General features: G+C 43.9%; 2 protein-coding genes and 1 long non-coding RNA gene across 3 annotated transcripts; 2 read left to right on the forward strand and 1 right to left on the reverse strand.

The window, feature by feature from the left end:
• The first annotated feature begins 26153 nt into the window (after positions 1-26153).
• Positions 26154-105183, forward strand: LOC129817306 (sodium/potassium/calcium exchanger 4-like). Its single transcript, XM_055872401.1, has 17 exons — positions 26154-27060; positions 37214-37324; positions 71170-71246; positions 75094-75168; positions 75507-75591; positions 78237-78340; positions 79922-79996; positions 80246-80271; positions 80460-80513; positions 81226-81323; positions 84180-84349; positions 84629-84773; positions 87333-87499; positions 87897-88011; positions 88213-88325; positions 90567-90632; positions 93498-105183. The coding sequence occupies exons 1-17, from the start codon at positions 26904-26906 to the stop codon at positions 93645-93647; spliced, it is 1788 nt and encodes a 595-aa protein (XP_055728376.1). The 5' UTR covers positions 26154-26903; the 3' UTR covers positions 93648-105183.
• Positions 105184-128832: 23649 nt separating this feature from the next.
• LOC129817307 (transmembrane protein 121) lies at positions 128833-198792 on the reverse strand. Its single transcript, XM_055872402.1, has 2 exons — positions 198147-198792; positions 128833-131692 (listed from the first exon to the last, which is right to left on the reverse strand). The coding sequence occupies exon 2, from the start codon at positions 130936-130938 to the stop codon at positions 129973-129975; it is 966 nt and encodes a 321-aa protein (XP_055728377.1). The 5' UTR covers positions 130939-131692; positions 198147-198792; the 3' UTR covers positions 128833-129972.
• Positions 153728-155738, forward strand: LOC129817308 (uncharacterized). The gene is made up of 2 exons (XR_008753692.1): positions 153728-154516; positions 154932-155738. It is a non-coding gene; the product is annotated as an uncharacterized LOC129817308 (long non-coding RNA).
• Positions 198793-271776: the final 72984 nt, after the last annotated feature.

Genomic DNA, 271776 nt, shown 5'->3' on the forward strand with positions numbered 1-271776 from the left:
CTTCTCATTTGTGCCATGGGATGGGAGGAGGACAAGCAAGGATATTAGGACAAAAGCAAAGTTACAAATTGGGCATCTACTGTATGTGTATTATTTCATAGCTCTGTGGAGGACAAATTAATTCAACCTAATCCCGTTGAATTCCTGGTGGCCTCTCTCTCTCCCTCCCCTCTCTTCTTTTCTCTGTATTAAGCTGACCACTTAATGCTGCCAGTGACATCAATGGAATAATGTGAAATATGAGTGGTTTTCTAAGAAAGAATGTTTGAAACAGCAAATGGCACAGGCACAAATAGCAAATCATTTGTTGTCTGGGCTTCCAAAGGTAGGCTATGTTTGAGCAGTTCCATGTGGGTGTGTAACACTCCTGATTAGCTGCATACGGGTAGGATGAGGAGGGGTCCGCTTTCACTTTCTCTCTACCCCTCTCTCCTTCCCCTGCCCTCTCTCTGTCTCTCTCTCTAATTCCCTCTACTCCATGGGGCTGGGTAATCCCTCTGTGCCAGTGTCTTCAAGCAGTAATGGCCCTTAGCAGGGGGGCCAGTCATGCCCACCCACTCATAAGACACATGGAGGGGGCTGGGCTGTCTCAGGGGGCTGCTGGGATGCGATGGGCTGAGCATCCTCCTTTGAATTACACAATTACTAAGGTGATCCTCTTACGCAACCGGCTCCTCACACCGGCCCACAATACAAGGTAGGCGATCCCTGTGAGCATAAATCCATCCACAAAGGCAGGCAGCTCGATGACAGATTATCCCCCAGGCCAATAATACAGGCAGCTGCCATATTGCCTTTGTGATAAAACAATTGTGCATTTGTGGATGGAGGACAAAATCAAGTCAATTTTTATTTGTCCCATATGCCGAATACAACAGGTGTTACAGTGAAATGCTTACTTACAAGCCCTTAACCAACAAAAGAAAATACAAAAAAAGTAAGAGATAAGAATAACAAATCATTAAAGAGAAGCAGTAAATAACAATAGCGGGGCTATATACAGGGGGTACCAGTACAGTTCCAGTTACAGCTAATGTCAATGTGCGGGGGCACCGGTGTCGAGGTAATATGTACATGTTGGTAGAGTTATTAATGTGACTATGCATAGATAATAACAGAGAGTAGTAGCAGCAGTGTTGTGGGGGGGGGGGGGGGGGGGGGGGGGGGTGCTATACAAATAGTCTGGGTAGCCATTTGATTAGCTGTTCAGGAGTGTTATGGCTTGGGGGTAGAAGCTATTTAGGAGCCTCCGGTATCGTTTGCCGTTCGGTAGCAAAGAGAACAGTCTATGACTAGGGTGGCTGGAGTCTTTGACTATTTTTAAGGCCTTCCTCTGGCACCGCCTGGTATAGAGGTCTGGGATGGCAGGAAGCTTGGCACCGGTGATGTATTGGGCCGTACGTACTATCCTCAAAAGTGCCTTCTGGTCGGAGGCTGAGCAGTTGCCGTACCAAACAGTGATGCAACCGGCCAGGATGCTCTCAATGGTGCAGCTGTAAAACTTTTTGAGGATCTGAGGACCCATGCCACATCTTTTCAGTCTCCCGAGGGGGAATAAGTTTTGTCGTGCCCTCTTCACGACTGTCTTGGTGTTCTTGAACCATGTTAGTTTGTTGGTGATGTGAACACCAAGGAACTTGAAGCTCTCAACCCGCTCCACTACAACCCCGTCGATGAGAATGGGGGGGGGGGGGGTGCTCGTCCTCCTTTTCCTGTAGTCCACAATCATCTCCTTGGTCTTGATCACGTTGAGGGAGAGGTTGTTGTCCTTTCACCACACGGTCAGGTCTCTAAACTCCCTATAGGCGCTCTCATCGTTGTCAGTGATCAGGCCTACCGCTGTTGTCATCAGCAAACTTAATGATGGTGTTGGAGTCGTGACTGGCCGTGGAGTCATGAGTGAACAGGGAGTACAGGAGGGGGCTGAGCATGCACCCCTGAGGGGCCCCCGTGTTGAGGATCAGCGTGGCGGATGTGTTGTTACCTACCCGTACCACCTGGGGGCGGCCTGTCAGGAAGTCCAGGATCCAGTTGCAGAGGGAGGTGTTTAGTCCCAGGGTCCTTAGCTTAGTGATGAGCTTTGAGGGCACTATGGTGTTGAATGCGGAGCTGTAGTCAATGAATAGGTGTTCCTTTTTGTCCAGCTGTGAAAGGGCAGTGTGGAGTGCAATAGAGATTGTGGATGTGGATCTGTTGGTGTGGTATGGAAATTGGAGTGGGTCTAGGGTTTCTGGGATAATGGAGTCCATGTGAGCCATGACCAGCCTTTCAAAGCATTTCATGGCTACAGACGTGAGTGCTATAGGTCGGTAGTCTTTTAGACAGGTTACCTTAGTGTTCTTGGGCACAGGGACTACGGCAGTCCTCTTGAAACATTTTGGTGTTACAGACTCGGACAGGGAGAGGTTGAAAATGTCAGTGAAGACACTTGCCAGTTGGTCAGCGCATGCTCGGAGTATACGTCCTTGTAATCCGTCTGGCCCTGCAGCCTTGTGAATGTTGACCTGTTTGAAGGTCTGCGTGATCATACAGTCATCCGGAACAGCTGATGCGCTCATGCATGTTTCAGTGTTACTTGCCTAGAAGCGAGCATAGAAGGTATTTAGCTCATCTGGTATGCTCGTGACACTGAGTAGCTCTCGGCTGTGCTCCCCTTTGTAATAGTTTGCAAGCCCTGCCACATCTGACTAGGTATGATTCGATCTTAGTCCTGAATTGACACTATGCCTATTTGATGGTTTGTCAGATGGCAGAGCGGGGTTTTTTATAAGCTTACGGGTTTGAGTCCCGCTACTTGAAAGCAGCAGCTCAACCCTTTAGCTCAGTGTGAATGTTGCCTGTAATCCATGGCTTCTGGTTGGGGTATGTACGTACAGTCACGGTGGCGACGATGTCATCAATGCAAAGCAGTCCTGTAGTTTAGCATCTGCTTCATCTGAACACTTTCTTATTGACCGAGTCACTGGTGCTTCCTGCTTTAATTTTTGCTTTTAAGCATGAGTTAGGAGAATAGAATTATGGTCAGACTTCCCAAATGTAGGGAGAGGGAGAGCTTTGTATGTGTCTATGTGTGTGGAGTAAAGGTGGTCTAGAATTTTTTTCCCTCTGGTTGCACATTTAACATGCTGATAGAAATGAGGTAAAACGGATGTAAGTTTCCCTGCATTAAATTCCCCGGCCACTAGGAGCGCCACCTCTGGATGAGTGTTTTCCTGTTTGCTTATGGCCGTATACAACTCATTAAGTGCGGTTTTAGTGCCAGCATCGGTCTGTGGTGGTATGTAGACAGCTATGAAAAATACAGATGAAAACTCTCTAGGTAGATAGTGTGGTCTACAGCTTATCATGAGCTACTCCACCTCAGGCGAGCAAAACCTTGAGACTTCCTTAGATATCGTGCTCCTGCTTTTGTTCACATAAACGCATAGGCCCCCGCCCCGTGTCTTACCAGAGGCTGCTATTCTGTCCTGCCGATGGAGTGTATAATCCGCCAGCTACATGTTCTTAATGTGGTCGTTCAGCCACGACTTAGTTAAACATAAGATATTGCAGTTTTTAATGTCCCGTTGGTAGGATATACGTGCTTTCAGCTCGTCCCATTTAATTTCCAGCAATTGGACAGTAGCTAGAAGGACGGAAGGCAAGGGCAGATTAGTCCTTGCCTTAATTGGACTAACAGTATACACTTTGACTCTGTAAAGAAGCATTATGACCATCATCATAATCATATAAGCCAGATAAGCCTATCCCTTACATGCCATTTGATCAGTCATTAATAGGTTGTTTTCTTGTCCTGCTCCTGAAATCTGCTCCTGCATTCATCCCAGTCATCAACAGGGCATTGGGATGGGTGCATGTTGGACATCAATGTGTGCTCAATTACAATGATCATTTAATAGGGTCAATTAAAACATATATATATATATATATAACATAGCCTACGTGTCAACATTATGTTTATGGTGTAATGGAATGTTTTGCCTTGTGTGGTTGGTTCTGTGGGTTTTTACACTCTTGTGTAGGTGTCATGACCAGCCATAAAATAACGCAATATATATCACAAAAGGTCTAAATATGTGTCATGACAGTGTTATGACCATATTATAACAGGTTATGTCAGCTGTTATGACATTAGGACATGTATATGACCGTGTCATAATGTTATGACGCTGGGTGTCAAGTCAAGCAGAACCTGCTAGTCAAATTATTCTAGATGACGCCGTCACGCGTGTGCAGTGTAGCCTTTTTGTCTTCTACCAAACCAATCAGATGGTTGTTGGACATAACGAAGCTTCGAACGTCATTGATCACGTGCTTCTGATACAGGATACAAGCATCGGCACAATGTTTCGAAGCTCCGGTATCAAAAGTAACATCAGGCCCTATTATGCTGTTTGGAGAATGTACAGTTGAAGTCGGAAGTTTACATACACTTAGGTTGGAGTCATTAAAACTCGTTTTTTCAACCACTCCACAAATTTCTTGTTAACAAACTATAGTTTTGGCAAGTCGGATAGGACATCTACTTTGTGCATGACACAAGTCATTTTTCCAACAATTGTTTACGGACAGATTATTTCACTTATTCACTATATCACAATTCCAGTGGGTCAGAAGTTTAAATACACTAAGTTGACTGTACCTTTAAACAGCTTTTTAAAATTCCAGAAAATTATGTCATGGCTTTATAAGCTTCTGTTAGGCTAATTGACATACTTTGAGTCAATTGGAGGTGTACATGAGTATGTATTTCAAGGCCTACCTTCAAACTCAGTGCCTCTTTGCTTGACATCATGGGAACATCAATAGAAATCAGCCAAGACCTCAGAAAAAATCTTGTAGACCTACAGAAGTCTGGCTCATGCTTGGGAGCAATTTCCAAATGCCTGAAGGTACCACGCTCATCTGTACAAACAATAGTACGCAAGTATAAACACCATGGGACCACGCAGCTGTCATACCACTCAGGAAGGAGACACGTTCTGTCTCCTAGAGATGAAAAGTGCAAATCAATCCCAGAACAACAGCAAAGGACCTTGTAATGATGCTGGAGGAAACAGGTACAAAAGTATCTATATCCACAGTAAAACGGGTCCTATATCGACATAACCTGAAAGGCCGCTCAGCAAGGAAGAAGCCACTGCTCCAAAACCGCCATAAAAAGCCAGACTACGGTTTGCAACTGCACATGGGGACAAAGATCGTACTTTTTGGAGAAATGTCCTCTGGTCTGATGAAACAAAATTTTTACTGTTTGGCCATAATGACCATCTTTATGTTTGGAGGAAAAAGGGGGAGGCTTGCAAGCCGAAGAACACCATCCCAACTGTGAAGCACGGGGGTGGCAGCATCATGTTGTGGGGGTGTAAGGGCTGTCGTTCTCCTCATCCTCGGACGAGGAGAGGAGAGAAGGATCAGTGGACCAATACGCAGCATTCGGGAAATAAGCCATCCTTTATTTGTAACGACGGCAACACGAAAACAAACACTTTCAAATTTACAAAACAAGAAAACGACGTAGACGAAACCTGAACATAAACTTACATAACTAAACGTAAAACTCACGGACAGGAAACAGACTACATCAAAACGAAACGAACAGCCAAACAGTCCCGTATGGTACATACATTCGACGACACAGGAGACAATCACCCACAAACAAACAGTGAGAACACCCTACCTAAATATGACTCTCAATTAGAGGAAAACGCAAAACACCTGCCTCTAATTAAGAGCCATACCAGGCAACCCAAAACCAACATAGAAACAGAAAACATAGACTGCCCACCCAAAACACACGCCCTGACCATAAACACATACAAAAACAACAGAAAACAGGTCAGGACCGTTACAGAACCCCCCCCTCAAGGTGCGAACGCCGGGCGCACCAGCACAAAGTCCAGGGGAGGGTCTGGGTGGGCAGTTGACCACGGTGGTGGCTCAGGCTCTGGACGCTGTCCCCACACCACCATAGTCACTCCCCGCTTCTGTCTTCCCCTCCCAATGACCACCCTCAAACTAACATCCCCTAAATGAACAGCCAACACCGGGATAAGGGGCAGCACCGGGAGAAGGGGCAGCACCGGGACAAGGGGCAGCACCGGGACAAGGGGCAGCACCGGGACAAGGGGCAGCACCGGGACAAGGGGCAGCACCGGGACAAGGGGCAGCACCGGGACAAGGGGCAGCACCGGGACAAGGGACAGCACCGGGACAAGGGACAGCACCGGGACAAGGGACAGCACCGGGACAAGGGACAGCACCGGGACAAGGGACAGCACCGGGACAAGGGACAGCACCGGGACAAGGGACAGCACCGGGACAAGGGACAGCACCGGGACAAGGGACAGCACCGGGACAAGGGACAGCACCGGGACAAGGGGCAGCACCGGGACAAGGGGCAGCACCGGGACAAGGGGCAGCACCGGGACAAGGGGCAGCACCGGGACAAGGGGCAGCACCGGGATAAGGGGCGGCAGGTCCCGGCTGAGAGACTCTGGCAGATCCCGGCTGAGAGACTTTGGCAGGTCCCGGCTGAGGGACTCTGGCAGGTCCCGGCTGAGGGACTCTGGCAGGTCCCGGCTGAGGGACTCTGGCAGGTCCCGGCTGAGGGACTCTGGCAGGTCCCGGCTGAGGGACTCTGGCAGGTCCCGGCTGAGGGACTCTGGCAGGTCCCGGCTGAGGGACTCTGGCAGGTCCCGGCTGGACGGCTCTGGCAGGTCCCGGCTGGACGGCTCTGGCAGGTCCCGGCTGGGCGGCTCTGGCAGGTCCCGGCTGGGCGGCTCTGGCAGGTCCCGGCTGGGCGGCTCTGGCAGGTCCCGGCTGGGCGGCTCTGGCAGGTCCCGGCAGGACGGCTCTGGCAGGTCATGGCAGGACGGCTCTGGCTGGTCATGGCAGGACGGCTCTGGCTGGTCATGGCAGGACGGCTCTGGCTGGTCATGGCAGGACGGCTCTGGCTGGTCATGGCAGGACGGCTCTGGCTGGTCATGGCAGGACGGCTCTGGCTGGTCATGGCAGGACGGCTCTGTAGGGAGGAGAAGGAGAGACAGCCTAGTGCGTGGTCTAGGCACTGGCTGCGCTGGAGAGGAGGAAACAGCTGGAGAGAGAACCCGGAGAGACAGCCTGGTACGGGGGGCTGCCACCGGAAGACTGGTACATGGAGGTGGCACCGGGTATACCGGACCGTGAAGGAGGACACGTGCTCTTGAGCACCGAGCCTGCCCAACCTTACCAGGTTGAATGGTGCCCGTAGCCCTGCCAGTGCGGCGAGGTGGAATAGCCCGCACTGGGCTATACTGGCAAACCGGGGACACCACTCGTAAGGCTGGTGCCATGTATGCCGGCCCGAGGAGACGCACTGGTGGCCAGATGCGTTGGGCCGGCTTCATGACATCCAGCTCGATGCCCAACTTAGCCCTCCCAGTGCGGCAAGGTGGAATAGCCCGCACTGGGCTAAGCACGCGTACTGGGGACACCGTGCGCTTTACCGCATAACACGGTGTCTTACCAGTACGACGCCTTCTACCTCCACGGTAAGCACGGGGAGTTGGCTCGGGTATCCTACCCGGCTTTGCCACACTCCTCGTGTGCTTCCCCCCAAGAAATTTTTGGGTCTGACTCACGGGCTCCCAACCGCGTCGCCGCGCTGCCTCCTCATACCAGCGCCTCTCAGCCTTCGCTGCCTCCAACTCCTCCTTGGGACGGCGATATTCCCCTGGCTGAGCCCAGGGTCCTCTACCGTCCAGGATCTCCTCCCAAGTCCAGGAGTCCTTGTTGCTCTGTTGAGCACTCCTTTGCCGCTTGGTCCTAGTTTGGTGGGTGATTCTGTAAGGGCTGTCGTTCTCCTCATCCTCGGACGAGGAGAGGAGAGAAGGATCAGTGGACCAATACGCAGCATTCGGGAAATAAGCCATCCTTTATTTGTAACGACGGCAACACGAAAACAAACACTTTCAAATTTACAAAACAAGAAAACGATGTAGACGAAACCTGAACATAAACTTATATAACTAAACGTAAAACTCACGGACAGGAAACAGACTACATCAAAATGAAACGAACAGCCAAACAGTCCCGTATGGTACATACATTCGACGACACAGGAGACAATCACCCACAAACAAACAGTGAGAACACCCTACCTAAATATGACTCTCAATTAGAGGAAAACGCAAAACACCTGCCTCTAATTAAGAGCCATACCAGGCAACCCAAAACCAACATAGAAACAGAAAACATAGACTGCCCACCCAAAACACACGCCCTGACCATAAACACATACAAAAACAACAGAAAACAGGTCAGGACCGTTACAGGGGGTGCTTTGCTGCAGGAGGGACTGGTGCACTTCACAAAATAGATGGCATCATGAAGCAGGAAACTTATGTGGATATATTGAAGCAACATCTCAAGATATCAGTAAGGAAGTTAAAGCTTGGTCGCAAATGGGTCTTCCAAATGGACAATGACCCCAAGCATACTTCGAAAGTTGTGGCAAAATGCCTTAAGGACAACAAAGTCAAGGTATTGGAGTGGCCATCACATGGCCCTGACCTCAATCCTATAAAAAAATTGTGGGCAGAACTGAAAAAGCGTGTGTGAGCAAGGAGGCCTACAAACCTGACCCAGTTACACCAGCTCTGTCAGGAGGAATGGGCAAAAATTCACCCAACTTATTGTGGGAAGCTTGTGGAAGGATACCCGAAACGTTTGACCCAAGTTAAACAATGTAAAGGCAATGCTACCAAATACTAATTGAGTGTACAGTCGTGACCAAAAGTTTTGAGAATGACACAAATATTAATTTTCACAAAGTTTGCTGCTTCGGTGTCTTTAGATATTTTTGTCTGGTGTTACTATGGAATACTGAAGTATAATAACAAGCATGTCATAAGTGTCAAAGACTTTTATTGACAATTACATGAAGTTGATGCAAAGAGTCAATCCCTTCTTTTTCAAGACCTCTGCAATAAGCCCTGGCATGCTGTCAATTAACTTCTGGGCCACATCCTGACTGATGGCAGCCCATTCTTGCATAATCAATGCTTGGAGTTTGTCATAATTTGTGGGGTTTTGTTTGTCCACCCGCCTCTTTAGGATTGACCACAAGTTCTCAATGGGATTAAGGTCTGGGGAGTATCCTGGCCATGGACCCAAAATATCGATGTTTTGTTCCCCGAGCCACTTAGTTATCACTTTTGCCTTATGGCAAGGTGCTCCATCATGCTGGAAAAGGCATTGATCATCACCAAACTGTTCCTGGATGGTTGGGAGAAGTTGCTCTCGGAGGATGTGTTGGTACCATTCTTTATTTATGGCTGTGTTCTTAGGAAAAATTGTGAGTGAGCCCACTCCCTTGGCTGAGAAGCAACCCCACACATGAATGGTCTCAGGATACTTTACTGTTGGCATTACACAGGACTGATGGTAGCGTTCACGTTGTGTTCTCCGGACAAGCTTTTTTCCAGATGCCCCAAACAATCGGAAAGGGGATTCATCAGAAAAAATGACTTTACCCCAGTCCTCAGCAGTCCAATCCCTGTACCTTTTGCAGAATATCAGTCTGTCCCTGATGTTTTTTATGGAGAGATGTGGCTTCTTTGCTGCCCTTCTTGACACCAGGCCATTCTCCAAAAGTCTTCGCCTCACTGTGCATGCAGATGCACTCACACCTGCCTGCTGCCATTCCTGAGCAAGCTCTGTTCTGGTGGTGCCCCGATCCCGCAGCTGAATCAATTTTAGGAGACGGTCCTGGCGCTTGCCGGACTTTCTTGGGCACCCTGAAGCCTTCTTCACAACAATTGAACCGCTCTCTTTGAAGTTATTGATGATCTGATAAATGGTTGATCTAGGTGCAATCTTTCTGCCAGCAATATCCTTGCCTGTGAAGCCCTTTTTGTGCAAAGCAATGATGACGGCACGTGTTTCCTTGCAGGTAACCATGATTGACAGAGGAAGAACAATGATTCCAAGCACCATCCTCCTTTTGAAGCTTCCAGTCGATTATTCAAACTCAATCAGCATGACAGAGTGATCTCCAGCCTTGTCCTCGTCAACACTCACACCTGTGTTAACGAGATAATCACTGACATGATGTCAGCTGGTCCTTTTGTGGCAGGGCTGAAATGCAGTGGAAATGTTTTGGGGGGATTCAGTTCATTTGCATGGCAAAGAGGGACTTTGCAATTAATTGCAATTCATCTGATCACTTTTCACAACATTCTGGAGTATATGCAAATTGCCATTATACAAACTGAGGCAGCAGAAAATTAATATTTGTGTCATTCTCAAAACTTTTGGCCATGACTGTATGTAAACTTCTGACCCACTGGGAATGTGATGAAATAAATAATTCTCTCTACTATTATTCTGACATTTCACATTCTTAAAATAAAGTGTTGATCCTAACTGACCTAAGACAGGGAATTGTTCTCCGATTAATAGACAGGAATTGTGAAAAACTGAGTTTAAATATATTTGGCGAAGGTGTATGTAAACTTCCAACTTCAACTGTAAGTCTTAAATAATATATTCTTGCTGCCCTATGTTCTATCCCTTTGTATGTCCATGCCCTTAGTTCCTATTCCTTTAGTCACCTGCCGCTACTCTGTTTTGTCTGCAGCACCTTATGTTGATCTTAATGTGTTTCCCTCATTTCCCTTCCAAGCCACATCCTAAAGCATATCCTTGGTATCCACACCATTCCCATCTCCAATGCCTTACAAGCCACAACTCCTGTTTGTTTGTGTGTGAAATACCGCTTAATCTGTATTGCTGCTTCATCACCGCATTTGCATTCTGACCGATGTGCAATAGTGGTAGGAACAGTCCTGAACATAGTTTTACAGTCCACCCTAGTCCCAGTCCTTTCCTTCAAAGCTCATGAGGCATTTCTAAGCTATGTTCTTCAAGAATCAATGGGTTTATATCATTCATTTATAAGTCCAAAAATGGATGTTGCAACTAAGGATTCCAACTTTTAAAAAGTGTCAATGATTTCACTCCTGGTCCCTCCCCATTCATTGTGCAATAAGATGTATTTTTGCTTTGTACCTGGTCTGACATGGCGGCATTCTTCTCAAGAATTTTCCATTAATCTTTGGACTGTTTCAAAGCAGCAATATAGTTTAAAATAGCTGTAAAACAAAAGATGGCAACACAGTAAAGTAGGGGGCTGAACTGAAGTAAAATTTTTAGTATGGTTTTGTTTTTGTCACATCAGGGCATCAGCCAAGGTCACATCCTTATCAATTTTCCATTCATCTTTGGACCGTTGCACACAATAAACAAAATAAAAGCTGTAAAAAGACAGATGGTAAAGTAGGTGGGTGTGCCTAAACTAAAGTAAACTGATGTTTTCATTCTCAAAGTTATAGAACCATCTATATTGAACAAAAATATAAATGCAACATGTAAAGTGTTGGTCCCATGTTTCATGAGCTGAAATAAAAGATCCCTGCACTGTTCCATAAGCACAAAAACCTTACTTCTCTAAAATGTTGTGCACAAATGTTTACATCCCTGTTCGTGAGCAATTCTCCTTTGTCAAGATAACTCATCCACCTGACAGGTGTGGCATATCAAGAAGCTGATTATACAGCATGATCATAACAAAGGTGCAGCAGACATTTTTGGCCTTTTATTTGTTCAATAAAAGGCCACTCTAAAATGTGCAGTTTTGTCACACAATACAATGCCACAGAAGTCTCAAGTTTTGAGGGCACATCCAATTGACATGTTAACTGCAGGAATGTCCACTAGAGCCATTCCCAGAGAATTTAATGTTTATTTTTCTACCATATTTCTCTTCCTCATTTTAGAGAATTTGGCAGTACGTCCAACCGGCATCACAACCGCAGACCACGTGTAACCACCACAGCCCAGGACATCCACATCTGGCTTCTACACCTGCTGGATAGTCTGAGACCAGCCACCTGGACAGCTGATGAAACTGTGGATTTGCACAACTGAGGAATTTCTGCACAAACTGTCAGAAACAGTTTTAGGGAAGCTCCTCTGCGTGCTCTTCGTCCTTACCAGGGTCTTGACCTGACTGCAGTTCGGCATCATAACTGACTTCAGTGGGAAAATGCTCACCTTCGATGGCCACTGGCATGCTGGAGAAGTGCGCTCTTCACAGATGAATCTCGGTTTCAACTATACCGGGCAGATGGAAGACAGCGTGTTTGGCGTTGTGTGGACGAGCGGTTTTATCGATGGCAATTTCAATACACAAAGATATCGTGATGAGAGGCCCATTGTCGTGCCATTCATCCGCCGCCATCCGGCCATCCTCCAACTTTATGTTTCAGCATGATAATGCACAGCCAAAATGGTCGCAAGTATCTGTACACGATTCCTGGGAGCTGAAAATGTTCCAGTTCTTCCATGGCCTGCATACTCACCAGACATGTCACCCATTGAGCATGTTTGGGATGCTCTGGATCGACGTGTACAACAGCGTCTTCCACTTCCCGCCAATAACCAGCAACTTCGCACAGCCATTGAAGAGGAGTGGGACAACATTCCACAGACCGCAATCAACAGCTTGATCAACTCTATGCGAAGGAGATGTGTCGCGCTGCATGAGGCAAATGGTGGTCATACCAGATACTGACTGGTTTCCCTAACAACATATCTGTGAAATCCATAGATTAGGGCCTAATGTATTTATTATCAGAGATCGGTGTCCAAAGATCGATTTAAGTGAAAATGTCAGTCGGAACTAGTACCAGAACAACGCAGGTCTTTACATCTAAGAGGTTTTAATATTCTCAGATCTTCCATAATAAACTGAACAAAAATAGAAATGCAACATACAACAATTTCTAAGATTTTATTGAGTTACAGTTCATATAAGGAAATCAGTCAACTGAAATAAATTCATTAGGCCCCAATCTATGGATTTCACATGACTGGGAATAGAGATATGCTTCTGTTAGTCACAAATACCTTAAAGGTAGGGGCATGGATCAGCTAACGTCATAGACAACATAGCTACTAGAACTAACGTGTTAGTAAAGCCACTACAATGATGCAGTAAAGTGTATAGTCAGCAAGCTATTTAGCAGTTACACCGGCGGGCCCTGGTGGCAATGAATTAATAAAACCAAAAGCTTACCTTGACTTGGAATAGTTTCAGAGTTAGATAGCCGGGTGTTTGAGTAGGCTAATCTAGCTAGCTGCAGTGAAAAAATTATAATTCTGAAATACTTTGACATATAGCTACTCTATCTCTTGCTTATTCTTCATTAAAAAAAGTTAATTTGTTCAACTATTCTCTTTCTCTCTTTTGAGTCAATATTTTATGCACTGCAGTGCTAGCTAGCAGTGCTGCAGTGCTAGTTAGCTTATGCTTTCAGTACTAGATTCATTCTCTGATCCTTTGATTGGGTGGACAACGTATCAGTTCATGCTGCAAGAGGTCTGATAGGTTGGAGAACATCTTCCGGAAGTCGTCATAATTACTATGTAAGTCTATTGAAGGGGGAGAGAACCCTGAGCCTCCTAGGTTTTGTATTGAAGTCAATGTACCCAAAGGAGGATGGAAAGTCTTCCATTTTATCTAAAAAAGGATAGATTTCCATATTTCACAATTTAAAAAAAAATGAAATTCACTGAGGAGGATGGTCCTCCCCTTCCTCCTCTGAGGAGCATCCACTGATAGTCATTTTCAAGGAGCATGTCAGCATTCCAACTTGTCAACACCCTTTTATCAGCCTGTGAACATTCAATTGTATAGGCTCCCATACAACAAGATATACACTGCTCAAAAAAATAAAGGGAACACTTAAACAACACAATGTAACTCCAAGTCAATCACACTTCTGTGAAATCAAACTGTCCACTTAGGAAGCAACACTGATTGACAATACATTTCACATGCTGTTGTGCAAATGGAATAGACAAAAGGTGGAAATTATAGGCAATTAGCAAGACACCCCCCAAAACAGGAGTGATTCTGCAGGTGGTGACCACAGACCACTTCTCAGTTCCTATGCTTCCTGGCTGATGTTTTGGTCACTTTTGAATGCTGGCGGTGCTCTCACTCTAGTGGTAGCATGAGACGGAGTCTACAACCCACACAAGTGGCTCAGGTAGTGCAGTTCATCCAGGATGGCACATCAATGCGAACTGTGGCAAAAAGGTTTGCTGTGTCTGTCAGCGTAGTGTCCAGTGCATGCAGGCGCTACCAGGAGACAGGCCAGTACATCAGGAGACGTGGAGGACGCCGTAGGAGGGCAACAACCCAGCAGCAGGACCGGTACCTCCGCCTTAGTGCAAGGAGGTGCACTGCCAGAGCCCTGCAAAATGACCTCCAGCAGGCCACAAATGTGCATGTGTCAGCATATGGTCTCACAAGGGGTCTGAGGATCTCATCTCGGTACCTAATGGCAGTCAGGCTACCTCTGGCGAGCACATGGAGGGCTGTGCGGCCCCACAAAGAAATGCCACCCCACACCATGACTGACCCATCGCCAAACCGGTCATGCTGGAGGATGTTGTAGGCAGCAGAACGTTCTCCACGGCGTCTCCAGACTCTGTCACGTCTGTCACATGTGCTCATGTGCTCAGTGTGAACCTGCTTTCATCTGTGAAGAGCACAGGGCGCCAGTGGCGAATTTGCCAATCTTGGTGTTCTCTGGTAAATGCCAAACGTCCTGCACGGTGTTGGGCTGTAAGCACAACCCCCACCTGTGGACATCGGGCCCTCATACCACCCTCATGGAGTCTGTTACTGACCGTTTGAGCAGACACATGCACATTTGTGGCCTGCTGGAGGTCATTTTGCAGGGCTCTGGCAGTGCACCTCCTTGCACAAAGGCGGAGGTAGCGGTCCTGCTGCTGGGTTGTTGCCCTCCTACGGCCTCCTCCACATCTCCTGATGTACTGGCCTGTCTCCTGGTAGCGCCTGCATGCTCTGGACACTACGCTGACAGACACAGCAAACCTTTTTGCCACAGTTCGCATTGATGTGCCATCCTGGATGAACTGCACTACCTGAGCCACTTGTGTGGGTTGTAGACTCCGTCTCATGCTACCACTAGAGTGAGAGCACCGCCAGCATTCAAAAGTGACCAAAACATCAGCCAGGAAGCATAGGAACTGAGAAGTTGTCTGTGGTCATCACCTGCAGAATCACTCCTGTTTTGGGGGGTGTCTTGCTAATTGCCTATAATTTCCACCTTTTGTCTATTCCATTTGCACAAAAGCATGTGAAATTTATTGTCAATCAGTGTTGCTTCCTAAGTGGACAGTTTGATTTCACAGAAGTGTGATTGACTTGGAGTTACATTGTGTTGTTTAAGTGTTCCCTTTATTTTTTTGAGCAGTGTATTAAGGTGTGAAAAACATAGCAAGCTACTTTTTTAAATCATATATCAATTCGATAAGCGCCTTGTTGGGAACAATTTAATACCATCAAACCTTTGGACAAATGGACTCATTTTTAATCTGGCCCATGTACTACAGTAAGCAGCGACTGAAATTGTATTTAAAAAAGCCTGTGGCTCATCTGCTTTATTGCATCACCATATAGAGTAGTCCTTCTTCGTTGAACCTCTCCACTCCCGCATTTGTCCTATACGTTTCCCAGTCGAGCCACATCATATTTTGGATCCTGTTTCTGAAACTCTTATCTTCTCAGAGTAAATGGGTTTGAAGGAATAACTGTTGTGATCTTCCTCAATGGGATTCTTTGCAGTGCTTTGCAGGGGGAAAAGTTAGTCTTTCCTTTCCCTGCCCTTCCTTTCTGCTCGGCAGACAGAAGTATAATGAAGTTATATGTTATAAGTTATAAGCCCACTCTGTGCTTCTGTCTTCCATCCCTTGTCTGAATCCTCTCGGACTTAAGGACGAAACTTGAATGTGGAAATGTTGCCCCCTTTCATTTAAATTGAGTAACACAGAGTCAATCAACAAATCAAACTAATTTATAAAGCCCTCTTGACATCAGCAGTTTAAACAGTTTGCCACTGGAGGGAATGCTCAAGGTCCTTTTATATCTTTGTAATGAGTGATTTTCAACACGGTAACACCAATGACATAACATTGAGGGACAGGCTTTATACTAGTAAAAATATACACTACCGTTCAAAAGTTCGGGGTCACTTAGAAATGTCCTAGTTTTTGAAAGAAAAGCACACCTTTTTTTGTCAATTAAAATAACATCAAATTGATCAGAAATACAGTGTAGACATTGTTAATGTTGTAAATGACTATTGTAGCTGGAAATGGCTGTTTTTTTTATGGAATATCTACATAGGCGTACAGAGGCCCGTTATCAGCAACCATCACTCCTGTGTTTCAATGGCATGTTGTATTAGCTAATCCAAGTTTATCATTTTAAAAGGCTAATTGATCATTAGAAAACCCTTTTGCAATTATGTTAGCACAGCTGAAAACTGTTGTTCTGATTAAAGAAGCAATAAAACTGGCCTTCTTTAGACTAGTTGAGTATCTGGAGCATCAGCATTTGTGGGTTTGATTACAGGCTCAAAATGGCCAGAAACAAATAACTTTCTTCTGAAACTCATCAGTCTATTCTTGTTCTGAGAAATGAAGGCTATTACATGCGAGAAATTGCCAAGAAACTGAAGATCTCGTACAACACTGTGTACTACTCCCTTCACAAAACAGCGCAAACTGGCTCTAACCAGAATCGAAAGAGGAGTGGGAGGCCCAGGTGCACAACTGAGCAAGGGGACAAGTACATTATAGTTTGAGAAACAGACGCCCCACAAGTCCTTAACTGGCAACTTTTGAACGGTTTTGTATATATTTTAAAATACTTTTTTATTGATCTATACAATATATTAAATACTTTTCACTTTCTAACATTCAAATTAATAGATATCTCTAAATGTCACTACAACTCTACACAGCACTGCTGGGAAAAGACAATTTTCTTGTCCTAAGTACTTTAAACAATGCATAAACAAAAATGGTTGTAGTATAAAGGACTTTCATGATTAATTATTGATAAGCAGTTCAATATAAACAAAAACATGTATGATGGATGTATTTGTAATTTTTTATGTGTTTTTCGTGGTCCTGCATCTCAGTGCTTGAGGCGTCACTACAGACCCTGGTTCGATCCCGGGCTGTATCACAACCGGCCGTGACCGGGAGTCGAATAGGGCGGCGCACAATTGGCCCAGCATCGTCCGGGTTAGGGGAGGGTTTGGTAGGGCGTCATTGTAAAATAAGAATTTGTTCTTAACTGACTTGTCTAGTTAAATAAAGGTTAAATAAAAAAATATGGCCTGGCTGTATCAGAGGTGACACTCAATGGGTGATTGAGTACAATTGTTGGCATAGTGCTGAAGATGACTGCTGGCTCCAGAATGCATAGACTAGGCTCTTTGCCGCTTCTCTCTCTGTGCTGTTTACTCTTCACACCCGACCAGGCATACAAACAGACCTGCGGCGCTGCTGCTGCCACAGAACCAACGCTCTACGTCGATGATGAATATTACATTTTTCCTGCAGCGATAAGTAAATTCAGCACTTCCACAGGGACGCCCCGTGTACACGACGAGGCTGTCGGGTGCTGTTTGTTTTTATTTTATTTATTTTTTTCACCTTTATTTAACCAGGTATGCCAGTTGAGAACAAGTTCTCATTTACAACTGCGACCTGGCCAAGATCAAGCAAAGCAGTGTGACAAAAACAACAACACAGAGTTACACATAAACAAGGGTACAGTCAGTAACACAAAAGCAAAGAAAAATAGAAAGATCTATGTACAGTGAGTGTAAATGTAGCAGAGTAGGGAGGTAGGCAATAAATAGGCCATAGAGGCGAAAATAATTACAATTTAGCATTAATACTGGAGGGATAGATGCGCAGATGATGATGTGCACGTAGAGATACTGGGGTGCAAAAGAGCAAGAGGGTAAGTAATAATACGGGGATGAGGAAGTCGGGTGTGCTATTTACAGATTGGCTGTGTACAGGTACAGTGATCGGTAAGCTGCTCTGACAGCTGATGCTTAAAGTTAGAGATAGGTGATATAAGAGATATTAGGAGATATAAGACTCCAGCTTCAGAGATTTTTGCAATTCGTTCCAGTCATTGGCAGGAAAGAACTGTAAGGAAAGGCGGCCAAAGGAAGTGTTGGCTTTGGGGATGACCAGTGAAATATACCTGCTGGAGCACGTGCTACGGGTGGGTGTTGCTATGGTGACCAGTGAGCTGAGATATGGTGGGGCTTTACCTAGCAAAGACTTATAGATGACCTGGAGGCAGTGGGTTTAGCGGTGGATATGTAGTGAGGGCCAACCAACGAGAGCATACAGGTTGCAGTGGTGGGTAGCATATGGGGGTTTGGTGATAAAATGGATGGCACTGTGATAGACTACATACAATTTTCTGAGTAGAGTATTGGGGGCTATTTTGTAAATGACATCGCCGAAGTCAAGGATCGGTAGGATAGTCAGTTTTACGAGGGTATGTTTGGCGGCATGAGTGAAGGTGGCTTTGTTGCGAAATAGGAGGCCGATTCTAGATTTAATTTTGGATTGGAGATGCTTAATGTGAGTCTGAACGGAGAGTTTACAGTCTAACCAGACACCTAGGTATTTGTATTTGTCCACATATTCTAAGTCAGAACCGTCCAGAGTAGTGATGCTAGGCGGGTGCGGGCGGGAATGGTTGAAAAGCATGCACTTAGTTTTACTAGCATTTAAAAGCAGTTGGAGGCCACAGAAGGAGTGTTGTATGGCATTGAAGCTCGTTGGAAGGTTTGTTAGCACAGTGTCCAAAGAAGGGCCAGATATATACAGAATGGTGTCGTCTGCGTAGAGGTGGATCAGAGAATCACCAGCAGCAAGAGCGACATCATTGATTTATACAGAGAAAAAAGTTGGCCCGAGAATTGAACCCGGTGGCACCCCCATAGAGACTGCCAGAGGTCCGGACAACAGGCCCTCCGATTTGACACACTGAACTCTATCTGAGAAGTAGTTGGTGAACCAGGCGAGGCAGTCATTTGAGAAGCCAAGGCTATTGAGTCTGCTGATAAGAGTGTGGAGATTGACAGAGTCGAAAGCCTTGGCCAGGTCGATGAAGACGGCTACACAGTACTGTCTTTTATCGATGGCTGTTATGATATCGTTTAGTACCTTGAGCGTGGCTGAGGTGCACCCATGACTAGCTCGGATACCAGATTGCATAGTGGAGAAGGTACGGTGGGATTCGAAATGGTCGGTGATCTGTTTATTAACTTGACTTGAAGATTTTAGAAAGGCAGGGCAGGATGGATATAGGTCTATAACAGTTTGGGTCTAGAGTGTCTCCCCCTTTGAAGAGGGGGGTGACTGCGGCAGCTTTCCAATCTTTGGGGATCTCAGACGATACAAAAGAGAGGTTGAATAGGCTAGTAATATCGGTTGCAACAATTTCGGCGGATCATTTTAGAAAAAGAGGGTCCAGATTGTCTAGCCCAGCTGATTTGTAGGGATCCAGATTTTGCAGCTCTTTGTGGCATCCGATAGGGTGGGGGAAGTTGTTGGAATGGTATGGGGCGGCGTTAGCACATGGGAAACTGACAATGAAAAAGGCCAGTCCTGACCTCAGTGTTATGCCATTAATACAGAACCGGAGACTACAGAACTGGAGACTAATACAGACCGGAGACTAATACAGACCGGACTCCCTCCCTCTCTCCTCCTCCAGCTCCCGAACAGTTAGCAAAATATTATTTACAATGCCAGTGAGGCATTAATGCAAGGTGTCAAACTTCCTCCTTCAGCTCTGTGTCACCCAGGCCCAGGCAGCCTCTCCTCTGGCATCCTCCCCCTCCCCTCTCCTGTCCCCTCTAGAGAGACGGACACGTATGCTCGCTCGGCTGTCTGTGTGTTGCTGGTGGCCTCAGCAGAATTTGTCACTCATGTACAGTATGGGATATCCCAGCTCACCCTAGCAACTTGACATCTGAACCCATCCAAAAGAACATATCACTGTCATCCTTTTTCTTTCTCCACACTACAGATGCAGTTTACGTAAAGCCTGCTACCAACTTTAGAATTGCTAAATAATGTAGCATGACGATGCAGGCATTGCTCATTTGAATTGTGAATAGCGGGGTATGAATCAACCCACTGCTGAGGTACACAGGGGGAGAAACTGCTGTATTGTTGAACACACCGATTGTTATGTGTGTCACTCAGTCCATTGTTAACGCCCTCAACACTTGTCTTTCCCGGGTAAGGACATGACACAAGCTTCCCACAATGAGGTTAGTGGGTTTTTTTTTGTGCTTTTGCATCAAAGTCCACACACACACAGCTTTCTTTCTCTCTGTCTCTATTTCTCTGCTGCAGGTCAGATACACTGCGATGGGTCCCACAGAAGGAGCAGGAGGAGGGGTCTCCCGAGCGGCACAGTAGTCTAAGGCACTGAATTGCAGCGCTAGCTGTACCTCTATCAGATCCTGGTTTGAGTCCAGGCTCTGTCGCAGCCGGCCGCGACCAGGAAAGCCATGGGGCGGCGCACAATTGGCCCAGCTTCGTCCGGGTTAGGGGAGGGTTTGGCCGGCAGGCATGTTCTTGTCCCATTGTGCACTAGCAACTCCTGTGGCGTGCAGGCACAATGCACACTGACACGGTCGCCAGGTGTACGGTGTTTCCTCGGACACATTGGTGCGGCTGGTTCTCGGGTTAAGCGGGCATTGTGTCAAGAAGCGGTGCGGCTTGGCTGGGTCGTGCTTCAGGAAGACGCATGCCTCTCGACCCTCGTCTCTCCCCAGTCCGTACGGGAGTTGCAGCGATGGGACAAGACTGTAACTACCAATTGGATACCACGAAATTGGGGAGAAAAAAAGTAGAAGGAGGGAGCAAGCAGGTGATGTGTGTAGATTTGCAATGACCAGGGACAGGCCAGGGAGTGTAGCACAGTGGATAAAGTCCTGTAAGCAAGCCCTGACATGGCTCCCCGATTGCCTGCCTGCTGTGTGGGCCGTGGCCTGGGGGGAACTCATCCCTTGACATGTGTGTTGCTGGCTGGCTGGTGACCCATGCTGCAGGATGGAAGGACCTGGGGCCAGATGAACCCTGTGAGACCCACGTTACCTAAATTGCATCCTTTACAGGCAAAATATAAAATGTATTTCATTGTCTTACAGACATGTCAAATGACCAAAAGTAATTACATTTTTTAATGTATGCTAAACGAGGTCAGGACAACCAAATATTACTAAAGTAAGTCAGATGTTCTCCATACGTAGAAAACACCCTAAATAGTTGATCCTTTCAAAAGGATACATTTTTGATAGTGAAATACAAACATTTGAATTGGTCAAGTTGGTACCTTTTGCCATTTCAGATGTGTATATACCATTAGACAATAGTTTTCATCACGTCAATGCTTTTGCTCCATTTTAATGGGATTTGTATATCATTTCAGTTTTTTTAAGCACAATTTTATGGGCTTCAATTTCAATACCATTCAATTTCAATACCATTCAATTTCAATACCATTGAAGCCCATGTGGCCTTTTTGCAACGATTCCATAAAATTGTTCTACAAACTTGAAATTGAAAAAATATATTTTCAGAATCAGAGGCCAAGTAAGTAAGTATTCATGAAGGGTAATCCATTTTCTTTCTCTTTGGATCTATGCTTTGGTCCCACAGGGTTAGAAGGCCCTCCCTAATGATAGAGATGCCTTCCATCCACACATGACCAGCTGGCACAGACACAGGCCCCTCAGAAAACATAAATGGCATTGCAGTACATCCCTTAATGCAAAGTGTGTTTTGGAGGTTGACTCTGGTCTGACATGATGCATGTCCAACAGATATTGTGAGGCGAGTGCCTTGACCCCTTGACCTTTACATCCTCCTTGGTGTTTTCCACTAAGTGGGCGGCTGCAGTAAGTCGTGGCGGAAGATGACAAGCTGAAATCTGACAGGCTGATTTTTGACAGGCTGGTTTATCTGACAGGCTGCTTACTGACATGTCAACCTGCCCCTTGCGGATTGGTCTGTGGCTGCGTGCGGCATCTCTCCTCTCCTGCCTGTTATCTTGGTAGTTGAGATGACCTGCGGGGCCCAGGGGGAGGGGCGCCATCTCCATCCCTCAGCGCCTCAAGATCAAGGCTACGGTCTACGGCGGTCTACCCTTATGAGACAAGTTTGTATGGTTTGTAATTGCGGGATGATCCAATTGCTGATGACTTTCTTTTTACAACGCCCCTCACTTCGACATTACCACAAACGACGGCAGACTCAGACAGAAGTACAGTACGTAGCGAACATGTAGCAGCGGAAGAATTCAGTTTGAGTCATCAGGCAAGCACACAGGTGCACATAAATGCTCGGACACACCCCTTTACATACAGTAACACACACCTCCTAAAAAAAATGGTCATGCACATAAACACCTTCATACAGTATTTACCAGGGGCGCAACTTTGGTTTTAGAAGTGGGGGGGTGAAATGTATATATATATTTTTTTTAATGTAGGGGGTAGATCAGCTTTAATACTGCAGATAGATTGTGGCTTCCATCAATGTAATTGTCTGCATCATTTCCAATCACCCATATTTTTGGGGTTTAAATATATTTTCCTTTATTATTTTCCCCTAACCCTAACGTCCCTCCCATAATTGGGATAAATGAATGGACAACAACTCTTAGGCTTCTACTTCCATCTTATATATACTATAAACATTTTACGGACACAGTATATTTTACAATAGTTTTCTTTTGTTTGTTTGTAGTCCCATCCTTCAGCTCCACCTCAACCCCTCCCATCTATCTCTGAACACCATCCAGTTTTGTGCTGTGATGTTTCACAAAGGTTCTGAACATTTCTATTCTCATAGATTCTACATATTGTAAATTAAAAATAAACATTTTTGCTAAGAGTATTATTATATTATTGATCGATTGACTATGACTTTTTAAATCACCCATCAGTGCTATTTGCAGAGGTGGACATAACTTGGCAGGGGGTCTGGTGTTCCTCACATTTTCTGGGGCATCGAAGATAATTTCTACACAATCTAATATGACCCATGACCCTTCTAGCCGTCTCTATTTAGAACAACAAAAAGTAAGCAAAAATATCCACAGTCATCAAGCTAGGTAAGAGATTATTAAATATGTTTAGGTAATTGATAAGACTGAACTAGATCCATGATAACTACATAATCAAAATCGTGTTGCACCATAGAACGTACTATATGCCAGTGAAACTGAATATCATGCATTCAGAAATTGTATTATTCCTTTGGGGCTGTAAAGCACAAAAGGGGACATATTTGCATATGTTATCGTCTTGTAAAGGCTGGCTGAATTCTGACAAAGAGTATGTTCTTTTATCTCAACATGTCTACAGATTCTCCCTTTTCCCTGTTTTTGTTTGCTTGGAAATGTTGATACTGGAGACTGTTATCAGAAGAAACTGTGTAACCTGACATTTATAGTGGCTAATAAATGCATTGTCAGTGATTGGAAGGATGGTTATCCTCCCACAATGTATGGAAGAGATGTCAAGTTATGTATAGCATCACTAGATTTGTTTTAAGATTAAGGGTATACTGTACAACTTTCATAAGGTCTGGATTCCTTCATATGGAATACTGTACAACAAAAGCAGTCTCTATTTAAAACAAGCCCACGTCAGGGGAGATACCTATTTAGGCAACTCCTAGCTGAGTTGCTCAGTCCTGGCCCTGGGGGTCTGACGTACTGTTGGTTGTCACTCTGGCCTTGGCGCAACACACCTGAAACCAATAATGAATGTTTCACTAAGATCCCAAGGCTGAGTGGGTGTGTTGGGTTGGGGCGCTGCAGGGCCTTGGACCCCTAGGGGCAGGACGGGGTGACCCAGCTATATGGTGTGCAAGTAAAAAGAGCTCTACAGTACTATTAGGCCTATGATATGAATTATATGGAGGGTGAACTGTTTCTGTGTGTTAATATGTAGGTGTATGTGTTTTCATTCAACTTTGGTTTTCCAAACCTTTCCCTTGAGACATAAAAAAGAAAGGAAGTGTTAGAGAGAGAGTTCAGTTACTGACTAGACTGTGCCCATAGGCGAAGTTATTGTCGGTGGTGTCTGGTGAGGACCTGCCTTACAACAGGCCTACAAGCCCTCAGTCCAGCCTCACTCAGCCTATTGCGGACAGTCTGAGCACCGATGGAGGGATTGTGCGTTCCTGGTGTAACTCGGGCAGTTGTTGTTTCCATCCTGTACTTGTCCCGCAGGTGTGATGTTCAGATGTACCGATCCTGTGCAGGTGTTGTTACACGTGGTCTGCCACTGCGAGGACGATCAGCTGTCCATCCTGTCTCCTTGTAGTGCTGTCTTAGGCGTCTCACAGTACGGACATTGCAATTTATTGCCCTGGCCACATCTGCAGTCCTCAGGCCTCCTTACAGCATGCTTAAGGCACATTCACGCAGAATGTTTTTAGAGTCAGTAGAAAGGCCTCTTTAGTGTCCTAAGTTTTCATAACTGTGACCTTAATTGCCTACCGTCTGTAAGCTGTTAGTGTCTTAACGACCGTTTCACTGGTGCATGTTCATTAATTGTTTATCGTTCATTGAACAAGCATGGAAACAGTGTTTAAACCCTTTACAATGAAGATCTGTGAAGTTATTTTTGATTTTTACGAATTATCTTTGAAATACAGGGTCCTGAAAAGGGTCCGTTTCTTTTTTTGCTGAGTTTAGTATATCAAACTGTGAACATCCCAGTGTCCAGAGTCAGTCAGTTAGTAAAGGGTGGATGCTGCTCAGGAAAGATGCAGACAGATATTAGATTGGGTTTTTCAAATTCAGGACTATGTAATCGGGCAGGCACCTTCCCCTTTTGCTCTCCCACTCGCCATGTGCCCTTTTGGGTAGTGATATAATTATAGATTTTTGGTATACATTTCTTTGTTCCGTTGTTCTGAACTCACTGCACCAAAGTCTACCCCTATCCCGTCCGTTGGTCTGCCCTGTATGGAGATCGCCGCCTGGTATCCAAACATGCATTGTGATGCGGGTCACAGGTCGTGTGTGTGTGTTGCAAGCTGTCTAGTTTAAATATGAACAGTACTGCCACAGCAGCATAAGATATGATTAACATTCGATTTACATCATTCGGTCTGGTTGGCTGATAGCCTATGCGCAGCAGCGCTTCATCATTAATTTCCTTATAGAATCATAGCGAGGGAAAGGTGCTGGAGGAGCTGCAGCACCTCTGATAAATTGAAATAAATGTGTCAAAATGATAGAACAACTGCTGTCTGAAAGAAATGCAATAATTCGGAATAGCCTACTACACCATATGTAGGGCTATAATTTAGCCACAGAGGATCAATAGCTTCTTTTAAAAATAGCCTAGCTGTGGATTGCCTGTCTCCCAATAACAAGGCATAGCCTGCAGTCGGGATTGCGCCTCAAATCTGTCAGTGAACAGCATGCAGACAAAACAGGCTTTTCGTAATATTTCAAATACAATGAAGGGAAAATACAGGTTGGAAAGGAAATGACTCCTGCGGAAAATAAAATATGAATCTGTCTGCTGTAGGCTACCAAATTATTTGATCAACATCCAGATAGGCCTAAACATGGTTTAGTCTTCAAGTGAGAGTATTTTGGCACAAGCGCATCGGCAAGGCCAGTGAGCAGCACATCATTGGGTGAGTCAGTGAAACTGGAAAGCTTTTGTAGGATTATAATTTCCTCCTCATATTGTACAATAATTGTCAAACCACACACCTAGGCCTACAGTAGGCTGTTGATGGATTCAAGAGGTTGTTTTGTTTGATCTCAGTTTGTCAAAGTAGCCTGTCATTTCAATCATTTGTGCAGTAGGCTATTAAAATTATTATGCCAAAGTCTCCAGTCATGCAAATTTACATAGAAGTTAATGAAATGTGTTCATAAAAAGGCAATTTTTTTCCTGGGCCTAGGCTACTAAAGATGTGCAACTTCTGTAAACACTGCTACCGCTCAATGCCGCTACGCAAATACAATGATACACATGCAATGCTTTATTATAAAGGTGTTTTTTTGTTGTCAAAGAAACAGAAGTTCTAGTTCGGAGTGGTCGGTGAGCTGCTGTCAGGATTTCAAGGTAGATGGTCCAGTGTTTTCAGTTCAATTGTAACCGAGCTATAGACAAGATTATTGTCCGTTGCCGCAAACTATCACGTGTCTGCACATGACACCCTCGGAAAAGTTGCAGTTGGAGGAATCCGGCGAGGTGTTTTAAATGGACCGAAGACTGTCGCTTAAAGGAAAACTGCACCTGGGGCGACGGAGTTGACGATAGTCTCATCATCCGCACGCTTATTATTATTCTGCTCTACGAATTTAAGGGGAGGTTTTCGAACGATGTGACATGACTGCTACCCGAATGTAACAATTAGGCTAACCTTGATGAAATCCGATTGCGCTCTTCCGCCGCGTATTAATTGAAACCAGTCGGGTGCCTGCAGCCATATGTAGTTGAATCATTTAACTGAAGAGGATGCTTTAAATGTACAATCAGTAGAACATTGAAGGCTACTTTGAAGGCAACCCGGAATCGCCCCCAATTAATTTCAAATGCCATGGTAGCTTATTTGCTTAAACGTAAAGGTCAGAATCTGGGGTTTGCGAGATAAATGCTGAATTGATTGGAGACCTTCGGAATTGACCGCCCTGTCATTCATTGCCTGTTGTGTAGGCACGGAATTTTCACGCGCTGTTCTAGCAATCCAACAGCTGAACAACATTGTCTAGGTAGTACATCCAAACTGACCGCCCCACTACTTCGCATCTGCGCCCCGGCCACTTGAAATGAGGACAGCGTCCCGAGCGTGTTCTGTGTGAAGCCGAGAAAGCGGGCAATTCCTTCCGTCTCTCCCGTCCGCATTGAGGCAAGGACAATAAGTCCCCGTTTGGCCGTGCTGCAGCCATGGACCAGGACGAGAACAAGAGCGTCTCGAAAAAGACCATAATCACAAAGATTTTCAAAGTTCGCAGGAGGAGAGAGATGCTTTTCGTGCAAGTGTGTTTTCTCTGCAGTGTCCTCTGCATGGCATGGAGCATGTCAGTATTGCTGACAAAGACAGGTGAGTGTGAGCCGGGGAAACTGCTGAGAAACGCGGGGCAGGGAGGACAGCTGAGAATTCTGCGGTGTAATAGTGCACCCTCTAACCAGCTAGCCATTAGTTATATACAGAGAATTGCCTTTCACCACGCTTATAAAAATACATTTTCAAGGACATGCAAGCAAAGCATTGTCCGAATCATTAATGATGCCCCCCCCAGCATTTCCAGATATTCATCTGCATCAAACCATGTTGAGATAAGATGGAACCACTGATAAAGTGCATGGTTATTGCTCATAATTATTCCGTGCAGAATGCTTAGTGAAGTGATGGCTTATAACAATGTCGAGAGGTTTTGAGAAACTCTGCATTTAGTCTCAATGTCGACGCAGTGGCTGTTTGCCTCGGCATTATGACCCAACGCTCTCATGACAACTCCCATATTAATTGTGAGGATACCTCTGATATGGGTCACTGTTTCTTCATCGTGTTCGACTATGCGTTCGTCTTTCCGTATGCCGCAGTGTGCGCGGCTGCAACACGATAAGAAGCGTGCAAGGTGGCTTACACCTCGACAACCAAATACATCACCTCGGATGTAGGCTGTCATAGAACCTCAACAATATTTTATCGTGTGTGTTGGTGAACATTTGGTTTGAGCGTTGTCACTCTATGGCAAATGCCTGTGGCCAGGCGCGAGAGCAACCAACCTGGTTCATCAGTCGCTCAGGGTTTGAGAGAGAATGAGCGTAGGCTTGTGGTAATGCTGGCATCATCGTGTCTCGCCCAGGGCTTCACACACCATTGCACATTGGACAGGGCCGGCTCTATCCTTTTGGGCCCCCCCTTCCAGAAATGTTATATTTTACCATGGGGCTGTGAGAACATTTAGCAATTTTATAACATTTCCTGAAATTCTACACATTTTGGCATGACTTATGTCAAGTTAAAATGATCTGAGTGAGTGACTAACAAAATCTATGGGGGTCTGGGCCCCTGGGCACTTACCCTTCATGCCTGGTCTTTAATTTGGACGTGATTACGAGTTTAGATTGTTCAATTAGCCTAGCCAACTATCTAAAAAATGTTAGCTGACATTGGCTATTTGAGTGACTGAAATAAGAGAATCTGTTGATGCACAACCACATTTCAAAACGTGCACCTTGTGTATTCTACTATTCTAACTCAATAGTAAGTTTAGACCCCGACTGTATTGCCCATTCTTGGGCTATATGGTAGGCTATAGACAGTGGCAATTTAGCCTGTGGCTTCGATTATTAAAAACATTTATTCTCGTGTCAAAATAGACTAGTGTAAATAGGATCATTTTGTTCAGAAAGTCAGTCTTGTCCAAAATAGTTTTGTGAGTTAGTCATGACTTACTTGAGGGGTAGGTTGAGTTAGACATTGCTCATTTGCCCACTCACGGCACACAGCTGAAATGATTGGACTCTATCCAATCCTACCGCAGAACAGTGTGAGGCAGACCTGCCCATCAGCACAGCAGATACATTTATTTTATTTTTATTTCACCTTTATTTAACCAGGTAGGCTAGTTGAGAACAAGTTCTCATTTGCAACTGCGACCTGGCCAAGATAAATCATAGCAGTGTAAACACATCATGCATTTAACTTGAGAAAAACTGCACCAAACACCTTATTGTAAAATTGTGCAAATCACATTTCAGCAAAAACAAAAATTTCTGGAGTTATCCTATATTCATGAATGTTTTGGGGAAAATATACTGACTTTTTTCATATGGTGTCTCATGGGAGACAAACCTTTAACTGCCACATCAAGCCACACCCAAGCCTGAAATTCGGTGTGTTCAGTCACTCTTTTTAAGTTTGATGGCTGACCATGTGTGTGACATGCCCAAAAACCAAAGGTCATGGGCCCCCACGCACCTGTCATAAATCACCTCGGGTACGTGTGAACATTCAGAATGAGTTGCCAACACATTAGGAATATGTAATCAGACAAGTAGCCCTGTCCGTTTGCTTTTGAACAGAACATATGACTGGTAAGCACGGTCACTGATATTTTGTTATGACAGGAAGAGATTTCACCCTAGATCAATTACAAATGACCAATGGATGTCAGTCATCCTTTCTTTAAGCAGTAGTGTTTAGGATTGACACTAAGCTCTGAGAGCACAACTTAAACAAAGGACTGGAAGTTTTTTAAAGGACTGTCTGGTTTAGGATTTCTGCTGTCACCTTGGCACATCGGTCAGAATGCAATGAGGAGAGAGAGAGATGAGAAATCCTGTTAAGGTAATTATTATACACCGTTGAACAGACGCACATGGGGGGGGGGGGGGAGTTTAGATGGAGGTTAAGTGTTGGGATTGTAAGGCCTCTAGGTTGGATAGGAATAATGTGTTAGGAATTGTGTCTTGCAAGCCTTGGAGAAAAGATTGGATGTGAGGGTCTGGAATGGAGATATAAAGGGGAAACATTAAGAACACAACATAAGGTGCAGACATGACAAAGTAGTGCCATGTGATTATGGGGAATAGGCTTAACATAACTTAGGAGACTGCCAGGATAAATGTAACAAATGAGCATTAGCATGGATATAAGGGATATGACCATTTTAAACAGCATAATATACATTGTATTCAACACATTTCTCAGAGAGTAAATATATATATATATATATATATATATATATATATATATATATATACACAGTACCAGTCAAAAGTTTGGACACACTGACTCATTCCATGGTTTCTTTATTTTTACTATTTTCTACATTGTAAATAACATTAATGGAATCATATAGTAACCCACCCAAAAGTGTTGAACAAATCAATCTATTTTATATTTGAGATTCTTCAAAGTAGCCACCCTTTGCCTTGACAGCTTTGCACACTCTTGGTATTCTCTCAACCAGCTTCATGAGGAATGCTTTTCCAACATTCTTGAAGAAGTTCCCACATGCTGAGCACTTGTTGACTGCTTTTCCTTCACTCTGCGGTCCAACTCATCCCAAACCATCTCAATTGGGTTGAGGTCGGGTGATTGTGGAGGCCAGGTCATCTGATGCAGCACTCCATCGCTTTCCTTTTTTGTCAAATAGCCCTTACACAGCCTGAATGTGTGTTTTGGGTCATTGTGCTGTTGAAAAACAAATGATAGCCCCACTAAGCGCAAACCAGATGGGATGGCGTATCGCTTCAGAATGCTGTGATAGACATGCTGGTTCAGTGTGCCAAGAATTCTAAATAAATCACTGACAGTGTCACCTGCAAAGCACCATCACACCTCCTCCTCCATGCTTCACTGTGGAAACCACATATGCGGAGTTCATCCGTTCATCTACTCTGCGTCTCACAAAGACATGGCGGTTGGAACCAAAAATCAAAAATGTGGACTCATCAGACCTAAGGACAGATTTCCACTGGTCTAATTTCCATTGCTCGTGTTTCTTGGCCCAAGCAAGTCTCTTCTTGTTGGTGTCCTTTAGTAGTAAATTTGACCATGAAGGCCTGATTCACACAGTCTCCTCTGAAAAGTTGATGTTGATGTCTGTTACTTGAACTCTGTGCTGCAATCTGAGGTGCAGTTAATTGCTGATTTCTGAGACTGGTAACTGTAATGACCTTATCCTCTGCAGCAGCGGTAACTCTGGATCTTCCTTTCATGTGGCGGTCCTCATGAGAGCCAGCTTCATCATAGCGCTTGATGGTTTTTGTGATTGCACTTGAAGAAGCTTTAAAAGTTCTTGAAATGTTCCGTATTGACTGACCTTCATGTCTTAAAGTACTGATGGCCTGTCGTTTCTTTTTGATTATTTGAGCTGTTCTTGCCATAATATGGACTTGGTCTTTTATCAAATAGGGCTATATTGTGTATACCACCCCTACTTTGTCACAACACAACTGATTGGCTCAAACATATTAAGAAGGAAAGAAATTCCACAAATAAGCTTTTAACAAGGCACACTTGTTAATTGAAAGGCATTACAGGTGACTACCTCATGAAGTTGGTTGAGAGAATGCCAAGACTGTGCAAAGCTGTCAAGGCAATGGTTGCGAATTTTGAAGAATCTCAAATATAACATATATTTTGATTTGTTTAACACTTTTCTTTGGTTACTACATGATTCCATATGTGTTATTTCATAGTTGTGATGTCTTCACTATTATTCTACAATGTAGAAAATATTAAAAATAAAGAAAAACCATGGAATGAGTCGGTGTGTCCAAACTTTTCACTGGTACTGTAAATGAAAAGGCACTTTATCAGTCACGGCCAATGGCCGGCGGAAGGATAGGGCATCGCCAAGCAAACTAAAGCATGCTGCTTACAAAGGGAACTGGAGAGTGAAAAATGTAGAGGACAGGTGATTAAGAGAGTGGGAACAGGTATGGTCGGAAGGGGTGTGGCCTAGGCTAATTGGAAGCATTTGGAGTCCTGTAGAGTGACATTACCCTTCACAATAACACCACATGGGCCTTATGGCGCTTTCAAGACAACTCGGAACTACAAAAAACTAGGTTAAATCATGACGTCAGTGATCTTCATGTTGGAAATCTGAGCTCTAAAAAGATTCCCGAGTTTCTGACTTGGAATTCCGAGTTGAAAGACAGAGTTCCTAGTTGTCTTGAACGCACTGATGTCGGATATTTCCTTGTTCAGAGTTCCTACTGTAGTTCCCAGTTATTTTGATACGCGACAACAATCCTAACCATTTTGAAACTTCTATTTGATCGAATAAGCCTCACCTAGCAAATTTGCAATGACATATTTTGCTGACCAAATTCAACACTCATTGAACTCCATACAAAAATTCCTTACTTCGTGGGCTTATTTTTCGTCGACAGATTTTGGGGAGGAGAAACCTCTCCCTTCGCCTCTTCCTCTCTGCCGTGACCCTCCACCTCTCCAACCCAGTAGTGGAACATGTCCATCTGCGTCCACTCAGGCCCCTGAGCGCAGAAACCCACCATAAATCGCCTCATTATGCTATGTACTGTAGGCCTATGTCCGACCGCACTGACATGTTGGAGTTTTTATTAATTACATTAAAAACAACAAGAGGCTTAAAAGATTATTCTGGAATGATATACAGACAAGCTTGCCGCAAATCTCTTATCTCCAAAAGGTGGGCTCTAAGGGGACCAAAGTTAAAGCTTTATGGTCAGTAATGGCTTGCCTTTTTCTGCATTTAATCAAGGTTGAATGACCTGTGCACCGTGTGCTGTGATTGTCACCACAAGAGGGTATTTGATAAGAGAGCATGCTCTGTTAATGCCTACCATGATTGGACATGTCACATGTTTGACTATCACCTTTTGTGAGGCGAGGCAGGTGTTTGATCAGAGAGAAATACAGGTATAACCCCTCACCTCCCCTCCATTATCCCCCTTTAGTTCCCCCCCCCTCCATAATCCCCTCTGAACGCATCTGATAGCTCTCCATATTGCTCTCAATCCCAAATCACCATAAGAATAGGAACCAGACATTCGTAATGTCATAATATGCCCATGTCCCTTTTCTGACTCCTATTTTTATGGATGGGAGTACTCTGGGGTTGTTTGTCTGTGACAAATGTAGGGCCAACAGAATATGACCAGATGGATGGGAATTGAGTGATGGATTACTTAAGGGTTATGTCTTTGTCACCCTCCATTTTGGTTGGAGCAGGGTATGTCTCCATGATGGAGATGGGGAAGGTAGAGTACGCCAGGTGGTTACAGAGCTAGGGCCAGGCCTGGTCTGACAGGTGTGTGTGTGTGTGCTGTAGGGTGATGGTGAGGGAGATGGCACTGGGACGTCTCAGCAGTGTCAGGGCAGGAGGGCAGAGAGGAGCTGTGTTTGTGTGGGAGCCTTTCGTGGCACAGGAAGTTGGCAGAGATTGATGGGTGTCATTGGTTTATCTCACTCGCCAGCTAATTGGACTGAGTTGCAGGATGATTATGCCCTCTGTTTCTCTCTCTCTATAGTCCTAATAGTGCCCTTTGATTTCTTTCCTGATTCTGTGAGTTTTTTTTTATTTATTTTTTCTCAAAATCCATTTTGTTTTTCCAGGTTTCAGTTGTCCCAGTATTGTCCTTTTCTTTTTTTTTGCTGACACCATTTTGAGAAAAACAAAATAATTGGATGTTCTAAGTCCACAACAATTCTTAAACCAGATCAGGAGATCACCTTTGAGGTCTGGGTGAAAAAAAACACATGTCGAATTTTGGGTGTAGTTACCCTTTAATGTACGTGAGCACCAGCCAGAGACCAGTGTTTCTGTAGCGCTCATGTGATTGCAGAGTTTGCAAAACAAATGGCCGCTGGACTGATGCAAATATTCATGATATCTGTCTGCCAGGTAGACATGGGCTACTTTGTAGTTAACATTTAATTGAGAAGGTTTTTGGGAAAGCCTTTCCATCTACCAGCAGACGGTTATCGTTAGCGTTGACGCTAACGGCTACACAAAGTGAAGACTAGACATACGCATGCAAACACCTCGCACAACACACCGATGGGGGCATTCCTGTTCCGTCTCAAAGTTGCATGTAAATGTCAATCACTAATGCATTTAGTTCATGTCTTATGATTAACTTGAGCAAATGAATGCACTTTCGAATAACTTCAATGTATTTAGATTATTTCCTACTAAGTTAACATTAAAAAATGGCAAACATTGGCCTCCACCCTATGGCAAAATGTGTAGAATTGCAGGAAATGACCTGTAAAACTTCAAAATATGTAAAATTGCAGCAAAATGACATTCCCATCAAAGTTGCCCATCCCTGATCTACAGCTAACCTTTGGTCTCCCATTCAAGGTTTTAAACAAGCTCAGGCCTGCTTGGCTATGATATTTGTTACTGACTATTACCAATGTGCTATTGTGAGAGTGCTTGTTGAGAGATCCCCACTTAAAAACGAAATAGATTCACTGCTGCTATCAAAGTCATCCTCAAGGGTAATACGTTTAACAGAGCAAATTAAATGTGACCGTACTTGTAGTAATCATCAATGATGCTATTTAGGCCTATATACTGTAGCATTTGAAAAATCAACAGCAATTGTTTGTATTCAACCCAGAATTCAACTAAAAATGGACAATACAATAGGCCTAGGGTTTCAAGCTCTGGTTGATTTCAAATTTGATGATATTTAATGATATTATTGTGTTTGGTTGTCAACACAACAAATTATCAACCTTTTGCCCTCAGAACAGCCTTAATTCGTCGGGGCATGGACTCTACAAGGTGTTGAAAGTGCTCCACGGGGATGCTGGCCCATGTTGACGTCAATGCTTCCCACAGTTATCAAGTTGGCTGGATGTCCTTTGGATGGTGGACCATTCTTGATACACACAGGAAACTGTTGAGGGTGAAAAACCCAGCAGCGTTGCTGTTCTTGACACAAACCGCAACGTGTGGCACGTTCTACCATACCCCGTAGAAAGGCACTTGCATTTTTTGTCTTGCCCATTCACCCTCTGAATGGTACACATACTCAATCCATGTCTCAAGGTTTAATAAACCTCCTTTAACCTGTCTCCTCCCCTTCATCTACTCTGATTTGAAGTGGATTTAACAAGTGACATCAGGTGAAAGCTTTGATCCCTTATTGATCAGTCTATGTTATGGAGATAGCAGGTTTTGTACACTCAGTGTGTATGTTGGATTCACAACTCCATCTCAACCAAAAATCTAAGTTAAAGAATAGGACTAAATCAAATCAAACTACTGTTTTTAAAAGTGCATTTAAAGTTTGATTTGATTTGGTCCTACTCTATAACTTAGATTTTTGGTTGAGATGGAGATGTGAATCCAACATATCAATAATTAATTTGTAGTCAAACTGGAATTAATGCCAGAATAAATCAGTGGCACAGATGGAACTATTCAAGCATAAAATACATCTCATTCAAATGGTGATATCTGGTTGCGTTGACAACCAAACACAACTCAATATCACTTTTGAAATACAACAAATAGCCTTTTTGACTTGTCGACAAGTTAACAAATTATATGTTGGATTCATGTCTCCAACTCAACCAAAAATAAAAGTTAAAGAATGAGATTAAGCCAGTGGCTCGGATGGAACCATCCAAGTAGTAGATAAATATCCTTTTAAATGTTGATTTTTGGTTGCGTTGTCATCAAAACACAGTTCTATATTACTTTTGTAATGCAGTAAATACAGCTTAAATTGAGGCCATTTTACAAACCAATGTAACGTTCAACCTTAAAATCCATGGCCACATTTCTTCTCATGTAATAATCTAAGGCGTGCATGTTCAATATATAGTAGCATGCATAAGTCATCATCGCAGGTCTGTGGAGTTCTTCACAATTGCGGTAATAATCTGTGCAGAATCACTTGCACCATGTAATTTTAATGTCATCTCAACTGCAATCCAAGTCACTCGGTCTCCCGAGTGGTGCATTGGTCTAAGGCACTGCATCTCAGTGCTAGAGGCATCACTACAGATCCTGGTTAGATTCCAGGCTGTATCACAACCAGCTGGCATTGGGAGTCCCAAAGGGTGGCGCGCAATTGCCCCAGGGTCGTTAGGGTTTGGCTGGGGTACGCCATCATTGTAAGTAAGAATTTGTTCTTAACTGACTTGCCTAGTTAAATAAAGGAATGAAAAATAGACATTTGGTTCTCCTATTAGATGAAGCCCTGTGATATCGCATTAATCTGTATAAATGAAATATCTGATGTTGAATTCTCATTTGTTTTTCCATTGGAATTTGGTTGTGCTTTTAGATGGTTGAAAGCATAGTGGCCAACACATTGGAGACTTAACTACATTGTTGACTGTCTTTTTGAGTTGGTGAATATAGGTTGTCATCTCATTGATCAACGTCTCAACCAAATATTACCCAATTATCCATGTGAAAATGACGTAGGGTAATGTCTTTGGAGGAAGCAAATTAGTTATGGTTTTCAAGCACCTAGCTTGATCTGCCTTGCAATTTTCATGGTTTCATCCTGAGGCTTTTATCTCTTATAGAATTCAGATGTCGTAACGCAATCTTAATGTCTTAACTCAAAGCTCGAGTCTGGTTGGTCTGTTCAGTTGACTTGACCAAAAATCAATACCCTAAGGGAAAGGTTAGTCAGTCATTCGGTTAAGACGCTAATCCTTTTCTGTTGGTGGTTGAAATCAGTGAGCCTATAATCTAACTGGGGTTACAAACACTGACAGTTTGTAAATCTGGGTTCTTTGCACATTCCTAATCTCATTGAAAACCTTCGAGAAATGACTGATGGAAAGCCAGAAGCGTCGCAAGTTGGCTGTGTGTATGCGTGATTTGCATGCAGTAATCGGGAATTAAACAGTTCTCATTTTGTATTCATCCCACTTGAAACCCTTAACATTCAAATCTGAAAGGATGGGGGAAATTAATGGTATTGAAGCCTACTCCATCCTCCAATGCGATTTAGTTATCAATCTAGTTTGTGGTAGAATTGCCATGCATAGCCATTTCGTTTCAAATGATCAACATTACAATCATTGTCATGATTTATGAATGCATCTATTTTTCAGCACCTTTTTCACAGATACATTGGTTATGTCTCGTTCAATGTTACTCAGTGGTTAGAAAAAGTACTCAATTGTCATACTTGAGTAAAAGTAAAGATACCTTAATAGAAAATGACTCAAGTCACCCAGTAAAATGCTACTTGAGTAAAATTCTAAAAGTATTTGATTTGAAATGTACTTAAGTACAGTGGTGGAAAAAGTAAATGCTATACATCAAATTCTTTATTTTAAGAAAACCAGATGGCACGTTATTGTTTTTTACTGACAGCCAAGGGAACACTCAGACATTATTTTCAAAAATGCAGTATTTGTGTTTAGTGATTTGGCCAGATCATAGGCAGTAGGGATGACGACGCGTTATATTGCCAGGTGCGTGAATACAATCCTATTTCTGTCCTGCGTGAGCATTCAAAATGTTAAAAGGACTTTTGGGTGTCAAGGAAAATGTATGGGAGTAAACATTTTCTTTAGGAATGTAGTGGAGTAGAAGTTGTCAAATATATAAATAGTAAAGTACAGATACTACTAAAGCAGTTTTTTTGGGGGGGGGTATCTTAAAGTACTTTTAATTAAGTACTTAATAACACTGATGTTACTCAACTTCTTTATGTAACACGGCTATGATTTTCTATGAGCAAGGATCCCTCTTTTCTTCCAGGTTATGGAGTAACATTAATAAATGGACACGAGCAGCATGAACATTGGGGAAGGAAGCTCATGGGACATGAAGCCGACAACGAGACCGAGTCGAAGAACTGCACAGAGCCAGGTATGCTCCCATCACTGGGGAAAACTACTGTCGACCATGGCAATAGTTTTGTATTTATTATTTGAACCCTGATTACTGTTATATAGAGCTTGCCAGGTTGTAGTCCTGAAAAACGTAAATGAGTTACCTCTGGTTCGTTCAGCCATTCCTATGGGGGAAATTAATGGGGAAAGAATGGTGTTTTGGGATAAATACAGAAAATAAGGTCTGAGGTTAACACAGGCTTAGGATATCTTTTACGTTTTGATCTGAGATAATATCAGTCAGTTAACATGATCTTTATGAATTATGAAGCCTTTATGCCTTATGTTCTTGTTTTGATAACATACCCACATGGAAAAATACTGGTATAAATACTATAGTATTCACTGTAGTATTAATCAGGGTTACCCAACTGGTGGCTCTTTTATTTGGCCCCCCAAGTTTTCTGAACAAAAAGGTGATTTATTTGTATTTTTTTGAATTTTCATTGTCGGACATAAAAGATTGTAAAAACACCAGTTATTTTAATTTTGGAAATCTGTTCACAAGTATTCCCATGCATAATATAGACACATGATCACATACAAATGTAAGCAAAGTTTGAAATGATCATGTTTGTCAATTTTTATCTGTTTGATTCTTGCAGTCTATAAATTGTTTAATTATGTTCCTGACCATACGCTCACGGAAAAAATCGGCCTGCGTCTGAATCTATTTGAGGATCCCTGCTGACATGCTGTAATGTTAAATAATGGTGTTGTATTAATTGGGACAGGTTCACATTTTACTGGTACGGCGTACCCCCACTATTTATTTTACCGGGACGCCACACCGAACCGTACCCCCCGTGCCGTACTTTAACCCCTGAATGTGTTCCAGCGACGAAATCACGCTCCTGCTGCGCTACGCTGTTAGTGGCTGTGATGTAGGGTTCAGCCAGTAGTTAATGAACAGTCGGAAGAGGGAATGAAATGGTAGGAGGGACATCCCAGCTTCAAATGGTGTCTGATTTCACATTCTGCGTCACACAGGCAGGAGAGACATACTCCTGTGTCCATGAGAATCAGGTCTAACGCTCAAGCAAGCCATTTCCATCTATGGTGTCGACAGATTCATTTATAAGTGAAAATGTCAGTCGGAACCGGTACCAGAACGCAGATCCCTAAAACATGGGACTTTGCATCTTTAAACACTCTGAGGGTGACACAAGGTAACAGACACTTTGGAAGGTTGTGTTGCCGGCTATTTATAGTTTCTTTGTGACACATTTGGCCCAATGGAGATTGAGTGTCTTTCTCATTACCAGCCACAGCTAGCAGAATCCTTTGGGGGCCTCACTGAAAGTGTTGAAAGTTGAAGCATCGTCTTATAAGAGGAAGTTTTGTCAGTGTTAAGTGTTGAAGTGTTTTCTTCAATCTAGGCCTCCATGATTGGAATATGAGTTAACACTTATTTTGAGCACTAACACATTTTCAACACTTTAACACTACAAGTGTTTCCCTATCTATAATTTGAGGATAAGTCATTTATTTACATTTAGAGCGTTAACTAATTTAAACGCAATAGGGTCATTTTGAGACGAGTGCCAGTTGACAAGATCATGTGCTGAAAATATTACTACTTCTAATCCAGAGGGGGATTATCTTATTTTTTGTTTGTTTATGTCTTCTTGCAGACTGCCCCACTCATTCCTCCTCTCCTCTTTCCCCCCCCATTCCTTTTGTTCATCCCTTCTCCTGGCAAACAATATGTTTTATAATCTAAAATCATGGCTATTTTACATGCTCTGCTCATATGAGAGCACAGTTTTGTTTCCAGGAATAAGCTCAGTGTGACTGACATCCTAGAGTCTCCCCAAGCGCTCCACCTCAGCCTCGGCCACCTGGGGCAGAGCATGGAGATATGGGCTGGGGATGGCACCAGGGTAGTCTTTATAGATGGATGAGAATTATTATTATCCTGGGCTTTTTTTAATCCTGAGTATGTGCCCCATCTAAAGCTGTGTGTAATTAGGCCAGTGTTTGTGAGATGCATAGATTATCTTCTGCCTGATTTGGTCTTCTCTCTCCTCCTCATCATTATCTCTTCGCTTAGTACTTCTGGGTTCACCAGAGGTGCTGATGTTGATCAGAGCTGGATGACGCTTAATGATGACCGTTGTCGTAAATTAGGTTTATTGGCTATTCAGCAATATTACGTGCTTAGAAATACATTTTTTTCTATTAAAAAAAAGCTACAAAGTATGTTGCTGGTACACTAGACTATGAAGCACAGGGATCAAATAAAAAACAATATATAATGATATTTTACTTCATTCACAGATTCTTTATATGGACTGGAAGGCTTCTGTATTCTTTTTCTTTTTTGACCCATCACTCACTTGAGTCATTAACCCTCACTCTGATCTAATTAAAACGTGTGTTTTAGGGTTTCTCCTTTGACTGTCCTAATGATGAATGCGAACTGTTGTACTGCTGTCCCTATAGTTCTGCTTAATTTGAAAGCAGTACTGTTTTATTGCAAAACTCATGTTTTATTAGCCCTTACAAGGGGACGTGATCCAAATTGGCGAGGGAACAATTTGTTTTTCACTTGTACTTTGTTACAGGCACTTACTCAAATGCTTCGGGTCTTTTAAACGATTTCATTTCTTTCAGGCCCCCAATGCTAATTTAAAGCTGCAGACTTGACACTGCGTTTGTGTGGGGGAGAAGGAATGCAAGGTGAAATCGCAGGAGGAATATATTGGCCAAATACTGTACATCTACTATTCTTTTTCCAGTAGCATAATTAATGTTCTATGGTACATTAGAACTGAATGCTAGTTTCAAATACATGCAACTTAAAAATGGCATATGACATTTCGATTTGAAATCTTTTGAACGTAAGAGAAACCTTGAGGGAACCTTATTTGAGTCAGAAAACGGTATTCGTATGATAGGGAAGATTTGCAGAGAGCATATCCAATGGACAATGTTTTAGATTTTTTTAAACTATTGGAACTAAGACTTGAAAAGAACTGACTTTGGCACAAGATGGAGGGAAAGTTGAAGCATAAATGACAAAATTACAGGTAACAAAAATATACACTTAATCCAGTATAAACTATAGAATTTATTATACAAGAGACAAAATTCTCAAATTCTACAGCACAACGGCAGAGTCATGTCTTAAGTATAAAACCAATAATGACTCGATAATCATTGCTTTCTGGGAATGCAATAAAGTCCAAAAGTTATGGGCGGAGCTAGAAAGTTGGCTGTTAGAAGTATTACAATGTAAACCTTTTATTCCGTCAGTCTGCATATTTCAAGACATGGCATATGGGAGTGTAGTGAGATACCCAATGGGTTGGACGCTTCTCTTCTCATCACTCATCTTGAAAAAACGTACACTAAAAGCATCAATAACACAATCTAATTATTTATTATCGAAATAGCATGGGCTACCGAGAAAAACGAATTGGTACAATTTAAGTCCAAGTGGCAAACAGTAATGCAGGCACTAGGGGTGGGGGTGTGAACATGCGGGTCTAGGCAGAGGAGATGAAGTCATTGTTTGTGCGTCTCTGCAAGTTATCTGGAATTACATATTTTTTTTGTATATTTAAAAAAAGATTTGAATGCTAAAAAGCAAAGTAGAACTGAAAAATAAAGCAAAGGTTTTTATTATGGCTTAGTTTCTAGTATGTAATAATCCCCTGGGGGATTTTTTTGATTACAGTGGTTTTAGATACTGCATCACACTAATCTGGAACAAGGGAGGGAGGGGGTGAGGTGAGTGTATGTTGCGTGTTTTTGGCATGGGGCGAGAGGAGAAGGTGAGTCACACTGAAACGTTATGGCGCTGGCAGCCTTGATATGGCTGTGTTTGTTTGTGTGTGTCTGCATTTGTTTTTGTTTGTGTGTGTATATATACACTACCGGTCAAAAGTTTTAGTACACCTACTCATTGAAGGGGTTTATCTTTTATTTTTTACTATTTTCTACATTGTAGAATAATAGGGAAGACATCAAAACTATGTAGAATCATGTAGTAACCAAAATAGTGTTAAACAAATCAACATTCATTTTTTATTTTAGATTGTTCAAAGTTGCCACCCTCTGCCTTGATGACAGCTTTGCACAATCTTGGCATTCTCTCAACCAACGTCATGAGGTATTCACCTCATGAAGTTCCCACATATACTGAGCACTTGTTGGCAGCTTTTCATTCACTCTGCGGTCCAACTCATCCCAAACCATCTCAACTGGGTTGAGGTTGGTTGATTGTGGAGGCCAGGTCATCTGATGCAGCACTCCATCACTCTCCTTCTTGGTCAACTAGCCTAGAGGTGTGTTTTGGGTCCTTGTCCTGTTGAAAAACAAATGATAGTCCCACTATTGCTGCAGAATGCTGTGGTAGCCATGCTGGTTAAGTATGCTGTGAATTCTAAATAAATCACTGACCGTGTCACCAGGAAAGCGCCATCACACCTCCTCCATGCTTCATTGTGGGAACCACACATGCGGAGATCATCTGTTCCCCTACTCTGTGTATCACAATGACTCGGCGGTTGGAACCAAAAATCTCAAATGACATTTTATTAGCATTTACATTTTATTTGTTAAGAAGATGTTAATGCGGGTGTAGCGAAGTGCTTGTGCTTCTAGCTCCGACAGTGCAGTAATATCTAACGATGTCAAAACAAATACCTAATACACACATCTAAGTAAAGGAATGGAATTAAGAATATTTAAATATATGGACGAGCAATGTCAGCGCGGCATACACTGAGATATAGAATACAGTATATACAGTTGAAGTCGGAAGTTTACATACACCTTAGCCAAATACATTTAAACTCAGTTTTTCACAATTCCTGACATTTAATCCTAGTAAGAATTCCCTGTCTTAGGTCAATTAGGATCACCAGATCATTTTAAGAATGTGAAATGTCAGAATAATAGTAGAGAGAATTCTTTATTTCAACTTATATCTTTCATCACATTCCCAGTGGTTCAGAAGTTTACATACATTAAATTAGTATTTGGTAGCATTGCCTTAAAAAATTTAAACTTGGGTCAAATGTTTCGAGTAGCCTTCCACAAGCTTCCCACATTAAGTTGGTGAGTTGAGTCATGTTTGTAGGCCACTTTGCTCATGTGGCCGATGTGAAATGGCTGGCTAGTTAGCGGTGGTGCGCGCTAATAGTGTTTCAATCGGTGACGTCACTCGTTCTGAGACCAAGAAGTAGTTGTTCCCCTTGCTCTGCAAGAGCCGTGGCTTTTGTGGCGCGATGGGTACGATGCTTCGTGAGTGACTGTGGCTGATGTGTGCAGAGGGTCCCTGGTTCGAGCCCAGGTTGGGGCGAGGAGAGGGCCGGAAGCTATACTGTTACACTCGCACATGTTTTTTCACTTCTGCCCACATTTTCTATAGGATTGAGGTCAGGGCTTTGTGATGGCAAATCCAATACCTTGACTTTGTTGTCCTTAAGCCATTTTGTCACAACTTTGGAACTATGCTTGGCGTCATTGTTCATTTGTGACCAAGCTTTAACTTCCTGACTGAATTCTTGATGTTGCTTCAATATATCCACATACGTTTACTGCCTCATGATGCCATCTATTTGGTGAAGTGCACCAGTCCCTCCTGCAGCAAAGCACCCCCACAACATGATGCTGCCACCCCCGTGCTTCACGGTTGGGATGGTGTTCTTCGGCTTGCAAGCCTCCCCTTTTTTCCTCCAAACATAACTATGGTCATTATTGCCAAACAGTTCTATTTTTCTTTCATCAGACCAGAGGACATTTCTCCAAAACGTACAATCTTTGTCCCCATGTGCAGTCGCAAACCGTAGTCCGGCTTTTTTATGGTGGTTTTGGAGCAGTTGCTTCTTCCTTGCTGAGTGGCCTTTCAGGTTATGTCGAAAAATAACTTGTTTTAATGTGCATATAGATACTTTTGTACCTGTTTCCTCCAGCATCTTCACTAGGTCCTTTGCTGTTGTTCTGGGATTGATTTGCAGTTTTCGCATCAAAGTACGTTCATCTCTAGGAGACAGAACGCGTCTCCTACCTGAGCGGTATGACGGCTGCGTGGTCCCATGGTGTTTATACTAGCATACTATTGTTTGTACAGCTGAACATGGTACCTTCAGGTGTTTGGAAATTGCACCCAAGGATGAACCAGACTTGTGGAGGTCTTTTTTTTCTTTCTGATGTCTTGGCTGATTTTCTTTTGATTTTCCCATGATGTCAAGCAAAGAGGCACTGAGTTTGAAGGTAGGCCTTGAAATACATCCACAGGTATACTTCCAATTTGACTCAGGCTAATTGACATAATTTATCAGAAGCTTCTAAAGCCATGACATTTTCTGGAATTTTCCAAGCTGTTTAACGGCACAGTCAACTTAATGTGTGTAAACTTCTGACCCACTGGACTTGTGATACAGTGAAATAATCTGTCTATTAACAATTGTTGTGAAAATGACTTGTCATCCACAAAATAGATGTCCTAGCCGACTTGCCAAACTATAGTTTGTTGACAAGAAATTTGTGGAGAGGTTGAAAAATGAGTTTTAATGACTCCAACCTAAGTGTATGTAAACTTCCGACTTCAACTGTACATATGAGATGAGTAATGCAAGATATGTAAACATTATTAAAGTGTCTAGTGTACCATTTATTAAACTGGCCAATGATTTCAAGTCTGTATTTAGGCTGCAGCCTCTGTGCTAGTGATGGTTATTTGACAGTGATGGCCTTGAAATAGAAGCTGTTTTTCAGTCTCCTCGGTCCCAGCTTTGATGCACAGAACGAAGGACAGATTTCCACCGGGTTAATGTCCATTGCTCGTGTTTCTTGGCCCAAGCAAGTCTCTTCTTCTTATTGATGACCTTTAGTATTGGTTTCTTTGCAGCAATTTGACCATGAAGGCCTGATTCATGCAGTCACCTATGAACAGTTGATGTTGAGATGTGACTGTTACTTGAACTCTATGAAGCATTTATTTGTGCTGCAATCTGAGGTGCAGTTAACTCTAATGAACTTATCCTCTGCAGCAGAGGTAACTCTGGATCTTCCTTTCATGTGGCGGTCCTCATGAGAGCCAGCTTCATCATAGCGCTTGATGGTTTTTGTGATTGCACTTGAAGAAACTTTAAAAGTTCTTGAAATGTTCCGTATTGACTGACCTTCATGTCTTAAAGTACTGATGGCCTGTTGTTTCTTTTTGATTATTTGAGCTGTTCTTGCCATAATATGGACTTGTTCTTTTATCAAATAGGGCTATCTTCTGTGTACCAACCCTACCTTGTCACAACACAACTGATTGACACAACTGATTCGCATTAAGGAAAACATTGATTTGATTTGAAATTCCACAAATTAACTTTTAACAAGGCACACTTGTTAATTGCAAGTTGAGAGCTTCAAGTTCCTTGTTGTCCACATCACCAACAAACTATCATGGTCCAAACACACCAAGACAGTTGTGAAGAGGTCACGACAAAGCCTATTCCCCCTCAGGAGACTGAAAAGATTTGGCATGGGTCCTCAGATCCTCAAAGTTCTACAGTTGCACCATCGAGAGCATCCTGTCTGGTTGCATCTCTGCCTGGTATGGCAACTGCTCGGCCTCCAACAGCAAGGCACTACAGAGGGTTGTGCGAGCGGTCCAGTACATCACTGACTGGGGCCCAGCTTCCTGCCATCCAGGACCTCTATACCAGGCGGTGTCAGAGGGGGCCCTAAAAATTGTCAGACTCCAGCCACCCTAGTCATAGACTGTTCTCTCTGCTACTGCACAGTGAGCAGTACCAGAGCGCCAAGTCTAGGTCCAAGAGGCTTCTTAACTACTTCTAACCTCAAGCCATAAGACTCCTTAACAGGCCAAAGAGTTCTATATTGGTTTCATCAGACCAGAGCATCTTGTTTCTCATGGTTTGAGAGTCTTTAACTGCCCAAACGGGCTTTCATGTGCCTTTTACTGAGGAGTGGCTTCTGTCTGGCCACTCTACCATAAAGGCCTGATTGGTGGAGTGCTGCAGAGATGTTTGTCCATCTGGTAAGTTCTTCGATCTCCATAGAGAATCTCTAGAGCTCTGTCAGAGTCACCATCAGGTTCTTGGTCACCTCCCAGACCAAGGCCCTTCTCCCATGATTGTTCAGTTTGGCCAGGAGGCCAGCTATAGGAAGAGTCTTGTTGGTTCCAAACCTCTTCCGTTTTAAGAATGATGGAGGCCACTGTGTTCTTGGGGAGCTTCACTGCTGCAAACATTTTTTGGTACCCTTCCCCAGATCTGTTCCTCGACACAATCCTGTCTCTGAGCTCTACGGACAATTCCTTCGACCTCATGGCTTGGTTTTTGCTCTGACATACACTGTCAACTGTTGAACCTTCTCTAGACAGGTGTGTGCCTTTCCAAATCATGTCCAATCAATTGAATTTACCACAGGTGGACTCCATCTCAAGGGTGACCAATGGAAATAAGATGCACTTGAGCTCAATTTCGAGTCTCATAGCAAAGGGTGTGAGTAGTTACGTAAATAAGGTATTTCTGTTTATTGATTAATACATTTGCAAACATTTCTACAAACCTGTTTGCTTTATCATTATGGGGATGGGGATTGTGTGTATATTGCTGACATGTTTTATTTGATTAAATCAATTTCAGAATAAGGCTGTAACGTAACAAAATGCGGAAAAAGTCAAGGTGTCTGAATACTTTGCCAAGGCTCTATATATATGTAGGTATTTGTGTGTGTGTGTATATATACGTGTGTGTTTGTGTCTGCGAGAGAGACGGGGCTGGAGAAAATGAGGTACAGTAGAGCCTGTAGTGTTTGGATAATTGATTTAAGGGGTGAGTGCCAGAGCCAGGGACGTGTGGCGGTGAGAAGCCGTAGCCTGCTCTCCAGCCCACCCTCCCTTGGTGGCGAGTCATGCAGGTTTGTCCATTTTGGGGAAACACCAGAAGGCATTTTAAAAGGGGAATTACACAAGCAGAGGATTATGCTGCTACCGCGTAATGGAACCTGACCTTGCTTCTGCTTCTTGCTCGCAAGCCAACAGCAAAAATAATACAGGGCCAAACAGGAGAAAGTGGACTGAAGCGATTCCGTGAAGGTGGCTACACGGAAACGTTTCCCGGCCCCATCAGGAAAAGTTGCGCACGCAGTTCGTCATCAGAAATCTCGTTGTTTACCTAGCAGTGGACACGATCACATGCAACTTAAAGTGCAGCTCATGCAAGTTAACAAACACGTGATCAGATGGTTATCGTCTACAACATCGCAGATGTCAACTGAGGGTTGATTACCGAGAAGGATAGCGAGGCAAAGGAAAATATTAGGAAGGTGTTGCTAATGTTTGGTACACTCAGAGTACTTGTTGAACATAGCTATAAGTCTCAGTCTCTAGTTTTTTCATGTTCGTCACTTAAGTTTGTCAAGGTCTCGACGTTAGCGTGATAAACAAAACATTGCTCTATTGCAAACGCTCATTACCTTTATCCGTTGCAAAACATTTTAAAATGTTGGGTGCCCTATTGAACAGAACCCAGTAGAGCGAATGAGTGAGTGTACCAGGAGGCTGAAGCGATTTGGCAAGGTCCCTCAAAGTTCTACAGCTGCACCATTGAGAGCATCTTGACTGGCTGCATCACCACTTGGTACGGCAAGGCAACCGACTGCAACGCTCGACAGAGAGTGGTGAGTACGGCCCACTACATCACTGGGCCCGAGCTCCCTGCCATCCTGGACTTCTATACCAGACGGTGTCAAAGCTCAGAGGAAGTCCCAAAACATTTTCAAAGACTCCAGCCACCCAAGACTGTCCTCTGCTACTTCATGGCAAGCCATACAAATGCAACAAGTCTGGAACCAAAATGACCCCGAACAACTTCTACCCCACAAGCCTTAAGATTGCTAAGCAATACTGCTAAATAGCTTATCAAATGGCTACCCAGACTAACTGCATTGGGCCTTTCTTTTGCACTGACTCTATGCGAACACCATGGACTCTACCCACACACTCACACCTATTTACACTGACACCCCAACACACACGCACACACTACATACGCCCACATACACGTAACATGCGCACACATGCATACTGACGCCAAACACACACTCACACACACACACACACACTTTCACACTCACCACATACGCTGCTGCGCCTGTCTATTATCTATCCTTTTGCCTAGCCACATTACCCCTACCTACAGTGCCTCCAGAAATGATTCACACCCTTTACTTTCTCCATGTTGTGTTACAGTCTGAATTTAAAATGGATTACATTTTGATTTTGTTTCACTGATCTACACACAAAAACCAATCATGTCAAAGTGGAATTATATGTATTTTTAAAAATGAAAAGCTGTAATGTCTTGAGTCAATACGTATCAACCCCTTTGTTATGGCAAGCCTCAATAAGTTTAGGACTAACAATTTTCTTAACAAGTCACATAAGTTGCATGGACTCACTCTGTGGGCAATAATGGTGTTTAACAAGATTTTTAAATGACTAACTCATCTCTGTAACCCACACATACAATTATCTGTAAGGTCTCTCAGCGGAGCAGTGCATTTCACACACAGATTCAACCACAAAGACCAGAGAGGTTTTCCAATGCCTCACAAAGAAGGGCACCTATTGGTAGATGGGTAAAAAAAAAAAGAAAAAAGATATTGAATATCCTTTTGAGCATGGTGAAGTTATTAATTACTTTCGATGGTGTATCAATACACCCAGTCACTACAAAAGATAGTTGTCTTTCCTAACTCAGTAGCCGGTGAGGATGGATACCGCTCAGGGTTTTTACCATGAGGCCAATGGTGACTTTAAAACAGTTACAGAGTTTAATGGCTGTGATAGGAGAACATTGAGGATGGATCAACAGCAGTGCAGTTACTCCACAAAACTAACCTCATTGACAGAGTGCAAAAAATGTGGGGTAATTGACAACCCAGCACTGGGTCAATATTGGGCAAACACAGCATTGGGTTAATTCAACCCAGCGGGCTTGGGTTGAGCACTTGACCCTACTGCTGGGTAAATTAGACTATATCACAACCCAAAACACTTTTTTTTTTTAACCCAGCACATTGGGTAGGGGGATTGACCCAGAGGTCATTCTAATTTCAATTTTGTGTGCATATTTTAGCCTTCTCTACCATCCCACCCCCTCCCTGTCCTACACATACACTTAAGATACAATGTTGAATTTCAAATAATGAATTTCTATTGCCTGAATTTCAGAACATATATCATGTCAGAAAATGTACTATAATATACACTGCTCAAAAAAATAAAGGGAACACTTAAACAACACAATGTAACTCCAAGTCAATCACACTTCTGTGAAATCAAACTGTCCACTTAGGAAGCAACACTGATTGACAATAAATTTCACATGCTGTTGTGCAAATGGAATAGACAACAGGTGGACATTATAGGCAATTAACAAGACACCCCCAAAAAAGGAGTGATTCTGCAGGTGGTGACCACAGACCACTTCTCAGTTCCTATGCTTCCTGGCTGATGTTTTGGTCACTTTTGAATGCTGGCGGTGCTCTCACTCTAGTGGTAGCATGAGACGGACTCTACAACCCATACAAGTGGCTCAGGTAGTGCAGTTCATCCAGGATGGCACATCAATGCGAGCTGTGGCAAAAAGGTTTGCTGTGTCTGTCAGCGTAGTGTCCAGAGCATGGAGGCGCTACTTGGAGACAGGCCAGTACATCAGGAGACGTGGAGGAGGCCGTAGGAGGGCAACAACCCAGCAGCAGGACCGCTACCTCCGCCTTTGTGCAAGGAGGTGCACTGCCAGAGCCCTGCAAAATGACCTCCAGCAGGCCACAAATGTGCATGTGTCAGCATATGGTCTCACAAGGGGTCTGAGGATCTCATCTCGGTACCTATTGGCAGTCAGGCTACCTCTGGCGAGCACATGGAGGGCTGTGCGGCCCCACAAAGAAATGCCACCCCACACCATGACTGACCCATCGCCAAACCGGTCATGCTGGAGGATGTTGCAGGCAGCAGAAGGGAACACTTAAATGCACATTTGTGCCCTGCTGGAGGTCATTTTGCAGGGCGCTGGCAGTGCACCTCCTTGCACAAAGGCGGAGGTAGCGGTCCTGCTGCTGGGTTGTTGCCCTCCTACGGCCTCCTCCACGTCTCCTGATGTACTGGTCTGTCTCCAAGTAGCGCCTCCATGCTCTGGACACTACGCTGACAGACACAGCAAACCTTTTTGCCACAGCTCACATTGATGTGCCATCCTGGATGAACTGCACTACCTGAGCCACTTGTATGGGTTGTAGAGTCCGTCTCATGCTACCACTAGAGTGAGAGCACCGCCAGCATTCAAAAGTGACCAAAACATCAGCCAGGAAGCATAGGAACTGAGAAGTGGTCTGTGGTCACCACCTGCAGAATCACTCCTTTTTTGGGGGTGTCTTGCTAATTGCCTATAATTTCCACCTTTTGTCTATTCCATTTGCACAACAGCATGTGAAATTTATTGTCAATCAGTGTTGCTTCCTAAGTGGACAGTTTGATTTCACAGAAGTGTGATTGACTTGGAGTTACATTGTGTTGTTTAAGTGTTCCCTTTATTTTTTTGAGCAGTGTATTTTTAAATAGCACATTGAAACAAAGCCCTATTGTCTTATGTATTCATTCACAAGATACGACTACACAAGATAGGATTGTTATTTAGAATTTATTTTTATTATTTCATGAACCGAAAAGTCCAAACATCAGACTAAAGCCTCAGTTGAAATTGATGTGAACACTCCGATTGCAATCTGAGAAAAACAAAGCATGCATGTGTGTGACACGGTCTGTTTTAAGTGGTATTAACACAGATCTGTCTATCAGACAATGCCAGAGCTAATCAATAGAAATTCACTGACACACTACAACTATCTTAGGTGACAGCACACACACACACCATGCTGTTTTGCCATGGTCTACATTTGGGTCGAGTTAAAACCATTTTTACACAGAACAAGTATAAAATAAACATTTGAAGGTCACTACTAAGGACATGGACTAATGACTCATTACTAACTATTTCATTCATAAAGCACTTTTCACAATCCCCAATGTGACATCTATTTACAATAAATTGTAATAGAATGAAAGTGTACCAGAACGCATTTCAGTAGTTGAACTAAAGTCAAACGAGACAAATACCGTACCGTAAGCAAAAAGCAGGCACAAATGCATTAAAAAACAAACTAAAAGTACATTTAACAGAGCTATAAATAGTGCCTTAGGAGCATATTAGCATTGGAACGAGACACTTATGGCTCATCCAGCCATTGATCTATTCATTTACAGGATCACATCAGCTGGAGGGCTGTGCTTCCTCCTGTCACTTCTCACACCTACATACAAGAGCAGAAAAGTATCCACTATTGTTCATGCGCGCAACCGTCGTATTGTGGGCTATTCTATTCCTGGTAGCCGATACACTGTGGTCTGTAGGAGTTCCCATGCTGGGGCACAGTGGGATAGTTGTTATCAAGCACATAATAGCACACATCCAGTGCCCCAAGCAGTGTACCTTGCTCCAATGCCCATCCACGAATGACCGTAAACACCTGTGAGCAGTCCCCAAGAGTCAACACAAATGGGTAGGGTCTGGACACCTCCGCCTGGTGCTGTTAATCAACCATGTTGGTGAAATCATTTGATTTTAGAATTTGAGGACTTGTGCAAATCATGGAGGCACACTGACAATGCCATCACACATTGCATTTTGTATATTTTATAGCCATTTACATCAATCAACACCCAATCCCTGTTTTATGCCTACATCTTCCATTCATTTTGGGCTGGAGCTCATAGGTTCATTTACACAACATTAACCATGTTTCCATCCAACCATTTCATGCAGATGAATTACCTGAAGCATGAAAAAAGTCAGAGCTGATGGAAACATGAAATGCTGGTGCAATTTTATAAATGCCTACAGACAATTTGTTCGTTCGACAATGGTGGGATCTTTTTGTGTAGTTAAAATTAATTATGTGAGAAATGGCAGTGGAAACTCAGCAGTTTATTAGCTACAGATGAAATGAGTTATGATGAACTTCAGAGGGTGGTGAAAGCGCAAGGTGGTGAGCTTGATGCTCCTTTACAATAAATATTGAGGGTTTAATTCTGGTGACATGATGATCGATGCTTGGCGGCTGTTTGACAATGTAAATATCGCTCTTATCCGTAATAATCTCACAATGTAGATTGCCTACCACAACTGTATGTATGAGCTGTTGACTAGAGCTCATGTGTCAAGACCAGAGTGGGCACATTTGCTACATAACGCAACAGTTTGTGACAAAACCATCAGTAGAGTTGAAAATATGATGGAAACCCATTTAACTTTCTTTTTTTTTTTTCTCGGTACATGGGAATTTAACGGTAAAATCATTTATGTACACTGTCATCAAGCACAGCCTTTTCACCGCAAAAGTCAGTTTGCTGGAAACATCTCCAGTGGGAAAATGCGTAACAGATTTTGGAATGCTGTTCCTTTCATTCAAGGTTTACAAAATGCCATACTCTAATTATCCCATCAATTGCCCTATGCCAATGTCTTCCAGCCTATCTTGTAGACTGGTGTTGGGCGCACCACTGGCAGAAGTCTTTAAGCAATGTCACTGTTGTGGAAATTCTACAGAGGGGCACTTGAAGTGTCCATTTGCACACACTGGATATAGACTTTATTTTTTTTATATTGTGTTATTGACTGTACGCTTGTTTATTCCATGTGTAACTCTGTTGTTTGTGTCGCACTGCTTTGCTTTGTCTTGGCCAGGTCGCAGTTGTAAATGAGAACTTGTTCTCAACTAGCCTACCTGGTTAAATAAAGGTGAAATCAAATGAAGTTAATCTTTAAATTAATCATTGTTTATTATCAGCGCACTGGATTGTTTCCAACCAACTCAATGCACCAAGTACACATGTCGATCAGGAGCTCTATCGGGGCAGTCCTGTTAGATCTCTTATATACAGACAAGTTATATTTGCATGATTTAGCTTATTCATCATTCATAATTAATTAATAATTAACATTTGCGTCATTCATGTGACCGACCAATACAAAATCCAGACAGAGTTCCATTACAGTTTGTAACATGTCAAATGATGTTTACAATCAATCCTTAGTGTCTTTTTATAATAAATCTTCAATAATATTCCAACCGGACAATAGCGTATTCATTAGAGGAAAAAGATGGAACGGCGCGCCCGCGTGACCGCACAGTTAACAACTCATTGGCCTCAGCCTAGTCCACTTGTTGAAACAGCTCTTATTTGACCCCCTTCCACAATGGAAGCCTTATACAACTTTCTAAAGACTGTTGACATCTGCTGGAAGCCTTGAAGTGGGTTTTCGCCCGCCATATGAGTTCTGTTATGCTCACAGACATTATTTTAATAGTTTTAAAAACTTCAGTGTGTTCTATCCAAATCTACTACTTATATGCATATCATAGCTTCTGGGCCTGAGTAACAAGCAGTTTACTCTGGGCATCTTATTCATCCAAGCTACTCAATACTGCCCCCCTTTCCCAGAGAAGTTAAGTGAGGGATGTGATGTGAGAAGCTATAGGAGAGAATTGGTTTTCATAACTTTGCTCCGTGAGTAGTCAACGCTCCAAAGTGAGGTCAGAGAGCATGTCAGCCTGCTGGAACCGCCACTTTCGAGCAAAATATATAAATTATGTGTTAAAAAAACACATTAGACCAGAAAAGCATGAAGCTGCATGTTTAAAATTGTTTGAATTTTGAATCTCAACATGAGGTGGAGAATCTCACTTCCCGGACAATCACTGGTATGGCTGTTTAGCTGTCTTAAACTCTCTGGGATATGTGGGACGCTTGGCCAATAGCAAGGGAAAATGTAGAGCGCCGAAAAAACATGATATAAAATCAAACTTTCATTAAATCACACACATAAGATACTAAATTAAAGCTACACTCGTTCTGAATCCAGCCAACATGTCATATTTCAAAGTTTTTTCGGCGACAGCATAAGATGCTATTACCTGATGATTGCACAACCGTAAACAAAGAGTGTAGCATATTTCAACCCTGCAGGCGCAACACAAAACGCAGAAATAAAATATAAATCATGCCTTTGACGAATTTCTTTTGTTGGCACTCCAATAGGTCCCATGAACATCACAAATGGTCCTTTTGTTCGATTAATTTCGTCCATATATGTCCAAAATGTCCATTTTTATTTGGCGTGTTTGATCCAGAAAAAAACAGCTTCCAATTTACGCAAAGTCACTACAAAATATCTCAAAAGTTACATGTAAACTTTGCCAAAACATTTCAAACTACTTTTGTAATACAACCTAAGGTATTTGGAAACGTTAATAATCGATGAAATTGAAGACGGGTCCATCTGTTTTCAATACAGGAGGACAAAAAACGAGCAATACTTTTCTAGTCTTGCGCAACTCTCAAACAGTACACATAACGTTACACTGATTCCAGATGGCCGTTCTTCTTCATTGCACATTGCACTGATAACCTAAACCTATTTCCAAAGACTGGTGACATCCAGTGGAAGCGGTAGGAACTGCAAACAGGTTGATTAGAAATCTGGTTTCCCAATAAACTCATTGAACAGACGGTGACCTCAAAAAAAAAAAAAAAAAAAAAAAAAAAAGAGATCCCGGCAAACCCAGGCATTTCACGTAAATACATTCAGGATTTCTTACTCAAAGCAGGCGGCGGTTTGTGTGCAATGTAATGGTTACTGTAGGTGAGTAGTTTAAGAATGTACCAATGTTAAGTGTCTCTCCCCTCCCCATCTCTTCTTTCACAAGCAGCCATGTCGTCATTCCGCTAGGGACCTGTTTTCGGCGTATTAAGTCGTCAGTCAATAACCGGTGCAGAGAGTGTGTATGTTTATCCTGTGTTCCTATTTAATTAGCTAGTAAATAAATAATTAAACCAATTTGTTTAGTATTGAATCATAATAAGTATTGGGTTTTTGCAGATGCAAGGAGGTTACGACTGTTCAGTATGACGACATGATACAAGGTTGTGATAAATCATTTTTATTACCAATTTCTGTTGGATATTCACTTTCTGCTTCAATATTTATTAAATGACTAGTATTTTAACATTCATACGTAATACTTTGGAGGGATCTATATGTATTAACTGAGCTGGCACTGTCTATCAGTCCCCTGTAGATGGCATGGTGCTCTGTCCATAATATTTCTCTACCTAGCAAGTTAAATGGTTGAGTAGGTGAATACAGAAAATCATTGGGTCTATTTAACAGGGTATGGGGTTTATTTCAAAATGTATTACCAGGATGGAGGAATTCCCATCAGTGTTTATAGTTTTATTGGTTAGGGGTAAGTCAAGTGCCGTACAATGCTTTAACCTTGTCTTTATCAATAAAGGGACCGCTCTGAACATTTCTCAGAATACTTTTTACACCACTTACATACGTGGGTGTGCAAATTGTATATTATAATTGTGTTTTTCATCAGATCTCTAGTAACCCATTATAATCAATATTATGTTACTTTATCTCTAGTAACCCACTATACATTAGTGTTACATCACAAATTCCTCCTCTACACCAGTGTTGTATTCATACAGGGGTTTAAATATTTAAACACTCTAGTGTTCTATTTAACAGCATATTTGGGAATAGTCCTCTTCATATCTCTATACAGAATCCCTTTATAACGTTATAGATCATAAATGCCTACAGACATCCATACCACTCATGTGCATCAACGACTCTAAAGGCCTACAGTAACACCTTGTGCTATTATCAGTGGTTCTCAGAACACGTAGTCTATCATTACACATGTTCTATTAGTAGTGGCTGCAGACACACATACACCGTTCTTAGGTATTCACCACATGGATCTTCAACGGTTCCAGTGGTTCTCCGACCACGTAGACACTTCTTATGAATACCCACAGACAATTGTCAGTGGGGCCTCCTGCCCTCACTCCTGCCCTCACAGCCTTCTCCTAAGACTAGCTTGCTGCTACTTCCTATACATATATAATAACTCTAGATAACATAAACTCAGGTTACAGAACTGGTTGGGGTATTCTTTCAGACACGCACCTCTTTCACACGCACTCTTTCAACTCTCACATCCACATTCACTTAGTACTATTCCCAAACACACTCGGTAATCTCCCTTATTACCTCATGAGCATCTTCAACGATTCTCCTGTTACTTCCTATGCACCATATATATCTTTATATACACGTCGTGCTATTATCAGTGGCTGCAGACCATGTAAACACTTCTTATGAATGCCTACAGACAGCTGTCAGCAGGGCATTCCATGGCAATCCATTACATGTCTTCTTTTGGTCAGATGGGAATTTCCCTCACGCTTCATAACATTTTCCATCACATCACCTTGTGTATCTGGAGAGAAGAATGTTTAGTGAATAACTTATAAATGAATAACTTCTAGTGAATAAATAAATTAGCATCTGAGGCACCACCAGCAGGGTCATTTCAAACTATACCTGCACTTTGAAGAGAAGATCTTGGGCCTGCTTCTCTCTGGGCTGGCGAAGCAAACTTTTTTTTCTCCTTGTAAACCGCGATCCAGCTATTAGTCAGTTTCCCCGAGCAGTCCGGGTTTAAATTGTAGAAGTCCTGAGCAATCTGTAGTGACAGATTAATTACTTTTTTTGTAATATGTTATTTACCTTTTTTTCAACAAAACATACATTGACAAAAACAATACACAACTTAACATTTACATACAGTACATATCCACAAAAATGTATGACATAACACTTGCTCAGATCCACATGTTCACACCGTAGCCACACCCAATGCTGTTTTCTAATTTTAAAATCCAACCAATGAGAGGTCTCAACCCTAAGAGGAAAAAACAGCACAATATTTGAGCAAATATTGTATTAACAAATGTGGATACGCAGACTGTCTTGGCCCCATTCGGTCTGGTCCACTGAACCCTCTCGATTGCGGTCTCCTTCAGGTTCTCCGCAACCTGGTTTGCCGGCCAGATGTTGCGTCACGTGGGCTGCCGTCTCACATTTGACTGTTGTGAGCACGAAGTATTCAATAATTATACATTTATTTAAAAAAATTGTTTTCAAAATACCCAAATCTTTCAACATGTACCTGGCAAGACCCGGCTACTGCTCAAGCTCAGTATGTCGCTTGGTGTGTACACAGTCCTATGTATTCATGTGTGTGTCCCGTGGACCTCCCCTCATGTAAAGAAAAAGGTGCTGTTTACAGAATACTCACTGCTTGTAAGGCATTTATGTTCTTCTTTAACTTCAGGCCATAGTCAAGTCATCCAAAGCAAGAGGCTTTCCTGCTCCATCTCCTCCGCTGCAGACGAGTGTAAAAGGGAAAGGGGATACCTAATCAGTTACACAACTGAATGCATTAAACCAAAATGTGTCTTCCGCATTCAAACCAACCCCCCAAACAGCTTTAATCGACATCCATGTCTTTGGCACCCAGGGAGCAGTTGTTGTTGGGGGTGAACTGCCTTGCTCAAGGGGCTGAACGGCAGAATTTGCCGCCTTGCTGGTTTGGGGATTTGAACCAGCAACCTATCAGTTACTGACCCAACGCTCTTAACCGATAGGGGGGATATTTTAAGGGATTGTTCACCCACATTTCTAAATGAAATACTTTGAGGGAATGGTTGGTAAGCCAGGTCAAATGATTGAACAGAGGCAAGAGAGTGCGGAAAGAGCAAAATGAATAGTGGTTGCATTAGCTTCGAGGTTAGAAAGGCAGGCCAATATTTGAAACCCCGAGCTTCCTGCGGGGAAATCTGCAGAGCGTGATCCGTCAGCCAGAGGGTTACTAGCTACAATATTTCTGTATACTAAATACTGCCGTTGTGCCCTTGAGCAAGACACTTTACCCCTAAGTGCCCATGAGCTGCTCCTAGCCTGTGATGTGTGTCAGGTTGGTCACTGTGACAGAATAGACATCTGTGCATGTAATGCATCTAGTCCTAAAGTGTCTGGTTCTAAGAGGCTCTGGTGAAGTTAAGTCATTCTAGTATCTATTAAGGTTCAATTATAGGTTATCGATGACAATGTGGAAGAATGCTGTTTTACACAGGGTCAAAAAATCTGTTTTTCTACCCCCAAAGCTCTGTCTTAACTCTCAAAGGAATTACTCAGTTTTACTTACCCTCAAACTTTGGAATCAAAGGGGCCTGGTTCCCTCATTCGGTGTATCTTTACAAAGCTGTCCATTCATTAGCATTGACCTCTGTATTTAAGTAGAGACATCAAGAAATGTTAGAAACATAGTTTAGCTAGCTGGCTCTAACTTGACTACATCAAATTTAAGGGAAACTCTAATGTTAGAATTTGCATCCATCCTCCTTAACTTCACAAGTTTGACTAAAGCTGCCAATGTCAGAAACCATTGAAAACCAGTGCAGTAACGCTAAAGAACTCAATCAATCACCATGCAAGCATGAGATAAGCTTGCCAAATAGCTTTGTTAAATTAATCCAGATGGAGAATAAGTAAAATCTCCAGCTAATTTTGCTAACGCAGTTAACAAGTGAAACCATGCCCGATACAGTCCAGAGGAAGTGTCACACTAAGGTAGGTAATAACTTTAGATGGCTACTGTTATACACTGACATAGCTAGCTAGCCAAACGCCGACAAAAAATGTTAATTTAGTTATTCTGCCACAACACTTCGTCGCGAGCATGGTCACGAGGCTAATGTTAGCTAGCTAGCTAATGTTACCACAGCCAGAGATATTAGCACAGAAAACGCTCAAGATAATGTTAGCTAGCTACCTAATTATGATAGGATAATCTATTGAACCTGAATGACCATCAAATTCATAATTCGTAACGTTTGTTACTTACCATTTTCAGTAAGCCAAAACACCTTCAGTCTGTCTAAATAACGTTAGCCGTTTTCCACCCGTCAGTCACTCAGTCGAACTAGAATACTTCCAAGTATTCTGGTGGACTTCACGTGCTGGTGGTGGGAAAATTCACCCATCAGCTGGGTCAAATATCCATAACCCAAACTTCGTAATAACCCAGCACTAACAATACAACCTTGCTGTATTTACAGAAAACACCCAACTATTGACCTAATGCCTGCAACCCAGCAATTGGGTCATCCAAACAATCCACATTTTTTGGGTGTAACTTACATGTCAAAACCATGCATGCAAGAAGCCTTGACCTGTCTGGTGCACACACATTTCTCTGTCCCCAGTTTGATTGAATGCCTAAATCTGTATTTTTGCCTTGTAACTGATTGCCTCTAGAAAGAGAGAAGGGAAAACAGATGATCAAGATGAGCTAGCAATTAGTTTACATCAATGAAAGATCTAATTGTTAAAAAGAAAGAATATATGGGCTACATTTGAGGAAAAATACATGCATTTACTTATCAATCTTGTGCAGAGCTGATAGACATACCCAAGACGACAAAGCTGTAATAGCCGCTGAAGGTTTTCTACAAAATATTGACTTAGGGGTGAGTCGGACATTCACATACACTTAGGTTGGAGTCATTAAAACTCGTTTTTAAACCACTCCACAAATGTCTTGTTAACAACTATAGTTTTGGCAAGTCAGTTAGGACATCTACTTTGTGCATGACACGTAATTTCTCCAACAATTGTTTACAGACAGATTATTTCACTTGTAATTCACTGTCACAATTCCAGTGGGTCTGAAGTTTACATACACTAACTTGACTGTGCCTTTAAACAGCTTGAAAAATTCTAGAAAATTAGGTTATGGCTTTAGAATCTTCTGATAGGCTAATTTACATAATTTGAGTCAATTGGAGGTGTACCTGTGGATGTATTTCAAGGCCTACCTTCAAACTCAGTGCCTCTGCTTGACATCATGGGAAAATCAATAGAAATCAGCCAAGACCTCAGAAAAAATATTGTATACCTCCACAAGTCTGGTTCATCCTTGTGAGCACTTTCCAAACGCCTGAAGGTACCACGCTCATCTGTACAAACAATAGTACGCAAGTATAAACACCATGGGACCACTCAGCCGGCATACCGCCCAGGAAGGAGACGTTCTGTCTCCTAGAGATGAACGTAGTTTGATGTGAAAAGTGCAAATCAATCACAGAATAACCGCAAAGGACCTTGTGAAGATGCTGGAGGAAACAGGTAAACAATTATCTGTATCATAGTAAAACGAGTCATATATCGACATAACCTGAAAGGCCGCTCAGCAAGGAAGAAGCCACTGCTCCAAACCCGCAATAAAAAAGCCAGACTACGTTTGCAACTGCACATGGGGACAAAGATCGTACTTTTTGGAGAAATGTCCTCTGGTCTGATGAAACAAAAATATAACTGTTTGGCCATAATGACCATCGTTATGTTTGGAGGAAAAAAGGGGAGGCTTGCAAGCCGAAGAACACCATCCCAACCGTGAAGCACGGGGGGTGGCAGCATCATGTTGTGGGGGTGCTTTGCTGCAGGAGGGACTGGTGCACTTCACAAAATAGATGGCATCATGATGGAAAATGTGGATATATTGAAGAAACATCTCAAGACATCAGTCAGGAAGTTAAAGCTTGGTCACAAATGGGTCTTCCAAATGGACAATGACCCCAAGCATACTTCCAAAGTTGTGACAAAATGGCTTAAGGACAACAAAGTCAAGGTATTGGAGTGGCCATCACAAAGCCCGGACCTCAATTCCATAGAAGATTTGTGGGCAGAACTGAAAAGGTGTGTGCGAGCAAGGAGGCCTACAAACCTGACTCAGTTACACCAGCTCTGTCAGGAGGAATGGGCCAACTGACCTAAGACAGGGAATTTTTACTAGGATTAAATGTCAGGAATTGTGAAAAACTGAGTTTAAATGTATTTGGCTAAGGTGTATGTAAACTTCTGACTTCAACTGTAAATGAGATATTTCTGTATTTCATTTTCAATAAATTTGCTAACATTACTAAACATGTTTTCACTTGGGATATTGTGTGTAGATGGGTGAGAAATATATTTAATAAATTTTAATTTCAGGCTGTAACGCAAACATAATGTGGAATACGTTAAGGGGTATGAATACCTTCTGAAGGCACTGTACTTGAGCTGTGTGTGTTTACCCAGCCATGTGGTGGGGAGGTTGAGGGAAGGTTGGAATGGTACGTCAACTGCCACATGCCAACAGTGGGATTTGCGTTGTTGACATAGTTTCTGGGTGTCACGGCAACATACTCAATGTGAGGCCTGACCCTGACCAGCAACTTTGTCACCTTTTATTTGAGGGTATTTTCATTTTTGCCAATAGGAACTGAATGGTGAATCATGTATTATCATTTTAAAGTCACCTTTATTGTAAATAAGAATAGAAAATGTTTCACGATACTTATACATTTAATGTGGATGCGACCATGGTTATCGATAATCATGAGTCAGAAAGTTAGAGGGTCAAAGATCACACCCCTCAGAAAATAACCTCTTACCAATAACCGGAGAGGTTTGCCTTTTTGCGGGGGTATGATTCTGTAACTTTCTCACTAATCATTCATCATTTATGTAGAGCTGAATTTAAAAATGTTAGCTTAGCTGTCCAAATAAATACGGGGGAGTGTGTGATGTCATGCCTGCCAATGATGTCTGTCTGGTGACACAATGAGTAATTATCTATTAAAAAAAATCTACAAATAATGAGTCACTGCTTCGTGATCGGTTACTTGCAGGTTTAATCATTTATATTTTCCAGTTGAATATTATGAAAGGTGCGCCAGTATTAAACATAAAATGCATGCATTACTAGAATTGTTTCCGAATCTCCCGTAAATTGGATTCTGAAACAGAACATGGCATGTGTTTCCTAGGGGGGACATCTTTGGATCCCATAAATTTGGCAGAGAGTGCAGACCATAAGCACATATCTACTATACACGTACATATTGTAGCCTATTCAGGTATGTTGATGTACTAATGCATATGAAGATCTGTATGTCAAGTCCAAGCTTGACAAATCGAGTTATGTTGTGCGTGTGAGAAAGAGAGATGTAGGGGTGAGGAGAGCACTGCCTAGGATCACAGGCCTAATGCCCAGACAGTTGTGGCCTATAGGATCTAGTATGCTGCAGGAGATTGTTGGATAACGACCTTATTGACCTATCAGTTGGTTGGTTAATGACTCAAACTTAGGATGCCCTAGTGGTTAGCATTACCAGGCAGAGACTTTTTCTTGTAAACCCTCCAACACTTCCTCTGCTTGGGCTCTGTGGATTACTCCTGGAGCTGATTTATGTGTGTGCGTGGAGAAAATTGATGAACAAAAGTGTTGCCATTTTATTGCAAAAAGTAGACGCCACTAGTCAGATGTCCAAACAGAGATTCCAGTGGTTTATTTATAGATGTGTAGTTTATCCTCTTTAGATGACTTTGGTTCTGTCTCTCTCTGTCTCTGGCATAACAGTTAGACTTCCCAAAGAAACAATCCCAAGCAAATGCGACAGAGGAGCGACTTTTTTAGTAATTCTACTGTTGTCCTTTTCAGAAGGTCCTTCGCGCGTAGCATGTATTTACTTGGTTTAAGAATGTAGCTTGCTTGTTTATGCCAGACATTTTAGTGCATGTGTACACTGACTGACGTTGTGAAAAAATATATCAATAGAATGCTCATTTTGTGGACTGACTTTAAAAAAAAAAATGTAACATTTATTTAACTAGGCAGGTCATTAAGAACAAATTCTTATTTGCAATGACAGCCTACCGGGAAAGCCAGTTCCACTGCATTTTCTTGTTCAGGGGCAGAACAACAGATTTTTACCAGGGATTCAGCGATTCAATCCAGCAACCTTTGCGCGTACTGGCCCAATGCTCCAACCACTAGGCTACCTACCACCCCATACTAATTGGCTGTTAAAAGGTCATAAAAACATCCTGCGTTATTCTTATATTTTTTTTGCTGACTCAGACGGCTCAGCTCCAGTGATGTAATGCAACTGTGACCGCAGGAACTGCTACTATTGTTGGCATGTAAAGTAATATGATATAAGTTAACATATTATTTAAGGGAACCATACTCTTTTAACCTTGCATGTGTTCTATATGTCACGAAGACAGTGTCTCTTTTAGGCAACTACTTTGTGGTTTGTTATGACAAAACAACACAAAGGTCTTCCAGCTGAAATTGATTTGCATGACTAGACTTTGGTCTAGGACCCTGTACACACTCAAGTTGTGCAACTGATGTGAAACAAATTTGGTGTTGTGACAAAGTTTTTTTTTTTTCTGTACAATAAATGTTACACAGGATTTGTGGAGACACTGCACAATGGTTTAGGAAACGTTTTAGTTCAAATGTTTACTGGGCAGACTTGGGATAACAACTATAGTTTTAGCTATGCTTTGTGGAAAGTACTTTTTTTGGATTGGCTGCCTTCAACTGTGCCTTGCAAATGTATTCATCCCCCTTGGCGTTTTTCCTATTTTGTTGCATTACAACCTGTAATTTAAATTGATTTTTATTTGGATTTCATTTAATGGACATACACAAAATAGTCCAAATTGTTGAATGAATTTCTTTACATTTTTTATTAATTGTTTCAAAAAATGTGTAAAAAATGTAAAATGGAAAAGTGCTGCGTGCATATGTATTCACACCCTTTGCTATGAAGCCCTTAAATAATATCTGGTTCAACCAAATACCTTCAGAAGTCACATAATTAGTTAGATTGCACACAGGTGGGCTTTAGGTGTCACATGACCTCATTATATATACACCTGTTCCGAAAGGCCCCAGAGTCTGCAACACCGCTAAGCAAGGGGCAGCACCAAGCAAGCGGTACCATGAAGACCAAGGAGCTCTCCAAACAGGTCAGGGACAGTTGTGGAGAAGTACAGACTCAGGTTGGGTTATAAAAAAGATCAGAAACTTTGAACATCCCACTGAGCACCATTTAAATCCATTATTAAAATATGGAAAGAATATGGCACCACAACAAACCTGCCAAGAGGGCTGCCCAACAAAACTCAGACCAGGCAAGGAGGGCATTAACTTTTTAGGTATAGGGGGCAGCATTTTCATTTTGGATGAATAGCGTGCCCACATTGAACTGCCTCCTACTCTGTCCCAGATGCTAATATATCCATATTATTATTACTATTGGATAGAAAACACTCTGAAGTTTCTAAAACTGTTTGAATTATGTCTGTGAGTATAACAGAACTCATATGGCAGGCAAACATCCAAACAGGAGGTGGAAATTCTGAGGCTGGTGGATATTCAACTCATCGCCTGTTCAAATCCCAGTAAGATATGGATCTGTTTGCACTTCCTGTGCCTTCCACTAGATGTCAACAGTCTGTAGAACATTGAATGAAGCTTATACTGTGATGTGGGGCCGGATGAGAGGGGAATGAGTCAGTGGTCTGGCAGATTGCCAGTTCCTGATCACGCGCATTCTACATGATATCGCCTTGCGTTCCATTACTTCTACAGACAGGAAGGAATTCTCCGGTTGGAACGTTATTGGATATATATGATAACAACATCCTGAAGATTGATTCTCTACTTAGTTTGACCAGTTTATTCGACCTGTAATAACTTTTTGAAGTTTTTGTCCGAGTTCGCCTGGACCTGCGTGAGCGTTTGGATATGTTTACTAAACGTGCTAGCAAAAGTAGCTATTTGGACATAAATACCGGACATTATCGACCAAAACAACAATTCTTTGTCGAACTAGGATTCCTGGGACTGCATTCTGATGACGATCATCAAAGGTAAGGGAATATTTGATGTAATTTCGTATTTCTGTTTACTCCAACATGGCGGAGAAATTTTGTTATCTGAGCGCCGTCTCAGATTATTGCATGGTGTGCTTTTTCGTATTATTTTTTTTTGAAATCTGACAGCTGTTGCATTAAGAACAAGTGTATCTTTAATTCTATGTAAAACATGTATCTTTCATCGAAGTTTATAATGAGTATTTCCCGTTATTTGATGTGGCTCTCTACAATTTCTCCGGCTTTTGGAGGCATTTCTGAACATGGCGCCAATGTAAACTGAGATTTTTGGATATAAATATGCACATTATCGAACAAAACATACATGTATTGTGTAACATGATGTCCAATGAGTGTCATCTGATGAAGATCATCAAAGGTTAGTGATTAATTTTATCTCTTTCTGCTTTTTGACTCCTCTCTTTGGCTGGGAAAATGGCTGTGTTTTTTGGACTTGGCGGTGATCTAACATAATCATATGTTGTGTTTTCGCTGTAAAGCATTTTTTAAATCGGACACGATGGGTAGATTAACAAGATGTTTATCTTTCATTTGCTGTATTGGACTTGTTAATGTATTGGACTTGTTAATATTTTTGAATTTCCCGCGGTGCCTTTGCAGTGGAATGTTGGGGGGGGGGGGGGGGTTCCGCTAGCGGGTTCCGCTAGCGGGTTCCGTGACACACTTTGCTGGTGACACTGTCTGTGTATTCTGCAGCGATACTTCATCCAGTCTGGTTTGCAGGTAGAACAGAAAACCAGCAGGCTCTTCACCTCATAGGGCAAGAGTTGAATACCCCTGCACTATACCATCTTTAAAAGGATAGGTTACTCAGAATACAAACTAAGATGATTTTTCTACCTTCCTTGGTTGTATTTTATTTAAGACGCCATTTTGGGATATTGTTTCCTTTTGAAATTTAATAGCCATATTTTGTTACTGTTAGTATTCTCAGTAACACAACATTAAACTGTTATTGTGTCTGTGTCATTCGTTTTGGAGCAACATTTTATTAGTTATTTATTACATAATACTTTGGTAATTGCATTTTAAATGCATAGCAATGAGCTGAGGTTTTGTAACTACTGTAGACAAGGAATAGTCACTGTTCGTTATTCCACTTATGTAATAACTTGATTATTATGCAATTATAAAGCAATGTAACAATGTTGCAATGTAACAACAAAGTTAATACACATGTATAAGAACTTGATGTAAAGTGTTTTACCTTATGCCACTCATTTATGAAAATATATTTGTTCGTCATTTTGAAGCTGTACAAGTGGTCTACTCTAATGAGGTGTTTCCATGTCCCTCATGTATTTCATAAGATTCAAATCTGAAAGCCCTCCAAACCATTGTTAGACTAATTCAATGAACTGTTGTAGTTTTTGGTTCTTCATCAGATATTTGGCAGCCGTCAAATAAATATTTTTTGGTTTCAAATAACTAGCATATATTCAAATACCTTCAAATATAAATTGGTTTTCTTAGAGGTATTCAAAATACTTAGATAATATTTTATTCTGAGACCTGTATTTGAAAAAAGAAAATATTTACCTTGGTAGTCGAATATAGTTTTTATAGAGTTTCAACTAACATGACTATTTGAAAAGTTTGTATTTTCAAATATACAAAACTGTTCTGCCCAGGTCTGGTATGGGGCCTAGTTGACTCACTGCATGTGATTTGAAGTTACACTATGGCAATACACAAATGTATGGTGTGCCACTTGACATTCATATCAGTGCCAATTTTGGACATTTAGGTGCTACCCAGATATTCCTATTTTATGTATGGCTAGGTGGTGAGAGACTGCGTTTTTTTGTTTTTTTGTTGACCATGCTCAAGAATGTTGATTCCAATCCAACAAGAACTTTAGGCTATTTCAAGGTTGACTCATGTTGAAACTGAGAGTAGGCTATGTATCATTCAAAGGTATCCCACAAGGTTACCACACTGACACATTGTTTCACACTAAAGAACTGGAGCAACGCGCAGAACGCAGCAGAGACTTTCCAGTTTAAAAATACCGTCAACTGATCCACTGACTTGTCAAATGTGCCACCTTTTTAAACCTCAAGCCTACACTAGTGGAAAACGTCTCAATTAACTTGTCTATATGATTCAGTTCTTTGGCTAGGTTTGGGACGCGACATTTAATCAAGCAGCACGTGAGCACCCTCCTTCTGCCGCCGCTGTGCTCTGCCTGCTGTAGTGGTAACCTAGCGATCTCCCTGCCTATCCCCTTGTGGAAACGACTGTTGACGCATGTTCAAGTCTGGACTGACCTCTGCAGGGAGGTACAAGGGCAAACTGTGTGCAGATGGTGTCTGGTTCACTGTTTACATCGCTTTGAGACCGGGAGAGAGGTGACCAGACCCCTCTGCCCACCCAACTGTGCGCTAGCTCCCAGCTCTCGGAGGCATCCTCTAAAGCCTTTTGGAATACTGACTGTCTAAACAGCAAGTTGCATGTGACCAAATTGGATTTGTGTGTGTTGAGACAGCAGTCATTTGCTGGCATGGCTATGCTAGTTGTCATAGTAACAACAAGTGTGTGCGCAGTGGTGTAGGCTGATTGGTGGTGCTCCTGCTTCTTATCACTCAGAAGTTATGTAAGGTGACCACAATGTCTGCCATGGACCTTTCCCAGTTAATTTGAATGTTCAAAGTCATAGTGTAAGAACACTTTTAAAGCCTTAATGGATAAGATTATCTAACTTTTAAAATGTGTCCTTTTTGGCTAGCCAAGGCAGTCAACAATTATCACCCTAATTAGCTACCACATGTTCTTGTCAAACTGTCAACAGTGTAGCTAGCAAGCAACAATATATGCTAAATAAGTCTATAAACCACTTGAGGGCAAATAAATCAGATTTGACCGTTCAGACACAAGTTGCATGGCCAGGAATCAGATTTGTATCTACCACCTACGAAGGTGGTTTGAAAAGCGGCTTGAAATATCTGATTCCATGTGCTTTTTGGCTGTTCAGACTGCAGGAAAAATAACAGATTTGAATCAGATATGCAAAAATATAGGATTTAACTTCAAACTGCTATTGTGAAGAAGGTTTTTAGTACCTTTGCCATCATACTTCTGGGTGGGTGCTTTCAAGACAACTGGGAACTTGATGAGTTTCCGACTTGGAATTCCGAATTGGATGACGGTTCCAAAAAAATGCTCCCAGTCGTAACTTATTTTTCCCCCAGAGTTCCCAGTAACACACTGAAGTCGGAAGTCGGACATTTCTGAGGTTCATGGTTCCCAGTTGTTTTGACCATGGCATTATACCACGCACACAGCCAGACTTGATTGTGTTGTATCACTAAGGGGCTGTGACGTTAGCTACAGAAAGAGACCGAGAGTGATGGCGGGTAGAGCCATTCAATTATTGATTGATTCACAGATCTCCCGAGTCGGTAATTAAAAGATGCATCAGACAAGGAAAGGAAAATGTGGGTGATTAGGCAACAGAGCGGATTAAAGCGCACTATAAGAAAGGGCAGAATATTATTGTTTACTTGGTTGGCAGCTCTATTTTCGATTCCTCTAAGCTTTGTAGTCATCATTTTCAAGTGATTTGAGAGGCTACCTACTGTATTTGCCGAAGTACCATAGGCCTATTTAAGGCTGTTTACACAGGCAGCCTGATTCTGATGTTCTTTTCTTCACTAATAGGTCTTTTGACCAATCAGATCAGCTCTGAAATAGATCTGATGTGAAAAGAGCTGATGTGATTGGTCAAAATACCAATTAGTGGAAAAATGATCAGAATTGGGCTGTCTATGTAAACAGTGTTTTATTGTTACGTTACATGCCGCTCAAGTAGCCTAAAGACACTTGTGCGCAGCTGTCATGTTCTAATTAATTGCACCTCTGATCTTGTGAGCAGTGGAGCCTACGCAACGCTTTTGCCACATTACATGGTTTCATAAATAAAAGGGTCAAAATTTAATGCATGATGAAATGTTTATCCAAACTCAATTCCACATACTTCTTTGTTTATATCTGTAATGACATGCAGCTTCTGACCTTGAAGACTCTCTCATAGATTGTATAAGTCTCCATGCCTTACAGAGATTTCAGAGGGGGTGTGGTGTCACGTGGAAAAGGACTGATACCTGTGCTAATATAAACAAATCACGCTTCTAGCGGAGAGTCAGTACCACTGATAATGACCAAGTAAATCCTGGACCCATATCTGAAGTTTACGGCCCTTTTTTTAACCTCGTCCCTCTTTTTACCTGTATGCCTACTGGGGGAAGGGATGTCAACGACTACTGTACATCCCATATGATATCCCTTCGAAGAGTTGGGCCAAAGCAGTGTTGCCTGATTTACTAACCCAGAACATGGGTTAGTAAATCAGTCATGAGCGCCATCTAACGTTAATAGGCGGTGGATTGCATTAGGCGTGTGGGACAGGTTCATTGTCTCAGGTGATCATTCTCATTTCATGGGTCCATATGCGACAGAAGATCAAAATGCATTGGTGCTTTCTGTGTTAAACTGTGCGTAGTACTTCTATGGGAATGGTAATGCATGATTGTTTCAGTTTCTTTTCCAATTATCTGTGGTAAGCATTTTTATCAAGCCACATGCAAATGCACCAGTACATCAAAACAAGTCCCTACGGTCTATCTGATCTAAATGTAGACTACTGTGTATTTTGGACAATCTATGATTATATAACTTCATGCTCTAGTATCCGTGCTGCCTGGCACATTATTGTACATTATGTAAGAGATAGGAAGAGAAGGCACATGCAGGTGGGTGTACATCTGACCTGTTGTGGACTTAACACCAGTCCTAATACAGACACTAGCTGCTCCCATGGAGGGCCAGTCTGTTTCATTCTGCTGTGGCCAGAAGCTCATAGGAGTGACCACGGTCTTGGGCGGTACAGGGGTCAGTACTGGGGTCAATAGAGTCAGCGGTCAGGGTTGCCTCCCACAAATGCACATTTGTGGCCTGCTGGATGTCATTTTGCAGGGCTCTGGCAGTGCTCCTCCTTGCACAAAGGCGGAGGTAGCGGTCCTGCTGCTGGGTTGTTGCCCTCCTACGGCCTCCTCCACGTCTCCTGATGTACTGGCCTGTCTCCTGGTAGCGCCTCCATGCTCTGGACACTACGCTGACAGACACAGCAAACCTTTTTGCCACAGCTCGCATTGATGTGCCATCCTGGATGAGCTGCACTACCTGAGCCACTTGTGTGGGTTGTAGACTCCGTCTCATGCTACCACTAGTGAGAGCACTGCCAGCATTCAAAAGTGACCAAAACATCAGCCAGGAAGCATAGGAACTGAGAAGTGGTCTGTGGTCACCACCTGCAGAACCACTCCTTTTTTGGGGGTGTCTTGCTAATTGCCTATAATTTCCACCTGTTGTCTATTCCATTTGCACAACAGCATGTGAAATTTATTGTCAATCAGTGTTGCTTCCTAAGTGGACAGTTTGATTTCACAGAAGTGTGATTGACTTGGAGTTACATTGTGTTGTTTAAGTGTTCCCTTTATTTTTTTGAGCAGTGTATATATATGTATGTCAGTCAGTCCCAGTTGAAAGTTTGGACACCTATTCATTCAAGAGTGTTTATTTTATATTCACTCTTTTCTACATTGTAGAATAATAGTGAAGACCTTTCCCTTACATCAAAACTTAGAACTAACACATGGAATCATGTAGTAACCCAAAAATGTGTTAAACAAATCTATATCTATTTTATATTTGAGATTCTTTATAGTAGCCACCCTTTTCCTTGATGACAGCTTTGCACAGTCTTGGCATTCTCTCAACCAGCTTCATGAGGAATGCTTTTCCAACAGTCTTGAAGGAGTTCCCACATATGCTGAGCACTTGTTGGCTGCTTTACCTTCACACTGCGGTCCAATTCATCCCAAACCATCTCAATTGGGTTGAGGTCGAGTGATTGTGGAGACCAGGTCATCCAATGCAGCACTCCATCACTCTCCTTCTTGGTCAAGTAGCCCTTTCACAGCCTTTAGGTGTGTTGGGTCATTGTCCTGTTGAAAAACAGATGATAGTTCAGCTAAGCGCAAACCAGATGGGATGGCGAATCGCTTCAGAATGCTGTGGTAGCCATGCTGGTTCAGTGTGCCTTGAACTCTGTGAAGTGTTTTTTTGGGCTGCAATCTGAGGTGCAGTTAACTCCTCTGCAGCAGAGGTATTTCTGGGTCTTCCTTTTCTTGTGATGGTCCAGTTTCATCATAGTGCTTGATGGCTTTTGGGACTGCACTTGAATTTTCTGCATTGAAGTACCTTCATGTCTTAAAGTAATGATGAACTGTCATTTGTCTTTGCTGATTTGAGCTGTCCTTGCCATTAATATGGACTTGGTCTTTCACTACACAGGCTATCATCTGTATACCACCCCTACCTTGTTACACCATAACTGATTGGCTCAAAGGCATTAAGAAGGAAAGAAATTCCACAAATGAACTTTTAACAAGGCACACCTGTTAATTGAAATGAATTCCAGATGATTACCTCATGAAGCTGGTTGAGAGAATGCCAAGAGTGTGCAAAGCTGTCAAGGCAAAGGGTGTCTACTTTGAAGGTTCTCAAATATAGAATATATTTGATTTATTTAACACTTCACTATTATTCTACAATGTAGACAATAGTCAAACGAAATAAACTCGAATGAGTAGGTGTCCAAACTTTACTCGTACTGTGTATATATATAACATTTTATTTGTGTCAATTTCGACCAGCCCACCCAACAAAAAAGGGTCCGGCCCATCTGGCATTTGCCAGAATTGCCAGACGGCCAATCCGTCCCTATTGGAAAAGTTCAGGTAGTACATCCCGGCTTTATAGGTTTCCAAACGTTTACTCCTCATTGAACATGCTTTTTAAGTATTACCTCAGTCTTTTTTTTTAGGGGTTGAGGAGGATCGTTTGGTGACATAATGCAAATTAAGTAATGTTGACTTTGAAAGTCTTACCAAGCTCTCTTTCAGTGCCGCCATCACACAAGGTGAACTCATCCTTGGTTGTGGACAAGGGGGCATCTGGGACATCAGTCACATTACTGACACACCGTGATGATGTTGTTTTCTCTTCTCAGCTATCAAGGAGTTCCCTGAAGACATGTTTTCCAACCACGAGCGCAAGAGTGGTGCCGTCCTGCTGCACATCGTGGCGGTAAGAGAGCGCTTTGAATGCTTCTATTACTAGGTATACGCTTTTATCACTAGCCCAGGCCAAAATTAACCTATTGTTCCCACACCTAGTTAGTGGACACTTCTTGATTGCCCCTAATACTGTAGGTATGAAAGGTGTAAGCAATATAAGAATGACTCCACCTAGACCTTACTCTTCGAATGATGTGCTGGAGTTTCCACCAGTGGCGTCATGCACGACAAATGTTTGTGGGGGGCACTGATGCCTTCATTCAATATTTTCACATTAATACTTTTTTATCTTCTCTTTTCATATAATGAAAATGTAAAATATTTAAGGGTCATAGGACCCCTCAGTTTCAATGGACATCTAGAACCCCCCCCCCCCCCCCCACCACATTCTTTCAGATGTACAAGGATGATCAATAGGTGTCTCGGTAGTGGGCTAAGGGTTGAATTTGGGCTGGTAAACCGCGATCTCCTTTAACGACAATACACCTCAGCTTGATCTCACACCGGGGAGAACTACTTCCCCCTCAAGGCCGACCGCGGTACTCCAGGCATTGTTAGCAGAAAACAGTATCCCCCATTGTAGTGAATGAAAAAATGGCAATCTTCGTGGTCAAACTTTGTGTCAATAACAATGTTTGGAAAACATATCATGATACTAATAATTGCATCTAATACATCATTTGCATAGTTAATTGTTTAATTCCAGAATTTTAATAAATTTCTTCATTTCCTGCACTAATGTGTTATCATTTACACGCTGTCACGTTTCTTTCGTCTTAGTATGCCTCTATTTATTTAACAACACTTTTCCTTGACAGAATAATGATTCTCCTATTTGACTGTGCATTTTCAGGCAGTTCTTACTTTGGTCACTAGAGGGCGTTCAGGCTATTTCTAAGGGTCTGTGCTCCCGAAGTTGTTGACTGTTTTTGTGCTTGCCAGCAGGTCTCAGCTATTAGCAGCAAATGGCAAGCAGTTTCTTACTGGCAATAAAAATGTATAATTGCCATCCTGCGCAGAGCATGCGCAGACCAGCTGGCTGGTGTGTTTACGGACATATTCAATCGTTCCCTATCCCAGTCTGCTGTCCCCACATGCTTCAAGATGGCTACCATTGTTTCTGAACCCAAGAAGGCAAAGGTATCTGAACTAAATGACTACCGCCCCATAGCACTCACTTCTGTCATCGTGAAGTGCTTTGAGAGGCTAGTCAAGGATCATATCAAAGGAGAAGATCGTGGACTTCAGGAAACAGCAGAGGGAGCACCCCCTATCCATATCGAAGGGACAGTAGTGGAGAAGGTGAAAAGTTAAGTTCCTCGGCGTACACATCACAGACAAACTGAAATGGTCCACCCACACAGACAGTGTGGTGAAGAAGGCGCAACAGTGCCTCTTCAACAGCTTACAGACGGTAGGCAATTAGTGTGTTATGAAAACTTAGGACACTAAAGAGGCCTTTCTGCTGACTCTGAAAACACCAAAAGAAAGATACCCAGGGTCCCTGTTCATCTGCATGAACGTACCTTAGGCATGCTGCAAGGACGCATGAGGACTGCAGATGTGGCCAGAGCAATAAATTGCTATGTCCGTACTGTGAGACGCCTAAGACAGCGCTACAGGCAGACAGGACGGACAGCTGATCGTCCTCGCATTGGCAGACCACACATAGCTATCTTGAAGCAACACCTGCACAGGATCGGTACATCCGAACATCACACCTGTAGGACAGGTACAGGATGGCAACAACAACTGCCTGAGCTACACCAAGAACACACAATCCCTCCATCAGTGCTCAGACTGTCCGCAATAGGCTGAGAGAGGCTGGACTGAGGGCTTGTAGGCCTGTTGTAAGGCAGGTCCTCACCAGACATCACCGGCAACAACGTCGCCTATGGGCACAAACCAACCGTCACTGGACCAGACCGGACTGGCAAAAAGTGCTCTTCACTAACAAGTCACAGTTTTGTCTCACCAGAGGTGATGGTTGGATTCACATTTATCGTAGAAGGAATGAGCATTACACTGATGCCTGTTTATTGTACCTTTATTTAACTAGGCAAGTCAGTTAAGAAAAAATTCTTATTTGCAATGACCGCCTAGGAACAGTGGGTATACTGCCTTGTTCAGGGGCAGGACGACAGATTTTTACCTTGTCAGCTCAGGGATTCGATCTTGCAACCTTTCGGTTATAAGTCCAACGCTCTAATCACTAGACTACCTGTCGCCCTAGGTAGCTACCTGCCTGTACTCTGGACCAGGATTGATTTGGAGGTGGAGGGTCCGTCATGGTCTGGGGCGGTGTGTCACAGCATCATCGGACTGAGCTTGTTGTCATTGCAGGCAATCTCAACACTGTGCGTTACAGGGAAGACATCCTCCTCCCTCATGTGGTACCCTTCCTGCAGGCTCATCCTGACATGACCCTCCAGCATGACAATGCCACCAGCCATACTGCTCGTTCTGTGCATGATTTCCTTCAAGACAGGAATGTCAGTGTTCTGCCATGGCCAGCGAAGAGCCCGGATCTCAATCCCATTGAGCACGTCTGGGACCTGTTGGATCGGAGAGTGAGGGCTAGGGCCAGGGCCATTCCCCCCAGAAATGTCCGGGAACTTGCAGGTGCCTTGGTGGAAGAGTGGGGTAACATCTCACAGCAAGAACTGACAAATCTGGTGCAGTCCATGAGGAGGAGATGCACTGCAGTACTTAATGCAGCTGGTGGCCACACCAGATACTGACTGTTACTTTTGATTTTGACCCCCCCCTTTGTTCAGGGACACATTATTCCATTTCTGTTAGTCACATGTCTGTGGAACTTGTTCAGTTTTTGTCTCAGTTGTTGAATCTTGTTATGTTCATACAAATATTTACACATGTTAAGTTTGCTGAAAATAAACGCAGTTGACAGTGAGAGGACGTTTCTGGTTTTTGCTGAGTTTATCTATCACGTCAGCTGTACTGAAATAGGATTATATTCTTCTCTCACACAATGGTAAGGAACAATAGCCTGGTCCCAGATCTCTTTGTGCGGTCTTCCCAACTGCCATTTGGGCATGACAATGATCATAAGAGTTGGCTATACAGCACACACCGAGATCTGGCACCAGGCTAGGAGAAAATGTTTAAGCGATAAATCCATTTTTCGAAGTGATGGGATCAATCGCAAATCAACCCGGTCATTCCCATACTGTTATTTGATTTATTTTGTTCCTTTGCACCCCAGTATCTCTACTTGCACACTCATCTTCTGCACATCTATCACTGCATGGTTAATATTTATATTGTAATTATTTCGCCTCTATGGCCTATTTATTGCCTTACCTCCCTTATCCTACCTCATTTACACACACTGTATATAGACTTTTTCTATTATTATTGTATTATTGACTGTATGTTTGTTTATTCCATGTGCAACTCTGTGTCACACTGCTTTGCTTTATCTTGGCCAGGTCACAGTTGTAAATGAGAACTTGTTTTCAACTAGCCTACCTGGTTAAATAAAGGTGAAATATATATATTTTTTAAACTCCTAGCCCCTACCCAACTAGTCAGTTGTTTATTTCTGAGAGGATCGGAAGGGTATTAATTCTACCTAATCCAGTAGTAGCTGTTCCATCTTTCTGCCAGATATGATAGGTAGCATTTTCACCACATTTCTTACTTGATGTATCTAATCATAGCTGTATCTCTTCTTTGATCTAGTGCTCTTCTGTATCTCCTCTTCTTTGATCGAGTGCTCTTCACGTTCATCCTTCACCTCTCCTTCATTACTTCATTGAGATCTTCCAGGTTTCCTATCTGTTCAGCCAAGTTAACGTTTCAGACAAACTGACTCTTCTCTCCCGTCTCGACAGGCCCTCTATATGTTCCTTGCCCTGGCTATAATCTGTGACGACTACTTTGTACCATCGCTGGAGAAGATCTGTGAGGTGAGAGACCGTTGTCAGGACACACAATCTAATCTGGTGAAACTGGTCTGAGACATTAGCATGGGCCACCATGGCTCTAGCATTATGTCCTTACCACGGGTGAGTTTTCAGCTAACTTAGTAGCGAGGACAGCACTTTGCTTCTCTCGAGTAATGCTTTTGATAATCAATATTTTCTGCGTGAACGGAATCAAATCTTCCTAAAAAAGTACTTTGCTATTGTATGAGTGGTCTTGGTTGTCAAGATGATGGGCCACATGAACCTACAAAGCTTTTGGGAAGCTCAGCCCTGACTAACCACTCTTGTCTCCTTTCTCATTCTCTCTTTCGGTCTGTTAGAAACTAGACTTAAGTGAGGATGTTGCCGGAGCCACTTTTATGGCAGCTGGGAGTTCCGCTCCTGAGCTGTTTGCCTCCATCATTGGTAAGATATGACACGCGCAAACGCCATCGCACACACACACACACACACACACACACACACACACACACACACACACACACACACACACACACACACACACACACACCAATACACACAGGCACACTCACACACTCCTTTACACAACACAGAAAACTTGGAAACCCAGAACTAAGATCCTGTCAAATCTGATGGTATTTGTCACATGCTCCGAAATCAACAGGTGTAGACTTTACCATGAAATGTTTGCTTACGAGTCCTTACCAACGATGCAGTTTCAAAAATGAAATAGTAACACAAGGAATACAATAAAATACACAAGAATAGAGTTATATATTACAGGGACGACCAGTACCAATGGGCAGAGGTACGAGGTACCTGATGTAGATTTGTACATGAAGGCAGGGTAAAGTGAATAAGATATCAGGATAGATAAGGTATTTGAGGTAGATATGTACATGAAGGCAGGGTAAATTGACTAGGCATCAGGATAGATAATAATAATAATAATAATAAGGTATTTGAGGTAGATATGTACATGAAGGCAGGGTAAAGTGACCAGGCATCAGGATAGATAATAATAATAAGGTATTTGAGGTAGATATGTACATGAAGGCAGGGTAAATTGACTAGGCATCAGGATAGATAATAATAATAATAATAATAAGGTATTTGAGGTAGATATGTACATGAAGACAGGGTAAAGTGACCAGGCATCAGGATAGATAATAATAATAAGGTATTTGAGGTAGATATGTACATGAAGGCAGGGTAAAGTGACTAGGCATCAGGATAGATAAGGTATTTGAGGTAGATATATACATGAGGCAGGGTAAAGTGACTAGGCATCAGGATAGATAATAATAAGGTATTTGAGGTAGATATGTACATGAAGACAGGGTAACGTGACCAGGCATCAGGATAGATAATAATAAGGTATTTGAGGTAGATATGTACATGAAGGCAGGGTAAAGTGACCAGGCATCAGGATAGATAATAATAATAATAATAAGGTATTTGAGGTAGATATGTACATGAAGGCAGGGTAAAGTGACCAGGCATCAGGATAGATAATAATAATAATAAGGTATTTGAGGTAGATATGTACATGAAGGCAGGGCAAAGTGACTAGGCATCAGGATAAATAATAATAAGGTATTTGAGGTAGATATGTACATGAAGGCAGGGTAAAGTGACCAGGCATCAGGATAGATAATAATAAGGTATTTGAGGTAGATATGTACATGAAGGCAGGGTAAAGTGACTAGGCATCAGGATAGATAATAAGGTATTTGAGGTAGATATGTACATGAAGGCAGGGTAAAGTGACCAGGCATCAGGATAGATAATAATAAGGTATTTGAGGTAGATATGTACATGAAGGCAGGGTAAAGTGACTAGGCATCAGGATAGATAATAATAATACGGTATTTGAGGTAGATATGTACATGAAGGCAGGGTAAAGTGACTAGACATCAGGATAGATAATAATAAGAGTGAAATAAAGAACAGAGTAGCAGCAGGAAATGATGAGTGTAAAATTGTATGCGTGTATGTATTTGTGTTTGTGTTGCTGATGTGCATGCGTGTGTGTGCGCGCGTATGTAGTGTGTGTCGGTTTAGTTTTGTGTGGGAGTGTAATTACATCAGATGCTCGATTAGGTTCTGGGGGAGATGTATGATAAAAGACACTAACGACTTCTCCACCTCCCTAAATGGAAATACGGCCAAAGCATGTCCCATCCACTCCCGACATTTGAAAGACGTGAACCCCTGCGAATGTGATTTGTCCAAATGACCAGTGACAAAAACATTTGTCTTTAGTCTTCACATCCCACAGTCTGTTGACAGACGCTACGATACCATTCAATCCTAGATTTTAGTTTATTTTGATTTAGTCACATGCACGTATGTAGTTGCAGTGTACAGTGAAATTCTTAAGCTCCAACAGTGCAGGGGTAGGATGTCCGGAGGGGGGCAGGAGGGAGACAGTCGGAGCAGGTAGCTGACTATGGTGGTTATTCAGCAGCCTGATGGTCTGGGGGACAAGCTATTGGCTGATAGTACAAGATTGATAGTACAAGCTATTGGCCATTCTGATCGTTTTAGCCATGATGCTCCTGCCTGTACTGCCCACGTCTGAGTGATGGAAGTGGGGAGAACATGCCGTGGCTCTGGGGACTGAGGTCCCTGATGTTCTTCTTGGCCTTCTTGTGACACCTGGTGTTGTAGGTGTCCTGGAGGGCTGGCAGTGTGCACCCAATGGTACCCATAGGCACCCTATTTCTGTCCACGAGAGATTAACCAACACACCAACGTCAAAATTCAACTAAAAGTCAGACACACCTACACACTAGGGCTGGGGTCAGTTAAAATTAAAGACAGTCAATTCAGGAAGATATTTTAATGTAAAATTCCAAAAGGCAAAAACGCATGAAATAAATAGCTACTCTTCAGTTTATTGAGAAGTCATTGAAAATAGCTGCAGTTTTTTAGTAATTTTGTATTGGTATTTAAGTTTACTTCCTGAATTGACTGCTTTCAATTCGAATTGACCCCAGCCCTGCTACACACAAACACACACACACACACACTCCCAGATAGTTGTTGTCAAGGCTGATTGTGGTTGGCTGCCTCCCCCTGTACAGGTGTCTTCATCACCCACGGTGACGTGGGGGTGGGGACAATCGTCGGCTCAGCGGTCTTCAATATCCTGTGCATCATCGGCGTGTGCGGAATATTCGCCGGACAGGTGTGTGTGTTTCTGTGCACATGCACATGCACATACACGTGGCTGTTTCTGTGGGTGTGTGTCTGTGTGTGTGTGTGCGTGCGTGCATGTGGGTCTCGTTTAGTGCAGCATATGCATTTAGATCACTTATGGGCTGAGAAGAAAGATTGAGTTCTCCTATGGGGAACCATGTCTAGCAATTGCTCACAGCTGTCGTTAGTCTCTGGAAAGCATATTTCTGGTTCCGTATTCACAAAGACTAGGATTGCTGATTTTAGGATCATTTTAGCCTTTTAGATCATAATGAATAAGATTCCATGGAAAGGGGGGACCTGATCCTAGATCAGCATTTCTAGTCTGAGATGTTTTATACACTATATATACAAAAGTATGTGGACAAACCTTCAAATTAGTGGATTTGGATATTTCCGCCACACCGTTGCTGACAGGTGTATGTGTATAAAATCGAGCACACAGACATGCAATCTCCATAGACAAACAATGGCAGTAAAATGGCCTTACGGAAGAGCTCAGTGACATTCGACATGGCACCGTCATAGGATGCCACCTTTCCAACAAGTCAGTTCGTCAAATTTCAGCCCTGCTAGAGCTGCCCCGGTTAACTGTAAGTGCTGTTATTGTGAAGTTGAAACGTCTAGAAGCAACAACGGCTCAGCAATGAAGTGGTAGGCCACACAAGCTCACAGAACGGGACCGCCGAGTGCTGAATCGCGTAGTGCGTAAAAATCGTCTGTTCTTGGTTGCAACACTCACTACCGCATTCCAAACTGTCCCTGGAAGCAACGTCAGCACACTGTCTGTCAGGAGTTTCATGAAATGGGTTTCCATGGCCGAGCAGCCGCACACAAGCCTAAAGCCACCATGCGCAATGCCAAGCGTCGGCTGGAGGGGTGTAAAGCTTGCCGCTATTGGACTCTGGAGCAGTGGAAATGCGTTCTCTGGAGTGATGAATCACACTTCACCATCTGGCAGTCTGATGGACAAATCTGAGTTTGGAAGGTGCCAGGAGAACGCTACCTGCCTGAATGCATAGTGCCAACTGTAAAGTTTGGTGGAGGAGGAATAATGGTCTCGGGCTGTTGTTTATGGTTCTGCCTAGGCCCCTTAGTTCCGTTGAAGGGACATCTTAACGCTACAGCATACGATGACTCTCTAGACGATTCTGTGCTTCCAACTTTGTGGCAACAGTTTGGGGAGGCCCTTTCCTGTTTCAGCATGACAATGCCTCCGTGCACAAAGGAAGGTCTACACAGAAAAGGGTTTATCGAGATCGGTGTTGAAGAACTTGACTGAGCTGTACAGAGCCCTGACCTCAACCCCATCAAACACACCTTTGGGATGAATTGGAACGTCGTCTGCGAGCCAGGCCTAATCGCCCAACAGCAGTGCCCGACGAATGCTCTTGTGGCTGAAGTCCCCGCAGCAATGTTCCAACATCTAGTGGTAAGCCTTCCCAGAAGAGTGGAGGCTGTTCTTGCAGCCAAGGGGAGACCAACTTTTGTCCACATACTTTTGGTCATGTAGTGTATCTGCAGGGATGTGATCTCTTTTGTGACTGACTGTTTCTCTCTCTCTTTCTAGGTTGTCGTGTTGGGTTGGTGGTCTGTTTTCCGAGATTCATTCTACTACGTCTTGTCGATCCTCGCTCTTATTGCGGTAAGTCTGACAGTGAAATGCACATCACATGTGATGTATGCGACCATTAACAATATATTTAAGTATTTTATTAGGATCCCCGTTAGTTTTTCCGAAAGCAGCAGCTACTCTTCCTGGAGTCCACACAAAACATGAAACATGACATAATACAGAACATTTGTAGACTAGAACAGCTCAAGGACAGAAGTACATATTGAATAATTCCTAACTGCCATTTTCATTTCTGCCTGTGCTCTTTTTTCCCCCCAGTTCATCTACGATGGGAAGGTAGTGTGGTAAGCGAGCCCCACCTCTTTTCGATTGCTCCTTAAATAATACCTTGAGGTGATGGAATTTGCATTAGTTGCGCATCTGACCTGTGGGGCTCCTTATTGGGTGATGTGATAGGATTTAATTGGGCTTCATTGGGTAACTGAGATACGATGTGATTTCAGTGGTTGTCTCTCTGTTGTGTCCGTCTCAGGTGGGAGAGCCTGGTGTTGGTGGTCATGTACTGTGGATACATCCTCATCATGAAGTAAGTGCTGCACTACTGAGTCAGTGCCTTTACAAAACTCAAGGTGTCACGCCCAATGAAATTGATGTGGTGGGGGAGACAGATTTAAGTCATTAAGGTATCTTCTATATTTTCGAGAAATATATAAAGACTCAATGCAATGATATTGAATTTGAGTGCCCTTTGATTTTCTGCAGGCTGGAAGATTTTCACCTGTCTGTCTCTGTCTGGCTGTGTGTCTGCCTTGGTTCATCCAGGTCACTCCCCTAGTAATAGTCTGTCTCTCACTTGTGCTCCGACTGCCCTTCTATGACCCATTTATGATGCCACTCAGAGAATAACCTACTACTCGCTGCCCATTTCAGATACCATCCTATCTTGCCCATACGGTTCGCTTTATAACCTATGTGTGCATACATACAGTATGATGTCAAATATACAGCATGGTTTCACATTTACCAAAAGTTGCAGGACTGAGTCTGCCACAGTTATTGTACACGTCAACAGTTGCAAACGTTTTGCTGCAGTTCACTGTATACATAGGGACAGTTTCCCGGACCCAGAGATTAAACCTAGTGCTCGAATACAAAGATATTTGAATTGAGATTAAGTATGTTTATTAATCGGTGTTCAGGAAACTGTTCCTTAGAATTTACAGACCACTGCATAGTGTTCGGTTATTGTTTATTGGATGTTGATGAAAAGAGTGTCCCTCTCTCCCCTCTTCTCCCAGGTTTAACCAGAGCTTGCAGAAGTTATTCGCGAGTAAAGACAACAAGGACAAGAATCAGGCCAATGGTAACGCAGCGGCCAGCACCGAGATGCAGGATGGTAATGCTAGTTATGATGACAGTGTGTGGGATGCCGTCCCCATCATTGCCTATACTCAGCACGGCATTAGGTAAGGCTAACCAGGCAGGCTGTAGTACACACCAAAGCTTCTTTCGAGACATGGGCTTATTCTCTGTATCTTTACTTGTTTTCTTTTAACCCTAAAAGTTGAAGAAGACTAAAATGAACTATTGGTCGTTTCTGATCAAATAGGGTTGAGGGAATGGCGGGCATTCTAGTTCAAATGTCATTAACTTCGATGACTCATCTTTGCGTTTGTCCCATTATGGCATCTGAGAGCACGGGCAGCGCCGTTCAATCAATCTCCATTTTGAAGTAGTCAAATTTATTCTGCTACTCCTTCCAACAAACAAACTGAAAGGGTGCATACTGCCACCTGGATGATGTTGTTTGAACAGGTATAAAGCCAAGGTTGCCAATTTACTGCCACCTGTAATTATGGAACGTAGACCGTCTTTGAGCACGCTTTCTCACGTGGAAAAGTATTCTCAAGCTAAAGAGGGAACGCCCACTTACAGACAGGAACCGCGGCCATTTTTTTCAATGGCGGTCTTTATGCAACATCATCATTAACCACCATCTTTGAGTTGACTACTTCAACATGGTATAAGTCCTTCATGCGGTTGCCCATGCTAAAACAGGCTTTTGGACACCATAGCTTTCTGGATGGAAGTCTATAAGTTGGGCAGGACTATGAACTTGTGGGTTCATGGGAGTTGGGTAGGACTTCCTCTGTCAGTGTGGTGAAGGTTTTTCAGTTCTACAATCTCCATTCTACTGTGCTGACTAACAATGGGATAAAGGTAACCTTCAGCTCAACCACAGCACTTGGCTCTATCTCTACCAGAGGAGGCTGGCGGGAGGAGCTACAGGAGGATGAGCTCATTGTAATGGCTGGAATGGAAATGGATCGAACATATGGAAACCACGTTTGACTCGGTTCCATTTATTCCATTCCAGCCATTACAATGAGCCTGTCCTCCTATGGCCCCTCCCGCCAGCCGCCTCTGATCTCTACCTCTCTCTCTCTCTTCCCGGCCGCCTTATCTTTGGTATTAATGTCATAAGAGGGTTGTAACTTGTCTCGATGTGGCCATATCTTCCACTTTCTTTCCACTAATGTCAAAGCGCCTGTCTGTTTAGCCTTACCAAACCCACTGCTGCTTAATGTGTGTAGTGTTTCTGCATGCTAGATTGCAGTGTTTCTCTGCTTGTCTCTTGAGGTATCAACCCACTGACTTGTGGTAATAAATATCAAAATATAGTTTGTCAGCTTTGTTTTCTTAGTATGCATGTCAATTTATATATAATTAATAAACTTCAGAGTTGAATATAGAACCCTTATCAGACCCTGAATTTGGCCATTTTACCAGAAATATGTGTAAAACACGAGAACTTCTCACGGCAAGGTGTTTTTACACCTTAAATGGATTTTTGGTGTTTGATGGTTTTTGCTTGCACGTTTGTGTGAGTCAGGGTTTCTGTTAGCTGGTAATAGCCGGCATTTGGCTGATAAAATAAATTAATTGAAAAGCAGATGAAGATAATTGCTGCTGGCCAATTGTCTGGGAGAAGAAGAAAAATCCCATTGTCAAGTAATGCTTTATAGCCTCTTCATTGATGTAAATACATGACTGGTCATGCTTATCGGTCTATAGGTATATTTGCATAATTTATTGGAAATAAATTGGTGCGTGGACAATATTTTCGTTATGCATCTTATTAATCACACGCGAAACAGCATAGAAATACAGAACCTTTTGAGCGGAAAATCTGTCAGACGACGTGAGAGCTGCTGCTACAGTAGCTCAAACAGCAAATGAATAGCCAACCGAAGGCCTGCTTCAACACCACTTGGCAATGAGCTGGAGGCAGTATATGCATTTTGAAAACATATACTTGTTTGAAACCCGAACGTTTTACTATATATTACGAGGCATGTCTTACCTTCAAAATAGCCTAGACAAATTCAGACCATATCCGTGGAGGCAATTATTTTCTATGAACATTCATTGTCCAGTAGCCAAAGGCACAATCCTAGTCTTATTAACAACCCATCCTAGTTGTTTCATCAAATCTCCCCTCGTTCTACATTTCTAACGGGGTTTTCATCTGTCACATGAAACCGCTGGCTTGTGCGGTGCACTTTGACACCGGTGTTTTCCCGTTAATTGCATGATGGAACAAACATTCACGCGTAGCCTACGGCCGTGTGAGCATTGCTGCGCTTCTAACGTGAAGAAATAATAGTTGGTCAACATATTAAGCTGAACATTCTGATCTGTTGCATCAGACTCATTACTTTTGAACTTCTTTTTTTATGTAGCTTTGGCTCCTGGTTGTATGAATTTGGGATCTATCGTCCCACCACTGTCTCAGTCAGTTTGGAACAGGCTGTTTCTTTCTCGACAAGCTGACAAATAGAATAGGTCAACTTCTACTATGGGGGATCGTCTATTGACATAGGGTAGTGATTTCACTTCTCTTGTTGGCTGAGGAAACCAAATGTGGACAGGTATTCTTCATCTTCAAAGTGCACATCAGGATTCAGTAAGAAGGACATCGTTGCGTCCTCGGTTTGCATGTTCTGTTCATATGAATTACCATAATCTAAATGCGATTCCTGTCATTCTGAGCACCGTGGTGGACGCCCTAATTCGGATATGCACCCAATGCATATGGGTCCGGTACATTTCTCAAATGTCCGGTAATTTAAAATGCTGCTCTCAAATGTCCAGCGCCACACTTTCCTAACAGAAATCCTGGTGTGTGTGTGTGAGAGCGAGTGTCTGTGTTTGTCAGTTATGACAGTCTAACGTGTCTATCCGTCTCCAGTCAAGCCCAGTAAGGCTTACAGTCGTGGGTCTGTGGTCATGGTCGATGAGATGATGCATGCCAACCCTCCGAAGATGCGCTTCCCCGAGGCCGGCCTCCGCATCATGATCACCAGCCATTTTGGACCCAAGACCCGGCTGCGCATGGCCAGTCGCCTCATCATCAATGAGGTATGGATTGAGAGGGATGTAACTGCAGGAAGATGGTTTGTTTCCATGTTAGAGAATGCAATGATCTCATTTGTATAGATTTGATAGTGCTGTCATTGCTGTACTGTTGACTACTGGGTCGTGTTCATTAGGCATCAAACGAGAAAAAAACAGACTGAATCAGGGGGGACTATCTGGACTTGGTCCAATACCAAACACTCCCTTTCATTTTTCTTTGAACAGCATTTTCCGATGTGTGCCCTAATGAACAACTCCCTGTTTTGCCTCTTCCTGTGACAGCGTCAGAAGCTGGTCCAGGGTGCCAACGGAGTGGAGACCCAGGTGCTGGAGGGGAAGGTGGATGTTGAGAACGGCAACGTGCCTGAGGACAAGCCTGCAGAGGAGGAGGCCGAAAATGAGACAATCTCCCCCTTTCATATCCCTGGTGTGTGTGTGTATTTGCGAGTTGTTTATCCAGAGAGAGCTTGACATTATTGTGGATAGTACATGTTTTGATGTTAAGATATGGCTCATCAGATTTAAACATTTGCTTACACTTCAGTAGACGTGGTGTCCTTACCCAAATTATCCATTGACTATTATATCATGACTGATTCTAATGATCTTTGACAGAGTTATGTGCATGACAAACACTGCTTCAATGTGTGTATGAAACCTCCAAGTGCTTTATGATTGAAGTAGCTGACGAGTTAAATTGGTTGTGTTAGTGCTGGGCAAGACCAAATACCTGCACCTTAACCCTGCAACTTCGAGACTGCTGCCCTATGTTCAGTCATTGAACACTGGTCACTTAAATACCGTTTTACCCACTTCATATGTACAGTGCATTCGGAAAGTATTCAAACCCCTTGACTTTTCCCACATTTTGTTATGTTACAGTTTTATTATAAATGTATTAAATTGTTTGTTTCCCTTATCAATCTACACACAATACCCCATAATGACAAGCAAAAACTGTTTTTTGTATTATATATAAAAACACTGAAATATCACATTTACATAAGTATACAGACCCTTTACTCAGTACTTTGTTGAAGCACCTTTGGCAGCGATTACAGCCTTGAGTCTTCTTGGGTATGAAGCTACACGCTTGGCACACCTGTATTTGGGTAGTTTCTCCCATATTTCTCTGCAGATCCTCTCAAGCTCTGTCATGTTGGATGGGGTCTCTCCAGAGATGTTCGATCAGGTTCAAGTCCGGGCTCTGGCTGGGCCACTCAAGGACATTCAGAGACTTGTCTTGAAGCCACTCCTGCAATGTCTTGGCTGTGTGCTTACACTCGTTGTTCCGTTGGAAGGTGAACCTTGTGGGAGCTAAACTCATTACTATGATAACATTTCCATTATTAGCAGCATCTAGGCTGTCCACTGTAAAGTGCTGAGACAGAATGGCTATATAAGGAATGGAACATATAGGACCAGGGCCCCGCTACCATTATAACCTTTACAGCTGTCAGATGTGGGCGTTAACAAGCAAGAACTGAGACTGAAAGACAATGGTGGCGAAAGGTCAAGGAGTTATTTTCCTATAGAGGGAGGAGACTCTATACGTTATGCAAAGACATAATACTATAAAGGCAGTGCTCTGTGATAAGAGATTTGAGCTGTTTCATGAAATTGCTCGGCTCTGTTACTTTGTAATAAAGTCTAACTGAATCTTCAGGTTCCGGTATCTGTGCAAATATTTGTCTCAAGATTTTCGACAACCTTCGTCCTAGTCTGAGATCCTGAGCGCTCTGGAGCAGATTTTCATCAAGGATCTCTCTGTACTTTGCTCCGTTCATCTTTCCCTCGATCCTGACTAGTCTCCCAGTCCCTGTCGCTAAGAAAGATCCCCACAGCATGATGCTGCCACCACCATGCTTCACCGTAGGGATGGTGCCAGGTTTCCTCCAGATGTGAAGCTTGGCATTCAGGCCAAGGAGTTCAATCTTGGTTTCATCAGACCAGATAATCTTGTTTCTCATCGTCTGCGAGTCCTTTAGATGCCTTTTGGTAAACTCCAAGCGGGATGTCAGTTGCCTTTTATTGATGAGTCTCTTCTGTCTGGCCACTCTACCATAAAGGCCTGATTGGTGGAGTGCTGCAGAGATGGTGTCCACAGAGGAACTCTGGAGTTCTGTGAGAGCGACTATCGCGTTCTTGGTCACCTCCCTGACCAAGGCCCTTCTCCCCCGATTGCTCAATTTGGCCGGGCGGCCAGCTCTAGGAAGAGTCATGGTGGTTCCAAACTTTTTCAATTTAGGAATGATGGAAGCCACTGTTTACATTTAAGTCATTTAGCAGACGCTCTTATCCAGAGCGACGTACAAATTGGTGCATTCACCTTATGATATGTTCTTGGGGACCTTCAATGCTGCATAAATGTTTTGGCACCCTTACCCAGATCTGTGCCTTGAAGCAATCCTGTCTCTGAGCTCTACGGACAATTCCTTTGACCTCATTTGCTCGGACACGCACTGCCAACTGTGGGACCTTATAAACAGGTGTGCCTTTCCAAATCATGTCCAATCAATTGAATTTACCACAGGTGGACTCCAATCATGTTGTAGAAACATCTCAAGGATGATCAATGGAAACAGGATGCACCTGAGCTCAATTTCGATTATCATAGGAAAGGGTCTGAATACTTATGTAAATAAGGTATTTCAGTAAAAATAAAATGTTTTCACTTTGTCATTATGTGGTATTGTGGGTGCTGCACTGTTGGAGAACACACACATTTTGCTACACCTGCAATAACATCTGCAAAATATGTGTACGTGACCAGTAAAATTAGATTTGACCTAGTTTTTCCAGGACCAGAACACTGTACTAGAATGAGTTGTACGTCCTCCTAGGGAGTTGTTCTTCGCCACTGTGCTCCTGCTTGCTCTTTGGAATTCTGGGCTTTGTTACTTTAAAGCACTTTGACTTGATATCATATTAAATGGGCCTTTATAAATACATATGGTTGATTTTACCTGCCCCTTCAATCCTACAGTGGGCATCAGCAGCAAGTGCAAGTGGCTGATCGCGTGGCCCCTGCTGCTCCTTCTGTTCTTCACCATCCCCAACTGTGCCAAGCCTCGATGGGAGAAGTTCTTTATGCTCTCCTTTATCCTCTCCACTGTCTGGATTGCCGTCTTCTCTTACTTCATGGTCTGGATGGTGAGTCTCAGGGTACAGTAGTGAACGTGTTTAATTATTCTTGTGGGGACCAGAAGTCCCCACTAGAATATTAAACAAACAGAAATTTGACCAACTGGGAACATTTTGTTAGTCCCCACGAGGTCAATTGCTATTTATAGGGGGTTTACGGTTCAGGTTAGAATTAGTGTTAAGGTTAGAATTACGTTTAGGGTTAGGGCTAAGGCTTTTGGGTTAAGGTCAGGATTAAGGTTAGGGGTAAGAGTGCAGGTTAGGTTTATGGAAAATATATGATTTTGAATGTCCCCACAAGGTCAGCTGTACAAGACTGTGTGTGGTGTGGAGGAGGGGTGTGTGTGGGAGTTGTGTCTGGCTGTTCTGGTCACTTATCAGTTGTAATGTGTGTGTGTGGTCACAGGTCACCATCATCGGCTACACCCTTGGCATCCCAGACGTCATTATGGGCATAACTTTCCTGGCAGCGGGCACTAGTGTACCAGACTGCATCGCCAGTCTCATCGTTGCTCGGCAAGGTACAACTCTACTTTCTGTAATTTCCCTTTAACGGTTGGTGAGGATGGAAATCAAGGGCACCTACTCATTGAAAAACAAAAGGTATCTTTGGACTGTACCATCTTTGGCAATAATCTTGTTTTAAGGCTTTTCAAAGTTAATTCTGAATGTTGCTTTTATGTAAAATACTTGTATTTTGAATGACAACTATTTCTGTTTAGGAATGGGTGACATGGCTGTGTCCAACACCATTGGCAGTAATGTGTTTGATATCCTGGTTGGGCTGGGGTTGCCCTGGGCGCTACAGACCATGGCGGTCAACTACGGCTCTGAGGTAAGAACAGCTATAGGGAACGGAGTAGGGTTCAGTTGCCCCTTGTCGCTGATCTTGGATCAGTATAGCATTTCCCCCACAAATGTTTAAGGTTGGGAAGCTGATCCTAGATCTGTACCTTCACCCTGGAGCATAGGGGACAGCTTTTCTTGTAGGGAGCATTGAGAGATTACTGCTTTGCTTGACGTACAACTTTGTAACTCAATGTGCACTGTAAATACGTGTAGTTTAGTAGTCATCTTTCAGGAAGCGTATGCACTGAAATGAAGTCAAGTGATGTTGACTCTGAGCACTTGAGTTGGAAGTGTTCATCAGTCATGTGTTGGAGAGGGAATAACACATTTGTTACGGACTAAATAACAAGTGTTTCAGTACTGTGTGATTGAGTCCGTGACCCTACTGTTTCTCCAGCTCTCTCCTCCTCTCCCACACTTCAACTAGGGGTGCATCTCAATAGTATAACGCATACTCTTGGCCAGAGAGGAAGCCAGTTAAGACTATTGAGACGCACCCCGTGAGTTGGGCCAACTTTTATAATTTTGAATATTGCTTTAATCTATACAGTTGAAGTCGGAAGTTTACATACACTTAGGTTGGAGTCATTAACTTGTTTTTCACTCCACAAATTTCTTGTTAACAAACTATAGTTTTGGCAAGTCGGTTAGGACATCTACTTTGTACATGACAAGTAATTTTTCCAACAATTGTTTACAGACAGATTATTTCACATATAGCTCATTGTATCACAATTCCAGTGGGTCAGAAGTTTACATACACTGAGTTGACTGTGCATTTAAACAGCTTGGAAAATTCCAGAAAATTATGTCATGGCTTTAGAAGCTTCTGTTAGGCTAATGGACATCATTTGAGTCAATTGGAGGTGTACCTGTGGATGTATTTCAAGGCCTACCTTCAAACTCAGTGCCTCTTTGCTTGACTTCATAGGAAAATCAAAAGAAATCAGCCAAGACCTCAGAACAAATTGTAGACCTCCACAAGTCTGGTTCATCCTTGTGAGCAATTTCCAAACGCCTGAAGGTACCACGTTCATCTGCACAAACAATAGTATGCAAGTATAAACACCATGGGACCACGCAGCCGTCATACCGCTCAGGAAGGAGACGCATTCCGTCTCCTAGAGATTAATGTACTTTGGCGCGAAAAGTGCAAATAAATCCCAGAACAACAGCAAAGGATCTTGTGAGGATGATGGAGGAAACGGGTACAAACGTAGCTATATCCACAGTAAAACGAGTCCTATATCGACATAACCTGAAAGGCCGCTCAGCAAGGAAGAATCCACTGCTCCAAAACAGCCATAAAGCTAGACTACGGTTTGCAACTGCACATGGGGACAAAGATTGTACTTTTTGGAGAAATGTCCTCTGGTCTGACAAAAATAGAACTGTTTGGCCATAATGACCATTGTTATGTTTGGAGGAAAAAGGGGGAGGCTTGCAAGCCGAAGAACACCATCCCACCATGAAGCACGGGAGTGGTAGCATTATGTTGTGGGGGTGCTTTGCTGCAGGAGGAACTGGTGCACTTAACAAAATAGATGGCATCATGAGGATGGAAAATGTGGATATATTGAAGAAACATCTCAAGACATCAGTCAGGAAGTTAAAGCTTGGTCACAAATGGGTCTTCCAAATGGACAATGACCCCAAGCATACTTCCAAAGTTGTGGCAAAATGGTTTAAGGACCACAAAGTCAAGGTATTGGAGTGGCCATCACAAAGCCCTGACCTCAATACTACAGACAATTTGTGGGCAGAACTGAAAAAGCGTGTGCGAGCAAGGAGGCCTACAAACCTGACTCAGTTACACCAGCTCTGTTGGGGGGAATGGGCCAAAATTCACCCAACTTATTGTGGGAAGCTTGTGGAAGGCTACCCGAAATGTTTGACCCAAGTTAAACAATTTAATGGCAATGCTACCAAATAGTAATTGAGTGTATGTAAACTTTTGATCCACTGGGAATGTGATGAAAGAAATAAAAGCTGAAATAAATCCTTCTCTCTACTTTTATTCTGACATTCACATTCTTAAAATGAAGTGGTGATCCTAACTGACCTAAGACAGGGAATTTTTACTAGGATTAAATGTTAGGAATTGTGAAAAACTGAGTTTAAATGTAATTGGCTCAGGTGTATGTAAACTTCCGACTTCAACTGTACATTAAGTTAATAGTATTTTTAAATATTCCCCATGTAATGTTAACTATGAGTTCCCCTCTAGGTCATTATCAACAGTCGAGGACTTCTCTACTCTGTGGTGCTGCTGCTGGGTTCTGTGGCTTTAACGGTGAGACGATTCTGTCCTCTGTAGCTCAGTTGATAGAGCATGATGTTTGTGGCGCCAGGATAGTGGGTTCGATTCCCAGGACTACCCATAAGTAAAACATTTATGCACGCATGGCTAAGTTGCTTTGGATAAAAGCATCTGCTTAATGGCATATATTATACATGCATTACATTATACTACTGACAAGTCTTACTGTGTATAGAGACTACAGTATCTATGTCTCTGCCACTGAACAGTCTGTCAGTGTATTAGGCTATGGAACCAATGTTTTTTCAAAGGGAGTCATCCGTCGGCTGATGATAGACAACGGAGAAGATTGTCCACACAAAAAACACGCCTTGAAAATAGGAATTTGTTCTGATTTGCCTAGTTAAATAAATGTAATTTTTTTTTTTTAATGTACATATGCAACTTTGAGTTGACGGACAAAAACAGACAGTTCATGAATGCATATACAATTTAATCTGTGTTCTTGCACCTCTGTGTGGCCTTAGATTTTTTTATTGGAATGGTTCTGTTTTGTGGATATGGATAATGCTACTGTTTTGTTGCAAACTCTTCTGTGTGTATGTTCAATTTAAAGAGGCACTATACAGAAATCGCTCATTTCCTGGTTGCTCAAGTTCAAATGGTTCACTGCATTTCAGTATAAGGTGCCGTGAAAGTATTTGCCCCTTTCAGATTTTCTCTATTTTGGCATATTTGATACTGAATTATCAGATCTTCAACCAAATCCTAATATTAGATAAAGGGAACCTGAGTTTACAAATAACAAAAAAAATGTATACATATTTTATATATTTAATTAATAAAGTTATGCAGCACCCAATTCCCCTGTGAAAAAGTAATTGCCCCGTAACACTCAATAACTGGTTGTACCACCTTTAGCTGCAATGACTGCAACCAAATGCTTCCTGTAGTTGTTGATCAGTCTCTCACATCACTCTGGAGGAATGTTGTCCCATTCATGCATGTAGAACTGCTTTAACTCAGCAACATTTGTGGGTTTTCAAGCATGAACTGCTCATTTCAAGTCCTGCCACAACATCTCAATTGGGATTAGCTCTGGGCCATTCCAAAACTTCAAATGTGTTGCTTTTTACTCACTTTCATGTAGACTGTGATGGTTTGGGGATGCTTTGCTGCCTCAGGACCTGGACAACTTGCCTTACAGAGCAGAATTCCTGGTTCCTTCTATATCAGAGAATTCTACAGGAGAATGTCAGGCTATACGTCTGTGAGCTGAAGCTGAAGTGCAGCTGGGTCATGCAGCAAGGCAATGATCCAAAACACACAATCAAGTCTACATGAAAATGGCTAAAAAGCAAGTTTTGGAATTGCCTAGTCAAAGTCCAGACCTAATCCCAATTGAGGTCCCTTACGAAAAAAAGAGTGCAGTCAGAGAGCAGTATCACTGCAGTATGCTGCAAATACTGCGTCCAAAGTTTTTTTACTGCAATAATTTTGCATTGTAACTGCAGTTATACTGTAGTTGAACAGCAGTTACACTAAACTATAACTGCAGTTATTCTGCAATTACTGCACTTTTACTGCATTTTCAAAACTGCAATATTTTTTTTGTAAGGGATGCTGTGGCAGGACTTGAAATGAGCAGTTCATGCTTGAAAACCCACAAGTGTCGCTGAGTTACAGCAGTTCTGCATGAAGAGTGGGCCAAAATTCCTCCACAGCGATGTGAGAGACTGATCAACTACTTCAAGAAGCGTTTGGTTGGAGTCATTGGAGGTAAAGGTGGCACAACCAGTTATTGAGTGTAAGGGGGAAATTACTTTTTCACACAGGGGCTTTCGGTGTTGCATAACTTTTGTTTATTAAATAAATTAAATCATTATGTAATTGTTGTGTTGTTCACTCAGGTTCCCTTTATCTAATATTAGGTTTTGGTTGAAGATCTGATAACATTCAGTATTAAAAATATGCAAAGTATAGAAAATCAGAAAGGGGGTAAATACTTTTTCACGGCACTGTACAGTATGTGACAAAAAAGCAAGTATCGTGTAGATGATCATTGTACCGTCTAAAGCGCTGTGAAATATGTTTTCTATAGCCACAAATATTGTGTTTTCAGCTGTTTGAAGCTGGTGTGCAAAAGCAAAAGTCAAAGACACAAAAAACGAAACTGAAGAACAGGACACATAGAACAATAGCACATAGAACATATCTACCGGTTGTTAGACTTGCTTTCAATGATAATGACAGATCTGTAACACATATTTCTATGTGAATTTGGTCGGTCGCCCAAAAAGTTACATATTGCAGCTTGAAGTGATAAATTGGTGTTATTGAAAAAAGTGTCTGATAAGCTCAATTACACGAATGGAAGTCATCATTTGATTAATTACATTAACAGGTGTCTTTAAATTTAATTAGATAATAGTTTCCTATTTAAAAAAAAAAGAGAAGATAATATGCTGAAATAAAGTATAGCAATTTAGAACATTTTATAAATGTAAATATTTCTGTCCCATTCCAAACCGTGTGTGTATGCGTTCGCGTGCCTTCTTGCACATGCGTGTGTGTGTGGCAGAGACGGATGAACAAAAGTGTTGCCAGTAATTTCTTGATGAACCATCAACCACTAGTCAGGTGTACATACAGAGGTCCGATGTACCTTTGACTATGGTCGCGTTCCCCTGCTCGGACGTTGCATGCATCAACCAATGTTTGCGTGCCATGTCATCGACAGTCGGCCATCAGTTTGCTATAACATATGATGGGGTTAGCTGATACGTAATTTCAAGGCATTGAAAGATAAGGCATTGTATGATCTTGCATGCGTCAGCTACGCCTGGGCAGAGAAACACACTAAGTATGGTGTGCTGTGTATGTGTTCCACCTCTGCAGGTGGGGGGGATCCACGTGAACCACTGGAAGCTGGATCTGAAGCTGGGTATCTACACGCTGGTCCTCTACGCTGTCTTCCTGTGTTTCTCCATCATGATCGAGTACAACGTGTTCACCTTCGTCAACCTGCCAATGTGCATGGAGGAGTAGCTAGACCCTGCCCACCCACGCTGACCTCTGAATCAGGAAGCTCCATCCCCTCAATCCCAGAGAGCGACCAATCACAATCAACCTTCTTCGCCGTCATCCACTACATTACTAAACCTTGTAACTGAAACTCCTGTCTGTCTGACTCCATCTTTCATTGTCATAACAGACCTGTTGACCTCTTGATCTGCTCATTGTCTTTAAATCTGTCTCTCCCTGTGCTTGGACTCGCTTTCCCATGAGGCTTTGTTCTGAGGAGTGGATGGACGCCTCTCCATGCCTCAAACGTCCTCCCCTCTCACATCCAACAGACAGGACCCAGTGTCAGACTAATCTGTTTTCCATTTACCCCCTCCAACTATCTCTAGTCTTACTGTGCTTTCATTAGCATTTCATCAAAGGCTTTTGACTTAAGGGGATCCTACACTACTTAGTCTCCCTCTCACAAGAACCCACACATACCTCAGGTTAGGGTTAGTCGTAAACCCCAACATTGACACTCAACCATTTCTCCCACTCTCCCCCATCAAAACCTCTTCTCTTATCCTCCCTACCCCACACCACAGATCTACCCAAAGACCCTAGGAAGAAAACACGACCTCGCCCTCAATCTCTACCTCTCCCCCAAATCCCGCTTGTGCCCCCACCCTTTGGAGGAGGAACTTTTTTTGGGCAGCTCTTCTACTCTTTCTGGCCTGGACCCCTCTGACATGGTCCAAGCTGTGATAGTTTCCTGTTTCCACATCGCTACGTCCCACCCCTCTGCACCAGACATTCACCTTTCAATCCTCAATCTACTACTCTTTTACTCTTCACTTCATCACCTCTTAAGAAGGACATTTTGTCAGGAATCTTTATGTAAAATGAGTACGTGGTCAACTCAAAGCTGAGACTGAAAGAAGAGCGCATATGATGTATAGTTGCAACACTGCACATTGTTAAACTTGTAAACATGTATTTTTTTTTCATTTTCTTTTTGTATCGTGTGGGTTTTTGTTTTTCAAACGGGAGTTTAAAAACGACCATGAAATATGTAGAGGAGAGCTTGTTGCAATCATAAAGGACATTGCCTGTTTCACAGAAAGGAATTGCGCACGGAGAAAATGCTTTTTGCTGTAAGGAGATTTGGCCCCCCTCGAAGGGAGGGCGTCTGGCTGATGGAGGCGACTCTATAACCCGTTGTGCTGAAAGTTCAGCTGTTGTTTTTTTTCCTCCATCAGAGACTGATATCTCTCACACACACCCTCCAACTGCAAAACACTAAAGAGAGAAACGACTCACACCGGATCTTGGGGAGATGCGACAGATACGTCACTGAACGGGGGGATACGGTGTCATCTTTGGAATGGTGTCCATATTAGGACATCTTCGCACAACAGCATGGAGAAATGTGTATTGCATCACAGGTGATCTGAATCGGTCTGTTCTTCTCATCTTCTGTCATTGACCCCCCCTTTGACCACTAGGGGGCAATGCTGCCCCCTCACTCTGATCTGTCTGTGCATGGCAGGGGTCTTAAGCAACCACAGCTGTTTGGTTATCAGGGAATATTTGAAGCCTCTGAAGTTCCAGTAGGTGGCGCCATTGGTGGTGTTAGCTCAATGTTAATTACATGTAGATAATGCACTTTAAAACAAGCAAGGCCGTCCTCTCAGTCTGAGTCAACTAGTGCTTCCTTTGAGTGTATGTATGTACATTATATGTGAGTGTGCGTGCGTGGGGGTGGGGGCACACCCGTGAGCACACAACAGTCTGTCTGCAGTGCATTGTACTTACTGGGAGTATAAACGCAGGCTCCTCGGCAGTACGAAAAGTGATAGGCTGAGGGGTGTGCGTGCGTGGCTGCCACCCCCCACCCACTTTACAAAAAACGGCAGCTACAAGCTACTGCAATCTGAGACATTTGACATCATGCAAAAACATCTGCGGAGACTGAGTCTACAATAAGCTGGAAAGATTTGCTTTAATAGGGGAGTGTTAATGACGAAAACATGACCTTCCCTTTTTGTGTTGGCAGCAGGTACTTGTATATGCAATCTCAATGTTATGCGTTCTGTGTGTTGGAATTAGAAGGGCCCCTATGGAGGTTGCCATAATGTTAGGAGAACATTTGAGCTCGCTTGTGTGAATGACAGCTGAGGAACCGAGCCAGAGGACATGGATGGAACGTTCTGGAATGGGGGATTCTGTGTGTGCGGGGAGTCCGACCCTCCTGGCACAAGGGCATTATTCAACCACCAACTCTACCTGAAGACCAGAGGGGAAGGACACCAGCCGGGATGCTGGGAAACACCCCCCAGGCTACAGATGGTTTAGTCCAGTGTCCTCTGACCTTTCTGGAAATTCTCCTCCAGGAAAGACAACTTTGTGAGATGAGATCTCATCTGTGTGTGTGTGATGAACCTGAGTAGCAGAAATTTTAGGAGTTGGACCCCTAAGCTGCTACTCCCGGGGGAGGTTTTTGACTCTAGCTGCGTTCTCTTGGAAGAAGGTGACCACATAGGTCCTCAAGACTCTCAACCCCCCCATCCTCCTCATCACATCCCAATGCCATCAATGCTACCCGTATCGTGTGTCCTCCACCCCGCTCGACTATCAATTTATAGCAGTTACCCTCACTGCACTGTATGCCCCCCAGTGGGTCTTTTCCCTGTAGAAGAGTGAAAAAGTATTCTCTACTAGTGCCATTTGAATTTGATTCTCATTGTTTCCTTCTTGTTAACGATTGTTGCATTCTCAATCTTTTCGTTCTTCCTTATTAACTGTACATACAGTGGGGCCCGAAATGATTGACAGCCTTGAAAAAAATAACAGTATAAAATAAATAATTAAAATACTGAGCTATATTGTATGCAAAAGAAAAGTAAATGATGTGGTTTTATACTAATATAATTGCTCAGAGAAAGAGATTTTGTTTAGCAAGTAATATATATTTTTTCATCAAAGGGTAGGGGTCAAAATGATTGACACCCCTGTTTTCAATACTTCACCTTGTGAGGATAATGGCACAGACTTTTTCTACACATTGGGAGGAATAATAGACCATTTCTCCACACAGTATCCTTCCATATCCTTGATATCCTTTGCGCTTATGGACTGCCCTCTTCAATTCAAACCACAGGTTTTCAATGGGTTTCAAGTCCGGAGACGAGATGGCAAGAGATGGCAATAGCAAAATGTAGATTTTGGGGCCGATTTAACCATTTTATTTGTGGATTTTGTGTGCTTGGGGTTATTGGCTTGCTGGAACATCCACTTGCGGCAAAGTTTCAGCCTCCTGTTAGAATGAAGCAGGTTTTTTAACGGTAAAATTGGACCCCTACTATTTTCATCAATAAATATGACTTGTTAAACAAAATCTTTCTCTGAGAAATTGGTAGTATATTAGTATAAAATCATAATCTCCCAATTATTTGTTTGAATACAATATAGCTCAGTATTTGAATTATTTATTTTATACAGTATTTTTTTCTCATCTTTATCAAGGGTGTCAATCATTTCAGACCCCGTGGTTCATATGTACATTTGAAGTCGGAAGTTTACATACACCTTAGCCAAATACATTTAAACTCAGTTTTTCACAATTCCTGACATTTAATCCTAGTAAAAATTCCCTGTCTTAGGTCAGTTAGGATCACCACTTCATTTTAAGAATGTGAAATGTCAGAATAATAGTAGAGAATTATTTATTTCAGTTTTTATTTCTTTCATCACATTCCCAGTGGGTCAGAAGTTTACGTACACTCAATTAGTGTTTGGTAGCATTGCCTTTAAATTGTTTAACTTAGGTCAAACGTTTTGGGTAGCCTTCCACAAGCTTCCCACAATACGTTGGTGAGTTTTGGCCCATTCCTCCTGACAGAGCTGGTGTAACTGAGTCAGGTTTGTAGGCCTCTTTGCTCGCACACGCTTTTTCAGTTCTGCCCACAAATTTTCTATACGATTGAGGTCAGGGCTTTGTGATGGCTACTCCAATTAGTTGACTTTGTGGTCATTAAACCATTTTGACACAACTTTGGAAGTATGCTTGGGGTCATTGTCCATTTGGAAGACCCATTTGTGACCAAGCTTTAACTTCCTGACTGATGTCTTGATGTTTCTTCAATATATCCACATTTTCCATCATGATGCCATCTATTTTGTGAAGTGCACCAGTCCCTCCTGCAGCAAAGCACCCCCACAACATGCTGCCACCCCCGTGCTTCACAGTTGGGATAGAGTTCTTTGGCTTGCAAGCCTCCCCCTTTTTCCTCCAAACATAACGATGGTCATTATGGCCAAACAGTTCTATTTTTGTCAGACCAGAGGACATTTTTTTGTCCCCATGTGCAGTAGCCTATAAGAAGCTTCTAAAGCCATGACATAATTTTCTGGAATTTTCCAAGCTGTTTAAAGGCAAAGTCAACTTAGTATATGTCAACTTCTGACCCACTGGAATTGTGATACAGTGAAATAATCTGTAAATAATTGTTGGGAAAATGTATTGTTAACTCATGCAAGTTAACAAGAAATTTGTGAAGTGGTTGAAAAACGAGTTTTAATAACTTAAGTGCATGTAAACTTCCGACTTGAACTGTACATTTTTGAACAGCTTTTTGGGTCAAAAGAACAAGCATATACCTGAGTTGATTCAATGTCAAAAGTTTTTGGGGGTTTGTTTTCCATTGTACATTTCCGTTTGTTTGTCATTGGTTTTAAGTAGTGGGTTTGGGTTAACACCTGTGTGGTCGTGTCCTTGGACCAATCCCAAATGGACCCCTAGATCCTACACATTATGCACTTGTGGAGATCTGAGAGGGTTAGACAGGTGTAAGCAATCAGTAATAGCTCCACATAGCCACCTAACGTCCAGGTTCAGTGTAAGTTTCACTATTTTGTGCTAATACTGTTATAGGCTTTGGGATTTTGCTCGATTTCGAGGGTTGATTCTGTTTGGGTGTGGCTTGCCCTGATTGGAATCATCCTTGTTGGTCAGGATGTGTTGCACCTGTCGCCTTGTTAATCAGCCAATAGTTTCACCTGTGCTGGCACAGTGTTCCAGTGGAAATGGAGATGTTGGAAGAGCTATACGGCTGTTTAGCAGTGGAGGCTAGTGGGAGGAGCTATAGGAGGACGGGGTCATTGTAATGCCTGGATTGGAATAAATGGAACGGTTTCAAACGTGGTTTCTATGTTTGATACCGTTTCATTTATTCCATTCCAGCCAGTACAATGTCCTCCTATAGCTCCTCCCACCAGCCTCCACTGCCGTTTAGCTATTCCTCTTTAAGGTTGTAAACAAAGCTTTTTACTGTATCTTGTGTCTCACCTAAGTTGTGTGTGTTTTCTTCCTTTAATTTGTCTGATATCAGGCAAGTCTAGTGGGTGCTAAGATGCTACTCGGGTGGTTTGCTTGGCCAGCACCCACATTGATGCCTTTCAAAACACACTTTGAAACCAAAACTGTTTCGCTCTGGTTGTCAGCGGCTCAGTTGTTCGTTCCCTATTTCTTTTGAGCAACGATTTGTATTTATTTATTGGGGAATGTAACAATACCAATAAAATCCTTGGATCTCCACAAGCGAATAGAGCATAGGGTCTAGGGGTTGCCTTGGAATTGGGCACTGGTTGCCAGGTCCTGAAAGTAACAGCACAGCAGCTCACACTGCTCCTACTGTTTGACTATTTAAACTCATCCAACACACACATCCACACATATTGCCAGTTTATCTGCCACAAACGTTTATTATCAATCACTTTTTAAAAAAAATAAGTTGAATTCAGATACCATAAATCATGCCATAGCTCTGCATTAAAAATACATAGAAACCATGTTGTACAAAATAAAAGAGCACACATAGCCCCATACACCCAGGGCAACATTTACTTAGTGCGAAATAATTATAAAAAGTGTAACAATTACCGTAAACCTCATTATCAACTGAGTAGTTTGGGTCCTGAATGCTGATTGGCTAAAACAGCATTTAGCTGTGTGTATATCAGGCAATATACCACTGGTGTGAGGCAAAAATACTTGTTTACTGTTCTATTTATGTTGGTAACCAGTTTATAATAGCAATAAGGCACCTCGGGGGTTTGTGGAATATGGCCAATATACCACAGCTAAGGGCTGTATCCAGGCACTCCACTTCACGTCAAGCGTAAGAACAGCCCTTAGCCGTGGTATATTGGCTAATATACCACACCCTCTCAGGCCTTGTTAATTATAATCTGGTAGTGTGATTTAATTTGAAACGTATCATAGTGCAAAGACAACAAAAATACCATAAACCTCATAATCTGAGAGTGACAATTTAAAAAACTTTTCTTCAACAATGTGTGTATAAAGAGACCACTTTATGTATTGCTCGGGTAATTAAACTAGTTAAATATTCCGCCTCTTTATAACACACATGGTTTAACCCTCAAGCTACTGACTGGGTTCATTGTCAAATATTTCATGACTTTGTCGATCAACATGTTCTTAAATCTAAATAATTGTTTTCGTGTTTATGTATGAATATGGACTTTTTAAAAGACCCCAGTCAAAAACACCTAAGTCTGCTTATAGTAATTTGATAAATGGGACCTTTTATTTGAATCTAGTTTTCTCTGGAGACATGGTAACAAGTTATCCACACCACCAGAGGGTGGAGGGGGACCTGTATCATGGATTTTGACCAGATAGACAGATCACCTGCAGACATATAGCTTCCCATGTACTCACCTAAGATTGTACTTTTCTATACCACATATACCACAAAACCCAAATTACCTTATTTTTGTGCATATAAAAATCTGCCAGTGGTATACAAAGTCTGCCAAAGATATAAATACTTAACAATACAGAACTCGGATACACTCTGAATCTACATAGAGAGCTGTATTGGTGTATATTCTCTGAAAAGTTGTTATTCTAGGGAAAACCTGTCTCCAGGTTTCTACATATCATCAGAGGGTGGAGGGGGGCCTTATGTACTCACTCGCCTATGGTTATAACTAGGTATGACCGTGTACAACATCTAAATGAACTTCGATATTTGCTTATTTGCAGTCGAAGCAGCTCACTGTCAGTGTACTTGTTACTTGGTAAAACTGTAGTACAGAAACCAGTTACCCTCTGAATGTACACATAGTGCTGTATAGGTCGTTATCAATAAAACGTCACAAGGTGCATAGCGTTTGATTTGCCTGCTCCGCTAAAACCATTGACAACTACTTTCTGTTTTCAAGGGATTGCTTTATACATTTTATAACTATTTGGTTTTAATATCATCACCTCTTGAAGAGTATAGTTAGAACTACACATGTCCGTTATTCCACATTTAGCTCTATCAGAGTTATACAGCAAGTAACTGCATGCTTGTCATCAATTGATCATGTATTTTCAGATACGTGAGGGTAGCCTATCCATGTAGCATGTAGCTAGATAAGCAAACAACGTGTAATTTAGCTTGCTTCATCAGAGATGAGGCTTTTCTGAAAGAGCTTGACATTGGCAAGTCCTCGTCCTGGTAAAGTTGTCAATTAGACTACTGTCATCTCCACTATAGATGGCAAGCAAATCAATAAGTATGTGACCGACCGGCTTGATTCAGTCTTATGTAGCAAAATTTGAAGTATGAACACAAAAACTACAGGCTGCATGACATCAGCAGCCTGGTGGTCCAAATTAGCATAACTAATGTAGTTTAACACCAATAAACCCACCCGTTTAAAAATGTATGTATATGTCAATCTAGCAAACCAGGCAACTTAAAGCAACTTTCTAAACCATGTTTGGTTCTTTCTGGCTTGCTAGCTGATGTTATGTTAGTTAGCTAGCTAGCTGATGTTAGCTTGCTAGCCAGTTCAAATAATGACCATATCATATTGTTGACAACGTCTTCACTTTATCTCTTTTGTCTATATAATTAAGGAAAATAAACTCACAACAAGATCATTATTTACAAGTTAACGGCGAGCCAATTACAGAAAATATCTTTCTACCAGATCATTTTTGAACTTGGACACTGTCTCGTTGGCCTAACGTTAAATAATAATTTGACTTTGGTACAGGTCATGTTCTTCACATTACTGTTTCTGGTAAACACATAATTTTGCAATTCTACTACGTGATTTATTTTATTTTATTAAGCGTTGGAAAGGATTACCTACACATACTGACCAGCTCATGTTATAGACAGAAGCGAGCTACATGGCAGACCAATCCAAACTCATCTCTCGGCAATTCCAGCCCATCCATTATCTCAGCCAATCATGGCTAGCGGGAAGGTTCTTGTCTTTTTCTGTGGTTAAACCAACTAGGCTCGTAATTTAACAATTGTATTTGTATTTACAGATGGCATACAAGTTTGTTATTAAGGCACATTAAAGTTTGCATGTTCCAGAAGGCATTTCTGCCAAAAAATAAGTTTTGATTTTTACGTTCAAATGCCTTTCCTGGGAAGCAGTGACGCACGACATATGCCTAGTTTCCTGAAACAAGTCACATATTTGGATATACAGCCATCTAGTTTATCCCCTGAAAGTTAGCTTGTTAACTATCCATATTGACGTGATCTATTCTTAGCTAGCTAGCCAATCTGACATGGTCCATTAATATAGCCTATCCTATCTGTCAGCAGCAATCGTGATTAAACACGTAAAAACAATGTTGAAAAGAGGATAATGGTAGCCAACTTCGCTAGGTAGGCCTATGTTGGTTGGAGAAAAAAGTACATTAGGTCTACTTATCACTATGTTTAGCCAACTGTACAACATTTCTACCGGTAGCTTGCAAAGTAAACATTCTCAGCTAACTGACAGTACATTGGCAAATGCGCCCTTCTGCTGATTGACAGGCAGACCCCACAAAGGATGGGAAATGAACCTAAACCACTCATACTTGTCAGGTATAGTTCACTTATATTTTATATCAGTCATATCTAATTAATGGTGGCCAATATTGAGATACATGAGGTTAGACTCACAATATATCTGAAATGACATGATCAATTGATGGTCACTGATCATGAAAAGCAGGCAGCTACTTGCTGTATAACTCTGATAGAGCTAAATGTCATCAATTGTTTTGCATGGAATAATCTGAAATGTGTAGTTCTGACTGCTCTTCAAGAGGTGATGATATTGCAACCAAATAGTTAACATGTATTTAACAATCCCTTTGAAATGGCACACAGTTGTCATGGTTTTAGCAGAGCTGGGGGTCTCCTTGCCCCCCCCCCCCCCCCCCCCAGCAGGCAAATTGAATGCTCTGCATCTTATTGTGAGGTTCTATTAATAATATTGGTGTGTATTCTCCCCCAAAAAATATTCTACTGAAAATATTATAAATACCAGAATTCCTATAATAACCTCCAATATACTTTATGTGCAAGGTGTTATGATATTCTAAATGCTATACCCTTTGGTTTAAAGTAACTTAAAGGATTGGGGGCATGCTTTTTGAAGCATGCTACCATAGCCCATACCACTCCCATTGTTTCACTCACATAAATGCTAACGCTGGCTGTGTGCTAAGTAATTAAAGAAAACGAAGCCATAGTTTTGGTCAATGTCTTTCAGGGTTAAATTATTTCAAATGTTGGTGTACTGCCCCTTTAAATGGCAGTCAATTTTACCACATTTATATTTTCTTAAAAAAACTGAAAACTAAATGATACTTTAGTAAAATGGTAAATGAGCTTTTCAGTACTAAGGTGGAATTGTACTTTGGAAAAAATCTGCACATTATATAAAGGACATATGTTTTCTTTTTACAAAATATGCAAATTTACAGTAATTTTGCTAAAATAATAGTCCAGATAACATTAATGACATGTCTAATGTCGTTTTGATAATAAATAAGTTGATATTTTGCTGTGATTGTTAATTAATAATTTCTTATTAGGGTCAAAATGTCACTTGATGGTGAAGAAGTTTCACATTTTGTCACGCTGTTAGATTGAGGTTTACGGTATTTTTTGCTCTTTGCACAATTTGTTTGCACTATGAAAATGTTGCACACACATACACACACAATAACTATAACTACTGAACACCGGAGTGGAACCATATGTAATTCTCTTGAATGAATGCGACCAGATGCACTGTGAGCTCAATGTGATGTGGGAGTCATTTGTCAACCAATAAAAATGGGAATACATAATAATCATATTAATAATAATAATAATTATTATTATTATTATGATAATACACTATTATAAATATATATATATATATACACAAAAGTCTGTGGACACCTCTTCAAATTTGTGGATTTGGCTGTTTCAGCGACACCCGTTGCTGACAGGTGTGTAAAATCGAGAACACCGCCATGCAATCTCCATAAACAACATTGGCAGTAGAATGGCCATACTGAAGAGCTCAGTGACATTCAACGTGGCACCGTCATAGGATGCCACCTTTCCAACAAGTCAGTTCATCAAATTTCTGCCCTGCTAGAGCTGCCCCGGTACACTAACTTCTGTTATTGTGAAGTAGAAATGTCTAGGAGCAACAATGGCTCAGCCGCGAAGTGGTAGGACACACAAGTTCACTGAACAAGACCGCCGAGTGCTGAAGTGGGTCAAAATCGTCTGTCCTCGGTTGCAACACTCACTACCGAGTTCCAAGCTGCCTCTGGAAGCAACGTCAGCACAATAACTTTTCATCAGGAGCTTCATAAAATGGATTTCCATGACCGAGCAGCTGCACACAATCCTGAGATTACTATGAGCAATGCCAAAGCTTTCCGCCATTGGACCCTGGAGCAGTGGAAACACAATCCCTGGAGTGATGAATCACGCTTCACCATCTGGCAGTCTGACGGACGATTCTGAATTAGGTGGACGACAGTTATTTTTCCTATCTGCCACAATGCATAGTGCCAACTGTAAAGTTTGGTGGAGGAGAAATAATGGTCTTGGGCTGTTTTTCATAGTTCGGCTAGGCCCCTTAGTTCCAGTGCAGGGAAATATTCATGCTACAGCATACAATAACATTCTAGACGATTCTGTGCTTCCAACTTTGTGGCAACAGTTTGGGGAAGGCTTTTTCCTGTTTCAGCATAACAATGCCCCCGTGCACAAAGCAAGGTCCATATACAAATGGTTTGTCGAGATCAGTGTGGAAGAACTTGACTGGCTTGCACAGAGCCCTGACCTCAACCCCATCGAACACCTTTGGGATGAATTGGAATGCCGACTTCGAGCCAGGCCTAATCGCCCAACATCAGTGCCCGACCTCAGTAATGCTCTTGTGTCTGAATGGAAGCAAGTCCCTGCAGCAATGTTCAAACATCTAGTGGCAATCCTTCCCAGAAGAGTGGAGACTGTTATAGCAGCAAAGCGGGCACCAATTCCATATTAATGTCCATGATATTTGACTAGCAGGTGTCCACATACTTTTGGTCATGTAGTGTATATTTAATGTAAAGTTAGTTACTATAAAAAATTATCGAGGACATCTGTATAACTTATATGAATGTATTGTCTTGCTGTACTGGACATATCCAACTGATGCATTTTACTGTAAAGCAATAATGTGAAAAAAATTAAATGGCTAAATAATTCCTGTACATTTGTCTCACAGTCCTTGAATATAGGTTATAAATTAAACATCAGAATATGGTGCAGAGCATTTGATTTGGCTGCTGGGGGGCAAGGAGACCCACAGCTCCACTGAAATGATTGCAAGATGTAATTTTGATGACTCACACGGTGAGCCTACTGCACATGGTAAGCTGGTGTGCACCAGGTTGTACTTCACGTTGAGGATTTTTCTACAATATTCACAACATATTGACACAATTACAATCTTTATAGAATAAAAATCTAATTTCATCAATTATGTGGAAAAACGTATTTGAGTGAACATTGTCAAACCAGCAGTAGATGAAACAAAGTTCATTCTTTCCTCTGTTGGAGTAGTGAGGGGCCACGCATTTGTGAGGGGCCCCCGTGTTGAGGGTCAGCATGGTGGATGTGTTGTTGCCTACCCTCACCCCCTGGGGGCGGCCCGCCAGGAAGTCCAGGATCCAGTTGCAGAGGGAGGTGTTCAGTCCCAGTGTCCTTAGCTTAGTGATGAGTTTGGAGGTCACAATGGTGTTTAACGCTGAGCTGTATTAATGAAAAGCATTCTCACGTAGGTGTTCCTTTTGTCCAGATGGGAAAGGGCAGTGTGGAGTGCACTAGAGATTGCGTCATCTGTGGATCTGTTGGGGCAGTATGTGAATTGGAGTGGTTCCAGAGTTTCTGGGATGATGGTGTTGTGAGCCATGACCAGCCTTTCAAAGCACTTCATGGATACAGATGTGAATGCTACGGGGTGGTAGTCATTTAGACAGGTTACCTTGGTGTTATTAAGCACTGAGACTATGGTTGTTTGTTTGAAACATGCAGGTATTACAGATTGGGTCAGAGAGAGGTTGAAAATATCAGTGAAGACACTGAGTACACGTCATCGTAATCCATCTGGCGCTGTAGCTTTGTGAATGTTAACCTATTTAAAGGTCTTGCTCACATTGGCGACGGAGAGCGTGGTCATATAGTCGTCCGGACCAGCTGGTGCTCTCACTCATGGTTCAGTGTTGCTTGCCTTGAACTGAGCATAGAAAGCATTTAGCTTATCTGGTAGGCTTGCGTCACTGGGAAGCTCTCGGCAGTGTAGTAGGATTCGATCTTAGTCCTGTATTGACGCTTTGCCTGTTTGATGGTTCGTCGGCGGTTGTAGCGGGATTTCTTAAGTGTCCGGATTAGTGTCCTGCTCCTTAAAAGCTGCAGCTCTAGCCTTTAGCTCAGTGAGGATGTTTCCTGTAAGCAGGAATCAGGAAGTTAAAGTTATGGTCCGACTTGCCAAATGGAGGGCAGGGGAGAACTTTGTACATTACGCATCTCTGTGTGTGAAGGAAAGTTGATCTAGAGTTTTTATCCCTCTACCAGTGACAAACTTGGCTGTTATCGACATATGGCAGTACACAAACGAAATCTAGCTCACTTATTTTGCCAGCTAGAAAAAGACAGCCTCAAATTAATTCAGAAACAGAGGAAGAGGGGAATTAGCTATAGCAATTTGATATTACAACCGAATAGTAAAAATGTATTTAACAATCGCTTGAAAACACACCTGCACAGTTATGAAGATGGTACGATAGTGCCTCTTCCCCCTCAGGAGTCTGAAAAGATTTGGCATGGGCCTTCGGATCCACAAAAAGTTCTACAGCTGCACCATCTACAGCATCTGACTGGCTACATCACAGCTTGGTATGGAAAATACACTGCCCTCGACCGCGAAGCGCTACATAGGGAGGTGTGGAGAGCCCAGTACATCACTGGTGCCCAGCTCCCTGCCTTGCAGGACCTCTACTCTATATCAGGCAGTTTCAGAAAAAGGCCTGGAAAATTGCCAAAGACTTTAGCCACCCAAGCCATAGACTGTTCACTCTTTTTTCGTCCAGGAAACGGTACCAACACATCGGCTCTTGGACCAACAGGCTCTGAGACAGCTTCTACCCCCAAGCTATATGACTACTAAATAGTCATAAGACTGCTAAATAGTAAATGAATGGTTAACCGAATTATCTGCACTGACCCTATGCACACACTAGACTATATATACATACTATACTGAACAAATATACTGTATAAACGCAACAATTTAACTGAGTTACAGTTCAAATAAGGAAATCAGTAAATTGAAAGGAATTAATTAAGCCCTAATCTATAGTTTCACATGACTGGACAGGGGCGCAGCCATGGGTAGGCCTGGGAGGGCATAGGCCCAGCCACTGGGAGCCAGGCCCACCCACTGGGGAGCCAGGCCCAGCCAATCAAAATGTGTTTTTACACACAAGGGCTTTATAACAGACAGTGGCCTTTTATTGTCCTCAGCACAAGGTGCACCTGTGTAATGATCATGCTGTTTCATCAGCTTTTTGATATGCCACACCTGTCAGGTGGATGGGTTATCTTGGCCAAGGATAAATGTCCACTAACAGAGACGTAATACAAATTTGTGCACATTTTAGAGAAATAATATTTTTGTGCATATGGAAACATTCTGGGATCTTTTATATCAGCTCTTGAAACCAAAACTCTACATGTTGCTTTTATGTTTTTGTTCAGTGCCTTTGGAAGGTATTCAGACCCCTTTGACTTATAACACATGTTGGTATGTTATGGCCTTATTCTAAAATGTGTAATCAGTTTTTAATAAAGTAGTACAATTGGGGCAAAAAAATCTGTGCAAGTTAATGGTAACTATATTAGCATTTTCCAAATAATGACAATCATCTAGAAGTCATTTTGAGATACTTTAGGATGATTTGGACAGGAAGGGCGAGGATATTAATAGTAATGTGCAATGTCATTTTGTTTCCGATACTTGATATATTTAATTAAAATAAGATACCTAGACTTTAGCTTTTTAAGAGTCAACTAGATGGTAATTGTACATGTAGTACAATTGGTGGGACTTGCTTCAACTCTTTCAAATTATCTTTGTGGTAGTTGTTTTAAAAGCCGTTATACTGTATAGTCAAAGTTAAATTTTCTAAAATAATTGGTCTGATTACTTTATAGACTACTATATCAACCTTATTACTTTGGATTGTGGGGCAGTTGTTGCGTGTGAAAACTGAAAGAAGACAGTCATAGGATAAAGCAATCTTCTGTCAGAAGGATCATGATCAAGTGTACAACACTCTTAGAAAAGCAAATAAACTCTGACGCATGCATGCTGTGGGTTTCAGATAAATACAGTAGGTGCACGTTTTACTTTTGTAAAACCATCAGTATAAATTATGTATGATTTTAGCTTAATGATATAATGATTAGAAAGTTATGCTATTACTTGGGGAGAGAAATATGATAGTGCATTTAGTCATGACAGCTCTTTGAAAATATTTTTCTGGTAGTTGAATAATAGGTTTGAATGTAGACCTACTGATAGATAGACCTACACCTATCTCATAAATAAACTCTTAGACTAACAGTAATCAAAAGTACATTTCCTGAAGAAAATGTGGTGTGCTTGCTAGCTTGTTTTAAAGTATGTATGTATTGAAATAAGTTATAGCAGTGGTAGTGTCTGCAGTAGCAATGGTGGTGACTGGTTATAGTTGAAAACGTAGGTTTGATCAGTCTTTTTGGTTTAATAGTGAGTAGTCAGTAGTTTGGTAAGTAGTTGTGTGGTCAGTAGTTGTGTGGTTGTGGTAAGTAGGTGTGTGGTTCAGTAGTTGTGGTCAGTAGTTGTGGTTGTGGTCAGTAGTTGTGGTCATTTGGGGAGGGAGGTGGCCTAGTGGTTAGAGTGTTGGCCCAGTAACTGAAAGGTTGCTGGATTGAATCCCCGAGCTGAGAAGGTAAACATCTGTCATTCTGTCCCTGAACAAGGCAGTTAACCCACTGTTCCCCGGTAGGCCATCATTGTAAATAAGAATTTGTTGTTAACTGACTTGCCTAGTTAAATAAAGGTAAATAAAAAAGTTAGTAGTTGTGGTTGTGTGGGTCAGTAGTTGTAGTAAGTAGCTGACTTGTTGGGGGAGTGGTCAAAAAGGCAGTTGTTTGGAAAAAGTTTGGGGAAAATGTGTTAATGCAGTTACTAAAACAGCTGTAACGTTAGACCCGTAGAATATACAGTATTTTTGTTCTGCGACCAGATTTCAATAGCAGATAAGTGGACGAAGACCTCATACCCTACATTTTTTTGTCTAACTGTTTGGGGAAATGGTCAAAATGTATGTTTATAGAAAGTTACAGAAAATGTTGTTGATACGGTTACTAAAACCGCGGTAACTTTTTATCGGAATAAGATATTTTTGTTCAAATGTCAGATTTGAATAACAGATTTCATACATTAACCTTTTTAAAAGTTTTTGGCAAAGTGGTCAAAGTAGCTGATTTGCATCAAGTTGCATTTACAGTGAATGGAATGTTGGAAGTGATGATGTCACAATGGGGCTCCTTACAACCTTGAGAAAATGCCATGAAAGTAAATTTAAGATGGACAAAGTTTAAACAGTATAAAACATATCAAAATGTTGTATACAAGCACACTATTCAGTTTAGTCAATATAAACACAACATGTAAAGTGTTAATCCCATGTTTCATGAGTTGATATAAAAGATCCCAGAAATGTTCCAAATGCACAAAAAGCTTATTTCTCTCAAAGTGTGCACACATTTGTTTACATCCTTGTTAGTGAGCATTTCTCCTTTGTCAAGATAATCCATCCAGCTGAGAGGTGTATCAAGAAGCTGATTAAACAGCATGATCATTACACAGGTGCATCTTGTGCTGTGAACAATAAAATGGCACTCTAAAATGTGCAGTTTTGTAACAAAACACAATGCCACAGATGTCAAGTTTTGAGGGAGCATGACATTGGCATGCTGACTGCAGGAATGTCCACCAGAGCTGTTGCAAGATAATTTAATGTACATTTCTCTACCATAAGCTGCCTCCAACGTCATTGTAAGGAATTTGGCAGCACGTCCAACTGGCTTCACAACCACAGACCACATGTAACAACACCAGCCCAGGAACTTCACATCTGGCTTCTTCACCGGAATTGTCAAACCAGCCACCTGGGCAGCAGATTGAACCGTGGGTTTGCACAACCAAAGAATTTCTCCACAAACTGTCAGAAACCATCTCAGGGAAGCTCATCTGCGTGCTCGTTGTCCTCACCAGGGTCTTGACCTGACTGCAGTTCGGCAACGTAACCAACTTCAGTAGGCAAATGCTCACTTTTGATGGCCACTGGCACACTGGAAAAGTGTGCTGTTCAGATGAATCCCGGTTTCAACTGTACCGGGCAGATAGCGTGTACGGCGTTGTGTGGGTGAGCAGTTTGCTGACGTCAATGTTGTGAACAGAGTGCCCCCCGTAGTCGTGGTGGGGTTATGGTATGGGCCGGTATACTGGAATCGCTAAATGTACAGTAGCTCTTACCCAGCTATCCAGTTAGCTAAACACTCATTCCAATAACTCCATGAGAAGCAGGGTGCCGTTTTGGAAGTCTACTTAAATAAGTGTGAAACTGCAAAAAAATGAGAAGGACATAATGCACAGAATATCTTACACAATAACTGTACTAAATGTATGAAATAAAGTTATGAAATGCAAATGTATGCTTGATATTGCTAAGCTAGGTGTCCCCCCCCTATGGAGAAACAGCAGAAGCTGATGCTAAGTAGCTAACTAAATTCATAATACTGACAAATTTCAAAACAATGGTTGATAAACATTCATCTTGTCTTAATAAACAAATGTACATACAGACATTGTGTCTTACAAAGCTTATAAAGAAGGATTGTAACTACTCGGTCGGACTTGCACATCTTTCAAATTCCTTCACTTCTGGAACTGCTTCCTATCACATGACACAAACAGGTAAATTCTGCACTGCTGCGCTTAAACTACCACTAGGGGGTGCTAAAACAGGTACAGAACAGTAGGCATAAGCTACGGACAACAAACACAATTCCATTTTATTGATTACAATTTGAATGCACCGAAATACCGTGACGAGATCCTGAGGCTTATTGTCGTGCCATTCCTCTGTGTTCCAGTTCCCGCTAATATCCAGCAACTTCGCACAGCCATTGAAGAGCGGGACAATATTTCACAGGGCACAATCAACAGCCTGCCCAACTCTATGCGAAGGAGATGTCACGCTGCATGAGGCAAATGATGGTCACATCAGATACTGACCGGTTTTCTGATCCACAGCCCTACATTTTGTTTTACGTATCTGTGACCAACAGAGGCATACCGATACTCACAGTCATGTGAAATCCATTTATTAGGGCCTAATTAATTTACTTCAATTGACTGATTTCCTTATATGAACTGTAACTAAGTAACATATTTCAAATTGTTATATGTTGTGTTTATATTTTGCTCAGTGTAGAATGGAACGTTTGCTTCCGAAGCCCCCCCCCCCCGCCCCCCCAAAAAGCTGAAATAAAACATATAAAATAGATTTTAGCAGACTAATCTTCAGGTTTACCACGAATACAGGGCAAAACGCCCCTTTCTAAAGTTTCTATTTTTATTGAATAAAAATGACCAAACTTTGCTGTTTTTCTGTCATAAAATATAAATTTCCCGTTAATACAGGGCTGATTTCCCCCAAGTCACCTAACTGTTAACAAGCTTCTCTCCCCCTCCCCCTTCTGTTCAGAGGTGGCATCACAGGTGTTAGTGTTGTGGGGTGAATTTTTGGGGGGACAGTGATTAATCAGTTGTAAAAAGGTTTTATATGGACTATGATGGGACTAGAGGTTTCTAATCAGGTTAGGGAGGATGAAAACCCTGTCAAACTGTCTGCAGCAACCTTGTACTTGTTCATATGTATTATATTTTAAAACAAGACTAACAGCTGGGCTTTCTTTGTACACAGACTACAGACACAGAAACAACAATTGCGATTCGACAATATAAACCATGCAGGGCTGAGCATGCTTTATGCAGGTTTGTATCATGTAGGCAGGTATATGCAACTATAATTAAAAAGTTAGTCTACTCACACAGTCTATGTAGGCATGTCATCAATATTGTGTTGATTGATTAATTCCAGTTAATTCCAGTTAATCATTTTGGATTGAAGGTCTAGGTAGCCTAGCAAGACCTGTGATTTCCGTGAATCTGATTGGTCAAACACACACAGACCCTGCAGGACTTCAATGTGAAAGACAGATAGATGGTGCACAAGTTGACAAATTATGAGGCAAACAAAAAACAGTAGCCTACATTGTCCCTCTTTTCAACGCTTCAATATTTTTAAAACTAAATTAACCTGATTGAAAAGTGCTGGGGCAAATGCCAGTTGGGTCATTCCTACAATGTAGTGCCTTTTCTGTCCACAGGAAATACAACTTTTATTATTCAAAATATTTCTTCATTATTTTACAGTTAAATAGTTACATTATCTATTATCATTAACACAACATCATGATTATTGTATTGACCATATTTAAAATGTTCTGTGTGTCACGGATTTCACTTTCAACCCTGTTCATTTAAGAAAACAACCCCTTCCTACAATGACACCACATTCAGCAAGTGTCATAATTTCTTTGGTGGGAAAACAATGGTGCCAAGCTAAATAAATATATACCCTCAGTTTTATCTAAGTTTTCCATGTTGTTAGTCTGTATGTCCCACTCATAAATAAAAAAATATGTACAATGCATTTGGAAAGTACTCCGACCCCTTGACTTTTCCCACATGTTGATACTGTAATGAAGACAGTCGAGAAGCCGGTGATACGTTTAATCAAACAACAAACATGGAACGAGACAACATAGTAGTGGCGCCTTCACATCAACACAGAAGCAATTCTGACTGGGGAAAGAACCTAGGACAGTGCCAGATATAGGGTAGGTAATAACTGACGTAATGGAGTCCAGGTGTGCCTCATGATGAAGTGCACGTGCGCATAATGATAGATGCCAGGACCAGTGGTTAGTATACCAGCAGCGTCGAACTCCGGAGGGGAGGAGCGGGAGTAGACGTGACGGTTACATTACAGAAACAAGGATGCACCTGAGCTCAATTTCGGGTCTCATAGCAAAGGGTCTGAATACTTATGTAAATAAGTGTTGTTGTGTGTAGATTGATGAGGAAATGCATTAATTTAATCGATTTTAGAATTAGACTGTAACATAACAAAATGTGGGAAAAGGGAAGGAGTCTGACTACTTTCCGAATGCACTGTGTATAAGAGTTTTTTTTTAATTATAGAGAAAATGAAAATTAACCAAATATCCTCTCTTCTCTCTCAACCATTATCTTGTGCTCTGAGCCTCTTCTTGTTAATGCCCATAACAAGTGTTCCATTCAAACTGCTTTACCTCATGAATATATCACTCATGAAACAATGGCCTATACAGGTTTTGGCCTACATATCTAGCTAGTAGTCCAACTGCCATTTTAGAGTTCTGGAGGAAAAACTATGTTCTTCCAGCCATCTGTGGTAGTTTTTTGGAGCATTTTGTTTCGTGTTTGTTCCCTGGTATTTTTGACTCATTCCCACTGTTTCTGCAAATTGATCTGCTCACAGTGATGGATGGATGGTGGGTGGTAGGTAGGCATACTGGGCTGATGTTGAGGGAAACTACACTCAAAGTAGCAAATACAAAAAAACAACATTTGAAATAACACATATAAAATAACACATATAAAAGTGTAAAACAAATTGAATCAAAATATATTTGATATTTGAGATTGAATAGTACCCGCAAAACACCAGTCTCAATGTCCACAGTGAAGAGGCGACTCTGGGATGCTGGCCTTCTAGGTAGAGTTGCAAAGAAAAAGCCATATCTCAGACTGGCCAATAAAAAGAAAAGATTAAGATAGGCAAAAGAACAGAGACACTGGACAGAGGAACTCTGCCTAGAAGGCCAGCATCCCGGAGTCGCCTCTTCACTGTTGACGTTGAGACTAGTGTTTTGCGGGTCCTATTTAATGAAGCTGCCAGTTGAGGAATTGTGAGGTGTCTGTTTCTAAAATTAGACACTCTAATGTACTTGTCCTCTTGCTCAGTTGTGCTCCGGGGCCTCCCACTCCTCTTTCTATTTTGGTTAGGGCCAGTTTGCGCTGTTCTGTGAAGGGAGTAGTACACAGCGGTGTACGAGATCTTCAGTTTCTTGGCAATTTCTCGCATGGAATAGCCTTCATTTCTCAGTACAAGAATTGGCTGACGAGGTTTAGAAGAAAGTTCTTTAGAACACAAGCATTTCGCTACAATCGCAATAATATCTGCTAAACATGTGTATGTGACCAATACATTTTGATTCGATTTTGTGAAGCATTTATTTGGGCTGCAATATCTGAGGCTGGTAACTCTAATGAACTTATCCTCTGCAGCAGAGGTAACTCTGGGTCTTCCATTCCTGTGGCGGTCCTCATGAGAGCCAGTTTCATAATAGCGTTTGATGGTTTTTGCGACTGCACTTGAAGCAACTTTCAAAGTTCTTGAAATGTTCCATATTGACTGACCTTCATGTCTTAAAGTAATGATGGACTGTCATATCTCTTTGCTTATTTGAGCTGTCCTTGGCATAATATGGACTTGGTCTTTTACCAAATAGGGCTATCTTCTGTATACCACCCCTACCATGTCACAACACAACTGGTTGGCTCAAATGCATTAAGGAGGAAAGAAATTCCACAAATTAACTTTTAACAAGGCACCTGAAGCTGGTTGAGAGAATGCCAACAGTGTGCAAAGCTGTCATCAAGGCAAAGGGTGGCTACTTTGAATCATCTCAAATCTAAAATATATTTTGATTTGTTTAACACTTTTTTGGTTACTACGTGATTCCATATGTGTTATTTCATAGTTTTGATGTCTTCACTATTATTCTACAATGTAGAAAATAGTCTAAATAAATAAAAACCCTTGAATGAGTATGTATTCTAAAGCTTTTGACCGGTAGTGTATTGAAAACGTTGTCAGAGAGTAGAGAAAAGGAATGGATACCTCCAGGTATCTGTTTCACAACAATACAGTATATCGTTTTTTGCAGAGGATATATTTGAAACTTTCCTCAATCCTGTTTTTTAAAATTAGATATACGTTTTGTTTTATATAAATCTTTACATTAATACAGATTAATCCGTAACAGATTGTAAATTCCATTCTATACTTTACTAAACTGATCAATGCACACCATATAGCCCAGGGGCCTTAGAAATACCTTCCTAAGAACTTTAAATATGTATTTTCTAAAACTCCACCCCAAACCTTGTTATTGTTGTTTTGCGTACATTATATTGCATATTTAACGTTGTTTTGATAGTTTAGGATTTTACTATTTGATAATTGTATGATTGTAAATTGGTTTACAATTCAGTCTATGACTGCGAGAAACCAATGAAACCTACTACAACTACCTGTTCACCAGACGTGCTACCTGTCCCAGACCTGCTGTTTTCAACTCTCTAGAGACAGCAGGAGCGGTAGAGATACTCCAAATGATCGGCTATGAAAAGCCAACTGACATTTACTCCTGAGGTGCTGACCTGTTGCACCTTCGACAACCACTGTGATTATTATTATTTGATCCTGCTGGTCATCTATGAACATTTGAACATCTTGGCCATGTTCTTTTATAATCTCCACCCGGCACAGCCAGAAGAGGACTGGCCACCCCTCATAGCCTGGTTCCTCTCTAGGTTTCTTCCTAGGTTCTGGCCTTTCTAGGAAGTTTTTCCTAGCCACCGTGCTTCTACACCTGCATTGCTTGCTGTTTGGGGTTTTAGGCTGGGTTTCTGTACCGCACTTTGTGACATCAGCTGATGTAATAAGGACAGAAGGGTACATTTTCTCTCAGGGACTTAACCATTATTCCAATATCTCACTCAGTATTCTGAACAGTGCTCTTTCTGGCACCTTCAAGGTCTCTCGACTACCTCCAAAAATTCCTAAGTGTCTCTGGGTCTGAATACTGTTCCATTTAAAATTCCAATTTGACCTGTATGCGCCTTCTAAAACTGTCTGGGAACCTTGCATTTAGATTACATTAAAAATAAATAGAAAAAAAGTTGAGGTCAGTGATTGTGGCACCCATTTTGAAAAGTAGATTTATTAAAGATAGACACATGCCATATTAATTCTTATTTGTGTTTATGACATTGCAATTTAGGCATTTAGAACCCACAAGCAGGGAGAAATTACCATGAGACTGAATTAATAGGCTAATACATGATACTGCAGTGTGACGCTCCGAGCTCGATTATATTAGGGCACGTAACGGAAAACGTTTTTAAACCGTCTTGCAACAGAAAACGTGTTCCATGGTTCCTTGAGATGTGTATAGGCTTTGGGCTTCGCTCAGGTCACTTCTTAATACAGATTAATACCTATAATACAGATTAATAGTACAGATTCATCTGGAAACCAATCTGGAAGCCATCACTACCTGTCCGTTCAGTTTGAAGAACGTTTTGGGGAAAAGTGTCGTTCAGTTCAAACCTTTACACAACTTTGCAAATTTTCACCAATGTTCTTGAACAGACTGAGGTACGTTTGCGTCGTCTGATGTGGTGGGGTGTGGCTTAAAGCAATGATTAACGTATTCAAAGGGCATGCTGAAAGCTTTCTCCAACCCACAACCTGGGTCTTCCTTTCCTGTGGCGGTCCTCACGAGAGCCAGTTTCATCATAGCGCTTGATGGTTTCCAGATTGACTGACCTTCATGTCTTAAAACTTCTTTGTGGTAGGGGGCAGTATTTTCACGTCCGGATGAAAAGCGTGCCCAGAGTAAACTGCCTGCTACTCAGGCCCAGATGCTAGGATATGCATGTTATTAGTATATTTGGATAGAAAACACTCTGAAGTTTCTAAAACTGTTTGAATGATGTCTGTGAGTATAACATAACTGAGAGAGCAGGCAAAAACCTGAGAGAAATCCAACCAGGAAGTGGGAAATCTGAGGTTTGTAGTTTTTCAACTCATTGCTTATCCAATATACAGTGGAAATGGGGTCATATTGCACTTCCTCAGGCTTCCACTAGATGTCAACAGTCTTTAGAACCTTGTTTGAGGCTTCTACTGTGAAGTGGGGGCGAATGAGAGGGGATTGAGTCAGAGGTCTGCCAGAGAGCCACGAGCTGACCATGCGCATTTCACGTGATAGTTAGCTTGCGTTCCATTGCATTTTTGAAGACAAAGGAATTCTTCGGTTGGAACATTATTGAAGATTTATGTTAAAAACATCCTAAAAATTGATTCTATACATCGTTTGTCATGTTTCTACGGACTGTAACGGAACTTTTTGACTTTTCATCTGCACCGAGTGATGAATTTTGATTACTGGGCTAAACGCGCAAACAAAAAGGAGGTATTTGGACATAAATGATGGACATCATCGAACAAAACAAACATTTATTGTGGAACTGGGATTCCTGGGAGTGCATTCTGATGAAGATCAAAGGTAAGTGAATATTTATAATGCTATTTCTGACTTCTGTTGACTACACAACATGGCGGATATCTGTTTGGGTTGTGTTGGTCTCTGAGCGTGTACTCAGATTATTGCATGGTGTGCTTTTTCCGTAAAGTTTTTTTGAAATCTGACACAGCGGTTGCATTAAGGAGAAGTGGATCTAAAATTTCATGCATAACAGTTGTATCTTTTAGCAATGTTTATTATGAGTATTTCTGTAAATTGATGTGGCTCTCTGCAAAATGTTTTGGAACTACTGAAGAGAACCGCGACTGTAAACTCAGATTTTTGGATTTTTGTCATCTGATGAAGATCATCAAAGGTTAGTGATTCATTTTATCTCTATTTCTGATTTTTGTGACTCCTCTCTTTGGCTGGAAAATGGCTGTGTTTTTCTGTGACTTGGCTCTGACCTAACATAATCGTTTGGTATGCTTTCGTCGTAAAGCCTTTTTGAAATCGGACACTGTGGCTGGATTTACAACAAGTGTATCTTTAGAATCGTGTAAAATACTTGTATGTTTGAGGAATTTTAATTGTGGGATTTCAGTTTTTTTTTATTTTGGTACCCTGCAGTTTCACTGGCTGTTGACGAGGTGAGACGCTACCGTTCCACATACCCTAGAGAGGTTAAGGTAATGATGGACGATTGTTTCTCTTTGCTTATTTGAGCCATAATTTGGACTTGGTCTTTTACCAAATAGGGCTATATTCTGTGTACCCCCCTACCTTGTCACAACACAACTGATTGGCTCAAATGCATTAAGGAGGATAGAAATTCCACAAATTAACTTAACAAGCCACACCTGTTAATTGAAATGCATTCCAGGTGACTACCTCATGAAGCTGGTTGAGAGAATGCCAAGAGTGTGCAAAGCTATCAAGGCAAAGGGTGGCTACTTTGAAGAATCTCTAATATTGTAACGTAGACACTTGGAGTTGATACGCTGGTGGTAAGTTAAACACAACAAAGAACATGGAACGCCACTACATAGGAGTAGCGTCTTGAAGTGAAATAATACTGTCTGGGGAATGAACCGAAGGGAGTGCCAGATAAAGGGAAGAGAAAGATAAAGGGCCAGGTGTGCCTCATGATGAAGCGCAAGTGCGCGTAATGATTGGTGCCAGATGTGTGTAATGGTTGCCAGGACCGGTGGTTAGTAAACCGGCGAAGTCGAACGCCGGATGGGAGGAGTAGACGTGGCAGTAGCCCCCCTCCGAAACACAGCTCCAGCTGCAGGACGGACCCGGCCAGAGGGACGGCCCCGAGGACGAGGAGCGGGAAGAAAATAGAAGATAGAAATCATGGCTGATGTAGGGATCCAGAATGTCCTCCACCGGAACTCAACACCGCTCCTCTGGGCCGTACCCCTCCCAGTCCACCAGGTACTGAAGCCAACCCCCACGACGTCGGGAGTCCAGTAGGGATCTGACGACATAGGCGGACTTCCCTCAACGTCCAGGGGGGGCGGTGGGGTGTCGTGGGGGACAGCATCAGCCAGGGAACCAGGAACCACCGGCCTGAGAAGGGAGGCATGAGAAGAAGTTGCAATACGTAGTCACTGGGAAGCTGTCTTCACCTCGTTGACCCCCTGGAGAACGTTGAACGGCCCCCAAAACCAGGGGGCTCAGCTTCTTGCAGGGCAGGCGGAGTGGGAGATTTCTGGTAGAGAGCCAGACACGATCCCAAGGAAGGAACACAGGGGTCGCACTGCGGTGGCGGTCTGCCTGCTTCTTCTGACGGTGGACGGCACGCTGGAGTCTCACGTGAGCGTCGCTCCACACTTCTAATGCCGGAAGACCTGCTGGAATAGTGCCTCAGCGACCTGGAGAGCAGTAGGGAGACCAGAGAAAGGGATGAAACGACAGGATTTGGAAAATCTATCTACAACCACCAAAATGGTGGTGAACCCGTCAGAGGAGGGGAGATCAGTGACAAAGTCAATGGATAGATGAGACCAGGGACGCTGAGGCACGGGAAGAAGTTTCCTTGCTGGAGCGTGCTGGGAGGATTTGGTTTGAGCACATACGGAACAGGAGTTGACGTAGCGAATAACGTCCTGCGCCAAGGTAGGCCACCAATACTACTCGGAGATAGATTGAGGAGTACGAGAAATACCTGGATGTCCAGCGACGACATCCGTGTGCACCCAGGTCAGCAGCTGTTCCCTTATCCTTGTGGGAACGTAGATGCGCTCAGGAGGACAGGTAGTGAGTGTGGGCTCCCTCTCCAGAGCCTGGCGAATGTCCACATCCCAGACCACAGGGGCAACGACTTGAGAGGAAGAAATTATGGGTGCATTCAGGACAGGATCCTCTCCCGAATCGTAGAGAGGGGCCGGTGCATTGACTGTGGTGGTCAGCGTGAAGTCAAATCTCGTAAAGACAAGGGCCCACCATGCTTGGAGCCTCCTCATTGTCCATATGTACTCCAGGTTCTGATGGTCGGTGAGGATAATGAATGGGTCCTTGGCACCCTCCAGCCACTCCTCTAATTCCATCTTCACCGCCAGGAGCTCTCGATCACTGACATCGTAATTCCTCTCTGCAGGAGACAGTTTCTTAGAGTAATACACACGGATGCAATTTTGTGCATTACCTTGTCGTTGAGACAGAACTGCCCCCACGCCCACCTCTGAAGCGTCCACCTCCACCACAAAGGGTATCGTGGGATCTGGGTGTTTGAGCAATGGGGCGGAGGTTAAACATCCCTTCAGTTGGCAAAAGCCTTAGTCAGCTGCTGGACTCCACACCAACCTATAGGGACCACCTTTGAGGAGAGAGGTGAGAGGAGCAGCGATGGAGCTAATGTTCCTTATGAAATAGAGGTAGAAGTTGGCAAACCCCAAAAACCGTTGGAACCCCTTAATAGTGGTTTGGACTGGCCATGACCTTACCGCATCTACCTTCTTGACATCCATCTTCACTCCTTGCAGGCTGATTTGGTAGCCTAGGAAGGCTACAGCCTCCTGATGAAACTGACACTTCTCTGCCTTGACAAACAGTTGGTTAGCCAGGAATCGTTCCAGGACTACTCGGATGTAAGTGAAGCGATCCTCAAAGGTAGCCAAGTAGACCAGGAGTTTGTCGACATACACAACCACCTGGCGTCTGAGCATGTCCCAGAACACCTCATTGACGAATGCCTGGAACACTGGATAAGCCAAATGGTATCACCAAGTGCCTTTAGTGACCAGACATTATGCTAAAAACTGTCTTCCATTCATCCCCCTCCCGGATGCGGATGAGATTGTACACACTATGCAGACCCAATTTGGTAAAGAACCGGGCCCCGCGGAGCTGTTCGATGGCTGCCGTCACCTACGGGAGAGGGTAACGGTACTTGGTGATCTTATTGAGTCCTCTGTAATTAATACATGGGCGGAACCCTCCATCCTTCTTGGCCACGAAGAAGAAGCCTGCAGATACAGGAGAAGTGAACTTGCAGATGAAACCTTGTTGGAGCGCCTCATGGATGTACTCCTCCATGGCTTTGGTTTCAGCCACCGACAGCAGGTCGATGGCACAGTCCCACGGACGGTAAGGAGGGAGATAGGTGGCACAGGTTTTGGAAAATACCTCCCGCAGGGCATGGTATACCTCCGGGATGTTGGGCTGAAGGGCAACCACAGGACTCTCAACCGACGTGGAACCACAGGTGATGGGAAAGCAGGTCCTCCGGCATTCGGGTGCCCAGTCCGTGATTTTCATCCTTGACCATTAGATGGTGGGGTTAGAGTGTTGAAGCTAAGGGAGGCTGAGGATGATCTTGTGAGCTGATGCACTGGTGATGAAGAAGGGAAAGTTCTCCAGATGGATGGACTCCATGGTGAGGGTGAGTGGTTTGGTGATGTGTGTGAGGGTCCCGGATCCTAGTGGATGAATATCAAAGGCTTGAACCGGGAAAGGAGAGGAGAGCAGGTATGAGGGGATGTTAAGAGAGGAGGAAAGTTCCCCGTGGCACCGGAATGTATGAACAGTATGAGGGACACCCTTTTTGGTGATCAACACCAAAAAGGGTTTGTCAGAAAGTGATGACGGGATACTCACACTTGCCCCCGGAGGTGGAAGATATCTTGGCTGTCCCTCTGCTCTCGATTTGGGACGTTTCGGACACTGCTGGAGCTGGTTCCCTTCTTAACCACAATAGAGACCCAGCTGTCTCTGTCTGTGTTGCTGCGCCGTGGGGCGGCGTGTGACCCCTACCTCCATGGGTTCAGGCTCTGATCCAAAGTTTTCACTGAGGGAGGGAAAGAAGCAATTAGAGTACCAATGCTCCCAAAGTAGGTTATCCAGACAGATGGCCATCGCGAGGAGAGGTTGTCATCTCGACAGGTCAGTTCCGTCTGGACCTCCTCGCACAGTCCTCTTCTGAATAGCGTACGAAGCGCCGGCTAATTCAGGATGCTGCTACTGTCTGGAAGGTGAGCGCGTACTCGGCAGCAGTCTGGTCCTCCTGCCATAGTTGGAGTAGGTCCTCACCCCCCTCTCTGCCCTCTGGTGGATGATCGAAGAAACCTTTGAACAGAGCCATGAACCCCTCATACGAATCCAGACAAACGGGCATTGCTGACCTGGGTGGGTTGCTGAATGGGCTGGTGTGCTGGCTTGCTGTCCGACTGGTGGTAGAGTATCCTCCGATAGTTGAAGGGAATGCATCTTGGGTATGTTTGAGACGTTGAACACTGCGAAGAACCTCTTCCACAGCCGTCCCCAGTTGCGACAGCTGGTCGTGGTGTTGATGAAGTACGTATCCCTGCTCGTCAACCATCTGGGAGATGTTCTGATTTCCTGCTGCTTCCATTTGTTGAGGCAGTATTCTGTAACCTAGATGCAGGGAGATGAGAAGCAGGTGGTAATTTTAATACAACAAAGAACCTGGATCAGCACAACATAGGAGTAGCATATTGACATGAAAGACAGAAACAATACTGCCTGGGAAATGAACCTAAGGGAGTGCCAGATAAAGGGAGGTAATGGAGTCTAGGTGGGCCTCATGATGAAGTGCAGGTGTGCGTAATGATTTATTCCAGGTGTGTGTAATGATGGTTGCCAAGGACCGGTGGTTAGTAAACCGGCAATGTCGAACACTGGATGGGAGAAGCGGGAGTAGACTTGACAAATATAAAATATATTTTGACACATTTTTGGTTTCTACATGATTCCATATGTGTTATTTCATAGTTTTGATGTATTCACTATTATTCTACAATGTAAGAAATAGTCCAAATAAAGAACAACCCTTGGATGCGTAGGTGTGTCCACCTACTCATTGTACTTTTGACTGGTACTGTATTTTTACAAATTATCTGATAAAATATTGAATTTGGGCTTTATTACTATAGACCATAAAAATGCATTGGATAGCACATTCCTTAATGTTAAAACAGAGTAAACAAAAAATCATTAGGAGGAAGGTTTTGAAGTGTCTGTTTTATATCTAGGATACTTTTAGGGACATATATTTAACCCCTTTTTTTGTTGGCACTAAACTACCTCCATATTCCACAAATTGTTTTAATGGGTAGTACTTAGTTAACCCCAGACAAGTCCCAAAACGGAGAAAATCGAATATCATATTAGTTAGTCGTTAGTCGGCTAAACCGTATGCACGCTACGGACGTTTTTGTTAGAAGACCGATTTTCAGGATGTCTCCTGGTCGTACAAATATCGCTGTAACTCACCCAGCCACTTTCCACCACAGATACGAAACGCTAACATAGGCGGATGTGGTGGAATGAGACACAGCCCATGCAAAAAACAGATATCTCTAGTTTAAACAGATTTTGATGTGGATATTTTTATTATGTTAAATAGATTGACTGACGGGTGTGTCAATAAACTCTAAATAACCGACATCTGACACGGTTTATTGGATTATGAGTGCACCTTTATTTAATTAAATATTATGTGTAAGACCATGTCTTTTTGATTGTTGATCCCCTGTGAACAAAAAGAGACATGTATTAGAGTTTGAGTTGGGAGCACCTGAAGTGTGTTTGGCACCAAAAGCTTTTGTTGTGCGTCTCCCACTAATATAATTGTTCATGTACAATGCGTTTCACGATCCAGAGGTTTTGTTGCACGGGGCATATGTTTACCAATTACAACTTGAAGGCAAATCTAAAGAAATGCAAATGTTTACCTTGTTTGTCCTTCATGAGATCGGGGCACAAAGTAACACTTATATGTTTTGCTTATTTAGAAAATATTATTTGAGGTAGATTCATAATATTTGTATACAAACAACATACAACATATCTATCATGCTGACCACACTGCTCGCGTCGCGTGCGTGAGCGTTGCAAAATAAATTTAAACATACATGTATTCAATTATTGCACCCACACTGCTTGCGTGCGCCAACGAGCATCTGTGTTGCCAAGTGCTTAAATAGAAGTCAGTTCTATTTGTGACACTGAACGCGGAGCATGTCCTGCTTCTCCCATCTCTTCATTGGTTAACAGAAGCAGATACCCTCGTGCCTTCTCCTCATTGGTTATACCCACGTGGGTGATTGAAAGATGAACTGAGTTTGGTCGGTCGTTGTGGTAGCTATGAGAGTTAGATGCCAATCGCCATATAAAGTCCAAAGAAGAAAAAGCCTGTAAGGAGGAGAGATGACTATAAAGGATTCGGTTGACCATTTTATGTGTGGAATAATTGTCAGAGTAGAGGACCTTGTGCATTGTGCATAATAACAACTTAACTTTTATTTCCCATTTCAAATTAGCAAGCAACAGCAAGCTAGCTAAATAGGACAAATTAGCTAGCAACTGCAATTAAGTTGCCATAAATGTTTAATGCTTTTTGACCTGTCCCCAAATTAATATAATTGGTTCAGAGTTTGTTATGACATTTCAACCTGCGTGTCGTGATCACGTTTGGTGTGGGGGGACAAAGTCTATTTGTGTACGCGCGCGGCCGGTTTGGGTACGGTGTTAGCCACCATTACACACTGTAACAACATTTCTAGGACATACCAGTCATTTACAATTCAACCAAAAGTGGTGGTAAAATGCCCCCCATGTATTTATCACATGGCTCATTGTATAACAGGCTGCAGGGCTAATTATTACATGGTCTTCAATGGCAAAAATTAGAGGTAATTGAAATATTCTCTGATTTGAATCTGATATAACAATATTTTCATTTGATATTTTAGGCATGTCATATTGCCCTAAAACAGAGTAGTCAGAAATATACTTTTAGAATTCAAAAGTATGAATATGACTTGAATACGAATATACTTTTTCTAGGGTATTATCAGAGTTGTATTGGCAAACTTGATGTAAAGAAGTGACAGTATATATCATTATGTGAATGTGTAACAATGTTACAATGTACTCCCAATACAAATCTAATCTAAAGCTTGTGAGAAAATATAACAATAACTATACCAATCAAAAGAACACTTCTAACTGATAAAACAATTATTGCCTTTGTTTGTTAATTAATCATTGTTTATACAAGGGGTGGGTCTCATCCTGAATGCGGATTTGTAAAAAACCGCATTCCAGCTGGTGTCTAATCCACAAGTTACCACTGGCTAAATCTATGACGTTAAAATGACTATTTACTCTGTTCCATCTGACTGCACAATCCACTTTTTTCATCAGCCCAGGCAGGCAAGTTATCAACTTGATCTCCACTATAAAAAGCATGTGGACATTATCTCACATTTCTTTTAGACTAACGTGTAGTTTTCAACAGCGAAGAGATTTGTATAAATCTTACTGTCTGTCTCTCTGACGTTTGCAACATTGTTTGAATATTCAAATTCGATCTCCAGCTGTCCAATAGTAATGAACGTGTCGGGGTCGGTAGTGTAGACAAGACAGACAGACAGGCAGACATCGTATTTCAGCCAGTCGAAATCATGAATCAGCTGATATATACAAAGAAATGGAAATAGAAAAAAAGGTAAAAACGAAACAAAGTGCAGCTAGTTTGCAGTCTTTCCATCTTCAGTTTGAAAGAGATTTGCGTCAGTTCAAATCTGGCATCAGGACAAAATGTGATTCATAGTCACCGAATATATTTTAAGTATTTTAATTAAACTCAAACGATAAATGGTAAATGCAATTTTTGTATATACGGGTTCTCTGGATCTCCGCGCAGGGTAGATCAGAGAACTGTGGAATGTACTCAAAATAGTAGTTTTATACTATGACACTTTCATTCTCAACTTGTCCAGTTGGCCTATCATAGTAGAGGTTTAGCATGGTTCATACTCTTGCTCCTCCTTTGTGGGCCCCCAAACTTGTCCAAGCCCCTTGGCGTTTTCCTTCTCCACATCTGGTTGTTGGGTAGAGCAGCTCCATCCTGTGTCCCCCTCAATTCTACACTGAAACAGTTCCTAATATGGTATTGTCCAGTAATCTAAACTCCTGGTTGGTCTAGAGAGATGCACCCCTCCCCTCTCCAGACTGTCCACAGCTTTTATGGCCTGTGGTGGGCAGTCCTTACACACCTACCCCCCTCTGTATTGTGTGTGTGTGTGCAACAAAACAACATTCACCTTCAACCAATATGCTAACAGCCTATAGTGCATAAACATAAATCCTAACAAGTTTGAAGTTGGCTTGCTCCTTCCTGACGATAGAGTACTTTTTCTATGCCAGGAGAAATCGCTACTTATTAGCTCATTGTTATGGTTGTATCCAAATGTCACTAGACAACAGCTTAAACAAACGCAGCAACTTTGCTGTTATTCTGTCTGCACTGTTTGACGTGACTGTAAATTAGCCGTAGTTGGCTAGTTAGCAAGCAAGGGATAAGAATTTTGCCAGCCAGTGTGGCAATGGAATGTTTAGAACGGACGACTGATACAGAAAGATAAGAATGAAATGGGCATGGTCTAATTATCTTAATAACAACCAAGTTTAGCTTTCCTAATGAACCAGAAAATCTATAGTTATTTCTGTCTGTTTATTGATGTTAGCTGGCTAAGTCATTGAACCTGCTTTGCAGTATACTCCTGTTTATTTTTATTTGTAAATATGGTACAGTCGCTGGCTAGTATCTCCACTTGCAAATAAAAGCCTCACTCTGTGTAAGAAAATATGCTCCACATTGTTGCCTCTTCACTAAAACCTCCACTGCTAGGGCGCCCTCTGTTGCAGTTGAAGAAATATCCCTCCGTTGCAGATGAAGAAATAATACATTTTAGTACATTTTCCATGTTTTGAAAATATATTTTGATACATTTCACCCATAGCCACTTGTTAGAAACATTTGTCACATCATTCATTTAAAAGTGTTGTGTTTCTGTGAAACCCAGAGGCTGAGAAATTGGCGATTGAGCTAATCTGACATACCGACGCGACCTAGAGAAAGGAACTAACGTTGAGTCATGAACTCCAGAGGTTTCTGCAAGGTTCGATGGAATGTCTGTGCAGAATTTTAGTAGTGTGCTTTGCATTTTGAGTGAGAGTTTTTATGAAGACAAAAGCCAAGCGGGTGCATGGAATTATTTCATTTGGATGGATATGACAGAAAGGTATGCAGATATTTGAAAGGTGGGTGAAATGTTTGCTTCAGTATACATTTCTTTAGTGTTAAAGTTATGTGTTGTGTCGCTCACGGGGATTCAAACTTTTTTGGATTGGTTTAGGCTAGAGAGAAAGGCATTGAAAATGAGAAATGGCAGCTGACTAGGCCTACAGGAATAGGTGTGTTGTGTTGGGTGAGGTGGTAAAGTCTTGATGTATTTTGAAAACTTTTTGGTGAGTGTTTTTTATTTCCCTTGTGCGTGTGTTATTGCCCTGGTCAAAATATGTGCACTTTAAAAAGAACAAGGCGTCATTTGGAATAACCCTCCCTTTCTCTCAATTTGTTGATGAGGTCTCTAGTGGCAAAAGTGTGAATGACATGTACCCACCAGAGGCAGAGCTCCAGTACCTGTATTTCCATATAGATGGGGCTTCTTCTCACACAGTGGGAAGTGGTATTGGGCTCAGGGCAGCTAGCGTGGCTGGCTAAGTGATTCAAGGGTTTGGGGCGTAGTAGAGCAGAGGATAGACCAGCCGCATGGAGATTGGAGAAACAGTAGAGTCGGCAAGGTTGGTCAACACCCACAACACCCGCACTACAGTAGCTCGCCTGAGTCCCCTTATCGCCTCCATGCATGCCGTCCTGAATTAATGTTCTCGAAATTGAATATTTCACAAAGTTATGGATGCAAAATAAATCACAGGTAGGTAGAGATAGAAAGTGCTTTCACAAACCGTATTACGTATGGAGGGAACACAATTAATTTCCTGATGCACAGGCTCTGGTTGATTTGTGAATGAGTCTCGCCCTGCAAGAGTTCTCGCTAAGGTGAGCTCCTGCTGAGGCGGCTACAGGTAATTTATTCCTATTTCCAAGTTTGCCATTTACTTTCCCTCCCCTCTGACAAGATTTATTCAAACAATAGTGGCAATCTGTGGTGGTGTTAACATGGTGTTATTGGAACAACTGCCCTGAGCTGGAGACACACTGAGAGCAAGGCTTAGATGTAACAAACCCATATTTCTACCTTCTAGTAAGCTGAATGATCTTCACAACAGTGTTTCTGGCATGTATCCTCTTTAATCTTATTAAAGCAATAGTGTAAATTTGAAAGGGCTCTGCTCATTTTCAAAGAATGGAAAAAGAGAATTGTCATTCTTCCATTTGCTGTCGTCAGGTGCCACCTTTCTTTTCTTTCTGTAGGTTAAAGGGTTCTGTCACTGAGTTCCAGTCAGTTATTGTTGATGGGGTCAAAGGGCCCTGATGATTCTCCATTGTGTCTTGGAGTGCTGTTACCTGTATTTGACCTGTGCATGGATCATTCCGGTTACATAATAGTACATTGTTTACGTGGCTGAACTCTCTCTGTAATGCTAGGGTTGGCCCATGTAACAATGTTTCCATGGCAACATCAGAGTTCACATAGCGTTTGAAGTGAGATTTGACAGGGGCCATGGAAGAGTTCAGACAATAGGAGAAAATAGAGAATACAACATGAGGGGGGTTTGAAAAATATGAAAGTGCTATTTGGAAAAAGTGCAGTCATTGGAATTGTCAATTATTATTTATTTTTTTACATCGGTTTTCTTTAGAAAAATTGAAAAGAGAATGAATTAATTTTCTTGTAGACAAAAGTACATTTTGTATCCTTTTTAACCTGGCTTTTTAAAGGTTACATTCCTCTTCTGTATAATGCTGAGTACTACAACACGTCCTCGGTTATGTAGCCTCCAAGTCAGAAATTGTGGGTTAAGAGAAAGACAAATCTCTCACATTCTTTGGATACTTTTATTAAAACATTACTTGCCTCCAACATAACGTTTTTGTAAAGAATGTACATAATAATAATGTTAATCATATGAATAATACTTTAACACTCACTTCATCAGTTAAGTAGAAATAGTTTGCAGTTTTCAATTTGGATTGTACATTTATATTTTAACGTTTGTCAACGAGGCCATGTCTGCACTTCTCTGCATTCTTTGACTTCAAGGCTGTTCAGTAAGGGAAATCAACATGATCTTTTTCCCTTCTGTTTTTCTGACATGAACACATCTCTTCTCCCCTTTGCTGTTTCTTTCACACCCACTTTTTTTAAGCCACACGCTTACAGTACATCGAAATACAGTTTCACACGAATCCCCCCCATCCGCCCACACACACACAGAGAGTTGGCTGCCTTGAGTGGAGTGTATAGTGCTGAGCTCTGGTGCTTTTATCAGACATTTGATCATAAAACATCACACTGACAGAGGCAGCAGGCTCCTTTCTCAGCAGAACTAAGCAGAGGCTAAATTTCACTCTATTGCCACCCATCCCCCACCACAGCTCAAACAAACCTTATTGACCCTTTCTCCTTCGCTTTCTCTCCATCCTCTCGTTCTCCACTTCAACTGAAGTGATTCTTCAGAGCGAGTGGTGTACCTCCGTTTCTAAGGACAACAAAGAATAAAAGCCACGTACTGGACGGTTGAAAAGGGGCATTTGAAAAAATCCCATATATATTCAGGGAGGAACACGTTTTCCAATTTACTGTTACACAACATACGTACATCACTGAGCTGCAGAATTTGGAGATTGTCCGATATTATTGATAAAGTTTTAAAACGGTTAATTTAAAAACACAATTCGATACACAATTCAATAAAAACCATGTCAGTTCCTTCTTGTCAGAATCAAGAAGGTGAATCTCCTTCTCCAACAGACAGTCTAGGCTATAAATATTCCTCTAGTTGTTATATCCACAGTTGTTCACAGTTGTATGACAGGAAGAACAATACAATCCTGTCTTGAAACCCATTTCTCTCTTAACACCAATCTTTCCACGGCTGGATAGATAGAACAAGTCCAACCAGAACTTAGGGTTTTTGTTAGTCACTGATCACAACGGTGGAGTGACTCATGTGTCTGGCGGTCATGTGTCTATGTCGCGAGCTGGCGAGGGTTCGTGGGGCAGGTTGGTGGAGTTGGGCAGGGTCTGCGAGTGCGATGTGTGGGGCGCATGTCCATGGCATACCGAGTTCTGCTGCAGCTCCAACGCCATGGTGTTCTGCGGTTGAGGGAACTCCTTCACTTGACGCCGGTACTCCAGGAACGTGGACGCCTTCGTAGCGATCGCCACCACGTTCTTGCCCACGAAGATGGTCGAGACTCTACTGTCCTGGAACAGGACCATGTTGACCCCACGGATCAGGATGGTGACCACGTTGATGGTGACTAGGCTGAGGATGGGATAGAGCATCATCTTCTGGGGCGACACGTGCTCCCCTTGCATGGAGATCTCACTGAGCGAGACGCAGGGCAGGATGAGGAGAAGGATGTAGCAGTAGAAAAACATCAGTCCCTCGGCCCAGATGGGCAGGCCGGTCCGCTGAGGCTCCCACAGGTTGGCCTGGATGTCCAGAAGATCCAGAAGATCTAGTGCCACCCAGAAGAGCCTCCCCCGCATGTCCTCCTTCTTCCTGAAGGTCCTCACGTACTCCATGTTGTCAAGAGCCACTAGAACCAAGTAAAGCCCTGGGACGCACACGGACAGTAACAGAGTCAAGGCTTTCCGGGCCACAGTCTCCAGAGACTTCCTATCCGCCTTGCAGTTCTGGAAGACGAAGTAGAGCTTGATCTCCAGCACAAAGATGTAGAGGAACCAGAGGATCATGGCGTAGCCGCGGCGGGCCGTGCGCACCTCGGCGCCCACCCACACGGCCACGTAGCGCAGCACGATGAGGAAGCAGATGTCCCCGACCAGCACGATGATGCACACGCCGATCTTCCTGGGCCCCTGGTTCTGCTCCACCAGGTAGGCGTCCATGAAGGCCATGCTGGTCATGATGACGATGGTGGTCAGGCACACGTGGCGTTTGTCCGGAGGTGGCAACACCATGGCGAGGACCGGACCCGACCGCCTGCTGGCTCTCACCTCCAGTTCACGGTTGCCGAGTTTAGAAAAATAATGGGTTCCTGTGGGAACACCAGTGAGTCATACAGTTAATCTATTGAGAGTCAGTCCAGTGAGTAAAAACAGTGAAGTTGTGGGAGGGGTCTTTGAAGGGCTGGTAGGTCATTTCTCAGGCCATGCGAACACAGGAACATCATCTCATCACTCAGCGCAGTTCCATTGATCCCCTTCTGCTAGTAAAGCAGGCGCCACAGTGAGGTGCAATATGGCTGACGGTCCATGACTGATACTGGGATGCTAATCCACACACTGAGGGGGAGTTGAAGATACACAGAGGGGTGTGTGAGGGGCATGTATAGGACACAGAGTGCAATGTGAGGTTCTATGGGGTAGAGAAAAGCAGTGTGTTTGTGCAGCTCAGTCTCTCAGTGCGTGTGAAGGCTGAGAGAGATTCTGTTATTCGGTGTGTGGCGGAATCACCCTGTGGGGCAGCACTGGCGAAGGTGGTGCAGTGTGTGTGGCTCTGTCCAGTGGTGCAGTGTATGTGAATGTGGAAGCGAAAGAGGATTCTGCAGTGGCCAGATCCCCAGTAGCCATAAATCACAGAGACAAGGGAGGGGGGGTCAGCGACCCGTTGGGCCCCGCGTCCAACGCCAGCTTCCCCGGAGGGAGGCTCTCACACTGGGCCAGAGACACAACATCCTCTCGCCCCTCCGCCACGTGCTGGCCTCGCCACTGCCTGGGGGAGAGAGAGTGAAAGGTAGAGAGGGGGATGGGGAAAGGGAGAAAAAGAGAACTGTCAGTGCAACTGGGCTATATAATGCAGCGCTCATTGCCAAAGACAGCAGGCTGTCAACAAGCTAGAAGCCAGGAAGTGTGTCAGTATGGTTAAGATGTGGTCTTGCTTGTTACAGTGTAGGGTGGGAGGAAGATGCTGCACCACTCAGGACCATTTTAGACCATCTGTCATCGCTATATCACTGTGTAATAGGGAGTGCCTGAAGGCTTGGTCCATGTTAAAATAACTTAGAATGGCAGGTAGGGGAGACAGGGGGAAATTGTAACAGTGGGCAAGTGTAACACAAGCTAGAGTGATAAAACTCACACAGTACATACCCATTTAGGTTCTCTCTTGTCTTGAAATGTTACAGACAAATATTTCACTATTTGCAAATGGTTGTTTTTTTAGGGGTGAAATAAGTTTTCCCACCAGCTCTATTTTTCTTATACTGCCCTGAGCATTAATGTACAATAATTCAAACTAGCATAATTTTCATCACTATATGTTGACCAAACATTGACATGAATGACATGTGTCAATATTGTTGTCTCTTGCTAGGCATATGAGGTTTTGTCATGGCTGTTGGGTTGGGGGCAATTGTAAAATGACCCTGAGCCAAGCAGCCAAATGATGATGATAACAAGTCATTTGAACTTTAGGATTGTATGAATTAGTGAAAGGCACATGACAGCCCGCTTGGACTCTCAGACCATGAGTAACAAGATTCTCTGGTCTGATGAAACCAAGATGGTTTCAAACCTCTTTGGCCTGAATGCCAAGCGTCATGTCTGGAGGAAACCTGGCACCATCCCTATGGTAAAGCATGGTGGTGGCAGCATCATGCTGTGGGGATGTTTTTGAGCAGCAGGGACCGTGAAACTAGTCAGGATAGATGCAAAGATGAATGGAGCAAAGTACAGAGAGATCCTTGATTAAAATCTGCTCTAGAGTGCTCAGGATCTCAGACTAGGGTGAACGTACACCTTTCAACAGGACAACAACCCTAAGCACACAGCCAAGTCAACGCAGGAGTGGCTTCGGGACAAGTCTCTGAATGTCCCTGAGTGGCCCAGCCAGAGCCCGATTGAACCTCTCTGGAGAGACCTGAAAATAGCTGTGCCGCGACGCTCCCCATCTAACCTGACAGAGCTTGAGAGGATCTGCAGAGAAGAATGGGAGAACTCCCCAAATACAGGTGTGTCAAGCTTGTAGTGTCATACCCAAGAAGACTCAATGCTGTAATTGCTGCCAAAGGTGCTTCAACAAAGTACTGAGTAAAGGGTCTGAATACTTAGGTAAATGTAATATTTCAGTTAGCTTTTTATTAAAACATTTGCAATAAATTCTAAAAACAGTTTTTTGCTTTGTCATTATGGGATACTGTGTGTAGATTGAGGGGGAAAAAACGATAACGTTTTAAATAAGGCTGACATATGTGGATGCAGTCAAGGGGTCTGAATACTTTCTGAAGGCACTGTACATGAATTATACATATAATAACTTTAAATAACCTTGTGGTCCTGTAGACTGACAAAGAAGTTGTCAACACATATAACCTGGCCACCATCAGAGAATTCAGATGTTTTGAGAGGAACTGAATGACCATGCAAAATAATGAGTGTTACTATAATTATTGGTTTCGTACAAAGACAAACTCATATTTCTTACAAAATCATTACATATGTCTATGATAATAGACAATTCATATTTTTTAGTTGCTACATTTGACCCCAGCTACTGCAGCTACCCCTGGCACCGGGACAAATGTAGCAGACTTCCGGACTTTTCTGATTCAAATCAATACTGTGAGCTGACCGTCTTATGTATAGACGTATAAATGGTATGAATGATTAGGAGACAGATGTACGTTTCGTTATATATATAAACAAGTTACTAGACTAGGAGTTCAAGTGGTCTCTGAGCAAAAGAGTAAAATACAAAAACTGTCACAATTGCCCTCAGTCTCCCCTATCATATTGTGATAAAAGACGATAGCTCGTACTACAATAACTTCATAACTGTTTGGACCTTTGCCCCATTTACTCCTAGATCATTCACAGGATCTGCATTAGTCCCAAGTGATCAGAAGTGGGTACACAATATCATAGAATAGACTTCTCAATACACACTTTCACAAGTTAAAGAGACAGGATATGTCTAGAATATGCCTCCACAGACAGGAGAAAACGTATTTTCTCAATAAAAACAGAAGTCTCAATGCCAGTCAATAACGGTAGAACATTCAGCCATCCTGCAGAGTGTTACTTAATATATCAATAATGTATCAAGCTTTCCCTCCGATTCTGTTGAATGATGTTTGAAGGTGCGTGTGGTTTGACCTGCTTAGTATTCATATTGACGTGCACGTTGAGCGCTATGACAGGTGAGGTCACAGGTGCACTCGTCAACCGTCTGCTCCGACATTTACTGCACTTTGTAAAAAAAAAATAAAAAAAAGAAAAGAAAAAAAAAGAATTATGCTGGGCGCTAAACATTACCAGCATACGCCAGCCACTCGATCTTGCTCGCTTTATCCATAAATAACACACCAGCGTATAAATGTTAGAAGGGAGAAGAAACAGAACGGGTTAATCGAGAAATGTCTTCTTCAATTTTAATTGGAGCGTCAGTTGTCACACTGTTACGTCCGACAGCCGTGACAGGTATACAAAATCGAGCACACAGCCATGCAATCCCCATAGAAAAGCATTGGCAGTAGAATGCCTTACTGAAGAGCTCAGTGACTTTCAACGTGGCACCATCATAAGATGCCACCTTTCCAACAAGTCAGTTCGTCAAATTTCTGCCCCGCTAGAGCTGCCCCGGTTAACTGTAAGTGCTGTTATTGTGAAGTGGAAACGTCTAGGAGCAACACCGGCTCAGCCGCGAAGTGGTAGGCCACACAATCTTACAGAATGGGACCACTGAATGCTGAAACACGTAGCGCGTAAAAATCATCGGTCCTCAGTTCCAACACTCACTACCGAGTTCCAAACTGCCCCTGGAAGCAACATCAGCACAATAACTGTTCGTTTGGGAGCTTCGTGAAATGGGTTTTCATGGCCGAGCAGCTTACACAAGCTTAAGAGCATCATGCGCAATGCCAAGCGTCGGCTGGAGGGGTGTAAAGCATGCTGGCCATTGGACTCTGGAGCAGTGGAAACACGTTCTCTGGAGTGATGAATCACTCTTCACCATCTTGAAGTCCGACGGATGAATCTGGGTTTGGTGGATGCCAGGAGAACACTACCTGCCCCAATGCGTAGTGTCAACTGTAAAGTTTGGTGGAGGAGGAATAATGGTCTTGGGCAGTTTTTCATGGTTTGGGCTAGGCCCCTTTATTCCAGTGAAGGGAAATCTTAACGCTACAGTATACAATAACATTCTAGACGATTCTGCCCTTTTCTGTTTCAGCATGACAATGCCCCTGTGCACAAGGCGAGGTTCATAGAGAAATGGTTTGTTGAGTTCAGTGTGGAAGAACTTGACTGGCTTGCACAGAGCCCCGACCTCAACCCCATCGAACACCCTTGGGATGAATTAGAACGCTGACTGCGAGCCAGGCCTAATCGCCCAACATCAGTCCCAGAACCTCAGTAATGTTCTTGTGCCTGAATGGAATTAAGTCCCTGCAGCAATGTTCTAATATCTAGTGGAAAGCCTTCCCAGAAGAGTGGAAGCTGTTATAACAGCAAAGGGGGGACCAACTCCATATTAATGATATGAGGTGCTCGACGAGCAGGTGTCCATATACTTTTAGTCATGTATTGTATGTAGCATTTCAATTTCAATTACAATGCAGCATTCAAAATATACCTGAACTACTCTTTAACAAAGTTGTTCAACATTGCAATGATTGGGTCAAGAAAATGAATAGAAGTGTATATACTGTACATATCCTACATTACTCTTCCAAGAACATACCCTCTTTGTTTGACACTGCAAGACAGAATATCTCAGCGCTATATGTTGAGACTCAGAGCTGCGTTGGACACAAACGTAGATTGCCACTTGTGAGAGGAAGCTTCGAGCAAAGACCATCTGGTGATACAGACAGTACTGTAGTTTCACTTCTGTTTAGGAGAAACACAAGGCCACGCTGCTATGTGCTTTTGAAAATCCGAATGTGTTAATGCTGGAGGGATGTTCAACAAGCAGTATTAACCAACATTGATCTACAAATCATTAGAGACACATTCAGTCAGACAAATGTGTGCCTCCTGAAGCTGACTGTGTAACATGCATTGGCATGAAAGGATAAAGTGAACATTTTAAATTAGACATTGCCCCTAAAAGAAATGGAATTATGAAACTATGAAAACCATTTTGTTACTGTATGTACCTGGCCAAGAATATGTTTACAAACTGTATTGTGATGATAATTGCCTGTTGAATAGTAGGCCTTCAAGGCTGAAGCTATAGGTGTGGTTGGAGGTGTGTCCTTCTTGAATTGGGCTGCAAGCCCAATGTTTGGGTGGTCAGTAGTTACCACAGCCACAATGTCAACATTGGCTATATAGTAAAAATGTATGAAAATAAAAATGTGCTTTTTGGTCTTAATTTAAGGTTAGGGTTAGGCATACAGTTAGCAGTGGTAAGGGTTAGGTTAAAATCCATATTTTAAGAAGAGAAATTGTATAAATAGGCTGTGGTTACTAGTAACGACCAATTGTTTGAGGAGAGCCTTGTCACGATGCCTCAATTGTCTAGGCAACGCCAAGCACATTCACATAGAAAACCCCCCAACTAAATGTCCCTTCTCTGTCACAAATGTTGAATACAGGTATTTGAAGATACTCTGCCGATTGTCCATGGTGTTGGTTCTTCAGCTGGTCGAAATCGTAGACAAAATATCCTCAGGAAAGTGTTATTAACCTGACTTTGTGTGTGTGTGGCAATCAAAATGTTTGCTCATGACCGAAGTATTTGCACGCGATGCATGCATACTAACAGGCGCTTACATGGTTTTGCACCTGAGCCAACTGGCACTCTAAAAACTTTGAGCAGCTGAAGGACCAACCGGTAGAGGTAGTTCAAATGTAATTTAATTAAACATTCTGGCTTATAAGGAAAATGTCCTCCATTTTGCAGTGCTTTATTTCAGACTGTATACCAAGAATTGGTATCAAAGTCAGATTTTTGGGGGGCAAAGGAGAGCCTAGCATTGTCTGCTAAAAATAGTGATTTTAGGCCACTTTTCTCTAATATTCCAGACTGCTTTAGTGGAAAATAGACAGAGCTATCCATTTCCATTAGACCGATTGGATTTCTGTTAGTTAATTGACTTTATATCTTAGTTTTTGTAATGGTTTTTAATTGGACCGAAGACCCAACGACTCAACCAGATGTTCAGGTAGGGCTAAGGTTTTCATTTACATCTTCGGACAGTTGGCTCTGACAGGACTATTCATTTGTTGAACCCCTATGATTTTCCGATCGAATAGACTGATATTGCAAAGACCAAGTTCCCTCATCTTTCATTTCTAACAAGTTTGTGGTTTATGAAAGTAACTTTGCCTTGTGTCGGTCGAGCCCTCTTTCTTGTTAGTTATTTTTGTTTGGAAGAAATTGATAGATACACATGGTAAGAAAATGAAAGGAATATGGTAGGTTTTGGACAACACAGTGGATAGAGGAATCCTTGTAAGGGCACTGTGCACCTCGTTTGTAATCCTATCGAGTGTCTGAATGTTTAAAACCTATTATGTAGAACAGGGCCAAAGTGAGAGATTAAATTCATAAAATGTTGATTAATTGACTGATTAGCTGAAGCCTGTGTCATTCTCATGCTATAAGGAACAGTGCACCCATATATATATATATATATATATATATATATATATATATCACATAATCATTTAACTGACATTAATTATAAACTTTGTTAGAGATTTGTTTTCCTAACGAACGGATTAGCGTCTATATGCTTGTGATAACATGAGCCCGTTTTAATTGGACGGTTTGGACCTCTTCAGGAATGAAATGGGGAGAACCGTGAGATGTCATCAATGTTTCAGTGCTACGTAGTGAAGCGAGAACCGAAAATTGTGATACATTTTGTCAGTAATGGATGACTGTTAATCTACTCTGTCACATTGGCTGCTAAATCGCCTTAGTCTGCAGAAACGTGGAGTGAGGCGTGTGTGGCAGCGTTTTGCATATCAATTCTATTAGCACATCCGTAATGTGTAGCTCATCCACTGTAGATCCATCTTGGGGTTTAGCTAGAGCTAGAATAAGTAGAATAGACATTCCAGGAAAATGATCCATTATGTGGATTGGCAGCCATATTGGGTCTATTATTTAAAATGTTTGTTGAATTAACAACTGTCACCTGAGGAATCATTTACAGTGCCTTCAGAAAGTATTCACACCCCTTGACTTTTTCCACATTTTGTTGTGTTACAGCCAGAATTTAAAATGGATCAAATGAAAACATGTTGTCACTGATTTACACACACTATCCTATAATGTCAAAGTAGAATAATGTTTTTGAAATTTTTACAAATGTATTAAAAATGAAAAGCTTAAATATCTTGAGTCAAGTATTTATCCCCTTTGTCATGGCAAGCCTAAATAAGTTCAACAGTAAACATTTGCCTAACAAGTCACATAAAAAGTTGCATGGACTCACTCTGTGTGCAATAATAGTGTTTAACATTTTTTTTAAACGACTTTTTTAAACATCCTCAGAAACACAACCCAGCCAAGCCGCACTGCTTCTTGACACAACGCACACTTAACCTGGAACCCAGCTTCACCAATGTGTTGGAGGAAACGTACACCTGGCGACCGTGTCTGCGAGAATTGTGACCGGCCAGCCACAGACATTTACATTTACATTTTAGTCATTTAGCAGACGCTCTTATCCAGAGCGACTTACAGTAGAGTGCATACATTTTATTACATTTACATACTGAGTCGCTAGTGCGCGATTGGATAGGAACATCCCTGCCGGCCAAACCCTCCCCTAACACGGACGACGCTTGGCCAATTATGCACCGCCCCATGGGTCTCCCGGTCGCGGCCAGCTAAGACAGAGCCTGGACTCAAACCAGGATCTCTAGTGGCACAGCTAGCACTGCGATGCAGTGAATTAGACCACTGCAGCACTCGGGAGGCCCTTCTACAAAGTATTGATTTCGGGGTGTAAACTCTATATTTCATTTTCAATTAATGTGCAAGAAAATGAGGAATTCTGTGTTGATGGGTGAGAAACAACAATGCAATCCATCTTAAATTCAGGCTGTAACACAACAAAATGTGGAATAAGTCAACGGGTATGAATCCTTTCTGAGGGCACTGTATCTCTATGCTTATCACATATCTTAGAATGCTTTGTTCTTCATGCAACAACAATACTATGGAACACAATATCTATTATACCCATTCTATTTACACTGAGGAAAACATTTCTAATATCGAGAGTTGCACCTCCCCCTTTTGCCCTAAAAACAGCCTCGATTCATTGGGCATGGACTTAACAAGGTGTCGAAAGCCTTCCACAGCGATGCTGGCCCATGTTGACGCCAATGCTTTCCACTGTTGAGTGTGAAAAATCCAGCAGCGTTGCAGTTCTTGACACATTCAAACCGGCACGCCTGGCACCTAGTACTATACCCTGTTCAAAGTCACCTAAATCTGTTGTCTTAGCCAGTCACCCTCTGAATGGCACACATACACAATCCATGTCTCAGTTCTCTTATGGCTTAAACATCCTTCGATAACCTGTCTCCTCCCCTTCATCTACACTAAATGAAGTGGATTTATTAACAAGTGACCTCAATAAGTGATCTTAGCTTTCACCTGGATTCACCTGGTCAGTCTGTCATTGCAAGAGCAGTTGTTCCTAATGTTTTGAACACTCAATGTACATGGCAGTCACAACCTTGTTATCTATCTAGACATCCAGGGTCCTATCTAGACAATTCCTCAGGCCCAGCTATGTATCACACCAATGACAGAGGTCGGTCGGGGCAGACAGGGGTAGTAAAGCACCAATTTAGTTTATTTGCCAACTGCTCTAAAACACCACTGCCTGGAGAAGGGAAGACAGGACATGTGTAACAGGTGATGAGGGGAGAAGAAGACGACAGAAAGGTGGCAGAGCTTTAATAGTTAGCTATCTAGGTTTATCAAACCCAGAACTTCAAGGGTTTAGAAAAGGATTTACAGGCAGCTTATTTGAGGTATTTTTACATTTTCATTTCAGGTTTTTCCTTTATTGTTGGGTTAGTGTGTTCTCCGTTTGCACTTTTCATTACACTTGATTGTTTGGCGTATACAGCATGTTAGCTTTGTGCCCAAGGGCATTCAAGTCTTTGAAAACTACTAGGAGTAGTTTCCACAGAAGTAAATGTTTTCTTTTGTAAAGTTTGTTTGGTGAACTGTTGCCTTGAGATAGACGTGCGTTTGTGGCACCGGCACCGTAGAAACTCCCTCCGTCATATCAAAGCTTTGAGCATCTGCCTCTTTACCTGTGGCTCGGTGTCTTCAAAAACTGCGTACTCATTTATCGGAGTCGTGATGTTTATGCTGTTGGGAAGATGTATTGTTATGCATGAAATAACTATCATAGTATGCGGCTTGGCTAGACCCGCAAACCAGCTTCCTCCTCCCACTCAAAATACCTCAGGTCGAATATACAGTGTGTTTGCCTCAGTGTTTGATTTAATTCTGTGGTAAACTACTTGACTTACTTCAATGTCAAAAACACTGCAGTGGGGGGACAGCTTGGATTTGCAGTGACTGAGGAGCTGAGGCGCAGTCCGTTTTGTGAGATACAGTTGAAGTCGGAAGTTTACATACACCTTAGCCAAATACATTTAAGCTCAGTTGTTCACAATTCCTGACATTTAATCCTAGTAAAAATTCACTGTCTTAGGTCAGTTAGGATCACCACTTTATTTTAAGAATGTGAAATGTCAGAATAATAGTAAAGAGTGGTATATTTCAGATTTTATTTCTTTCATCACATTCCCAGTGGGTCAGAAGTTTACATACACTCAATTAGCATTTGGTAGCATTGCCTTTAAATTGTTTAATTTGGGTCAAAAGTTTTGGGTACTTCCCACAAGTTTCTCACAATAGGTTGGGTGAATTTTGGCCCATTCCTCCTGACAGAGCTGGTGTAACTGAGTCAAGTTTGTAGTCTGCCTTGCTCACACATGCTTTTTCAGTTCAGCCCACATATTTTCCATAGGATTGAGGTCAGGGCTTTGTGATGGACTCTCCAATACGTTGACTTTGTTGTCATTAAGCCATTTTGCCACAACTTTGGAAGTATGCTTGGGGTCATTGTCAATTTGGAAGACCCATTTGCGACCAAGCTTTAACTTCCTGACTGATGTCTTGAGATGTTGCTTTAATATATCCACGTAATTTTCCATCCTCATGATGCCATCTATTTTGTAAAGTGCACCAGTCCCTCCTGCAGCAAAGCACCCACACAACATGATGCTGTCACCCCCTAGCTTCACGGTTGGGATTGTAACGGCTGTCAATGTCGTTCTCCTCCTCAGACGAGGAGGAGCGTGGATCGGACGAAGATGCGGAGTAGGAGGTATTCATGATTTTAATGGCAAACCAACAAACACTACAAATTAACAAAACAACAAACGTGACTAACCTGCAACAGTCCTGTGTGGCCCAAACGCTAACACAGGAAACAAACACCCACAAAACACCAGTGAAACCCTGGCTGCCTTAGTATGACTCTCAATCAGAGACAAACGATACACACCTGTCTCTAATTGAGAATCATACCAGGCCGAACACAAAACCCCACATAGAAATAGAAAACATAGACTGCCCACCCAACACTCACGCCCTGACCAATAAAGACATATAAAACAAGAGAAAACAGGTCAGGAACGTGACATAACCCCCCCCTTAAGGTGCGAACTCCGGGCGCACCAGCACAAAGTCTAGGGGAGGGTCTGGGTGGGCATCTGACCACGGTGGTGGCTCAGGCTCTGGGCGAAGTCCCCACCCCACCATAGTCACTCCCCGCTTCCGTATCCCCCTCCCAATGACCACCCTCCAACTCAACCCACCTAAATGAAGGGGCAGCATCGGGATAAGGGGCAGCAGCTCCGGGATAAGGGGCAGCAGCTCCGGGATAAGGGGCGGCAGCTCCGGGATAAGGGGGGGCAGCTCCGGGATAAGGGGGGGCAGCTCCGGGATAAGGGGGGGCAGCTCCGGGATAAGGGGGGGCAGCTCCGGGATAAGGGGGGGCAGCTCCGGGATAAGGGGGGGCAGCTCCGGACTGAGTGGCAGCTCATGACTGTAGGGCAGCTCATGACTGTAGGGCAGCTCATGACTGTAGGGCAGCTCATGACTGTAGGGGAGCTCATGACTGTAGGGGAGCTCATGACTGTAGGGGAGCTCATGACTGGAGGGCAGCTCATGACTGTAGGGGAGCTCATGACTGGAGGGCGTCTCTGGCAGCTCCTGACTGGCGGGCGTCTCTGGCAGCTCCTGACTGGCGGGCGTCTCTGGCAGCTCCTGACTGGCGGGCGTCTCTGGCAGCTCCTGACTGGCGGGCGTCTCTGGCAGCTCCTGACTGGCGGGCGTCTCTGGCAGCTCCTGACTGGCGGGCGTCTCTGCCAGCTCCTGACTGGCGGGCGTCTCTGCCAGCTCCTGACTGGCGGGCGTCTCTGGCAGCTCCTGACTGGCGGGCGTCTCTGGCAGCTCCTGACTGGCGGGCGTCTCTGGCAGCTCCTGACTGGCGGGCGTCTCTGGCAGCTCCTGACTGGCGGGCGTCTCTGGCAGCTCCTGACTGGCTGGCGTCTCTGGCAGCTCCTGACTGGCTGGCGTCTCTGGCAGCTCCTGACTGACGGACGGCTCTAGCGGCTCCTGACTGACGGACGGCTCTACTGGCTCGGGACAGACGGGCGGCTCTAATGGCTCGTGGCAGACGGATGACTCAGATGGCGCTGGGCAGACAGATGGCTCAGACGGCGCTGGGCAGACGGATGGCTCAGATGGCGCTGGGCAGACGGATGGCTCAGACGGCGCTGGGCAGACAGATGGCTCAGACGGCGCTGGGCAGACGGGCAGTTCAGGCGCCGCTGGGCAGACGGGCAGTTCAGGCGCCGCTGGGCAGACGGGCAGTTCAGGCGCCGCTGGGCAGACGGGCAGTTCAGGCGCCGCTGGGCAGACGGGCAGTTCAGGCGCCGCTGGGCAGACGGGCAGTTCAGGCGCCGCTGGGCAGACGGGCAGTTCAGGCACCGCTGGACAGACGGCAGACTCTGGCCGGCTGAGACGCACTATAGGCCTGATGCGTGGTGCCGGAACTGGAGGTACCGGGCTGAGGGCACGCACCTCAGGGCAAGTGCGGGGAGGAGGAACAGGGCTCTGGTGATGCACTGGAAGCCTGGTGCGTGGTGTAGGCACTGGTGGTACTGAGCTGGGGTGGGAAGGTGGCGCCGGATATACCGGACCGTGAAGGAGGACAGGTGCTCTTGAGCACCGAGCCTCCCCAACCCTACCAGGTTGAATGGTCCCCGTAGCCCTGCCAGTGCGGCGAGGTGGAATAGCCCGCACTGGGCTATGCAGGCGAACCGGGGACACCACCTGTAAGGCTGGTGCCATGTACGCCGGCCCGAGGAGACGTACTGGAGGCCAGATACGTTGGGCCGGCTTCATGACATCCGGCTCGATGCCCAACCTAGCCCTCCCAGTGCGGCAAGGTGGAATAGCCCGCACTGGGCTAAGCACGCGTACTGGGGACACCGTGCGCTTTACCGCATAACACGGTGTCTGACCAGTACGACGCCCTCTCACTCCACGGTAAGCCCGGGGAGTTGGCTCAGGTAACCAACCCGGCTTCGCCACACTCCCCTTTAGCCCCCCCCCCCCCCCCCAAGAAATTTCTGGGTGAGCCTCTCGGGTTTCCAGCCACTCTGCCTTGCAAGCGCCTCATAATGCCGCCTCTCCGCTTTCGCTGCCTCCAGCTCCGCTTTGGGGCGGCAACACTCCACTGGCTGTGCCCAGGGTCCTTTACCATCTAGGATCTCCTCCCAAGTCCATTCCTCTTCTCTCCATTGCTTTGGTTCTTGCCGTCCTTCTCCAATCCGCTTGGTCCTGGTTTGGTGGGTGTTTCTGTAACGGCTGTCAATGTCGTTCTCCTCCTCAGACGAGGAGGAGCATGGATCGGACGAAGATGCGGAGTAGGAGGTATTCATGATTTTAATGGCAAACCAACAAACACTACAAATTAACAAAACAACAAACGTGACTAACCTGCAACAGTCCTGTGTGGCCCAAACGCTAACACAGGAAACAAACACCCACAAAACACCAGTGAAACCCTGGCTGCCTTAGTATGACTCTCAATCAGAGACAAACGATACACACCTGTCTCTAATTGAGAATCATACCAGGCCGAACACAAAACCCCACATAGAAATAGAAAACATAGACTGCCCACCCAACACTCACGCCCTGACCAATAAAGACATATAAAACAAGAGAAAACAGGTCAGGAACGTGACAGGGATGGTATTCTTTGGCTTGCAAGCCTCACCCTTTTTCCTCCAAACATAACGATGGTCATTATAGCCAAACGTTTCAATTTTTGTTTCATCAGACCAGAGGACATTTCTCCAAAAAGTACAATCTTTGTCCCCATGTGCAGTTGCAAACCGTAGTCTGGCTTTTTTATGGCGGTTTTGGAGCAGTGGCTTCTTCCTTGCTGAGCGGCCTTTAAGCTTATGTCGACATAGGACTCATTTTACTGTGGATGTTGATAATTTTGTACCTGTTTCCTCCAGCATCTTCACAAGGTCCTTTGCTGTTGTTCTGGGATTGATTTGCACTTTTCGCATCAAAGTACATTAATCTCTAGGAGACAGAACGCGTCTCCTTCCTGAGCGGTATGACAGCTGTGTGGTCCCATGGTGTTTATACTTGCGTACTATTGTTTGTACAGATGAACATGGTACCTTCAGGTGTTTGGAAATTGCTCCCAAGAATGAACCAGACTTGTGGAGGTCTACAATTTTTTTCTGAGGTCTTGGCTGATTTCTTTTGATTTTCCCATGTTTTCAAGCAAAGAAGCACTGAGTTTGAAGGTAGGCCTTGAAATACATCTACAGGTACACCTCCAATTAACTCAAATGATGTCAATTAGCCTCTAAGCTTCTAAAGCCATGACATAATTTTCTGTAATTTTCCAAGCTGTTTAAAGGCACAGTCAACTCCAGTGTATGTAAACTTCTGGCCCACTGGAATTGTGATACAGTGAATTATAAGTGAAATAATCTGTCTGTAAACAATTGTTTGGAGAAATTACTTGTGTCATGCACAAAGTAGATGTGCAGTCCTAACCGACTTGCCAAAACTATAGTTTGTTAACAAGAAATTTGTGGAGTGGTTGAAAAACGAGTGTTAATGACTCCAACCTAAGTGTATGTAAACTTCCGACATCAACTGTATTTACGTCTGGCTGTCTTCATTAGTCTCCAACATGAGATCCATATGTCGGCCTGGCTCTCCGCCATCGCTATCCCTCCCAGCAGGTGCTTTCTGATTCTGACGTCCTTTTGTGTTTGGGCTGAGCAATGAATACTCTGCCAGTTTTGCTGATAGGTGGCAGATTGCCTCAGACCCTCCCAGTGGAACACAGAGGAACTTTGCACACAGCTCTCTCTCTACCCTGTTAATGTCTCATTGAAGGAGAGGAGGAGGCTGACAGGGTGGTTATCATTGGATCATGTCTTTCTCACATTCACGTCCATCACTTCCCGGTCACATGCTGTAACCACATGCACCCCATGTTTTTTTTTACAGCAGTAAAGCATCATAGTCCAACCACCTTAGTATGTTTGTTATACCGCCTACTGGGGCTAGTCCTAATAGGCCTGAGTAAGAGACCTGGGTTCAAATAGTATGTGAGGGTTTGATTGAGCCTGTCTGTAGTGCACTATCGGGCGGGGGTTTGCACTTTTGGGACTCTTCCATGGGTTCCATTGCACCAGACAAGCTCAGGCAAGCTCAGTGGAACACAGTTAAATTCCATCAGAGAAAGCAAATACAATGGGATTACCCATATTGCATTACTGTATGTGTGGCAATCTATTTACTTAACATATGCTAACTGCAGGACTCAGGGCTCTCATGGGCCTAAGCCTTGCTCCTAATGCATAATCATTCCAATTGTATATTTATTTATTGGCTTGAAGTAGGTGTGGAAATTGCCTGCTCTCTTTTGTTATCATTATTTCAGGCGTGTTTTTTTTGTCGTTTTCTAAAAAAAATATTCCTGCAGTTTAATGCGAGGCTTGGGTGTTTCATGGGAACACAACACCGTGTTCAGCTATTTAGGCACACCTTAAAACCCCTTTCTTCTCTCGGTTGCTTTACATTATTAGTGTGGTACTGCGGTTTAATTTGGCTATAATTGCTTGTGAGGTTGCAGTGGGGCGGAATACTGAGTAGAACAACCTTTGAGTAAAGAGGCTTGTGGTGTTTGTAGCTGAGGCTAAGCTTATTTTACCATCCATTACGGATGATTAAGGTTGATGTTCCCTCTCTAAAGCACTCTGTCATATTGTATGTTCAAAGAACTTGAGCGTTTCAATGCACTCTCCTGTGATCAGGATTCCTGAAGCGTATTCAAGAGCTTTTCTTTAACGATTGTTGAAATAGGATCAAACGTAATCCCCCAATCAAATATATCGAACATGACATGCGTTGGACGGGCAAAAAAATACTTCTCTCACACTCCCCTAGGTTACATTTATGTTTAAAGCCCCTCAGAAATCTCTCACTCCAACTCGATCTCAACAGTAAAAAACGGGTGCTTTTTCAACTTGACAGACTTGCATTTTTTCATCAAAATGCTAGAAATGTGTGAAAACCGTCACACGTGGCACATTCTTTACTCACGAAGCTAGGGGAAAGAATCACGGTGAATCACGGCTTTAAGAGTCATCATCAAACGGAAATCCACAGCCCTCTGACATCACATTCCTCCTGACAGTATAAGTCACTAATGCAGGGGAGGAACAAATAGTACTTGTAAGGGCCAAGGTCCTCATGCGTGCAGAGAGTGACACTGTCACTGTGTGGGAGTATTCATAAAGTCCTTCAAAGGAGAGGGGAATTTCAATCTCCTTAGGTCCATTTGTTACAGTATGGTTGGAAAGGAGAGAAGAGGAGGATACTTGAAAAAGCTTTACATCAACATGTTAACCCACGTAACCCAGGGTAGATGCATATTCCAGTGTCGACAGAGCTTCCACCAGACCCCTTGTTAAAGAAATAGTCCAAATAGCCCCCCAAAAAAAAATAACGATTTGAAAGTTCCTTTCTATTGAAGTATCACATGGTATATTTTAGTTTTACTGGTTAGCTAACATTGGGCCATTTTTTGCCAGGTGTTTATAGGGGGGGAACCTGCACCCCTCAGCATAGCAGCAAAACAGGGATGAAGAAATGAAGGATCGGTGCTTCACACAGCAACAGCCAATAAATATACTGTGGTTATAGTGGTTCGAAATATACTGTAGTTATTCCAGTTCTTGGAAATGTCTTGTAATGATTCACATCCATCCTTCGTGTCTTAAACTGGTAACAAGCTACTGTATGTAATAAAGCAGCCTACTGCTTAAGTGGAATTCTCCCTCAGTGAGAGTTAGGAACATATTGATTTTGCCTGTGCAAAACATGGCACAGTTCTCTAATGATGATTTGGTGCTCTGATCACCTCAGGCCAGTAGTGATTTTTATCCACTGGTTATGCAGGGGAGATCCACTTAATCTTTGTGTCGATATTTCCCCCCAACTTCCTCTTTGGATAACCCTAACCTTGCCATTTCTCTCTCTCCCCTCTCCCTCTCCATTCTCTTTCTCTTTCCCTCCCTTCTTACTTTCACTTTCCCTCCTCTCTCTCTCCCTCTCTTTCTCTTTCCCTCCCCCTTTCTCTATTTCTCTTTCCCTCCCTTCCTCCGTTCTCTCTCTTTCCCTCCCCCTTTCTCTCTTTCCCTCCCCTCTCTCTTTCCCCTTCCCTCCCTCCTTTCTCTTTCCCTCCCCATTTCTCTCTCTTTCTCTTTCCCTCCCCATTTCTCTCTCTTTCTCTTTTTCCCCTCTCCCTCCCCCTTTCTCTCTCTCCTCTCTTTTGCTCTTTCTTTCAGACAGTTGACATTTCTGCTCTTGCCGCACTACGGGAGTGGCGTCTAACTTCATTGTATTCATGTTGCATGGCATTCTTGGTATCATCACTGCCTCACGATATCGACGAAAATGACTCTCAAAAGACGGACACAATCCGAGACCTAGCACAATATAAAATATAGCAGTAATGGATTTAAATGCTGTAATTATTATCTGTTTAAAAATGTCATTTTAAAAGTTGTGAGTTTTGTTGTTGCCCCCAGGCCAGATGACTCGCTGTAGTTCCTATCCAAGGTAAACACACACCACATACACAAACACACAGTCTCCCTTCGCCCCTATGGCGTGCTTAAGACCAACGTGTAGTGAAGGGCAGAGAGCAGTCACTTTCATGCACTGGCGCAACGGTGTAGAGGTGGAGTGAAAATAAAGGATTGGAGAAGAAGATACTGAGGGAGAGGGAGAGCGAAAAAGAGGGGGGGGGGGGGGGACAATACAGAGAAAGGAGGGAACTACAATCAAAGGGGAGAGGCGCCAATACAGAGAAAACGAGCGAGGAAATCTCTCAAACTGATTGAGTGCCAGCCAGACACACAGGGAGAATCATCTGAAGCACAGGTATAATGAACCAGACTATGTAGCAGTCCCAGGAAGCTTTCTAAAAGAGAACAGAATGAATTTACTTTTTTTTTCAAGAGACTTCCGCAGAGACCAACAAAGGAGGCAGTGTGGATATGTCAGACAGGTCTTCGAACCCCTTTGTGATTTCATAATAATATTTTGGATGTTGTCTTGCGAATAACTCCAAAACAGGAGTTTTGATAAAATGACACTCAACTGTCGCTCTCTCGCTCCCCACGGCGACACCTGCTCTGTACGATAATGAAATGGAAAACAATATTTCACTCAGGTTTAGAGATTCCTGTTTACACGATGACAAGACACCACCACACGTTGACTTCCATAGCAACCGGTTTCCGGCGAGGAATGAGAGAAAGAAAAAATGAAGTGAAAGTTTGAGAATGTGTGTCATACAATTCATATGTACCCATGGGAACTGCATCCCGAACATGTTATTTAAAGACAATGCAAATATAGCTACACTCTTAGAAAAAGGGGTTATTTGAGGAGAGATAGGGTTTTGCTCTTTTTGGAAGGCGAGAGTTCTTTGTAAGGCAACGGGTTCTACCTAGACCATTAATCATTCTAAGAACCGTTGATGATTCTTTGAAAGCCAAGAAGGAATCTACATAGAGCCCTTCTGCATCTGAATAAACTTTTTTGTTGTATTTTGTATATTTTGTTTACCCTCATATGACCAATATATTTGATATACAGTGTATTCGGAAATTATTCCGACCCCTTGACTTTTCCCCTCTTTGTTACGTTACAGCCATATTCTAAAATGGATTACATTAAATGTTTTCCTCATCAATCTACAGACAATACCTTATAATGACGGAACAGGTTTTTATAAATGTTTGCAAATTTATAAGTTAAAAAAAATGAAATGCTGTATTTATATAAGTTTTCAGACCTTTCGCTTTGAGACCCGATATTGCGCTCAGGTGCGTCCTGTTTCCATTGATCATTCTTCAGATGTTTCTACAACTTGATTTTAGTCCACCTGTGGTAAATTTTATTGATTGGACATGATTTGGAAAGGCACACACCTGTCTATATAAGGTCCCACAGTTGACAGTGCATGTCAGAGCAAAAATCAAGCCTTGATGTCAAAGGAATTGTCCGTAGAGCGCAGAGAAAGGATTGTGTCGAGGCACAGATCTAGGGAAGGGTACCAAAACATCTTTGCAGCATTGAAGGTCCCCAAGAACACAGTGTCTTCCATCATTCTTAAATGGAAGAAATTTGGAACCACCAAGACTCTTCGTAGAGCTGGCCAAACTGAGGAATTGGGGGAGAAAGGCCTTGGTTAGGGAAGTGACCAAGAACCCGATGATCACTCTGATAGAGCTCCGGAGTTCATCTGTGGAGATGGGAGAACCTTCCAGAAGGACAACCATCTCTGCAGACGGAAGCCACTCCTCAGTAAAATGCACATGACAGCCCGCTTGGAGTTTGCCAAAAGGCACCTGAAGACTCTCAGACCATGAGAAACAAGATTCTCTGGTCTGATGAAACCAAGATTGAACTCTGGCCTGAATGCCAAGCGTCACGTCTGGAGGAAACCTTGCACCATCCCTACGGTGAAGCATGGTGGTGGCAGCATAATGCTGTGGGGATGTTTTTCAGCGACAGGGACTAGGAGACTAGACAGAATCAAGGGAAAGATGAACGGAGCAAAGTACAGAGGTCCTTGATTAAAATCTGCTCCAGAGCGCTCAGGACCTCAGACTGTGGCGAACATACACCTTTCAACAGGGCAACGACCCTAAGCACACAGCCAAGACAACGCAGGAGTGGCTTCGGGATTCGTTTCTGAATGTCTTGAGTGGCCCATCCACTTGAACCGATCGATCATCTCTGGAGAAATCCAAAAATAGCTGTGCATCGACACTCCCCATCCAACCTGACAGCGCTTGAGAGGATCTGCATTGAAGAATTGGAGAAACTCCCCAAATACAGGTGTGCCAAGCTTGTAGCAGAGATATTCACAAGTCTTTGAGGTGAAGTCCAAGTCAAGTCTCAAGTCTTTTAGGGCCAAGTCTAAGTCAAGTCCCTTTTGGCAATGGCTTTCTTCCTGCTGTGGGTTAGGTCTATAAACCTTGTAAATTATTTGAAGAGACTCCCTTGTTCATTAGTCCATACCTGTATGAAAGAAAGCACATCAGGCACTATATAAATCAAAATATATTTCCTTTTAAAATGTAGACAGTTTACATGAATAAAAGTAATTATACTGGATATGAAAAAAAGCAAACATAACATTTAAAAGTGTATGGTATTTTGTGTCAGACAGTCTATTTCACTTCATTCTGTCACACAAACAGAACATATGTAGGTGAGGGAAGATATATGAAGATAAATGACAAGTGTGAATGTAAAACTGTTCAATTACTGCACCACTAAAGTGTCCTATAAATGACCTTTATCCCTAAAATATACTTACTGACCTGGACACTTAATAGAAATACAATTTTCTGTAACAAGTAGCAAATTACTTCCTGTGCCCTAAGACCGAGAACATTTATGTTGCAGACAGGTCAAGTTTGTCATCGTTCTTGCACTGAGCCTGGCACGATGAGGGTGCATGATGAGGCCTCCATGACTAAACACCCTCTCCACTGGGGCACTGGTGGCAGGTACAGCCAACACGGTCATTGCTACCTGGTTGAGCCTTGAACAGTCTTTTGCATGTATTCTCCAAAAATCCAAGCAATCAACTTAATTTTCATCAGAAGATACTTGAATGTAACGAATAATCTCTGCTCTGACAGATGACTTTGTCTCCTTTCTTCTTGCTGATCTTGTTGCGGTAGCAAGAGACCAGTCTGGAGGTTTTGGCAGGTGGTTGTTCTTCTTCTCCACTAATCCTCTCCGAAACAGTGACTTGATGTATATGATGAAGAATATAACAGTATACATTGTACATGTCACGCCCTGACCATAGTTTGCTTTGTATGTTTTATGTTTTGTTTGGTCAAGGTGTCATCTGAGTGGGCATTCTATGTTGTATGTCTGGTTTGTCTATTTCTATGTGTTTGGCCTGATATGGTTCTCAATCAGAGACAGGTGTTTTGCGTTGTCTCTGATTGGGAACCATATTTAGGTAGCCTGTTTTGTATTGTGGGTTGTGGGTGATTGTCTATGTGTAGTGTTTAGTGTCAGCACTATTTGTTCTTTAGCTTCACGGTCGTCGTTTTTGTATTAGTTTCGTTTAGTGTTCTCTGTCTATTAAAATCAAGATGAACACTAACTACGCTGCGCTTTGGTCCTCTCCTTCTACCACCACAGACGATCGTGACAGTACATGAAAAAAATTATTCATTATTTGAATGCAAGTGGCTTAGATAACATTGTGTGTTGCAATGCATTGTACCTACCAATCAAACTCTCTTTCAATTGAGCTTTATCTTCATGTGGTATGAGGACATCATGATCAAGCCAGAACAGGCAGAAAGATGGGTCCAGCAGTGCAGCCATTATGTATACATTGTCACCAAATGGAAGTTTTGTTGCCTGTTCATCCGAGTGCTCCATTCTGACGTTCACAAACACTCCCTGGAATCAGCGTTTGAGTGACTGACAAAAAGGGTACAAAATGTCCACTAGCTCCAATAGCTGTCTCCATTCCCTTGGTGATAAGCAGAGCTCCTTGTGTCCTTGGGCCTCAAGTAGAGTATTGAGGCTTTGTTGATTCAGATTGGTGACTGCTTTAACAAGCCGGAGGATTGAATTCCATCTGGTAGACACAGCAGCAGGGATACTACGATTGGCTCCGAACTCAGCTTCACATGCTTTTTTCAGACCACAGGTAGTATGTAGTAAGTTGCAAAGTTTAGTTACCTTAGCCATCACACTGTTTATGTTTTTTGTTTCCTTTAGTCCATCTCTAAATCACAGTTGTAATGAATGTAAGCGCTGTAAGCGCTGTTGCCTGCTGTTGGTTTGGATAGCTTCTACGTCAGCATTGTACTCTTCACCAAATTCTTCCCATAGGCTAGGGTTATCCTCATCATCATCGCTTGCTTTGGGGAAACAAACTGTGAAGGCCCTTTTCATGTTTACAGCGTTATCACATATGATATAATCTAATTTATGTTTTATGGCAAAATGATCGCATATTATTTCAAAATGTGTCACTGATTCTTTCCCCAGTGTGTGACCCTGTGAATCTATCACAGCTCAACAGAACTGACTCCAGTCTGGGTGTTTTTTTCTCTTCCATGGCCATGTAATACTCCCATGAAGCCCCTCATGGTCCTGTCAGTCCATATATCTACAGTGACAGACACTGATTCTGTCTTCTCTAGGGCACTTTTGATTGTAGCCTCTTTGTTCAGTGTTAAGTCATGCAGGCGCCTGGTCGACGTGGGCATACTTACTGGTCTATATTTGTCATCTACCACTGACATGAAAAGCCTAAAGTGAGGGTTGTCCACTAAGGACATAGGCAGGTTGCAGGAAATGATCAGATATTGGAGTATAGCCTCCGTTATGGCCTTCTGCCTGGGGTGGCCCTGGCTGTACACATGGACACCTGTGGTGGTCAAGAATGAGTCAATGCTGCTCTGTCCTTCTGGCCCTGTGCTAGCCACCTTTTGCTTTGCAGAATTCAGTGAAACTGCAAATGAACAACATGATGGATAGTTGTTGCTGGCTGGAGATGGAAGTACAAGTACACAACCAAATATATATGGTCTATGAGATTTTTCAGCAGACATGTCCAAGAAGTTCCTTGCTTTGAACTCTTGTTTCATACTAAGCTACTTCCTAGGACCAGGCTACAACAGAAAGTACATTACATCTCAGAGTGGTATGCATGTCGCCGAGATGTAACTTAATCATCTCTGCTAAAAAGTAGACATTTCCAGTTAGCTAAAAGATGACACGCAAGAAAGCTAGCTATATCTAGCTGGCATCTGCTTAACAGACTACTATTAGTCTAACTACATTGAAATGTTGTTAGCTAGCTAGCCTAACTGACCTTTCGCGGTGAGTTTTCAAACGTTGGATGAAGTTCGATGTAGTTGCGCCAGCATCTTTTAATGTTAGTTCCACAAGTTTTGAAAAACAGCATTTAGTTTTTTTGCCACTGGCATTACACTGCAGGTTCTTGTAACCAAATGTAATAACGAAAGCCTCACCACCTGATGACATTTGCTGATGTACGATTGGCTGTAGTACTACAGCGACGTACAGCTGACGGAGACGTTCTAGAACGTTTTTCAGCCCTCTGTATTAACCCTTTCATGCGTGAGTTCCAAATATTTCTAACGGTCGCCCCAGCGTGAGTTTTTTTATGCACGTGATGTTAGAACGTTCTCTCCATTCCAGAATGTGATTGTTATGTAACAGTACATTTAACCTGCGCTGCCCTCAAACCAAAGCACGCAGCCTGTTTTATTTGTCAATTTTAAATTATTTTCTAACAAGTTTTTTATTTTCTAATAACAGTTTGAAATGATGTGTGTTTCGCCTTATTCATTCACATAAAAGTAGTCATTTTTACTTTTGCGGACCAATTAATTTTTGGGACATTTCTGACCCGGACAAAATTCCCCAAACACTTCTCAATTGTTTGTGCAGGACATTTACTCATCTGCCGTCCTGCATACACGTGTTCATATTTTCCACCTGTCGCCTGCATCGAAATCAAAGTTGTTTTCGTTACCAATAATACCTTTGGTAATGTGTGCGTTTCTATCAAAGTGCCTTAATACGTTATAATAGTTTCTGCATGTCGTGTTATGTCGTTTCTACTGTAACGTCATGTTTTTATGTACATTCCTTATAACCGCGGACAGGCGATGTAACGTTACTCATTTCATAACATTTATGGTGTTATACTCAATGCTTAGGTATCTAGCTACATTCTCCTATTAGCTCTGGAAAACAATGCTAATTTCGTCAGGGAAGTATTAGCATGTGTTGTATTTCGAAGCTACCCTAGCCTTATGACTCCCAAGTGGCACAGCGTCTCAGCGCTAGAAGCGTCACTACAGAGACCCATCTTCAAATCAAGACTGCGTTTCTATCAAAGTAAGTGCCTAATTACGTTATAATAGTTTCTGTGTCGTGTTATACCGTTTCTACCGTAGCTCACTGTGTATGGAGCATAATATATTTGTGTATATTCCGTATAACCGCGGACACGCTAGGTAACGTTACTCATGTTACTCACCTTTTATGGTGTTATATTCAATCGTGCTTATGTAGCTAGTTACATTATTCTATTAGTTCTGTAAAACAATGCTAAAGGCGTCAGAAGTATTGGCATGTTGTATTTTGACGCTACCCTGGAGAAATATCTTATACCACTTGGTCGTTTTCTGAGTACATTCCACAAAGCTGTTTATCATGTCAGCCTTATCCACTGCCCCCATTTTGAGGTAATAGTCAAGCACGCAGTCTGGTTTGATGTTTCTCTGTCTGGTTTGTTTCTCTCTCCCGTCAGGTGGTCCACCTTCCCTGTGGCCAACATGGTTGCCAAATGGACAGTGGAGAGGACTTGGACGTCTCGTTTGTCATGCCACTTTACTGCCAGCTGTTAACATTTCTTATTTTGTATAACGGGTCATTTAGGATGGTAGTAGCGTTGATGAAATGCAGTCATAGCAGCAGAACTAGAAAGCAGTCTTTACTGTCACCAGGAATGTGTACATTTCACAAATTGTGGTTGTCCCCCACTCCTGGCTCTCTCTTCTCCTGTAGCTCCAAGGCATAGTGATTGGTCTCTACTATGTCTCCCACCAGCTCCTCTGTCAGAAACAACTTGAAGCACTCTGCCTCAGTTGGAAATGGCAAGGGGCGTTGCACTCCAGACTGGGACTCGCCAAAGCAAACAGCAGGGCCAGGAGGGGTGAAATGACTGGTGGCCTTCCAGCTACCACAGAACTGTACTTCATCCACTGTCAGTCTGCCACCATCACCACCAGCATCTTCAAAGGGACCTGGGACTTCGTCAGTGGACAAGGGAAATTCAGATTCAGGGTTCTCAGTGGCTACAAGGTTGGGGGGCAGCTCCTCACTCAGTCAGAATCTGATTCCTGACTTTCATACTCTGACTCATTGTCAGAATTTAAAAAAAAATCTCCATAATTTCCACATTTGTTTGTTGTCTCCTTTTGAAAGATTGCTAATGCTTCAGCTTAGCTCACTAGCTACATACATAAACAACAACACTGAATGGTTTACAGTGAGAGGGTACGTGGTTGACTGCCGGCACGCGCCACTTGTATCAATAAATCACTATCAGAAAATGTTTCGTGTGGCAATTATTTGTGTATTTACCGTTTTATTCACATGTTTTCAAATCTAGGTGACAAATCATGCATTCCGATTCTTGCACAGATTGTAATGGGCACATATGTGTGTAAAATACTATTTTGAAGGTTATTCTGATTATGATGAGCTAAGCTAATTCCAGCTGTGTAGCCATGTTTGTTGACATACAATGCATTCTGGGTTCACGTAATCGTCTGTTTGACCAAAGATGTTATAACAAAATGAGGTGAGTAAGAGTTCATAAATTCTTTGAGTACTTCCGGAAATGAATGGTGGGATGTGAACGATGGTAGATGACACACCCCTTCAACATGCATACTGTAACGACCCTGCTGTTTCATTACAATACTATAAACAGACCAAACTCATCTCGTCTTCTCTTCGGTTTCTGTGAGGAAAAATGCATGGCTGCGCGCTGAAACTAATCATCGGATTACTTTCGATTTCTATAAAGTTTTTCCTAATTATTTCGATCAATGGTGAGAACACCCGTGATGTGATTAATTATACATAGTAATTGCTATTAGCTAATTCATATTGTAGTTTATGTCAGCCTAGAGTTAGAAAATATAACTGCTTGTGTTGGGTCAATCTTTCCTCACTTAGCGCTAGGACTATTGTAGCCTACATTTTCCCGGTTAGGATGATTGTGTTATGCTATACTGTATATACTTCTGTGAATGTCTGAACATTGAATCCAAAAAATAAACTGCTCACATTCTGGACATAACTTTGTAAGGACTGTTTGTGTAAATAATTTCTGAAAAAAGTGTGGCCAACTCAAACGCTGATTGTTGCGTCATTCGAAACTGGCCGTTCTAAACGAGCGTTCTAAATGGGTGTTCTAATCACACAGGGTGTGATCGTACGCTTCAGGGACCACTGTAGAACGATCACACCCTGTGTGATGGTACGTGTGAAAGGGTAAACTACTTTCTCTGTGTTACAACGCAGCCTGTTCCATGTTATCTGACAGGATGCACGGCAAAAATGTATCCCAGTACTGACTTGCATTGTTCACAAGTCTCATCTAGAGTCCAAGTCAAGTTTCAAGTCAATTGATCACGAGTCCAAGTCAAGTCGCAAGTCATTTCCTGAGACTCGCACTCGAATTTCCATCTCTGGCTTGTAGTGTCATACCCAAGGAGATTCGAGGCTGTAATCGCTGCCAAAGATGCTTCAACAAAGTACTGAGTAAAGGGTCTGAATACTTATGTGAATGTGCTATTTCATTTGACTTATTTTTTATGAATTTGCAAACATTTAAAAAAATCTGTTTTTTGTTTTGTCATTACGAGGTATTGTGTGTAGATTGATGTGGGAAAATATATCTTTAGGATAAGGCTGTAACTTATCAAAATGTGGAAAAAGTCAAGGGGTCTGAATACTTTTAGAATGCACTGTACATGGATTACCTAGAAGCAACAATCATAGCAAAATATCAACATAATTCTTATCAAAATATCATTAGACAAGTAAATTATGTTAAGTGAAATATACAATAACCAAAAAAGACATATTTCTGCAAAATTACAATGTAATATAATGTAAAATGAAAATATTTTTTCCCTTAAGTAATGTGCAGCTTTTACAATCCACATAAGTACTAAAAAGCTGCTTTACAATAATTTGATGGTAGTTGACTACCATTTAGTTTTTTTTACCACAGCATTCTGTAGCGATACGCTATCCCATCTGGTTTGGGTTTAGTGGGACTATCATTTGTTTTTCAACAGGACAATGACCCAACACACCTCCAGGCTGTATAAGGGCTATTTGACCAAGAAGGAGAGTGATGGCGTGCTGCATCAGATGACCTGGTCTGCACAATCATCCGACCTCAACCCATTTGAGATGGTTTGGGATGAATTGGACGACAGAGTGAAAGAAAAGCAGCCAACAAGTGCTCAGCATATGTGGGAACTCCTTCAAGACTGTTTGAAAAGCATTCCAGATGAAGCTGGTTGAGAGAATGCTAAGTGTGTGCAACGCTGTCATCAAAGCAATGCGTGGCTACTTTGAAGAATCTCATATCAAATGTATTTTGATTTGTTTAACACTTTTTTTTTGGTTACTACACGATTCCATATATGTTATTTCATAGTTTTGATGTCTTCACTATTATTTTACAATGTAGAAAATAGTAAAAATAATGAACAATACTGAAATGAGTAGGTGTGTCCAAACTTTTGACTGGTACTGTATGTGGTAAAAATGACAGCCATCTACAGGGGCAGTACACCAAAATGTTAAATATACTTAATTTTATTGACAACAAGTGATTCATCCATTGATATTGAGAGAGAATTACCAAAACTATGGCTTAGTTGCCTTTATTTACTTACCCCACAGCTAGCATTAGCACCGCTGCTTGTGAAACAATGGGAGTGGTAGGGCCTATGGCAGGGTGCTTCAAAAATTCATGGCTACATCCTCAAAGTCAATTCAAACCAAATGTTATAGCAACCGAAATACCATAACAAGATGCACATATAGAATATTGGCGGATATTATGGGAATTCTGGTATTTATAGAACATTTCCCGTAAAATAACTATTCTTCAGAGAATACGCACGTACAGTTCTACCATGTATTCATACCGCTGACATACTTTCCTAAGCTGTTTTTGACTGCAGCTAAGCATATATGAAAGGTAATTTAGATTTTGTTCACACTTATGCCTAGTTATAGGATAAAGATGCCTCTGGGGTCGTCGGTAGTATGAGGATTATGTAGTGCCTGAGCATTATTGTTTACCTCAGTTTTTAAACTTTAACATCAAGAGTTTGAGTAATCTGAAGCTGCTAAAAAGATAGCTGTGAGAATGTTTTTCTCGGTACCTAGAGTATAGGAATTGTTGTGCATGCATCTGGTATTCCCTTAATCATTTTACATATCCAGTACTGACACAGTTGTCTTTGCCATGATCTCTGTCTTTAAAATGTGTTTTTTTCTGTGATTTTTATTGAGCAGAGAGTAGGAGAATAGAAGGGAATCTGAGTGAACAAGCAGCGTATGGTACACAGCAAATTCGCAAGTGCTACCTAGGGTTTTTTGTGACTCAGTGGTGTTAAAGAACCCCAGCGTTGTGTGATTACAGTATGTCATTTTTACTCTGATTACTCAAAACCATGCCCATCATTATTGTATTTCCCAGCATCCTCTATTGTAGGTTGATTTTCAGAACTTCTTGTTTTAATATCTGTGTTTTTGCATGTACATTGATTGGTTTCTTAATCTTATGTGGCACAAAGATAAATAACATACATTTTTACAAACAAATTAAATCTGTTGGTAGTTCGATTTATTGCACCCGTTACTGAGATGGTTGTTCCAGTTTAGATGATTGAGGTAGTCTCAATAATCAATCTTTCATACCCAGGCAGTCATTCTAAATGGTGGTTGTAGCTGATCAAAGATCCAATTGTTGAATATCTTCACTTTAGCTGGATTCCTATAGGAATTACACATCATTTTGCAAGCCAGTATAATGTGACTTGCGAGCCTGATTTGGTGTGTAAACCAGGAGTTTAGACCACTGTGTTAGGGTATAACCAGGCCCTCAAAGAAAGGGCTTATGATATAGTATGATATACAGTATGATATACAGTATGTGATTACAAAATAGCCTCCAAAACCCTACTCAATAAATTGGATGCAGTCTATCACAGTGCCATCCGTTTTGTCACCAAAGCCCCATATACTACCCACCACTGCGACCTGTACACTCTCGTTGGCTGGCCCTCGCTTCATACTCGTCGCCAAACCCACTGGTTCCAGGTCATCTACAAGACCCTGCTAGGTAAAGTCCCCCCTTATCTCAGCTCGCTGGTCACCATAGCAGCACCTACCTGTAGCACGCGCTCCAGCAGGTATATCTCTCTAGTCACCCCCAAAACCAATTCTTCCTTTGGACGCCTCTCCTTCCAGTTCTCTGCTGCCAATGACTGGAACGAACTACAAAAATCTCTGAAACTGGAAACACCTATCTCCCTCACTAGCTTTAAGCACCAGCTGTCAGAGTAGCTCATAGATTACTGCACCTGTACATAACCCATCTACAATTTAGCCCAAACAACTACCTCTTTACCTACTGTATTTATTAATTTATTTATTTTGCTCCTTTGCACCCCATTATTTCTGTCTCTACTTTGCACTTTCTTCCACTGCAAACCAACCATTCCAGGGTTTTTTTAGTTTTTATTTGACTTGCTGTGTTGTACTCACTTCGCCTCCATGGCCTTTTATATTTTTATTTATTTATACATATATTTGTTTGCCTTCACCTCCCTTATCTCACCTCACTTGCTCACATTGTATATAGACTTATTTTTTTTTTCACTGTATTATTGACTATATGTTTGTTTTACTCCATGTGTAACTATGTGTTGTTGTATGTGTCGAACTGCTTTGCTTTATCTTGGCCAGGTCGCAATTGTAAATGAGAACGTGTTCTCAATTTGCCTACCTGGTTAAATAAAGGTTAAATAAATAAATAAAAAATAAAAATGTATTGTCAGAGTAAATTTTTTAGAATCTTTAGACGATGAAAGGGTTGTTGGTAGAACCATTTATAGAGGGTTCTATGAAGAAGCCAAAGAACACTATATGGTTATACTTAGCACCTTTTTTTCTAAGAGTGTAAACACAACTTACAAATTGAAACTCCATGTACACTACTCAGACTGATATGGATGTATTTTACTATCTTATTCCCCTAAGAGGCAGTTATCTACCACTGAGGCCAAACAAAACATCAGAAGCCTTGTTTGGCATCAGCAAACACAAAATGGCAGCTCAGTGGCAGCTTTCCCCATTGAAAAGAACAGACCTCTCCTGCCACTGTACTACACCAACAGATGGTTATTAAAGGGACTCGCAAAGCAATCCCCACACAGACCGATGCCATGCCCCATCCACAGCCAGGGAGATCCAGCCAGGCTGTCTGGTCTCAATCCCCCCTAGAGGGCACCTAACTGGGGAAGGATCACAGAGGAGTCTTTAACCCATCCCACCCCCCCACCCCTCCTCCTCACCAGACGAGAGTGCTTGTCAGCTGATCGATGGATGTCTGCGCCTGATAGGCTGGACAGTGTGTAGTCGGTTAAAAGCCAAAGTGATCAATCAACCACCTGCTAACAGCCTCTCCAGAATGAGGACGGATCCCTCAACGAGCCAGAGAGAGAACCTCTGCTCTTCCCCTCCTCTTTACCTCCTCTACTCCTCTCCCCCGCTCCTCCTCCTCTTCCTCTCCTCCTCCTCCTCCAGTACATTGTACTGATCTATACCAGACCTCCCACAGAAGCGAAGTGTGAACGACCAGTGTTCAAACCCAGATCTCTTGTGCACCTCAAGATTTTGTTAGCCCACTGAGCTAAAGGCCCTTAGCTTGAGCCAATGTGAGTATTCAGGTCTAATGAAATGGTCATCTCCCTTCATCACACGCATAGAAAGGGAGATGCCAATTTTAAGATGAACAACAGTTTTTCACAGGTCGCTATTACACTATCCCAAAAGGTTCACCATTCATTCTCAACAGTATCTCAACAGTCTTCGGTTTCATCCCAATATGTTAATTCTTAGGGTGTGGGCTAGTCTAATGAACCGATTAAATGCCAAAGTGTAATTGAGAAGGAGGAATTAATCAAAAGAGCATTGGCTGTCGGGCCCTGTCAAAATGGGACTAAATCACTCTTGAAGATGTCGTCTCATTTTAGCCGCTGTATTATTAAGACCGCTCATCATTTTCTTGGAAGGAAAGACAGTAGAAAGACACTGTAGTGTGCTAGTTCATGTTGGGTCTTTGTAAAGGCCTTTGACAGAAACTGGCCTGTATTTAACTGCCTCCCACATACAGCGCCTTCAGAAAGTATTCAGACCCCTTGACTTTTTCCACATTTTGTTAGGTTACAGCCTTATTATAAAATCGATTAAATCGCTTTTTCCCCTCATCAATCTACACACAATACTCCATAATGACAATGCAAAAACAGGTCTTTAGAAATGTTGGCTAATTTATTTAAAAGAATATCTGGGCTCTGGCTGGGCAACTCAAGGACATTCAGATACTACTGAAGCCACTCCTGCGTTGTCTTGGCTGTGTGCTTAGAGTCGTTGTCCTGTTGGAAGGTGTACCTTCACCCCAGTCTGAGGTCCTGAGAGCTCTGCAGCAGGTTTTCATCAAGGCTCTCTCTGTACTTTGCTCTGTTCATCTTTGCCTCGATCCTGACTAGTTTCCCAGTCCCTGCCACTGAATAACATCCCCATGCTTCACTGTAGGGATGGTGCCAGGTTTCCTCCAGACGTGACGCTTGGTATTCAGGCCAAATAGTTCAATCATGCTTTCACCAGACCAGATAATCTTGTTTCTCATGGTCTGAAAGTCTGTCGGTGCCTTTTGGCAAACTCCAAGCGGGCTGTCTTGTGCCTTTTACTGAGGAGTGGCTTCCGTCTGTCCAATCTACATTAAAGGCCTGATTGGTGGAGTGCTGCAGAGATTGTTGTCCTTCTTGACGATTCTCCAATCTCCACAGAGGAACTCTGGAGTTCTGTCAGAGTGACCATCGTGTTCTTGGTCACCTCCCTGACCAAGGCTCCGCTCCCCTGATTGCTCAGTTTGCCCGAGCGGCCAGCTCTAGGAAGAGTCTTGGTGGTTCTGTAAGAACATTTTGAAGATAAATACACAACGCAGAGGACAAAAGGTCAAGAGGGAATGAACGATCAATGGAAATAGTTTTTATTTTTTTTATTAATGATCAATGGGTCAGAGACATGGGAGGAATTTGTCTGTACATTGAGCCTGAAACAGGATACTTGTTATTTGGCCATTGGTGGTTAAAAAAGTGACAGTGCATCCTGTCACTTTGTTCTGTGGATAAAATCCCTGAGGACAGGGGAGAATGAACATTGACCCTCTACTCCCCAGCATGATTCGTTCTCTTTGAATAAACCTATTTTTCTCCCCCTGATTTGCTTTGGGGTCTGTGTCATTGAAGAGTAACATCAACTGCTAAAGGTTCCAAACATCTTCCATTTAAGAATTGAGGCCACTGTATTCTTGGGGACCTTCAATGCTGCAGAAATGTTTTGGTACCTTTCCCCAGATCTGTTCCTCAACACAATCCTGTCTCGGCGCTCTACGGACAATTCCTTCGACCTCAAGGCTGGGTTTTTGCTCTGACAAGCACTGTCAACTGTGGGACCTTATATAGACAGGTGTGTGCCTTTCCAAATCATGTCCAACTAATTGAATTTACCACAGGTGGACTCCAATCAAGTTGTAGAAACATGTCAAGGATTATCAATGGAAACGGGCTGCACCTGAGCTCAATTTCGAGTTTCATAGCAAAGGGTCTGAATACTTCTGTAAATATGGTATTTATGTTTTTTATTTGTAATACATTAAAAAAAAACTGTCTTAGATTTTTCTTTATGGGTTTTGTGTGTAGATTGCTGAGGATTTGTTTTTATTTCATCCATTTTAGAATAAGGCTGTTTGGAAAAGGTCAAGGGGTCTAAAACGCAATTTAGTTTTTACCAACTATAGGTTGCGGCACTCATAAATTATTCCCTGCTCCTTAGTGCTCTCTCTGTCTCTGTCTCTCTGAGACATACACACAATTACCAACCCATGACTTTGAATACAAATACCAAAGCCTGCTGTTTCATGTTATTTATCAATGACCTGATTTCGAACTGGTTTCTCAAATCAGTAGACAACCAACTCTCTATTCTGAAAGAACTGCAGGTCTGCTTTTGAAGGATAGGCAGGGAAGGTGAAGGTGAAACAAAAGCAACGCAACAACAGCAAGAGAAGAAGACGACAAGAGGAAGTAGGAACAGCTGGAGACATCCAATTACTGTAACACCGAGACGCTTGACACGAATCCGCCGTGGCACGTTGTGTTGCTTGTTAGTGAACGAACGCATCGTCACGACAGACGGCTTGCGCTAACTAGAATCTAATATTTTATTATTTTAAGAATGGAATTCTGAACTCCTCACACGCTTTTTTTGGGGGGGGGCAGGATAGGAGCAGAAGCAAGGAGGCGGAGTAAAGGGAGCAGAAATGCATAGGGCTCATGCAGGGAACGAACCGGGATCCCTCTGCTGCAGGGGGAAGTGTGACCCACTTGACCAGACTCTGGTCCGAGTCGAACGTTTCTAATGGGATAACAAGGAGCTGTCAATCTATTCCAGATACACTTGTATTGTTATTTATTACAGTTAGTGGAACTTTGTTAATTGAGCATGATCAGGGCTGTTGTAATGTGTGTGTGCGTGTGGTTCAGTAAGTGTGTGTGTGTCTCTGTGTTCATGTGGGTCCATCCATCCGTGTGTGTGTGTGGTTATGACTGTTAATCGATGCCGTGTGGCTGTGTTGTTCTGTATGTCTCTCCCAAGTCCTAGTCATCTCTCCCCAGGCAGGCTAAGACCTCTCCTGCTATGTTGAGGCCCGTACTGGCTGAGCTCTGGAGAGAGAGAGAGAGAGGGATTTTAAAGCTGTAACGTTAATGGGAGGGGTAGAGAAAGAAACCATAAAGCTGCAATGGATAAAAGGAATCAATAAACGTTCACGCTCACATGTATACACACACACACACACACACACACACACACACACACACACACACACACACACACACACACACACACACACACACACACACACACACACACACACACACACACACACACACACACACACACACACACACACACACACACACACATACCTGAGCTTGAATGATGAGTATCTACCAGGGAAAAATGCTCAAATTCTCCAATTTCTCCCCTTGACTGAACCCCTGCTCCCTCACGGCTCTCTTCTCATCAGAGAATAATTTTTTTCTTCGAAAAGACAGATCTGCCCTCTTCACCTCAGAGAGAGTTCACACTCATTGTAATTCAAACTTCGTCTGCTGAACGTTTACTGAACGTCCATATGATGTAGCTCAAGCCTCAAGGTCATTTATCAGATAATGAAGTGCAAGTTATACATTTATAATTCTTAAATAATATTTAGGGCTAGGGTCCTTTTTTCAGTATTTTCGCCTGACTGACGTGCCCAAAGTAAACTGCCTGTTACTCAGACCCAGAAGCCAGGATTTGCATATAATTGGTACCATTGGATAGACAACACTTTGACGTTTGAAGAAATGTTAACATAATGTATGAGACAATAACACAATTTATATGGTAGGAGAAAATCCAAAGAAAAACCAACCAGAATTGTTTTTGTTTGTTGAGATACCATGCTCTTACAATGGAAAGCTATGGGTCCTATGCAATTTCAGCTCCCAGATTGCAATTCCTAGGGCTTCCAGTAGATGTCAAATAATCTTTGTTCAAGGTTCCAGGCTTGTTTCTTCCAAAACGAGAAAGAATTTTGAGTTTTGGTACTGGGAGTCTGTTGGTGCGCACTTGCTAATTTTATATTTCTATTGAAAATACTACTTTGAATTATTAAATATTATAGTTTAATTACATTTTAGGGTACTTGAGGATTAAATAGAAACGTAGTTTGACTTGTTTTAACAAAGTTTAGCGGTAGCTCTTTGGATTCCTTTGTCTGCATGTTGAACTCAAATCGATGGTGCCAACTAAACTGACTTTTTGGGATATAAAGAAGGATTTTATCTAACTAAACGACCATGCATGTTGTAGCTGGGACCCTTTGGATTGCAAATCAGAGGAAGATTTTCCAAAAGTAAGAGATTATTTAATCGCTATTTGTGATTTTATGAAGCCTGTGCTGGTGTAAAAATATGTTAATCTGGGGGCGCCGTCCTCAAACAATCGCATGGCATGCTTTCGCTGTAAAGCCTATTGTAAATCGGACAATGCTGTTAGATTAACAAGACTTTAAGCTTTTTTTTTTTTTAAATATATATTTTTTTATCCCCTTTTCTCCCCAATTTTCGTGGTATCCAATCGCTAGTAATTACTATCTTGTCTCATCGCTACAACTCCCGTACGGGCTCGGGAGAGACGAAGTTCGAAAGCCATGCATCCTCCGAAGCACAACCCAACCAAGCCGCACTGCTTCTTTAACACAGCGCGCCTCCAACCCGGAAGTCAGCCGCACCAATGTGTCAGAGGAAACACCGTGCACCTGGCCCCCTTGGTTAGCGCGCACTGCGCCCGGCCCGCCACAGGAGTCGCTGGAGCGCGATGAGACAAGGAAATCCCTACCGGCCAAACCCTCCCTAACCCGGACGACGCTAGCCCAATTGTGCGTCGCCCCACGGACCTCCCGGTCGCGGCCGGCTGCGACAGAGCCTGGGCGCGAACCCAGAGACTCTGGTGGCGCAGTTAGCACTGCGATGCCGTGCCCTAGACCACTGCGCAACCCGGGAGGCTGACTTTAAGCATTTAACCGATATAAGACACTCGTATGTACCTAGATGTTTAATATCCATCATTCTTACGATTATATATTTGAATTGCGCGTCCTCCAATTTCACCGGAGATTGTTGACAGGTGTCCTGCTGACGGAACTCCTAGCCCTAAGAAGATCTATTGAATTGAATCATTTGTGTTTAACAGTTACGTACCTTATTGTGATTGTTTTAAATTAAAATGGTCAACAATAAACAAAAATGGCTTCTTAGCAAAGAGCAGTTTCTCAAGCAAGAATTTTGCTAGGACTGTCTGGGAGTGGTCTGAGTGGGGAGGGGAAAACTGAAAATTAGCTGTTATTGGTAGAGAGGTTTGGAAAGCTCTTTCTTATTGGTCTATTAACAAATTAACCGCGTAGTGATGACTCCAACCCTCCAAAAAAGTATATCTTACACTAAAAGGGCATTATCATAATTTTCACAACATTATTACAATATTATTACAACCAACCTCTTTAAGCGGCGCTTAGGATTCACCCCATATAGACAAAAGAGCAATAAATGTCTTATATTCTGGTGTGATATAACTAGTAATATGACCCAACAGGTGTGGAGGGGACAGACCTGAGCTTGAAAAGTCCAACTGAGCAAACACAACTGTGGGAAAGTGCATATTCCTTGGTTGCTGGGGCAACCGGTCTCTTGGTAGAACGGTCATAGTCGTGGGATATGGAAGTGTGGAGTGTGTGTGAGAGAGAAACAGAAGGTGTGTGTGTGTGGGCGGGGAGGGGGGTGCGTAGGTGTGTGTGTCTGTGTGTGTGCAAGAGTGATTATGTGTGTGTGAGAGAGAGAGAAAACGAGAAAGAGAAAATGTAATATCAAAGACCCCGACTGACCCAGAGACTGTAAACAATGACTCCCCCCTCGGTGTAGAGCAAAGATCTAGATCTACCCATGTAACAGTCAACATACGCTACGTTATCCGCCCTACTCATCCTTCATGTTAAATATCCCTCCATCCACTCTCTCTCTCTTATAGATTATTCAAATGATGGGTCCCTCATCTAAGGAATTAGAGTGGTAGACATATGGTCCTATAAATTGGCTTCATCGGATAACACATTATAGCAGAGCGAATCTCTATGATATACTGACACCTGTGTGTCCTAATGCACTATTACTTCATTCTGAGCTAGAGCATTTCTACATAGTGCACTACTATTGACCCGAGCACTATGGACCCTGGTCAAAAGTAGTACACTAAATAGGGAATAGGTGCCATTTGGGACGTAGGCCAGTGAGAGCAGTGAGAGCTGCGTCTGTGTCACCCAGCAAGATTAAAGTCATAAAACCTTGCAGGGAAATGACGTGACATTTCAGCCAAGCAGTAAAACCTCTTGGTCTCGGATGCTACTCTCTTTCACAATGTACTGTAAATCCGCCGCTAGCAACAAGAGGGTTTACAGTCAAGTAGATATTTGCATGGAGTTGAAACATGCTAATGTGAGGTTAGGGGACTGGAGAATTGTGTGTGTGCGACGGTATCTGTGTGTGTGTGTGTGTGTGTGTGTGTGTGTGTGTGTGTGTGTGTGTGTGTGTGTGTGTGTGTGTGTGTGTGTGTGTGTGTGTGTGTGTGTGTGTGTGTGTGTGTGTGTGTGTGTGTGTGTGTGTGTGTGTGTGTGTGTGTGTGTGAGAGAGAGAGACTGTGTAATGCACAATGAGTATCTGTGTGTGTGCCTCATCCATCAAGTGGAAAAAGAAGGGACAATGAATGACATTGAAAAGCGGCAGCAGACGTATTCTGTAGTACATCACTCACTCATTCTCTTTCTCTCTGTCCTCCTCTCTCTCTTTCTCTCTCTCTCGCTCCCTCTCACTTTCTCTCTCTGTTCTTTCTCTCTCCCTCTCTCTCCCTATCTCTCTCTCTCTCCCCCTCTCTCTCCCTATCTCTCTCTCTCTCTCGCTCCCTATCTCCCTGGGACACAGAGGCCGATCACTGATAGCAGATGTCTCTAATTGCTGAGGGGAACTCCGGCCATGTCTCTGTCTCCTCTCCCTCTATCCCTTTCCTTCTGGCCCTGCCAGAAGCTAACGACCCCAGAGCCCCAATCACGCTATCTGCCCATAACTGGCCTTATCTCTTACCTTCAGCATGCCTCTGCAGCCAGCCCCACACTACTAGGGAGGGACAAGGAGAGGGGGAGATGGAGGGCGAAGAGTGGGAGGAAGAGGTGGGGCTGGAGGTAGGTACAGGGGAGATGGCGAGAAAGTGGTGGATATGGAGGGAGGGACATGGATTGGAAGAGGAGGGAGATGGAGGGATAGACATGGAGTGGAAGTGGAAGGGGGAGATGGAGGGCGAGACATGGAGTGGAAGAGGAGGATGGAGATGGAGGGAGAGAAATGGAGTGTGGAAGGAGGAGATGGAGGGAGGGACATGGAGTGGAGGAGGGAGATGGAGGGAGGGACATGGAGAGGAGGAGGAGATGGAGGGATAGACATGGAGTGGAAGAGGAGGAGGGAGATGGAGGAAGGGAGGGACATGGACTGGAAGAGGAGGGAGATGGAGGGAGGGACATGGACTGGAAGAGGAGGGAGATGGAGGGAGGGACATGGAGTGGAAGAGGAGGAGGAGATGGAGGGAGAGACATGGAATGGAAGGGGGAGATGGAGGGAGAGACATGGAGTGGAAGAAGAGGGAGATGGAGGGATAGACATGGAGTGGAGGAGGAGATGGAGGGAGGGACATGGAGTGGAAGAGGAGGAGGAGATGGAGGGCAAGACATGGAGTGGAGGAGGAAGAGATGGAGGGATAGACATGGAGTGGAAGAGGAGGAGGAGATGGAGGGAGGGACATGGAATGGAAGAGGAGAAGGAGATGGAGGGAGAGACATGGAGTGGAAGAAGAGGGGGAGATGGAGTGCAAGAGAGGGAGATGGAGGAAGTGATATGGAATAGAAGAGGGGTTGAAGGGGGGTAAAAATGAGGCAGACTGGCTGGGAGAGAAAGAAGGAAAGATGGAGTTAGGGATTAGGAGCGAGATGGGAGGGACGGGGGGAGGAAGATGGAGGTGCTGGATGGAGAAGGGCAGAGTAGCTGGGAGAGAGCAGGGTTGAGCGATGGTATAATGAATGAGGTAAGTGTGAGGAGAGGGATCAGTTAGAGAGGAAGTGGGAGGAAGGAAGGTGAAAAACAGGATAGAGGTGGAGAAGGAGAGTGGGATGTGAGCAGAGAGTGAGAGGGAGAGAGCACGGTAAGGAGGAGAGATGGAAAGACACAGAGGGCAGGAGAGAGATGGATAAGGAGATACTGAGAAGGAGAAATGGCTAGAGAGAGACTTTGTCACAGAGCGAGAGACAGCCAGAGTTAACAAGAGCGAGATAGAGAGATAGAACGATGGAGGTAGGGAACTTAGGAGTGCATCTCCTGCGCACTGCTCCTGCTGTCTGAGCACCTCTTTAAAATCAATTGAAGAAATTACCATGCAGCCAGAGTTCCAGCATTAGGATTTAATAATTTCATCTTCTTCCTCCGGTGCCTTTATCCCCTGGCCTCTCAGTTAATCTCTGCAGCACAGCCCCAGTGAATAATTAACCACGGCAGTGAGCAGGGAGACGATGAGCAACACACACACACACACACACACACACACACACACACACACACACACACACACACACACACACACACACACACACACACACACACACACACACACACACACACACACACACACACACACACACACACACACACACACACACACACACGCACACACGCACACACACACACGCACACACATACATCTAAGAACACAGAAACACACTCTACAGTGCATTATTGATGCACACACACACACGCATTCAGGGATACACATACTATCGTTCACACACAAGCACACACCGCGGCAGGCACAAATACACACAGTGTACACACTCACGCGTGCACACAAACTACTCTTATCGCCCGGCACGGCACACCGTCTCTCTCTGTTTCCTCTCTCTCTTCTACCTAATTCCCCCTTGGCACTTTAGTAGATATCACAGTGGGAGTAAAGGCAGGGAGGGGAGAGGAGGAGGCAAGGCGTCGTCCTTCACAGCTTCAGATCCCTGCATGACATAGCTGCTGGCTTGGCCTAGGTCTAGAGAGACTAAGCATGCTGGGTCTGACTGAGAGTGCTGACCTGGCCTATGTCGTTACTACCAAGGGCTTAGCTTTAAGTTCAACTGTGGGGAGAGCCTTTATGTCAAGGCAATAAATGCTGCAGACTCAAGTGGCTGTCTCTGGATTGCTCCTGCAATTCAAACCACTTTCAGAGTCAATGCTGACACTCCAGTGGCTGTCTAGCTTCGGCAATCCACTCTCAGAGCCTTTTTGAAATAATCTTATATGGCCATTACACTCTAATGTTTGGCTAATATGATATCCTACCGTCTAAAGTCCTATTCACACCGAACTTCTACTACTAAATAACTAGGTATATCCCTTGGTATACAAAACCCTCCACATACTACAGGGTGACTCTATTTTGTTTCAAGGTCCTTCCAGCCGGAGAGGAACCAGCGACCTAACTACAAGTGGTGTAAATTAGGCTTAAGATGTGGCTCTTGGATTCTGCATGTTAGTGTCTCAGTACTGAAGTAGTCTCACATTAGATATCCAATCTCCTTCCAAACCTATTGATTAATACCAATAATACTCATGAAAGGCCTGCAGAGGACATGTGTAATAACCACCGGACTCCATCTGTTTTGCAGCTTTTAAACTGTTGAGCAATTACAATTAGATCCAGTGTGTAGAAGTTATAAATTATTCACATTAGCCCAAGTGTTGACTAATTGTGACCATTAGAATCTTGACACTGCTGGTTAATTTGTTTCCCTGTATATTTATAGTGATAATTTGTTCCTGGGGATGGCTAGCTCCCAATGAAACATGAGGTGATTATTAGAGGAAGTGAATTTGATGAAGTTGGAGAGGGAGCTAGGTTGTGGTATGGTTGTGTGTGTGTGTGTGTGTGTGTCACGCAGACCACACAGTCCAACACTTCATCCTTCATACAGCAGGTTTGTTACCCGGACAGGGACATCTAGCTACACAGAAATAGAAACCCAGCGTCATTAAATCCATCAGCGATGGCGTAGGCACTTGGATCTTTGTGTGAAATCCATGATGAGAATTCACAGGAATAGCATAATTAGTATGGGATAGATATGAGGAAATTGGAACATTGATCAGGTAAGCTACAGTGCAGACACAGGTTTGCTTCCCAAATGGCAGCCTTCTCCCTATATAGTGCACTATTTTTAACCAGAGCCCTATGGGGAATATGGTGCCATTTGTGACAAACACGTGCTGTGAAATGAGAGCTGTCAACCTAATAAGACATGGACCAGCTGAACAGAGTCTACCTTATGATTAACCTCATCCCCAGGCTAATTGCCCAACACAATCTCACGGTCTCACTTCAGTACTCAACGTGTATCCGGAGGGGGGGGGGGGGTAAACATCTATGGGTGAAGTGAAAGTAGGTAAGGGTTTGACGGTTACGTTTGGGAATTAATTCAGAGTAGTTAAGGTAAGGGTTAAGGTTTTGGACAGGGTTAACACGAAACAAAACAATAGTGCCTAGCACTGGGATTGAACCCATAACCTCGGAGCTGTAGCTCGCGGTTTAAGCCCTTCCTTTATCAACATCCAAGCCGCAATGGTATTGGATGGTAATAGGCCTTCATGTTGCCCATAGTGGACGGTATTGAAGGCATCTCCCGATGTCCTAGGTACCTGGACAAACGTCTAATAATGCAGTGGATCTGGTGTGACCTGGCTGAATTGCCACTGTATTTATCTGGCTGGTGGATGAGCTCCCCTCATGTTACATCTCTTTAAAGGACAATTATGTTGTTTATGTGTACCACCCGACTGTGTACCACCCGACTGACTTCAGATGGAAATGCGAGTTAAAGATCTGTCACTCTCATTGAAAACAAGTTTAATAAGCTGTAGATCTTGGTCAGTATTAAGCGTCTCAGAGGAGGAAATTGGTCGTAAGTGTTGAGAATGGAAACATTTTACTCCTACTCTTATGGGTAAAAATTAAAGCTATGCATGAAGTCTCTTTAGTCATAAGAGTCCTACCTAGTTGACAGATATTTAGGACACCTCGTGAGGTAATCTGGTACTCCAGACTTCTGAACAGGTAACCAGGTAAGAGTTACCAGCAGGTGTCTTGATAATAGAAAAAGTAGTATGTGGTTCCTGCGCCACATGCAATTGCTTGGAGTTGTTAAAATAATGTTTTTATATTTCTATATGATAAATCCATAAATAATGTAGACATACATGCTTTTGAAAATGATTTCACATGAGTCCTATTTCACATGATGTGCCTAAATGCTTATAACCCCACAGGCTAATAAATAATCACATATTTTTCTTTCAATTATTTAATTAACCTACATCATGTTATTTCAAGTTATCCCTTTGGAGCGCAACATCACGTGAAAAACTATTCCTTAAGTGGTCATGCCTATAAGTTGGGGAATTAAAGGCATCTCGGGCCTATGTTAACTTTGAATTTGTTCGATTAGAATTATAGACCTTTCTAACGTTTTATGTAACATTATCAGCAAGTGGTTGGATGCCAACTGTGCCAAACCAATTTAGAGTTGTTAAATGGGAGTGACGAGTGTGTTGATAACGAGTGTGACAAGTGTGTTGATTTGTCACAAAAATAATATGCACGTCAACATTTTGGCAAATAATTAAGAGTAGGCAAAGTGATTGTGTCAGGCGAAAATGTTATCAAACATTTTACCTAGTGATGCACGATATATCGGTAAGCATATCGGAATCGGCTGATATTAGCTAAAAATGCGAACATTGTCTAGTTTAACGCCGATGTGCAAAACCGATGTAAAAGCTGACGTGCATACCTATATGACTTAATGACGCCATGAAAAATACAGCGCTACACAGAACAAAAGCAGAAAAATACTAAGCGCACACTTCCAGCAACTAAACAAGTTCAAGTCGAGCAGTCATTTAAAAGAGTAAGAAAATGTTAGTGAGACAACTCCAAGGCGAAATCCTTTAACGCCAAAATAATGGAATCATTGCCCTTGACAATCAACTCTGTCATGGATGATGTTGGCTTTCGCCAACTGAGCTTCTTGCTATGGGCGTCACTGCTATTGGCTTCACAACTGACATTTGGACCAGCGATGTCAGCCCCATGAGCATGCTGAGTCTGACAGCACAGTGGGTCGATGAGGATTTCGTACTGAGGAAAGCCATATTTTATGCTCAAGAATGTGCTGGTTCTCATACCGCTGCTGTCATTTCAATGGCATTTGAGAACATGTTTGAAACTTGGAAACATGAACACACTCCTAGCTACATTCGAACAACTGACTCGAGAAATAAGATCATCAACTGCGTCTGTAGCAGACGTGAAACCCTCTGTCATGGCATTGAAACGCCTGCTCAACAAAACTGCCGACGCAGACCGTGGGGTTAGAACTTGCAAAAGTACTCTACAAGGGGCTGTGAACATGTGATTCTTTTGAGCCTCTTTACTGTGCCGCCATCATGCTCGATGCTAGGTACAAGGACCGCTACTTCGATGCAGACAAGAAACAAGGTTTAGTTGAAATGTTACATACACAGCTGGACAAGATGGAAATGGACACAGCGACAGTGCGCACCGAGGACGAGAGGCCACGGACAGACAGAGCTGAAACTTCACTGCTTGACATGTATGATGAAATCCTGGTTGAGACTGAACAAATGAACAACGAAAGAGTACAGCAAGTAAGTGAAAGAAATAGGTTATTATTATGTTTTACTGGTAATGGGGACATACGTACGTGTGTGTGTTTCAACTATTTAACTGTACTAAAATGCTTAAAAGGCCGCAAAAATGTTTTAAAAAAAATTGGTCCGGGAAAATATTGGATATTTGTATCGGCCAAAAACGTCATATCGGTGCGTCCCTAATTTGACCAAAATTTGACAGTCACATTCACCGTGCTTGTCTGAAGCGTGCACAGCTGGCGATGCCTCATCACGATTGGTTAATTCCCATAATTTGAAACAATGTCAATGAGCATCATCACTATTTTTCCTTTGCGGTACCTCAAACTGTTGTGTTTACCAGCTGAGAAACATTTACGAGTTGATTTTACTCCTGGCTCAGCGTTTGTCTGAGCAGTGTCATCCTAAAACCTACTCTGAGCTGGGAGTTTTTTTGTTTGTTGTTACCTTAAAACAGGTTTTAACAGGATTCCTAAGACCTTTTCTGATCTGCTTTGCGGATACGGGCCCTGTTCTATTAGTAATATTTTCTATGCTTCTCCTCCGTAACTGTCATGTTTTAGATTTTTTTTTTACTTTCTGTTTTGTACATGAGCTGAAAATACAATAGTTTTGATTATTCAAAATATATTTCACAGGGGTTTAGAATGCACAATGATTCTCTACAGTGCTTGTTTTGTCACAGAAATTGAAATCAGACAAACGTTTCAGACACCAGGAAATAGCAGAGCTATTTCTACATATTACATATATGTTACATGGTGCCGGAAGAAATGGCAGCAGTTTTACGGGCGCCCAACCAATTGTGCTAAAATGTGTTTTTTTCCCGCGTCATTTGTAACTTATTTTGTACATAATGTTTTTGCAAACGTATCTAACGGCAGAAAAGAGCTTCTGGATATCAGGACAGCGATCACTCACCTCGGATTAGATTAAGATTTTTTTCAACAACAAGCAAGACTCGCATGATATTCTCCAAATACCTGGCAGGGCCGACATCCCAGTTATTTGCAAGAGGAAGAGACGCAGGTACAGAGGACGAAGAGCCGGAGGCCTCGTCAGGACCCACAGAAGGCGAGTAGGAAAGCTGCCATTACAATCAATATTACTCGCCAACGTGCAATCATTGGACAATAAATTAGACGAGGTACGATCACGAACATCCTACCAATGGGACATCAAACACTGTAATATCCTATGTTTCACAGAATCGTGGCTGAATGACGACATGGATATTCAGCTAGCGGGATATACGCTGCACCGGCAGGCTAGAACAGCACACTCCGGTAAGACGAGGGGGGGCGGTCTGTGCATATTTGTAAACAACAGCTGGTGCACGAAATCTAAGGAAGTCTCTAGATTTTGCTCGCCTGAAGTAGAGTATATTGTGATAAATTGCAGTCCACACTACTTGCCTAGAGAGTTCTCAGCTATACTTTTCGTGGCTGTTTATTTACCACCACAAACAGATGCTGGCACTAAGACCGCACTCAGTCAGCTGTATAAGGAAATAAGCAAACAGGAAACCACTCACCCAGAGGCGGCGCTCCTAGTAGCCGGAGACTTTGATGCAGGGAAACTTAAATCAGTTCTACCAAATCTCTATCAACATGTTAAATGTGCAATCAGAGGGGAAAAACATTCAGATCACCTGAACTCCACACACAGAGACGCGTACAAAGCTCTCCCTCGCCCTCCATTTGGTAAATCCGAACACAACTCTATCCTCCTGATTCCTGCTTACAAGCAAAAATTTAAGCAGGAAGCACCAGTGACTCGGTCTATAAAAAAGTGGTCAGATGAAGCAGATGCTAAACTACAGGACTGTTTTGCTATCACAGACTGGAACATGTTCCAGGATTCTTCCGATGACATTGAGGAATACACCACATCAGTCACTGGCTTTATCAATAAGTGCATCGAGGACGTCATCCCTACAGTGACTGTACGTACATACCACAACCAGAAGCCATGGATTACAGGAAACATTCGCACTGAGCTAAAGGGTAGAGCTGCCGCTTTCAAAGTGCAAGACTCTAACCCAGAAGCTTACAAGAAATCCCGCTATGCCCTGTGACGAACCATCAGACAGGCAAAGCATCAATACAGGGCTAAGATCGAATCATACTATACCGGCTCCAACGCTCGTCGGTTGTGGCAGGGCTTGTAAACTATTACAGACTACAAAGGGAAGCACACCCGCGAGCTGCCCAGTGACACGAGCCTACCAGACGAGCTAAATCACTTCTATGCTCGCTTCGAGGCAAGCAACACTGAGGCATGCATGAGAGCATCAGCTGTTCCAGACGACTGTGTGATCACGCTCTCCCTGATTGAGTCTGTAAGACCAACATGTTTTAAGCAGACCACCATAGTCCCTGTGCCCAAGAACACAAAGGCAACCTGCCTAAATGACTACAGACCCGTAGCACTCACGTCCACAGCCATGAAGTGCTTTGAAAAGGCTGGTAATGGCTCACATCAACACCATTATCCCAAAAATCCTAGACTCACTCCGATTTGTTTACGTGTTGCTGTGCGTTTTGTTGCCAACCTTACTTTGCTACCTGACAACTTTACGATTTTTACTTTTTAATTACCATTTATATTTTTAGTTTTTCCCTCATTCAACTTTGTTTTTTTCATTCAACTTTTTCACTCCGGACGCTTTATCTGGACATGGTTCGTCAGGACTTCCAGCTAAGTAGTAACATTAACATGAGGCCTTCTAATTGCAGTCGCTGTACTCATAATATACAGGAGAACGATCGCCTTACGGCGAGGATAGCTGTGCTGCAAGCCCAGCTTCAGAGGCAATCGTTAGGCAAGGGTAATTTCAGTGTAGGAAAGGATGAAACGGCGTCTGTGCCACCAGTAAGTACAGATAGTAATGTTAGTATAAATCCCCTCGCATGGTCCCCGCAGCCGGACAACTTTCTCATGGCTTCTGGAGGGAAATGCTGTAGGAATGCTCAACCGGTGTCGCTCATTCAGCCGACAAACTTTCAACCGGTTTTCCCCATTAAGCAGCGTGTCGGAGCCTGAGGCCGAGCCGTCTCTACTCCTCCTGTTATGGGGTCTTTGACGCCGAATCTTCCCACCATTAGCTCTGACAAATTGAAAACCCTAGTCATTGGCGACTCCTATAACCGCAGTATTAGACTTAAAACGAATCATCCAGCGATCATACACTGTTTACCAGGGGGCAGGGCTACCGCCGTTAAGGCTAATCTGAAGATGGTGCTGACTAAGGCTAAAACTGGCGAGTGTAGAGAATATAGAGATATTGTTATCCACGTCGGCACCAACGATGTTAGGATGACAGAGTCAGAGGTCACCAAGCGCAACATAGCTTCAGCGTGTAAATCAGCTAGAAAGATGTGTCGGCATCGAATAATTGTCTCTGGCCCCCTCCCAGTTAGGGGGAGCGATGAGCTCTACAGCAGAGTCTCACAACTCAATCGCTGGTTGAAAACGGTTTTCTGCCCCTCCCAAAAGATAGAATTTGTAGGTAATTGGCCCTCTTTCTGGGACTCACCCACAAAGAGGACCAAGCCTGGCCTGCTGAGGAGTGACGGACTCCATCCTAGCTGGAGGGGTGCTCTCATCTTATCTACCAACATAGACAGGGCTCTAACTCCTCTAACTCCACAATGAAATAGGGTGCAGGCCAGGCAGCAGACTGTTAGCCAGCCTGCCAGCTTAGTGGAGTCTGCCACTAGCGCAGTCAGTGTAGTCAGCTCAGCTATCCCCATTGAGGTTGTGTTTGTGCCTCAACCTAGGTAGGGCAAAACTAAATATGGCGGTGTTCGCCTTAGCAATCCCACTAGAATAAAGACCTCCTCTATTCCTGCCATTATTGAAAGAGATCGTGATATCTCACATCTCAAAATAGGGCTACTTAATGTTAGATCCCTCACTTCAAAGGCAGTTATAGTCAATGAACTTATCACTGATCATAATCTCGATGTGATTAGCCTGACTGAAACATGGCTTAAGCCTGATGAATTTACTGTGTTAAATGAGGCCTCATCCCCTGGTTACACTAGTGACCATATCCCCCGTGCATCCCGCAAAGGCGGAGGTGTTGCTAACATTTACGATAGCAAATTTCAATTTACAAAATAAGTTTTCGTCTTTTGAGCTTCTATTCATGAAATCTATGAAGCCTACTCAATCACTTTTTATAGCTACTGTTTACAGGCCTCCTGGGCCATATACAGCGTTCCTCACAGAGTTCCTTGAATTCCTATTGGACAAAGTAGTCATAGCAGATAATATTCTAATTTTTGGTGATTTTAATAGTCACATGGAAAAGTCCACAGACCCACTCCAAAAGGCTTTCGGAGCCATCATCGACTCAGTGGGTTTTGTCCAACATGTCTCTGGACCTACTCACCGTCGCAGTCATACTCTGGACCTAGCTTTGTCCCATGGAATAAATGTTGTAGATCTCAATGTTTTTCCTCATAATCCTGGACTATCGGGCCACCATTTTATTACGTTTGCAATCGCAACAAATAATCTGCTCAGACCCCAACCAAGGAGCATCAAAAGTCCTGCTATAATTTCTCAGACAACCCAAAGATTCCTTGATGCCCTTTCAGACTCCCTCTGCCTACCCAAGGACGTCAGAGGACAAAATTCAGTTAACAACCTAACTGAGGAACTCAATTTAACCTTGCACAATACCCTAGATGCAGTTGCACCCCTAAAAACGAAAAACATTTGTAATAAGAAACTAGCTCCCTGGTATACAGAAAATACCCAAGCTCTGAAGCAAGCTTCCAGAAAATTGGAACGGAAATGGCGCCACACCAAACTGGAACTCTTCTGACTAGCTTGGAAAGACAGTTCCGTGCAGTATCGAAGAGCCCTCACTGCTGCTCGATCATCCTATTTTTCTAACTTAATTGAGGAAAATTAGAACAATCCAAAATGTATTTTTGATACTGTCGCAAAGCTAACTAAAAAGTAGCATTCCCCAAGAGAGGATGGCTTTCACTTCAGCAGTAATAAATTCATGAACTTCTTTGAGGAAAAGATCATGATCATTAGAAAGCAAATTACGGACTCCTCTTTAAATCTGCGTATTCCTCCAAAGCTCAGTTGTCCTGAGTCTGCACAACTCTGCAAGGACCTAGGATCAAGAGAGACACTCAAGTGTTTTAGTACTATATCTTTTGACACAATGATGAAAATAATCATGGCCTCTAAACCTTCAAGCTGCATACTGGACCCTATTCCAACTACACTACTGAAAGAGCTGCTTCCTATGCTTGGCCCTCCTATGTTGAACATAATAAACGGCTCTCTATCCACCGGATGTGTACCAAACTCACTAAAAGTGGCAGTAATAAAGCCTGTCTTGAAAAAGCCAAACCTTGACCCAGAAAATATAAAAAACTATCGGCTTATATCGAATCTTCCATTCCTCTTAAACATTTTAGAAAAAGCTGTTGCGCAGCAACTCACTGCCTTCCTGAAGACGAACAATGTATACGAAATGCTTCAGTCTGGTTTAGACCCCATCATAGCACTGAGACTGCACTTGTGAAGGTGGTAAATTACCTTTTAATGGCGTCAGACCGAGGCTCTGCATCTGTCCTCATGCTCCTAGACCTTAGTGCTGTTTTTGATACCATCGATTACCACATTCTTCTGGAAAGATTGGAAACCCAAATTGGTCTACATGGACAAGTTCTGGCCTGGTTTAGATCTTATCTGTCGGAAAGATATCAGTTTGTCTCTGTGAATGGTTTGTCCTCTGACAAATCAATTGTATATTTCGGTGTTCCTCAAGGTTCCGTTTTGGGACGACTATTGTTTTCACTATATATTTTACCTCTTGGGGATGTCATTCGAAAACATAATGTTAACTTTCACTGCTATGCGGATGACACACAGCTGTACATTTCAATGAAACATGATGAAGCCCCAAAATTGCCCTCGCTAGAAGCCTGTGTTTCAGACATAAGGAAGTGGATGGCTGCAAACGTTCTACTTTTAAACTCGGACAAAACAGAGATGCTTGTTCTAGGTCCCAAGAAACAAAGAGATCTTCTGTTAAATCTGACAATTAATCTTGATGGTTGTACAGTCGTCTCAAATAAAACTGTGAAGGACCTCGGCGTTACTCTGGACCCTGATCTCTCTTTTGACGAACATATCAAGACTGTTTCAAGGACAGCTTTTTTCCATTTACGTAACATTGCAAAAATCAGAAACTTTCTGTCCAAAAATGATGCAGAAAAATGTATCCATGCTTTTGTCACTTCTAGGTTAGACGACTGCAATGCTCTACTTTCTGGCTACCCGGATAAAGCATTAAATAAACTTCAGTTAGTGCTAAATACCGCTGCTAGAATCCTGACTAGAACCAAAAATGTTATCATATTACTCCAGTGCTAGCCTCCCTACACTGGCTTCCTGTTAAGGTAAGGTTTGATTTCAAGGTATTACTGCTAACCTACAAAGCATTACATGGGCTTGCTCCTACCTATCTTTCCGATTTGGTCCTGCCGTACATACCTACACGTACGCTACGGTCACAAGACGCAGGCCTCCTAATTGTCCCTAGAATTTCTAAGCAAACAGCTGGAGGCAGGGCTTTCTCCTATAGAGCTAAATTTTTATGGAATGGTCTGCCATGTGGGAGACACAGACTCGGTCTCAACCTTTAAGGCTTTACTGAAGACTCATATCTTCAGTAGGTCATATGATTGAGTGTAGTCACGCCCAGGAGTGTGAAGGTAAATGGAAAGGCTCTGGAGCAACGAACCGCCCTTGCTGTCTCTGCCTGGCCGGTTCCCCTCTCTCCACTGGGATTCTCTGCCTCTAACCCTATTACAGGGGCTGAGTCATTTGGCTTACTGGTGCTCTTCCATGCCGACCCTATGAGGGGTGCGTCACTTGAGTGGGTTGAGTCACTGACGTGATCTTCCTGTCTGGGTTGGCGGCCCCCCCTTGGGTTGTGCCGTGGCAGAGATCTTTATGGGCTATACTCGGCCTTGTCTCAGGATGGTAAGTTGGTGGTTGAAGGTATCCCTCTAGTGGTGTGGGGGCTGTGCTTTGGCAAAGTGGGTGGGGTTATATCCTGCCTGTTTGGCCCTGTCCGGGGGTATCATCGGATGGGGCCACAGTGTCTCCTGACCCCTCCTGTCTCAGCCTCCAGTATTTATGCTGCAGTAGTTTATGTGTCGGGGGGCTAGAGTCAGCCTGTTATATGTGGAGTACTTCTCCTGTCTTATCCTGTGTCCTGTGTGAATTTAAGTATGCTCTCTCTAATTCTTTCTCTCTTTCTCTCTCTCGGAGAACCTGAGCCCTAGGACCATGCCTCAGGACTACCTGGCATGATGACTCCTTGCTGTCCACCTGGCCGTGCTGCTGCTCCAGTTTCAACTGTTCTGCCTACGGCTTTGGAACCATGACCTGTTCACCGGACGTGCTACCTGTCCCAGACCTGCTGTTTTCAACTCTCTAGAGACAGCAGGAGTGGTAGAGATACTCCAAATGATCAGCTATGAAAAGCCAACTGACATTTACTCCTGAGGTGCTGACTTGTTGCACCCTCGACAACTACTGTGATTATTATTATTTGACCATGCTGGTCATTTATGAACATTTGAACATCTTGGCCATGTTCTGTTATAATCTCCACCCGGCACAGCCAGAAGAGCACTGGCCACCCCTCATAGCCTGGTTCCTCTCTTGGTTTCTTAGGTTTTGGCCTTTCTAGGGAGTTTTTCCTAGCCACTGTGCTTCTACACCTGCATTGCTTGCTGTTTGGGGTTTTAGGCTGGGTTTCTGTACAGCACTTTGAGATATCAGGTGATGTAAGAAGGGCTATATAAATAAATTTGATTTGATGTGAATTTGCATACTGCCCAAACAGATCCACAGATGATGCAATTGCTATTGCACTCCACACTGCCCCTTCCCACCTGGACAAAAGGAACACCTATGTGAGAATGCTATTCATTGACTATAGCTCAGCGTTCAACACCATAGTACCCTCAAAGCTCATCACTAAACTAAGGAACCTGGGACTAAACACCTCCCTCTGCAACTGGATCCTGGACTTCCTGACGGGCTGCACCCAGGTGGTAAGGGTAGGTAGCCACACATCTGCCACGCTGATCCTCAACACTGGAGCTCCCCAGGGGTGCGTGCTCAGTCCCCTCCTGTACTCCCTGTTCACCCATGACTGCATTGCCAGGCACGACTCCAACACCATCATTAAGTTTGCAGATGGCACAACAGCGGTTGGCCTGATCACCGACAACGACGAGGCAGCCTATAGGGAGGAGGTCAGAGACCTGGCCGGGTGGTGCCAGAATAACAACCTATCCCTCACCGTAACCAAGACTAAGGAGATGATTGTGGGCTACAGGAAAAGGAGCACTGAGGTTAGAGCCTGTATGTAAGTATTTCACCTGTTGTATTCGGCGCACGTGACAAATAAACTTGGATTTATTTGACACAGAGGCTTCTGACATGGTTTGGAAAAGACCATCACCAGACAGACCTGCGTTCCAATACTATTTGTTTTCTTTCAAGTACTTTAGCTGTTATTTATTTGAGTTCGCCTGGCGCAATAGAACCAATGCAACAGTTCCACAGGTAATCTGGTACTCCAGACAAACTCAATCAAATGCTCAAAGTATTTAGAGGATTTCAAATACTACACTCTTAGAAAAAAGGTTAAACCCTTTTGGGTGCCATGTAGAACATTTTCCACAGAGGGTTCTACATGGAACCCAAAAGGGTTCTCCTATGGGGACAGCTGAAGAACCCTTTTGGAACCCTTTTTTCTTAGAGTGTAGCTATTTCAACACAGGTCTGCCACCAGACTAATACTCTAAAATGTCTTTTAAATTGAAAGCTTGTTGTCTGTCTGTTTACAGTTAGTTATGGACTTCTCTTGGTATTCCTAAGTTCGCTCCGTTCCTCTGCGTTGTTAGATATGGCAACTATATGATGTGATGTTGTGTAGGTCTCCCCTGCGCTTATATTCAACATGTGATAGTCACACTCTTGTTTTGATAAACAGACCATATCTCCTAGCTCCACAGCTCCGATACCTAACAGATACATTATGATTCCTACTGAGTCTCCAAATCCAACAAAATAAATGTAGCCCTTTACAATGATAAGAGATAGAGTAGCATATAAATAATATTATCCATTTGCCAGGTCTGAACATTACCTTCAGAAGGTTGTATGGTGCAGGATGAAACATCATGAATACTCGTTCTTAATTCTCATGGTGAACTCATGCAAGAAGGAAAGATTTCCAGGGCAGAAAAAACATTGAGAACAAGAAGGAGAGAGGGAAGGGTAGAGAGAGAGAGAGAGAGAGGGGGAAGCGAGAGAATAGGGGAAGAGTTATGAGAAAAAATAGAAAGGGCGAAAAGGGGAAGGAGAGAAAAAGAGACACCTATATATAGTGAGAGCTATCTGTTTATCACATATAGCCATCTCTTTTACCCAACATGTCTGCCATTGGAGGGCTGGAGTTGGATGGGTCGGCTGGATGATTCCTTCCCTCATTATTGCTTTCTACCAGGGCTGCTGCAGCCATCCCTCTCCCTCTGTCTGGCTCGCAGATGAAACCATGGGCGCTAATACTGGGTACCTCCTGCAGTTGGACAGAGAGCTGTGGATATGGATGGGTCCAAGGTCCAACTAATAATAACCAACAAGCCCAATCTGGCACCCAAAACCATTATATAAATCGCTATACTGTATGGGTTTTACTCCTTATTGGAACATGCCTGATGTTTTGATGTTGTTCAAAGCCAGAGTGAGTCGGGTTGCTTGTTTGTAATTAGCGAATAAGCTTACACCTGTGGAAACTGAAAATATCTAGTTGTAATGATGATAGTGCTCAGTAGCAAAATGAAGGCTAGGCGTGGATTGTTTCATCTTTGTTTGTTGATGTTTTTCAATGCTTTTCCAGGCTAATTACAGAGCGCTTCTGCTGCTCTCAGGATGCCTTGAGAAAGAAAATGGAACAGCTAAAGAGAACATGCTAATCACTGAACTGGGATCGACACACAGACACAGACTCAGATATGCGCACCAACATGGCACAAATGTCGCATAAACATCACACACAAACACAGCACTAGCGGCAGCCTGTGTGTGTTAGTGTGTGTGTGTGTGGGTTCGTGTGTGTCCTTGCATTCTCTCAGCAGCACAGAAAGTCTTATTGCAGCAGTGGGAGAGGAGCCGTGGTGTCTCAAGTGACACAGGAGCCATAGCAGTCAAGGAGCCACAGCTCAGAGCCCAGAGGCAGTGACACAGCAGCCAGCTGCTGCAGCTAGTAGAGCTACTGCCCGCAGTCAAATCAAGCAGGCTGATTTTCCCCAGTCAGTAGACAAGCCAGACCAGTCCAGACCAGAAATGACCAGTTCAGACCAGCCAGACCAACTGCTTAGCTTTCTACCCCAGCTAGCCTAATATAGTGTTGCTCAACCTGTGGTTTGTAGACCAGTATCGGTCCCGAGGGTGTTGCTGACTGGTTCGTCAGATGGTTCACTGAAACCAATTCAATCAGTTTTTGTACCACAGCCTGGTACAAAAAAAGTCGACAAGCACTGGTCTAGTACATTTCACCCACCTAGGCCCGCTACTGCTGCTATACAGCTCCATGCTCAATGGGGCGAGATGCACCACCACACAGGCAATAATGTCCGACAAGCAGGTCACAGAGACCCAGACAGCAGGGTTAATTCACTGTGGCAGTGACCCCTGTCACTGAGCCGGGAGGGCTTGTAGCAGGGCAGGGGGGCAGCAGGGGACAAACGAGAGGGGAGGGGGGGGGGGGTGAGCGGGCACTGGGTGTGTGTGTTTGCACGGGCACACACACACATAGTATGTGTGTGAGAGAGTGAGTGAGAGAGGGAAAGACAGAGAGAGCGAATGTGTGGCTGTGTGTGTGGTTGCTTGCGTGACCGTGACTGCTCGTACTTGTGTGTGTGTGTGTGTGTGTGTGTGTGTGTGTGTGTGTGTGTGTGTGTGTGTGTGTGTGTGTGTGTGTGTGTGTGTGTAATTAAATAACCCAGTGTTCTGAGACAGCATAGAGGGACCACAGAACACCAGCCTGTTTGCTGACACTGTGGACCTGACTAAATTACACCCAGAGTATAGAATGTAATTACACCTGCACAGCAAACACTGCTTGGGCCTGGGGACATTCTAGCTTGGTCCCGCAACTGATTGTGCTGTCTTGCCAGCACAAACTGATCTGGGACCAGGCTAGAGACATTCCCACCAGAGAGTCTAGCCTAGTGATTCGAGCGTTGGGCCAGTAACCGAAAGGTTGCTAGATCGAATCCCCAAGCTGACAAGGTAGGCTGCAAAGTAATAAGAGAGCATAATTTCATTTTGTATTTCCGCTTACATGACATAGTTACAGAGGACATTCCAAAGTCATTGCCGCAACGTTATTGGAACATAGCTTGTTAGCTGGACTGACTGCAGCATATCATGATCAATATAATCTTAAAAGGCAAATGCATCTTCCACATATTGTAGCTTGTCATGCGGAGTTAGGATAATGTTTCTCAGTATTTGCTGGCTGTGTTGAGTCAATACCTTATTTAATCCCCCCTGTTAAATGTGCAAATGCAAGTGTATAGCTAACAGTTTTTTTTTCTTCACACCCAAACTCCTGTTCTTACACAGCATGAGCATGAACCATAACACAACTTTACCTCTAATATTCAAAACCAAGACTAACCAACCGGACACAGAAAAAAAACAGGCGCCCAACCTTGTTTTTCTCTTTCATGATGCAGTGCAAACAGTTCCGCGTTTCACTATCAGTTTCATCAGGTTCACCTCTGTCGGTCTGCACAGCTGCGCCGTAACACAACCTAGCCTCCATCTGTACCCTGTACAGCTGTACAAACAAATGAATGTGAGCACAACCATCTGTTGATGTACACAAAGCAGCTGGGCTGGGCTTGCCTGATGCCTGATTTACAGATCGTCACACTCTGAGATGATCTCCATTTGACTTGCGTCTTAAACACCGTGGCGGTAGGGACATTAGACGGCCTAGCCTCGTATTCACCCCCGAGCCTGAGACACACACACACACACAAGAACATGGCGTTATATTTTACAGCGAACGCTGCAGTAGAAGTGAACTCCTTCATGCACTAGTCTTTCGTCCGCATCACACCTACTCATACCCTAACTTCCACTAAGAGGATAGCCCTCTATGTCCTGGTGAAAATGGGTTTATATTCATCACTTTAATGGATTGTAAAAGAAACAATCTCTTTGGGATTACATGCTTTATTAATGTTTATGGCCACTTGGACTGCAGCCACCATTGCCTCTGGCTAACTCACCGTCCCTGCTCTGTCCCCTGGCCAGTCCGAAGTAGCTTGCCAGCCACTGCCTCTGTCCCCCTGCCTCTGTCCCCATGCCTCTGTCCCCCTGCCTCTCTTCCTCTGTCCTCCTGCCTCTCTTCCTCTGTCCCCCTGCCTCTGTCCCCCTGCCTCTGTCCCCATGCCTCTGTCCTCCTGCCTCTCTTCCTCTGTCCTCCTGCCTCTCTTCCTCTGTCCCCCTGCCTCTGTCCCCCTGCCTCTGTCCCCATGCCTCTGTCCTCCTGCCTCTCTTCCTCTGTCCCCCTGCCTCTGTCCCCATGCCTCTGTCCCCCTGCCTCTCTTCCTCTGTCCCTCTGTCCCCCTGCCTCTGTCCCCATGCCTCTCTTCCTCTGTCCCCCTGCCTCTCTTCCTCTGTCCCTCTGTCCCCCTGCCTCTCTTCCTCTGTCCCTCTGTCCCCCTGCCTCTCTTCCTCTGTCCCTCTGTCCTCCTGCCTCTCTTCCTCTGTCCCTCTGTCCCCATGCCTCTGTCCTCCTGCCTCTCTTCCTCTGTCCCCCTGCTTCTCTTCCTCTGTCCCCCTGCCTCTCTTCCTCTGTCCCTTTGCCTCTGCCCCCCTGCCCCCTGCCTCTGTCCCCCTGCCGCTGTCCCCCTGCCTCTCTTCCTCTGTCCCCCTGCCTCTGTCCCCCTGCCTCTGTCCCCCTGCCCCCCTGCCTCTGCCCCCCTGCCTCTGTCCCCCTGCCTCTGTCCCCCTGCCTCTGTCCCTCTGTCCCCCTGCCTCTCTTCCTCTGCCCCCCTGCCTCTGTCCCCCTTCCTCTGTCCCCCTGCCTCTGTCCCCTTGCCTCTGTCCCCTGCCTCTCTTCCTCTGTCCCCCTGCCTCTCTTCCTCTGTCCCCCTGCCTCTCTTCCTCTGTCCCTCTGTCCCCCTGCCTCTGCCCCCCTGGCCCCTGCCTCTGTCCCCCTGCCTCTCTTCCTCTGTCCCCCTGCCTCTCTTCCTCTGCCCCCCTGCCTCTGTCCCCCTGCCTCTGTCCGCCTTCCTCTGTCCCCCTGCCTCTGTCCCCCTGCCTCTGTCCCCCTGCCTCTCTTCCTCTGTCCCCCTGCCTCTGTCCCACTGCCTCTCTTCCTCTGTCCTCCTTCCTCTGCCCTGCTTCCTCTGCCATTAATCCTTTGAGGTATGGCCTCTACTTTGAGTGTTATCCCTTTTTACTATCACCCTATATCAGGGTTCCCCAATTGGCGGCCCGCCGGACAAATTTGGCCTGTGGGTGATTTTTATTTGGCCCCTCAAGTTTTCTGAGCAAAAAAATTATAATTATATTTGTTTTATTGCTGGACATAAAAGACTGTAAAAACACCAGCAAATCAGCTCCAAGGGATTTTAATTTTGGAAATCGGTTTCAAAGTATTCCCACACATGATAGAGCAATGTATTTGATCCAATAGAAATATAAGCAAGATTTGAAAGGATTATGTTCTGGTCAAATGTTAGATCTGTTTGGGCTTCTTGCGGTCAATTTGCAGTGTACAAATGCTTTGTGGATGGCCACCTGACTGTCAGCTAAAGACAAAAATCGTCCCAGCACTGAATTTAGTTCATGATCCCTGCCCTATGCTACCAAATCTTTTTCTGAGCAGGTTTCACCCTGCATAGGGCAATATAGTGCATGCATAAACTGGTCAGATAGCAGTCATAAATGAATCGTGGAGTAGTGAGAGAGCAAGCATAGATTAGTCATGTACTTTATCAGACATAGAACAGTCATAGACCAGGCACTCTATAGTGGAGTGGTCTCTCCTCTCCTCCAGGACAGGGCACACCACTTCAGCTGACCAATTTCCCATCAGCCCTGTATCTCTGATAACTGCATGCTTAGAGGACTGCAAGGTCTCCACTGTTTCACCCTGCACCGCAACCCTGCGCAGCAGCCATGCTCTGTTGTGTGTGTGTGTATGCGTGTGGTGTGTGTGTATGTGGAAAATGGGCTAGGAACAATAAAAAATTGCATTTTTTAATGCTGCAATTATATTGACATAATAAACACAGATGACACATCCATTTATAATAAATGGCTCATTAACGTTTTGTTGATTTTAATACTAAAAGCTACTTTTTTCTCAAGTCCCGATGCTGAACTGAAATAGCCTCGAGCTGCCATTTCCACTGTCTCTAGCATTACCACGTTTTGTACATTACGGTATCTAGGCCTATTGATTCCTGCTGCCATTTGGCTATTGATTGGAGTGGATGTCATTATGCCAGTGAGATTATAGCCCTGCAGCACTGTTTCTGAAGAGACGAGAACCAGTGATGAGATGACTGCTGACTGTTAAAGCAGCTGTGTGTTTCAGCCAAGATACCAACGCACAGCATAGCACAACACAGCACAGCAAAGCACAGCACAGAAAGAGCACAGTTCTCCAAAATACATCCCACCATGCACCTTGCTCTCTCTCTGTACTCTGTAGAAAAGGCTGACAAAGTGCACAGTGGAGTGAGTAAGCGCATTCTGTATTCTGAACACACGCATCCTTTATTGGCATGGCTCATTGCAACCTAATATTCTCTGAGACAGCCACATCCAGCGCTACTGAGTTTGGCTTGCTCTGATTATTCAAACTGACCACGATTGACTAAGAGTGAGGAAAGGGAAAGGGTTCAGGGGAAGACCATCCTTTTCTGAATTTCATTTAAAAAAATTGTGAAACATTAAAGTTATAATTTTTAGGTAAAACTATACTAAATTATGTTCACGTCACCAAATAATTGATTAAAACACACTGTTTTGCAATGAAGGTCAACAGTAGCTTTAACTACACTCTTTAGGGCAGCACCATGGTGTAGCCGAGGGACAGCTAGCTTCCGTCCTCCTCTGGGTACATTGACTTCAATACAAAAAACAGGAGGCTTGTGGTTCTCACCCCCTTCCATAGACTTACACAGTAATTATGACAACTTTCAGAGGACGTCCTCCAACCAATCAGAGCTCATACAGGATGAACTGACATGTTGTCCATCCAATCAAAGGATCAGAAAATGACTCTAGTACTGAAAGCATAAGCTGCAGCTAGCAAGCACTGTAGTGCATAAAATGTGGTGAGTAGTTGACTGACACGGAGAGAAAGACAATAGTTTAACAGTTTTGAACAAATTCATTTCTTTTAAAAATTAAGAAGAGAGAGAGAGAGCTATATGTAGTATTTTATATATTTTTTATCTTCCACTTAATTTGCTAGCGAAGGCTATCCAACACTGGAACTCTTCCAAGTCAAGGTAAGCTTTTGGTTGTATATATTTATTGCCACCGGGGCCTGCCAGTGTAACTGCTGAACTGCTTTTAGTGGTTATGATATGGCTTCAAACGTTTTTTTCACCTCGTCACAGACAGCTGACGTGTTGTGCACTGAAGTCCAGAAGCGAAGGGAAAAGGTGAGAGGAGGAGAGCGAGTAGACGCGAAAAGGAATTATACAACGATCAAAGGGATGATGCTTTTTGTTTGTGGCTTCTATAAAATGTAACTGTGTTTGCGTGTCATCAGGGTTGTATTCATTCTGCCGATTCTGCTGAAACACGTTTCTAAAACAGAAGCAAACTGAACGTAACAGAGAAACATACTTGAGTTTGTTCAATAGAAAACTCTTGTGTGCAACTGTTGGACTAATGGTTATAGGGATGGGCAATTCCAGTCCTCGAGGGCCTGATTGGTGTCACAGTTTTGCCCCAGCTAACACACCTGACTCCAATAATCACCTAATCATGATCTTCAGTTTAGAATGAAAGTTGATTAATCAGCTGTGTTTGCTAGGGATGGATAAAAAGTGTGACACCGATCAGGCCCCTGAGGACAGGGTTGCCCATCCCTGGTACACCCTAGATCAGCTAGATGCAGGCAAGAGTGTGCAAGGCGTTATTGGATGTGTCACTGTCTGTCACCTTGATCACTCAAATTTCTCTCGACGTGTGCACCTACGTTGTAAACTTTCATTCATAGGCTAGGTTGTAGCAACCTCATGATGGGTATAGGGACAATTGGAGTATCATATAGTAGCCTAAACCTATCACTGTTACATTGAACTGGGTGAATGGAATATGAATGACAGTCATCCAATATGCTGTAATAGAAAATAAATAAAAAACATTAAACGGCACCGACCGCCACTGCTGTGTACAGTATGTGTGTGTGTGTGTCTGTACGTGCATCCGTGTGGGATGGCGTGTGTTTTACCTCAGCCTTCTCTCTGCATGTTCATACTGGCCTGCCATACTGTATGCAGTTGTAATGACATCCGTCTAGCAGGGTTTGAATTTAAAGAGACTCATAAATGTGATTTGGGGCGTATAGGAACACAAGCCCCAGTACAGTTAGCATGCACTCTGATGAAAACGCTCTGACCTGAAATCTAAATCATGGAAAACCCCCAGTGAACACAGTTATCAAGCGGTCAGCCAGTCGTATTGGGTTCCTGGTGCTGTTTGTGCTGCTGCTGTGTGTGTGTGTGTGTGTGTGTGTGTGTGTGTGTGTGTGTGTGTGTGTGTGTGTGTGTGTGTGTGTGTGTGTGTGTGCGTGTGTGTGTGTGACTACTCACACCACCAGGCCATGTTCCTCACATAGAGGAAATCCAAGGCAGTGCACCATGCAACCCATAACCCTAGTTCTCTCGCAGGACATCAGGATGAATACAGAGCTGATTTTGGTATTAGGAGACACCCACCTAGCAAGTATACTCTCCCCTCTGTGTATTATGTTCTTTTTCAAGTCAACAAAATGCGGTTGAGCGGAAATAAGAGGTATATAAATATCAGTGGCGGTCGGTGCCGTTTAAGATGAGGGAGGAGACATTTGTTTTCATGAGCAGGGCCTTATTTCCATTACATCATATTGAGTAATTCATTCATATTCCATCCACCCAGTTCAATGTAACATCGATAGGTTTAGGCTACTATATGATACTGAAATTTCCCCTATACCCACCATGAGGTTGCTACAACCTAGCCTATGAACGAAAGTTTACAACGTAGGTGCACACAGGTCGAGAGAAACATTTGAGGTAACAGACAGTGACACATGGACAGACAGTGACATTCAATAACACCTTGCACACTCTTGCCTGCATCTAGCTGATAAAGGGTGTAATCATTAGTACAACAGTTGCAAACGAGAGTTTCTATTGGACCAATTCAAGTATGTTCTTTTTATTTTTTATTTTATTTGTATTTATTTTTTATTTTTTTGGGGGGGGGGGTGGATCAGCTTAATATTGCGGAAAGAATGTTGCTTCCAATGTAATTGTCTGCATCATTTCCAATCCCCCATATTTTATGGGGTAAATATATATATCCATTCACGTATGCATACATATACACATATATACATACACATACCTACATAGACATACATACTTTTTTTTAAAGAGTATATCTTTATTATTATTCCCTGCAAACCCTACCACCGATCCCCCAATTGGAGTAAACTGATAAACATTTCTGTTTTTACCTTCAATTTATACATCTTATACACATTTTACAGACACAGTCTACTTTATAATAGTTCTCTCTTGTTTGTTCTTAGTCCTTCCTCTATTTCTGTTGTCCATCCAGTTTGATTTCCACTTGTAACTGCGCTATTTCACAATAGCTCCGCACCTATACACATTTCACAGATCCCGTATGCCCTACATTGTTTATCTTGTTATTAGTCCCACCCTTCAGCTCCACTCAACCTTTCCCATCTATCTTCCAACATCATCCATTTCGGATTTTTATTTGCCATATATTTTTCAACTGTGCTGTGATGCTTCACAAAAGATTTGAATCTTCCTATTCTCATAGCTTCCACGGATTGTAAATTAAAAATAAACATTTTTGCTAAAATAATTATTATATTATTGATTGATTGACTATGGCTTTTCAAATCCCCCAGTATTGCTATCTGTAGCGTTAGTTCTACGCAAATGTTGCAATTCTTCAACCATTCCTGGACCTGTGACCAAAAACGAGCTACATGCGGACAATACCAAAATAAATGGTCTAATGACTCTGCCTCCTCACAGCAGAATCTACAGAGCTGAGAAGATTGTATCCCCCACATATATAACATTCTATTAGTTGCAAGAATTTTGTACAATAATTTAAGTTGAAAACTTCGAAGTTTTGAATCCGGCGTTGTTTTGCGTATGTTCAAGTATGTTCTTTATTCAAGTGGTAGTTGTTTATCTTTAGCTTTTGGAAATGCCCAAAGAGCATTTAACATCATACAACAATCTGTATGATTTAAAGCTGGTTCTAAATTCAGGTAAAACAAAATGCATGGTATTTTCTAATGCCAGGCATGTTACTAATCATGTCATTGCTACATTGGCTGGACATACTATAGATCAAGTCAAAGTGTACAAATACTTGGGTGTGTGGGTTGATGACAAGCTGAGTTTCACTGTGCATGTAGAGAACTTGATAAGGAAGCTCAAACTGAGAATAGGTTTTTATTACCGGCATAAGGCTTGTTTTTCTCTGGAGGCCAGGACGGAGCTGGTACGATGTACATTACTGGTGGTTTTAGATTTTAGTGATGTTATATATATGCAGGCCTCAACCACTACCCTGAGTGCACCTGATTCAGTGTATCATGCAGGCCTCAACCACTACCCTGAGAGCACCTGATTCAGTGTATCATGCAGTCCTCAGGTTCATTACAAATCAAAAACATCTAACACATTGTGATCTCTACAGCGTCGTTGGCTGCTCGTCATTGACCTTGCGTAGGCTTAAATACTGGTATACACTGATTTATAAGGCCATATTGGGTAAAATGCCATTTTATCTCTGTTCTTTTTTAATCAGGTCGGTAAATAAATGTCAATTACGGTCCCATTCTCATTTGCTTCTAACAGTACCAAAAATTAGAACAGGTCATGGTAGGAATAGTTTTAGTTACTCAGCTCCGTGGTCCTGGAATTCTCTCCTGAACATTAAAAATTTTGATGATCTAGTTTTGTTGGTGGAGTTTAAACACTTGATTGATGTACAGTATATATCATAGAAGAGTGTAATTGTCTTTAGGACAGCTGTTTTTTAGTCAAGAATTTCGTGTTTTTTAACATAATATGTAATTGTTGTACTGTATGTGTGTTTATAATTTTGTTTAATGTTGTGTTAGTGTATGTAACTTGTTTTCATCTGAAACATTGTTCCCCCTGCTGCTATTGGACCAGGTCTCTCTTGGAAAAGAGATGTTATCTCAATGAGAAAAACCTGTATAAAAAAAGGTAAAATAAAAATGTTTATCCCCATTTTGTTCCGTTTGCTTCCGTATAAGAAACGCTTTTCAACAGAATCTGTGGCTTGATTACATCACTGATCACGCGTAAACACAGTTCACTTTCATTGCAGCCACGTTGTATTCCTTCTCGCATCTATGCGCTCTCCTCTCACCTCTTCCCTTAGCTTGTGGACTTCAATGCACAACACATCAGCTGTATGTGACCAGGCAAAAACAAAATCCAAGCCAGTAATACCAAAAGCTTACCTTGACTTGGAAGAGTTCCAGTGTTGTGTTGGAAAGTCATAGCCAGCTAGCTAACATAGCATCCCTCTGTTTGAGCAGGGTTTTTCACTAGGCTAAACTAGCTAGCTGCATTCGCTAACTAATTGAAACTAAAGTGAAAAGAAAATGGCAATCTCACTCTTTCTCTATTTCTCTCTTGCTTCTCCTTCATTTTGGGAGAAATTGATTTGTTAACTGTTCCACTACTGTCTTTCTCTCTATTTAAGTCAACCACTCACCACATTTTATACACTGTAGTGCTATCAAATCAAATCAATCAAATTGTTTTGGTCACATACACATGGTTAGCAGATGGTAATGCGAGTGTAGCGAAATGCTTGTGCTTCTAGTTCCGACAGTGCAGTAATATGTAACAAGTAATCTAACAATTTCACAACAACTACCTAATACACACAAATCTAAAACGATGGAAAGGAATATGTACATATATAGATGCGGCATAGGCAAGATGCAATAGATTGTATAAAATACAGTATATGCATATGAGATGAGTAATGTAAGATATGCAAACATTATTAAAGTGGCATTAAGTCACTAGTGATCCAATGATTTGAGTCTGTATGTAGGCAGCAGCTTCTCTGTGTTAGTGATGGCTGTTTAACAGTCTGATGGCCTTGAGATAGAAGCTGTTTTTCAGTCTCTCGGTCCCAGCTGTGATGCACCTGTACTGACCTCGCCTTGTGGATGGTAGCAGGGTGAACAGGCAGTGGCTCGGGTGGTTGTTGTCCTTGATGATCTTTTTGGCCTTGCTGTGACATCGGGTGCTGTAGGTGTGCTGTAGGGCATGTAGTTTGCCCCCGGTGATGCGTTGTGCAGACCTCACCACCCTCTGGAGAGCCTTGCGATTGAGGGTGGTGCAGCTGCCGTACCAGGCGGTGATACAGCCTGACAAGATGTTCTCAATTGTGCATCTGTAGAAGTTTGTGAGGGTTTTAGGTGACAAGACAAATTTCTGTAGTCTCATGAGTCTCATGAGGTTCTTCACCACACAGTCTGTGTGGGTGAACCATTTCAGTTTGTCCGTGATGTGTACGCCGAGGAACTTAAAACTTTCCTCCTTCTCCACTGCTGTCCCATCGATGTGGATAAGAGGGTGCTTCCTCTGCTGTTCCCTAAAGTCCACGATAATCTCCTTTGTTTTGTTGACGTTGAGTGAGAGGTTGTTTTCCTGACACCACACTCCGAGTGCCCTCACCTCCTCCCTGTAGGCTCTCGTCGATGTTGGTAATCAAGCCCATTACTGCTGTGTTGTCTGCAAACTTGATGATTGAGTTGGAGGCATGCATGGCCACGCAGTCATGGGTGAACAGGGAGTACAGGAGGGGGCTGAGCATGCACCCTTGTGGGGCCCCAGTGTTGCGGATGAGCGAAGTGGAGATGTTGTATCCTACCTTCACCACCCGGGGGCGGACCGTCAAAGTCCAGGACTCAATTGCACAGGGCGGCGTTGAGACACAGGGCCTCAAGCTTAATGATGAGCTTGAAGGGTACTATGGTGTTGAATGCTGAGCTGTAGTCAATGAACAGCATTCTTACGTAGGTATTCCTCTTGACAAGATGAGATACGGCAGTGTGCATTGTGATGGAGATTGCATCATCTGTGGACCTGTTGGGGCGGTATGCAAACTGAAGTGGGTCTAGGGTGGCAGGTAAGGTGTAGGTGATATGATCCTTGACTAGTCTCTCAAAGCACTTCATGATGACAGAAGTGAGTGCTACGGGGCGATAGTCATTTAGTTATCTTTGCCTTCTTGTGTACAGTAACAATGGTGGCCATTTTGAAGCATGTGGGGACAGCAGACTGGGATAGGAAGTGATTGACTATGTCCGTAAACACACCAGCCAGCTCGTCTGTGCATGCTCTGAGGACGCGGCTAGGGATGCCGTCTGGGCCGGCAGCCTTGCGAGGGTTAACACACTTAAATGTCTTACTCACGTTCGGCTACGGAGAAGGAGAGGGAGGGCCCGCAGTCCTTGGTAGTGGGGAACTGTATTATCCTCAAAGCGGGCAAAGACGGTGTTTAGTTTGTCTGGAAGCAAGATATCGCTGTCCGTGATGTGGCTGGTTTTCCTTTTTTAGTCTGTAATTGCCTGTACACGCTGCCACAAACGTCTCGTGTCTGAGCCGTTGAATTGCGACACTTTGTCCCTACACTGACATTTAGCTTGTTTGATTGCCTTGCGGAGGGAATAACTACACTGTTTATAATCGGCCATATTCCCAGTCATTTTTCTATGGTTAAATGCGGTTTTTCGCGCTTTCGGTTTTGCGTGAATGCTGTCATCTATCCATGGTTTCTGGTTCGGGTAGGTTTTAATAGTCACAGTGGGTACAACATCTCCTATGCACTTCCTTATAAACTCACTCACCGAATCAGCGTATAAATCAATGTTGTTCTCTGAGGCTACCCGGAACATTTCCCAGTCCGCGTGATCAAAACAATCTTGAAGTGTGGATTCTGATTGGTACTAATTTAATTCTCTGATCCTTCGATTGGGTGGACAACAAGTCAGTTCATGTTTCAAGAGCTCTGATAGTCTGGAGGACGTAAGCTAGCTGTCCTCCAGCTACACCAGCTACACCATACAGTAGTGCTGTTGAGGCCACTGTAGACCTTCTTTGCAAAATAGTATGTTTTAATAAATTATTTGGTGATGTGATGATATTTAGCATAATTTCAGAATGGATAACTTTTTAAATGTTTTACCACTTACATTTTTTGGAAATTCACTGAGGATAGTCCTCCCCTTCCTCCTCTGAGGAGCCTCCACTGATGCATATTTTCTCTGATGTCTCTGTGGGCTGGCTATTCAACTTGAAATACCTCGGCTATTTATTGTCCAATAAATTGAGCATGACATATTCGTTTGTCATTGTTTCACATAGTAAAGATAAAATGAAGCGTTTACAGACAATAGCACTGCAGACTTCATAACCCACAACTCCTACTTTACAGGCAGAGCTCAGACTGTTTTCAGTCCTCAAGGAAGCCAGAGTGCAGTCTTCTGGAATAATGTCATTTCTGTTGGTTGCTTCTTCTCATGTCTGTCAGAGTCTGCGCCCCTACTTAACAACTAACATTATTTTCACTCACACAGTGTGAAGGACCATATCTTTGTTGTTATGCGTTTACTAGGAAGGAGATTTATTTTCATATTCAGTGTTATGGAAAATGTAAAACCGCAATAGTCGTATTTGAAGCTGCAACTGAAACAGTTCCTCTCACCGGAATTCGGGAATAGTGGACAGAGAGAGTGAGAGAGTGAGAGAGTGAGAGTCAGTGAGAGTCAGTGAGTGAGTGAGAGTGATAGAGAAATAGAGAGTGAGAGAGAGGCCTGTCATTTTTCGAATGTTTGAGAGGGTGATGAGGTAAGTGGTTGTGCTAGAAAGGAGAGTCAGAACCGCAGGTAATGCAAGGTGTCAGGATGTCTGCATGTTTCCAGATTACTGGACACTGAAGGACAAGGTCCATTGGTTAGTGTTGCTATCTCCAGCTCATTTGTAGGACTATGTATTGTATGCAAATTCATGATAGTTTATGATATCAGTGTGTTCGTGTGTTTTTCTTTTCTTTGTCAGTTTATTAACCGGTTTGAATTAGGATTCGGGGGTGTGAGTGCAGCACGCGCCGTTTCTGAATCTTTTTTTGTGGTGTGGCGGGGGGGACTTCTCTTGGCTCCGTGCCAATGCGAAGAAATGTCTCTTGCTGAACAAGAGATTATTTTCTCTGTGGAGACTCGGAGGCATGCACTGCTTTTTGCTGCTGAGTGGGCACGCGCTGACTCCTCAGAATAAATAGCTGCCTTAAATAAAATTAGGGGTTTTCTCCCCCACCCGCCTCCCCCAAACGGAAACACCATCCTTTGACAATTCTGCACGCGCAATTTTTGGTTTACAATCACTTGAAACTCTATTCACTCTCTCTCATAGTGAACAATATTCTTGACCATACACACATCCAGTATCGAAATAGATAAGGCGTACTAACTTCATATTTATTCTTCTGAATGTTATGTTGAGTAGCCTAATAAACTTGAGAGCGCAGAGGCAGGGACTCAAGGAAATAGAGCCGCAGCAGCGTTCATATTCAAACAGTCTGCATCCTTTGGAATATATTGCAAACCACCCTCATTGACCTAACTCCCCCGAAACCCAATTATCGCCTTTGTGAAGGTCTCACCCTCCTCGAATTTATTCAAGGTATGCTAATATTTTGACATGTCTCATTCAAATGTAATAATGCACTTTTCTCCCTTACATCTGTGGTAAAACATTACGCAAAAGACATTTGAATATCTACCACTAGCTGATAAGTTTAGCGGACCCGCTTACCTCAACTGCTAGTTGCTGTCCAGGGTGTTGAAATTCCCCTATTCCTCTGCAGCAGGCTCCGGAGACGACCGTTTAATCCACGGAGAGCTAGGCACAGCATACAATGTAAAACGCGGTCCAACTACTGTGGCCGTAAATTACCTTGAAAAAAACTAAATTCAAGCCAACAGCATCGATAGAATAAGCCAACTGTGAAAATAATATCTTCAAAATTCTGATTTATAAAACCTACGATGCAGAAGTAGCCAAGTGGCTATGCTCTCCACGGCTCCGGGCCGATTTTGCCGGTCTAATTGGCGTCTCTTTGCTATTTGCTTCTTCTTTCCCGGATTTTTTTTCTTCTCTCTCTCGCTCTCTCTCATTAGATTTATGGTCAATTTACTTAGGCGGTCTCCCCAGCCTACATGTTTCGTAGCCTATACACCACCTGCTCTCTTTCCCCCCTTTGCCCCTCTTTTCCTCTACAGTCCCGTGGTTTGCTTTTATTATAGCAACAGTTTCCTACATGACGGTTAGCGAAAACCAGTGAAGGGGGTGAGGGAATGTCTTTCTCCTTCCCTGGTGGGGGTACTGTGCGCTCTCTCTCTCTCTCTCATTAGCTTTCAACACCACATGAAGTGAACAGCACCGACTGCTACAGTAATTATACGAACTTATTGAGGATAGGACCGTCCTTTTAAACTTATTCAGGAATCACTTATCCGACACACTGATGCTCCTCTCGCGTTCCGACTCATTTTCTCTGATTAGGCCTAGCTAATCAGTGTAAATTAGAATGATTGGCACGATGTGACGTAAATGCATGAGTGGGATTGGAGAACTGAAGGTTATATAGGCCTACCTTGGCTCAATCAAAGTGAATTATCTATTAGATGTATCAAATCAAAGTTTATTGGTCGAGTACACAGTTTAGCAGGTGCTATAGTAGGTGCAGCGAAATGCTTACGTTACTAACTGTGTGTGTGTGTGTGTGTGTGTGTGTGTGTGTGTGTGTGTGTGTGTGTGTGTGTGTGTGTGTGTGTGAAATAAGCTACTAAAGATTTCACTTCTTTGGTCATTGTATCAGTTCTATAACCCATTTCTCAGTATCAGAGTAATATTTCATTTTATATACAGTACTAGTCAAAAGTTTGGACACACCTACTCATTCCAGGGTTTTTCTTTATTTGTACTATTTTCTGCATTGTATAATAATAGTGAGGACATCAACACTATGAAATTACACATATGGTGGCATGTAGTAATGTCACGCCCTGACCATAGAAAGCTGCTTATTCTCTATGTTGGTTGGGGCGTGATAGTGACTAGGGTGGGTCATCTAGGGGAATTGTATTTCTATGGTGGCCTGATACGGTTCCCAATCAGAGGCACCTGCTTATCGTTGTCTCTGATTGGGGATCATATTTAGACAGCCATTTCCCCTTTGTGTTTCGTGGGATCTTGTCTATGTTTAGTTGCCTGTCAGCACTATTTGTATAGCTTCACGTTTCGTTCGTTGATTTTGTTTTGTTTTTCTGAGTCTCGGGTTATAAAAAATATGTGGAACTCTACTCATGCTGCGCCTTGGTCTTCCTTTAACGATGGACGTGACAAGTAACCAAAAAAGTGTTAAACAAATCAAAATATATTTTATATTTGAGAGTCTTCAAAGTAGACACAGCGTTGCACACTCTTGGCATTCTCTCAACCAACTTCACCTGGAATGCTTTTCCAACCGTCTTGAAGCGGGCGGTCATGTGCCTGTTACTGAGGAGTGGCTTCCGTTTGGCCACTCTACCTTAAAGGCCTGATTGGTGAAGTGTTGCAGAGAATGTTGTCCTTCTGGAATGTTCTCCCATCTCCACAGATGAACTCTGGAGCTCTGTCAGAGTGACCATCGGGAACTCGGTCAACTCCCTGACCAAGAGCCTTTTCCCCCGATTGCTTAGTTAAGGCCGGGCGGCCAGCTGTAGGAACAGTCTTTGTGGTTCCAAACTTCTTCCATTTAAGAATGATGGAGGCCACTGTTCTTGGGGACCTTCAATGCTGCAAAATGTTTTGGTACCCTTCCCCAGATCTGTGCCTTGACACAATCCTGCAACTGATTTCAATTTTGAGTGTCATAGCGCAGAGACTTTATACTTATGTAAATAAAGTATTTCTGTTTTTTATTTTTAATACATGCATGCTGTGGGGATGTCTTTCAGAGGCAGGGACTGGGAAAATAGACAGGATTGAGGGAAAGATGAACGGAGCAAAGTACAGAGAGATCACTGATGAAAACCTGCTCCAGAGCGCTCAGGACATCAGACTTGGGCGAAGGTTCACCTTCCAACAGGACAACGACCCTAAGCACACAGCCAAGACAAAGCAGGAGTGGCTTCGGGACAAGTCTCCTAATGCTCTTGAGTGGCCCAGCCAGAGACCGGACTTGAACCTGATCGAATATCTCCGGAGAGACCTGAAAATAGCTGTGCAGCAATGCTCCCCATCGAACCTGACAGAGCTTGAGAGGATCTGCAGAGAAGAATGAGAGAACGTTTCCAAATACAAGTGTACGAAGCTTGCAGCATCATACCCAAGAAGACTCAAGGCTGTAATCACTGCCAAAGGTGCTTCAACAAAGTACTGAGTAAAGGGTCTGAATACTTATGTAAATGTAATTTCTGTTTTTTTATTTGTAATAAATTAGCAAACATTTCTTAAACCTGTTTTTGCTTTGTCTTGTGTGGGTATTGTGTGTAGATTGATGAGGAGCAATATCTTAATAATCCATTTTAGAATAAGGCTGTAACCTAACAAAATGTGGAAAATGTCAAGGGGTCTGAATACTTTCCGAAGGCACTGTATTTCCTTTCGAAGCTGAAACACTAAAGAGTAGTTCTTCGGAATGTATTACATTTTTTATCTAAGAAATCATATGTACCAATAAGTAATGAAAACATCTGTGGTACTGCAACAGAATAAGTCAACGTTCCTTTGACTATAATAATAATTACTTGTGAAATTGCCTTAAGCGCTGTAGTCTATTGGTGCAAAGAATATTATTTTTCTGAATGAAATAATAGCCCCCTAACCACACTAATATGTGAAAGCAATTTTTGTGAACAAATGTTTCATTTTGTAATTATAACAAGGTTGGTAGAAACATGTGAAATGTTGCAGCTCAAGTCTGTTGCAGCTCAACAAGTCTGTTGCAGCTCTCTCTGGGCAGGCTGGCTAGCTAGCTAGGTTGCTAGCTAGCGAGAAAACATAGCTACACGTAATAATGCAAAGGTCAATATCAGCATGTGTTGTAGCTAGCTGTAAGATCGCCTAAACAAACTGCACTATCAATTGAGCAGTCTTACTCATGAGTTCAACGTGCGGTATGTCTCTGACACTGCGCTATAAACGTCTCTACCCAGAGAGAGAGGGAGACCAGAGTAATGTTGCTTTACCACAGAGATACACTACCAGTCAAAAGTTTTAGAACACATTCAAGGGTTTTTCTTTATTGTTACTATTTTCTGCATTGTAGAAAAATAGTGAAGACATCAAAACTATGAAATAACACATATGGAATTATGTAGTAGCCAAAAAAGTGTTAAACAAATCTAAATATATTTGATATTTGAGATTCTTCAAATAGTCATCCTTTGCCTTGATGACAACTTTGCACACTCTTGGCATTCTCTCAACCAGCTTCATGAGGTAGTCACCTGGAATCCTTTTCAATTAACAGGTGTGCCTTCTTAATGTATTTGAGCCAGTCAGTTGTGTTGTGACAAGGTAGGGGGTATACAGAAGATATACCTATTTGGTAAAAGTCCATATTATGGCAAGAACAGCTCAAGTAAGCAAAGAGAAACGACAGTCCATCATTACTTTAAGACATGAAGGTCAGTCAAAACAGAGCGTTTAAGAACTATGAAAGTTTCTTAAAATGCAGTCGCAAAAACAAAGTGCTATGATGAAACTGGCTCTCATGAGGACCGTCACAGGAATGTAAGACCCAGAGTAATGTTGCTTTACCACAGAGATACACTACCAGTCAAAAGTTTTAGAACACATTCAAGGGTTTTTCTTTATTGTTACTATTTACAGAGGATAAGTTCATTAGAGTTACCAGCCTCAGAAATTCCAGCCCAAATAATGCTTCACAGAGTTCAAGTAACAGACACATCTCAACATCAACTGTTCAGAGGAGACCATGTGAATCAGGCCTTCGTGGTCGAATTGCTGCAAATAAACCACTACTAAAGGACACCAGCAAGAAGAAGAGACTTGCTTGGGCCAAGAAACATGAGCAATGGATATTAGACCGGTGGAAATCTGTACTTTGGTCTGGAGTCCAAATTTGAGATTTTTGGTTCCAACCACCGTGGCTTTGTGAGATGTGGTGTGGGTGAACGGATGATTTCCTCTTGTGAGAGATGATGGAGTGCTGCATCATATGACCTGGCCTCCGCAATCCCCCGACCTCAACCCAATTGAGATGGTTTGGGAAGAGTTGGCTCGCAGAGTGAAGGAAAATCAGCATATGTGGGAACTCCTTCAAGACTGTTGGAAAAGCATTCCAGGTGAAGTTGGTTGAGAGAATGCCAAGAGTGTGCAAAGCTGTCATCAAGGCAAAGGGTGGCAATTTGAAAACCCCCAAATATAAAATCTATTTAGATTTATTTAACACTTTTTTGGTTCCTACATGATTCCATATGTGTTATTTCATTGTTTTGATGTCTTCATTTTTATTCCACAATGATGAAAATAGTCAAAATAAAGAAAAACCCTTGAAGGAGTAGGTGTTCTAAAACCTTTGACCGGTAGAGTACTTTTAAAACATTCCTGAGCATTTGACAATAGACTCCCAGAGCCCAGTTGAACATGAAGAAACATAATAATGGAGAAGGCAAAACACTTGGTCTCAATGTTAAAAACATGTTGTTTTACTATACTAGTTCCTGTATCCCAGAGTCCTGCTTTTCCACTCCAGTCCTAACAAGGTCACTCTCAGCATTGAGGAGGAGATGGGAAACTCCATTGGAATAGTATTAACTCCCATTGTGTACTTTGCCCATAAGTTGACAATGGGCCGCACGGTGCATTCTGGTTGATTCTGGGACTAGGAGAACTCTCCTTCAAGGATTGAATGGGAGTCAATTTGGCGTTTAGCTTAACAAGAAGTACCACATTACAACAAGGAGTACCACATTGCAACAAGGAGTACCACATTGCAACAAGAAGTACCACATTGCAACAAGAAGTACCACATTGCAACAAGAAGTACCACATTGCAACAAGGAGTACCACATTGCAACAAGGAGTACCACATTGCAACAAGGAGTACCACATTGCAACAAGGAGTACCACATTGCAACAAGGAGTACCACATTGCAACAAGAAGTACCACATTGCAACAAGAAGTACCACATTGCAACAAGAAGTACCACATTGCAACAAGAAGTACCACATTGCAACAAGAAGTACCACATTGCAACAAGGAGTACCACATTGCAACAAGGAGTACCACATTGCAACAAGGAGTACCACATTGCAACAAGGAGTACCACATTGCAACAAGGAGTACCACATTGCAACAAGAAGTACCACATTGCAACAAGAAGTACCACATTGCAACAAGAAGTACCACATTGCAACAAGGAGTACCACATTGCAACAAGAAGTACCACATTGCAACAAGGAGTACCACATTGCAACAAGAAGTACCACATTGCAACAAGAAGTACCACATTGCAACAAGAAGTACCACATTACAAGAAGTACCACATTGCAACAAGAAGTACCACATTGCAACAAGAAGTACCACATTACAAGAAGTACCACATTGCAACAAGAAGTACCACATTGCAACAAGAAGTACCACATTACAAGAAGTACAACATTGCAACAAGAAGTACCACATTGCAACAAGAAGTACCACATTACAAGAAGTACAACATTGCAACAAGAAGTACCACATTGCAAGAAGTACAACATTGCAACAAGAAGTACCACATTACAAGAAGTACAACATTGCAACAAGAAGTACCACATTACAAGAAGTACAACATTGCAACAAGAAGTACCACATTACAAGAAGTACCACATTGCAACAAGAAGTACCACATTGCAACAAGAAGTACCACATTGCAACAAGAAGTACCACATTGCAACAAGAAGTACCACATTGCAACAAGAAGTACCACATTGCAACAAGAAGTACCACATTACAACAAGAAGTACAACATTGCAACAAGAAGTACCACATTGCAACAAGAAGTACCACATTGCAAGAAGTACAACATTGCAACAAGAAGTACCACATTACAAGAAGTACCACATTACAAGAAGTACAACATTGCAACAGGAAGTACAACATTACAAGAAGTACAACATTACAACAAGAAGTACCACATTGCAACAAGAAGTACCACATTGCAACAAGAAGTACCACATTACAAGAAGTACCACATTACAAGAAGTACAACATTACAAGAAGTACAACATTACAACAAGAAGTACCACATTACAACAAGAAGTACAACATTACAAGAAGTACAACATTGCAACAAGAAGTACCACATTACAACAAGAAGTACCACATTACAACAAGAAGTACAACATTACAACAAGAAGTACCACATTGCAACAAGAAGTACCACATTGCAACAAGAAGTACCACATTACAAGAAGTACCACATTACAAGAAGTACAACATTGCAACAGGAAGTACAACATTGCAACAGGAAGTACAACATTACAAGAAGTACAACATTACAAGAAGTACAACATTGCAACAGGAAGTACAACATTACAAGAAGTACAACATTGCAACAGGAAGTACAACATTACAAGAAGTACAACATTGCAACAAGAAGTACCACATTGCAACAAGAAGTACCACATTGCAACAAGAAGTACCACATTGCAACAAGAAGTACAACATTGCAACAGGAAGTACAACATTGCAACAGGAAGTACAACATTACAAGAAGTACAACATTGCAACAGGAAGTACAACATTGCAACAGGAAGTACAACATTACAAGAAGTACAACATTGCAACAAGAAGTACAACATTACAACAAGAAGTACAACATTGCAACAGGAAGTACAACATTGCAACAGGAAGTACAACATTACAAGAAGTACAACATTGCAACAGGAAGTACAACATTACAAGAAGTACAACATTGCAACAGGAAGTACAACATTGCAACAAGAAGTACAACATTGCAACAGGAAGTACAACATTGCAAATATTTTCCAAGATGTGAGATAATTAACGCGTTGTCTGTAATATCGTATAGCTTTGGAATCGTGACATTACGTACTTTCGAGTAAGACAGGCACGTTTCTCGACTCATACTCTATTAGCTTAGCGACCCATACTCTATTAGCTTAGCGACTCATACTCAATTAGCTTTGCGACTCATACTCTATTAGCTTAGCGACTCATACTCTATTAGCTTAGCGACTCATACTCTATTAGCTTAGCGACTCATACTCTATTAGCTTAGCGACTCATACTCTATTAGCTTAGCGACTCATACTCTATTAGCTTAGCGACTCATACTATATTAGCTTAGCGACTCATACTCAATTAGCTTAGCAACCGCGTGACGCTGCATGACAACGTGAATGCGGTTGGTCGACAGCCAGTTGGGTGGGTCGTTTCTCCATTCATTGCCCAATGGGATTTCTATCTCATTCTTGTTGTAATATCTCGGTTTCCTACAGACACAGGGCGCAGTGTGACATGGTAACTTGAAGTAGAAATGGAGTTGAATAATTTGGTATACTGTTTAGCTTGAGCACATCTAAGCGAAATATATACTTTCTCATGGGGGTATAAGTGGATGGAAGCGTTCTCTAGACTAGTATGTGTATACCATCTATTGGTTCATTAGGCGATCTGGAGTGCAGGCAATTGTTTTAAAAACATTATGAAATGTGATAGTGTGTTATCCCCTATCTCCAGTGATGAGAATGATGTAGCTATGACACGTTCCTACACGTTTTCCTGATTTTCACAGACTGACCACTTAAATCATAATGAATTGTTTTATTTTACACACTGACAGGACATAGGATTTCGCTAAATTGACAGGAGTTTCATCGAAATTGACAGGAGTTTCATGATTTTTATTTCTGCGGGTGAATTATACCTTTAAGTAATGTCACAGGGCGCAGATTGTCTATATGTCCTTGCGTTTCCTTACGTTGATGACTTTTTAACACGTTGATTCATCGCCATAACATAGATTTTTTTCTTCTTCTGTGCAACATGGAAACGACATTGATTCAACATTTTTCCCCCCCAGTGTCTATTTTCTATACATTATTTCAAAGCATCAAATAACAGTTATTTAATATCTTCACCGAAGAATTTATAGACATTTGAAGTTCATCTTACCCTGGTGCTTTCCCAACGATATTCTCTTAGCAGCGGTGTCAAGTTCTTTCATACTATTTCAGTGTCACAGTTCTCTTTCAATGCTAAGTGGATTTCTCTCCTGTCTCCTTTTTTTTAATAAACCTCTAATGTAAGAACGTTTCTTTTCCCCTTCCTCTATCCATCTAGCGTGAAACCTACATTTAAGTTTTTCCTGTATTCAGATTGTAGCCTACTGAACACAGACCTTCCTGTTGAGACACAGAGGAGGAATCCGCTTTCCTCTTCTGACAGGCTGAAATTATGATTAGTATTCTTGAGTCCTCCTGCAGCAAATATGCATTTCACGCTTGCATGCACACAGAGTGGCAGCTGCGAAGGACCCTCCAGTGACCAAGCGCTGTAGCCAGTCACATAGTCTCTTCAGATGTGTCCTAAATTTGCTCATGCTTTGAAACGCAACTTGAGCTTATGAGCCTTGGGGAACACCAGTCAAAAGAAATAGCTAACGGGATCATGTGTCACAGACTGTTTTGTATGGTTAGCAGTTAGCGCTACAGCAAGTACTGGTAACTCATCATCAGACTTTGACCTCCAGTGCCAAAATACAAATATCTGTCTGTTCCTCCTTTGCTAGATTAGAGAGTGTGTGGTCATATAATTATTTTTCTACCACACAAAAGTGTGATTTGACACATTCGGCCTGTCTGTACCCTTCCTCAGCCCCATAACAACCCTGCTTCTGTCTTATTACTGTACACACACACACACACACACACACACACACACACACACACACACACACACACACACACACACACACACACACACACACACACACACACACACACACACACACACACACACACACACACACACACACACACACACACACACACACAGAGGGCATAGCTAGGGGATTGTGCCACTAGTTTGGGATTGTGTGTTTGTGTGGTATAGTTTATGCAAGCGTGCATGCATCTTATTTAGCTACTTCTTTTGATATTTGGGCTCATCTGCATGGTTCATAGCTGCATTATTTATTCTTCATGCATGCTACACTCTCTTTCTTGTCTTTCTTCCCTTTGTAGCAGCACTATATGTCCAAACCATGCCAAGCCAAGCTATACTGGCTGGCCTGGTTACGCAGCCACCATAGTTGCTGGAACTGTGTTGGAAAGGACAATGTCAACAGCCAAAATATAATGCCACAGTATTTTTTGATGGTATGACGGGACTTGGCGGTTTCTGAAAAATGTAAGTTGTAAATACGTTTTATGCAGTGATGTAATGGTAGAAGAAGTGTGTAAACTATAAACTCCAGTGGGTGTCACGCCCTGACCTGAGATATCCCTGTTTTCTTTATATTTTGGTTAGGTCAACGTGGGACTAGGGTGGATACGCTCGTTTTTGTATTGTCTAGGGGTTTTGTATTGTCTAGGGGTTTTGTATGTCTAGTGTTTTGTAGGTCTAGGTATTTGTATGTTTATGGTGGCCTGATATGGTTCCCAGTCAGAGGCAGCTGTTGGTCGTTGTCTCTGATTGGGGATCATATTTAGGTAGCCATTTCCGGGTTCTTATTCTATGTTTAGTTGCCTATCTGCACTATTTCATATAGCTTCACGTTTTGTTCGTTTTGTTAGTTTGTTCAGTGTTCTTTCTTTAATAAAGAAGAATGTACGCATACCACGCAGAGCCTTGGTAGGATTCGTATGACGAACGAGACAGTGGGCGATCAAGATAAGTCAAACAACAGATATAAACGAAAACGAAAAGTGTATTTTTTGCATTTTGATTGCATTTTAATGTAGTCGTATAGGGAAGGCCTAATGTAATTTGATGTATTTCAAATATGAAACGAGTTACACATCAGGTCAGCCCTCCCAAAATACTTAATTTAGACTGGACATTTGAAAAAGTCAAGAGAAATAGAATGGGGAGATGTTCTGATCTTCATCTAAGTCACAACAATAGACACACAGTGTGCTTCAACTAATAACACACAAAGTGTTGTATTTGTCTTGTCTATATTGAATACATAATTTAAACATTCACAGTGTAGGTCGGAAAAAGTATGTGAACCCTTAGGCTAATGGTGTTCATTGGAGAACACCACGGAAGAAGCCACTGCTGTCCAAAAAAAAGTCTGAAGTTTGCAAAAGTGCACCTGGATGTTCCACAGCGCTACTGGCAAAATATTCTGTGGACAGATGGAACTAAAGTTGTGTTGTTTGGAAGGAACACACAACACTATGTGTGGAGAAGAAAAGGCACAGCACACCAACATCAAAACCTCATCCCAACTGTAAAGTATGGTGGAGGGAGGATCATGGTTTGGGGATGCTTTGCTTTCTCAGGGCCTGGACAGCTTTCTATCATTGACTGAAAAATGAATTCCCAAGTTTATAAAGACATTTTGCAGGAGAATGTAAGGCTATCTGTACGCGAATTGAAGCTCAACAGAAGTTGGGTGATGCAACAGGACAACGACCCAAAACACAGAAGTAAATCAACAACAGAATGCCTTCAACAGAAGAAAATGTGCCTTCTGGAGTGGCCCAGTCAGAGTCCTGACCTCAAACCGATTGAGATGCTGTGGCATGACATCAGTAGAGCAGTCCACACCAGACCTCCCAAGAATATTGCTGAACTGAAACAGTTTTGTAAAGAGGAATGGTACAAAACTCCTCCTGGCAATTGTGCAGGTCTGATCCACAACTACAGAAAATGTTTGGTTTAGGTTAATTCTGCCATAGAAGGGTCAACCAATTACTAAATCCAAGGGTTCACATACACAGTGTGTTCAATAAAGACATGAAAACGTATAATTGTTTGTGTTATTAGGTTAAGCAGACTGTGCTTGTCTATTGTTGTGACCTAGATGCAGATCAGATCAAATGTTATGACCTATTTATGCAGAAATCCAGGTATTTCCGAAGGATTCACATAATTTTCTTGCCACTGTACGAGGTAGTTGTGGTGATTGATTGAGGTAATATGTACAGTGCATTCGGAAAGTATTCAGACCCCTTTAATTTTATCCATATTTTGTTACGTTACAGCCTTATTCTAAAATTGATTAAATTATTTTTTCCCCTCATCAATCTACACACAAAACCCCATAATGACGAAGCAAAAACAGGTTTTTAGAAATGTAAGCAAATTTATTAAAGAAAGCAACTGATATCACATCTACATAAGTATTCAGACCTTTTACTCTGTTGAAGCACTTTTGGCAGTGAATACAGCCTTGAGTCTTCTTGGGTATGATGCTACAAGCTTGGCACACACATATTTGGGGAGTTTCTCACATTTTTCTCTGCCGATCCTCTCAAGCTCTGTCAGGTTGGATGGGGAGCTTCGCTTCACAGCTATTTTCAGGTCTCTCCACAGATGTTCGATCAGTTCAAGCCCGCTCTGGCTGGGCCACTCAAGGACATTCAGAGACTTGTCCCGAAGCCACTCCTGCGTTGTCTTGGCTGTGTGCTTAGGGTTGTTGTCCTGTTGGAAGGTGAACCTTCGCCCCAGTCTGAGGTCCTGAGTGCTCTGGAGCAGGTTTTCCATTAAGGATCTCTCTCTCATCTTTCCCTCAATCCTGACTAGTCTCCCAGTACCTGCCGCCGCTGAAAAACATCCCCACAGCATTATGCTGCCACCACCATGCTTCACTGTAGGGATGGTGCCAGGTTTCTTCCAGATGTGATGCTTGGCATTCAGGCCAAAGAGTTCAAACTTGGTTTCATCAGACCACAGAATCTTGTGTCTTATGGTCTGAGAGTTATTTAGGTGCCTTTTACTGAGGAGTGGCTTCCGTCTGGTCACTCTACCACAAAGGCTTGATTGGTGGAGTGCTGCAGAGATGGTTGTCCTTCTGGAAGGTTCTCCCAAGGTTCTCCCATCTCCACAGAGGAGCACTCTCAGAGTGATCATCGCGTTCTTGGTCACCTCCCTGACCAAGGCCCTGCTCAGCTCTAGGAAGAGTCTTTGTGGTTCCAATCTTCTTCCATTTAAGAATGATGGAGGCCACTATGTTCTTGGGGACCTTCAATGCTGCAGAAATGTTTTGGTACCCTTCCCCAGATCTGTGCCTCAACACAATCCTGTCTCAGAGCTCTTTGGACAATTCCTTCGACCTCATGGCTAGGTTTTAGCTCTGACATGCACTGTCAACTGTGGGACCTTATATAGACAGGTGTGTGCCTTTCCAAATCATGTCCAATCAATTGAATTTACCACAGGTGGACTCCAATCAAGTTGTAGAAACATCTAAAGGATGATCAATGATAACAGGATGCACCTGAGCTCAATTTCAAGTCTCATAGCAAAAGGTCTGAATACTTATGTACATTTCAGTTTACTTTTTTTTTATATTATCAAAAATGCCTAAAAACCTGTTTTCACTTCGTCATTATGTGATATTGTGCGTAGATTCATGAGAAAAAAACATCAATACGTTTTAGAATAAGGCTGCAATGTAAGAAAATGTGGAAAACTCAAGGGGTCTGAATGCTTTCTCAATGCACTTTACATGTCGATTTGGTTAGATGTCTGATTAAAGTACTATGCACATGTAGGTAGGGGGTGAAAAGCAGAAAGTCCGTGTAGGCGTTTAATAAATTAACTGTTCAGTCTTATGGCTTTGAGGTAGAAGCTGTTCAGGAGCCTTTTGGCTTAGCCCTCTACTACCGCTTGTCATGTGGTAGCAGAGGGAACAGTCTGTGACTTGGGTGGCAGGAGTCGTTTAGTCCTTAGTTTAGTGATGAGCTTGGAGGGCACTATGGTGTTGAACTCTGAGCTGTAGTCAATGAACAGCATTCTCACGGAGGTGGTCCTTTTGTCCATGTGGGAAAGGTAAGTGTGGAGTGCAGTAGAGATTGTGTCATCTTTGGATCTGATGGGGTGGTATGCGAATTGGAGTGGGTCCAGGGTGTTCGGTGTTGATGTGAGTCATGACCAGCCTAGCAACATTTTTCATGGCTACAGATGTGAGTGCTAAGGGGCAATAGTCATTTACACAGGTTACCTTAGCATTCTTGGGCACACGGACTATGGTGGTCTATTTGAATCATGTGGATATTACTGACTGGGTCAGGGAGAGGTTAAGAATCTCAGTGAAGACACTTGCTAGTTGGTCACCGCATGCTCAGTGTCCGGGTAATCCGTTTGGACCTGCGGCCCTGTGAATATTAACCTGTTTAATAGTCTTATTCTCATCGGCTACGAAGAGTGTGATCACACAGTCGTCCGGAACAGCTGGTGCTCTCATGCATGGTTCAGTGTTGCTTGCCTCGAAGCCAGCATAGAAGGCATTTACCTTCTCTGGTAGACTTGTGTCACTGGGCAGCTTGTGGCTGGGTTTCTCTTTGTAATCTGTGATAGTTTGCAAGCCCTGCCACATCCAACAAGTGTCAGAGCCGGTGTAGTAGGATTCGATCTTAGTTCTGTATTGAGGCTTTGCCTGTTTGATGGTTCGTCTGAGAGCATAGTGTGATTTTTCTTTTTAAAGCGTCCGGAAAAAAGTGTTTTTTTGAAAGCATCACCTCTAGCCTTTAGCTCAGTGCAGATGTTGCCTGTAATTCTTGGCTTCTGGTTAGGATATGTATGTACGGCCACTGTGGGGACAACGTCGTTGATGCACTTATTAATGAAGCCAGTGACTGATGTGGTAAAGTCCTCAGTGGCATTCGATGAATCCCGGAACACATTCGAATCTCTGCTAGCAAAATAGTCCAGTAGCTTAGTGTCCGCTTTATCGGACCACCTCCGTATTGAGCGCATCACTAGTACTTCCTGTTTGAGTTTTTGTTTGTAAGCAGGAATTAAGAGGATGGAGTTATGGTCAGATTTGCTAAAGGGTGAGGGAGAGCTTTGTATGTGTCTCTGTGTGTAGAGTAGGTGTGATCTAGAGCTTTTTTTCACTTCTAGTTGCGCAGGAGACATCCTGGTAGAAATGAGGTCAAATTGATTTATTTCCCTGCATTTAATCCCCGGCCACTAGGAGCACCGCATCTGGTTGAGCATTGTCTTGTTTGCTTATGTCCTTATACAGCTTGTTGAGTGTGGTCTTAGTGCCAGCATCGGTTTGTGGTGGTACATAGACAGCTATGAGAAACATAGATGAAAACTATTGGTAAATAGAATACCTCATGATAAACCGTAGACCACACTAACTCAGGCGATCAGAACCTCGAGACTTCCTTAATATTAGAGATTGCGCACAACTGTTGTTGACAAGGAGGCACACACCCCCTCCCCTCAGATGACTTAGTGTGTATTTATAAGCAACTATTTACCAGTTCTTTTACTTTTACTCATTCTTCAAGAGTCAGGTTTTTTTTGTTTGGGGGATGTCTGTAGAAACGTCTGGAGACGTGGCACCTTAAAAATTGCAATAATAAGTGGGTAAATGCTAAGTAACCAAATAAAAAGTTGCGTAAACGGCGTTTACCCTCCACTACATCCCTTGTTTAATGATTAGTTGATGACTGTAGGATGGCAACAAATTAATTATAGGTGGTTTCAATGGTCTTTCTCCATTCTGATTGTTTTAATAACGAACCAAACTAGGACAAAACTGACATTGAAGTAGTCCAATTTGTAGAACTTTTTATTTATTTAGCACTGTATCAAAATATCGTTATAGAATCCATACCAGAATGTGGATCCATACCGGTACACACTTAGATAAAAATTCACTATTAATTCATAATTGATTGAACTCATATAGCGCTTTTCACCCAAATGAGGCACTCAAAGCACTTTACATAGTAGGGGGAACTCGCCTCATCCACCACTAATGTGTAGCACCCACCTGGGTTATGCACAGCAACCATTTGCTTGTGCCAGAACGCTCACCACACATCAGCTAAAGACGTCACCTTACGCAGGGCAATGTCCCCTTCATTGCCTTGGGGTATTGGGCTCTCCTTAGACCAGAGGGAAGAGTGCCCCCTACTGGCTCTCCAACACCACTTCCAGCAACATCTGGTCTCCCATCCAGGGACCGACCCTGCATAGCTTCAGAGGCAAGCCAGCAGTGGGATGCAGGGTGGTATGCAGTTGGCAATATAACCTAAAAGTGTTCTTTGGCTGTCCCCATAGGAAAACCCTTTGAACAACCCTTGAGATGGTTCCAGGTAGAACCCGTTTTGGTTCCATGTAGGGGGTTCTACCTGGAACATAAAAGGGTTCTACATGGAACCAAAACAGGTTATCTTATGGGGACAAAATAACCTTTTTGGAATCCTTTTTTCTAAGAGTGTATACCTTAAAATACAATATATTGCCCAGCCCTAGCCGTAGACTTTAGTACAAAACACAGTCTATAGCCCTACCCTACCTAGTTCTCTGTATGACCTCCATGGTCTTGGTTGTGCTCTGTAGGGTGATCTGTGTATCTAATGAAGTGCCCCGCTGGCTCTACATCAGCATACAGTCCTTTCATCCGTATATCTTTCATAGCGAGCGTGTTTCTTATCCTCTGGCAAGAAGAGGTGTCAAATAGAAGGCTATGTGCTCCGGAGGAGTAGAAAACAGCTCCCCCTCCTCTTCCTCCTCCCTACCTACCTCCCTCCCTCCAGCCTCGTGCTTCTCCTCGCGGCTCTTTCATCTGTGCTGCTCTATAAACAAACCTCTTTACCATTTCAAAGATTCCACCTGCGTGCTCTTTATCCAGTATACAGTCCTACAGCACTGCATCACATCACACCATGCCATGGGGAGGGGCAGGCCTGTGTCACCCACTGGCTATGTGGCAAACCAGGTGATGGTCATTTGGAAAAGGAGGAGGTAGGTGTAGGTATGTTTTTGGGGGATGTGAATATAGGTATGTCTATTTACTAAAGGTATTCAGTGCTCATGTTTGTTTGCCAATCTACAATATGTGAACAGTACAGTAGTTATGTGAGAACATTGTATGGTGTGTGGGTGTAAGTGTTGAATAAAGAGAGACAGTGTTGGAGAGAATCTCTGTCATTATGTCGTTATGTGTATTTTTGAATGGGTTTCTGTGAAGGAGAACGAGGGATAGAAGAGGCATTGTGAACTGTAAAAATGTGTGTGTGTGTGTGTGCGAATGTACCGTGAGTGTGTGTAGATGTGCTGTTGGTGTGTGAGTGGGAGCGTGGAGGTGCGTTAAAAGGTTGGCTGGCAGAGCGAGAGAGAGAGAGAAGGACCTGTTCCAGTCTAGGACATGGCTTAGATCAGCATGTTGAGTTTTTGCCAGAAATTTTCTCCCTCTCCGTTAATAATTTCCTTACTAAAGCCATATCTTATCAAACCAATTCCGTTTGTCTGTCACAGCACTTGTTAAAGGGAAAGTTCAGTGTTTTATAACTCAATGTTAGATGGTTCCTCACCCTGAAAGCAGTCTATGAACCAGGCGAACCATGGATTGCAGTTTCTACTTTAACTTCCCCTTTATTAGCTTATGGAGACTTTTCTCCCAAATGTTCATTTCTATTTCATTTTTAAGAATATAATATTTCTAAAAGTTATTTTTATTGTGGTTTTATTTGAATTGAATGGCTTGCTCTTTAATCCTTCATACTTGGTTAACGTTGTTTTACGTGTTACCTCTAGTTGTTAGGTAAATACTTGGGCACAATAAGCATTTTGTAAGCCATGACAATGTAGCAAATTGTATTCAATTTCGGGACTGAATTTAATAGAAGTGTGAGAGTGCGATAGAGACTAGAGAGAGAGAACGAGTGAGGGAGAGAGATTATAAAGTGGAGAGGGAGGTCAGAGGGGTATTAGAGGCATGGGGTGTCACAGCGGCGTGTATAAGTGGCAGAGGAAGTCAGGCGCAGGAGAGTCAAAATAGAGTGTAGCATGGAGTACTTTAATAAAAGTCCCAGTAATTAGCTCCATAACACTCACGGAAAAATATCATACAAAATCTGGGTACGAAGACCCTTCGCACACCTATACACAAACAGCACAACACTTGACAACGAACAATCTCTGACAAACACATGAAGGGAAACAGAGGGTTAAATACACAACAGGTAATAAATGGGATTGACAACAGGTGTGTGGGAAGACAAGACAAAACCAATGGAAAATGAAAAATGGATCGATGATGGCTAGAAGACCGGTGAAGTCGACCGCCGAACACCGCCCGGACAAGGAGAGGCAACGACTTCGGCAGAAGTCGTGACAGTACCCCCCCCCTGACGCGCGGCTCCAGCAGTGCGTCGACACCGGCCTCGGGGACGACCCGGAGGGCGAGGTGCAGGGCGATCCGGATGGAGGCGGTGGAATTCTTTTAACATGGAAGGATCTAAAACGTCCTCCACCGGAACCCAGCATCTCTCCTCCGGCCCGTACCCCTCCCAGTCCACGAGGTACTGAAGGCCCCTCGCCCGACGTCTCGAATCCAAAATGGATCGAATAGCGTACGCCGGGACCCCCTCGATGTCTAGAGGAGGCGGAGGAACTTCACGCACTTCAGCCTCCTGGAGCGGGCCAGCCACCACCGGCCTGAGGAGAGACACATGGAACGAGGGGTTAATACGGTAATTAATGGGCAGTTGTAATCTATAACATACCTCGTTCACTCTCCTCAGGACTTTAAACGGCCCCACAAACCGCGGACACAGCTTCCGGCAGAGCAGGCGGAGGGGCAGGTTTCGGGTCGAGAGCCAGACCCTGTCCCCTGGTACGAACACCGGGGCCTCACTGCGGCGACGGTCTGCGCCAATTTTCTGGCGCCTTATGGCACGCTGAAGGTGGACGTGGGCTGCCTCCCAAGTTTCCTCAGCGTGCCGAAACCAATTGTCCACCGCAGGAGCTTCGGTCTGACTCTGATGCCAAGGAGCCAGAACCGGCTGATAACCTAATACACATTGAAAAGGGGTGAGGTTAGTGGAGGAGTGACGTAGCGAGTTCTGGGCTATCTCTGCCCAGGGCACGAACTTCGCCCACTCCCCTGGCCGGTCCTGGCAATAGGACCGCAGAAACCTGCCCACATCCTGGTTAACTCTCTCCACCTGCCCATTACTCTCGGGGTGAAAACCTGAGGTAAGACTAACCGAGATCCCCAGACGTTCCATGAACGCCTTCCAGACCCTTGACGTGAACTGGGAACCCCGATCAGACACTATATCCTCAGGCACCCCATAATGCCGGAAAACATGTGTAAACAGAGCCTCCGCAGTTTGTAAGGCCGTAGGGAGACCGGGCAAAGGGATAAGACGACAGGACTTAGAGAACCGATCCACAACGACCAGGATCGTGGTGTAACCCTGTGAAGGTGGAAGATCAGTCACAAAATCCACTGACAGGTGCGACCACGGCCGTTGAGGAACGGGTAAAGGTAAAAGCTTACCTCTAGGCAGGTGTCTAGGAGCCTTGCACTGGGCGCACACCGAACAGGAGGAAACATAAATCCTCACGTCCTTAGCTAAAGTGGGCCACCAGTACCTCCCATCAAGACAGCGCATCGTCCGACCTATCCCAGGATGACCAGAGGAGGGTGATGTGTGAGCCCAATAGATCAATCGGTCACGGACAGCAGACGGAACGTACAGACGACCAGCTGGACACTCAGGAGGAGAGGGCTCTGCACGTGACGCCCGCTCAATGTCCGCGTCCAGCTCCCACACTACTGGCGCCACCAAACACGACTCTGGGAGTATGGGAGTGGGATCCATGGGTCGCTCCTCTGTGTCATACAGCCGAGACAATGCGTCTGCCTTGACGTTCTGGGAGCCTGGTCTGTAAGTAAGCGTAAACACAAAACGAGTGAAAAACATGGCCCACCTTGCCTGGCGAGGATTTAGTCTCTTCGCCTGCCGGATGTACTCCAGATTGCGGTGATCAGTCCAGATGAGAAAAGGGTGATTAGCCCCCTCAAGCCAATGCCTCCACACCTTCAAGGCTTTTACGACAGCTAACAGCTCTCGGTCCCCCACATCATAGTTACGCTCCGCCGGGCTGAGCTTCTTCGAGAAAAAAGCACAGGGGCGAAGCTTCGGTGGCACACCCGAACGCTGAGAGAGCACTGCTCCTATCCCAGCTTCGGATGCGTCCACCTCTACTATGAATGGCAAAGAGGGATCCGGATGAGCCAACACAGGCGCCGAGGTAAACAGAGCCTTCAGTTTACCAAAAGCCCTATTCGCCTCGACCGACCACTGCAAGCGCACCGCTCCCCCCTTTAGCAGTGAGGTAATGGGAGCTGCAACCTGACCAAAACCCCGGATAAATCTCCGGTAGTAATTGGCAAACCCTAAAAAACGATGCACCTCCTTTACCGTGGTTGGAGTCGGCCAATTACGCACGGCTGTAATGCGGTCGCTCTCCATTTCCACTCCTGAAGTGGAAATCTGATGCCCTAGGAAGGAGATGGATTGTTGGAAGAACAAGCATTTCTCAGCCTTGACATATAAATCATGCTCCAACAGGCGACCAAGCACCCTGCGCACCAAGGACACATGCTCAGCGCGTGTAGCAGAGTATATCAAAATATCATCGATATACACCACTACACCCTGCCCATTCAGGTCCCTGAAGATCTCATCTACAAACGATTGGAAGACTGATGGAGCATTCATCAACCCATATGGCATGACCAGGTACTCATAATGACCTGAGGTGGTGCTAAATGCCGTCTTCCACTCATCACCCTTCCTAATACGCACCAGATTGTACGCACTCCTGAGATCCAATTTTGTGAAGAAGCGGGCCCCGCGCATTGACTCCATTACTGTATTAATCAAAGGTAGCGGGTAACTATATTTTACCGTGATTTTATTAAGGTCTCGATAATCAATGCACGGGCGTAAACCGCCATCCTTCTTCTTCACAAAAAAGAAACTCGAAGAGGCGGGTGAAATGGATGGCTGAATGAACCCCTGACGCAGGGATTCAGAGATATAATTATTCATAGCCACTGTCTCCGCTTGCGACAGAGGATACACATGACTCCTGGGATATGCAGCGTCTACCAGGAGATCTATCGCACAATCCCCCTGTCGATGGGGTGGTAATTGAGTCGCCTTCTTTTTACAGAAGGCGAGTGCCAAATCGGCATATTCTGGGGGAATGCGCACGGTGGAAACCTGGTCTGGACTTTCCACCGTAGTAGCACCAACGGAAACCCCTACACACCTACCTGAGCACTCTCGCGACCACCCCGTGAGAGCCCTCTGTGGCCAAGAAACAGTGGGATTATGAGTAGTTAACCAGGGTAGGCCTAACACCACAGAATACGCAGGGGAATCAATAAGAAAAAGACTAATCTTTTCCTTGTGACCTCCCTGCGTTATCATAGACAAAGGTGCGGTGACCTCCCTGATAAACCCTGACCCTATTGGTCGACTATCTAAAGCATGAATAGGGAAAGGCATATCAACAGAAACAGGAATCCCTAAACTATGAGCAAAATTTTTATTAATGAAATTCCCAGCCGCGCCTGAATCTACTAGCGCCTTATACTGGGAATGAAGGGAAAAATCCGGAAAGGTGACAGAGACAAACATAAGTGCAACAGAGGGCTCTGGATGAGTATGGTGCCTACTCACCTGGGGTGATGCCAGAGTGCCCTGCCTGCCTTCTCTATTCCCAGAGGAACCAACCCGACACCGATCAGCAGTGTGATCTCTGCGATCATAGATGGTGCTCGAGCGGGTACCCCCTCCGGTCTCCCGACGCACCGTCCCTCCCAATTCCATTGGTTCGGGAGAGAGGGTGCGGGAGGATGGAACAACCAGACCCCGATCTAGACGTCCACGAGTAGCCAGTATGTTGTCCAGCCTGATGGACATGTCCACCAGCTGGTCGAAGTTAAGGGTGGTGTCTCTACAGGCCAGCTCCCGACGGACGTCCTCACGTAGGCTACAATGGTAATGGTCGATCAGGGCCCTGTCGCTCCATCCAGCGCCGGCAGCCAAGGTCCTAAACTCCAAAGCAAACTCCTGGGCACTCCTCGTCCCCTGCCTCAGATGATAGAGAAGCTCACCCGCCGTTTTTCCTTCGGGAGGATGGTCGAATACTCTCCTGAAATAACGGGTGAACTCCTCAAAATGGTCCAACGCCGCATTCTCCTCTCTACACACAGCGCTGGCCCACTCCCGGGCTCTCCCGGTGAGGCATGAGACGAGGGCGGAACTCTTCTCCCGGTCGGATGGTACTGGGGAGACCGTGGCCAGATATAAGTTCAGTTTAAGGAGGAAACCCTGGCAGCCAGCAGTATCTCCGTTGTAACCCGTGGGTAGGGGTAAACGGATTTTATTACGTTCAGGTGGGGAAAACGCGTTAACGGTAAATCCCAGTTGTGGCAGTGGAGGCGCTGGAGAAACTCCCTGTCTCTCCAAGCGATCCATATTCTGGACAATACGATCCATGATGGCGCTCAAACAGTCAATCTCCTTAGCTTGTTCCATAACGCGCTTTTCCACCTCCATGGCCGTCGTATCCTCTCCTGCTGACTTCATATATATTGGTCAGAGATTCTGTCACAGCGGCGTGTATAAGTGGCAGAGGAAGTCAGGCGCAGGAGAGTCAAAATAGAGTGTAGCATGGAGTACTTTAATAAAAGTCCCAGTAATTAGCTCCATAACACTCACGGAAAAATATCATACAAAATCTGGGTACGAAGACCCATCGCACACCTATACACAAACAGCACAACACTTGACAACGAACAATCTCTGACAAACACATGAAGGGAAACAGAGGGTTAAATACACAACAGGTAATAAATGGGATTGACAACAGGTGTGTGGGAAGACAAGACAAAACCAATGGAAAATGAAAAATGGATCGATGATGGCTAGAAGACCGGTGAAGTCGACCGCCGAACACCGCCCGGACAAGGAGAGGCAACGACTTCGGCAGAAGTCGTGACATGGGGAGAGAGAGAAAGAAAGGAATGATAGGTGAGAGCGAGAAAGAGAGAGAGAAAATAATACATTTGTGAACAGAATTTTGTTAGCAGGTGAGTGAGTATGAGAGAGAGTTTGATATTATATGTCATATTTTTTTAATGTTTACTTTGAGCCTTGTCAATAAAGTATATGAGAGAGAGAGGCAGTCATGTAGACGAACAGCTCCTGACTTGGTGTAACTTTCTGGTTGTTTAGAGTGAGATTACAAGATTAAATGAGCAAAAAATATATAGGTAATCAAATTGTTCAACTGAAGATCAACACAGGAGGAAAAATTCAAATTTGTCAGCTAGCTTACTGGCTAGCTTCAACTCTTTACTGGTGGTAACAATGGTAACATGGCCACTGAGGCAGCAGCAGAGACTGAGAGACCCCTTTGAATTTCCATCAGAAATCAAATCAGAGAAGGTAAGAATACATTTTAAACACAGAATTCAGAGGGAGAACCCAAAAACTTTGTTTACTGACTGCTCAAACAACAGGAATGTTAGGAACCTGTTATTTTACACAGACCACACTACTGCCTGGCATACAGCTGTAACCAGACATTTCAGCTATACGACAAAGAAAGGCATCTGCAAGGACAGACAAATACACATTTCTGACAGCGAAAAAGACCAGGAAAACATGTTTCTGACAGTAAATATGTACCAGAATGGCACTGTCATGGTCTAGGGCAGTGAGGCTGCACTCAGCTCTTTTGTGCAGGACTTCCCCACCCTAAGGAAGATAGCGGAAAACAAAAAGGACAAGGACAGCACCCCGACCTCTCCCCTCACCTCAGTCACTCCAACAGCAGAAGCCCAGATCCACACAACAGGTATATCCTCCCCCCTGCCTCCATACGACCACCAGAGCCAAGACCACACCACCATCAGCCTGCTGAGAAACAGGCTGGCTCTGTTAGAAGTATGGGTTACTGAGCTAAAGGAGCAGCCCCCCAGCTACACCACCTCCAGCCCAGACACAGAGCTTCTACAGGACCAGATCAACCAGTGCAGGACCAAGCTGAATAACTGTCCGGGAGCTGAGAGAGAGCCTTACCACAGCGCTCGAGGAGGTAAAGACCACCATGAGGAGAGAGCTAGTGCAGGTAAAGGAGGAGATGGCAAAGGAGTTGTCTGTCATCAAGAGGGTGCTGCAGCACAGAGAACAGACTGTAGAGACTCCTAGAGAGAAGCTTCAGCCCCCCTCCCCTCCACAGGGCCCAACAGTAGGACCAGCGCATCTACTCAGAGGCCCTCAGAGGACAGGAGTACTCTGTAGGATTGATCAAGATTAAACAGCTGCACACACACACACACACACACACACACACACACACACACACACACACACACACACACACACACACACACACACACACACACACACACACACACACACACACACACACACACACACACACACACACACACACACACACACACACACACACACACACACAGCTATTGTACTAACAGTTTACTTGTTCAATGAATAGGAAGAAGGGAAAAAGATAACAAATGTTTGCTGTTAACAACTTAGTCGTTACTGTGTTTTTGACTGTGCTATTCTTTCTTTTTGCAACAGGAAATCACTATCAGTTAGCATGTGTAACATTCAGGGCCTAAACTCATCAGCCTTTGGGCGTCATCATTCTGCAGCAGACATGGTGTAAGGCAGACATTGTCACTCACTGTCCCACAGGCTACAGAGATGTTGGCCATCACCGAAACCCAGCTCTGTCAATACAGGCAGAGACTCTGGAGGATTGATCATTTGGTACAAATCCGAAATACAAAATCTAATTGGTAAATATCAAAATTGGTTCAAACGGAAAAAATTACTTGTTCTGAGAGAGAAAAATATGTGTCCCTTTGCGCAATACATACCCACCCCCCTCCCCCCTCAGAATCCCAGAGAAGATATTCCCCACCCTTGAGGAAGAGACATGCCATTTACAGGCCCAGGGAAATATGCTCATCTGTGGAAACACAAATGCGGGCACAGGAACACTACCTGATCTAACGAGCACACGAGGGGACAGCTTTATTACAGGCCATACTGTTTCTAACTGTCTTCATCTCCCCATAGAAACAACAGTGACAGCACCATCAACAAAAACGAAAGGGATCTGTTGCAGCTCTGTTGAAGCCTGGGTCTGTACTTTGTCAGTGGTAGGTTACGGGGGACTCTTTGGGGAGAATTACCTATTGCTCACCTCTTGGCCACAGCACAGTAAACTATATGATTACAGACATTGACCATTTCTCTCTCAGCTCATTCACTGTCAAGCCACTAACACCTGTCTGATCACAGCCAAATTACTTTGTTCCCCAAAAGAACAGACATGGAAATTACCACACATTCACAGCCCAGTAAGCTGTACAACATCAGAAATTAATACAGATGGGCCCAAAACAGCACAGAAGAATAGCAGAAAGCAACCAGTAACCAACACATCCAAACACTCTTAGATAACTTTCTCGATACAACCAGTGGCGATTTTAGCATGTAAATCTTTTTTAAATAAATTGCTGAAAATGTGTCTCTTTGCCCTGAATGACAGGTCACCACTGGATACCACACCCACTCACAGTAAAGAATTAATCAATCTAGCAGTAAAAAACATCAACAATATATTCAGGCAAACTGGAAAAGAAGCGCAACTGAAATTGATAAAAAACGAAGCAAAAAAGAGCACAGATGACAATTGGTTCAGTGCAGGTTGTATAATTATAAGGAAGTAAATTAGAACACTATCAAACCAAAAGCACAGAGACCCAAATAATGGTGAATTATTAAACATACACCCAGAATCAACAAAAGCACAGTACCACAGCAAGCAGCTGACATTAATTGAGGAGTCCATAAACACAAACAACTTCTGGCAAAATTGGAAAAAGCAAAAAAATTGTGACATATGGACAACCCATTTTAAAACACTCTACAACGCCGCTCAAATTGATGCAAACACAGAACAATGCCAAATTCATGAGAAATGAACGAGGGAGAGGGCTTCCTAAATGAGATGCTCTAATTCACTGTGCAAAATTTCTATTGCCTATATTGAAATTGTTCACTTGATCCTGAGTGTAGGTTATTTCCCTGACATCTGCAATCAAGGACTCATAACCCCAATCTTTAGGAACGGAGACAAATTTGACTGTAACAATTACAGGCATTTGTGTGAACAGTACCCTGGGGAAGGTTTTCTGTAGTATTATAAATGTAAGAGTTCTAAACTTCCTTAATAAGCACAATGTCTTGAGTAAAAGCCAACTTGGATTTATACCAAACATTGCAAAACCGATCATACTTATACCCTACACACCCTGCCTGATGTCCACCAAAATAAAACCAAAATGTACGCTTGCCTTGTCAACTTCCAAAAAGCATTTGATTCTATTTGGCATACAGGACTGTTCTACAAAGTTATTGAAAATGGTGTAGGGGGTAAAACATATTACATAATTAAATCAATATATACTGGCAATATGTGCAGCATCAAACTTGGCAAGAAAATAAGAGAATTTCTATCCAGGGGTGGGGCCTTCGCCAGGGTTGCAATCATAGCCCTGCAATCTTCAATATTTACATCAACGAATTGGCCACTGTTCTAGAAAAACACACAGCCCCTCGTGTTAGTCTCCACAATTTAGAGGATTAATACCGGCTTTTCGCAGATGACCTGTGCCTGTTGTCACCAACTGCACATGGCCCACAGCAGAGCGTAGACTTGCTAGAGCAGTACCGCCAGACCTGGGCCCTGTCAGTAAACTCCAAAAATACTAAAATAATTATTTTCCAGAGAAGGTTCAGATCTCAGGGAATTAGACCAAAGTTCTCAAATGGTATAAAATATATAGAGTACTACACACAATACTATTACTTAGGTTAAAAAATAAGCTTAACTGGACACCTTAAAGGGGCAGTGAATGAACTGAGATAGAAAGCACGCAGGGCATTCTACGCAAATAAAAACAAATTCAAATTGAAATACTGTACCTTTGGCTATAAAATTTGGCTAAAACGAATTGAATGTGTCTTTGAACCAATTGTACTTTATGGCAGCGAGGTGTACAAACAAGATTTCATCCAATCGTACAAACACCACATTGAAACCCTGTATGCAGAGTTCTGTAAGATTATCCTACATGTCCAGAGGAAAACTACAAACAATGCATGCAGGGCAGAATTAGATCACACGCTGACCATAGAGAGTCCTTGGTGTAGTAAGTCAGGGCGTAACTAGGGGGTGTTCTAGCTCAATATTTCTATGTTGCCGTTTTGTATGGTTCCCAATTAGAGGCAGCTGGTAATCGTTGCCTCTAATTGGGGATCATACTGTATTTAGGTAGCCATTTTTGTGGGATATTGTTTTGTGTTTGTGCATGTGCACCACTACTTTCACGTTTCGTTATTGGTTTATTGTTTTTGTTTAAAGTTTCACCGTAATAAAGATGTGGAACTTCAATCATGCTGCGCCTTGGTCCACTCATTACAACGATCGTGACAGAATATCCCACCAACAAAGGACCAAGCAGCGTGTGACGGAGGTAAAGGAGTTTTGGACCTGGGAAGAAATCATGGGAGGTTGTGGAAGGACAGCGACGACGCCGGGGACCACGGCCACAGAAACCCGAATAATTTTTTTGGGGGGGGTGGGGGGGGGGGGGGGGGGCACATGGAGCTGGCGGCTGAGCAGCGGGAAGAGCCAGAGACCGTCAGGGAGGCAATGCAGAAGTTGGGAGAGAGAGAGATGAGAGAAATGTTATGTAGGTGTGTTCTGCACAACATCCGACCTGAAGAGCCTGTCAGCAGTCTGGTGAGTCCTATGCCAGCTCTCCGCACCCTTCCTGAAGTGTGTGTTACCAGTCCGGTGCAACCTGTGCTGGCTGCACGCACCAGGCCTCCAGTGCGTCGCCCCAGCCCGGTACGTCCTGTGCCAGCTCCCCGCACTCGCCCTGAAGTGTGTGTCACCAGTCCGGTACCACCTGTGCCGGCTCCACGCACCAGGTCTCCAGTGCGCCTCCCCAGTCCGGTACGTCCTGTGCCAGCTCCCCGCACTCGCCCTGAAGTGCGTGTCACCAGTCCGGTACCACCTGTGCCGGGTCCACGCACTAAGACTCCAGCGACGGTTCACAGTCCAGAGCTTCCAGCGACGATTCACAGTCCAGAGCTTCCAGCGACGATTCACAGTCCAGAGCTTCCAGCGGTGGTCAACGGTCCGGAGCTTCCAGGCAAGACGTCCAGTCCTGCTCCATGGCCGGAGTCTTCTTCTGCGCCGGTGTCCAGTCCAGGCCCGGCGTCCAGTCCCGCTAAATGGCAGGAGCCTTCCTCTGCGCCGATGCCCAGTCCAGGCACAGCGTCCAGTCCCGCTAAATGGCAGGAGCCTTCCTCTGCGCCGATGCCCAGTCCAGGCACAGCGTCCAGTCCCGCTAAATGGCAGGAGCCTTCCTCTGCGCCGATGCCCAGTCCAGGCACGGTGTCCAGTCCCGCTTCAGGGCAGGAGCCTTCCTCTGGGACGGTGCCCAGGCACGTTGTCCAGTCCAGCTCCAAGGCCGGAGCCTTCCTCTGCGCCGGTGCTCAGTCCAGGCACGGCGTCCAGTCCCGCTCCAAGGCCGAAGCCTTCCTCTGCGCCGGTTCCCAGTCCAGGCACGTGTTCAGTCCAGCTCCACGGCAGGAGCCTTCCTCTGCGCCGGTACCCAGTCCAGGCACGGTGTCCAGTCCCGCTCCAAGGCCGGAGCCTTCCTCTGCGCCGGTGCCCAGTCCAGGCCCGCTCCAAGGCCGGAGCCTTCCTCTGCGCCAGTACCCAGTCCAGGCACGGTGTCCAGTCCCGCTCCAAGGCCGGAGCCTTCCTCTGCGCCGGTGCCCAGTCCAGGCACGGTGTCCAGTCCCGCTCCAAGGCCGGAGCCTTCCTCTGCGCCAGTACCCAGTCCAGGCACGGTGTCCAGTCCCGCTCCAAGGCCGGAGCCTTCCTCTGCGCCGGTGCCCAGTCCAGGCACGGTGTCCAGTCCCGCTCCAAGGCCGGAGCCTTCCTCTGCGCCAGTACCCAGTCCAGGCACGGTGTCCAGTCCCGCTCCAAGGCCGGAGCCTTCCTCTGCGCCGGTGCCCAGTCCAGGCACGGTGTCCAGTCCCGCTCCAAGGCCGGAGCCTTCCTCTGCGCCAGTACCCAGTCCAGGCACGGTGTCCAGTCCAGCTCCAAGGCCGGAGCCTTCCTCTGCGCCGGTGCCCAGTCCAGGCACGGTGTCCAGTCCCGCTCCAAGGCCGGAGCCTTCCTCTGCGCCAGTACCCAGTCCAGGCACGTTGTCCAGTCCCGCTCCAAGGCCGGAGCCTTCCTCTGCGCCGGTGCCCAGTCCAGGCACGGCGTTCAGCCCGGCGCCATGGTCGCATCCAGATGTGGAACTTCAATCATGCTGCGCCTTGGTCCGCTCATCACGACGATCGTGACAATATCCACTAATAATAAAAACAAAAAAATTAGCAATTAAATTTAGGAAACATCTAAAATGCAGTGACTCCCTCTCATACCATTACCAAGCCCAGCAATGTCAAGCTGAGCAAAGAAAAGAGTCCTTCTTCCAGCTGGTCTTGGGGCTGAGTTCACAAAACCTGTTCTACTAACACAATGAAGCCTCAGGATCAGAACATCCAATCAATCAGAATAAACCAAATTACAACACAGTCAAAACAAAGCTACATTGTTTATTGGGAAGCACAAACACGAAGCAAAATACAGTGCTACGTGGCCTTAAATCAACAGTACACTGTGGCTAACTATTTGACCATGGTTACTTATCAAAACTTTAGAAAAAAAGTAAAGGCTGAGCAACCACTGCACCACAACAGAACCTGAGACAGAGCTGCATTTCCTGACAAAATGTCAAAAATATAAAACAATTAGAGAGTGTAATTCCCTCAAAATTGAAACCACTGAAAAGACCTCTCTGATGAGAAGGGGCTACCCTTCCTGTTGGGGGATGTCACCTATACTCCCTCTCCGGCCTCTAGGTCATCAGGCTGCTGATTACCCCACACACCTGTCACGATCGTCTCGTGCACCTGTGCCTCATGACACTCCCCTGGACTCCATCATCTCCTTGATTATCTTCCCTATATCTGTCACTCCCCTTGGTTCTTTCTTCAGGTGTTATTGACTGTTTTCATGTCGGTGTGTTTGTGTTTTGTGTTCATTGTTTGTTTAATTTATTAAAACACTCACTCCCTGAACTTGCTTCCCAACTCTCGGCGCACTCGTTTCAGGGGAGAACGCAGAGAGCTGTCGGTTGGCAGCCAACTACATGTAGTATCGTAAGATGAGGGACAGTGTCTGACAGACCAACCAACCTGCACATATCCTCTATGCTTATTGTTGTTGTTCAACATATGGTTATTTTGACACTTAATTATTGTTGTTACTATTGTCCCCTTGACAATATTGATTATTTTAATTGGGTTAATATTGTAAATCTCAAAAGCAAGCTTTGGCAATATGTACATTGCTACATCATGCCAATAAAGCAAATTGGAGAGAGGGAGGGGGAGAGAGAGGTGAACCAAAATGTGTTGCCAGGTTGAGTGCTGAAGTTGATGGGTCAAAGGTCAAGGCTGGCCACAGGGGGTCAATTTGTCCCCCACACCACAATCACCATAGTGACCCTATCATCAAGGTTTCTGCCTCATTACCCAACCTGGGCTCAGCAAGTTCTGACACTGTGCGCCAGGAGAGGGGAAGGAACCACGAAGAGAGGATGAGGGAGGGATGGAAGAAGAGCAAGGAAGGAATGAGGGAGGGCTCGTGTCTAATCAGACACCAACATCAAGGATAGGTTTGTAACTAGAGAACCATAGTGAAATACCTCTCATACAGACGTAGCGTCTGGCTAGAAATAACGCACTATGATGAAATGTATCATGATTAAATACATCATTAGAAAGACTGTGTTCCTCTCAGGTTGTTTGGGATCTCTACTCAGGTTTCATTATTGTCATCATCTCTATTGTGTGACGCTACGCGTGTTCTATTTCAAGTATCAATTTACAGGCATAACCTTAACAAATCCCATGATGCTACCTGTCTCATTATGTCACGAAACGTTTTCCAGAGAGAAAGGCAGAGTGGGGAGGAAAGACGTGGAGGAGAATGGAGAAGAGGATTAGAGAGAGGCCAATAGAAAAAGAGGAGGAAGGGGAGAGCAGGAGTAGGTAAGTGGAAGAGAATGAGAGGTGGAGTGTAAAAATGTGGGAGCCATTCAGCTCGATTTGTGTTAGCTCCGGGGCAGCGTAATGATAGATTTACCCAACCCTCAAACGCTGACCTTTCAGTCTCTTTCTCTCAGCAGCTCCACCAGACGCCCACTTTCCCTCTACTATCCTCCCCAGACTGAGCCTCCCTTCTTGGGTCTACCGCAGCCCGGAGATCCCCGCTGCTTCCAAATTCCCACCCGCTTTCCACATCTCTTTGTGCTGATGATTGGAGAGTCGGGCAGGGTTTGACCGCTGAGCAGAGCTGAAAGGAGAACAGAGAAGGAGAAAGGATGTGTGGGTTATTCATGCCAGTTCTTTAGAGATTGTAGATATAGAATGGAACTGAGGGCCGAGGACCGCTCTTTTCTCTGAAACCCAATCAGAATCACACTACAGTTGTGTAATCACAATGACGTTTTACAGAGATACTGTATATCATGATATCAGCTTAGTGTATGCTTGTCATTCTCTTTCTCTGTCCTTCTCTCCCTCTCTTTTTTTTTCTTCCAATCTCTTGCTTTTGCTTGCTGTCTCTTTTGCTCTCCTCTGTCGATCTTTCTCTGTCCCTTTCTCGTTTCACTTTCTCTCTCTCGCTCTCTTTTTCTCTCTCCATCTCAGGTTCTTTTTCTTTCTCCTCTACTTTCAAAAGCATGGTAGGGTAAAATATCTAGGCCCAATAGCAGTGACCCAATTACTCTAAGAGTTGTCCCACCCCTGTAGGATGTCTCTGTCCCTGGGGATCAAATCTGCCATGGAGAAGCTATCCATCAGTCTGCCCACTCTCTCGGCCAGACACCTCATACTTGCTCCCTTTATTACTGTCACACACACACACACACACACACACACACACACACACACACACACACACACACACACACACACACACACACACACACACACACACACACACACACACACACACACACACACACACACACACACACACACACACACACACACACACACACACACACACACACACACACATTGACAAACACACTCTCCCTCTCTTTCCTGATATCAGGTTGTGTGGAGTCTGAGATGTGTAGACAATTACTTCCTTAGCGCTGGCATCTCATCACACCTCCTGTCTTTGTTTGCATAATCTTGTCTGCGTTGTACAACCCTGTCATTATAATTTGATGAAGGGGGTTGATGTAGCAGCAAGTGGGTAACCATTAATTTGCAGAAATTACGTTTTGCTGTAAAAGTAATAAAAGTGGCGGCTGCTGAAAATAGGTACTAATGGTTAGGAATGACATTCTCATAGTGATACAAGGTTCATTACCAGAGTGCCTATCTATTTAACATGACAAATTGAGAGTGCTTGATGTCAACCAATTTTGTCATGTTTATCTAAGACTGTCTTAGATTGAATCTCACCTGTGCTGAGACGCATAGACAACCGACAGGCAGAGACACGTACACACACACGCGCGCACGCGCACGCACACGCACGCACACACACACACACACACACACACACACACACACACACACACACACACACACACACACACACACACACACACACACACACACACACACACACACACACACAGAGCATGAAAATAACAGTGTGATGACGTTAGCCATTCTCAACTTGAGCATATCTTTCCTATCTGTCAGATCAGTGGAGGAAGCCTAGCAAATGGGGAGAAATGGGGGAACATGATGATCCTCCAGCTGTGAGACGAGTCAATAAACAACTAATTGATAAATGGGAGATGTCAGGAAATGGAATTGTGGGTCTAATCATGCTCATTAGTTTAATGGGGAGAAATGCTGAAACAAGCGAAGAATGGTCCATTCTTTGTCTGTGGAGATATTGTCTTATGGGTAAGAATTAGGGTCTCAAAACTACTGGTCATTTACCAAAGTTATCCAAACTTTCTGTAATTTTGGAAATTAACAGGTAATATATGGAAATCTATGTTAACTTTTGATAATTTTATACTTGAATAACAAACCAAAAAAATGTATTAATTTCTGGTATATTTCTTTTCCATTAACTGTGAAACTCTTCCAACTATTGACTTTTTTCACAACTGACACCAGTTTGGCAACAACATATTTACAGCAATGACATACTGACATAGTAAAATAAATTAACTGTGCACATTTTTTTATAAAGGATATTTCTTGCTGAAGCTCTCATATTAAACACCAATGGTATTTACTAAGTTGATGTTTTTTTGTTTTTTGTTTTACAGCTTTGTCATAAAAATAAATCAATCTTATTTGATTATTTTATATATTTTACATGTCATAAGGCCACAAAGAGGGCCAGAGATAATTACAGACACCGGTGATCATCTGAAGTACCCAACAATGACACTAAATGTCATGTGCTAAAATTCCCCCCAAAACACCATTCATGTAGTTTACTGGTAGACTTTGAAAGTTACCAGTAATATACCCTCCCTTTGAAACCCTAGTCAGAATAGAAGTGGAGAGTCTAGAATACCTTTTGAGAAGATCTTTCGGTCACACTTTATTTGTATAGTCTGTATTTTCTATCTGTAGATGCTCTACAGATGGTCACACCATCAACCAACTATTTGCTGATAAGCAACTGCTTGATATGGTTAGGGTTAGAATAAGGTTCAGGGTAAAGGTATACTGCCTTTCTGTCCCTGTATACCACCTTTCTGCCCCTGTATACCACCGTTCTCTCCATGTAAACCACCTTTCTGTCCCTGTATACCACCTTTCTGTCCCCGTATACCACCTTTCTGTCCCTGTAAACCACCTTTCTGTCCCTGTATACCAACTTTCTGTCCCTGTAAACCACCTTTCTGTCCCTGTATACACCTTTCTGTCCCTGTAAACCACCTTTTTGTCCCTGTATACCGCTTCTCTGCCCATGTATATCACCTTTCTGTTCCTGTAAACCACCTTTCTGTCCCTGTATACCGTCTTTTTGTCCCTGTATACCGCTTCTCTGCCCATGTATATCACCTTTCTGTTCCTGTAAACCACCTTTCTGTCCCTGTATACCGTCTTTCTGTCCCTGTATACCACCTTTCTGTCCCTGTATACCGCCTTTCTGTCCCTGTATACAGCATTTCTGTCCCCGTATACCGCCTTGGTGGTATACAGGGACAAAAAGGTGGTATACAGGATCAGAAAGGCGATATATAGGGGAAGAAAGTATACTGCCTTTCTGCCCCTGTATATCACCTTTCTGTTCCTGTGTACCACCTTTTTGTCCATGTATACCGCCGTTCTGTCCCTGTATAACGCCTGTCTGTCCCTGTATACCGCCTTTCTGTCCCTGTATACCGCCTTTCTGTCCCTGTATACCACCTTTCTGTCCCTGTATACCACATATCTGTCCCTGTAAACCACCTTTCTGTCCCTGTAAACCACCTTTCTGTCCCTGTATAACACCTTTCTGTCCCTGTAAACCACCTTTCTGTCCCTGTATAACACCTTTCTGTCCCTGTAAACCACCTTTCTGTCCCTGTATAACACATTTCTGTCCCTGTAAACCACCTTTCTGTCCCTGTATACCACATTTCTGTCCCTGTATACCACCTTTCTGTCCCTGTATACCGCCTTTATGTCCCTGTATACCGCCTTTCTGCCCCTGTATATCACCTTTCTGTTCCTGTATACCACCTTTTTGTCCATGTATACCGCCGTTCTGTCCCTGTATACCGCCTGTCTGTCCCTGTAAACCACCTTTCTGTCCCTGTATACCGCCTTTCTGTCCCTGTATACCACCTTTCTGTCCCTGTAAACCACCTTTCTGCCCCTGTATACCACCTTCTGTCCCTGTATACCACCTTTCTGTCCCTGTAAACCACCTTTCTGTCCCTGTAAACCACCTTTCTGTCCCTGTATACCGCCTTTCTGTCCCAGTATACCACCTTTCTGTCCCTGTATACCACCTTTCTGTCCCTGTAAACCGCCTTTCTGTCCCTTTATACCGTCTTTCTGTCCCTGTATACCGCCTTTCTGTCCCTGTATACCGCCTTTCTGTCCCTGTATATCACCTTTCTGTTCCTGTATACCACCTTTCTGCCCCTGTATATCGCCTTTCTGATCCTGTATATCACCTTTTTGTCCCTGTAACCACCTTTCTGCCCCTGTATACCACATTTCTGTCCCTGTATACCACATATCTGTTCCTGTATACCACATTTCTGCCCCTGTAAACCACCTTTCTGTCCCTGTACACCACATTTCTGCCCATGTATACCACATTTCTGTCCCTGTATACCACCTTTCTGTCCCTGTAAACCACCTTTCTGTCCCTGTATAACACCTTTCTGTCCCTGTATAACACCTTTCTGCCCCTGTATACCGCCTTTCTGTCCCTGTATACCGCCTGTCCCTGTATACTGCCTTTCTGTCCCTGTAAACCACCTTTATGCCCCTGTATACCACCTTCTGTCCCTGTATACCACCTTTCTGTCCCTGTAAACCACATTTCTGTCCCTGTATACCGCCTTTCTGTCCCAGTATACCACCTTTCTGTCCCTGTATACCACCTTTCTGTCCCTGTATACCACCTTTCTGTCCCTGTATATAACACCTTTCTGCCCCTGTATACCACCTTTCTGTCCCTGTAAACCCCCTTTCTGTCCCTGTATACCGCCTTTCTGTATCTGTATACCGCCTTTCTGCCCCTGTATATCGCCTTTCTGTCCCTGTATATCGCCTTTCTGTCCCTGTATACCGCCTTCCTGTCCCGGTATACCGCCTTTCTGTCCCTGTATACCACCTTCCTGTCCCTGTAAACCGCCTTTCTGTCCCTGTAAACCACCTTTCTGTCCCTGTAAACCACATTTCTGTCCATGTATATCGCCTTTCTGTCCCTGTATACCACCTTTCTTTCCTTTTATACCACCTTTCTGTCCCTGTAAACCCCCTTTCTGTCCCTGTATACCGCCTTTCTGTCCCAGTATAGCAACTTTCTGTCCCTGTATACCACCTTTCTGTCCCTGTATACCACCCTTCTGTACCTGTATACCGCCTTTCAGCCCCTGTATACCGCCTTTCTGATCCTGTATACCACCTTTTTGTCCCTGTATACCGCCTTTCTGTCTCTGTATACCGCCTTTCTGTCCCTGTATACCGCCTTTCTGTCCCTGTATACCAATTTCTGCCCTTGTATACCACCTTTCTGTCCCTGTATACTACTTTTCCGTCCCTGTAAACTGCCTTTCTGTCCCTGTAAACCGCCTTTCAGTCCCTGTAAACCACCTTTCTGTCCCTGTAAACCACCTTTCTGTCCCTGTATACCACCTTTCTGTCCCTGTATACCACCTTTCTGTCCCTGTATACCACCTTTCTGTCCCTGTAAACCGCCTTTCTGTCCCTGTATACCGCCTTTCTGCCCCTGTATACTGCTTTTCTGATCCTGTATACCACCTTTTTGTCCCTGTATAACACCTTTCTGTCCCTGTAAACCACCTTTCTGTCCCTGTATACCACATTTCTGTCCCTGTATACCACCTTTCTGTCCCTGTAAACCACCTTTCTGTCCCCGTATAACACCTTTCTGTCCCTGTATACCGCCTGTCTGTCCCTGTATATCGCCTTTCTGCCCCTGTATACCACCTTTCTGTCCCTGTATACCGCCTTTATGTCCCTGTATACCGCCTTTCTGCCCCTGTATATCACCTTTCTGTTCCTGTATACCACCTTTTTGTCCATGTATACCGCCGTTCTGTCCCTGTATACTGCCTTTCTGTCCCTGTATACCGCCTTTCGGTCCCTGTATACCGCCTTTCTGTCCCTGTATAACACCTTTCTGTCCCTGTATACCGCCTTTCTGTCCCTGTATAGCACCTTTCTGTCCCTGTAAACCACCTTTCTGCCCCTGTATACCACCTTCTGTCCCTGTATACCACCTTTCTGTCCCTTTAAACCACCTTTCTGTCCCTGTAAACCACCTTTCTGTCCCTGTATACCACCTTTCTGTCCCAGTATACCACCTTTCTGTCCCTGTATACCACCTTTCTGTCCCTGTAAACCGCCTTTCTGTTCCTTTATACCGTCTTTCTGTCCCTGTATACCGCCTTTCTGTCCCTGTATACGACCTTTCTGCCCCTGTATATCGCCTTTCTGATCCTGTATATCACCTTTTTGTCCCTGTAAACCACCTTTCTGCCCCTGTATACCACATTTCTGTCCCTGTATACCACAAATCTGTCCCTGTAAACCACATTTCTGCCCCTGTAAACCACCTTTCTGTCCCTGTACACCACATTTCTGCCCCTGTATACCACATTTCTGCCCCTCTAAACCACCTTTCTGTACCTGTATAACACCTTTCTGTCCCTGTATAACACCTTTCTGCCCCTGTATACCGCCTGTCTGTCCCTGTATACCGCCTTTCTGTCCCTGTAAACCACCTTTATGCCCCTGTATACCACCTTCTGTCCCTGTATACCACCTTTCTGTCCCTGTTAACCACATTTCTGTCCCTGTATACCGCCTTTCTGTCCCAGTATACCACCTTTCTGTCCCTGTATACCACCTTTCTGTCCCTGTATACCGCCTTTCTGTCCCTGTATACCAACTTTCTGCCCTTGTATACCACCTTTCTGTCCCTGTATACCACCTTTCTGTCCCTGTATACCACCTTTCTGCCCCTGTATACCACCTTTCTGTCCCTGTAAACCCCCTTTCTGTCCCTGTATACCGCCTTTCTGTATCTGTATACCGCCTTTCTGCCCCTGTATATCGCCTTTCTGTCCCTGTATATCGCCTTTCTGTCCCTGTATACCGCCTTCCTGTCCCGGTATACCGCCTTTCTGTCCCTGTATACCACCTTCCTGTCCCTGTAAACCGCCTTTCTGTCCCTGTAAACCACCTTTCTGTCCCTGTAAACCACCTTTCTGTCCCTGTATACCGCCTTTCTGTCCCTGTATACCGCCTTTCTGTATCTGTATACCGCCTTTCTGCCCCAGTATATCGCCTTTCTGTCCCTGTATATCGCCTTTCTGTCCCTGTATACCGCCTTCCTGTCCCGGTATACCGCCTTTCTGTCCCTGTATACCACCTTCCTGTCCCTGTAAACCGCCTTTCTGTCCCTGTAAACCACCTTTCTGTCCCTGTAAACCACCTTTCTGTCCCTGTATACCGCCTTTCTGTCCCTGTATACCACCTTTCTGTCCCTGTATACCACCTTTCTGTCCCTGTAAACCCCCTTTCTGTCCCTGTATACCGCCTTTCTGTCCCTGTAAACCACCTTTCTGTCCCTGTATAACACATTTCTGTCCCTGTAAACCACCTTTCTGTCCCTGTAAACCACCTTTCTGGCCCTGTATAACACCTTTCTGTCCCTGTAAACCACCTTTCTGTCCCTGTATACCACATTTCTGTCCCTGTATACCACCTTTCTGTCCCTGTATACCGCCTTTATGTCCCTGTATACCGCCTTTCTGCCCCTGTATATCACCTTTCTGTTCCTGTATACCACCTTTTTGTCCATGTATACCGCCGTTCTGTCCCTGTATACCGCCTGTCTGTCCCTGTAAACCACCTTTCTGTCCCTGTATACCGCCTTTCTGTCCCTGTATACCACCTTTCTGTCCCTGTAAACCACCTTTCTGCCCCTGTATACCACCTTCTGTCCCTGTATACCACCTTTCTGTCCCTGTAAAACACCTTTCTGTCCCTGTAAACCACCTTTCTGTCCCTGTATACCGCCTTTCTGTCCCAGTATACCACCTTTCTGTCCCTGTATACCACCTTTCTGTCCCTGTAAACCGCCTTTCTGTCCCTTTATACCGTCTTTCTGTCCCTGTATACCGCCTTTCTGTCCCTGTATATCACCTTTCTGTTCCTGTATACCACCTTTCTGCCCCTGTATATCGCCTTTCTGATCCTGTATATCACCTTTTTGTCCCTGTAACCACCTTTCTGCCCCTGTATACCACATTTCTGTCCCTGTATACCACATATCTGTTCCTGTATACCACATTTCTGCCCCTGTAAACCACCTTTCTGTCCCTGTACACCACATTTCTGCCCATGTATACCACATTTCTGTCCCTGTATACTGCCTTTCTGTCCCTGTAAACCACCTTTATGCCCCTGTATACCACCTTCTGTCCCTGTATACCACCTTTCTGTCCCTGTAAACCACATTTCTGTCCCTGTATACCGCCTTTCTGTCCCAGTATACCACCTTTCTGTCCCTGTATACCACCTTTCTGTCCCTGTATACCACCTTTCTGTCCCTGTATATAACACCTTTCTGCCCCTGTATACCACCTTTCTGTCCCTGTAAACCCCCTTTCTGTCCCTGTATACCGCCTTTCTGTATCTGTATACCGCCTTTCTGCCCCTGTATATCGCCTTTCTGTCCCTGTATATCGCCTTTCTGTCCCTGTATACCGCCTTCCTGTCCCGGTATACCGCCTTTCTGTCCCTGTATACCACCTTCCTGTCCCTGTAAACCGCCTTTCTGTCCCTGTAAACCACCTTTCTGTCCCTGTAAACCACATTTCTGTCCATGTATACCGCCTTTCTGTCCCTGTATACCACCTTTCTTTCCTTTTATACCACCTTTCTGTCCCTGTAAACCCCCTTTCTGTCCCTGTATACCGCCTTTCTGTCCCAGTATAGCAACTTTCTGTCCCTGTATACCACCTTTCTGTCCCTGTATACCACCCTTCTGTACCTGTATACCGCCTTTCAGCCCCTGTATACCGCCTTTCTGATCCTGTATACCACCTTTTTGTCCCTGTATACCGCCTTTCTGTCTCTGTATACCGCCTTTCTGTCCCTGTATACCGCCTTTCTGTCCCTGTATACCAATTTCTGCCCTTGTATACCACCTTTCTGTCCCTGTATACCACTTTTCCGTCCCTGTAAACTGCCTTTCTGTCCCTGTAAACCGCCTTTCAGTCCCTGTAAACCACCTTTCTGTCCCTGTAAACCACCTTTCTGTCCCTGTATACCACCTTTCTGTCCATGTATACCACCTTTCTGTCCCTGTATACCACCTTTCTGTCCCTGTAAACCGCCTTTCTGTCCCTGTATACCGCCTTTCTGCCCCTGTATACTGCCTTTCTGATCCTGTATACCACCTTTTTGTCCCTGTATAACACCTTTCTGTCCCTGTAAACCACCTTTCTGTCCCTGTATACCACATTTCTGTCCCTGTATACCACCTTTCTGTCCCTGTAAACCACCTTTCTGTCCCCGTATAACACCTTTCTGTCCCTGTATACCGCCTGTCTGTCCCTGTATATCGCCTTTCTGCCCCTGTATACCACCTTTCTGTCCCTGTATACCGCCTTTATGTCCCTGTATACCGCCTTTCTGCCCCTGTATATCACCTTTCTGTTCCTGTATACCACCTTTTTGTCCATGTATACCGCCGTTCTGTCCCTGTATACTGCCTTTCTGTCCCTGTATACCGCCTTTCGGTCCCTGTATACCGCCTTTCTGTCCCTGTATAACACCTTTCTGTCCCTGTATACCGCCTTTCTGTCCCTGTATAGCACCTTTCTGTCCCTGTAAACCACCTTTCTGCCCCTGTATACCACCTTCTGTCCCTGTATACCACCTTTCTGTCCCTTTAAACCACCTTTCTGTCCCTGTAAACCACCTTTCTGTCCCTGTATACCACCTTTCTGTCCCAGTATACCACCTTTCTGTCCCTGTATACCACCTTTCTGTCCCTGTAAACCGCCTTTCTGTTCCTTTATACCGTCTTTCTGTCCCTGTATACCGCCTTTCTGTCCCTGTATACGACCTTTCTGCCCCTGTATATCGCCTTTCTGATCCTGTATATCACCTTTTTGTCCCTGTAAACCACCTTTCTGCCCCTGTATACCACATTTCTGTCCCTGTATACCACAAATCTGTCCCTGTAAACCACATTTCTGCCCCTGTAAACCACCTTTCTGTCCCTGTACACCACATTTCTGCCCCTGTATACCACATTTCTGCCCCTGTAAACCACCTTTCTGTCCCTGTATACCACCTTTCTGTACCTGTATAACACCTTTCTGCCCCTGTATACCGCCTGTCTGTCCCTGTATACCGCCTTTCTGTCCCTGTAAACCACCTTTATGCCCCTGTATACCACCTTCTGTCCCTGTATACCACCTTTCTGTCCCTGTTAACCACATTTCTGTCCCTGTATACCGCCTTTCTGTCCCAGTATACCATCTTTCTGTCCCTGTATACCGCCTTTCTGTCCCTGTATACCGCCTTTCTGTCCCTGTATACCAACTTTCTGCCCTTGTATACCCCATTTCTGTCCCTGTATACCGCCTTTCTGTATCTGTATACCGCCTTTCTGCCCCTGTATATCGCCTTTCTGTCCCTGTATATCGCCTTTCTGTCCCTGTATACCGCCTTCCTGTCCCGGTATACCGCCTTTCTGTCCCTGTATACCACCTTCCTGTCCCTGTAAACCGCCTTTCTGTCCCTGTATACCACCTTTCTGTCCCTGTTAACCACATTTCTGTCCCTGTATACCGCCTTTCTGTCCCAGTATACCATCTTTCTGTCCCTGTATACCGCCTTTCTGTCCCTGTATACCGCCTTTCTGTCCCTGTATACCAACTTTCTGCCCTTGTATACCCCATTTCTGTCCCTGTATACCGCCTTTCTGTATCTGTATACCGCCTTTCTGCCCCTGTATATCGCCTTTCTGTCCCTGTATATCGCCTTTCTGTCCCTGTATACCGCCTTCCTGTCCCGGTATACCGCCTTTCTGTCCCTGTATACCACCTTCCTGTCCCTGTATACCACCTTTCTGTCCCTGTAAACCACATTTCTGTCCCTGTATACCGCCTTTCTGTCCCAGTATACCACCTTTCTGTCCCTGTATACCACCTTTCTGTCCCTGTATACCACCTTTCTGTCCCTGTATATAACACCTTTCTGCCCCTGTATACCACCTTTCTGTCCCTGTAAACCCCCTTTCTGTCCCTGTATACCGCCTTTCTGTATCTGTATACCGCCTTTCTGCCCCTGTATATCGCCTTTCTGTCCCTGTATATCGCCTTTCTGTCCCTGTATACCGCCTTCCTGTCCCGGTATACCGCCTTTCTGTCCCTGTATACCACCTTCCTGTCCCTGTAAACCGCCTTTCTGTCCCTGTAAACCACCTTTCTGTCCCTGTAAACCACATTTCTGTCCATGTATACCGCCTTTCTGTCCCTGTATACCACCTTTCTTTCCTTTTATACCACCTTTCTGTCCCTGTAAACCCCCTTTCTGTCCCTGTATACCGCCTTTCTGTCCCAGTATAGCAACTTTCTGTCCCTGTATACCACCTTTCTGTCCCTGTATACCACCCTTCTGTACCTGTATACCGCCTTTCAGCCCCTGTATACCGCCTTTCTGATCCTGTATACCACCTTTTTGTCCCTGTATACCGCCTTTCTGTCTCTGTATACCGCCTTTCTGTCCCTGTATACCGCCTTTCTGTCCCTGTATACCAATTTCTGCCCTTGTATACCACCTTTCTGTCCCTGTATACCACTTTTCCGTCCCTGTAAACTGCCTTTCTGTCCCTGTAAACCGCCTTTCAGTCCCTGTAAACCACCTTTCTGTCCCTGTAAACCACCTTTCTGTCCCTGTATACCACCTTTCTGTCCATGTATACCACCTTTCTGTCCCTGTATACCACCTTTCTGTCCCTGTAAACCGCCTTTCTGTCCCTGTATACCGCCTTTCTGCCCCTGTATACTGCCTTTCTGATCCTGTATACCACCTTTTTGTCCCTGTATAACACCTTTCTGTCCCTGTAAACCACCTTTCTGTCCCTGTATACCACATTTCTGTCCCTGTATACCACCTTTCTGTCCCTGTAAACCACCTTTCTGTCCCCGTATAACACCTTTCTGTCCCTGTATACCGCCTGTCTGTCCCTGTATATCGCCTTTCTGCCCCTGTATACCACCTTTCTGTCCCTGTATACCGCCTTTATGTCCCTGTATACCGCCTTTCTGCCCCTGTATATCACCTTTCTGTTCCTGTATACCACCTTTTTGTCCATGTATACCGCCGTTCTGTCCCTGTATACTGCCTTTCTGTCCCTGTATACCGCCTTTCGGTCCCTGTATACCGCCTTTCTGTCCCTGTATAACACCTTTCTGTCCCTGTATACCGCCTTTCTGTCCCTGTATAGCACCTTTCTGTCCCTGTAAACCACCTTTCTGCCCCTGTATACCACCTTCTGTCCCTGTATACCACCTTTCTGTCCCTTTAAACCACCTTTCTGTCCCTGTAAACCACCTTTCTGTCCCTGTATACCACCTTTCTGTCCCAGTATACCACCTTTCTGTCCCTGTATACCACCTTTCTGTCCCTGTAAACCGCCTTTCTGTTCCTTTATACCGTCTTTCTGTCCCTGTATACCGCCTTTCTGTCCCTGTATACGACCTTTCTGCCCCTGTATATCGCCTTTCTGATCCTGTATATCACCTTTTTGTCCCTGTAAACCACCTTTCTGCCCCTGTATACCACATTTCTGTCCCTGTATACCACAAATCTGTCCCTGTAAACCACATTTCTGCCCCTGTAAACCACCTTTCTGTCCCTGTACACCACATTTCTGCCCCTGTATACCACATTTCTGCCCCTGTAAACCACCTTTCTGTCCCTGTATACCACCTTTCTGTACCTGTATAACACCTTTCTGCCCCTGTATACCGCCTGTCTGTCCCTGTATACCGCCTTTCTGTCCCTGTAAACCACCTTTATGCCCCTGTATACCACCTTCTGTCCCTGTATACCACCTTTCTGTCCCTGTTAACCACATTTCTGTCCCTGTATACCGCCTTTCTGTCCCAGTATACCATCTTTCTGTCCCTGTATACCGCCTTTCTGTCCCTGTATACCGCCTTTCTGTCCCTGTATACCAACTTTCTGCCCTTGTATACCCCATTTCTGTCCCTGTATACCGCCTTTCTGTATCTGTATACCGCCTTTCTGCCCCTGTATATCGCCTTTCTGTCCCTGTATATCGCCTTTCTGTCCCTGTATACCGCCTTCCTGTCCCGGTATACCGCCTTTCTGTCCCTGTATACCACCTTCCTGTCCCTGTAAACCGCCTTTCTGTCCCTGTATACCACCTTTCTGTCCCTGTTAACCACATTTCTGTCCCTGTATACCGCCTTTCTGTCCCAGTATACCATCTTTCTGTCCCTGTATACCGCCTTTCTGTCCCTGTATACCGCCTTTCTGTCCCTGTATACCAACTTTCTGCCCTTGTATACCCCATTTCTGTCCCTGTATACCGCCTTTCTGTATCTGTATACCGCCTTTCTGCCCCTGTATATCGCCTTTCTGTCCCTGTATATCGCCTTTCTGTCCCTGTATACCGCCTTCCTGTCCCGGTATACCGCCTTTCTGTCCCTGTATACCACCTTCCTGTCCCTGTAAACCGCCTTTCTGTCCCTGTAAACCACCTTTCTGTCCCTGTAAACCACCTTTCTGTCCCTGTAAACCACCTTTCTGTCCCTGTATACCGCCTTTCTGTCCCTGTATACCGCCTTTCTGTATCTGTATACCGCCTTTCTGCCCCAGTATATCGCCTTTCTGTCCCTGTATATCGCCTTTCTGTCCCTGTATACCGCCTTCCTGTCCCGGTATACCGCCTTTCTGTCCCTGTATACCACCTTCCTGTCCCTGTAAACCGCCTTTCTGTCCCTGTAAACCACCTTTCTGTCCCTGTAAACCACCTTTCTGTCCCTGTATACCGCCTTTCTGTCCCTGTATACCACCTTTCTGTCCCTGTATACCACCTTTCTGTCCCTGTAAACCCCCTTTCTGTCCCTGTATACCGCCTTTCTGTCCCTGTAAACCACCTTTCTGTCCCTATATAACACATTTCTGTCCCTGTAAACCACCTTTCTGTCCCTGTAAACCACCTTTCTGGCCCTGTATAACACCTTTCTGTCCCTGTAAACCACCTTTCTGTCCCTGTATACCACATTTCTGTCCCTGTATACCACCTTTCTGTCCCTGTATACCGCCTTTATGTCCCTGTATACCGCCTTTCTGCCCCTGTATATCACCTTTCTGTTCCTGTATACCACCTTTTTGTCCATGTATACCGCCGTTCTGTCCCTGTATACCGCCTGTCTGTCCCTGTAAACCACCTTTCTGTCCCTGTATACCGCCTTTCTGTCCCTGTATACCACCTTTCTGTCCCTGTAAACCACCTTTCTGCCCCTGTATACCACCTTCTGTCCCTGTATACCACCTTTCTGTCCCTGTAAACCACCTTTCTGCCCCTGTATACCACATTTCTGTCCCTGTATACCACAAATCTGTCCCTGTAAACCACATTTCTGCCCCTGTAAACCACCTTTCTGTCCCTGTACACCACATTTCTGCCCCTGTATACCACATTTCTGCCCCTGTAAACCACCTTTCTGTCCCTGTATACCACCTTTCTGTACCTGTATAACACCTTTCTGCCCCTGTATACCGCCTGTCTGTCCCTGTATACCGCCTTTCTGTCCCTGTAAACCACCTTTATGCCCCTGTATACCACCTTCTGTCCCTGTATACCACCTTTCTGTCCCTGTTAACCACATTTCTGTCCCTGTATACCGCCTTTCTGTCCCAGTATACCATCTTTCTGTCCCTGTATACCGCCTTTCTGTCCCTGTATACCGCCTTTCTGTCCCTGTATACCAACTTTCTGCCCTTGTATACCCCATTTCTGTCCCTGTATACCGCCTTTCTGTATCTGTATACCGCCTTTCTGCCCCTGTATATCGCCTTTCTGTCCCTGTATATCGCCTTTCTGTCCCTGTATACCGCCTTCCTGTCCCGGTATACCGCCTTTCTGTCCCTGTATACCACCTTCCTGTCCCTGTAAACCGCCTTTCTGTCCCTGTATACCACCTTTCTGTCCCTGTTAACCACATTTCTGTCCCTGTATACCGCCTTTCTGTCCCAGTATAACATCTTTCTGTCCCTGTATACCGCCTTTCTGTCCCTGTATACCGCCTTTCTGTCCCTGTATACCAACTTTCTGCCCTTGTATACCCCATTTCTGTCCCTGTATACCGCCTTTCTGTATCTGTATACCGCCTTTCTGCCCCTGTATATCGCCTTTCTGTCCCTGTATATCGCCTTTCTGTCCCTGTATACCGCCTTCCTGTCCCGGTATACCGCCTTTCTGTCCCTGTATACCACCTTCCTGTCCCTGTAAACCGCCTTTCTGTCCCTGTAAACCACCTTTCTGTCCCTGTAAACCACCTTTCTGTCCCTGTATACCGCCTTTCTGTCCCTGTATACCACCTTTCTGTCCCTGTATACCACCTTTCTGTCCCTGTAAACCCCCTTTCTGTCCCTGTATACCGCCTTTCTGTCCCTGTAAACCACCTTTCTGTCCCTATATAACACATTTCTGTCCCTGTAAACCACCTTTCTGTCCCTGTAAACCACCTTTCTGGCCCTGTATAACACCTTTCTGTCCCTGTAAACCACCTTTCTGTCCCTGTAAACCACCTTTCTGTCCCTGTATACCGCCTTTCTGTCCCAGTATACCACCTTTCTGTCCCTGTATACCACCTTTCTGTCCCTGTAAACCGCCTTTCTGTCCCTTTATACCGTCTTTCTGTCCCTGTATACCGCCTTTCTGTCCCTGTATATCACCTTTCTGTTCCTGTATACCACCTTTCTGCCCCTGTATATCGCCTTTCTGATCCTGTATATCACCTTTTTGTCCCTGTAACCACCTTTCTGCCCCTGTATACCACATTTCTGTCCCTGTATACCACATATCTGTTCCTGTATACCACATTTCTTCCCCTGTAAACCACCTTTCTGTCCCTGTACACCACATTTCTGCCCATGTATACCACATTTCTGTCCCTGTATACCACCTTTCTGTCCCTGTAAACCACCTTTCTGTCCCTGTATAACACCTTTCTGTCCCTGTATAACACCTTTCTGCCCCTGTATACCGCCTTTCTGTCCCTGTATACCGCCTGTCCCTGTATACTGCCTTTCTGTCCCTGTAAACCACCTTTATGCCCCTGTATACCACCTTCTGTCCCTGTATACCACCTTTCTGTCCCTGTAAACCACATTTCTGTCCCTGTATACCGCCTTTCTGTCCCAGTATACCACCTTTCTGTCCCTGTATACCACCTTTCTGTCCCTGTATACCACCTTTCTGTCCCTGTATATAACACCTTTCTGCCCCTGTATACCACCTTTCTGTCCCTGTAAACCCCCTTTCTGTCCCTGTATACCGCCTTTCTGTATCTGTATACCGCCTTTCTGCCCCTGTATATCGCCTTTCTGTCCCTGTATATCGCCTTTCTGTCCCTGTATACCGCCTTCCTGTCCCGGTATACCGCCTTTCTGTCCCTGTATACCACCTTCCTGTCCCTGTAAACCGCCTTTCTGTCCCTGTAAACCACCTTTCTGTCCCTGTAAACCAAATTTCTGTCCATGTATACCGCCTTTCTGTCCCTGTATACCACCTTTCTTTCCTTTTAAACCACCTTTCTGTCCCTGTACACCACATTTCTGCCCATGTATACCACATTTCTGTCCCTGTATACTGCCTTTCTGTCCCTGTAAACCACCTTTATGCCACTGTATACCACCTTCTGTCCCTGTATACCACCTTTCTGTCCCTGTAAACCACATTTCTGTCCCTGTATACCGCCTTTCTGTCCCAGTATACCACCTTTCTGTCCCTGTATACCACCTTTCTGTCCCTGTATACCACCTTTCTGTCCCTGTATATAACACCTTTCTGCCCCTGTATACCACCTTTCTGTCCCTGTAAACCCCCTTTCTGTCCCTGTATACCGCCTTTCTGTATCTGTATACCGCCTTTCTGCCCCTGTATATCGCCTTTCTGTCCCTGTATATCGCCTTTCTGTCCCTGTATACCGCCTTCCTGTCCCGGTATACCGCCTTTCTGTCCCTGTATACCACCTTCCTGTCCCTGTAAACCGCCTTTCTGTCCCTGTAAACCACCTTTCTGTCCCTGTAAACCACATTTCTGTCCATGTATACCGCCTTTCTGTCCCTGTATACCACCTTTCTTTCCTTTTATACCACCTTTCTGTCCCTGTAAACCCCCTTTCTGTCCCTGTATACCGCCTTTCTGTCCCAGTATAGCAACTTTCTGTCCCTGTATACCACCTTTCTGTCCCTGTATACCACCCTTCTGTACCTGTATACCGCCTTTCAGCCCCTGTATACCGCCTTTCTGATCCTGTATACCACCTTTTTGTCCCTGTATACCGCCTTTCTGTCTCTGTATACCGCCTTTCTGTCCCTGTATACCGCCTTTCTGTCCCTGTATACCGCCTTTCTGTCCCTGTATAGCACCTTTCTGTCCCTGTAAACCACCTTTCTGCCCCTGTATACCGCCTTTATGTCCCTGTATACCGCCTTTCTGCCCCTGTATATCACCTTTCTGTTCCTGTATACCACCTTTTTGTCCATGTATACCGCCGTTCTGTCCCTGTATACTGCCTTTCTGTCCCTGTATACCGCCTTTCGGTCCCTGTATACCGCCTTTCTGTCCCTGTATAACACCTTTCTGTCCCTGTATACCGCCTTTCTGTCCCTGTATAGCACCTTTCTGTCCCTGTAAACCACCTTTCTGCCCCTGTATACCACCTTCTGTCCCTGTATACCACCTTTCTGTCCCTTTAAACCACCTTTCTGTCCCTGTAAACCACCTTTCTGTCCCTGTATACCACCTTTCTGTCCCAGTATACCACCTTTCTGTCCCTGTATACCACCTTTCTGTCCCTGTAAACCGCCTTTCTGTTCCTTTATACCGTCTTTCTGTCCCTGTATACCGCCTTTCTGTCCCTGTATACGACCTTTCTGCCCCTGTATATCGCCTTTCTGATCCTGTATATCACCTTTTTGTCCCTGTAAACCACCTTTCTGCCCCTGTATACCACATTTCTGTCCCTGTATACCACAAATCTGTCCCTGTAAACCACATTTCTGCCCCTGTAAACCACCTTTCTGTCCCTGTACACCACATTTCTGCCCCTGTATACCACATTTCTGCCCCTGTAAACCACCTTTCTGTCCCTGTATACCACCTTTCTGTACCTGTATAACACCTTTCTGCCCCTGTATACCGCCTGTCTGTCCCTGTATACCGCCTTTCTGTCCCTGTAAACCACCTTTATGCCCCTGTATACCACCTTCTGTCCCTGTATACCACCTTTCTGTCCCTGTTAACCACATTTCTGTCCCTGTATACCGCCTTTCTGTCCCAGTATACCATCTTTCTGTCCCTGTATACCGCCTTTCTGTCCCTGTATACCGCCTTTCTGTCCCTGTATACCAACTTTCTGCCCTTGTATACCCCATTTCTGTCCCTGTATACCGCCTTTCTGTATCTGTATACCGCCTTTCTGCCCCTGTATATCGCCTTTCTGTCCCTGTATATCGCCTTTCTGTCCCTGTATACCGCCTTCCTGTCCCGGTATACCGCCTTTCTGTCCCTGTATACCACCTTTCTGTCCCTGTTAACCACATTTTTGTCCCTGTATACCGCCTTTCTGTCCCAGTATACCATCTTTCTGCCCCTGTATACCGCCTTTCTGTCCCTGTATACCGCCTTTCTGTCCATGTATACCAACTTTCTGCCCTTGTATAACCCATTTCTGTCCCTGTATACCGCCTTTCTGTATCTGTATACCGCCTTTCTGCCCCTGTATATCGCCTTTCTGTCCCTGTATATCGCCTTTCTGTCCCTGTATACCGCCTTCCTGTCCCGGTATACCGCCTTTCTGTCCCTGTATACCACCTTCCTGTCCCTGTAAACCGCCTTTATGTCCCTGTAAACCACCTTTCTGTCCCTGTAAACCACCTTTCTGTCCCTGTATACCGCCTTTCTGTCCCTGTATACCGCCTTTCTGTATCTGTATACCGCCTTTCTGCCCCAGTATATCGCCTTTCTGTCCCTGTATATCGCCTTTCTGTCCCTGTATACCGCCTTCCTGTCCCGGTATACCGCCTTTCTGTCCCTGTATACCACCTTCCTGTCCCTGTAAACCGCCTTTCTGTCCCTGTAAACCACCTTTCTGTCCCTGTAAACCACCTTTCTGTCCCTGTATACCGCCTTTCTGTCCCTGTATACCACCTTTCTGTCCCTGTATACCACCTTTCTGTCCCTGTAAACCCCCTTTCTGTCCCTGTATACCGCCTTTCTGTCCCTGTAAACCGCCTTTCTGTCCCTGTATAACACATTTCTGTCCCTGTAAACCACCTTTCTGTCCCTGTAAACCACCTTTCTGGCCCTGTATAACACCTTTCTGTCCCTGTAAACCACCTTTCTGTCCCTGTATACCACATTTCTGTCCCTGTATACCACCTTTCTGTCCCTGTATACCGCCTTTATGTCCCTGTATACCGCCTTTCTGCCCCTGTATATCACCTTTCTGTTCCTGTATACCACCTTTTTGTCCATGTATACCGCCGTTCTGTCCCTGTATACCGCCTGTCTGTCCCTGTAAACCACCTTTCTGTCCCTGTATACCGCCTTTCTGTCCCTGTATACCACCTTTCTGTCCCTGTAAACCACCTTTCTGCCCCTGTATACCACCTTCTGTCCCTGTATACCACCTTTCTGTCCCTGTAAACCACCTTTCTGTCCCTGTAAACCACCTTTCTGTCCCTGTATACCGCCTTTCTGTCCCAGTATACCACCTTTCTGTCCCTGTATACCACCTTTCTGTCCCTGTAAACCGCCTTTCTGTCCCTTTATACCGTCTTTCTGTCCCTGTATACCGCCTTTCTGTCCCTGTATATCACCTTTCTGTTCCTGTATACCACCTTTCTGCCCCTGTATATCGCCTTTCTGATCCTGTATATCACCTTTTGTCCCTGTAACCACCTTTCTGCCCCTGTATACCACATTTCTGTCCCTGTATACCACATATCTGTTCCTGTATACCACATTTCTGCCCCTGTAAACCACCTTTCTGTCCCTGTACACCACATTTCTGCCCATGTATACCACATTTCTGTCCCTGTATACCACCTTTCTGTCCCTGTAAACCACCTTTCTGTCCCTGTATAACACCTTTCTGTCCCTGTATAACACCTTTCTGCCCCTGTATACCGCCTTTCTGTCCCTGTATACCGCCTGTCCCTGTATACTGCCTTTCTGTCCCTGTAAACCACCTTTATGCCCCTGTATACCACCTTCTGTCCCTGTATACCACCTTTCTGTCCCTGTAAACCACATTTCTGTCCCTGTATACCGCCTTTCTGTCCCAGTATACCACCTTTCTGTCCCTGTATACCACCTTTCTGTCCCTGTATACCACCTTTCTGTCCCTGTATATAACACCTTTCTGCCCCTGTATACCACCTTTCTGTCCCTGTAAACCCCCTTTCTGTCCCTGTATACCGCCTTTCTGTATCTGTATACCGCCTTTCTGCCCCTGTATATCGCCTTTCTGTCCCTGTATATCGCCTTTCTGTCCCTGTATACCGCCTTCCTGTCCCGGTATACCGCCTTTCTGTCCCTGTATACCACCTTCCTGTCCCTGTAAACCGCCTTTCTGTCCCTGTAAACCACCTTTCTGTCCCTGTAAACCAAATTTCTGTCCATGTATACCGCCTTTCTGTCCCTGTATACCACCTTTCTTTCCTTTTATACCACCTTTCTGTCCCTGTAAACCCCCTTTCTGTCCCTGTATACCGCCTTTCTGTCCCAGTATAGCAACTTTCTGTCCCTGTATACCACCTTTCTGTCCCTGTATACCACCCTTCTGTACCTGTATACCGCCTTTCAGCCCCTGTATACCGCCTTTCTGATCCTGTATACCACCTTTTTGTCCCTGTATACCGCCTTTCTGTCTCTGTATACCGCCTTTCTGTCCCTGTATACCGCCTTTCTGTCCCTGTATACCAATTTCTGCCCTTGTATACCACCTTTCTGTCCCTGTATACCACTTTTCCGTCCCTGTAAACTGCCTTTCTGTCCCTGTAAACCGCCTTTCAGTCCCTGTAAACCACCTTTCTGTCCCTGTAAACCACCTTTCTGTCCCTGTATACCACCTTTCTGTCCCTGTATACCACCTTTCTGTCCCTGTATACCACCTTTCTGTCCCTGTAAACCGCCTTTCTGTCCCTGTATACCGCCTTTCTGCCCCTGTATACTGCCTTTCTGATCCTGTATACCACCTTTTTGTCCCTGTATAACACCTTTCTGTCCCTGTAAACCACCTTTCTGTCCCTGTATACCACATTTCTGTCCCTGTATACCACCTTTCTGTCCCTGTAAACCACCTTTCTGTCCCCGTATAACACCTTTCTGTCCCTGTATACCGCCTGTCTGTCCCTGTATATCGCCTTTCTGCCCCTGTATACCACCTTTCTGTCCCTGTATACCGCCTGTATGTCCCTGTATACCGCCTTTCTGCCCCTGTATATCACCTTTCTGTTCCTGTATACCACCTTTTTGTCCATGTATACCGCCGTTCTGTCCCTGTATACTGCCTTTCTGTCCCTGTATACCGCCTTTCGGTCCCTGTATACCGCCTTTCTGTCCCTGTATAACACCTTTCTGTCCCTGTATACCGCCTTTCTGTCCCTGTATAGCACCTTCCTGTCCCTGTAAACCACCTTTCTGCCCCTGTATACCACCTTCTGTCCCTGTATACCACCTTTCTGTCCCTTTAAACCACCTTTCTGTCCCTGTAAACCACCTTTCTGTCCCTGTATACCACCTTTCTGTCCCAGTATACCACCTTTCTGTCCCTGTATACCACCTTTCTGTCCCTGTAAACCGCCTTTCTGTTCCTTTATACCGTCTTTCTGTCCCTGTATACCGCCTTTCTGTCCCTGTATACGACCTTTCTGCCCCTGTATATCGCCTTTCTGATCCTGTATATCACCTTTTTGTCCCTGTAAACCACCTTTCTGCCCCTGTATACCACATTTCTGTCCCTGTATACCACAAATCTGTCCCTGTAAACCACATTACTGCCCCTGTAAACCACCTTTCTGTCCCTGTACACCACATTTCTGCCCCTGTATACCACATTTCTGCCCCTGTAAACCACCTTTCTGTCCCTGTATACCACCTTTCTGTACCTGTATAACACCTTTCTGTCCCTGTATAACACCTTTCTGCCCCTGTATACCGCCTGTCTGTCCCTGTATACCGCCTTTCTGTCCCTGTAAACCACCTTTATGCCCCTTTATACCACCTTCTGTCCCTGTATACCACCTTTCTGTCCCTGTTAACCACATTTCTGTCCCTGTATACCGCCTTTCTGTCCCAGTATACCACCTTTCTGTCCCTGTATACCGCCTTTCTGTCCCTGTATACCGCCTTTCTGTCCCTGTATACCAACTTTCTGCCCTTGTATACCACCTTTCTGTCCCTGTATACCACCTTTCTGTCCCTGTATACCAACTTTCTGCCCCTGTATACCACCTTTCTGTCCCTGTATATCGCCTTTCTGTCCCTGTATACCGCCTTCCTGTCCCGGTATACCGCCTTTCTGTCCCTGTATACCACCTTCCTGTCCCTGTAAACCGCCTTTCTGTCCCTGTAAACCACCTTTCTGTCCCTGTAAACCACCTTTCTGTCCCTGTATACCGCCTTTCTGTCCCTGTATACCGCCTTTCTGTATCTGTATACCGCCTTTCTGCCCCAGTATATCGCCTTTCTGTCCCTGTATATCGCCTTTCTGTCCCTGTATACCGCCTTCCTGTCCCGGTATACCACCTTTCTGTCCCTGTATACCACCTTCCTGTCCCTGTAAACCGCCTTTCTGTCCCTGTAAACCACCTTTCTGTCCCTGTAAACCACCTTTCTGTCCCTGTATACCGCCTTTCTGTCCCTGTATACCACCTTTCTGTCCCTGTATACCACCTTTCTGTCCCTGTAAACCGCCTTTCTGTCCCTGTATACCGCCTTTCTGCCCCTGTATACTGCCTTTCTGATCCTGTATACCACCTTTTTGTCCCTGTATAACACCTTTCTGTCCCTGTAAACCACCTTTCTGTCCCTGTATACCACATTTCTGTCCCTGTATACCACCTTTCTGTCCCTGTAAACCACCTTTCTGTCCCCGTATAACACCTTTCTGTCCCTGTATACCGCCTGTCTGTCCCTGTATATCGCCTTTCTGCCCCTGTATACCACCTTTCTGTCCCTGTATACCGCCTGTATGTCCCTGTATACCGCCTTTCTGCCCCTGTATATCACCTTTCTGTTCCTGTATACCACCTTTTTGTCCATGTATACCGCCGTTCTGTCCCTGTATACTGCCTTTCTGTCCCTGTATACCGCATTTCGGTCCCTGTATACCGCCTTTCTGTCCCTGTATAACACCTTTCTGTCCCTGTATACCGCCTTTCTGTCCCTGTATAGCACCTTTCTGTCCCTGTAAACCACCTTTCTGCCCCTGTATACCACCTTCTGTCCCTGTATACCACCTTTCTGTCCCTTTAAACCACCTTTCTGTCCCTGTAAACCACCTTTCTGTCCCTGTATACCACCTTTCTGTCCCAGTATACCACCTTTCTGTCCCTGTATACCACCTTTCTGTCCCTGTAAACCGCCTTTCTGTTCCTTTATACCGTCTTTCTGTCCCTGTATACCGCCTTTCTGTCCCTGTATACGACCTTTCTGCCCCTGTATATCGCCTTTCTGATCCTGTATATCACCTTTTTGTCCCTGTAAACCACCTTTCTGCCCCTGTATACCACATTTCTGTCCCTGTATACCACAAATCTGTCCCTGTAAACCACATTTCTGCCCCTGTAAACCACCTTTCTGTCCCTGTACACCACATTTCTGCCCCTGTATACCACATTTCTGCCCCTGTAAACCACCTTTCTGTCCCTGTATACCACCTTTCTGTACCTGTATAACACCTTTCTGTCCCTGTATAACACCTTTCTGCCCCTGTATACCGCCTGTCTGTCCCTGTATACCGCCTTTCTGTCCCTGTAAACCACCTTTATGCCCCTGTATACCACCTTCTGTCCCTGTATACCACCTTTCTGTCCCTGTTAACCACATTTCTGTCCCTGTATACCGCCTTTCTGTCCCAGTATACCACCTTTCTGTCCCTGTATACCGCCTTTCTGTCCCTGTATACCGCCTTTCTGTCCCTGTATACCAACTTTCTGCCCTTGTATACCACCTTTCTGTCCCTGTATACCACCTTTCTGTCCCTGTATACCAACTTTCTGCCCCTGTATACCACCTTTCTGTCCCTGTAAACCCCCTTTCTGTCCCTGTATACCGCCTTTCTGTATCTGTATACCGCCTTTCTGCCCCTGTATATCGCCTTTCTGTCCCTGTATATCGCCTTTCTGTCCCTGTATACCGCCTTCCTGTCCCGGTATACCGCCTTTCTGTCCCTGTATACCACCTTCCTGTCCCTGTAAACCGCCTTTCTGTCCCTGTAAACCACCTTTCTGTCCCTGTAAACCACCTTTCTGTCCCTGTATACCGCCTTTCTGTCCCTGTATACCGCCTTTCTGTATCTGTATACCGCCTTTCTGCCCCAGTATATCGCCTTTCTGTCCCTGTATATCGCCTTTCTGTCCCTGTATACCGCCTTCCTGTCCCGGTATACCGCCTTTCTGTCCCTGTATACCACCTTCCTGTCCCTGTAAACCGCCTTTCTGTCCCTGTAAACCACCTTTCTGTCCCTGTAAACCACCTTTCTGTCCCTGTATACCGCCTTTCTGTCCCTGTATACCACCTTTCTGTCCCTGTATACCACCTTTCTGTCCCTGTAAACCCCCTTTCTGTCCCTGTATACCGCCTTTCTGTCCCAGTATACCAACTTTCTGTTCCTGTATACCACCTTTCTGTCCCTGTATACCACCTTTCTGTACCTGTATACCGCCTTTCTGCCCCTGTATCCTGCCTTTCTGATCCTGTATACCACCTTTTTGTCCCTGTATACCGCCTTTCTGTCTCTGTATACCGCCTTTCTGTCCCTGTATACCGCCTTTCTGCCCCTGTATACCAATTTCTGCCCTTGTATACCACCTTTCTGTCCCTGTATACCACTATTGTGTCCCTGTAAACTGCCTTTCTGTCCCTGTATACCGCCTTTCTGTCCCTTTATACCAACTTTCTGCCCTTGTATACCACCTTTCTGTCCCTGTATACCACCTTTCTGTCCCTGTATAACACCTTTCTGCCCCTGTTTACCACCTTTCTGTCCCTGTAAACCCCCTTTCTGTCCCTGTATACCGCCTTTCTGTATCTGTATACCGCCTTTCTGCCCCTGTATATCGCCTTTCTGTCCCTGTATATCGCCTTTCTGTCCCTGTATACCGCCTTCCTGTCCCGGTATACCGTCTTTCTGTCCCTGTATACCAACTTCCTGTCCCTGTAAACCGCCTTTCTGTCCCTGTAAACCACCTTTCTGTCCCTGTAAACCACATTTCTGTCCCTGTATACCGCATTTCTGTCCCTGTATACCACCTTTCTGTCCCTGTATACCACCTTTCTGTCCCTGTAAACCCCCTTTCTGTCCCTGTATACCGCCTTTCTGTCCCAGTATACCAACTTTCTGTCCCTGTATACCACCTTTCTGTCCCTGTATACCACCTTTCTGTACCTGTATACCGCCTTTCAGCCCCTGTATACCGCCTTTCTGATCCTGTATACCACCTTTTTGTCCCTGTATACCGCCTTTCTGTCTCTGTATACCGCATTTCTGTCCCTGTATACCGCCTTTCTGTCCCTGCATACCAATTTCTGCCCTTGTATACCACCTTTCTGTCCCTGTATACCACTTTCCGTCCCTGTAAACGACCTTTCTGTCCCTGTAAACCGCCTTTCAGTCCCTGTAAACCACCTTTCTGTCCCTGTAAACTGCCTTTCTGTCCCTGTATACCACCTTTCTGTCCCTGTATACCACCTGTCTGTCCCTGTAAACCGCCTTTCTGTCCCTGTATTCCGCCTTTCTGCCCCTGTATACCGCCTTTCTGATCCTGTATACCACCTTTTTGTCCCTGTATAACACCTTTCTGTCCCTGTAAACCACATTTCTGTCCCCGTATAACACCTTTCTGTCCCTGTATACCACCTTTCTGTCCCTGTAAACCACCTTTCTGTCCCCGTATAACACCTTTCTGTCCCTGTATACCGCCTGTCTGTCCCTGTATATCGCCTTTCTGCCCCTGTATACCACCTTTCTGTCCCTGTATACCGCCTTTCTGTCCCTGTATACCGCCTTTCTGCCCCTGTATATCACCTTTCTGTTCCTGTATACCACCTTTTTGTCCATGTATACCGCCGTTCTGTCCCTGTATACTGCCTTTCTGTCCCTGTATACCGCCTTTCGGTCCCTGTATACCGCCTTTCTGTCCCTGTAAACCACCTTTCTGTCCCTGTATACCACCTTTCTGTCCCTGTATACCACCTTTCTGTCCCAGTATACCACCTTTCTGTCCCTGTATACCACCTTTCTGTCCCTGTAAACCGCCTTTCTGTTCCTTTATACCGTCTTTCTGTCCCTGTATACCGCCTTTCTGTCCCTGTATACCACATTTCTGCCCCTGTATATCGCCTTTCTGATCCTGTTTATCACCTTTTTGTCCCTGTAAACCACCTTTCTGCCCCTGTATACCACATTTCTGAACCTGTATACCACAAATCTGTCCCTGTATACCACATTTCTGCCCCTGTAAACCACCTTTCTGTCCCTGTACACCACTTTTCTGCCCCTGTATACCACATTTCTGCCCCTGTAAACCACCTTTCTGTCCCTTTATACCACCTTTCTGTACCTGTATACCGCCTTTCTGCCCCTGTATACCGCCTTTCTGATCCTGTATACCACCTTTTTGTCCCTGTATACCGCCTTTCTGTCTCTGTATACCGCCTTTCTGATCCTGTATACCACCTTTTTGTCCCTGTATACCACCTTTCTGTCCCTGTATACCACCTTTCTGTCCCAGTATACCACCTTTCTGTCCCTGTATACCACCTTTCTGTCCCTGTAAACCGCCTTTCTGTTCCTTTATACCGTCTTTCTGTCCCTGTATACCGCCTTTCTGTCCCTGTATACCACCTTTCTGCCCCTGTATATCGCCTTTCTGATCCTGTTTATCACCTTTTTGTCCCTGTAAACCACCTTTCTGCCCCTGTATACCACATTTCTGTCCCTGTATACCACGAATCTGTCCCTGTATACCACATTTCTGCCCCTGTAAACCAGCTTTCTGTCCCTGTACACCACTTTTCTGCCCCTGTATACCACATTTCTGCCCCTGTGAACCACCTTTCTGTCCCTGTATACCACCTTTCTGTACCTGTATACCGCCTTTCTGCCCCTGTATACCGCCTTTCTGATCCTGTATACCACCTTTTTGTCCCTGTATACCGCCTTTCTGTCTCTGTATACCGCCTTTCTGCCCCTGTATACCGCCTTTCTGTCCCTGTATACCAATTTCTGCCCTTGTATACCACCTTTCTGTCCCTGTATACCACTTTTCCGTCCCTGTAAACCACCTTTCTGTCCCTGTAAACCACCTTTCTGTCCCTGTACACCACTTTTCTGCCCCTGTATACCACATTTCTGCCCCTGTATACCACATTTCTGCCCCTGTATACCACCCTTCTGTACCTGTATACCACCTGTCTGTCCCTGTAAACCGCCTTTCTGCCCCTGTATACCGCCTTTCTGATCCTGTATACCACCTTTTTGTCCCTGTATAACACCTTTCTGTCCCTGTAAACCACCTTTCTGTCCCTGTATACCACATTGCTGTCCCTGTAAACCACCTTTCTGTCCCCGTATAACACCTTTCTGTCCCTGTATATCGCCTTTCTGCCCCTGTATACCACCTTTCTGTCCCTGTATACCGCCTTTATGTCCCTGTATACCGCCTTTCTGATCCTGTATACCACCTTTTTGTCCCTGTATACCGCCTTTCTGTCTCTGTATACCGCCTTTCTGCCCCTGTATACCGCCTTTCTGTCCCTGTATACCAATTTCTGCCCTTGTATACCACCTTTCTGTCCCTGTATACCACTTTTCCGTCCCTGTAAACGACCTTTCTGTCCCTGTAAACCGCCTTTCAGTCCCTGTAAACCACCTTTCTGTCCCTGTAAACCACCTTTCTGTCCCTGTACACCACTTTTCTGCCCCTGTATACCACATTTCTGCCCCTGTATACCACATTTCTGCCCCTGTATACCACCTTTCTGTACCTGTATACCACCTGTCTGTCCCTGTAAACCGCCTTTCTGCCCCTGTATACCGCCTTTCTGATCCTGTATACCACCTTTTTGTCCCTGTATAACACCTTTCTGTCCCTGTAAACCACCTTTCTGTCCCTGTATACCACATTGCTGTCCCTGTAAACCACCTTTCTGTCCCCGTATACCACCTTTTTGTCCCTGTATACCACCTTTCTGTCCCTGTATACCACCTTTCTGTCCCAGTATACCACCTTTCTGTCCCTGTATACCACCTTTCTGTCCCTGTAAACCGCCTTTCTGTTCCTTTATACCGTCTTTCTGTCCCTGTATACCGCCTTTCTGTCCCTGTATACCACCTTTCTGCCCCTGTATATCGCCTTTCTGATCCTGTTTATCACCTTTTTGTCCCTGTAAACCACCTTTCTGCCCCTGTATACCACATTTCTGTCCCTGTATACCACGAATCTGTCCCTGTATACCACATTTCTGCCCCTGTGAACCACCTTTCTGTCCCTGTATACCACCTTTCTGTACCTGTATACCGCCTTTCTGCCCCTGTATACCGCCTTTCTGATCCTGTATACCACCTTTTTGTCCCTGTATACCGCCTTTCTGTCTCTGTATACCGCCTTTCTGCCCCTGTATACCGCCTTTCTGTCCCTGTATACCAATTTCTGCCCTTGTATACCAACTTTCTGTCCCTGTATACCACTTTTCCGTCCCTGTAAACGACCTTTCTGTCCCTGTAAACCGCATTTCAGTCCCTGTAAACCACCTTTCTGTCCCTGTAAACCACCTTTCTGTCCCTGTACACCACTTTTCTGCCCCTGTATACCACATTTCTGCCCCTGTATACCACATTTCTGCCCCTGTATACCACCTTTCTGTACCTGTATACCACCTGTCTGTCCCTGTAAACCGCCTTTCTGCCCCTGTATACCGCCTTTCTGATCCTGTATACCACCTTTTTGTCCCTGTATAACACCTTTCTGTCCCTGTAAACCACCTTTCTGTCCCTGTATACCACATTGCTGTCCCTGTAAACCACCTTTCTGTCCCCGTATAACACCTTTCTGTCGTTGTATATCGCCTTTCTGCCCCTGTATACCACCTTTCTGTCCCTGTATACCGCCTTTATGTCCCTGTATACCGCCTTTCTGATCCTGTATACCACCTTTTTGTCCCTGTATACCGCCTTTCTGTCTCTGTATACCGCCTTTCTGCCCCTGTATACCGCCTTTCTGTCCCTGTATACCAATTTCTGCCCTTGTATACCACCTTTCTGTCCCTGTATACCACTTTTCCGTCCCTGTAAACGACCTTTCTGTCCCTGTAAACCGCCTTTCAGTCCCTGTAAACCACCTTTCTGTCCCTGTAAACCACCTTTCTGTCCCTGTACACCACTTTTCTGCCCCTGTATACCACATTTCTGCCCCTGTATACCACATTTCTGCCCCTGTATACCACCTTTCTGTACCTGTATACCACCTGTCTGTCCCTGTAAACCGCCTTTCTGCCCCTGTATACCGCCTTTCTGATCCTGTATACCACCTTTTTGTCCCTGTATAACACCTTTCTGTCCCTGTAAACCACCTTTCTGTCCCTGTATACCACATTGCTGTCCCTGTAAACCACCTTTCTGTCCCCGTATAACACCTTTCTGTCCCTGTATATCGCCTTTCTGCCCCTGTATACCACCTTTCTGTCCCTGTAAACCACCTTTCGGTCCCTGTACACCACTTTTCTGCCCCTGTATACCACATTTCTGCCCCTGTATACCACATTTCTGCCCCTGTATACCACCTTTCTGTACCTGTATACCACCTGTCTGTCCCTGTAAACCGCCTTTCTGCCCCTGTATACCGCCTTTCTGATCCTGTATACCACCTTTTTGTCCCTGTATAACACCTTTCTGTCCCTGTAAACCACCTTTCTGTCCCTGTATACCACATTGCTGTCCCTGTAAACCACCTTTCTGTCCCCGTATAACACCTTTCTGTCCCTGTATATCGCCTTTCTGCCCCTGTATAGCACCTTTCTGTCCCTGTATACCGCCTTTATGTCCCTGTATACCGCCTTTCTGATCCTGTATACCACCTTTTTGTCCCTGTATACCGCCTTTCTGTCTCTGTATACCGCCTTTCTGCCCCTGTATACCGCCTTTCTGTCCCTGTATACCAATTTCTGCCCTTGTATACCACCTTTCTGTCCCTGTATACCACTTTTCCGTCCCTGTAAACGACCTTTCTGTCCCTGTAAACCGCCTTTCAGTCCCTGTAAACCACCTTTCTGTCCCTGTAAACCACCTTTCTGTCCCTGTACACCACTTTTCTGCCCCTGTATACCACATTTCTGCCCCTGTATACCACATTTCTGCCCCTGTATACCACCTTTCTGTACCTGTATACCACCTGTCTGTCCCTGTAAACCGCCTTTCTGCCCCTGTATACCGCCTTTCTGATCCTGTATACCACCTTTTTGTCCCTGTATAACACCTTTCTGTCCCTGTAAACCACCTTTCTGTCCCTGTATACCACATTGCTGTCCCTGTAAACCACCTTTCTGTCCCCGTATAACACCTTTCTGTCCCTGTATATCGCCTTTCTGCCCCTGTATACCACCTTTCTGTCCCTGTATACCGCCTTTATGTCCCTGTATACCGCCTTTCTGCCCCTGTATATCACCTTTCTGTTCCTGTATACCACCTTTTTGTCCATGTATACCGCCGTTCTGTCCCTGTATACTGCCTTACTGTCCCTGTATACCGCCTTTCGGTCCCTGTATACCGCCTTTCTGTCCCTGTAAACCACCTTTCTGTCCCTGTATACCACCTTTCTGTCCCTGTATACCACCTTTCTGTCCCTGTATACCACCTTTCTGTCCCAGTATACCACCTTTCTGTCCCTGTATACCACCTTTCTGTCCCTGTAAACCGCCTTTCTGCTCCTTTATACCGTCTTTCTGTCCCTGTATACCGCCTTTCTGTCCCTGTATACCACCTTTCTGCCCCTGTATATTCGCCTTTCTGATCCTGTTTATCACCTTTTTGTCCCTGTAAACCACCTTTCTGCCCCTGTATACCACATTTCTGTCCCTGTATACCACAAATCTGTCCCTGTATACCACATTTCTGCCCCTGTAAACCACCTTTCTGTCCCTGTACACCACTTTTCTGCCCCTCTATACCACATTTCTGCCTCTGTAAACCACCTTTCTGTCCCTGTATACCACCTTTCTGTCCCTGTATACCGCCTTTCTGTCCCTGTATACCGCCTTTCTGCCCCTGTATACCGCCTTTCTGATCCTGTATACCACCTTTTTGTCCCTGTATAACACCTTTCTGTCCCTGTAAACCACCTTTCTGTCCCTGTATACCACATTGCTGTCCCTGTATACCACCTTTCTGTCCCTGTAAACCACCTTTCTGTCCCCGTATAACACCTTTCTGTCCCTGTATACCGCCTGTCTGTCCCTTTATATCGCCTTTCTGCCCCTGTATACCACCTTTCTGTCCCTGTATACCGCCTTTATGTCCCTGTATACCGCCTTTCTGTCCCTGTATACCGCCTTTCGGTCCCTGTATACCGCCTTTCTGTCCCTGTAAACCACCTTTCTGTCCCTGTATACCACATTTCTGTCCCTGTATACCACAAATCTGTCCCTGTATACCACATTTCTGCCCCTGTAAACCACCTTTCTGTCCCTGTACACCACTTTTCTGCCCCTGTATACCACATTTCTGCCCCTGCATACCGCCTTTCTGTCTCTGTATACCGCCTTTCTGTCCCTGTATACTGCCTTTCTGTCCCTGTATACCAATTTCTGCCCTTGTATACCACCTTTCTGTCCCTGTATACCACTTTTCTGTCCCTGTAAACTGCCTTTCTGTCCCTGTAAACCGCCTTTCAGTCCCTGTAAACCACCTTTCTGTCCCTGTAAACCACCTTTCTGTCCCTGTATACCGCCTTTCTGTCCCTGTATACCACCTTTCTGTCCCTGTATACCACCTTTCTGTCCCTGTAAACCGCCTTTCTGTCCCTGTATACCGCCTTTCTGCCCCTGTATACCGCCTTTCTGATCCTGTATACCACCTTTTTGTCCCTGTATAACACCTTTCTGCCCCTGTATACCGCCTGTCTGTCCCTGCATACCGCCTTTCTGTCCCTGTAAACCACCTTTATGCCCCTGTATACCACCTTCTGTCCCTGTATACCACCTTTCTGTCCCTGTAAACCACATTTCTGTCCCTGTATACTGCCTTTCTGTCCCGGTATACCACCTTTCTGTCCCTGTATACCGCATTTCTGTCCCTGTATACCGCCTTTCTGTCCCTGTATACCACCTTTCTGCCCCTGTATACCACCTTTCTGTCCCTGTAAACCCCCTTTCTGTCCCTGTATACCGCCTTTCTGTATCTGTATCCCGCCTTTCTGCCCCTGTATATCGCCTTTCTGTCCCTGCATATCGCCTTTCTGTCCCTGTATACCGTCTTCCCATCCCGGTATACCGCCTTTCTGTCCCTGTATACCACCTTCCTGTCCCTGTAAACCGCCTTTCTGTCCCTGTAAACCACCTTTCTGTCCCTGTAAACCACCTTTCTGTCCCTGTATACCGCCTTTCTGTCCCTGTATACCACCTTTCTGTCCCTGTAAACCCCCTTTCTGTCCCTGTATACCGCCTTTCTGTCCCTGTATACCGCCTTTCTGTCCCTGTATACCACCTTTCTGCCCCTGTATATCGCCTTTCTGATCCTGTATATCACCTTTTTGTCCCTGTAAACCACCTTTCTGCCCCTGTAAACCACCTTTCTGTCCCCGTATAACACCTTTCTGTCCCCGTATACCGCCTGTCTGTCCCTGTATATCGCCTTTCTGCCCCTGTATACCACCTTTCTGTCCCTGTATACCGCCTTTCTGTCCCTGCATAACACCTTTCTGTCCCTGTAAACCACCTTTCTGCCCCTGTATACCAATTTGTGCCCTTGTATACCACCTTTCTGTCCCTGTATACCACAATTGTGTCCCTGTAAACTGCCTTTCTGTCCCTGTAAACCGCCTTTCAGTCCCTGTAAACCACCTTTCTGTCCCTGTAAACCACCTTTCTGTCCCTGTATACCACCTTTCTGTTCCTGTATACCACCTTTCTGTCCCTGTAAACCGCCTTTCTGTCCCTGTATACCGCCTTTCTGCCCCTGTATACCGCCTTTCTGATCCTGTATACCACCTTTTTGTCCCTGTATACCGCCTTTCTGTCTCTGTTTACCGCCTTTCTGACCCTGTATACCGCCTTTCTAACCCTGTATACCAATTTCTGCCCTTGTATACCACCTTTCTGTCCCTGTATACCACCTTTCTGTCCCTGTAAACCGCCTTTCTGTCCCTGTAAACCGCCTTTCAGTCCCTGTAAACCACCTTTCTGTCCCTGTAAACCACCTTTCTGTCCCTATATACCACCTTTCTGTCCCTGTATACCACCTTTCTGTCCCTGTAAACCGCCTTTTTGTCCCTGTAAACCACCTTTCTGTCCCTGTAAACCACCTTTCTGCCCCTGTATATCGCCTTTCTGATCCTGTATATCACCTTTCTGTCCCTGTAAACCGCCTTTCTGTTCCTTTATACCGTCTTTCTGTCCCTGTATACCGCCTTTCTGTCCCTGTATACCACCTTTCTGCCCCTGTATATCGCCTTTCTGATCCTGTATATCACCTTTTTGTCCCTGTAAACCACCTTTCTGCCCCTGTAAACAACCGTTCTGTCCCTGTACACCACCTTTCTGCCCCTGTATACCACATTTCTGTCCCTGTATACCACCTTTCTGTCCCTGTAAACCACCTTTCTGTCCCTGTATAACACCTTTCTGTCCCTGTATAACACCTTTCTGCCCCTGTATACCGCCTGTCTGTCCCTGTATACCGCCTTTCTGTCCCTGTAAACCACCTTTATGCCCCTGTATACCACCTTCTGTCCCTGTATACCACCTTTCTGTCCCTGTAAACCACATTTCTGTCCCTGTATACCGCCTTTCTGTCCCGGTATACCACCTTTCTGTCCCTGTATACCGCCTTTCTGTCCCTGTATACCGCCTTTCTGTCCCTGTATACCAACTTTCTGCCCTTGTATACCACCTTTCTGTCCCTGTATACCACCTTTCTGTCCCTGTATACCGTCTTCCCATCCCGGTATACCGCCTTTCTGTCCCTGTATACCACCTTCCTGTCCCTGTAAACCGCCTTTCTGTCCCTGTAAACCACCTTTCTGTCCCTGTAAACCACCTTTCTGTCCCTGTATACCGCCTTTCTGTCCCTGTATACCACCTTTCTGTCCCTGTATACCACCTTTCTGTCCCTGTAAACCCCCTTTCTGTCCCTGTATACCGGCTTTCTGTCCCTGTATACCACCTTTCTGCCCCTGTATATCGCCTTTCTGATCCTGTATATCACCTTTTTGTCCCTGTAAACCACCTTTCTGCCCCTGTAAACAACCGTTCTGTCCCTGTACACCACATTTCTGCCCCTGTATACCACCTTTCTGTCCCTGTATACCGCCTTTCTGTCCCTGTATACCGCCTTTCTGTCCCTGTATACCAACTTTCTGCCCTTGTATACCACCTTTCTGTCCCTGTATACCACCTTTCTGTCCCTGTATACCACCTTTCTGCCCCTGTAAACCCCCTTTCTGTCCCTGTATACCGCCTTTCTGTATCTGTATACCGCCTTTCTGCCCCTGTATATCGCCTTTCTGTCCCTGTATATCGCCTTTCTGTCCCTGTATACCGTCTTCCCATCCCGGTATACCGCCTTTCTGTCCCTGTATACCACCTTCCTGTCCCTGTAAACCGCCTTTCTGTCCCTGTAAACCACCTTTCTGTCCCTGTAAACCACCTTTCTGTCCCTGTATACCGCCTTTCTGTCCCTGTATACCACCTTTCTGTCCCTGTATACCACCTTTCTGTCCCTGTAAACCCCCTTTCTGTCCCTGTATACCGCCTTTCTGTCCCTGTATAACACCTTTCTGTCCCTGTATAACACCTTTCTGTCCCTGTAAACCGCCTTTCTGTCCCTGTATACCGCCTTTCTGCCCCTGTATACCGCCTTTCTGATCCTGTATACCACCTTTTTGTCCCTGTATACCGCCTTTCTGTCTCTGTTTACCGCCTTTCTGTCCCTGTATACCGCCTTTCTGTCCCTGTATACCAATTTCTGCCCTTGTATACCACCTTTCTGTCCCTGTATACCACCTTTCTGTCCCTGTAAACCGCCTTTCTGTCCCTGTAAACCGCCTTTCAGTCCCTGTAAACCACCTTTCTGTCCCTGTAAACCACCTTTCTGTCCCTGTATACCGCCTTTCTGTCCCTGTATTCCACCTTTCTGTCCCTGTATACCACCTTTCTGTCCCTGTAAACCGCCTTTCTGTCCCTGTAAACCACCTTTCTGTCCCTGTAAACCACCTTTCTGTCCCTGTATACCGCCTTTCTGTCCCTGTATACCACCTTTCTGTCCCTGTATACCACCTTTCTGTCCCTGTATACCGCCTTTCTGTCCCTGTAAACCACCTTTCTGTCCCTGTAAACCACCTTTCTGTCCCTGTAAACCACCTTTCTGTCCCTGTATACCGCCTTTCTGTCCCTGAATACCACCTTTCTGTCCCTGTATACCACCTTTCTGTCCCTGTAAACCCCCTTTCTGTCCCTGTATACCACCTTTCTGTCCCTGTATACCACCTTTCTGTCCCTGTGTACCTCCTTTCTGTCCCTGTATACCACCTTTCTGTCCCTGTATACCACCTTTCTGTCCCTGTGTACCTCCTTTCTGTCCCTGTATACCCCCTTTCTGTCCCTGTAAACTACCTTTCTGTCCCTGTAAACCACCTTTCTGTCCTTGTATACTGCCTTTCTGTCCCTGTATACCTCCTTTCTGTCCCTGTAAACCACCTTACTGTCCCTGTATATCGCCTTTCTGTCCCTGTATACCACCTTCCTGTCCCTGTACACCACCTTTCTGTCCCTGTATACCCCCTTTCTATCCCTGTATACCACCTTTCTGTCCCTGTGTACCTCCTTTCTGTCCTTGTTTAACACCACTCTAAAGCCCTCTGGACTGCTTCAGCCACTCCTCATACCGTTCCTCTACCTTGCGAGAAGATCTTTCTCCCTATATACCGCTGCTCTGTTTCTGTACCAGTCTAAAGCCCTCTGGACATAGAAGTCTCACACAGCTACTCCGCATGCCCCTCACGGCTCCCCACCACAGTCCTGACATCCGTCTATAAAGCCAGATACAGCCCAGAGGTTATCTGTCCATCTGCCAATCAAAGACTGAGGTGGACTACAGGCACCCGACACAAAGGAGGAAATGCGACAGAGAGGAAGGACATATTCACGATGGATTGGGGAGAATCAGGGTTTGACTGGTGGATTGTTTTCTCCTCTCTTCTTTTGCGTAAGCGGGAATGTGATTTGTAAAAGAAGAAAGACCTTCTTGGCATATTGTTCCCTTCTTCTGTTAGAGAGACAAGAGAAATTTAGAGATTATGCAGAGAGTGGTTCATTTGATGTTGTGAGGAAGAGATGGCTGAGTGTGTGCTTGTGCGTGTGTGGCTGTGTCTATTTGTGTGTGTGTGTGTGTGTGTTTAAGGTGCTGGCATGTGCACATCAGAAAATGTCTGCGTGTGTGTGCGTATCTGATGGTGTTTGTGTGTCCTGCTGTGCTCCCCCCATATTGGAGTTGGGAGCTGCTTACGAGACAAAGCGCCCATTGAACCATTGCGCTCTCTAGCATTCTGCTAGGCGCCCATTAGAAGAGAGAGCTCCTATTCTCAGTCATGCTCCTATGCTCTCATTACCAGCATACGCCACAGCGGAGGCAATATGGCTGACATTTAGCCATGAACCATTATCCTCTACCCTACTTCCTATCTAACCTGTGCTAATTGACTGAGTTACCAAGCAGGTTAAAGACTATGTAAAACTACATTAACGATACAGTGTGAAGGTACCAAGTCAGGGTTGGTGGTTTATCCCAAAATGTGATTATTTCTGGTAAGCTTTTCAGTAGTATATCATCCCATACGTTGATGATGCATAGTTTTTTGGGATAAAGTGAATGCTTTCAAATACAAGTACAACTTTCACTACATGTGCAACTTTTCAGTACTGTAAGTATGGAACATACTAGTGTGAGCATGCAGTAGGTCATCATTATGGTGGCCTCTTGCATAACCCCCTCTCATTACAGGAGGAGATGCAGTCTGGTTTTCATCATGTTTAAACCAGCTGGCTGAAATAAAGAGATAATTACCAAAACACTGAATGAGTGTGTGTGTGTGTGTGTGTGTGTGTGTGTGTGTGTGTGTGTGTGTGTGTGTGTGTGTGTGTGTGTGTGTGTGTGTGTGTGTGTGTGTGTGTGTGTGTGTGTGTGTGTGTGTGTGTGTGTGTGTGAGAGAGAGAGAGAGAGAGAGAGAGAAAGGGAGCGAGAGAGAGCGCAGAAAGACTGAGCAAGAGAAAAGTGTGAGAGAGATGGCGTGATGGAGAGGGAGAAGGAGCAAGAGAGATGGAAAGAGATGAAAGAAAGAGAGCAAGTGCCAGGGAGAGAGAAAGAGAGAGAGTGCATGCAACTGAACAAACAAGCTGATACTCAGTCACCATGGCAACGCTTTGACGTGTAGGTGCCATACCTGCTGCCAATAGGGGAGTTTTGTAAAGTATGTTTCAGTTTGTCTAAGTTGTGTGAGTGTTGATTGGGGCTTTTATTGTTTTGTATGTACAGAATGATCTGCGTGGGTATATTTCAATGTGTTTTCTGTGTGCGTCATTCTATCGGGTGTGCAGGAAAGACAGACAAAGCTTGAAGCTTATTGGCTGATCCCTGTACATCCTTGCCCATATCCTCTCTCTTTCGCTCACTCTCTCGCTCTCGCTCTCTCGCTCTTGAATCCAATTCAATTTAAAGGGGCTTTATTGGCATGGGAAACATACACTCAGGGATAAATTAATTTTGTACACCACCCTGTTCACAAAAGTGGTTCGCTCCTACAGACAGTGAGTCATGTGGCTTGCTATGTAAAAAAGGCAGACAGGCATCGAGGAATTCAGTTACTGTTCAATTGAACGTTAGAATGGGCAAAACGAGTGACAGGAGCGACTTCAGTGGGCACGCGATCACCAACACTGGGGGACTGAGGAGAGTGAAAAAAAATTGCCTGGGCCGACTAATCCCTGTTCCTGTTGTGTCATGCTGATGACAGAGTCAGGATTTGGCGTAAGCAGCATGAGTCTATGGCCCCATCCTGCCTGATGTAAACGGTACAGGTTGGTGGTGTAATGGTGTGGGGAATGTTTTCCTGTCACACGTTATGTCCCTTGATACCAACTGAACAATGTTTCCATGCCCTGAAGAATTCAGGCTGTTCTGAAGGCAAAGGGGGGTCTGACCTGGTACACGATGGGTGTACCTAATAAACTGGCTACTATGTGTATGTTTACATTGCCAAAGCAAGTGAAATAAACAAAAATACAACAAAAAAATGTACCGTAAACATTGCACTTGTTACGCCCCTGAAAAAGGGGGGAAAGAATCACGAGTGTGATACGGAATGTTTACTCTTTAAAACTTTTAGTGCAATCATTTTACATAAGTAACACATTTTACAGAATAACAGGTCTACAGGAAATAGATAGTTTTGTAGGGTACAAGGCTTATTCAAGTCACAACAGTATACACTGTACATCACTGAAACGAATACTATTTTCAATATAACTGTCAAGCACAAAGCTTTAACTCAGTAAACCATAACTCAATTTATCAACAGGCAATAAAGTGTTTGAAAAACCATTACACAAATAACACCGCAAAATATCTTATTAATAACGCACAGGTTCATTCACAATCGACATAAAATGGCAGCTACGTAGCAGTACCTAGCAGTACGAAGCTAGCTGCAGCCGAGCAGGGCTCATATTACTCTCTGCAAACTTAACTAACTTCCTCAATATGTTACTACGACACACATTAAACACTCTTGACACGTTAGTGAGTTATAACATTTAAATTACTCTTTTTTTATCATCAATAACGTACCTGAAAAAGGGGAGAAAGAATCACAAGTGTGATACGGAATGTTTACTCATTAAAACTTTTAGTGCAATGAGAAAAAGACCGCGATTTCTCCGTGAACTTGAGTAGAGACCAGAGCAATCGATCTCATGTTAATAGATTAAGAGCATTTAGTAGATCACAGATTAACACTTTTACCCACGACAAATAAAGTAATCAACATAACGTTTACACATTCCTCTCACAATTCGTACCCTTTGTATGCTTGACGGATTTTAACACAATTATATAAATGTTATCAATCTATCAACTAATACTGAATGCATGAGTTTGTCAATGTTTGACTTGTTTTCAAATTCTTTGTGGGTCTGTGTGATCTGTGGGAAATACTGTGTTTCTAATATGGTCATACCTTTGGCAGGAGGTAAGGAAGTGCTTCTCAGTTTCTACTTCATTTTATGGGCAGTGTGCACACAGCCTTCCATCTCTGGAGAGCCAGGTCTGCTTATGGCAGCCTTTTTTTAATAGCAAGGCTAGTCTGTACATAGTTTTGGGTCTGTCACAGTGGTCAGGTATTCTGCTACTATGTACTCTGTTTAGGGCCAGAAAGCGTTCTAATTTGCTCAGTTTTTTGGTGATTCTTTCCAGTGTGTTAAATAGCTATATTTTTGTTTTCTTATAGTTTGGTTGGGTTTAATTGGGTTGCTGTGCTGTGGCTCTGTGGGGTCTGTTTGTGTTTGTAAAAAGAGCCCCAGAACCAGCTGGCTGAGGGAACTCCTCTATCATTTCATCTCTCTGTAGGTGATGGCTTTATGGTGGAATGTGTGGGCATCTCTTCCTTTTAGGTGGTTGTATAATTTAACATCTCTTTTCTGGATTAAAACATTTGCGCGTATAGTACATAATTCTGCTCTCCATGCAATATTTTGCGTTGCACATGAAGGATATTTTTGTAGAATTCTGTAGTCTCAATTTGGTGTTTTTCCCATTTTCTGAATTCTTGGTTGGTGAGTGGACCCCAGACCTTCAACCATGCAGAGCAAAGTATTTTTTAGCCAGATCGTGATTGGGATGTCAACTTTTATGTTCCTTTTGATGGCATAGAAAGCCCTTCTTGGCTTGTCTCTTAGATCGTTCATCCCCTTGTGGAAGTTACCTGTGTTTAGGCTGAGGTAGGTATAATTATTTGTGTGCTCTAGGGCAAACGGTGTCTAGATAGAATTAGTATTTGTTGTCCTGGCAACTGGACCTTTTTTTGAACACCATTATGTTTGTCTTACTGAGATTTACGGTCATGACCCAAGTCTGACAGAATCTGTGCAGAAGATCTAGGTGCTGCTGTAGGCCTTTTTGGTTGGAGACAGAAGCACCAGATCATCTGCAAACAGTAGACATTTGACTTCAGAGGCTAAGGGCAGGCTGGGTGCCTGCTGACTGTTCTAGTGCCCTCGCCCTTCATTGATATACAGTATATGTCGAAGAGGGTGGGGTTCAAGCTGCATCCCTGTCTCACCCCACGGCTCTGAGGAAAAATATACAGTATGTGTGTTTATTGCCAATTTTAACTGCACATTTGTTGTTTGTGTACATAGATTTTTATGGTGGTGTATATCCCCCCCCCCCCCCCGACACCGCTTTCCATCAATTTGTACAGCAGACCCTCATTCCAAAATGAGTTGATTTCAAGCATGTTGATTTTAATCTCTCCCTCTCTCTTTGTTGCACTTGTCAGGGGACCGGGGGAAGTTATAACATATTTTGTATTTTAATCTATTATATACCTGTTTGGGTTAGTGATCATTTGTTGAGTGGCTCTCTCTTCACCATGGTGAATGTATGAAGAATCCATATGTTCTTCTGAAATATGAACGCAGAAATACTGGACATTTCTTTATTTTTATTAGGGTGCCGATTTGACACAATTACAATTGTGGTCTTGGACTCGCATTTTTCTGGTCTCAGTCTTGACTCGGTCTCGGACCCCTAACCTCCCTCCGGACTTGGTCTTGACTCGGACTCAATTTGCTCCTGTCTTGGTCTTGAATCGGTCTCACTTTAGGTGGTCTCAAACACAACGCTGCTATATAGTGCACTATTTTTGACCAGGGCCCATAGTGCATTATGTAGGGAAGAGATTGTCATTAGGAACACAGCCTGAGCAGCAGGTACTGCCTTAGGCTAGGCTAAGACTACAGGCCTACAAAGCAGAACAAAACACTCACAGTCTTAAGAAACATCAACAGCCAGCAGACAAAGCCAGACATGCAGAGAATTTGTTTTGTTTGTCACATACACACCAGATAGGTGCAGTGAAATGTGTTGTTTTACAGGTTCAGCCATAGTTGTACGGCACCCCTGGAGGAAATTAAGGTTAAGTGCCCTGCTCAAGGGAACATTGACAGATTTTTCACCTTGTCGGCTCAGGTATACACACCACAACAACATACATAATACGCACACGCACACACACACAGACAGACAGACAGACAGAAAGACAGACAGACAGACAGACAGACAGGCAGACAGGCAGGCAGGCAGGCAAATACGCACACACCAAGACTCTCCCGTAGCAGCACTCCACCACCCGCAACAAAGTGATTCTCCTCAGGATCCTGCAGGGCAGAGTGAATAGGAGTGGTGTTTTCTGCCCCTTTCAGGTTGCGGTGCCTGTACTGCCTGTAAAGCCTTTGAACAGTGAACCAGTACGCAGGTACCCACGCAGACGTGTGCACACACACACACACAGCGATCAGTGACTGGCCTCAATAGGAATCATAAATACCCAGATGAATAAATAATGACACTGTCATATTCGCACGCCTCCACCCACGCCGGAGCTACTGTGCTCCTCATGCCGTGCCGCCTGTCACTCACTCCCTGCTCGAAGGTATGAGGTGTTTACTCACACACGTGCCTGTCTATCTGTGTCTGTGTACGTTTCGGAAAAGCAAACGTCCCCAAGCGTATTATGACCTCTGCCATCTACTTAACCAGCAGCTGATTCTTAAAAGTCTCCCTTCCTTCACTTCCTCCATCCTTCATCCCTCTTCTCCTCCTCCTCAGCCTCCTCCTCCTCCTCCTCCTCCTCCTCCTCCTCCTCCCTAGAGGTGTATGCACCCCCTCATGCACTCTGGCAGTGTACAATATAAGACACAGGTAAGCACTACCACACATACAAAACCTATACCTACCAAAGGAGAGGCTATGGATGAATGCCAACAAACACCCTCTATGAAGCATGTCTCACAGAGAGAGCTCAAACTGTTTTTTGTCGACTCATCGAATTTTGAAGACTAAAAGTTTTCTCCAGAAAAGAACCAGGCATATCACAGTTATGTTGAAGATTTCACTCTCACAGTCTCAGCCTGCTCACATTCCCGTCAGACTTTGAGCAGTTGTGAGGGGGAATGTCGAAAGTCTGTGTGTTTGTGTGCGTGTATTTGTGTGTGAGCACGTGTGTGCGTGCGTGTGCGTCCACACACACTCCCAACTGCACACCCTACAACTCAAGCATAATTCTCAGCAGTATATGTTCTTTAACTCCATACAGCAACAGGGGTAGAGGGGCTTTATTTTCAGTTCAATGCACGATGTCAATAGACAATTAGACATTTACGTGATTCTCCCCGAAAGCTAATTACAAGTCTGTAATTAGCGGGAGCGAAAGCTTAAGTGTTCCCAAAATGAAACAGCAGAGAGCCACTTCCCGAGTGCTGCGCTGTGCTTGAGCCTGACACGGCAGCCTCTCACCACAACCTGAGAGTCAGGAGAGACACTCACTGTAGAATGACTGGAGAGCTACAGGAGGAGACAGGAGGAGCACAGCAACACACACACACAACAGACACCCCCACCTAGACCTGAGAGCCATTCACTGTAGAAGAGGGTCTGAAGAGATAGGAGATGCTCAGTGCTACATTATGGTAGCCTAAGGAGTGACAGGGGGCTAATGACAGTGCTGA

This window comes from Salvelinus fontinalis, chromosome 20 (assembly GCF_029448725.1).
Source record: "Salvelinus fontinalis isolate EN_2023a chromosome 20, ASM2944872v1, whole genome shotgun sequence".
In the NCBI taxonomy this organism is placed as follows: Eukaryota; Metazoa; Chordata; class Actinopteri; order Salmoniformes; family Salmonidae; genus Salvelinus; species Salvelinus fontinalis.

Coding starts and splice junctions, on each gene's coding strand:
- LOC129817306 (XM_055872401.1), top strand. CDS start 26,904: ATGGACCAGGACGAGAACAAGAGCGTCTCGAAAAAGACCATAATCACA. Junction 81,324..84,179: donor CAGCACCGAGATGCAGGATG/GTAATGCTAGTT, acceptor ATCCGTCTCCAG/TCAAGCCCAGTAAGGCTTAC. Junction 88,012..88,212: donor TCTCATCGTTGCTCGGCAAG/GTACAACTCTAC, acceptor ATTTCTGTTTAG/GAATGGGTGACATGGCTGTG.
- LOC129817307 (XM_055872402.1), bottom strand. CDS start 130,938: ATGGTGTTGCCACCTCCGGACAAACGCCACGTGTGCCTGACCACCATC.